Source organism: Bos javanicus, chromosome 1, assembly GCF_032452875.1.
Source record: "Bos javanicus breed banteng chromosome 1, ARS-OSU_banteng_1.0, whole genome shotgun sequence".
Taxonomy (NCBI): domain Eukaryota; kingdom Metazoa; phylum Chordata; class Mammalia; order Artiodactyla; family Bovidae; genus Bos; species Bos javanicus.
This window is the reverse complement of record NC_083868.1, coordinates 130,397,355-130,685,712: the sequence shown is the minus strand read 5'-3', so window position 1 is coordinate 130,685,712 and position 288,358 is coordinate 130,397,355. Positions and strand designations below refer to the sequence as shown.

Here is a 288,358-nt window from a genome sequence, read left to right as displayed (position 1 = left end):
AGCCCCATTTGCTGGTTAAGAGGATTTATTCTCCCAGCAGAGCATGAGCGAGAGTGGAAACACAGCGTTCCCTTATGAACTCAGTGTTCCAAATTCTAAACTCAATGAAGTGAGTAGAGTGAAAACCACTTACTTAACATGCATCCTTTACCACAAGGAATTTTCAGGCCTAGCACAGAGAGGCCCTCTGTAACTATTTGAATTGGACTGAAAGTATCTTTTTTGAAAGGAATAGTAGGTGACCTGTCAGCATACAATCAACTCTTAGCTAATAAACACAGCATTACCCTTTCCTCCTGACAAGTTAAAAGCCACTTGCTTTGGGTAAAGGGGAATTTTACCTACTCTATCAAATCAACATTGTTCTCCCAGAAAGTGAACCTAAGAGAGACCTAGGTGGAAACTGGGGAGCCTGTTTCTGCCTTGGTCCTGGTCTCTGGAGTGTGGCAGGAACTGGATACGAGGGACCCTCTTGTCTGATGGCACTACACCTCGAGGCCTGCAAGAAGCTAAGCAACAAAGCCAACACGTGTGCAGCAGACACACACAGGACCCACTCAGCCCAATCAGACACCACGAGTAAGTGCTAGATGGTGACGTCCTGATGGTCACATTGTAGAGAAAGGATGTCTTCATGAAGACCTCAGCAGTCAGAGTTCATGCCTGATCCACACAGCAGGGCATTTCTGTTCAGCAGCAGGAGTGCATAGTCATGGGGAGGGAGTGTGGACACTGCTTATAAACTCTCAGCTCTGCAAGTTTTAATAGCATGCGATTTGTGATTTTACTTTTTGAAGGTTCACATTTCAATTTTTCACATCGTATGAGAACATTTATTAATAAAACACGGTATAAATTATCTTTTTTTCCTTTTTTTTGGGGCTGTGCCATATGGCTTATGGGATCTTAATTCCCTGACCAGAGGTTGAACCCAGGTCCTTGGCAGTGAAAGCACCGAGTTCTAGCCACTGGACTGCCAAGGAATTACCTAAATTATCATGACTGAAGTTAGCATAGACTGGCAGCACTAACACTGTACCGTAAGAATTAGGAAGAGGATACCCAGTGGAGGGGTGACTTGCATTGGACACTGTGGAAATGCCAGGTTTGGATGGGCAGAGAGGGAGCCCATGGTGGGAAGCATGGTAGGGGTGTACAGGGGCCACTGGGGTTGGGCTGTGGGAAGTGGTGACAGAGACCACTGGACAAGCAAGGAATGCGGGTTTGAGGAGCTCCATCCTGATTTACTAGGCAATGAGGACTCACAGTAGGTTTTTAGAAAGGAGAGTTAATATTTACTAAGCCATCTGCACTTGGCTTTTCTCTCCAAAAAATCCAGCAACATTGGTATTTTTATTCTACCATAGAAATAGAAAAGAGATAACCAACCCAAGGTAAAACAAAATAAAAATTCTCAAGGAGTAGAACCAAGTTTTAGACTGAGGTTTGTCTGATGCCATAGTTCATGCTTTTTCAAGAACTCTAGGAATGAAGATGCACAATTTCAAGAGTATGAGTCAGTTCAGCCAAGCTACATAGTTTTGCAGAGATAGAATCAGACTGGGTTTGGGAGGGATCGGGAAGCCAGACACAGGGGTGGCAGTGTCAAGGGAGGGATGGAAGGAATGGAAGAATCCCTGAGACTTTGAAAAGGAAGTGGAAAGACTAGGGGGGTGACAGTCCTGCAGGTGTGAAGAAGACCCACCATTGAGCCCAGCAGAGAAAAAGAACCGAGTGAAGACAGGGAGAGAGTGTTTGGGGAGGGAGGAAAGTGCACTAGATTCTAGATGTTCTGCGTTTCCAGTACCAACCAGAGAGTCTAAGCCAAATGGTCCCAAAGGCAGTTAGACTCCAGCAGTGGCAAGAGAGAGGGATTTGGTCCTTAGCATCCAGGCAGAGGTGGATGAAGCTCTGGGCTTCCTTAAGGACAACAGCTTCACAGTTGAGCAATTTCAGTAGACCCCAGTAATGGGAGAGAAAGGCATTTGGGTCATACTGGGGAAAAGTCCTGGAAGACTCAGACGACCCTGTATCCAAGCCTACCAAGGAGAACAGGTTCAAGCTCTGGCAGGTAAAAAACAACAACAACTGGGACACAGTTAGCTACCAATCTCTATGCAGGGTTTCCACTGATAAGTCAGCCCAGTCATTTGTACCAACTTCCCATCTCCTCTTGCACTCCCTGGCTCTCCGAGGAGTGGTGGGGACAAAGGCACACTTGCCATGGTTAAGGGGGAGAAGGGACTGGGGACTGGGGAGAAACTATATGAAGAGATTGAATGGCAGGAAGCAAACAGAGAAGGAAGGGAAGAAATGGCAGAGAAATGAAAAGGGAGGTGTGTGTGTGTGTGTGTGTGTGTGTGCACAAACCTGAAAAGACTTTTGCATGTTTGAAGGCAGATGCAAGTGAGCCAACCAGAGTTCCAAGATGGTGGTTGACTTTGGGCACAAATCTCTGCTGGCTCTAGAAAGATTCATGTCTTCCTGAGACTGCCTGATGAACGAGGCAGATGAGCCCCTGCTGCCTCCAGTCTGCACAATTCCCTGTGTTGCGCTTAGTGCTGGGCTCAACAATTCCACGCTCCGTAGATGGCAGCTATGATCACGTAGGGTGCCTGGAACATGGCAGATCCTCACAACACGATGAGTTTGTGGTTTTCTTACTTATGAGTAGTAAGAAACTCACTTTCTTATGAGTTTGTTATTAAAGATACAGAAGTTTTACCCAGGAGCCGTGTTCTGATTGCACAGACAAACCATATGGACAAAATAGTTAAGACCTGGCACCATCAACAAAGCTTTGTAGCCCCTCAAGTAATAGGGCATGGCCAGACTCACACCCCATCCTGGATCAATGCGACCGCATTTATTAAGTACCCACTCAGCCCAGGCCTGGACACGTGTGCTCCAGATAGAGATGAAAAGACATTGGCCCTGTGTCTAGAGGCTGGGTGCAGGCACGGAATGCCCAACCACACAGGGGCCACACAAGGCTGGCTGTGTGCTGGAAGGTTGAGACAGAGTCCCACCCCAGATGCCCTAGAGACACCAGGTAGAAGTGACCACACAGAAGTTCAGGAAAGATTTCATTCAAGGAGGCTGCTTTAGAGCTACCTGAGAAGGAGAAAGATTTCTACAGTCTGTTGGGGTCCATGATACTCCAGGTAGTAGGAACAACACGGATACCAGTGAGGAAGTGGGGAAACTAGTGGCATGTGCTGGAAGGCTAGAGGCCAGGACACACCCCAGAGTACAGTGGGTGACAGGGCTGCAGAGACAAATTGAGTCTTGAGAGAGGCCTGGAGGAGGGGGATTTGAGTGCTAAAGGCAGCGAAGGAGAGAGATGAGAGCAGATACAAGTTGACAGAGCAGGTGCATTGATAGAGAGAACTGACCAGACACAAAAATAGAGCCCTTCTAGAAGAAAAGAAGTGGAGAAAGGAAGAGTGGGGAGCAGCTGTGATGGGCATCCTCTAAGATGCTGTCAGTGGGCCCTGTCTCCCAGGATTCACACCTTTGTGTGGGCCTCTGCCCTTGAGTGCAGGCTGGACCCAGAGCTTCTAACAAATAAAGAGGACAAACGCGATGGGATGTTACTTTTGAGATTAGGTTACATGAAGACTGTGACTTTCATCTACCTCTCTTGTGTACTTGCTCACTCGCTCTTTTCCTCTCTCCCTGAACCCGCTTTGGGTGGAAGGGCTGGGGGGAAGAAGCTACCATGTTGTGAGTAGCCTTATGGAGAAACTGATGGCAAGAAATGGATGTCTCTGGCCAACAGCCAGTAAGGACCTATATCGTGCCAATGGTCACAGGAATGGACTGGGAAATGACCTTTGAAGATCTGCCAAAGCCACATGACCAAGTTTGGAAGTAAGTTAAACTCTAAGTTGAGCCTTGACATTCTTGGTCTGACTCCTTAGCTGCAGCCTGGTGAGAGACCCCAAGCCAAAGGCACCCACTTAAGCAACCCCTGGATTCTGGGTCCACAGAAACTGTGGGATAATAAATGTTGAGTGCTGTAGACTGCTAAGTTTTAGGGTAAATTGTTACTCAGCAATAGATATTGATACAAGGAGGGTGGGGGACCAGGAGGCTGTGCTGTTTCCTAGTGACTGTGCAGCCCCTGGTTCCACTCTCTTGGGCTACCTGGCTCTCATTCCAGCCCTCGAGTTCCAAGAGATCCCCTATTCCTTTCAATACCTTCCCCTTTTGTGCCTCAAGTAATTTTAACACCAAATATGCCCTGAGCATGACAATCAGCTCTAAAACAAGGGAACCCTGCTATCCGGCAGTACTGACTAGTTTCCTGAATTGGACTAACAGACGTTGAAATCATATACGTACATATTCACAAAAGAATTACCTTCTTTTTTATTTATGAAGCTCAAGGTTATAGGGAAATGATACTGTTTGCAGGTTTTCTCTCCATGGTTCAATATGTCATTTAGGAATTTTGAAAAGAATGGGTCTAAAAAATCATCTTAAATTACCAGTTAGTCCTTTGGAACTGAGCATCTCCTCCCAAAGTTCTTGGGTGCTGACGTTGACCTAGCATCAGAGAGGAACAGACGCTGTATTACTGCGGGTGCCCATGGGGAGGCAATTTGGTGCGTTTGCTCTAGGTTATCTACTAATATCTATCAGTCAGGTCTCTCTCTTCCCTCTCCGTCTCTTTCTCAATGAAATACTTACAAATACAGCTCAAGCTGCCCTCTTTGCCCAGTCTTCTTTTCTCCTCTCTCTCCTCCTGCCTCCAACCCCAAGAATAACCACTATCCTAAGAAAAATCTCATTTTAAAAATTGTTGGGACTTCCTTGGTGGTCCAATAGTTAAGAATTCGCCTTCCACTACAGGAGACATGGCTTTGATCCCTGGTCAGGAAACTAAGATCCCACATGCCTCAGAGCAATTAAGCCCAGGCAGCACAACTAGAGAAGCCCATGTGAGGCAACCGCTGAGACCGTGAGCTCTAGAGGCCATGCTCTGTAATTGGAGAGGCCTCCCATGGGCAGCAACTAGAGAAACCCTGCATGCCACAACGAAGACCCAGCGCAGCCAAAAATTAAAAAAAAAATTTTTAATTAAAAAATCATTTTTACTTGTTACTTTGCCAAAACTATTATAAAATTGTTTTATGTACATAAATAGGCATAAACAGTATTATATTGAAGATCTCCTTTTGCAATTTGTGTTTTACTCAACATTAAATTTTGACATTTATCTGAACTCATGTACAGGGAGGTACTAATTTGTTTTTGCTTTTTTGTCTTTTTATACATTGTATGGAGGTATGAATTATATATGGTGAGACATACAGAACTAAACTGTTACACAGGAGTGAGTTTTAACAAATGCATGTACCCAGGTAACCACATTTCTATCACAATGCAGAACATTCCTCTCCCCAGAAAGTTCCTTCTGGTCTCCTCCCGCTCACTCCCTACTCCTCTCCCCAGGTAAACACTAACCTGCTTTCTGCCATAACAAATTAATTTTACTGATTCTAAAACTTCATATAAGTGAAATAGTACAGCATGTCTTTTTTTGTGCTGGTCTCTTTTGCTCAGCGTATTTGGGGTGTTCATCTGTGTAATTGTATCTCAGTAGTTTGTTCACTTTTATTCCTGAGCACGTTCCATTGTATGACAACATCACATTCTGCGTGATGGATGATTTGGGGCTCTTATAAATAAAGACTTAGGAACATTGTTGTTAAATCTTTTGCATTCACCCTTTCATTTGTCTTCAGTAAGTAAATACCTAGGAGTTATATTGCTGGGATATTGGGTCAACTGAGGAACCCTAAATAGTCTTACCTAAGGAGAGGACAGGGTTCCTGGTTGGCAGACCCTAGAACACTGTTTTCAAGGAGTTGACCTGGTAGAGAAGCAATGCTTACACATAGGCCTCCGTGCATAGCGACCCCCCACTCCCTGCCTCAGCAAAAGGGAGCACTTCCTTTGAGCACCACAATGAACTCAGAGCTCTGGGGAATATGCATGAAAAAAATTGATAACAAATGTTATTACTCTCCAAGGGAATATCAGACATAGACACATGAAGAGACAATCATATGGAGCAAAACGCTTAGAGCCTCAAGCCTGGACATATCTTAAGGAGTCTCATCACCACAGTGCTGCCAGGTATGTATCATCCCTCCTGTTTACACAAAGAACAAGGAGGCTCAGAGAGGTTGAGGACATTGTTCACAGCAATAATTGATAGGACCAGGTGCTTAGAATTGATTTACAGACACAGAAAAAGTCTCATAACTCTAGAGTACTAAAATCTCCGTGTTGGAAGGCCCTTAGGGATAATTCACCCAACATGCTCCTTCCACAGATGGGTAAGCTCCAGCCCAGAGCAGTTATGTGATTTATCCGAAGTCCCAAAACAGTCAAGAACTGCATCAAATCTTTGACTTCCAGACCAAAACTCTTCCCTTCCCTGCCCATCCAGCCCCCTGCACACTATCCTTAGCCTGATACTGCTTTCTTCTTTTTTTAAAAATCACATGCAAATTCACATGTAAAGTGCTGATGCCACAGAGAACAATAAAGGAGAAATCAGATGCCTGGAGACCACTGCCCATCTACTGAGAGGTGCCTAGAGCCTGACCATGAAAAAATTTTAAAGTTTACTTTAAAAGGCACCCACGTTACATTATGATATTAAAGCCTTCCATCCCACATCCATCCGCTTCCATGCCTGCTTTTTTTTTTTTTTTAACCATCACTTTAGAATCAACCCCTACTTATTGTCCAGGGCCAGGACAATAAGTAGTTATTGTCTTATTAATTCACTTGTCACAGGTGCAAACAAAGTAAAACACTCTATAAGGAAAGCATAGTGCATAAAATATCAAAACATTCTTTGAATAAGCAAATGATTTCAAGAAGGCAGTGATGGGAGAAGTGGGTCTTCAGAAAGGGCACAGTTACAGACATATGCCCAGACTCTAAGAACTTATATTCTCTCAGCAAGTCATAATTATACCTCAACAAAATATATGTCAGATCGAATTATACTGATTCATATTTTCTTGCTATTTTTTGTTTTAATTCATGTTTCAGTTTCATGGTTGCATAAGCATTATACACATAAGCAGCTTTTATCCAAGTTTGTGCTTATATGTTTATATTTGCATTCATGCTAAGTTGCTTCAGTAGTGTCCGACTCTGTGCAATCCTAGGGACTGTAGCCCGCCAAGCTCCTGTGTCCATGGGATTCTCCAGGCAAGAATACTGGAGTGGGTTGCCATGCCCTCCTCATGTTTATATTTAAGTGCACACACAAAAAATTGTCATCATTAGAGGTCAAGATAAGCTTTTATTCCTTTAAGGCAGAAGGGTACAATATTCAAATTTGTGAACATTGTTATATGCCACATTTTAATAGTACATTTTAATTTTAATTTTTTGCTCACACTGTGCGGCTTATGAGATCTTAGTTTCCACACCAGGGATAGAACCTGTACCCCCTGCAATGGAAGCACAGAGTCTTGACTACTGGACCACCAGGGAAGTCATTTTTATACTGCACTTTCCATTGCAGACCATCCTCCCGGCCCCCTATTCCACCCCAATCAAATGCTGGAAGCCAACTTCGCCTTGAGACTTACCTGCAGGGCAATTTCCTTTTTCTTGCTGCCCATGGCTCTACAAAGAAGACAGAAGCTCTGTTATTGAAGGTTCCGGCCATTCTGGCCGCAACCTCACGACGAAACATTGAGTAGATCTGCAAGCCTAGAGCCTCCTTCAGATAAAGCGCCCACCTCCCCAACTCCGCTCCTTCAAGTTAATTATGAATGGCAGCAAATAAACGCAGTGATCCAAAGTGAACACCCCACGGAGAAAGCTGAGCTTAAGCCCGAGGGCTCTTCGCTCGCCAGAAGGTTTTCTGTGGACATGCGGAGTCCCTTCCCCCCGGGAGCTGGAGGAGGGGCGCGCGCGGGGGCCCGATTAGGGGCGCCGGGCCACGCAGCCCATGAGGCCCCGAAATGCCTGCCAAGGAATTTGGACGGAAAAAGCCTACAGAACCCTGCCATCCCTTCTGTTCCCATTTATTCCTGGGAAACTGAGCCCCTGCAAACAGGTACCCGGTCCTCAACCTGCAGCGAGAGTTTCCCACACAGTTTGCTGCGACCCAGCCACGGTCGTCATGGCAACACTGTGCGGGCGGGGTGGGGGGAGTACTAAGGCGGCCAAGAAATGAATCCGAGTACACATAAGCCACGCCCACTCTGGGCTAGCGCAAAGGCAGGAGGGTGTCCCGCCTCTTACTGTCAGAACTGGACTGTAGAAACACTCATTGGCTGAAGAGTTTGTCCTCTTTGGGTCTTTTGCACCCACCAAGCACAGATCTGGTGCATCACGTACTGTAGAGCTACATCGTCCATTCCTGCATCCCTTCTGTCCCACCAGGACTGGCATGCAGCTTTTCTATTGCTACAGAATACATACTGGGCAGGGGTGGCTCCCAGGTTTTGACAGATCTGAAGAGGTTTCCTTCAAGATAAAGAATACAAAATTACAAATTCAAAATGAAGTATGAAAGTCAAGTGGAGAAAATAGAAGCAGTTATAAACATGGTGTGAATGATCTACACCAATTAAAAGAAATTGCCAGGAGATTAAAAAGCAAGGCCCAATATATGTTATCTTCAAGAAATCAACTTTAAATATAAAGCACAGGTTTAAAAGGTTTTTTTCTTTTTTTTGCTTGTTTGTTTTTAAAGACAGTTAGAAGTAAAAGGGTGGAGAAACTATGGCATGCTACAGTAATCAATAGAAAGCTGGAGTCACTATACTAATTTCAGGCAAAGTAGATTTCAGAGCAAGGAAATTTATCGGGGATAAAGAGAAGGTATTACATAATGCTAAAGGGATCAATTCTCCAGGAAGACATAACAATACTTGTGTATGCACCTAACAGCAAAGCATCCAAACACCTGAGGCAAAAACTGACTAAACTGCAAAGAAAAAATAGACAAACCCAAATTGAAGGCTTCCCTTGTAACTCAGTTGGTAAAGAATCCGCCTTCAATGCAGGAGACCCGGGTTTAATTCCTGGGTTGGGAAGATCCCCTGGAGAAGGAAATGGCAACCCATTCTAGCATTCTTACCTGGAGAATTCCATGGACTGTGGCCTTCCAGGTTCCTCTCTCCATGGGGTCGCAAGAGTTGGACATGACTTAGCAACTAAACCACCACCACTATTATAATTGAAGACTTTAACACCACATCTTTAGGAATGAACAGATCCAGCAGGCAGTTGAGAATGAATATAGTAACAGCATGTCAGTTCAATTCAGTTACTCAATCGTGTCCAACTCTTTGCAACCCCATGGACTGCAGTATGCCAGGCTTCCCTGTCCATCACCTCCTGGAGTTTACTCAAACTCATGTCCATTGAGTCAGTGATGGCATCCAACCATCTCATCCTCTGTCGTCCCCTTCTCCTCCTGCCTTCAATCTTTCCCAGGATCAGGGTCTTTTCCAATGAGTCAGCTTTTCACGTCAGGTGGCCAAAGTTTTGGAGTTTCAACTTCAGCCTCAGTCCTTCCAATGAATATTCAGGACTCATTTCCTTTAGGATGGACTTGTTGGATCTCCTTGCAGTCCAAGTTACTCTCAAGAGTCTTCTCCAACACCACAGTTCAAAAGCATCAGTTCTTCAGTGCTCAGCTTTCTTTATAGTCCAACTCTCACATCCATACATGACTACTGGAAAAACCATAGCTTTGACTAGAGGAACCTTTGTTGGCAAAGTAATGTCTCTGTTTTTTAATATGCTGTCTGGATAGGATGTTTGTGGATAGGAAGAATCAATATTGTTGAGATCTGACCTATGGATTAAACACAATTCCAATCAAAACATCAGCAAGCTATTTTGTGGATATCAACAAACTGGTTCTAGAGTTTATATGAAAAGATAAGAGATCCAAATAGTCAACACAACAATGAAGATTAACAAAGTTGGAGAACTGATACAACAAGAGTACAAGACTTACCATTAAGTCACAATAAGTAAGACAATATTTTCGTGAAAGGATAGATACATACATCAATGGAATAAAATAAAAAGTGTAGAAATAGACCTATACAAATGCAGTCAACCAATCTTGGACAAGGGAGCAAAGGAAAGTCAATGTAGAAAGATAAGTCTTTTAAAAAACTGGTGCTGGAATAATCGGACATCCATTTGCAAAAAAAAAAAAAATTGGACATAGACTTTACATTTTTCACAAAAAATGACTCAAAATTAATCATAGACATAAAATGGAAAATCATAAAATTTCTAGAAGAAAACATAGGCAAAATCTAGGTGGTCTTGGTCAGGCAATAACTTTAGACACAACATGAAAAGAATGAGCCACAAAAGAAAAAATAGATGTACTTTAAAACTGGCTTCCCTGATGTCTCAGACCGTTAAGAATCTGCCTCTAATGCAGGAGACCCTGGTTTGATCTGTGGGTCGGGAAGATTCCCTGGAGAGGGAGATGGTAACCCACTCCAGTATTCTCGCTTGGAGGATTCCATAGACAGAGGAGCCTGGCGGGCTACATACAGTGCATGGGGTCTCAAAGAGTCAGACACAACTGAGCAGCCAACTCCTTTATACTTACTCAGGGCTTCCCAGGTGGTGCTAGTGGTAAAGAACCTGCCTGCCAGAGCAGGAGACATAAGAGACACGGGTTAGATCCCTGGGTCAGGAAGATCCCCTGGAGGAGGGCATGCAACTCACTCCTGTATTTTTGCCTGAATCCCATGGGCAAAGGATCCTGGTGGGCTGCAATCCATAGAGTCCCAGAGTTGGACAGGACTGAAGTGACTTAGCACATACACATACTTACTCAACTGATTTGAAAACTTAGGTGGACACAAAAACCTGCACATATGTATTTATAGCAGCTGTATTCATAATCACCAAAAACTAAAAGCAACCAAGATATCCTTCAATAGATGAGTGAATAGTCTGTGTTATATCTGAACAATCATATCAGATCAGTCGCTCAGTCATGTCCAACTCTTTGTGACCCCATGAATCGCAGCACGCCAGGCCTCCCTGTCCATCACCAACTCCCGGAGTTCACTCAGACTCACGTCCATCAAGTCAGTGATGCCATCCAGCCATCTCATCCTCTGTCGTCCCCCTCTCCTCCTGCCCCCAATCCCTCCCAGCATCAGAGTCTTTTCCAATGAGTCGACTCTTCGCATGAGGTGGCCAAAGTACTGGAGTTTCAGCTTTAGCATCATTCCCTCCAAAGAAATCCCAGGGCTGATCTCCTTCAGAATGGACTGGTTGGATCTCCTTGCAGTCCAAGGGACTCTCAAGAGTCTTCTCCACACCACAGTTCAAAAGCATCAATTCTTCGGTGCTCAGCTTTCTTCAGAGTCCAACTCTCACATCCATACATGACCACAGGAAAAACCATAGCCTTGACTAGATGAACCTTTGTTGGCAAAGTAATGTCTCTGCTTTTGAATATGCTATCTAGGTTAGTCATAACTTTCCTTCCAAGGAGTAAGCATCTTTTAATTTCATGGCTGCAGTCACCATCTGTAGTGATTTTGGAGCCCAGAAAAATAAAGTCTGACACTGTTTCCACTGTTTCCCCATCTATTTGCCATGAAGTGATGGGACCGGATGCCATGATCTTCGTTTTCTGAATGTTGAGCTTTAAGCCAACTTTTTCACTCTCCTCTTTCACTTTCATCAAGAGGCTTTTGAGTTCCTCTTCACTTTCTGCCATAAGGGTGGCGTCATCTGCATATCTGAGGATATTGATATTTCTCCCGGCAATCTTGATTCCAGCTTGTGTGTCTTCCCGTCCAGCGTTTCTCATGATGTACTCTGCATATAAGTTAAATAAACAGGGTGACAATATACAGCCTTGACGACCTCCTTTTCCTATTTGGAACCAGTCTGTTGTTCCATGTCCAGTTCTAACTGTTGCTTCCTGACCTGCATACAAATTTCTCAAGAGGCAGATCAGGTGGTCTGGTATTCCCATCTCTTTCAGAATTTTCCACAGTTTATTGTGATCCACACAGTCAAAGGCTTTGGCATAGTCAATAAAGCAATGGTATCTGTAAAACACAACATTACAAACTGGGTTTACTAGGTGCAAGTAAGTGATGACTTGTGTGTTGTGGTTTTTTTTTTTGGCTACATGGTGGTGGTTACTCAAACTCTTTACTAGTTTGAAATCTTCCTTAGATCTTAGTTCCAAAAATAAAATTCAGATCAGTTATGAAACTCCTCCTGCCAGCACACTGAGAGAGAAAGACTTTTTATTCACTTTAAAAGGGTTAGATTTCTTACCACATAGCCTCTATAAAATGTAGTCACAACTTTGCCAGGCTAAACCACACAAACAATTTAGGGGAGCCACATGTCTTCACACCCTGACCTTACACCTGCTGTCCTCTGTAATTATTAATAGCAGCCCCTTTTACTTTCAAAAGTGTACAGTTCAGACAATATGGAACCTCTTCAGTTTTTTCTCCGAATGGATCACCCCAACTTTTAGTATCTTGTTTTAAAGAAATTTCCATCTTTGTCATATTTTATAACATGGGTCAGTGATTTGATTGCTTTGCTCAAAAGCTATCTTTTTCACTGATATCTATTTTATTTAAGCCTCTCCTAAGGAAGGTACTTTTCTGGCTTGTTTGTTTTGTTTAATGCAAACATTTCCAACTTCAGGGGTTACCACTGCGTTTGGGAGTATGAAAGATAGGAAACAAGCAACAGAAACCTTTCTTGGTCCTGTAAGTTAAGCTCATTGCCACAAGGTGGTGGTTTCCTCAAGGGAAACCCTTTCTGTGATCCCAATTGAATACCAGGAGTGCTTTCTCTATTAAAACATTTCAGAACTGTGATGTGACTGTGTAAAAGAAGAATGAACCTACTTGCTTTAAGAGCAAATCACAAACCACAGCAAATTTTTTTCCCCAGACAACTTCCAGTTTTCCATGTTAGACAAGAACGTACATTTTTTTGTCTAGGCTGACAAATATCTCTGCTCCCAGATATCATTTTCTTTCTCCATGAGTACCAGCATGTCCTTACTGTAAGTTGCTCTGAGGAAGGCAGCCAGACGTCTTCGAACTGGGAACTTTCGAGTCTCATAGGCTTTTGGGCCCTGAACCTGACACCTACTGCCCGCATGATCTTGGGTAAGTCACTTCAACTTTCTCAGCCTTGGTTTCCTTGTCTTTAAAAGAAAGAGTATAACACCTCCCATTCGGGGATGTTGTGAAGAGAGACAATGTCCTTTAAAATTTCTTGACAGCAGAGCCATTTTTGGTACTGTTGTTAAAGTATCACCTTCTAAAGGCAGTTTCCCAGTCAAGGATCACAGTGGCTACTCCCTCCCCTAGCCCTAGATGCAGCTCTCTGATTAATTTTCCTCAATCAGCCTGGTAACTTTGCAACCTAAGTGATGAAGTATTGGGTGTAGAATTCTCCAGACTCTGACCCTAGCTACCAGATTGATGCTGTTACCAGGTTGGATTTAATGACCATAAATTTTAAATTTTTGAGGAGATTTAAGACTTTTTAATTGTTTATTGTTTTCTTTGCCCTAAGAGTCTAGGAGGACTAGGAATCTGCCTAGTCCCATGAAGTTATTTTTTAATTATAATAAAAGGAGTTATTTAAAATTTACATGTAGGCTTATGAGCCATCTCAAACTCACTTTTTCACTGAAATTTTTGTTGAGATAACTGTAGATTCATATAGTTGTAAAAACCACCCTGAGAAAATCTTTGGATATTGTGACAAGTTTACCCCGATGGTAATATTTTGTATAATTATAATATCACAACCAGGATATTGACATCAATACAATCCACGCATCTTACTCAGGTTTCCCTAGTTTTAGTTGTACTCATTTATGTGTGTATGTGTGTATTAGGTTCTTTGTGTGTGTGTGTGTGTGTGTGTGTATTAGGTTCGCTAAAATGTTTTCATATTTAGGTTCATGTATCTACCACCAAGGGCACTTTTCAGGTGGCACTAATGGTAAAACAAACAAACAAAAAAACCCGCCTGCCAGTGCAGATAGACATAAGAGACGTGAGTTCAATCCCTGGGTCAGGAAGATCCCCTGAGGGAGGGCACAGCAACCCACTCCAGTATTCTCCCATGGACAGAGAAGTCTGGCAGGTTGCAGTCCGTGGGGTAGCAAAAAATCAGACACAACTGAAGCAACTTAGCATGCACTCACACCCACTGCCATAGTCAAGATTCTGAATGCAAGGATCCTTTGTGTTACCCTTTATAACCACACCCACCTCCCTTCTGGATCTCTCCTCCTAGTCCCTAACCTTTGGCAATCAGTATTCTGCCTTCCATTTCTAAAATTTTGTCATTTAAAAATTATCTGGGAACCCCGCTCAGTACTCTGTAATAATCTAAATGGCAAAATAATCTGAAAAAGAATGGATTACATGCATAACTGAATCACTTTGCTGTGCACCTGAAATGAACACAATATTGTTCATCAACGATATCCCAATAAAAAATAAAAGTTTTTATGCTATCTAAGTCATATCGCATGGTATGTAGCTTTTGAGATTGGCCTTTTGTCACTCAGCATAGTTTCCTACAGCTGTTGCATGTGTCAATATTTTGTTCCTTTTTAATTGCTCCATTCCACAGTACGGTTGTACCACTGTGTGAAGTACATTTTTGTGGGGGATGTGAGGTACAGGTCATGTCCTTTTTCCCATACAGACCTCTGATTGTGTGAGCACCATTTGTTGAAAAACTTTACTCCATTTGGTACCTTTGTCAAATATCAATTGGTGGTTAAGTGTGAGTTTCAGGCTCTCTAGTCTATTCCACTATATATTTGTGTCTCCTGATGTTAATAGGATCATAGACAAAACAAAGGAATTCCAGAAAAGCATTTACTTCTGCTTCATTGACTATGTTAAAGCCTTTGACTGTGTGGATCACAACAAATTGTGAAAAATTCTCAAAGAAATGGGAATACCAGACCACCTTACCTGTCTCCCGAGAAACCTGTATGCAGGTCAAAAAGCAACAGTTAGAACCAGACATGGAACAACAGACTGGTTCAAAATTGGGAAAGGAGTACGTCAAGACTGTATATTGTAACCCCGCTCATTTAACTTATATGTGGAGTACATCATGTGAATTGACAGGCTGGATGAATCATAAGCTGGGATCAAGATTGCCGGGAGAGACATCAACAGCCTCAGATATGCAGATGTCACCACTCTAATGGCAAAAAATGAAAAGGAACTAAAGAGTCCCTTGATAAGGGTAAAAGAGGAGAGTGAAAAAGCTGGCTTAAAACTCAACATTCATGGCATCCAGTCCCATCACTTCATGGCAAATAGAAGGAGAAAAAGTGAAAGTAATGACAGAGTTTATTTTCTAGTACTTCAAAATCACTGCAGATGGTGACTGCAGCCATGAAATTAAAAGATGCTTTTGGAAGAAAAACTATGACCAACCTAGACAGCATATTAAAAAGCAGAAATATCACTTTGCCAACAAATGGCCATATAGTCAAAGCTATGGATTTTCCAGTAGTCATGTATGGATGTGAAAGTTGGACCATAAAGAAAGCTAAGCGCCGAAGAATTGATGCTTTTGAACTGTGGTGTTGGAGAAGTCTCTTGAGAGTCCCTTGGACTGCAAAGAGATCAAACCAATCAATGTTAAAGGAAATCAACTTTGAATATTCACTGAAGGCCTGATGCTGGAGCTAAAGCTCCAATATTTTGGCTACCTGATGTGAAAAGCCAACTCATTGGAAAAGACCCTGATGCTGGGAAAGATTGAAGGGCAAAAGGAGAAGGGAGCCACAAAGAATGAGATGATTAGATACAATCACCAACTCAATGGATATGAATTTGAGCAAACTCCAGGAGATAGTGAAGGGCAGGGAAGCTTGGTGTGCTTGGGGTCACAAAGAGTCAGACATGACTTACTGACTCAATAACAAGAACAACACCAGTACTTCTCTGACTTGATTGCTATATTTGTATAGTATTATGGACTGAATTTTTGTGTCCCCTCAAAAGAAGAGAAGCAAAAAGCAAAGAAAAAAAGGAAAGATATACCCATCTGAATGCCGAGTTCCAAAGAATAGCAAGGAGAGATAAGAAAGCCTTCCTCAGCAATCAATGCAAAGAAATAGAGGAAAACAATAGAATGGGAAAGACTAGAGAGCTTTTCAAGAAAATTAGAGATACCAAGGGAACATTTCATGTAAAGATGGACACAATAAAGGACAGAAATGGTAGGGATCTAACAGAAGCAGAAGATAATTAAGAAGAGGTGGCAAGAATACACAGAAGAACTGTACAAAAAAGATCTTCACGACCCAGATAATCACGATGGTGTGATCACTTACCTAGAGCCAGACATCCTGGAATGTGAAGTCAAGTGGGCCTTAGAAAGCATCACTACGAACAAAGCTAGTGGAGGTGATGGAATTCCAGTTGAGCTATTTCAAATCCTGAAAGATGATGTGAACGTGCTGCACTCAATATGCCAGCATATTTGGAAAACTCAGCAGTGGCCACAGGACTGGAAAAGGTCAGTTTTCATTTCAATCCCAAAGAAAGGCAATGCCAAAGAATGCTCAAACTACCGCACAATTGCACTCATCTCACGTGCCAGTAAAGTGATGCTTAAAATTCTCCAAGCCAGGCTTCAGCAATACATGAACTGTGAACTTCCAGATGTTCAAGCTGGTTTTAGAAAAGGCAGAGGAACCAGAGACCAAATTGCCAACATCCGCTGGATCATCAAAAAAGCAAGAGAGTTCCAGAAAAAACATCTATTTCTGCTTTATTGACTATGTCAAAGCCTTTGTGTGGATCACAATAAACTGTGGAAAATTCTTCAAGAGATGGGAATATCAGACCACCTGACCTGCCTCTTGAGAAATCTGTATGCAGGTCAGGAAGCAACAGTTAGAACTGGACATGGAACAACAGACTGGTTCCAAATATATTGTCACCCTGCTTATTTAACTTATATGCAGAGTACATCATGAGAAATGCTGGGCTGGAGGAAGCACAAGCTGGAATTAAGATTGCCAGGAGAAATATCAATAACCTCAGATATGCAGATGACACCACCCTTATGGCAGAAAGTGAAGAAGAACTAAAGAGCCTCTTGATGAAAGTGAAAGAGGAGAGTGAAAAAGTTGGCTTAAAGCTCAACATTCAGAAAACTAAGATCATGGTATCCGGTCCCATCACTTAATGGCAAATAGATGGGGAAACAATGGAAACAGTGGCTGACTTTATTTTTCTGGGCTCCAAAATCACTGCAGATGGTTATTGCAGCCATGAAATTAAAAGACACTTACTCCTTGGAAGGAAAGTTATGATCAACCTAGATAGCATATTAAAAAGCAGAGACATTACTTTGTCAACAAAGGTCCGTTTAGTCAAGGCTTGGTTTTTCCAGTAGTCATGTATAGATGTGAGAGTTGGACTGTGAAGAAAGCTGAGTGCCAAAGAATTGATGCTTTTGAACCGTGGTGTTGGAGAAGACTCTTGAGAGTCCCTTGGTCTCCAAGGAGATCCAACCAGTCCATCCTAAAGGAGATCAGTCCTGGGTGTTCATTGGAAGGACTGATGTTGAAGCTGAAACTCCAATACTTTGGCCACCTGATGCGAAGAGCTGACTCATTGGAAAAGACCCTGATGCTGGGAAAGATTGAGGGCAGGAGGAGAAGGAAACGACAGAGGATGAGGTGGTTGGATGGCATCACCAACTCAATGAACATGGGTTTGGGTGCACTCCGGGAGTTGGTGATGGACAGGGAGGCCTGGCGTGCTGCGATTCATGGGGTCACAAAGAGTTGGACACGACTGAGTGACTGAACTGACTGACTGACTGACTGACAAAATGCATATGTTGAAATCCTAATCCTAATGGGATGGTATTTGAAGGTGAGGCTTTAGGAGGTAATTAGGTTATGAGGGTGATGCCTTCCTGAATGGGATTACTCCCCTTATAAGTAGAGGCCAGAGAGCTAGCTAGCTCTCTTTCTGCTGTGTGCCATTCTAAAATATGTGTGTTGGACTTCCCAGTGGTTGGGACTCTGCGCTTCCAAAGGAGGGGACATGGGTTCAATCCCTGGTTGGGGAGTTAAGATCCCACATGCCTCAGGGCCAAAAAATAATGATAAAAATTGTGTGAACATCTGAAGTCCTAATTCTAAATGGCCTCTGAATTCTCTAAACTTTGCAAATATTTATCTCAAAGATTGTGTATTTGGGGATGCTATCATATCCATATTTATTTTAATATAAAAGTGTTTCAAAATCTTAACCATCAGAGATCTAAAATTCTTCTTTGTTGACAGGGGGTGATGCTATTGGATTTCAGAAAATTTGGCTAAATTGAAATAAGCCAATCTTGTATTTTCAGTTTCAAAATCAGGGCAATTTCCCCTTTTCTGACTTGGTGTACTTCAAATCCTAAGGATACTTCAAATCCTAAGACATGAGAACATGCAGCTACAAATTATGATCATTTACCTACCATTTTACAAGCTGGGGCTGGGAATTATTTAGCAGTGGTGCTCGGGATGCTGGTCCTAGGCTCTGAACTGCAGAATGACATCGGGGTTGACACCTGTTGAGAAGCTGGTGACATTGTTCACATGGCAGAGAATGGCTTTCACTCAAGCTCAGCTTCTAATCAGCTGCCAGGAAATGTTCATCAAAGGCTTTTTTCAATCTCTGATGCTTAAAATTTTATTTTTTACTCTTCTGTTAGCAATGCAACTATGATGAGCCTACCTGTAGTTTTCTTTGCACTTAACTACATGAATTCCTTTTGGGAATTACATAAGTAATTCCTACATAAGTACATAAGTACGTTTTTACTAAAAGAAAGAAATCCATAGAGGGGTTTTCACTTTTAAGGGAAAAGGCAAAAAATTGAAAATAGCGTTCAGCATTTGTTTTCAGGGAGCTGTTACACAGGCAAAAATGGCAATGCCAAGCTCCTTTCCCAGGAACTACACCCAACATCCCAGCATCAAGGCACCATAGCTTTGAACAGTGTCTATGAGCATCTCTGCTTTATCTCAGTTTATTTTGTGCATCCATTAGCACCAAAGTAACTGATATTTCGCTTCATAGCATTTCAGCTTATGAAAGGTTTCATAGGAATGCTCTACTTTCAGATAGTGGGGAAACCCATATTGCTTCTGTTCCATTTTCTCTCTCTCATCTGGAAACTCGGGTGATAGGAATGTTAGACATGTGAATATGCCCCACATATCTTTCTGATGCTAGTTTCTCTTTTTCCCTCCATTTTCCCCCCTGTGCTTTAGCGTCAATGTATTCTTTTGACTTGTCTTCAAGTTCATTCATTTTGTGCTCAACAGTGTTCAATCTACTGTTAAACTTATCCAATGAGTTCTTGGTTTCAGTTCTTATACTTTTTAAGTTCTAGAGAGTTCATTTGATTTTTATTACTTTGGATTCTTTTTTTTTTTTTTTTTTTGGTAGATTCCACTTATCTGGTGGCATTTTTATCCATCTATTTTATTAATAACTTTTCCTCCACATTACTCAATATATTAATCTAAGGGCAATATTATGAGTTTTTTAAAGTATAGTTTACACTTGAAAGGCATGGATTTGAACTATACTGGTCTACTTATACATGAATTATTTTCAATAAATATACAGTTGGCCCTCGGTAGCTGTGGGTTCTGCATCTACAGGTTCAACCTACTGTGAATTTCAGACTTAACACATACGCAGAAGTTCGTTAAATCCACGGATGTGGAACCAACAGATGTTAGAGGGCCGACCATGGAGCTTGGATTATCCATGGATTTGCATATCTGTATCAAGTCCTAGAACCAATCCCCTGTGTATACTGGGGGATGACTGTGTAACACACATACAGTGAAATGTGAAAAGTGTTGTTATTGTTCAGTCACAAGTTGTGCCTGACTCTTCACGACCCCCGTGGACTGAAGCACACAAGGCCCCTCTATCCTTCACTATCTCCCAGAGTTTGTGAAGTGTACTAATCATTAATGCTCAGCTTGTTGAACTTTCACGTTAGTGTATATCCTTGTAACCACCACCCAGATCGAGATACATAACATTTCCAGCTCTTCTTTCCCACCCATGCAGTTCTCATTCCTCTCCCCCAAGAGAAAACCACTATTCTGATTCCAATCACCATTGATTAGTTTTACTTTTTACTGGACTTAGTAAATGTTATCTTTTGTATCTGACTTCTTTCACTTAATAAAATGTCTGTGAGATTCATTTCTGTTTGTGTATCATTCTTAGTTATTGCAGTAGAATATTCCATTATATGAATAAACTATGATTTATTCATCCTGTAGTTAATAAACATTTGGATTGTCTCCACTTTGGGGGCTATTATGACTAAAACTGCTATAAATATTCTTAAATGTGTCTTTTGGTGAATATACTAATTTGTCTTTAGATATATACCTAGGAGTATTAATAAAAAATTTGAGTCCAAAGGTAGCTGTATGTTTAGTTTTGGGAGAGTCTACTAAATAGTTTTGCAAAGCCAATTTTGTCGGTTATCAGTTTATTACCTCCAGGCCCGTTCTCAGTTACCTGCCCTGTTCTAACGGAGCTGGGCCCTGCCAGCATTTCTCCCTTGCCATCCAGTACAGTGTCAAGGTTTGTCAGTAGGGAGCAATGGCAGCCACCATAGGAGAAAGAGGCTTCTCTTCTGGTTCTGATGTCTTCCTCGGCAGGTTCCTGCAGCATGTGGCAGTCAGAAACACAAAGCATATCTTCATGTGCAGCTTCCTCCAAAACCTCAGAGGTTGACTTTCCAATGTATTATTCCTGTGGGAAAATTTCCAGCTGTTTCCACAGTGTGACTCCCTTCCATGGATGACTTCCCTCAGCACCAAGAGGAAAATGCTTTCCAGTAAATTCCATCTGCATGGACCTTCAACAAAGGGCCTGCCTTGTTTTTGAGACGGGCCGTTCTTCATCATCCCGTGGGTCATGGCTACATAATCTCCAACAATGGAGATTCTCAGCCCTGTGGTAGAAGGTGAGGACTGGGACTCATTCAGCTTTGTTCCTCCTTTGGGTTCTCTGCCTCAGCCCTAGAGTCTACTCCTGACATCTGCTATAACTATATTCTTTAGGGTTATCTTTTCTCCTTACTAGGCAGTCTCCTCTTATCCTTAATAATTCTTTATATTAAAATGTATTATTTATTTTGGGGGCTGTGCTGGGTCTTCGTTGCTGTGAAGGCTTTTTCTAGATGTGGAGAGCGGGAGCTGCTCTCTCTCTAGTTGCAGTTCATGGGCTTCTCAGTGCAGTGGCTTATCTTGTTGCGGAACACAGGCTCAAGGCACACAGGCATCAGTAAATGTAGCACGTGGCCTCATAGTTGCAGCTCCTGGGCTCTAGAGCACAGGCTCAAAAATCGTGGTGCGGGGGCTTAGTTGCACTGCAGCATGTGGTATCTTCCCCCATCAGGGATCGAACCTGTGTCTCCTGCATTGGCAGGCAGATTCTTCACTGCTGAGCCACCAAGGAAGCCCCTTAATAATTCTTCACAGTAAAATTTCCTGTCCAAAGTACTGTGTAGTTTTTGTATCCTTAGTGTGCTCTGGCAGATACATGGATTTTACACTTCCACCAGCAGTGCATGAGAGTTCCAGTTCTTCCACTCATTATTATAAAGTTCCGTCTACTGATTCCAGTAGCTGAATGATTTGTGTGTCTGTTGTCTATTTTTTTCTGTTGTTTATCAATTATATATTCATGCTTCTTCACAGGACTAGTTATGTTTTCCTATGAAAAAAAAAAAGTGAAAGTTGATCGCTCAGTCGTGTCCAACTCTTTGCAATCCCACAGACTGTAACCTACCCGGCTCCTCTGTCCATGGAATTCTCTGTGCAAGAATACTGGAGTGGGTTGCCATTTCCTTCTCCAGGGGATCTTCCCTACCAGGGATCGAACCTGGGTCTCCAGCATTGCAGGCAGATTCTTTTTTTTACCAACTGAGAAAGCCCCCAGTTTTCCTATACACAGACTCTTATTGCGCCTAAGAGGTAAAGAGACCCCAGATTAGGTCATTGGTCCCACAGAGTCTACCCTCTTTCCTCTCTTAAGCAGGTGAGGTTGAGGCGTGATCATCTCAATCCACTGAAGGATCGAGCTAGGTTGCAACTGGGTTTTAGTTTTTGTAAGACTCACCCTATCTCTGGTTTACCCCTATTTCTCGTGTGTGGTTTTTGATTGAGAGCCTTGAAGATCTGTCTCCTAAGACGGAAGGCTGTAAAGAGTCAGCTCCGCCCTTCAGAAGTTCCCAACCCTGGAGCTTCCCTGGTGGTCCCATGGTGAAGCATCTGTCTTGCAGTGCAGGAGGTACGGGTTTGATTCCTGGTTGGGTGACTGGGATCCCACATGCTCTGGGACAACTAAGCCTGTGCCACAACCACAGAGCCTGTGCACCCGGCAAAAGCCCCTCGTGCCACAACTAAGACCTGATGCAGCCAAACAAATAAATAAATATATTTTTAAAAAAAGACATTCTCTTAAGGAAAAAAAAAATTCCCAACCCAGCTGTCTGGATGCTGTCCCCATGGAGTTTCAAAATCTGGCAAATCTCAGGAGGAGGCAGGAACTGGGCTTGGTTTTGAGGCGGGCCGTTCCTTCTTGGGAAAGCTTTATTTTCTAAGCCCTGCGGTACTTTGGAAGATTTCAGTCTTTTAGATGCATTCTCAGGCCCAGAACTCAGCCAACGTCATGTGGAGAAAATTGGTCACGTTTTTAAGGCCCCCTGTTTCCAGTTTCTCATTCTAATACCAAGTAGCCCCTAAAAACTTTACTGGTTTCTCTTTATTCCATTAGAAGTCTTCCTTCTGGGCAAAGAATGATCATCAGCCGGTGCCCCCAATTAGCAAATGTCCTTCGGGAGGGGAGAGGGCACAGCTGGAGAGCCTCATCTCATTTTGTTGCTGAAGAACTGGCCTGCCACAACCTACACATCCTACCTAGAAGAGGAAATCACCTGAGGGCGATACCTTCCTCCATGGGGTTATCCCTCTTACAAGCAGAGGCCGGAGAGCTAGCTAGCTCTCTTTCTGCCACGTGCCATTCTAAAATTTGTGTGTTGGACTTCTCTGGTGGTCCAGTGGTTGGGACCCTGTGCTTCCAAAGCAGAAACTCAGAACCCTTTTCAGATTATTTTCCCCAGCATGTGTTTCAAAATCTTGGTGTAGAATTTTCTTTTTTGACTAACTTTTATCATGTTACTACCCTGAGGCTCCAGGAGTCAAAATATGGTTCAATGGTTTTCAAACCGTAGGTCATAACCCATTTGTGGAGCATGAAATCAATTCAGTAGCTCTTGCTAGCATTTGCTCACCAAACAGAATGGAATAGATCAGAGTGCATGGCACATAGTAATAGTAAGTACTGTTTCACAAAATTTTTGTTTCATGTGTGTGTGTCTGTTCTCGTTTGCAATGTCAAACCTCTTTGTTCCTATGGGTTGCAGGCCAAAATGTTTAAAAATCGCTAGACTTTAAGTAGAGGAAGCACCAAGGGAAGAAAAATAAATGATCAGAGTGTGGACAACTTTGGGGAGAAGTTTGGCCTTGAGTGGGAAGTTGACTGATCGCAAGCTGCTCTTCTGGCTCCAGAAAACAAGAGGGACCCCATGTGAAGGATGGACAACAAGCATCAGTAAGCATAAGCATCAAAGAAGAAAGTCTTGGGAGGCCTCCCCAAATGCAGCTGAGGCAGGTGTGGTGGGTGCAGAGCAGGTAGCAGAGAGAGGTAAACATGAGAGATGGCTGAACCTGGGCTGGGAAAGACCATGGCAACCCTGAGAGAAGACTCTGTGTAGCTCTTGGCGTCAGATCATGGGCGGCCCAGGGGAAGAAAGGCCTTGTACTTGGCAGAGAAGAAAGGTCAGCTAAGGGGAAGAACAGGCCTGGGGGTGGGGTGAAGCTCTTCTACTAAGCCATGATTGGCACTCCAGGGTCAGCAAGAGATTAATTTTGGGCCACAGGCCTGAAGGGACTAGGGCTGGGATGAGTGCTAGTGTTTTCTTCACCTCTGCCCTGCTTTCCAAACACACATACACACACGCGCGCACACACACACACACACACACCTGACCAATTGACCTGCCACCAAGGCCACCAGACACCAGAGAAAGAGTGGAGGCTCTGTGGGCAGAAGGCCCTGACACTTGGTCCACTGACTGGGTGGGATTGGGCTTGTGGTCTTCTTATGTCTAAAGCAGGGCAGGTAAGGCCTTCTGCCCCGGGCCCTGGGAGGCGTGAAAGTCATCTCTGTGCCTGTGTGAGGCACTCTGTCTGCTCCAGAGCCCGGTGCTGCTGGAACCCCCAGGGGCTGCTGTGGGCAGAGTTCTGGAGGAAGGTTGTGCCACAGTGACTTACTTGGCTGGTTCCAGGTCCTGAAGTCTGCAGCCCTCCTCCTCCAGGTTTGCTTCCTGAACCCCAAGACACCAGCTTGGGTCTGCTGTGAGACCTGGCGCTCAGCAAGGCTCAGGCAGAGGCAGACACAGGACGCGCTGTGGCCCATCAGGCATGTTTGCTCTTGTCGCTGAGCAGGGAAGTTCTACTCTGGGTCACAGCTCTGATCTCTGTCCTATTTCAGGAACTATCTCCTGGCCCCATGGCTGGCCTTAGACCTCAGTGCCTGAAACTTGGGCTTAAGCCCTGCCTGGGTTCTTGGACAGGAGCCTAGCCTTCTATCATGCCCCAACCACACTTGATTGGCCATAAGGTTCTGCTGGAGTTTGGGCAAAGACTTCAACTCAGACATACCTCAGTCTATAAGGTTTTCTCCCTCCCTTCTCAGCCTAGCTGATTGGTCTTTGTCCATCAAGCTCGGGTTTCGTCATCACCTCTCACAGAAAATCTGCCCTGGGTGCTTGCCCCTCCTCTGGGCTCCGTCAGCCGCAATGCCTCTCAATTCCATAACATCTCCCCCTCTGCTGGCAATTGGAGGTAGGATTATGCATTGCATTGGCACATAGTAGGTGCTATGCTGTGCAGTGCTTAGTCGCTCAGTCATGTCTGACTCTTTGTGACCCCATGGACTGTAGCCTGTAGGGCCCCTCTGTCCATAGGGATTCTCTAGGCAAGAATACTGAAGTGGATTGCCATGCCGTCCCCCAGAGGATCTTCCCAAGCCAGGGATCAAACCCAGGTCTCCCACATTGCAGGAGACATGCCTGAGCCACCAGGGAAGCCCACATAGTAGGTATACTGACAGTATTTACTGAATGAATGAACCGTCAACCCCAGGCCTCACTTTTCTGCTCAGTGACCTTATTCTTTAAAGCTCCTATTTGCTAGCAGCTGTTTGCTTTATTTCAGGGCTCAAAAAGCAGAGGAGGCAGCCCAAGAGGGACAAGTGCCCTGTTGTAAGACTCCAGTGTCAACCTGTAGTGTCTAATCTCACGCTTAGAGAAACCCAGGTACTTGTGTGTTAGTACTAACTGGTTAGGTTCCATTTTAAAGGGAAACAGGTTATTAAATATTTGTGTATGAAAGTGGTACAAAGACAAACCTTTGAGGGATTTTCCTGGTGGTCCAGTGGCTAAGACTCCACATTCCCATTGCAGGGACCCCAGGTTTGATCCCTGGTCAGGGAACTAGATCCCACACGCTGCAACTAGAAGTTCTCCTGCCTCAACTAGGAATTCTCCTGCCTCAACTAGGAATTCTCCTGCCTCAACAAAGATCAAAGATCCCACGTGCTGTGACTAAGACCTGGTGCAACCAAATAAAGAAATACAAATAAAATAAATATTTAAATATAAAAAATTTTTAAAAAGACAAACCTTTGACTCCTTTGCAAACCAGGACACACAGACCCTTGCCTTCTCCCCCAAGGCCTGTGGTAAATGGAAGGGGCAGGGGAAGAGGCAGGTCCCAGGGCAAGACTAGACTGTCAAGACGAACAGCTGTCCCTCAAGCCCCCTCCTCAATCGGGTCTTTCATTCCCTCCCAAGACGCAATAGTCTGGATGGGATTCAAACCCTCCCCCACTGCCATGGAGAGTCAGGGGATCCGCAGGGCCTTCAGGACAGCAGGTGGGGGTGGGTGCAGGGGACACAACAGCTCTCACCAAATGATGGCTTGGGTACCTGGGTGCCAACTGAAACCTGTGTCAGACCCTGTGCCACAGTACCGCATGAAGGACTCAGGGTAGCGAAGGCCTGGGGTGGTGAGTGAAGCTTTGAAAATAATAAGAGGATGGGTTCCAGATGGGTTTATCAGATGTGTAAAGCTGGTTCCAAATTATCATTAAGGTCTGTCTACAAAAAGAACATCCTCAAAAATGATATTGATAGGAGACTTCACTGGTGGTCCAAGGGTTAAGACTTCACCTTCCAATGCAGATGGTGTGGGTTCGATCCCTGGTTGGGGAGCTAAGATCTCACATGCCTCAAGAACAAAAATAGAATAAAAACATAAAACAGAAGCAGTATGGTAACAAATTCAATAAAGACTTTAAAAACGGTCCACATTAAAAAAAATCTTTTAATAAAGGACACTGGTAATCGAAACTACAGTGAGATACCACTCCCCCATCCCCACTACTAGGATGACTATAATCAAAAAGACAGATGATAACAATTGCTGGTGAGGATGTGAAGATGTGGAACACTCATACATGGTTGGTCGAATGTAAAATAGCAGCTGCTTTGGAAACCAGTTTGGGGGTTCCTCAAAATGTCAAATATAGCATATGATCCACAATTCTACTCCTAGGTATATACTCAAGAGAAATGAAAACATAAGTTCATACAAAGACTTGTACATGAATGTTCATAGCAGTTTTATTCATAATAGCCCCAAAGTACAAACCGTCTAACTGTCCATCAGCTGATCAAAGATAAAATGTAGTGTGTCCACACAACCCAATGCTATTCAATCACAAAAGGGAATGAAGCATTGCTACATGCTGCAACGTTGATGAACCTTGAAAAAATCCTGTGAAGTGAAGGAAGCTGGGTCACAAAAGACCACATGTATGATTCCACTTTCATGAAATGTCCTGAGTAGGCAAATCCATAGAGACAGAAAGTAGATTAGTGGTTTCCAGCGGCCGGTAGGAGGAGGGAATGGGGAGTAACTGTAAATGGGTTCTTTTCTTCTTCTACTTTTTTTTTTTTTTTAAAGGGGAGGTGGTGTTATGAAAATGATCTGGAACTAGGTAATGGTGATGGTTGCACAACTTTGTGAATAAATTAAAAACTACTGTATTGCCCACTTTAAAAGCTGGGATTTTTTGGTGTGTGAATTATATCTCAGTTTTTAAAATCAGGGGAAAATGACGCCGATGGAGAGGAGTCAGCGGAACTGAAAAAATGAAATGGATCGCGAGTGTCGCCTGTCCCCGTCCGTCGCCTCCGTCTGAACGAACTTTAGGCTCAAGAACCGGCACCGAGAGGGCCTTCGGGAAACGACGCTGGAGACTGGATCAAGGAAGAAACATCGCCCAGGATTCGAAGGGCATGCAGTTAAGGTGGCGGCCTGGGATCGCCTAGGACAGGGGAGGCGTCTGTAGGCTCCGAAGTTGGCCGGGCGGGAGCGGAGATTTAAAGGCTGGAGCGCGGAGGCTCTTAAAGAGGCCCGGGCGAATTCCCACTCGGCGTCCACCTTAAAGCCAGCTCCCAGGAGCCAGTGGTCGGACCCCGGTAAGTGCGCGGGGCCGCGAGGGAGGCCCGGTACGCGCGCCCTGCTGGGTCCCGGGAGCTCGGGGCAGGTGGCACAAACCTCGTGAGCCGTGCTTCCTGGGAGTCTGGGGCCCGCGGGGGTGGCAGGGTCGCGGCGCCGGGCCCGGCCCCCCCAGCGCCCACTGAGGCGGCGCTCTATTTTTAGCAGGCTCTGTTGCAATATAAGGAATGCGCGGCTCGCCAGGCGGTAGGCTGGGGCGCGCGCGGGCTGCGCGGTCGCTTTAAGGAGGCGCCGGGGCGGGGACCGGCCGAAGCGGCCGGCAGGCCGCGGGCCCAAAGCCGTCAGTCCGGCCGCCGCGGGGCCCGGAGGGCGCGGCGCTGTCTTCTGGTTGGCGCGGGCATGGAGGAGGTGGCCTGAGGCAGGAGCCAAGCTGGGCTGGAGTGCGCGGTGAGAGGTCGGGGCTGGCTGGGAGGGAGGGGACCGGCCGGGCGCTTTGTTCCGGGCGGGAGGTGTGGCCGCCCCGGGCCGGGCCGGAGGACGGCGCTTGGGGACTGGCCTTTTTCCCCCATCGCAGGCTCCAGCGTAACGGTGTGCGATCGAGAAGTCGGCGAAGATCGGGACCCCAGTGAGATGGGCCTGCTCACCACCTAAAAAGCCCCTTTCATGGTAACCGCCCTTGGGTTGCTTTTTCCTCTGGCGAGAACCCGCGGGGAGTGGGCGGCGGGTCTCGAGTGGGATGGGGAAGGGTTGGTGGTGGCTCTTTATATTTTTAGAAGGGCGTTAACGAGGGCAGGGATCTGCCGAAAGAGTTGTCAAATTAGTCTGAATGATAAAAAGCAGGCTGCTGCATTAACAGTCTTTTGCGGCGCCACGGGGCTTGGGGCTCTGGTCACTACCAGGGGCCCCGGCTCATTCATTGAATGGGACCTGCAGGGGCGCCCACTGCGTGTGGGGCACAGTGCCAGATCCTGTGCCGCGGGGAAGGTAGGGGTGCAAAGTGAATCCTGTGTGTCGGTTCTGGGATCAGGGGAGCACAGGGGCTGTGGGAACAGACAGCGTGGAGGGTCAGGGAAGGCCTCCTAAAGGAGGTGATGCATGGCGGAGCATGGGCACTGGACACCCAGATAGACTCTGTGGCTGGAGCTGAGGTCTGTGCTGGCTGGGGCCAGAGGCCAGTCTGGAGAGGCAGACAAGGGCCACTTCATGCGGGCCCTGATCCCTGAGCTCTAGGATTGTCCCTCCTTACCGCCCCGACCCCCACCCCCACCCCCACCCCAAGCCCCTACTCCTAGTAAACCTCTTTGGGCTAGAATGGTTCTTGCCCCTCCAAGACTCACACTGTGTGCTGGACCTGACCAGAGAGTGTAACTGACAAGGCTCAGAACTGTAGCCTCAAAAGAGTGATCTTCCTCACAGCAGGAATGATGAAGAAATCTGACCAAAAAGCCCTGAAGCTCCACTGTAATAATAGCTGCCAGCAGGGCTTTCACAGACCAGGCACTTGACGTGTATATGCTTGCTCATCATTTGACGAGACTCCAGAAGGGTCTTCTTATTACCCCCATGCAGATGGGAAACAGGGGCTAGAAAGAGTCAGTAACTTGCCCAAGATCCTATCTAGGGTCCATGTAGACCCTCAGCTCTCCAGCTCCTCTGGGGAGGGTCTGGCTGCCCTGGCTTCATGGCTCCAGGTGCAGCCTGTGTTAGGCTTTGACTCCGTTGCCTTTCACTGCTTGGTTCAAGTGTGGGGTGGTGAGCTGCTGGTATTAATAACTGACATGTGTCAGGGGCTTTGCAGCAAACAAAGCATTTTCACCATGACAATTCTTAGAGTTGCTCCTACTTCTCTTCCCGGGAAAGAAACTTGAGCTGGCTAACATTTTTGTAAATCTCCCAATTTCCTATAAATCTCATTTCCCTGCTGACTAGGGGACTGAAAATGTTTTGGGTCATGATTTTGACCCTCAGTCTCTTCTCATTCCTAGCAGCTAGTTAGCTTCTCTGTCTGTGGATTAGGGTGTAGTTTGTCCTTTCTCTGCTAGGTCAGGAGGTTTGAAGCTTTGATGCTCTGGAGTTTTGCAAGCTACAGGGTCTGCCAGCCTCTATGGGGGTGGGGTGGGTGTTGTGTAAGCCAGGAGCTCTAGCAGAAACCGCCCCTTACCCCTCTACTTCAGTGTTTCCTTATGGGAGGGGGGCGGTCAAGGCCCTCTGCTGAACACTGGTGAGGCAAGTGACAGTTGTTGGGCTGCCAGCTCCGTGTGTATTTACCACTACTTATGTTTTCACTTGCCTAAGATATCTTTGTGACAGGTATAACTTTCATTAGCTCTAACCACAGGTATTTCACACTTTCGGTTGATCTGAGTTGTTTAGAGAGAGACAAGTCCATTATCCCTGGGGTTGGCTCCTGAGCTTGAGTGATCACGTGGAACCAGGGAAGACTTCTGGGCTCTGATGGACTGAACCAGTTCCTGGAGTGTCTGGGTTTAATATCAGCGCGATTCACAAGTTGACCAGCCTGCTGGATCAAGTAACTTCTTGGGGAAATATGACCTCCATTTTATATTTCACATCTGGTGTCATCACTGTCTCCCAATGAAATGCCCCAAAAGGAGCATGCCTCCCTGGAAGCACTTGGAAACATACCTGCTCATGAATATCATGTAGTTTTCACAAAACACATGCGTGTGAACTATATGGGAACACATTCTTGTGCAAAGTTGGGATGTTCTTAAGTGTCCAAAAAAGTGTGCATTGAGTTCCAAAGGCTCCACACCTGCCAGGCCTGGGGCAGGTATCTAACTAGCTAGAAGGTATAGTTACCTTTGTATGGGGATGGGAGAAAAGAAGGATGCTTCTGCCTGCAAATAACAAAACCCAAGTAATACTGGATTAAGCAGAGTTTAGATCTCCCAAAGATGCTCTCAACCCTGGTGTTGTCTCTGTACAGGGATGAGATATTAGTGCCATTTCCAGCAAGTTCTTGCATAGCACAGGCAGCCAAGAAGGCTGAGTGTTCAGAGCAATGGTTTTTACCTTCTTGGGCCACTACCTCTTTAATATGCCAGTGAGACACCCAGAGAAACGTTGCTTGGATGTATGAAGTTAGGCATACAGTTTGGGAGATTTGTGGATCTCTGAAAATGAGCCCTGGATCCCAGGCTAGATCCCCTGCTTCACTACTGTTCACTGAGGACCTGCTCTGAGGCTCTGACCTCCCAGCCAGGCCAGCAGGCTGTCGTGGCGGAGCCGGACGGGCATAATTCTCAGCCATGAGAGGAAGTCCATGCCCTCAGCCAGCAGATCTGTCTTGTGGAACTCTGAGAGCGTAGTGCTGCCATCCTCTCTTCAGACAACAGAGGACGTTGTTAAGGCCAGGGGGACATCCACACTGCACTCCTTGGCGTCTGCTGTGCATCCCTTGGTGCCCATCTCTAGTCTTCCAGGTAGCATTCTTGCTGCCATAATGAGGCTGGTGCTGCATGTTCCACCTCCCCACCCCGGCCATCTACTGAGCCTCACCACTGAGCCCAGGGTCTGTTGCCCGCTGGCATGACAGTTTTCTGCAGTCATCTGCATTGTAGGGGCCATGAAGTAGCAGTGTGTATTTAGCTTTTATATGTCCCTATCATTGTCCTTTCGTGTTTTTTAAAATATTTATTTATTTGGCCATTTTGGGTCTTCGCTGTGGCATGCAGGATCTTTAGTTGTGGTGTATGAACTCAGTTGCGGCATGTGAGATCTAGTTCCCTGACCAGGGAATGAACTTGGGTCCCCTGTGTTGGAAGGGCGGAGTCTCAGCCACTGGACCACCTCCTTTAGTATTTTTGATAGCTTTAGTCAGTGGAAACTGCTGATGGCCAGGTGGCCAAATGACAATGTGGGTTACCATTGGTTATGAGGTGACTTGCTCAGAGGGGCACATTTTCATCTACAGAGCTGGCATCTGGCCACCTAGATGGATAAAACATCGTGGTTTGGATGTGGGTTATGTTGCTAATAAGATTTTGGAGAATACAGGAAGGGATTTGGCTGTTCAGCATGTGGTAATAGAAGGAGGTGGCAGGGGATGGGAGTCCTGAGCTCTGATTTGGGCCCTCTCTGACCCTATCCACAGGGCCTTGGGAGCGTCCTGTGCTGCAGGGGCTCAGGCTCCATCTGTGACTTCTCTAGCCCGCCCTCAGGGTTGTCATGGGGATTAGATGAAATACACAGATGAGAACATGCTTGGGAGACCAGAAAGGGCGATAAGAACTAAGAGCATTATCAGTATTCAGGCAGCCTTTAGATAACAGAATCACAGACCAGGAAGGGGCCCCTGGAGCATATTTAGTCTCAATTCAGATCTAGGAGAGCATATTTCTCATAGTGGTGAGGTAAATGGTTTTTAGGCAGGACATATTTTAATAGTTACATATATACTTATTTATGTGTATTTTAAAAATAAAGGTATGACATCAAACCTATTTTTTTTAATGGCTATTTTGCTCAGATTAAGGCTAAATAAGGATTTTAAGTTAAAAACTATGCTAATTTTTAAGGTAAAGATTAAGCCAGTAATAGTTCAGTAGTAGACATTTTGGCCCAAATGGGCCCTTGAGTAGAGGCTGGGAAAATTTGTGTAGCCTTTGAGGAGCAGATCTTAGCTGGGCCCTTCTAGAGACAGGGAGGTTGCTGCCCCTCAAATCAGTTTACCCACTGGGAATTCACTCGTCCTTGCAAAGTTCTTTCCTTTCTCACCTTAACCTGTCCCACTGGATCTGTGCCATATGAACCTTGACAGTCATGCTTTTCTCCAGCACGAGCAGCCCTGCATTCTCCAACTGCTCCTCAGATGACGTGGCTTGAAGATAGTCTCTCTGGATGTCCACCCCCACTCCGGGCTGGACTGGACTAGAGGCTCTGCATTGGCCATCTCTAAGCCTCACAACAGTTTTGCTGTTAGCCCTTTACAGATGTGGAAACAGGGACTCAGAGTGGTAATCACCCCCATGGTCATGGCCTGAGAGGAGCAGAGCTTGGAAGGAGTCTCACCAAGGTCTGTTTGGTCCCGGAGGGCATGCTCCACCTCTTACACAGTGCTGCTCCCAGGACTGATAGATAACTTTGGTCATTCTGATGACACCTCCCGTCTCTCTCAGTGCTCATGGGGCATGGCTCATGGGGGTCTGGCCAGATATAGTCAGTGCTGTAGTGGAGTGGAGGCCTCATGGGGAGAGGGGACAGAGCAGTTCACACACAGGGATGCTGTGAAGCGACAGCAACCATGGAGGTGCAGGTACGGCTGGTTGACAAGAGAGGCAGAGGGACCCTAGATGGTGGCAGTTTTCCCCTAATTTCCATTAATCCTCTGGTCAACCAGGAAGCCCTCCATCATTTGCACACTTGACATATTATGTAATTTTCAAAGATATAAAAATACAAAGGATGATATATAACAAACACCATGTATCCAAAACCCAATCGAGCAGATTGGACCCTTCTGTCTGCCCTTGATCCCTTCCATGCTAGAGGGCTTCAGCACGTCCCTGCTCAGGAGACCTGGCTGGCTGGGCCTGCCCTCAGCCTCCGACTGACTTTCAGAGCCCCTCTCCCAAGTTTCCACGTCTTGGCTCTCTTAGCTCCATGTCCCCAACAAATTCAATGAATAACCACCTGGGTCTCCATCGAGGTTGTCAGTAGATATTTTTGCTGCCTGAACTCACACTGGGGAGAGATAAGTGTACGTCTTGGGATTTAACCTCTTTCAAAAAGTTCCTCCACCCACATACACACCTGCCTTGACCATCGTGGTTTCAGGCCAGACTGTGGCACATCATGTAGTCATAGCTGCCCAAACCAAACTGTGATTCAGGTAGTAAATGTAAATATTTGGAAAAGAGAGGAAAAAAACAGTTTTCTTATTCTAATTAGATGAAACAAACTTAACAGTTTGTTAAGCTGCTCATCTTCAAAACCTTGAGCAAAATGCATTTTATGTTCTAAAGTGCAGGACTGCTTTGAAGGAAGGAAGGTGGAGTCTGATGTGGTACCTTTCTAACCCCTGACATGGCCTTGGGAAAAGAGCCTGATGCTGGGAAAGATTGAAGGCAGGAGGAGAAGGGGGCAACAGAGGATGAGATAGTTGGATGGTATCACAGACTCAGCGGACATGAGTTTGAGCAAACTCAGGGAGATAGTGAAGGACAGGAAGCCTGGCGTGTTGCAGTTCATGGGGTCACGAAGAGTCAGACGTGAATAAGCGACTGAACAACATCACCGCCACCTTGCCGCTCTCCCTTTCCTGGAAACAAGGCTCCCGTGTGCCTGGTCCTGGGTCCTCCTCTCTGCCAAGCGTCCCAGCTGCAGAGGGGGCAGCTCTCCATGACGACAGGAGATGGTTTCTCACCCAGCTCTGCAGCCTCCTTCTTCCACCCCGGCTGACTGAGCTGGAACCTGACATGGCCCATTTGCATGTAGCTTAGGCTTGAGTGACTCCCCTGATGGCTCAGATGGTAAAGCGTCTGTCTACAATGCGGGAGACCTGGGCTCAATCCCTGTGTCGGGAAGATTCCCTGGAGAAGGAAATGGCAACCCACTCCAGTACCCTTGCCTAGAAAATCCCATGGACAGAGGAGCCTGGTGTCCATGGGGTCGCAAAGAGTTGGACACGACTGAGCGACTTCACTTTCACTTAGGCTTGAGTTAAGAGAGTTAGCAAAGCACCACTTGTAAAGCTGTGCAGAAAAGATTTTAAAACCTTCTGGAAAAGCCCTGCATTCCCCAAGCAGATTGGCTTTTCAAGGAGTCACCACTGGGGACAGATTTCAATTAGTTTTGTGATAGAACACAGGGACCTGAGGTGGTCCCCAGGTTTTCTTTACTAAGTGGTGAGAATGAGTTGAAATGTTTTCTGTCCCTGAGTTGCCAACAATGGATAACACTGTCTGCATCCTTTCCCTTGACTTGATGGAGATGCTGCTGAAGCTGGCAAAGGCTAGGACCCCAAAGACCTCAGAAGGATCTGCTTTGTTGGGGTTTCTCTTGCAATAGAAATGGTCAGAAGCTGTGCCAATGAAGGCAGTTAAGTATATTCGAAAGCTGATAACTATTTGTTTATGCAAGAATACACATACATATGTTGATGGCCTACTTTTTAAAGAAAAGTTTTGGTTTAAAAAGAATCTGCTAAGTAATATTGCATTATATATATGTACCACAGCTTCTTTATCCATTCATCTGTTGATGGCCCTCTGGGTTGCTTCCGTGTTCTAGCTATTGTAAAAAGTGCTGCAATGAACATTGGGATACATGCATCTTTTTCAGTTATGGTCTTCTCATGGTATGTTACTCAGCCATAAAAAGGAATGCATTTGAGTCAGTTCTAATGAATGAGGTAGATGAAGTTAGAGCCTAAGAAGTAAGTCAGAAAGAGAAAAACAAATATGATGTTAATGCATATATGTGGAATCTAAGAAGACGGTACTGATGAACCTATTTGCAGGGCAGCAATGGAGACTCAGACATAGAAAACAGACTTGTAGACCCAGTGGGGGGAAGAGAGAGTGGGACGAAGGGAAAGAGTAGCATGGAAACATATACATTACCATATGTTAATAGATAGGCACTGGGAATGTGCTGTATGATGCAGGTAACTTACACTAGTGCTCTGAGACAACGTAGAGGGATGGGATGGGGTGGGAGGTGGGAGGGAGGTTCTAGAGGGAGGGTCATATGTATACCTATGGCTGATTCATGTTGATGTATGGCAGAAACTGTAAGTTAAAAAAAAATTTTTTTTTTAAGAATCTGCTATACATACTCTATGTTAGGATGTCCCTTGAATCCTAAGTACCCAGATTAAAAGTAAAAGTATTTGTAAGCATGTGGTGCTGTGTGGAGATAGCCGAAGATGTGCTGGAGCTGGGGAGACCCATCTTCCCCTTAGAGCTGACCATTCTGGGGGGACCTGGGGACAGGTTCTTGCCTCCCCAAAGCATTATATTTTCATTTCAAGGGCAAAATGTGTTTTAATTCAGTTCTGTTTGTTTTTTCTTCTTTTTTAGCCTTTAGAACTTTTAACACACCTTGAAAATTCCCCCTTTTAGATGACCCCAAGCTCACTCCTTTGTATTTTAATTCCACTGGGAATGCAGTTCCCAAGGGAGAGGCAGAGGCAAAGGCATCTTTTTTGGGGAGTACCATTCTCTCACAAGGAGGCTCAGCAGCCCAAAATAGCGTCCATCATGTTCTTCCTTCAATGCCTGCTTTATTGTAACCGGAGATGATGGAAAAGGGTGGAACCACAGTCCCAAAGCCTTGGGGGCATATGTTTAAAAAAAAGTAACTTCTATGAGATATGTCTTCTGCATGGTCCCTCCCCACCCACATTCCTCAGGTTGAGATTCCCCTGGCGTCAGAGTCAGGAAGGCCTAGGCTCCGCACACAGGCTCACTCACACCCATTCTCTTCTGGAAGAGGAAGTCAGCCCCCCCCACCCCCTTGCCCTGCTGGTGCTCCTGGGGTGCTAAGACTTGGTGACCCGCGCCCCGCCCGCCCACGGGGCTCCTTTCCGCTTATCTGGGGCTGGGTGGGTGTTTCCTGCATGTTTGAGATTTTAAAGAGGAAATCAAAATAAAGAAACAAAGCCTTTGTTTTACTTCTGGGCTCAAACTGAGGGCGGCTGGAGGGATGGAAAGGGGGGAGCGGGAGCAGGTCACTTGGCACTTTCACAAAATAACCATTCTCATAAGCACTTAACGGGGGCTTTTTTTCTATTTGGGGCTGGTATGTGTGGATAGGAGAGCTGGGTGGAGGGTGAGAGAGCCCCTGTGTGGAAGGAAGGAGGAGAGGGCCCAGGCAGGGTCTGGGGCCACCAGCAACTGGCCTCAGGCGGGGCTCAAGGCTCCTCAGTCCCTACTCCCTTCCTCAGAGGAGCCACAGGAGAGTGGGGAGGATCCTGGGCCACAGCCCCCCCTGCTGACTCTCTGTCCCCTCCCTGTCCTCTGTGTGACCTTGGGCAAGTCCCCACCTGCTTGGCCCTCCTTTGCCGTATCTGTAACAGGGACAGGGCTGCTGCAACTTACATGTCCTGGTCACACCGCCCTCCTTTCTCGTTTAATCCAGTTAGGCTGGGCAAGCTCTCATCCCACAGATGTGGAAGTGGGGAGATGCTCTCCCCAATAGTTCTTCGTTTTCCACAAAGCTTTTCTCCCTGTGGAAGCTCTCTGAGAGTATCATTTATTTTTCTTTGAAGATTACCTGTTCATCTGCAGTATTTCTGGGGATTGCAGGGTGGGGACCAGGCCCGCTGGCCATCTGGGCTCCAGAGTCAGCCGCCACGCTTTGCGTGGGTGCCCTAGGTGTGGCTTCCTCATTCCCTGAGCCCCACTGCGCCAAGGCTGTTGTGTGTAACAGGCGGTCGCTGAGGGCCTATGAGAAAGGGCCCCTCGCTCAGAATGGAGCAGAAGTTAAAACAGCGCCAGACCTCTTCCCCTGCCTGCTCACCTCCTTGGCTCTCTGTCTCCTCAAGCCTAGTTGACTGCCATTTTCCAGGGACCACTTTTCCTGGACACTTTCCTCCAGAACTTCTGAAAACTCCCAACTTCCATTATTTTTTTATATATAAATGTATTTATTTTTAATTGTAGGATACTTGCTTTGCAATGTTGTGTTGGTTTCTGCCATTCATGAACATGAATCAGCCATAGGTATACACATGTCCTTTCCATCTTGAACCTCCCTCCCACCTCTCACTCCATCCCACCCCTCTAGGTTGTCACAGAGCACCAAGCTGAGTTCCCTGCACTATATAGCAACTTCGCATTAGCTATTTATTTTACACATCAGCCAGTTCAGTTCAGTCACTCAGTTGTGTCTTACTCTTTGTGACCCCATGGACTACAGCACGCCAGGCTTACTGTCCTTCACCAACTCCCACAGCTTGCTCAAACTCATGTCCATCAAGTCAGTGATGCCATCTAACCATCTCATCCTCTGTTATCCCCTTCTCCTCCTGCCTTCCATCTTTCCCAGCATCAAGCTCTTTTCCAATGAGTCAGTTTTTCACATCAGGTGGTCAAAGTATTGGAGCTTCAGCTTCAGCATCAGTCCTTCCAATGAATATTCAGGGTTGATTTCCTTTAGGATTGACTGGTTTCATCTCCTTGCAGTCCAAGGGACTCTCAAGAGTCTTCTCCAGCACCACAGTTTAAAAGCATCAATTTTACACATGGTAATGTATATGTTTCAATGCTACTCTCTCAATTCTTCCCACTCTCTCCTTGCCCTGTTGTATCCATAAGTCTGTTCTCTATGTTTGAGAAATAGATTCATCAGTACCATTTTTCTAGATTCCATGAAAAGTGAAAGTGAAGTCACTCAGTCATGTCTGACTCTTTGCGACCCCATGGACTGTAGTCTCCCTGGCTCCTCCCTCCATGGGATTCTCCAGGCAAGAGTACTGGAGTGGGGTGCCATTACCTTCTCCAGGGGATCTTCCCGACCCAGGGATTGAACCCGGGTCTCCTGTATTCCAGGCAGACGCTTTAACCTCTGAGCCCCCAGGGAAGCCCCTGTCTGAGAAGTAGGTTCATCAGTACCATTTTTCTAGATTCCATATAGATGCATTAATATATGGTATTTGTTTTTCTCCTTCTGACTTACTTCACTCTGTATAACAGGTTCTAGGTTCATCCACCTCACTAGAACTAACTCAAATTTGTTCCTTTAAAAAAATTTTTTGTTCCTTTTTATGGCTGCATAATATTCCATTGTATATATAGACCACAACTTCTTTATCCATTCATCTGTCAATGGACATCTAGGTTGCTTCCATATTCTAGCTATTATAAATAGTGCTGCAATGAACACTGGGATACATGTATCTTTTTCAATTATGGGTATATGCCCAGTAGTGGGATTGCTAGGTCATATGGTAGCTTTATTTCTAAGAGTAAAGCTCCTAAGAAGTCTCCGTACTGTTCTCCATGGTGGCTGTATCAATTTACATTCCCACCAACAGTGCTGGAGGGCTCCCTTTTCTCCACATCCTCTCAAGCATTTATTGTTTGTACATTTTTTTTGATGATCGCCGCTGTGACAGGTATGAGGTGATACCTAGTTATAGTTTTGATTTACATTTGTCTAACGATGAGTGATGTGTATTTTTTCACATGTTTACTAGCCATCTGGATGTCTTCTTTAGAGAAATGTCTGTTTAGGTCTTCTGCCCATTTTTTTGATTGGGTTGTTTGTTTTTCTGATGTTGAGCTGCATGAACTGCTTGTATATTTTAGAGATTAATCCTTTGCCAGTTGCTTCATTGAAATTGTTTTCTCCCATTCTAAGAGTTGTCTTTTCATCTTGTTTATAGTTTCCTTTGCTGTGCAAAAGCTTTTAAGCTTAATTAGGTCCCATTTGTTTGTTTTTATTTTTATTTCCATTACTCTAGGAAGTGGATCATAGAGGATCTTTCTGTGATTTATGTCAAAAGGTTTCTGTCTATGTTTTCCTCTTAAGAGTTTTATAGTTTCTGGGTTTAGCATTTAGGTTTTTAATCCATTTTGAGTTTATCTTTGTGTATGGTGTTAGGAAGTTCTAATTTCATTCTTTTACACATGGCTGTTCAGTTTTCCCAGGTATCTTTTCTCCATTGTATAGTCTTACCTCCTCTGTCAAAGATAAGGTGCCCATAGGTGTGTGGGTTTATCTCTGGGCTTTCTGTTATATTCCATTGGTCTATATTTCTGTTTTTGTGCCAATATCATACTGTCTTGATGACTGTAGCTTTGTAGTAGGGACTGAAATCAGGACTGTTGATTCCTCCAGCTCCATTCTTCTTTCTCAAGATTGCTGTGGCTTATCGGGGTCTTTTGCATTTCTGTACCATTATTCTTAACTACAGAGAAATGATGACATGGAGACTAGGCTGGGAGCCTACCCTTTTACTTGTGAAAAGAGCCATTAAAGAGCTTGTTCGAGCAAGAGGTATGCACCTGCACCCCAGACCAACACCGTGACCTTCTGCAGAACCACAGCAGGAGCTGTGGGATTGTTGTCGTCACTGTTCTGAACCTGGTCAAAGTCTACAGCCAGGCTTTCTTTCCCAATGACCAGAGCAAACACAAATGTTAATCTTTTTTCTTTGTGTTAGAACAGTGTGCACTGTTTAACTGTTCTATTAGTAGCTGTGAGGATTAGAACTGAGGTAGGTCAATGTATTTATTGAGCATCTTCTCAGTGTAACATATGTGCTGGGCTCCAGAGATACAATGGAGGATAAAACGGAGCATGGGCCCTGTCCTCCTGGAGCTGACAGTCTAGTGGGGAATATACACTGCATCATAAACAATTAAGCCACGAGTGCAGCATGCAGAGTGCTGTCAAGACAGACAACTGGGTGTCTTGGGAGGCAGAGCAGTGACCTCACCTAGTCTGAGGTGCTGGTCAGGGAAGGTAGGTGAGTGCTTAGCACTTGGTCAGGACGTGATGAACAGCCCTGGCCACAGGACTCAGCCTGATTCTGCTCCCTCTGGTTACTGCTACCCATCCAACAGTGATAGTTTTGCACAGAGAGGTTTATACATTAATTTGTCAAGGGTCACACAGCTAGAGGGTGGCACAACCAGAATTCCAAACTGGGCCTGTTGGACTCATTCCCGTGTTTCTAACATCTGCTCTGCCTCCAGTTTTACCTCCTGGGCTCATCCTTGTCAGATGGGATGAGGCTCTGCAGTTTCTGCCTTTCTCTGCACCCCAAAATAAGCCACCTACGGGTTGTGGGTGGTGCTCATTCCTTGGGTCATCAGGAATAAAATGTGCTTCCTTGTTGAGCCCTGGCATGCCTTCACAGCAGGAGTGGTGGTCTTGCATCCCACTGGGTGGCCAGGGTCTCGCTATAGTCTCCCTACTGATCACCTCGCAGGCCAATGGAGGTGATCCAAAGGCAGCCCCTTCGTTCCCTTCCAGCCCCATCCTGAGTGCTTCAGGGCAGCCTGGAGAGCAGCCCTGAATGGCCCCAGGCACCCTTCTCCGCAATTCGGTGGAGGGGACCCTGGCAATAGTTCCCACAACATAGTGATGACAACGATGATGATGACAGTAATAAACACCTCACGTGCCAGGCGCTGTTCTAAGCACTTGTGTATATTGGCTCATTCCATCCTCAGAACAACCCTGTGAGGTGGATACTGTTGTTAACAGGTGAGAAAGCTGAGGCGCACGTGGGTGGAGCGATTTGCCTACGGTCACACACGAAGCGGGGCTTCCTAGTGGTAAAGAACCACCTGCCAGTGCAGGAGGCATAAGAGATGTGGGTTTGGTCCCTGAGCTGGGAAAATCCCCTGGAGAAGGAAATGGTAGCGCACTCCAGTATTCTTGCCTGGAGAATCCCATGGACAGAGGAGCCTGGCAGGCTCCAGTCCATAGGGTCGCAAAGAGTCAGACACAACTGAAGTGAGTTCGCACCAGCCAAATTCGCACATGTAGCGAAGGGGGCAGATGCTTTGACTCACAGCTTTTTATAAACATGCCATATGTAGAAGAAAGAGAGGTAGGCAGCCAGCCCCCCCCCCACCCCCCAGCCAATGGAAGCTTCTAGGTGGCTCCTGCTGCTTGGGAACTGAGTGGGCCTGCCCACTCTGCCCTTTGCTCTCTGTCCATCCCGGGCTTGAGGTCCAGCCTGGCCAGGAGGACAGGGAAGATGCAGCTGCTCTTTAGGTCTGGGGAAAGAGATTGAAAAGTGGTCTCCTGCCCTTTCAGAGTTTGGCAGGGTCCTTGAGAAGTCCGCCTTCCTCACCTCCAGCCAAGTTCAGGCCTTCAGACCCAGGGAGCTGGACCCTCCCCCGGTCCTGCCTCCCTGGCCTTTCCCTTTGCCCAGGAACACCACCCCCCGCCGCCTCCCCAGGGCGCTCATTGCCATGCCCGCCTCGCGTTCAGAAAGTCTCCCCTTTGTTTTGCTCCAGCCCTTCTCTCTACAGTCTGCTCACTCGTCTAGAATGGGGGTTGGATCACCTCTCCTCACCTCAGGGATGTGCCTCAATCCTGTTTCTTTCTCATTTTTGGTTGAACATAAAATTTTTCACGTTTTTCATTTATGGTGTTTAACATTTTGTATATACATGATGGAAAGAAATCAAAGCAATAGTCAATTTTGAATGTGCCTCTCTGCCCTCCTCCACCTCAGGCTCTGCCAAGCTTTGGGGTGGTTGCGTGTGCCACCCCTCTGCCCTTCCCAGCTAAAGATGGCCAGACTGGAGAGTCTCCGAGCTGAGCACTCCCTACTGCTGCTCCTTGGTGTGATGGTCACTTCCTTTAATCTGTGCTTAGTCACTCAGTCCTATCCAACTCTTTGCAACCCCATGACCTGTAGCCCCCACCAGGCTCCTCTGTCTGTGGGAATTCTGCAGCCAAGAATACTGGAGTGGGTTGCCATGTACTCCTTCAGGGGATCTTCACAACCCAGGGGTTGAACCCAGGTCTCTCTCATTGAAGGCGTATTCTTTACCATCTGAGCCACAAGGGAAGCCCAAGAATACTGGTGTGGGTACCCTGTCCCTTCTCCAGGGAATCTTCCCCATCCAGGAATAGAACCGGAATCTCCTGCATTGAGGGCGGATTCTTAACCAGCTGAACTACCAGGGAAGCCCTTCCTTTAACCTCACACCAAAGTCAAGACCAAAAGCCAGGCCAGGCCAAGGCAGTGCAAAAGGTTATCTGCCTTGGAGCAGCCACACCACTCAGTGCTGGCCTGCTCAGGGTGGCCAGGGTAGCAGCAGGTGCCCTTATGGGCTGGGGTCCCCCAGGAGGGTGATTTGTTTGTCTTGTACAGTGTATACAACTTTTTAATTGGTGCATGTGTGCTAAGTCACTTCAGTCATTGTCCAGCTCTTTGCAACCCTTTGGACTGTAAACTGCCAGTCTCCTCTGTCCATGAGATTCTCCAGGCCAGATACTGGAGTGGGTTGCTATTTCCTCCGCCTGGGGATCTTCCTGAAGTAAGTGAGTAAGTGAAGTCGCTCAGTTGTGTCCTGCTCTTTGTGACCCCATGGACTGTAGCCTACAAGGCTCCTCTGTCCATGGGATTTTCCAGGCAATAGTACTGGAGTGGATAGTAATCAAATCCTCATCACTCTCTTACGTCTCCTGCATTAGGAGGTGGGTTCTTTACCACTAGCACCACCTGGGAAGCCAACATTTAAAAAAAATGAGTTTACATAAAAATTCAGATATCTGGCTACTCTTAAAAAATTTGGACTCTCTGGTAACCCTGTTGCAGACATGCTCCTGTCATGACAGTCAGCTGGTGGAGGCTGCCAGAGGTCTCCTGTTTACCCCAGGCCCCACTGCTCCCCATTGCCTGTTTCTGCCCCCTTCTCCCATTTATCCACCTCGCCTCTGCCTACATGTGAGTTTGGGGTATCCATTTGTCTCCCGAGCTCCTCTTTCTGCGACTGCGGGATAAAGCAATTCAGATGGTGGGTCAGCCAGGATGTGGGAGGGTGGGGTTTAACAACTCAGCCCTGACAAGGAGCATCCATCTCAGAGGCAAGGGGCTGCTGACACAAAGGGAGGCCTGCTCCCCGCACCCAGGCCTTCCCTTTGCTGTCACTGTGCCTGCCCTTCTCCTGGGCCACTCGCCTCCTGGGCTGGTGGGAGGCCCTGGGTTCTGTGAGGCAGCAGCTCTAGGCTGGGTCATCCCTGAGGGATGGCCTGTGAAGTTGTGCCCCAGTTAGCACACACTCCACTCAAGAGAAAGATAGTGACCTTGAGATAAGGAATATGAGGTCCAGCCTATAGCTCCCCAGCCCCGCTCTAGTGGGGGAAATGTGATAATAAAACAACTCCTGGCTCGTTGATTTGAAGGGAGAAGAGTGAGTGTGGCCGTGCAGCTGAGAAGGGAGCTCGTGCTCACTTGCAGATGGAGATGCATGGCCTAGACAACCTCGGGGACCTCAGGGGCTAAACAGAGCCCTGTCAGTGAGGTGGCCATGATGAGTCAAATGGAATAGTGGCCGCAAAGCCCTCTGGCTGCCACCTGGCCAGCACTCCAGGTTGTCACAGGCAAGGTGGCTCAGTGGAAGGTGACCTGGGGAGTAAGAGAGGCCAGGGAGGAAGGGGTGGCTTTGGGAGGCTGGGAGACAGGGTGGCTGTTCCTCAGAGGGAATGTTTTCACAGGCAGGGAAGGTAAAAAGGCAGTACAGGCAGATAGCATTCATTTGCAGACTCCCTGACAGGTTAGCACTGCCTCTGTCCCTAAGGACGAAGATACTGGGGCAGTTCAGGTGGGCCTGTGGGAAGAGCTTCCAGCTCCCATGGCGGGTTTTCTAGGAGCACCGTGCCCGGGATTGGGTGAGGGATGACAGCACTGGAGTCGGCGGGTGACAGCGCTGGAGTTGGGGAGGCCAGCACTGGTGGAGGGCAGGCGACAAGGCAGAGCCAGCCACTGAGGGGGACGTGCCACCAGGCCTTGGCCTGAGATTCAAGCAAGGTAAAGGGATGTTGGAGCGGATGGGGGAGGCAGAGGACAGAGGGCCAGGGCAGAGGGCGGGAGAAGGGGCCTGTGGGGGTTGAGCCGGACCAGCCCAGGAGGAGATGTGAAGATGCCGGGGGCTCACAGGAGCCCTTGCTCCAGACGTGGCCTGAGAGGGCAGCTGAATCAGAATGGGGAGCAACCTGCCAGGCTTTGGGGAGTCTGAGGGCCTCGCTTTGGGAGCCCAGAAGTTAGCTCTCTGCAGTGGGGTGATAGCCAGCCTGACTTTCCCAGTGCCCACACAGATGCCTCTCTAAGGTTGAGAAACTCTCCTCCTCAGCTGTCAGTGGAACTGCCCTGCACTAGCGAAACGGAGAGAACTCCGGGACTGAGAATAAGAACAACAACAACAGCAAGTATTTCTTCCTTTCTTTGGCTGCATCGGGTCTTAGTTCTAGCATGCAGGATCTTTCATCGCAGAACACGGACTCGCTAGTTGTAGTCTGTGGGCTTAGTTGTTCTGTGGCATGTGAGATCTGTTACCTGACCAAGGATCGAACCCATGTCCCCTGCATTGCAAGTTGGATTCTTAACCACTGGGCCACCAAGGAAGTCCCTGAGAATAAGAATTTAAATTCCTCTCTGCCTCTTGCGGTAGGGCAGCAGCCCTGGCCCTCACCCCTGGACTGGGTTCAGTCCACCCTCCCTGTGGTGGTAGGATGTGGGGACAGAAGGGACGGGGGGTTGGTGGGACCCCAACCCATGAGGACGTGGGTCTGTGAGGGCCAAGTGGCTGGTGACAGCACCCCGTGACCCAGGGGTGCTAACGGAGCATGTGGTTCTGAAGGGCAGTGTGGACCTGAGACCCTGAAGCCCTCGTTAATCCCTCGGTCCTGAGAGTCTCTTAGACCACCCACCCCTGGAGTACCTGGGTGGGGAGTGGGGCAGAATTTTAGTTTTTAGTTGTCAGTCTCAGTGCCAAATCCCAGCTTGGCCCTCTTCCAGCTGTGCCCAAGGGCACATGCCTTGGTATCCCTGATGCTGCTCCTGGCTGCTAACCGGGAAGACCAAATGCCACCCCTTGCAGCTCTGCCTTGGGACCTTTGTGGCCATGCCAGCTCTTCCTATGTGACCTTCCTGCTCCCACCTGACCCTGCAGCCCCTTCCATCTATTGCCCTGCTCCTCTGAGCCTCTGGAGCCCTTAGTTCTCACACAACTTATCCAGTCTCCACTGGGCTTTTCTGCTGGGTGAACATCACTGTGGTCATCAGAAAGGGCTGTGGGCCCACCAGACTGGGCAGCCTTCCAGAGACCCTACGTGGCACCCTGTGGGGAGGGGAGAGTCCCAGGGCCTCCGGGCGCCCTGTGCTCCTCCCACCTCGCCCCACAGCCCCGCACTTGTTCCTTCATCATTCAGTGCTGATGGGCAGCCACCACATGCCAGATTCTGTGCTTAGTGCTCAGGATACAAAGACCGACATCCCTGGTTGTCAGGGAGTAGCAAGTGGTCCTCACCGCCCGCTTCCCACCTCACCCCCACCCCACCCCCACCCTACCGCCATGGCACACGGGACGCATCCTGCAGTCCAGTCACAGCGTGTTGTTTGCAGAGCTTGGCACCTGTTTGGTTTTTCACACCTCTGTGCTTTACTCCTTTGCACCTTCTGGTCCTCACCTAGCATATGCTTGTCTCCATCACTCAGCTTAGCTGATACCTACTTGGCCTACAAGACCCCATTTTTGGCATTGCTTCTACCAGGAAGCCTTCTGCAGTGCCCACAGGCTGGGCATGATACCCTCCTGCTCTCCCTGTGTGCTTACTTATTAGCCTCTTGTATTGTAACCCTCTGTCTGCCCCTCCCCTCCACACCCCTTGAACCCTGAGGCCAGGGGTGGGGGCTCATTCATCTCAGGCTCCCCAGTTCCCAGGACCAGGCACACTGGTGGTGCTCTGGGAGCACTGACTGGACATGCATGCCTCCCAGATCCAAGCCTCTGTGCGCTGGTGGTCTGTCCACTTTACTCCTCCTGGCTCATTCTCCTCTGGGCCCTTTCTCATGTCATGTGTCCCTAATAGGCTTTTCTTTCCAAGGATAAACCCGCCAAGCCAGTAGTAACCCAGAGCAGGACTAGGTTTTATGATGGAGAGCACCTCTGGATTTAAAGAAGGAGAAACTGTGTCTCATGCTGAGTTCCCAGTAATTTGATATTTGCTGCAGTCTCTTCAGTGAACAAGCATCTCCTGAATATTTGGGAAATGTCTTTGAGGAGCTTAAATCTCCAATGTTGGGTCAGCAGCATGTGGGGGCTTGATGTCTTACAGCATCACTACAGGAGACTGCCCCTTCCCCCTCACAAGGAGAATGGGGTGTTGAGACCAGCTGGCAGATGGGTGTGAGAGTGCCCCAAGGAGCGACTGGTGAGAGGCTGAGTTCTGACAAGTTGTCATCTGTGGAACCAGCTGGTTGGCAGGGCATGAGCTCAGGAAGGACTCTGGGGAGGCAGGAGGGCTTCCTGCAGGAAGAGGGACTTGGGATGAACTTTGAAGGATGCTAAAGACGCTTACTACTTGGAAGGAAAGTTATGACCAACCTAGATAGCATATTGAAAAGCAGAGACATTACTTTACCAACAAAGGTCCATCTAGTCAAGGCTATGGTTTTTCCAGTGGTCATGTATGGATGTGAGAGTTGGACTATGAAGAAAGCTGAGTGCCGAAGAATTGATGCTTTTGAACTGTGGTGTTGGAGAAGACTCTTGAGAGTCCCTTGGACTGCAAGGAGATCCAACCAGTCCATTCTGAAGGAGATCAGCCCTGGGATTTCTTTGGAAGGAATGATGCTAAAGCTGAAACTCCAGTACTTTGGCCACCTCATGCGAAGAGTCAACTCATTGGAAAAGACTCTGATGCTGGGAGGGATTGGGGGCAGGCGGAGGAGGGGACGACAGAGGATGAGATGGCTGGATAGCATCACTGACTCGATGGATGTGAGTCTGAGTGAACTCTGGGAGTTGGTAATGGACAGGGAGGCCTGGCGTGCTGTGATTCATGGGGTTGCAAAGAGTTGGACATGACTGAGCGACTGAACTGAACTGAATGATGGTAACTTTGTTGTTGCTGTTCAATAGCCCAGCCGTGTGTGACTCATTGCAACCTCGTGGACTGTAGCACGCCAGGCCTCCCTCTCCCTCACCATCTCCTGGACTTTGCCCAAGTTCACGTTCCTTGCATCATCCAGCCATCTCATCCTCTGATGCCCCCTTCTCCTTCTGCCCTCAATCTTCCCCAAATCCCAGCATCAGGGACTTTTCCAATGAGTCGTCTATTCTCATCAGACCAGAATACTGGAGCTGCAGCTTCAGTCCTTCCAGTGAATATTCAGGGTTGATCTCCCTTAAGATTGCTTGGTTTGATCTCCTTGCTGTCCAAGGGACTTTCAGGAGTCTTCTCCAGCAGCACAGTTCGAAGGCATCAGTTCTTTGGTATTCTGGTAGAGAAATGATGGTAACTACCTGATATTTATTTAACACTGTCTGTGAGCCAGACCCCCACAAGTCCAACGCTGCCGTCTCCACTTTTACAGAAGAGAAAACCGAGGTACAGAATGTAACTTGTCAAAGTTTGCAAATGTGTGATTCCTAGCTCAGGCTCCTTGGTGAGGGGTTTTAAGTGAGGCACAGCCCCAAGCTGGGCAAGGAGCTACCGGTGTATAAGACCACAAGGGGATGGACTGAGGCAGGGACAAGCACAGTGGAGAGGGTCCCAACCAGGGTGCCAGAAAATGAGGTCTCAGAGCCCTGGTGCTCCCATGACGCTGAGCAGCCACCTGATCCCTCAGCTTCCTGTCTGATCCTCTAAACAGGAGTACCTGTCAGTCCCAGCCCTGTGTCCTGCTTGGTCACAGTCAGGATAGGGGACAGGGGGGATGGCATGTCTGTTCCCAGAGACTAGCATTTGCCCTGATGACTCAGGTGCTGACCTGCTCAGCTGCTCCTCTGGGGGCAGCAGTCTGGTCATGGAGGTCGCCCTGACTCTAACACCACCTCCCCGGCTCACTGCTGACCTCTTCCCAGCGCTTCTGGATCTTCTCTCTCTGGCCTGGCCTGACTCTGCCCCTGCAATATCCTGCCTATCACGAGAGGATGCCTAGCCTGATGGGCTGACTTCAGGCTCTGGAGCCATGATGTGTGGTTTCAGATCCTGTCACTGTTGCTTTCTAGCTGATGACCTGAAAGAAGTTTGGGAATTTCCTGACAGTCCAGTGGTTAGGACTCCGCATTCTCACTGCTGAGGGCCCCGGGTTCAATCCCCAGTCAGGGAACTAAGATCCCACAAGCCACGGGGCATGGCAAAAAAAGAGAGAGAGAGAGATGTTATTTCACTTCTTTGTGTCTCAGTTTCTTCAACTGTAAAACGGGGACAATTAAGTTATACCTCATAGGGTTGTTAGGAGAATTAAATAAGTTAATTTAGTAGAATCTTCCAATAGTGTCAGACATATTGCTTACATTAATTAAGGGTTCCTATTATTTTTAACAGGGCCACTGTTGTAATTATTACAGCAGGTCGTTTCCACACACCTACTCTGGGACTCATAGTGCTGGTTGTAAATGGCTAAGCTCTCAGGCTCAGTCAGGAGGCACCCACAGACTAGCAAGTAAGGACCAAGTGTTAATGCTGTGCTGTAAGGAAGCACATCGTACTTGGGGTTCATGAGGAAGGTCAAGGGCATTGTTTTCCTCAGCTGACTTACTTCAAGCAGTGGCCTTGCCTGGATCTCTGGACTTCCGTCTGGTATTTCTGCTCTGCTGCTGCAGTCCAGGTGTGATCCTGGCAGAGGAACTCGGATTTGATGGGGTAGAAAAGCAGGGGCTGATCCATTAGCGGAGTTCTCCAGAGGTAGCCAGGCAGGTTCCCCCTAAAGGTCCTGAGCCCCTTCCATGGAACAGGATGGCCAGTACGTGGGATGTTTTGGAGGGAACCTGAAGAGTAGTGGGGCTTCCCTGGTGGCTCAGACAGTAAAGAATCTGCCTGCAATGTGAGAACCTGGGTTCGATCCCTGGGTTGGGAAGATCCCCTGAAGAAGGAAAAATCTACCCACTTCAGTATTCTGGCCTGGAGAATTCCATGGGTAGAGTAGCCTGGCAGGCTACAGTCCATGGGGTCGCAGAGTCGGACACGACTGGGTTCCATCTGGGATGGCAAACAAGTTTCATCTCTGGACCAATCGTCTGGTTCTGGCTGCCAAGGGTGCTGCACTGAAAAGGGTTGTAAGACTGAGCAGGAAAGAGGAGCACAATGGACTTTGATATCTGCCTTGGCTCTGGGAAGGAGGGGCACCCATGCCATACACTCGCCATCTAGACCTGATGATATTTAAGGTCCTGTCCAGCATAAAATAACACACACAGTTGGGTTGGTGGTCATCTTTTTTTTTTTCCCTAAACTTGTTTATTTTTAATTGGAGGATACTTTCTGTGCAATATTATAGTGTTGGTTTCTGCCATATATCAACATAAATCAGCCATAGGCGGTTAAGTCTTAATGATTAAGTGGACTGAATGCACCAGTAGCTTCCTGGAGGGCCTGAGTGATGCAGTGACAGTGCTGGCCTGGGAAGAGCCAAGGTGGGAGACAAAGGGTGAAGCAAAGTCTCCTCGAGGTGAGAACGGAGCCTTAGGGATGCCAAGTGGCCCAGACCCCTGGCGGGTCTGCACATCAGTTATGCACTGCCTGCAAATCAGCAGCCCCCGGGGAGGCTGCCCGTTTCTGGGAATTGTGCAGAAGGGAAGGGCAGCTCCTGGAATGCAGAGCCGTTTCCTCCACATGGGTTGGGTCCTCCCCCCGCAGTGTGTGCTCATCCCCCTGCACTGGGCACACCCAGACATCACAGAGATGAGATTAACTTCCCCGGGCTGATTCCACTCAATGTGAATGAGAGTCCGTTCACTCTCCCAAGAGCTGCATTAATAATGAATGTGTCCCCCTCTTCCAGCTTTATTTACCAGACAACTTGCAGTTCAACTGATCAGTTTAGGAAGGAATCTTTAAAATGATTCATCTAGAAACAGAGAAGCAAAAAGCAGTGAAACTAAACCTTCAATTAAGTTGGTAGCGTCTTTGGGGGAGGCTCTGGGATGACCACTACCACGGTTTCTGTGGTCAGGGAGGATGAACAGTGCCCTTTGGGTTATGAATCACAAAGACAGTCCAAGAAAGGTACTGTGATGCTGCAAAAATAACCAGAATTCTAGGCAGTGTGGCATGGTGGCGCCAAGCCTGACCTTTGGTGTCTGATCCATACACAGCCGATGCCTTCTAAATGGTGGGGGGTGTTACTGCTTGTCGCTTCTCCTGGGTACCTCTTCTTCTGGCCAGGACTACATGACACTGCTTTGGAGGTGGTGCTGGTGGGGTGGGGTGCATGGAGAGGCTAGGAAGCACAATGAGCCCCTTGACGGTGTCTGCGGCCAAAGTCTTCTTTTACCATGTGACCACTTGTAAAAATGGGCAGTGTTCTGGACTATTCTTTTGGGAAATAAGCTCTGTAGAAGCCCTAGAAACTGGGAACTTAGGGAGAAGGGGGCAGATTTGGTGAGGGATAGTAACCAGTGGGCACTGCTGTTTTGAGGGGCTGCTGGGGCCCACCGCTGTCCTAGGCATTCATTACTGTGTTGGGTCCTCCAGCAGCCCTCTGCGGTACGGGCGCCTTCAGGACGGGGTGGGCAAGGTCCAGATCACTGGGGCCTACCACACTGGAGGGAGCCCAGGGGCCCAGGTACTTGCCACATCAGTGCAAATATGCCCTTACTCAGGGACCTCCACCGTCAGTTTTCTTCCACTGGGACTGTAATTATGCATTCTCGAGGGTTCTGTTCTATTTTATAGATGGGGAAACTGAGGCTCCTGGAAATTAAGAAACTTGCTCCCGGTCACACAGGCAGTCCATATCAGAGACACTGAGTGAAACTCAGGCTGCCTGGCTGAACAGTCCAAGGCTATGACTGACACCCCCTCCAATTCCCCCTTCTCCCAAGAACAGAGTCTTTGCCCAAGACTTCCCAGGAGGTGTCAGGAACCACCCCCACTTCCAAGCACACTTTGAAAATTGCTGGGTGAAAAGGTTATTCAGGGGTCCTGTGTCCACCTAAGCCCACGCCACCCACCCACACACACACGTCCTAGGGCCACGAGGCTGCCCCTATCAGAAGACTGGGTGTCTTGCCCTGCTTCTTGATCCAGGGGAGGGCAGGCTGGGTGGAAGGCTGGACTGGGCAGTACTGAGGAGTCAAATACACTCTAAGGGCTATACATGTGTTGGGCCCTGCCTGGCCGCTTGAGTAGCAAACGATTGAGGAGACGTGGCTGTTGTCCACATGGAGCTCCCCACTTGCTGGGGAGGTGAATCTGCCATTCAGGAAATAACTTCAACCCATGCAGGATGGTGCTAATTCTGGGGAGAGAAAAGGAGCAAAAGACAGCCAGCAGAAAAGCTTATTTCTCAGCTGACAGATGCCTGAAGTTTTCATATACACGTCACTAAAATCGTCTAGGCAGTGATACTGCCTTTTAGGAAGAAGTTTCCAATATGAGGTGGAATTTGGGTTGCCCGTGCACTGGGAGGGGCTCTGGGAGCGGTGGTTACCATGGCAGCCAGCATTCAGCCACCTCCTCTGCCCTGTGGCTGCTGTTCCAAAAGTTGGTTTCTGAGTGGAACGGGCTGCCTGGAACCTCAGAGCCATTTCCCATGGAAACAATGTTCTAAATGACGGGTGACGTTGCCACACAAGCCTATTTAATCCGACTGCAAGGGAGCTGAGGTGGCACTGGGGCCTCTGATGGGGCGGGGGAGGAGGCTGGGAATTGCCGAGCCCCAAGAGTGGAGGGAGGGAGTCTGTGGGACTGTCTTCTGGGAACAAAGTAAACAAGGCAAGAGAACAGACATTTGAGCACCTCCTCTAAGCTGGGCTCCTCTCATACATTTTAATTTCATGCTTAGAGCGATCCTGCAAAAGATGGTTCTCTAGCCAACCCCATCTTACAAGTATTAAAAACTGAGGCTGCGAAAGGTTAACTCGCCCAAGGTCACTCAGCTGGTGGGTTGGGAGAGTATAAGCCATGGAAAATCGGTGGGGAGACTTTAAAGGCAGCCCCAGACCCACCTTATTTCACACTCCAACCTCCAAGGGGCCATCTATGACCCCCAAATGGTGAAGAACCAGTGTTCTAGAAGGATGTCCAAGACACTGTCTAGTTGGACAGGCCGGAGAGGAGAGGGATGTTGTAAATGGAAGCAGTTTGCTACTTAACCACCAACCAACCTTTTACCCTGTGGTGACTTTCAAAAATCTTTCTCCACACCACGTGAGATCAGCCGACTTTGTAGGAGGGTGATACACACCCCTTGGCATTTTGACTGCCTTCCCTGTTTACAAAGACATCCTTTGAGTCAGGGATTATTTCAGGGGACGTTCTGCCCAAGAGACCTTATGGACTGGGGAGTTTTCTGGACTCCAGTCCCACCCTTGCAAACCTTCTTTTCCTCCCAGGCTCACACTTGGTTCCAGGAGGGTCTTATCTGTGTGACCAGTTGTGCTTGGGAGGAGAGGGAGACAGTCCCAACCTGTGGCTGAGTGAGCCACCGCTGAGCCCTCTGTGTGGAGAGGCTGGCACCGTGTGGTAGGTCGTCTAATGGTTGTTCGGACTTCCCTGGTGGCCCAGTGGCTAAGACTCCTTGCTCCCAAAGCAGGGGACCCAAGTTCAATCCCTGGTCAAGGCACTAAGATCCCACATGCCACAACTAAGACCTGGTGCAGCCAGATAAATTAAAAAAAAAAAAAAAAAGCCATCGATGGGCCCTGGTACCTCTAGGTAACATCTGTCCTTGATGCTGTGCCAGGCCAGGTGATGGAGGGATGAGATGCAGCCCTCCCCTGTTACGTGCAATAAGTGTAGAGGACTTCTAGTCCTCTATAAGTAATGGGGGCCCTGCACCAGGAGCTGCAGGGCATGGGTCAGAGGGGGCACCACCCACGGGAGGTGATTCCTGGGCCTGGGCTCTTTCCCCAGGGCCCCAGTGTGGGTGGGGTGGGCAAAGGGCACCGCATGACCTCAGGGTTCACTGGAAAACACAGTTGCTTGGGAGAGAGCAGTGTGAGAGGTCAGCCATGAATGTCCAGTGAATCCCCATCTGCTATGGGAAGCGCTGAAGGGTTTTCCCCTACGAGGGACCAGTCCAGTGTTTGTGTTAACCATGCATTCTAACCCTGTTCCACTGAGTCTGAGTTTGGAGGGAGCTCTGAATTGCCCCCCGCCCTGTGATCTCTTGGGCCAACTCCTAAGCTCGGGGCACCGTGAAAGGAAATCGGCTTCATCCGCTTTCTGCCAGCTGCCTCGCTTGCAGGCAGAGGGCAATTTTGTCAGGTCCCCAGGTGATTCTGCTGTGGGTGGTTTGAGCGCCGCCTCAAAGGTTGGATTCATGTCCTCTATCATATTTATGATGTATTTCTTGTTTTATTTTGAGAAGAAAATCAGGAGAAACTATTTTCCTTCCTGATAACTTTCCACCCGCTTAGTATTTTTTATTCACGTTGCTGCCAGCGAGAAGGGAAGATAGCTTTCATTTTTATCTATTTTATTTTTTTAACTGAGGTATAGTTGATTTATAATATTATATCAGTTCTAAGTGTACAACATAGTAATTCAAAATTTTTACTGATTATATTCCATTTAAAGTTATTGTAAAATATTGACTATATTCCCTGTGCTATACATTATATCCTGGGAGCTTATTTATTTTATGCATAATCATTTATATCTCCTTGGAAGGGAGCTTTAAAAACAGCCTCTCAAAAAAAATTTAAAAAAAATAAAAAAATAAAAACAGCCTCTCACAGGCAGACACATTCACTCTGGCCCATGTGTCACCGCCCTCCTCAGGCTAGGTCAGCAGTTAAGGAGAGGCAGTGAGGAGCTGACATCAAACTCCCCTGACCCCCAAGAGGCAGAGAAGACAGAGAGTGGCCCATACCCTCCCCTGCCCCCCATTTCTGTCTCCCTCAACAACCCTCTGGCCCTTTGGGACCACCCGCTTTGTCATGTGGGAGAGCTCAGTGCGTTGAAGCCACCGCTTATCCCCACCATTATCCTCACCTGTTGGGGGGATGAGGGAGCCGGATGCTGGGGCTTAGCTGGTACCTGGTCCTTTTATCCTGCACCAGGGGAGCTTAAATTCCCACTCAAAAGGAGAGGGAATCGCACATTTCCCTCTCCTTTTCATAATATTGTGGCCTGAACATTCATAATATTGTCCGGCTTTTCTAATACACAAATAGAATACACGCTTATCGTAGAAAATTGAAAAAGGACCCCCAAATATGCCTTAGAGACAGCTACCTGCCTATCCTCTCTGTGCCTGGAAGCACACTAGACATGTAGATTCACAGGTGGGTAACTTCGTGGACATGTAGTCAAATGTACTTGCTGTTTTGCAGCTTGTTTTTTAAGATATATATTGTAAACCTTCTCTAGGCTAGTCAATAGCATCCTTTTTTAATGGCTATCTAGTATTTCATTGTATGGATAAACTTTTAACTCTTCTCCCATCTACCCAGTATTTAAGTTATTTCCATTTTTATCCCTGTTCTTAACATCTTTGTACACTTGTCTGATTACCTCCTTGGACTACATTCTCACATGTGGTATAGCCTTAAAAGAGGATATGTCCATTTAAAATTTTGACATATTTATGCAAACATACTCTCAGCCCAGTTTAGACAGATTTATACTCTCACCCGCAATGTATAAAAGTGCCTACTTCCCCGCCACTGCAGGGAAATCCTAAATGTCAACATCAAGCTTCAGTAACTGCACAATCGCCTATAGCCCCATGCAAATCAGGATGGCCTCATAATCCACATTTGTGTCTAACACCCTTTCTGTTGAAATCTAGAATGGAGGACTCTTGGAGCTAAGAACAACTGTGAAAACTCAGCCCTTTAATCTATTAGGTAAGGAAACTGTGGCTCAATTGGTGGCATTCCCAAGCAGCAGAGATGCAAACAGGACAGCGGTGCATTGTCTCCTGGCATGCCCCACCCCCGCCTTCTACCGGCCCTGAAGCTACCCGGGAATGGCCCACCCCAGGTGGTTGTGCTTCCCTCCAGCAGCTTCTGCAGTGAGCAGCTTAGGTCTCTGACAACACCCTCGAATTCTTGCTTAGATGACTCTGCTCCTGTTTCCCCCACCAGTGTTAGGCCTTGACGCTGTCACCCTCCTCCTTCGGGAAACTGGGCTTCCTTTGCTGTCACAGGTCCTAGTTTCCCTCCTGTTCTTCTGAGTGCTCCTTCCATGCTCCCTGCCCGCCTCTCCTCCTTGTCACTTTGTGATACAGTTTCCAAAGACCACTCTTCATGTCTCTGCTGTCTCCTCTGCACAGCCAGTCCTGAGCTATTCAGGCTCAGTTGTTTTTTGGAATCTTAGTCCCATGTTTCTATTCCCTGGCTGGTCACCTTGACACTCTGGACATTTTAGGATGGACATTTTAGGATGGATGGAATTTCCTGGGCATTATAGGATGTTTAGCAGCATCCCTGACCTCTGCTGATGGGATGCTGGTAGCACTCACTTGGTTTTGGCATCTAAATACATCTCCAGGCATTGCATTTTGCCCCTGGTTAAGAACCACTGCCTTCTCTGGATTCAACACCATCAACATAAAACTTGTCTCTGATCCTCCCCTTCTTCCTCACCAACTAAAAGATGGGTTGACCAGATGTCATGAGATTCTCACATGACTTTCTGCATGATTAAAGGCAAGTTGACCAGTGGCTGGAACCAGGATCACCGAATTCTGAGAGTCAGAAGGGACTCAGGACTCTGAGCTCAGGTGTGCTAAGCTCTTGTGCTCCTCTTTCCATTGAGCTCAGAAAACCTCCCATCCTTCTCAGCACTTCAATCCAATGACCAGACTCGATGTGAAAGGTGACCTTCTATGCCCTCCCTGCCCAGACCAATGCCCATGTGTTTAGCTGGCAGGAATATAGTGCAGAATTCAGTGGTGGTATGGCTTGTTTGACATGGCCTTTGGCTGGTTAAAGACTCCATGGCATCTACCAGTATTATGTCCCCAAGGCCAGGCCTGGCACATGGTTGGTTTCCAATAAATGATTGAATAAATCATTTTAACAGTTATAGTCTCTGGGTGAGGAATCAGGGTTGGTACTTTTCTTTTGCAGGTCTTCATTTGTACAATTGGGAGTATTTGTTACTCTAGAAGAAAAAAGGAAACCCTGTGAATATTTTCCCCTAAGTCAAAGAGGAGGAAGCCCCCCTGCCTCATTCCACATGTCTTGCCTCCCCAGGTCTGACCAACCAGCAACATGGCAACGAGTGCAGTCCCCAGCGACAACCTCCCCACGTACAAGCTGGTGGTGGTGGGAGATGGGGGTGTGGGCAAGAGCGCCCTCACCATCCAGTTTTTCCAGAAGATCTTTGTGCCTGACTATGACCCCACCATCGAAGACTCCTACCTGAAACATACAGAGATTGACAATCAATGGGCCATCTTGGACGGTGAGACTTGATGACAGCCCTGCATGGGGTTGGGGTGTTAATACAGGTTTAGGGAAAGTTGACAGTCTTCAGCTGGGTATGCTGGTTTCTTCCATGTTGCTGTTATGGGGTGATTGGTGTAAGGCTGTGTGTGTTTTCCAGGGTGAATTCTGAACAGCTTTGTAGAAACCAAAATGTGTATTCAACAAAGAGTCAAGGCTTAGAATCATGCCGACTGAGTGATGTCATGGTTGTTATGTCTCTCTGATCAGAAGCTCTGATTAACTTTTATAGATATCTCTAGCTGATTAAGAAGTTTCCAGGTGGCGCTAATGGTAAAGAATCCATCTACCAATGCAGGAGATGCAAGAGACCCGGGTTCGATCCCTGGGTCAGGAAGGTCCCCTGAAGTAGGAAATGGCAACCCACTCCAGTATTCTTGCCTGGAAAATCCCATGGACAGAGGAGTCTGGAAGGCTACAGTATATGGGGCTGCAAAGAGTTGGACACAACTGATCACTAACTAATTAAAAAGTAGGAAATCAACTTTTTTCTTAATAAGCATAGTTTATTTGGTAACTGCCCCTAGGACAGGCTGGGAAATCTTGCATTTGACGTTGTGTTTCTAGTTTAGTCTATGTTGGTCTGGAGTAGCAGTTCACCAGCAGGGAATTTAGCAGAAATGAAAACCCTCAGGCCCAACTGGTTCAGAAATTCTGAGGTTGGGGCCCAGCAACCTGTGTTTTAACAAGCCCTTCAGGTGATGGTGAAATGAGAGAACCACTGTTCTAGATTCTTACTGATCCTTACTTTGTACTGTTTTGAATCTTGAAACAAAGAGCCATTAATCATAGAGTGTTACACTACGAGGCGAGCTTTGAAAACCACCGGGATACAAGTTCTCTATCAGATATGTGAATTGCAAATATTTTTCTAGTCTTTGGTTTGTTTTTTGTTCTCTTAACAGTGTCTTTCAAAGACAAGAGTTATATCTTTTCCTAACCCAAGGTCACAAAGGTTTTCTCCTATGTTTTCTTTTAGAAATTTGATGGTTTTAGGTATTACCTTTACATCTATGATCTGAATTAGTTTTTGTATGTGGTGTGATATGGGACAAAGGTAATCTTTGGGTATGTGGACATGCACTTACTTGTCCAAGCACTATTTATTGAAAAGATTGTCCTTTCCCCAGTGAATTGTCTTTTTTGTACCTTTGATGAAAACTGATTGTCCATGTATTTTATTTGTTTGATCTATTGTCTGTCTTAACACCAGTAGCATACCATCATGGTAACTGTAGCTTTATAATAAGTCCTAGAATCAGGTATAGTTAAATCTCCAACTTTATATACTTTTTCAAGCTGTTTTGGATAGCCTAGTTTCTCTCATTTCTGTGTGAATTTTGGAATCAGTTAAATTCTAAAATTCTGGATTTTGATTGAGATTATATTGAATTTATGGATCAGTTTGAGGAGAACTGACATCCTAACAATGCTGAGCCTTCCAATCTATGAAGACAGTATCTCTCTCCATTTATTTAAGTCTTCCTTAATTTTCTCATCAGTTATTTTGTAGTTTGGAGTGCATAGGTCTTTTACATATTTTGTCAGATTTATACCTACCTTTGTATTACAAACGATACTAGTTTTTATTTGTTTTTAATGTTTGTTGCTAGTATATAGAGATACAATAGAATTTTATATATTGTAACCTGCGGCCTTGCTAATTACTTATTAGTGCTAGTGGATTTTGGGAGATTCTATTAGATTTTCTGCAGAGATGATCATGTCTGTGAAAAAAGATAGTTTTACCTCTTCCTTTCCCATCTGGATGGCTTCTATTTCTTTTTCTTGCCTTATTTCATTGACTTAATGTTGTACTTGTCTTGTTTTTGATATTAAGGAGAAAGCTTTTAGTCTTTGAGCATTAAGTATGATGTTGGCTGTAGAGTTTTTATAGATATCCTTGATCGAATTGAGGATGTTCCTTTGTATTCCTAGTTTGATGAGAGTTTTTATCAGGACTACATGTTATATTTGTCCATGTGCACATGTCAAATGCTTTTTCTGTGTCTCTTGAGATAATTATATGGGGTTCTTCTTTTTAGTCTGTGATATAGTAAATTACATTGATTAATTTTTCTAACGTTAAAACATTGTATTGTAGATAAACCTCATTTTTTTTTTTTTAGAATTATTGCATCTATATTCTTGAGAGATTGGTTTGTAACTTGTAATGTTTGAGTAATGCTGGCTTTTAGAATGATCTCAGAAGTACACTCTCTTCTTCAATTTTCTGTAAGACTTTGAACAATATTGGTATTATTTCTTCCTTAAATGTTTAGTAGTGTTCACCTATGAAGACGTCTGAGCTTGGGGTTTTCTTTATGGGAGGTTTTAAACTAAAAATTCAATTTTTAAAATAGATATAGAGCTACTCATGTTATCTATTTCTTCTCCAGTGAATTTTTGTAGTTTGTGTCTTTTAAAAACTTGATCAATTCATCAGATTTATCAACTTTATTGGCATCAAGTTGTTAATAATATTGTCTTATTATCCTTTTATAATCTGTATAATCCGCAGTGCTGTTGCCTCTCTCATTTCTGATATAGGTAATTTGTGTTTTGTCTTTTTTCCTGATCAGGCTGGCTAGAGATTTATCAGTATCATTGATTTTCAGAAAGAACCAATTTTTGAGTCAATTGATTTTTCCCATGTGGTTTTATTGATTTCCACTCTTATGTTTTTTATTTCCTTTTGCCTACTTTGGGTTTAAGTTTCTATACTGTTTCTAACTTCTTAAAGTAGAATCTGTTATCATTGATTTGAACATTTCTTCCTTAATAAGATATTCATTTTTGTGTTATAAATTTGCCGAAACTACTACTCATTTAGCTGTGTCCCACAAATTTTAATATGTTATGTTTTCATTTTCATTAGGTTAAAAATACCATTTAATGTCCATTTTTATATCTTCTTTGACCCATAAGTGATTTAGAGGTATATTATTTAGTTTCAACTATTGAGGAATTTTCCAAAGATCTTTCTGTCATCGATTTCTACTTTAGTTTCACTGTGTCAGAGAATGTACGGTATATCATTTGAATTCTTTAAAGCTTATTGAGGCTTGTTTTCTGACTCAGGATATGGTCTATCTTGGTAAATGTTCCACATGCACATGAAAAGAATCCTGCTGTTGTTGGGTGTGGTGTTCTGTAAATGTCAACTATATCAAGTTTGTAAGTAGTGTTCTCTAGGTTTTCTGTATCCTTATTGATCTTCTTTCTACCTGTCCTCTCAAATATCGAGAGAGGGGTGTTGAATTTCAGAGTTTAATTGTGGATTTGTCTATTTTTTTTCTTTTAGTTTGATCAGTTCTTGATGCATGTATTTTGACACTCTGCTGTTAATTGCTAAGTGTTTAGGATGGGCACATTCGCTTGATGAATTGACTCTTTTATATTATAAAATGACGTTCTTTATCCCCAGGTTTCCCCTCTCAGCACTGCAGCCTGGCAGTGCTCAGGGCAGTGAACTGGGCACTCATAGGTGTCCTCTTTCATATCCCATCCCTCAGGAGTCACTGTCCGTTGTTGCCTGTTGTCTGATGTCTTGAAATCCAGTTTCATATATTTTGTCTGTTTTTTGGTTATTACAGGTGAGAAGGTAAATCTGGTTGCCCATACTCCATCTTGGCCAGAACCAAAACCAAATCATCACTTTAAAAAAATAGAACGACTTTGTGTATATACTAAAAAGCACTGACTTGTATACTTTCAAAGGGCAAATATTGTGGAATATGAATTTAATTAATTTTAAAAAGCATCCTTCAGAGCTTGTCTGTAGTCCTGGAGCATGGAACAGTTCCTTCAGGCACCAGGTGCATTCCCACCTTGGGGATTTGTGTTTGCTGTTCTCTCTGCTGAGCACGTTCTTCCTGCAGAGACACAGTCTCCTTCGTGTAGATCTCCGTTCAAGTGTCCCTCTGTCTGAGAGGTTTTCTCTACACTCGTATCCAGTCCACCCCTGTCTCTCCTGTCCCCCTGCCCAGCTCTTTTTCTTTATTCTACCTTTTGCTGTTGAACATGTGTTTATAAAAGTTCAATATATTTATTTGTTTATTTGAGTTTTTGTTGCTCCCCACTAAAATATAAATTTATGAGAGCAGGGACTTTATTTACTGCTGTATCCTCAGCATCTAGAGTATTGAGTAGGTCCACAGTGAATGTCTGTGAAATAAATGAATGAGTCCTGAACAATATATGTGCAATCACAGGTTTGATGTGCTAACGATATACATTTGCTAACTGACATCAAAATAAATATGTGTAACCAGTAAAGTTTGCAACTTACGTTTACACGCTTTCTAAAATCATCTCTTGCATCACCCATTTGAATATATACCACACTTTGGAATATACTGAGTTAAAGAAATATAAACAGTTTCGATACTACATGGTTTGAAAGAACCTTCAATATACAAACATGTTAGAAGTATATTGGAAGAATATATTGCCCTTTTAGGGTTTCCCAAGGGACCATTTTTTGCACATCATTCTTGGTCTATTTCCACAGAAAACATTCTGAAAAACATTGCATAATGCCTGTAAGAGAGTAACATCATGCCTGGTATGTAGATGGAGCTCAATAAATATTATTTCTCTTCAGAGACATATTATCTTCTCCAGCTTTTTAAAAATCCATTAATTAACTGTGTTGTTGCTGTTGGGCTGGGTCTTCGTTGCTGCTTGCGGGCGTTTCTCTACTTTCGGTGAGAGGGGGCTACTCTTCATTGTGGTGCACGGGTTTCTCCTTGCAGGGGCTTCTCTCGTTGCGGACCACAGGCTCTACGCACAGACTTCAGTGGTTGCAGCTCACAGGCTCTAGAGCACAGGCTCAATAGCTGTGGTGCATGGCGTTTAGTTGCCTTGCGGCATATGGGATCTTCTCAGACCAGGAATCAAACCCATGTTCCCTGCACTGGCAGGCAGATTCCTATCCACTGAACTACCAGGAAAGTCCCTCTCTAACTTTTTAGAAAGTAACTTTGGGTATTAGACTACCCAAAATTGTTTCTTAATTTTTTTTTTCCTTAAAAGTGATTTTAGGAAGGTTTGGGGATAACATTTATAGCAATGGAGCCAGGGCGGGGGAAGCATGACCATGGCATTACTTTGTAAGTGTGAATCTGCAGAGCTTGTGTTCTGAAGCTTCTGGGCTCCCCTAGGGTCTGCACCTCTGATCCTGATGAAGAGGAGGAGACAGTAATGATATCTGTGGGCGATTACTTACTGTGTGGAAGGTCCATGCCGCATGCGTTTTGTCCTTACAAACATAATTGTGGTAGCTATTGTTGTTATAAGGAGAAGGCAATGGCACCCCACTCCAGTACTCTTGTCTGGAAAATCCCTTGGATGGAGGAGCCTGGTAGGCTGCAGTCCATGGGGTCGCGAAGAGTCAGACACAACTGAGCGACTTCCCTTTACTTTTCATTTTTCTGCATTGGAGAAGGAAATGGCAACCCACTCCAGTGTTCTTGCCTGGAGAGTCCCAGGGACGGGGGAGCCTGGTGGGCTGCTGTCTGTGGGGTCGCACAGAGTCCGACACGACTGAAGTGACTTAGCAGCAGCAGCAGCAGCAGCAGCATTGTTGTTATAAAAATAAAGCGCAAAGAGAGTCACACAGCCAGCAACGGTCTTGACCTCCCTTTGTCTCCTCTGCTGTCTGTCAGTCTGGCTGGGTGGGAAAACCTCTCCAACCTCACACAGCTGGTCCCTGCGCCTCTGGGAATAGAGTTGAAATCTCGAGAGCACAGGGTGTGGCCTGGATTATCAGGGTCGACAGACAGCTGCACCTGCCCTTGCAGCTCCTTGCCCCAAGGTCTCCAGAGGGCCAGGGGCCCTGGTTCTGATCTGAATCTCAGAGCAGAGATGCTCACGATGCTCAAGGGGCCTTCTCTGTGGTTTCCACACTGAAGAGTCTCACAGGCTCCCTACCTACTTACAAACAAACCTATTTCTTATTTTCCATATTTCTTTTTTTTTGGCGGGGAGGGGGGGGGGCGCCTCTCCACAGAGCATGTGGAATCTTAGTTCCCTGACCAGGAATTGAACCTGGGTCCACTACAGTAGAGGTAAAGAGTCCTAACCACTGGACCCCCTAGGGAATTCCCTATTTCTTGTATTCTTTCAAGGAGTCTCATTGCCCGAGTCCTCCCAGAATCTAAAAGACAGGAGATGGAAGACCTCAGGGGCCAGCAGCCAGGTTCCCCAGTGTCTGCAGCAGGCCCCCAACTTTGGAGCAAGCCTGATCTGTGTTCTTTCCTACAAGGGTTCGGGACCTTTGTCTCACCTTCCGCTGTTAAGGGCCCAACTCTGGGAGCATCTCCCGTCATTACTGGGCCCACCCCTCGCTGTGGGGTTGCTTCTCCTCCCCATCTCCCAGGTCTCTGGCTCCCTCTTTGGGGGTCTGTGACTTGAAGCTGTGTGACTCCCCATACCCCAGTCAGAAAGACTCAAGCCTTAGGCAGAGTCCTGGAGTTTTGTGGGGTTTGTGTGTGCATGTTGTAAAATAGATATAACACGAGACTGACAGTCTTCATCATATTTCAGGGGACAGCTCTGTGACATTAAGTACATTCATACTGTTCTGCAGCATCACTACCATCTATCTTCAGAACATTTTCATTTCTTCCGGCTGAAGCCCTGTTACAACAACTCCTATTCCCCATTCCTAGCTCTTGGCAAGCCCCATTCTCCTTTCTGTACTCGGGGTACCGCATATGAGTGCAGTCATACAGTATTGTCTGTTGGTGACTGGCTTGTTTCACTTGCCACAGTGGCTCACCTCTGTTATGACATGTGTCAGAATTCCCTTCCTTTCTAAGACCGAACAATCTTCTGTCTGCGCCTGCCACGCTGTGCTGAGCCATGCATCTGGCAGTGGGCGTTTGTGTTGTTTCCACCTGGCCATTGTGACCATTGCTGCCGTGGATGTGGGTCTACAAATATCTGCTCCAGTCCATGCTCTCCCTCGCTTTGTTGTGGAGTTCTTGCCTGCCTCTTTTTCTTGTTAGCTTGGAGCTGGAAGGCTCCTGAGCTGTGTGGTATCAGCCCCTTTACTTTACACCTGAGGAAAGTGCGGTGGCGACGGAGAAGTGACTCTCCAGGGTCAGACCTCACTGGAGGCAGAGCCAGGCCCAGGGCCTCCTCACTCTGCCCAGCATGTCCCGTCCTGTCAGCCTGCCTCCTCCTCTGGCCCAAGCCTCAGGCCTGCAGGGGAGGATGTTGAGCAAATCCTCTGCCCACCCACAGGGCCGCCAGCCCCGCCCTTGGCCCCGCCAGCCTCTGGAGGCTGGCATCTGTCTCCCCTCGACAGAGGACAGTGGTCTCTGGACACCCCTTCCCACCTGGGGGCTCTCGGGCCCCCGCTTTGCAGCCACTCTGTCCTCAACAAGGGCTCAGTCTCTGCCAAGAGCGAGAGCGTCGGCTCCCCTCCTGCACCCTCAGAAGCTGGGACGTTTCCACCCTGGCTTCTGCCCAGACCACAGACACAAGTGCTGTTGTCTTCACGGAGGGGCCTGGATCTGGCCTTTCCCCGAACACTCGAATCCACATTCTTTCTGGGGAGGTCGGGGAGGAGGGCGTGGGTAGGGCAGCGAGAGGACAAGAACACTTACTGAGAGTTTGTTCTGAGCCGGGGGCTTTGCATGGTGGGCTCTGTGCTCAGCAGTCCTTAGGTCAACTGCAAAGCAGGCTCTTCTCCATGGCCCCCACTAAGAGGGGGCTCAGGCAGAGCTGGCTGTCCTTCCTCCACTCCCACCCCATCCCCCGCCTTTCCCTGTGGGCAGTAATGGGGGAGGAATTCCCCTCTTTCTTCTCCTTTCTGAGGGAGCAAGGCCACAGGCCTGAGATTATGCAATTCAGCCCTGCAGACCTCTGCCTGACCCTTTATCTTGCCTCCATCAGCCACCACTGCTTGAATGCTCCCAGTAACGTGGAGCTCACTGGTCTCCAAGGTGCTGGGGGCAGTGCTTGCTGGTAGAAAGTCCTTCCTTCCACTGAGGCCAGGCCACTGTCACTCCTTCTGCCCTCCGCACTGTTAGCAGCTACTGCTGGACAGAGAGGAGGGCAGGAAGTCTGGGTTCCCAAGGGGAGGACTCTTGGGAACACAGGGTGGCCCCTGGGGCGGCAGTTTTCCAAGGGCACTAAAGTATTGGGTTGGCCAAAAGTTCGTTTGGGTTTTTCCTTAGTATCGTATGGAAAAACCCCAGTGAACTTTCTGGCCACCCCACATTTCACCATTTTCCCCACAGGGAGAGTAGCACTGGCGCTTCCTAGCCAGACCCTGTGCTGAGCGCTTCACGGGGATTGCTTTGTTTCATCCTTGTAGCAATTCTGTTACACTGAGATTAGTGTCTCCACTTTACCAGTGAGCACAAGTGCTCTTTATCCAGTATACACCAGTACTACTGTACCAGTGGGTAGGTGGTAAAATCCTTCGGTACCACTGGAAACCTGCTGCTGCTGCCACCGAGCACTCCTCCTAGGAACCCAGACCTCCTGCTCCCACGCCTGTCCAGCAGCCCTCTGATTGGTCAGGCCTCGGCAGGGGCGGGAACTAAGACTCAGAGAGGGAAAGAAATAGTCCAAGATCACACAGCTAATCAGTGCCCCACTCCCTCTGACCCCAAAGCCAAGTATATCTTGCTCTGTGCTCACCTTAGCCCTACTGGCCAGCCTGGGAGCTGAGGGACCGGCCATTGGCCAGGACCTAGAGTCTGCTCGGCAGGCCTGAGTGAAGAAGGTCTGAGTGCAGTGTGGGGGTCATTCCCTGCTTGTCAGCAACCCAAACCCCAGGGGGTGGTTTCCTTTTACTCACAGTCAGGCCCTAGTCTCCTGCAGTTAATTTTGGCTTTTGCCCTGATTTCAGAACTTCTTGTTGATCACTGTTAAAAGTCACATGACTAGCCTGGGTTGAGCGCTCCAGCCCACTTTGAGATTTCTCCTGTCCGCCCTTGTGTTGGCTGATGCTCCTGGCTCCGGGCCCCAGTGCAGCCACTGTCAGCCTGTTATCACCAGGGCCCAGGTCCAGTGACTGGGGTCTTCTCTTTCCCTTGGGCACAAACACCCTCTGGACCAAGACCACATGCCCTTGTTGGTGGAGCCTCTGTCCGAACTATAGAGCCTCATAGTTGTTGCCAAGAGTAAATGAAACATTACAGACTGTAACTCCTGGAGGAGAGAGACTTTGCCCACCATGTGTGCCTGCTGCCAGCAGCACCTTTTGTGCTGTGCTGTGCTTAGTCACCCAGGCGTGTCCGACTCTTTGAGACCCTATGAATGGACTGTAGCCCACCAAGCTCCTCTGTCCATATGATTCTCCAGACAAGAATATTGGAGTGGGTTGCCATGCCCTCCTCTAGGGGATCTTCCCAACCCAGGGATCGGATACAGGTCTCCAGCATTTCAGATGGAATTTTTATCATCTGAGCCACCAGGGAAGCCCAAGAATACTGGAGTGGGTAGCCTATCCCTTCTCCAGGGGAACTTCCCGACCCAGGAATTAAACCGGAGTCTCCTACATTGCAGGCAGATTCTTTACCAGCTGAGCTACCAGGGAAGCCCAGCGGCGCCTATCAGGTGCTTTGTTATTGTTTGTTGAGTGAGTGAGGGAAGGTGACATCTTGTGAAGCACAGCACAGAGTAAGTCTCATGATGCTTTCATTGTTAAAATTGTTCTAATGTGACATTTGAAAAGGGTGGCCTGATGTTTTCAAGAATAGGTCTTGTTGGGGAAGAGGAGGGTGGGACAAACAGAGAGTAGCATTGACACGTATGTACCCTGGGAAAAAAGAAATGTGACAGTGTTAATTACTCAGTTGCATCTGACTCTTTGCGACCACATGGACTGTAGCTCACCAGGCTCCTCTGTCCATGGGGATTCTCCAGGCAAGAATACTGGAGTGGGTTGCCATTCCTTCTCCAGGGGATCTTCCCGATTTATGGATCGAACTTGAGTCTCCTGCATTGCAGGCAGATTCTTTACTGTCTGAGCCACCAGGGAAGCGTATGCTCAGCTCTATGCTCTGTGTTGACCTAGAGGGGTGGGGTGGGAGGGAGACTCAAGAGGGAGGGAGGGAAGTAGGTGATCTACTTCGCTGTATAGCAGAAACTGACACAACATTGTAAAGCAATTATACTCCAATTTAAACAAAAAGAAGCAAGCAATAAAATGCACCATCCAACCAGGTGAAAGAAGGAAAAAGAATAGGTCCCATCACACACGCAGATGAGGGGTTGCTGACCTGGCTGCCTGCATCTGGGGAGGTCCGGAGTGAGGCTTGTGCCCCTGACTTGAACCTGCCACCACTCCTCTCCAGTGATGTGTGGATCAGCCCCTGAGATGTATGTAGGTGGGAGTGTTCACTAGTTCATTCTATGAACAATTCTGGGTACCTGCTGTGTACCTGGCTCTCTTTGGGGCTCTCTTTGGCAGCAGTTGGCAAGGTCAAGTCCCTGGTCTCATGAAGTTTCTGGTAGAATGGGGGAAATGGAGTGTAAACAAATGTGTAATGTGCCAAATGGTATGGATGCTGTGATGGAGAGTGAGGCAAGGTAGAAGAAACAGACAGGGCGGAAGAAGTTGCTGCCTTATCCACACAGAGCAGGGAAGGCCTTCCTGAAGAGGTGATATTGGAACAAAGACCTGAAGGAAAAAGCTGGGAGGAAAGGATCTAGGATAGAGAATCAGGGGCAAAGGCCCTGAGGCAGGGATGTGTTTGGGGAATAGATAGGAGGCCAGGGTGCAGAGGAGGTGAGCGAGAGGCTAAGAGGAGAGGTCAGGGAGATAGCTGGGGGCAGTGACTTCCAGAATCTAGAAGGGGTATAAACCGTGGGAGGTTTTGAGCAGAGGACAGGCATGGTCTGACTGATGTTTAGAATGTTCATCTGGCCGTGGGGTGGACAATAGACCAGAGGGGAACCAGGACCGAACTAGGGAGCCCAGTTAAGAAGTTCTTGATGGTAGAATAGGATATCAGTAAAGGAGGTGATGAGAAGGAGTTAGAGTCTGGATGTATTTTATGGAGGAAATAACAGAATTTGTTGATGGAGTATGTGGGATGGGTGGGAGGAGAACAAGAAGAGCTTTCAGACTGGACAGTTGGTAGAATAGAGTGATGTTTGTCAAAAGTAGGAAGACCAATAAATCAACTATACTTGAATAAAATAAAATTTAAAGGAGATTAGAAAGACTGGGAAAAGTAAGTTTGATGGAAAAATCAAGAGTCTAGTTTTGGGTGTGTTAAATCTGAGATGCCTTTCACACATACAAATAGAAGTCAAGCCAGTGGCAGAGGTCTACGTCTGGAGTAAGGGGAGGTGTGCAGGCTGGAGATGGAAACTTGGGAACTTCCGTGTGAAGTCATGAGACAGGAGACCTCCGAGAAAAGGCGAACATGGTTAGAGACGGGGTCCCAGGACCGAGTGCAGGCACCCACCAATGTTCAGAGAGTGATTAGAATCAGAGAAGCAGCAGGACAGAGTGACTCACCAAGGCCAAGTGCAGAGGCTCTTCGAAAAGGACGGAACCATCAAGTGTGTCAGATGCTGGCTAGTGACCCCGTGGGATGAAGGCTGCAAAGTGTCTGCTGGATTTAGTGATCTGGTGGTGACTTGACAGCATCATCTTTGATAGAGTGGCCTGATTACAGCGAGTTCAAGAGACGGTGGAGGAGAGGAAGGGCAGGCAGTGAGGACAGGCCAGTCAAGGAATGTGGCTGTAAAGGGACTAGAGAAATGGACGATCATTCGAAGGTGTGAGGTTAAGGGGAGGGTTGTTTTTCACTTTTAATTTTTTGGTTTTATTTTTGTTTTATTAAGGGAAAAGAAACTATGCCATGTTTACATACTGATAGAAATGGACCAACAGAGAAATGGATGATGCAGGAGGGGGAGGGGTCAAAATAGTGCTCGTGTCCTTGCATAGGGGACGGGAGATAGGATCCAGCATGTGGCTGGAGGAGAGGGGACGGTCTTGGGCAGGAGTGGGCTGAGTCATCCACCGCAGAGAGAGGCAGGTGGAGAAAGCGCTGCAGAGAAGGGAAATGGGTTTTTCCCCCCATACAATTGTTTTTTGATTGAGATGTAATTCTCATGTAAAATCCACCCCACCCCCCATTTTAAAGTGCACAGTTCAGTGGCTGATAGTATATACACAAAAGTGTGCAGTCAAAATTTCTGGTGGATTAAAAAATCACCCATCACTGGGATCACTATCTCATCCACATTTTCATCACCCTCCAAAAACCTCACCCCCATTAGCCATCCTCCCCACCTCCCAGTTCCCAAACTTCTCGTCTCCTTTCTGCGTTTATGGATTTGCCTATTCTGGACATTTCACATAAATGGAATCATACAATATATGACCTTTGTGTCTGGCTCCTGTCCCTTAGCACTTCAAGTTTCATCCGTGTTGTAGCATGCTCTCAGAATTTCATTCCTTTTTCTGTGTGAATCTCTTGCTTTGTCAGCACATGTGTCTCCTCGGACAATTCATTTCCGAGTGTGACAAGAGCCCAGTTTCGGGCCCTGGAAGGGGTCTGCCTTCCTGCAACAAATGGCGACTCTGGCGGGGACTCTTCTTTGCTGAGACTGACATCCTGACCACTCGGGGTACTCAGGGGCCAGCTTGCCTGCCAATGGACCAGACCCAGCGGCCGCAACTGGGACCCTTTTGTCCCTGGTCTCCTCCTGACGTGGACAACTGGCCAGAGTGCCCCGACCGGGTAAGGAACAAGAGACTTTATTGACTTCTCTCCCCTTCCCTCTCTCTTTGCTCTCCTTAACCCTTCCTATCCTTCCCCATTTTTCTAGTCCCCTGGTCCTGGCGCAGGAATCTGGTCGAAGGGCCCTCAGCCTGAGCTGAGGATTGGAGACTGATCACCTCCTCTTGGCAGAGAACTCGAATTCTGGTTCTGGTCTGGTCTGATTTCTGGGAGGGCCGAGTTCCAGCCCTCCCTTCTCTGGAGGCCCAGGGAAAAGTCCCATAACGCGTGGGTATCTGTAGGTGGCAGGAGACATCTGTAAGGCTACCCCTTACACCCCCATCTCCCGCCTCCTCCCCCTTCTTCTTTCAACATGGCTTCCTTTCCTCCCTTGAAATCTGATGTTAGTACTTGGATCTGAAGTTCTGTGTCTCTATAGGAGGTTTTCTGAGAGACTGTATTCTTGTATTTAAGGGCTTCCCTGGTGGTGCACAGGTTAAAACGTCTGCCTGCAATGTGGGAGACCTGGGTTCGATCCGTGGGTCGGGAAGATCCCCTGGAGAAGGAAATGGCAACCCACTCCAGTATTCTTGCCTGGAGAATCCCATGGACAGAGGAGCTTGGTGGGCTACAGTCCATGGGTCGCAAAGAGTCGGACACGACTGAGCGACTTCACTATCACTTTCTGTGTGAATAATATTCTAATATGGTTGGTTCTTGAACAACACAGGGGTTAGGGGTGCCAACCTCTCATGCAGTTGAAAATCTGGGTATAACTTTTGGCTCCCTGAAGACTTAACTACTAAATAGCCTACTGTTGACCAAAGTCTTACTGGTAACTTAAATTGTCATTAACATGTATTTTATATGTTATATATATATTATAGACTGTAATTTTAAAATAAAGTGAACTAAAGAAAATGTTATGAAGCAAATCATAAGGAAGAGAAAATACAATGCCATACAGTATATATTGATACCATAAGTTTATGTCTTCTGTTTATATCTGTCAGTACCTATATCAATTTTGTCTTATAGGATATAAAACACTGCAAATATTATATGTATTACTACACTAAACATAAAAAATGAAAGGATGATATGAAAAATACATTGTACAGGTATAATGATTCATGAGGAGCACACAGCAACCCACTTTAGTATTCTTGCCTGGAGAATCCATGGACAGAGGAGCCTGGCAGGCTACAGTCCATAGGGTCGCACAGAATCGGACACGACTAAAGTGACTTAGCACTCACATACATAATGATTCATGCATTGATAACAGAGAAGCAGCGATATAAGTGTTTTTGGTAGCCTGGTGTAACTGATACAATTATTTCCCAGTAGCCTAGTTTTTACACTAATGAAGGATTATACAGCTTTTATGACTTGTAGTATTATACTCATATTCATAATACAGTATTGGAAACACTGTTGCATTTTTTTTAAATCACTTACCTGTGATGATAGACTGATATGCAGTTTAATTATGAAAGAGAGAGGGAGAGAGAGAGAAAAGAGGGGTGGGGCCAAACATATTGTATGGTAATATAATTCTTTGAAAGCAAAGTTATAAAAAAAAAAACAGTAAGAAAACTAACACATTTTTTAATTAATTAATGTATTTTAATTGGAAGATAATTACTTTACAGTATTGTGGTGGTTTTTGCCATACATCAAGATGAATCAGCCATGGGTGTACATGTGTCCCCCCATCCTGAAGCCCCCTCCCACCTCCCTCCCCACCCTATCCCTCTGGGTTGCCCCAGAGCATCAGCTTTGAGTGCCCTGATTCATACATCGAACTTGCACTGGTCATCTATTTTACGTATGGTAATATACATGTTTCAATGCTATTCCCTCAAATTGTCCCACCCTCACCTTCTCCCACAGAGTCCAAAGTCTGTTTTTTTACATCCATGTCTCTTTTGCTATCTTGCTTATAGCATCATCATTACCATCTTTCTAAATTCCATATATATGCATTAATATACTGTATTGGTGTTTCTCTTTCTGACTTACTTCATTCTGTATGATAGGCTCCAGTTTCATCCCTTCACTAGATCTGACTCAAATGCATTCTTTTTTATAGCTGAGTAATATTCCATTGTGTATATGTACCACAGCTTCCTTATCCATTCATCTGTCAATGGACATCTAGGTTGCTTCCATGTCCTGGCTATTATAAACAGTGCTGCAGTGAACATTGGGGTACATATGTCTCAGTTCTGGTTTCCTTGGTGTGTCTGCCCAGCAGTGGGATTGCTGGGTCATATGGCAGTTCTATTTCCAGTTTTTGAAGGAATATCCACACTGTTCTCCATAGTGGCTGTACTAGTTTGCATTCCCACCAACAGTGTAAGTGAAAGTCGCTCGGTCGTGTTCAACTCTTTTCAATGCCATGGACTGTAGTCCATGGAATTCTCCAGGCCAGAATACTGGAGTGGGTGGCCTTTCCCTTCTCCAGGGGCTCTTCCCAACCCAGGGATCAAACCCAGGTCTCACGCATTGCAGATGGATTCTTTACCAGCTGAGCCACAAGGGAAGCCCAAGAATACTGGAGTGGGTAGCCTATCCCATCTCCAGGGGATTTTCCTGACCCAGGAATCAAACCAGGGTCTCCTGCATTGCAGGCAGATTCTTTACCAACTGAGCTATCAGGGAAGCCCAACAATGTAAGAGGGTTCCCTTTTTCCCACATCCTCTCCAGCATTTATTTTTTGTAGACTTTGATGGCAACCATTCTGACCGGTGTGAGATGGTACTTCATTGTGGTTTGATTTGGATTTCTCTGGTAATGAGTGATGTTGAGCATCTTTATTTCTTTTAAGATTTATTTATTTGTTTTTTTTTTTGGCTGTGGTGGGTCTTCGTTGCTGCATGCAGGCTTTCTCTAGTTGTGGCAAGCAGGGGCTACTCTTCCTGGCGATATGCAGGCTTCTCTTTGCTGTAGAGCATAGGCTCTATAGCACTCAGGCTTCAGTAACTGTAGTGTATGGGCTCAGTAGTTGCGGCTCTTGAGCTCTAGAGCACAGACTCAATAGTGTTGTGTGTGTGTGCTCCATGGTATATAGGATCTTCCCAGACCAGGGATTGAACCAGTATCCCTTGCATTGCAAGGGAGATTCTTAACCACTGATCCAGCAGGGAAGCCCAACACATTATTGATTTTAAATATCACTCACCGTATGCCTAATGTAAGGGCAGACTATCCACTTCAATACAAGTCTTGCACACAATGTTCTATACATATAATTTTGTATATTTATTGGAAAAAATCCCAATATAGATGGACCTGCTTAGTTCACAACTGTGCTGTTCAAGGGTCAGCTGTATATGGAGGGATGACATTTTGTTTATCCGTTCATCAGTCAGTGGACGCTTGGGTTGTTTCCATTTTGGGGCTGTGATGGAGAATGCTTCTGTGGACAGTCATGTGCAAGTTTTTGTGTGGACACATGATTTCAGTTCTCTCAGGTGCACCTTAGGAGTGGAATTGCTGGGTCGAGTGGTAACTCTGTGTTTAACATTGTGTTGTTGTTGTTCAGTCGCTCAGTCGTGTCTGACTCTTTGCAACCCCATGGACTGCAGCAGGCCAGACTTCCCTGTCCTTCACCATCTCCCAGAGCGTGCTTAATCTCAGGTGCATTGGGTCAGTGATGCCATCCAACCTTCTCCTCCTGCTGTTAATCTTTCCCAACATCAAGATCTTTTCAATGAGTGGGCTCTTTGTATCAGGTGACCAACGTACTGGAGCTTCAGCTTCAGCATTAGTCTTTCCAATGAATATTCAGAGTTGATTTCCTTTAGGATTGACTGGTTTGATCTCCTTGCAGTCCAAGGGACTCTCTCCAACACCACGGTTCAAAAGCATCAATTCTTTGGCATTTAGCCTCCTTTATGGTCCAACTTTAACATCTGTACGTGACTACTGGAAAAACCATAGCTTTGATTATATGGACCTTTGTAAGCAAAGTAATGTCTCTGCTTGTTAATATGCTGTCTAGGTTGGTCATAGCTTTCTTTCTAGTGAGTACGTGTCTTTTAATTTAATGGCTGTAATCACCATATAAAGTGATTTTGGAGCCCAAGAAAATAAAGTGTCTCACTGTTTTCCCATCTATTTGCCATGAAGTGATGGGACTGGATCCCATGATCTTTGTTTTTTGAATGTTGAGTTTTCAGCCAGCTTTTTCACCCTCCTCTTCCACTTTCATCAAGAGGCTCTTTAGTTCCCCTTCACTTTCTGCCATAAGGGTGGTGTCATCTGCGTATCTGAGGTTGTTGATATTTCTCCCCGGAATCTTGATTCCAGCTTGTTCTCCATCCACCCCAGCGTTTCACATGATGCACTCTGCATATGCCATTGTGAGAAGCTGCCACACTGTTTTCTGAAGTGGCTGCACCCCTTTACCTTCCTCACCCACAGTAGGTGAGTCTTGCGCTGTCCCTGAGGTGGGTTGGTTTGGAAGCTTGTGGACTCTAGTTCCTGCTGATCTGTTCTAGACCTTCAGCTGCAGTGGAAGCTGGAGGATTGAGGACATAGTGGAAAACAGCAGCTGGAGAATGGACGGACTGGTAGGGCTCTTGTAGATTTATTGGGTGCTCTAAGGATGCCCTGGGAACTGCTTTTGGGGGAACTAGGCCAGTGTACCCGGGCTCTCTCCTCCTGGCTCTGCAGGGCTGCCCAGGGGCAGGTGTGGAACAGGTAGAGGTTTGGGGTAACCAGGTGGGGGTGGGGGAGGAGGCATAGCCCTCAGGCCTTTGTCTTCCATCCCCACAAACCTCAGGGGTTCTGTCCTCACCCCTCCTATGGGGCCTGCCCCTCTTCACAGGCCATGGAGACGGGCAGAGCCAGGAGCAGAGCCAGGCCAGGCCCAGACACACTTGTGTTCAGATCTTGCCTCTGCTGCTCATTACAGCAGGAACCTGGGCAAGTCCCAACCCTGCCTGCTTCAGTTTCTTCCCCTGTAAACCCCCCACATCCCTGTGGTTGTGAGATGGAAATGGGATCCCAGGACAGTGCTTCGCCTCCCTGTTTCTCTCCCTTCCTGGGCCCTGTCTGTCTCTGGGATACTCCTGGGTCCCTGGTTACACTGGTGAGTCCCCTGCTGCTCCCTGCCCTCTATCTTCTCTTCCCTCCCTGAGAGTGACATTGAGGCGGGATTGGGGGGAGGTCCAGGCTCCTCTTAGAATCCCACAAAGTCATGGACCCCTCACATGCAACATGCCCACCAAGTCAGGGGTCTCGTGGGCCTCATGAAAGCGTCTCCCAAGACCTACCCCCATCCCTCCATCCCCCAGCTGCAGTAGTGTGGTTATGAAGACAACTGTTCCCTGGGGCCGGTGGCCAGCAGTCTCCCCTGACGTCAGCCAGTCAAGGCTGGAGCCACTGCCAGAGGGAATCTTCCCCCATTGCCAAGGAGCCAGCCGGCGCCTGCCACAGGATTTTAGCTCCCTCCCGCTTAGAGCTGCCTGGCTCAACATGCTGGGCCAGTGCTTCGGAGAAGGAAAGAGCAGCCCTTTTCCTGGACATGGTGGCTGGTTGATGCATCAAGCCCTTTGCCAGGCACCCAGCCTACCCCAAAGGGGAACCCTCATCACTATTGATCCTCAACGAACTGGCATTTTTTAATGGGAGTCTTTTCCCAGGCAGAGCCCAGGCTTCCCTGCCTGACTGCCCTGTGAAATTGGACACAGTCCCTCCTGCCTCCCAAGGTGGACCTTGGGATGAGAGACGTCGGTCCTTGGAGGCATGGTATTTCTAGAAATTATCATCTGTATTGTTTCATATTCCAGAACACTGACTTCACTCTGAAGGGTGAGTTATAGGGCTTTAAAAGTCTGTTTTAGTGGTTTCCCTTGCAGCTGGCGTGGGTTGTTTGAACACAATAACTGCATTTCCTGTAGCATGCGTGTGATTTGTCCAGTCATTCTGCAAATATTTTTTGAGCCTTCATTGGGTGCTGAAGCTTTTGGGGGACCCAGGGAAATGAAAGCCAGACTCGCACCCTCTGGGGCTGTACCTAGTGGGGAACTGAGCAGAGGCTTGGAGGAACCAGAGCCACATGCAACAGGAAGGGTTCAAAGAAGGAGATCAGAGGCCAGGGCCCTCAGGAAAGGAGAGGGGCTGCAGCCCTTCTGGGGGAGCCCTGTGTGGGCATTCTGGCGGAGGTCATGGCTAGGCAAGGGCCTGGATCTGAGGCACAGCTGGTCAGATCCACACCCTCTGGTTGAAGCAGACAGCCTAGACGAGCTGAGGCAGTTGGGTCTTGGGGAGCCAGGGTGACCTTCTCCCCAGCATGTGGCCTTGAACAGATCCTTTAACTTCCTGGGCCTCAATTTTCTTATCTGTACTAAGGGGACAGTAATACCTCCTTTCCAGGGCCATGAAGAGGACTGCGAGGACAGATGAGTTGTATAAAGTCTCAGCTCAGTGCTTGACATCAGTCGGAATACACTGGACAGGACTACTTTTAGCCAAAGAGCTTGGACTGTACCCTGGCTGTGGGCCAGTGTCAGAGCCCCAGACCCCTCTCCAAGTGTTTGTCTCCCTCTAGGAGCCCTGGAGGAGAAGGGGGAGGGATAAGGAGGGAGCGGGGAGGGGGTTAGGAAGGGAGGGCTTAGCAGGGACCCAGGCTGGTGCTGCCTGCATGCTGGGGCCCCATCCCTGCCAGCATGTGGGCTTGGCTTCTAGAATCCACCAGACCCAAGAACAACTCCAGGGTATCCACTTAAATCTTCTTCAGCAACACTGCAGGGTCATCCACCCCTGGGTGGGAAGCCTGGAGCAGGGCAGATGGAGTGCACAGCCCTGACCCGCTCTGTTGCCAGAATCTCTCTTTCTCTCTTTGCTCCTTCTCCAGGCTGGCTGCCTCTGTCTGTCTCTGCCTTTGTCTGTCTCTCACACACACACATTGGCAGGACCCCTCTCACAGTGACTAATACTTTCTGTCTCAGGAGTCCTCCTACCTTCGTGACATCAAGCATGAGGGATACAGGCAAAATCATGATTTTTTTTTTTTAAAGCACAGCTGCCCATTTTCTTCTTGGAGGCAGGGCCCCTTACAAGGGGCCTGTGACCAGGCATTTGCAGGATGTGTGTGGTGGGGAGAGGTGGGTGAGGGGTGGACCCCAAACCAGACAAGGCTCAGCTCATCCTCCCTGGTTGTACCTGCCCTCCCCTCCTAGGGCCCAAGTCAGTCTGCAGCCTCCATTGGCTCCCATCCCTGTGTTCCATGTCCTTGGGGCGCCCCGTTCGTTCCTTTCCCTCTATCTGAAGCACACACCCTCTATCTCTTCCACCCTGGTTGCCTCTGTCCAGGCCCGTCCTCCACCTCTTCACCAGCGCTTCCTTCACTCACTCTCCTCTGACTATATCTCTTCCCTCAGAATCTTCAATAGCTCCCCAGTACCACCAAGTTCTGACATCTTAGTTTAGAATCCGAGGGCCCGTCCGTTGACCTCCCCGTCTCCTCTTCCTCCCACCTCTTCCGGCACAGGCCTTTTCCCCAGCGCGCCAGGCTCGTTACTGCTCTTTCCCTTCCAGCCCCTGGGCCCTTGCTTCTGCTGTTCCCCTGCCTAGGAGGACTTTCCCCAGGCTCTGTCTTTTTATGTCCGTTTCTATTCTTCCAATAAATGCCCTCTCCTCACTAAAACCTTCCATTATCCCTCTAAGTTGAAGGGACCCACCCCTCCTCTAGGTCTCCAATAACATGTATCATTTTCTGTCCAGTTCAGTTCAGTCGTGTCCGACTCTTTGCGACTCCATGGACAGCAGCATGCCAGGCTTCCCTGTCTATCACCAACTCTGGGAGCTTGTTCAAACTCACGTCCATCAACTTGGTGATGTCATCCAACTATCTCATCTTCTGTTGTCCTCTTCTCCTCCTGCCTTCAATCTTTCCCAGCATCAGGGTCTTTTCCAATTCAGTTCTTCGCATCAGCTGGCTAAAGTACTGGAGCTTCAACATCAGTCTTTCCAATGAATATTCAGGACTGATTTCCTTTAGGATGGACTGGTTGGCTCTCCTTGCACTCCAAGTTACTCTCAAGAGTCTTCTCCAATACCGCAGTTCAAAAGCATCAATTTTTCAGTGCTCAGCTTTCTTTATGACCCAACTCTCTCACATCCATACATGACTACTGGAAAAACCATAGCTTTAACTTTAACTTAACAGACGTTTGTTGGCAAAGTAATGTCTCTGCTTTTTAATATGCTGTCTAGGCTGGTCATAGCTTATCTCCCAAGGAGCAAGTGTCTTTAATTTCATGGCTGCACTCACCATCTGCAGTGAAAATACAGTCTCTCAGTGTTTCCATTGTTTCCCATCAATTTCCCATGAAGTGATGGGACCTGATGCCATGATCTTTGTTTTTTGAATGTTGAGTTTTAAGCCAGTTTTTTCACTCTCCTTTTTCACTTTTATCAAGAGGTTCTTTAGTTCCTCTTCACTTTCTGCCATAAGGGTGGTGTCATCTACATATCTGAGATTATTGATATTTCTCCCGGCAATCTTGATTCCAGCTTGTGCTTCATCCAGTCTGGCATTTCACATGATGTACTCTGTATATAAGTTAAATAAGCAGGGTGACAATATGCAGCCTTGACGTACTCCTTTCCCAATTTGGAACCAGTCCGTTGTTCTGTCCTGTATTATTTTTTAAGTATCAGCCCAACTGGCCTCTTAAGTACCCGGAAAAGGAGATGCATCTTATTCTTTAACCACCCAAAGTACCAAGCAGCACAGTGGTTTAGCACCAAATAAGTGCTCAGAAAGTAATTGGCAAGTGAATGGCTGTACCTCATAGATAGGGTCACAATGCAGGCTACTTCTGTCACCCAAAGGTGGTCCGGGCCTGGCAGTCACTGCATGCCCATGTGCTATTTCTGTCCAGGTTGTTATTAGGATTATGCTAAGTTGTTATAATGAGCTAGAAAGTTCTGTGTTGTTCTTGTTGTTGTTTGGTTGTTGTGTCTGACTCTTTGTGACCACATGGACTGTTGCCAGCCAGACTCATCTGTCCGTGGCATTTTCCAGGCAAGAATACTGGAGTGGGTTGCCATTTCCTTCGCCAAGGGATCTTCCTGAACCAGGAACCAAACCCACATCTCTTGCACTGGCAGACAGCTTCTTTACCACTGAGCCACGTTGATTATAAAACTAGCTTTGTGCTCCTCACAGAATAGTTTTGTCTCTTCAGTTTCACTGATAAGTATTGGCCTATTTGGGTTTTACATATTTTCTGAGCCAGTTTTGTTCATTTATATTTTAAGTTAAATAAAGAGTTGAAAATGTTATTGCTATAAAACTGTAGATAGTTTTCTCTCGTAATTAAATATTTATCTATATCCATAGACAGGGGCCTTTTCTCATTCCAAATATCTTCTTTTTCCTCTGATAAGAATTCCTAAAGTTTTTTTTTTAATTAGTTTTCAAAGAATCAGCTTTTGATTTTTAGATATCAGCTACTTTTTCCTTCTTCCCATTTTCTTAATTTCTACTTTTATTGACAATTTCTTCTTTCTTTGGTTTTATTTTATTTTTTCTTTTTAGCCTTTTGGTTTAAATGCTTAGTTACTTTTCAGTCTTTCTTGTTTTTAAAAGTACATGTAAAGCTGTAATTTTCCTCTGAGTACCACTTTGGTCTCAAAGTATAGGGGTTTATAATTGTTTATGATACAATTCTAAATTGTCTGTAATCTCTGCTTCACTTTTCTCTTTTACTGAAGAGTTACAGAGCACTATGGGCTTCCCTGTTGGCTCAGTTGGTAAAGAATCTGCCTGCAATGAGGGAGACTCAGGGTTCATCCTTGGGTTGTGAAGATCCCTTGGAGAAGGAAATGGCAACCCCCTGCAGTATTCTTGCCTGGAAAATCCCAGGGACAGGGGAGTCTGGAGGGCTACAGTCCATGGGGTTGCAAGAGTCGAACACCGCTGAGTGACTAAACCACCACCACACCATAGAGCACTATAGCTTCTTAGATTTTTCAAGTGGATAGTTTCTTTTAAAATCATGTTACTGTTCATTTCTGATCTTATAGTGCAAAAGATGTTCCATATGACTTCTGCCTTCTGGAATTTGTTGACATTTTTATTTATGACCTAATATATAGCCAATTTTTATGACTGTTTCACATGTGTTTGAAAATATTTATTTATGGTTTGGATGTAAAGTTTGTTCTTTCAGTCTCTCGGTTTACATTTTTGAATTGTGTTATTTAATGATAGATCATTATTTGGGGAGTGACTTGTTCTACCTCTAAGGAAAGACTGTTCAATTCTCCCACAATGATTGTGGGATCTGTCTGTTCCTACGGTTTTAAAAAATCAGTTTTTTATACATATACATATAATTTAGGCAATATTCTTATATATGTATGACTCATGACTTTGACACTTTTTGATGCTGTACTTTTTCCCATTATAAATACTCTGGTTTGTTCTATTTAATGCCTTAGTCTTGAATTCTGTTTTGTGGGTGCCTGTGACTGGCATATCCTTTTTTTTTAATATAAATTTATTTATTTTAATTGGAGGCTAATTACTTTACAATATTGCATTGGTTTTTGCCATACATCAACATGAATCCACCACAGGTGTACACATGCTGAACCCCCCTCCCACCTCCCTCCCCATACCATCCCTCTGGGTCATCCCAGTGCACCAGCCCCGAGCATCCTGTATCATGCATCAAACCTGGACTGGCGATTCATTTCACATATGACATACATGTTTTAATGCCATTTGGCATATCCTTTTTTATCCTTTCATTTTTAATTTCTTCTGTGTCATTTTGTTTTACACATGTCTTTTATAGTAGCAGACAAGTGGATTTTGTACTGAGTATCTGCTTTTAATAGGTGAATTTAACCCATTTGCTGTCATTCATTGTAGATTTATTTCTGCCATCTTATTTCATGTCTACGTTTTAAACTTTCTTATTTGTGTATAGTTTTTTGTTTCTGTTTTTTTTTTTTTTTGCCATACTGTGTGGCTTACAGGCTCTCAGTTCCCCAACCAGGGCTTGAACCTAGGCCATGGCAGTGAAAATCCGGAATTCTAACTACTAAGCCACCAGGGAACTCTGTGTATAGTTTATTTTTGCCTTTCATTGAACTGGTCTCATTTACTTTATCCTGTTTTTCTTTCCTCTAATGATTAGGAAGTTTTGAGTCTTATCTTGGGTGATTATTCTAATATTGTATATATATGTGTGTATACTTACATTTTTATATCAACATCTGGATGTAATCAGTATCTTTAGACTCTTCCCAAATGAGGCAAGAACTTTAGTATTTATTAATGATAACTTATTTTTCCCAGCCCCTACCCTCACATATGGATCATCATAGATTTTAGTTCTAAATTGTCCTTCATTGTCTTCAAATTGTTTTATAATATGTATTATAATATGTGTTGAAACTTAACTCAGGTTTTTCTGTTTCCTTTGCATACCACTGTTGACATCATTTATAATACCACTCATCTTTCTTTTTCATGGATCTATTTTTCACTTTGCTGGAGTATATCCTCCAGGAATTCTTTTAGAAAGCGTGGAGAATGTAATTTATAAGGCAATTGATGTCTGGAATGACTGTGTTTCCTTTCTAGAGGGGTCCATTTTGATTTTCAACTCCCTGTTGAATTTTTTTTTTTTTATTCCGAATGATGGTATTTGTAGATATCCCAGATCTCTATTTTTGTTTCAGGTAATATATACCCTCAAAATCTGTGCATACATGAGTTACAATATTACCTGAATGTCTTCTGCTGTTCAGTTCAGGCCTTGCCATTCCCACTTTAGTCAAATCCATGCCATTTGCATCTGTTTTGTTGACTGCAGTTCTGAGTGGGATTCACTCCCTCTGGGTGAAGGTCAGTCTTCATCCCTCCTCCCAAGGAAATTGGGGAAACTGCCTTAGTCTCCCCGCTGGTCCTCAGCTGTAGATCTTATTTTCTTAACCCCTTCATTTATTATTAATATCCAAACCAAAGAATTCTAGGATGCCAGAACTTAAAGGACCTGAAGACCCAGGAGCCCCGCCCTGCTTTCATACATGAGGAGACCCAGGCTCTTATGTGTGGGTACAGCTTGTGTCCGTGTGTCCACCAAGCCTTGCCCCTCTGCCTTGCTGAGTGACTCAGGGGGATGTGCAGGGTGACAGGCTGTGGGGACAAGGTCACTTTCTCAGGCTTGATCTCACAGTGTCTGCCTAAGATGTGGATTCCTGGGGGTCCTGACTAGCTTGTGCTATGGCTTTCCTGGCCGTCCACACACTGGCAACTCCTACGTCTGTATCTCTTGCCCCTCTTCTAGTTTTCTGACTTAAGTCTCCAAATGCCTGTTTGAAGTCCTACATACATGTCTGAGAGGTTCTGAAGTGTGTCAGAAACTGAGGCCCCCCCCCACAACCCTGTTATTCACCATCTTCCCCCATTTAGGATATGATACCACCATTCATTTGGCTCAGCCCCCAAACAGCCACAAGCCTCAATGCTCTTCTCTCTCACCACCCCCATCCCCATGTTTCCCTCCAGAACACCCTGCTCCTGTTGGCTCTGTCCTAGATAGTGGCCTGAATCGGGCCTGAATGGGGCCACTTCTCACAGCAGCCCCCTCACCCCACCTTCAGTCCTGCTCTCTGTCTTGTCTTGCTGGATTACTGCATAACCGCCTACCTAGTACCCCTGCTTCTACTCTTGGTCTGGATTTCCCCAACCGCCAGGGTAAACTTTTCAAATGTCCTATAGATCATCTCTCTCTTTTGCCCAGTCTCTGTAGTGAATGAAGTCAGCCTTACCCAGATGCAGCAGTCCCACCCACCCTTGACCTGCCCCACCTCCCCTCATCTTCCACTCACCAGTCCCTCCACTTCCCCAGTTCAGCCAGCCTGCCTTTGCCCACCTCCACCCACCATGTTCCCTCAGCCCGGAATGCTCTTGCCATTGGCCACATGGCTCCCCTACCCCCATCATTTAGTCACTGCTCAAAAGCTTCTCCTAAAGGAGAAGGAGAGATGCCATCTTTCCCTATCCAAAATGACACCAACTTCTACCAGATACCTCCAACTGGTGCTACTGTTCCTAGTATATACCCACCTTTACTAGAAATTACAGTATCCATTCATTCGTTTATCTGTCTTCCTATTAGATTGTAAGTCACATGAGAGCAAGGATTTTGCCCCATTCCCCTGTATGCATAGTGCCTAGAGCACTGCCAGACACACAGTAGATGCTCAAATATTTCTTGAATAAATGAGCGAAGGAAAGTGAATAGACTTCACATTCATTAATTCACTCAGCTACTGTTGAGTGCTGTTTATGCCAGGCTCCGAGTAGATGGGGGACACACAAATCAGGTCCCTGCCTCTGGGAACGGACAGCCCAGCTAGGGGCCTTTTAAATGGACAGTGAGAACAGAGCCATGAAGGGCCTCTATGGGGGTGGAGAGTCGGGGCTGAGGCAGCAGTATTCTGTGAATCAGTATCAGCTCACCAAGGCAAGAGGAGCAGGGAGGAGGAAGGGCTGAGGAAAGGAGCCCCAGGAGAGGATAGATACTCATAGCAGACGCTCCTAAGGGACTTCTTTGTGTCAGCGCTGCTCTAATGGCCTTAGTATATTAACTCAGGACAGCCCTGACCAGCCCCATTTTAGGAACAGGAGGCAGAAGTGAATTTGCACAGGGTCATACTCTGGGAATGAGGAGCCAGACTCAGCCCAGAATCAGCTTCAGAATCTGTAACCAACTGCTCCACAGCCTCCAGGAGAGGCGAGGTGTGTGGTCAGAGGTAGAGAGCTGGGGGAATGGGGAGGGGTGGCAGGCAGCAGAAGTTTGCAAGCTGCTGAAGGGTTTAAATTTCACAACCCCCATGGGCCTGGAGCCTGTCAGGCTTGCAGGTCTAAAGAGAGCCTCCCCGCAGCTGTGGCTGTGACCTCTGAAACAATCAGGGAGAACCTTTATCTCTGGAGAATAGGCTTATGGGGTGGGGGGCTGGGGAAGGTGAGGGGAAGAGCCTTTGGGGAGATGGTCTCCCCAGCCTCTGTCTCCCCAGCTGCCTCAGTTCCCAGGTCTCAGGAGGCCTGCTGCAGCCTCATCCTTGGCGACAAAGGCCCTGGCTCTCAGGGGGCCGCCCCGTCCCCTGGTCCCCTGCACACAGGGCTGGGGACCCTTTCTGACCTGGGAAGGCCTCTTCGGGCTTCCCGCAAGCTTGTCCAGGGCCTCTCCTTCCAAGGGGCTGCCAAGTAGAGGCACTGTGTCCATTTTACAAATGAAGAAACAAGGACTCAGAGAGTCAGTGACCTCCCCAAGACTCAGCTTGTAAAGGCTGCTGAGGGCTCCAGGCCCAGGTCTGGGGACTCCTGAGGAGTTCTGCCACAGAAGTGATCACTGACTTCATGAGGCTTTTTCTTCAGACAGAGAATTAAGGCCCAGGGAGCCTTAATGGGGCAGAATCAGTGGGTCCCCATATAAGTCAGTCAGAGCCTCACACTGAGGTGCCTGAGGCCCTGCTGGTTCCTGACAGCACAGCCCGGGCCTCGTGGAGACAGCTCCATGAAGCCACCCCGAGGGGGCGCAGCTGTAGCCTGGGGGTCTGCAGGCCCCAGGGGCTCCCAGATGGATGGTGCCAGCCCCTGAATGGCCTCCTCCCACCACAGTTCTGGACACAGCTGGACAGGAGGAGTTCAGCGCCATGCGGGAGCAGTACATGCGCACAGGGGATGGCTTCCTCATCGTCTTCTCGGTCACGGACAAGGCCAGCTTCGAGCACGTGGACCGCTTCCACCAGCTCATCCTGCGCGTCAAGGACAGGTGAGGGCTGGGACACCCCATGCCTGGCTCAGGGTAGGCTCTGTCTGTCTGTCTCTCTCAGATCTTCAGGTGAAAGCTGAGGTTCAAGGAGCAGAGCTGAATTCAGCCCTTGGTTCCTCCAACTCCCACCAGCTCCCACCCCAGTCCTTTCTACATGGCAGAGGGGTCAACATGCATCCACGGCCTCGAGGGGTTGGCTCCCTCCCATCTTGCCTTAACTGTCCCCACTGATGACTCAAGGAACCATAAATAACATCTGTTTTTCAGCTCCAATTTAACCAAATTTTATTACAGCCAAAGAAAAAGTGAATTTTCTCTCCAGTGTACATTGTAATTGGTTAAATCACATTTGACTGTGAGATTTATAAGCCTCTAATTAAAGGCTTGGGCTTAACAGATGGCTCAATGGTAAAGAATCCTCCTGCCAATGCAGGAGATGCAGGTTCAATTCTTGCCTGGGAAGTCTCATGGACAGGGGAGCCTAGCAGGCTACAGTCCATGGGTTACAAAGAGTCAGTCAGACACGACTTAGCAACTAAACAATAGCAACAGTTAATGGCTCAAGTTTTCCTTAGCATAATGTGGAGTAATTAAATAATTTGAAATTTTTGTAAGTCCAACTGGTCTTTTCAGTTAACCGGCTCTTAAAGAGGTTAGTATAAAAACAAAAGGACAAACTAATAGGAGATTTGACCAAATCTCAGTGAATTTGAAAAGTCCAGTTAACACCTATCTTAAAGGCAAAGTGATAGTAACTTTTCGAGATAAAGATGCTTACATACATGTACACGTACATACACACAAAGTTCTAAGAGATAAATGTGCGTTAAACCCTTGACTATAGGAATCTCTAAAGAGAAAACATAAATGACACAGATGTGGGAAGATATTCAACTTTCTTGCTCATCAAAGAAGTGTAAGAAAACAGGATAAAGTACCATTTTTCACCCATCAAATTGCAACTTCCTAATGAAAATACTCACTGCTGACAAAGATGCTGTGAGATGGGCATTTCATTGACTTTGGGACAGGAGTGTGGCCACACGTGTCCTTCAGAAACTTTCAGGCAGACATGACTCCAGATCCCTTCCTGACTCTCCTGGGAGCCATCCTGATTTTGTAGCCGCCATTGTTGAGGGGCAGCTGTGTGCCCACCCCTGGCCCTGGTGCTCTTCGCGAGTCCTTGCTGATGGCCACAGCATGATGGCCTGCAGGGGCATGTGTCACGGTGACTGGGAGATGGGAGGAAGTGGGCCCAGGAACCCAGCCACTGGCCCAGGGAGTGTAAAGCCACAGGGTTCCCAGGAGGGTCCCCACTCACCTTGCAACAGGCATGAGGCTTCAAACCAAGGCAGCCAGCACCCGAAGGCCCCTCTTCCATCCCTGGAGATGTGGAAGGAAAGGCTCTGAAGTCAGCCTCAGGCCCATAGGGAGGTGCTGTGGGCTCTGTCAGGCCTGAGGCAAGGGTGCCCCGCCTTCACCAGGGGAAGCTCACGAGGTGCTGTTCCTTTTTTCCCCAGGGAGTCATTCCCAATGATCCTCGTGGCCAACAAGGTCGATCTGATGCATTTGAGGAAAATCACCAGGGAACAAGGAAAAGAAATGGCGACCAAACACAATGTAGGTGGTGTGTGTGTGTGTGTGTGTGTATGTGTGCGTTGGAGTCGGGGGCTCAGGGGATGTCAGTGTCACCTCACTCCTGCAGTCCCGGTCTGTGGGAATGGCACGTAGACATCCTAGGTCATGGGCTGGATTCCATAGCAATGGAGCATGTGCAGTGTGGGATATTTTGTGAAAGACAATGCCAACCTAGAGAGAAAGCACGTCCTTGTCAGTCAGTAGAGGCCCTGCTCTGGGGAGGGCCCTGGCCCTGGCCCTGACACGGCAGGTTCATCACTGGGCCATGCAAAGAGCTGGCTTCTGTCTCCGAGCCAGCACCTGACTGTGCTCAGAACCGTCAGATCAGCCACCTTCACTGAGCCCTGCTCATGCCAGGCGTTGTGTTGGGGGAGCATCTACTCCCGGCTACCACACGTGGAGGTAGGCACTACTATCTTCATCTTGGAAGTGATCAAACCCAGGTTGGCCCAGCCCACAGCGCATGTCAGCAGACATCTTTAAGTTTTTTGAGTTTTTTTCTCTATTCCTTGTGATGTCCCTTTACCCACTGGATGGTGGGGTCACTGGGCTTTTTCCCACCCCTCCCCTGCATTGGCCCAGCCATGCCCTGGCCTCACTAGTCAGGTATGTAGACATCCACCTAGCCTCCTGGGAAGTCTACACGATTATCGCTTCCCTCTGCCCAGTGGGCCTAGCTCTGCGAGTAGAGGAAAGGGGTCACTGTGGGTTAGTTTTGCTTATCTCTGCCTTCTGTGTTCATTCACATATTCATTCAACCGTCCTGTGTCCTGGGATACAAAACTCCATGCTTCAGGTGTTGACTTCTAGTGACAGAAGACAGTCAATAAACAAAGCAGGGAATTCCCTGGTGGTCCAGTGGCTAAGACTCCAAGCTCCCAATGCGGGGGGCCTGGGTTCCATCCCTGGTTAGGGAACTAGATCCCACATGCTGCAACCAAGATTCAGCCAATGCAGCCAAATAAATAAATAATTTTTAAAAAATCCAGCTTTTTAAAAAATAAGTAAACAAAGTAAATTAGAGTGTCCAAAGGTAACATGCTCTGGGTGAAGGTAAATTAGGGAGAGAGGGAGGGAACGTGGAGTGGGAGGGGCACACTTCTACAAATAGGTGATCAGGGAGAGCCTTGCTAGACGGTGCATGTCAGCCAGGACTGACTGGAGATGAGGGAGTAGGTCCTCTGGATATCTGGGGAAAGAATGTTCCAGCAGAGGGATAATCCAGCAATCCAAAGACCTGCTGTGGGAGTTCGAGGAACAGCAGGGAAGTTAAAGGAGGCCAGAGCAGAAGGAACGGGAGGGGTGAATAACAGGAGGTGAGGTCAGAGCAAGGGGGGTGCAGTGGGTTAAGGCCTTAAGGGCTTTTACTCAGAGTGAGGGGGAGACCACTGGCAGGTTCTGAGTGAGGAGAGACATGGCCTGACTTCTGGCTGAACAAGGGAATTCCAAAAAACCATCTACTTCTGTTTCACTGACTACACTAAAACCTTTGACTGCGTGATTCACAACAAACTGGAAAATTCTTAGAGAGATGGGAAATCCAGACCACCTTACCTGGCTCCTGAGAAACTTGTATGCAGGTCAAGAAGCAACAGTTAGAACCAGACATGGAACTCTAGATTTCCAGGTGAAGTATCAATAACCTCGGATATGCAGATGACACAACCCTAATGACAGAAAGTGAAGAGGAACTAAAGAGCCTCTTGATGAGGGTAAAAGAGGAGAGTGAAAAGCTGGCTTAAAACTCAACATTCAAAAACAAAGATCATGGCATCTGGTCCCTTCACTTCATGGCAAATAGATGGGGAAACAGTGGAAACAGCTACAGATTTTCTTTTTTTGGGCTCCAAAGTCACTGTGGACAGTGACTGCAGCCATGAAATTAAAAGACGCTCCTTGGAAGAAAAGCTATGACAAACCTAGACAGTGTGTTAAAAAGCAGAAATCACTTTGCCAACAAAGTTCTGTCTAGTCAAAGCTATGGCTTTTCCAGTAGTCATGTATGGATGTGAGAGTTGCACCATAAAGAAGACTGAGTGCCAAAGAATTGTTGCTTTTGAATTGTGGTGCTGGAGAAGACTCTTGAGAGTCCCTTGGACAGCAAGATCAAACCAACCAATCCTAAAGGAAATCAACCTTGGATATTCATTGGAAGGACGGATGCCAAAGCTGAACTTCCAATACTCTGGCCACCTGATGCGAAGAGCCAACTCATTTGAAAAGACCCTGATGCTGGGAAAGATTGAAGGCAGAAGTCGATGAGGGTGATAGAGGACAAGATGGTTGGATGGCATCACTGACCCAATGGACATGAGCTTGAGCAAACTCTAGGAGATAGTGAAGGACAGGGAAGCCAGGTGTGCTGAAGCTCATGGGAGTGGCAAAGAGTTGGACACGACTTAGCGGCTGAACAACAACAACAAATACCAAATCATTATGTTGTACACCTGAAATTAGTGTTGTGTGTCAATCATACCTCAATTTTATGTGTACATATATAATTATATGTTTATATACATGGAAAAAGAAAAAAATGCCTTGAAACCCAAGAGGAAAAAAGTCATGAAACCCCTGTAGGTACGGCAAGAGTCCTGGAATTGAGGTTGGGGACAGTTCAGTGCCATGCATGTGGGGAGATGAGCTGAAACAGGAAAAGCAACAGAGTGGTCAGTGATATGTAAGGACCAGAGTGAGGTCTTGAGAGCCAAGAAAAGGACATGCCTCAAAGAAGAGGGGGGGATCGACCAAGACAGGTGTGCTCAGAAGTTTCCAGGTGAGCACTGAACTGACCGCTGGGTTTAGAATTAGATTGAGGCCTCAGAAAGCACCCACCTGTCTACCAGCCAACATCCTGAACAGAGACAGGCCAGGAGGTATCCCATCCCATAGACTCAGGCTCCACACAGTGAGCTGATGCTGACGGCTTTCACAGACCCCTTCTGGGTGGGTGGGTAAGGATGGGGGGAGGGCGGCAGTGCGGGGGTAGCAGCAGCCCCATTCTTCAGGTAACAGAGAATGAGACACAGGGGGCTGGTGAGGCGTACCCCACCTACCCCCACTGGAACCCAGGTCTCCAGTGTCTCAGCTAATGTTGCTTTTACAGCAAATGCTGTAACCCCATTTATCATTAGACCACATGACCTTGTTAGCGCCTGTCCTAATTTTCGAGCTCATAAGGCAAGTTCCTCTTGAGCTGACCAAGGCAGGTCACCCCCACTCAATGTAAGAAGGTGGCATTTCCTGGCCCTTCAGTGGAGCCAAACAGTATTACTTACCATTTGTTGCATGATTTTCCTTAGTTTAAAAGTTGTTACTACGAAATCTTAGAATTCTAAGAACCCAGATAATGCACCTCAGTGTTTCTGCAGAGGCCAAACCCCCCCAGAAAAAAGGTGGCAGTGTCTGGAGACCAGAGATATTACAGCTGGTGTGCTTGTGAGGGGGTAGGCAGGAAGCAGAGGTCTGGCCCTAGGAACCTGGGGCATGCGAGCTGGCAGGATTACAGGATGCAAAGAGGCTCCGGGCAGGTCCCTGCCCCCTGGATATCCACAGGGGAGAACACTGCTCTGCCCTCAAAAGATCGACTAGGACTCCAGCTCCCGGGACCTACTGGGGTGCCCACCATGCTTAGAAGAGGCTCTGTAGTGCACCTCAGCACCCCTACCTGTCTGCGTCAGGCCAGGCAGGAAGTGGAAGGTGTTCCCGGTCCAGATCTTGAGTCTCCCCTGGCTGCTGTGTGGCCTTGGGCAAATACATCACCACTATGAGCTCAGTCTCCCCAGCTGCAAAACGGGGATAGCTGACTTGCTTACCTCAGCGGGTTAACGTGAGGATTAGCAAGGTCGGGGACATTGGGACCTCGGAGGCCAAACAGCCCACAGTCACCTCAGTGAGGAGCCTACAATCTAATAGCCTTCAGTGGCAGGCAGTTTCCTCTCAGGGTTATCAGAGGCTCAAATATTTGTTGAATGGAAGTTTGGAAATTCTGAAGGTCTGAGCCCTGGCCTTTGTGCTCTGCTCTTTGTGTCTGGGTCAGTAGAGCAAGGCCCCTGCTCCAAGCCACAGCAATGTGTGAACATCTGATCTGTGATGGTCGTTGGTGGGAAGGTACTTTTTGATGTGTTCTGGGCAATCCTTTACAGCCTGCTCCTCCTCTAAGATGACAACTTACCCTATCCCTGCCTTTAACCTGTCGGTCATTTTTATTTTCTTCGCTGTGTTTTTTCCAATGTGTTAATAGTGAAATGTCTTAATTTTGTAATCAGGAAAAAGTTGCAAAAAATACCAGAGTTCTTCAGTCTAATCACGATTGGCTTGCCTACATCTCATCTAGGGAGGCCAGTGCGTGCTGTCTGGAGCCCACACTCTCTCTACTTGGTAGGAAAGTGGGGGTGTGCCTCCCGCTTTTATGGGGTCCCTGTGAAAGGAGGAGTCTCTGTCCTGACTTCATGGAAGCTTTGTTTTCCTCGCTGTGCCAGCCCAAGGCTTGGGGTAGACATGGCCCTACGAGGTCCCTTCAACCATGTCTCCTAGTTACTGCCACCCGCCAGCCGGCTGGTGACTCCTCAGTCCTAAACATGCAGACATGAGCCTTCTGTAAACATACTGAGCTCTGGGCTCACAGATGCACACAAGAGAGAGCTGGGCCAGGCAGGCTGCTGGAGACCAGAAGGGATGCACAGACCACCAGAATCACTAGGGTGCAGAGTCCTGCGCAGGGCCATCCCCTTTCCCACCCACATCCCCTCGGGAGGACCCAGGAAGGGGGGCAGGATCCCCCAGGGCACAGAAAGAGACCTCGGGGAGGAAAGTGAATAGAATCAGAACATACGTCAGTTTGATAAATGAAACAGTCTTTAGTCTTCAAGTGTATAAAAAGGTCTTTTTCATTCTATTTTTAGGGGACCCCAAAATATCTCTGTGAACCAAGAACAAAAGAGAGAGTCAGAAAAGCCGTCAGGAAAACTTTTCAACTTTAAAGAGTGAGAAACCATAGATAACTAATGAGAACCTACTGTACCGCACAGGGAACTCTACTCAATGCCCTGTCATGACCTAAATGGGAAGGAAATTCAAAAAAAAGAGGGGCTGTATGTAAACATATAGCCGATCCACTGTGCTGTACAGCAGAAACTAACATTGTAAAGTGACTATACTCTAATAAAAATTAATTAAAAAATAAAATCCGCACAGCTTCTAAGTAAAGCAGTAATAAGTAAATAAAGAGTGAGAAGCCACCCAAGGCTTGAGATTGTAGGTGCCAGGGGGCTCTGCAGGGTTCCTTGGGGACTCTGAGAATTTTGCATTTTTTAGGGAAAAGGGCTTTGTGTATCTCAGTGACTCCCGTTTTGCCTTCCAGATTCCGTACATAGAAACCAGTGCCAAGGACCCACCTCTCAACGTCGACAAAGCCTTCCACGACCTGGTTAGAGTAATTAGGTGAGTGAGGCTCGCCACCTGGAAGCAGGGCCTCTGCGGCAGGATGGGCACAGGGAGGGCTGGAGGAGCACGGGGCACCTTGTCCAGGCCCAGGCTGGGCTCTTCTGGGCCTTGTTCTGGGTTTCTTATGTCTCTGTCCATCTCTCTCTGTCCTCCCCACCCACCTGTGCCTTCCCCTACTCCCTGTGGATGGAGCCACAAGCAAACAAAGTGCTCTCCTGCCCGAGGTACCACGCAACCTCCTCCCTGGATCTCCTTCATCCTGCAGCTCAGACTCCCCTTGGGCAGTGCCTCCATCCTGCCCTCCCCCCATCCAATCCCAGGCTCTCCCAACACCAAAGCTGCCAGCTCAGTAAAAAGTAGGCCCTCCCCTCTTCCCTGATGTCAGAACACCCCTTGACATTCTAGCTGAACGACCAGCATCAGATTCCCAGGCTGCAGTCACAGAGGCTTCGCACATCTGTCTCCTCACCAGTCCCCACACACTGGCAGTCTGCGAGGATTGTCAGAAACCCCAGCCATGGTCTCTTGTACATTCTTTTGTGTAGTTAGGTGTAAAGCTTCATCATCTCATGCTTAGATGACGGAGACAGCCTCCTGGCTGGTCTCATCATCCTCTATCTTTCCTGTTCCCCAAATCCTCAACCTACAGAGACACCTAATCAGTGGTTTGCAGACGACATGCATTTAGCCTGTTATCTTATGCTGGGGACCTCTAGGGCTGTCACAGAGTTGTGGAATCACATGCAGGCTGTAACCATGTGCTTCCTGACCTGCCATCTCTCAGCCCCCCACCCCCAGTGCGTGCACACACTCACACTCATGCACACACACCCAAAAACCTCCTTTTCTGATTATTCCCCAGCATGGACTGTGGTTGGCAGCCTTCACCTTATGCTTTAGCTGGGAGTCCTGCACTCATGAAATGATTTTCTCATGGGTGTTTTCCTGCTGTTAGGAGATGCTACCACACCCGGAGCGGGTGATGTCTTAGTTAAGGACCTCCTAGTTCCAAGGACAGGTTTTAGACATGGGAAAAAATGAACAGGACTTCCCTGGTGGTCCAGTGGTTAATACTTAACCTTCCAATGCAGGGAGCAAGGGTTTGATTCCTGGTCAGGGAGCTAAGATTCCTACATGTCTCTTGGTCAAAAAACCAAAACATAAGCCAGAAACAATATTGTAAAAATTCAATAAAGAATTTTTAAATGGTCCACATTAAAAAAAATCTTTAAAAAATAAAATAAAATATGAAACACATACATAGAAGCCAACATTGTATGACATATAACATAGCTTGATGTTACATGTGATGGAAATAAATGCAGCCATAGCATGGTATCAGGAAATCTCACCAGTAGGATGGCAGGTTTTGCTCTGCCCTCTCTCCCTTCCCACTTTCCCTGCCTTAGAGATGCTTTCCAGGCCAGGCCTTCCTCCTCCAGCGTCCAGGACCAGGATGTCCCCTCCCTACCCCCCTTCCCCCACCCCTCCCCATCCAGAACCAGAGCTGACCTCCCAGTCACAGGCCCAGGAGCAAGGGAGGAGAAGGCAGGGAGAAGCAAAGGCCCTTTGTAACATTGCTATTCTGTCCTTCCTTCTCTCAAAAGGCAGCAGATTCCAGAAAAAAGCCAGAAGAAGAAGAAGAAAACCAAATGGCGGGGAGACCGGGCCACGGGCACCCACAAACTGCAGTGCGTGATATTGTGATGGCCCGAGGCCCTGGGCACAGTGACCAGGAACTGGCCAGCCCTCGGGACCCTCCACTGCCTAACTGCATTGAAGACCATTCTAACCATGACCCTTGGCCCGAGGACTTGGCACAGGAAGGGAGAGAGGGAGGGAGGGCAGGGAGGAGGTAGGGTCTGGCTTTCCTGGAGGGGCACAGGTGGCCCGGTGTCTCACCAGAGACGAGGAGGCAGCAGTGAGCAAAGTAGCATCCGAGCCCCTGTGCTGACGCAGTCTGGTCCCTCCCTCTCTCCGTGGCTGTGTTGTTTCTCTGAACTCCATAGTGTGGGTTTGATGTGGGAGTGTTTTTCCATGTACGAAAACAAGCCATGATCAAGCTCCCCCCAACCCCACCCCCCAGTCCACAGTGTCTGAGCCTGGGTGTCTTTTGTAGATTTTTAAATTATTTTAGGGATTATTATTTTATTAAAGGGGTCTGTACCCACTGCCTGGTGAAGTTTCAAGTCTTCAGCAGACCTCTCCGATATCATGTCTGGAATATTGTGGTTTTTTTTTTAACTGAATTTTCCCAGCCATGCCAAAACTCAACTCATTATGAAAGTAGAGTGACCGAGAGACTGGGAAGTTCACAGCGACCGTGGCTGGAGGTTCAAGAGAAACAGACCCCACTCACAGCCTGTAAACTGGAGAGAAGAGAGATGTGTTTACCCAGAAGGCTTTACTGTGGTTCAGGATACAGATATTATGAAACAAAATTTTATTTTGCTGAGGAGAGGGGCTGGCACATCAGTTTTTAAAGGGCTTCGCCTTAACCTGGAGATGTATACATGAAGCAAGCTGACTGGCATTGTGAAAGTGTTCGTTTCTTTTTCACATGTTGTGGGTGGAGTTCTGTGTTCTTCGCAGCAGCTGTGAGAGAGCATTCTCCCGTCACCTGCGTGTCTGGTGCCTCTGATACAAACTCACTGAGCAGGTGTGAATGGTCTCCACGTTGAAGTCGGCTAACATGGACACCATCTGGAAAATTCTAGTTTGTGCTAAGTCTTCACCAAAAATGATCCAATACTGTTCTTACTAAAATAGCACCAAGACCCAAAGCCATTTTCCCTTTGAGTCAACTGACTCACTTCTTCAGTCCAATAAATGAGCAAAAACCCCTTGAAGTATTTGCAAGCTTAGTATTATAGGTTGCCTTTCTGGCACAAACTTTTATTAACCTCTTGGATCTTTACTATAATTGGAAGAGAAAGAAAGGTTGGGGTGAGGACATGGCTCCCCTACACCTGTTTCTACAAGGGGCCAGCCCCCAGCTCCTTGACAATGCCCACCTGCCTCTCAGGTGCTGCTGGTATGAGCCAGATGGGGTGGGGTGGGGTGGAGCAGGGCGGATGGGCAGCAGGAGCCACAGCACACCCCGGAGAGAGAGTCAGAAGATGAGGCAGTCGGCTAGTGACCTTATTTTCTATCTGTTACAAATCAGGCCACCAAGCAAACTAGAACATCCCTAGCAGGTGGCCTGGTCACCACTTGGAGAAAGAAACTCTGGAGAAAGTGAACACCCAGCTGGACATGGAGACACCTGGATTCTTCTATAGTTTTGAAAATATGCTATGGTCCTAACTCAACAAGGTCACCAGCAACGTGGGGGAAGGGGTGGGGGCATAGCCAAAGAGTGACTCTGCTGCTGAACAAAATAATTTGTTGGAAAATTAGCTTTCATGATTTGTCTAAATGGCCCTTTTTTTCTGAGTCGAAAAGGAAGGATAACAACATTGAGCTCAGGCATTCAGATCTTCCCACGACCCCGTAATGTTAGTGGGCCTTCTAAACATTGACAGGACAAGGCCCTTTCCAACTGCCATGCTCCTCTGGGCCACATCCCAGCAGCCCAGGTACAGTTGGGTGGCAGCTGTTAACTGAAGATGAGGAAGAGGCAAGACAGAGGGAAGAAGGAAGGATGGAGATGCGGTGATGGAGAGAGTGGTGGAGCGGGCCAGGAAGCCTTGCCCACGGGGCAATATCCGCTGTGAAATGTTCCCAGGCATGGACCACCATCAGCACCCTTAACCACTGTGGAGCCTGCGGTTCCCCAGTGGCACTGCGGAGTCTTGTTGGAAGCAGACCAATTGACTTAGAATGAAGCCCTTAGCTGTGAATGTAACCAGACAAGGGGATTCCAGCTGCTTCTGGGCCCTCCCCCAACTAGGGCCGTGCCATCTACCCCAGCCCCCAGTCCCATCTTCCAGGGCATCTCTCCTGCACTCAGCACGTAGCCCACGATGCTGAAGGCAGAAACTGGGTAAACGATGGCCTTCGGCAGTCTCCCTGTTGAGTTAATAGTCCACCTTCATTTCCCATGACCTCATTTCCCCTACAGCTGCAATGGGTAAATAACACTTTTGAAAGAGGTTCTCTACACTTTGGAGAACTGTGGCCTCTTGGGGCAGTGACGGCTTCCACCTAGGCCTGAGTTACAGTGTACCCAGTGGTACCCCCAGCACATGGGCTCCTGGCAGGGTCGGTTTGGAAAACCAGTAGCCATGCTCCTCCCTGAGTGCAGAGCCCAATGAGACTTGTGTCTTTGGTGACACTCTGGTGTTCCTACTGGCTTTTAATTTGAATTGTGCTACCTTCATGCCCCCTGGAGCACACCATTCCTGAAATCCCTTCACCCCCTGCCTTTGTCACTGTGCGCTCACAGATTTCCTTCTGACATCCTGCCCCTCCCCTCACTTAGTAGGGCTCCTGTTCTCCCCTTAGAGGGCAAGCGATCCGAGCCATCCTCCCCACCCCCACGCCTGGAGCAATGGCCACTGACCTCCCCTCACAGGGGACACTGGATGGCTTCAGTTAGGACTTTGTGCGCCCCACCCCATGCCCCATCTCCTTGTGGAGAGTGCCTGTGAGCCTAGTGTGGCCTGTCTCCCGTTCCCAGGAGACAAGACCCACTAACACACGGCAGCTCTGACCCCTCAGCGGCCCCTCAGATGTGTTACAGTCAATCCAGAGCCAGAGCCAGGTCCCCTCCCTTTGCAGCCCCCACTGGAGTAGGGATTCCATGTCGGGTTTACTTAGAATGAAAGACACTTGAATTGCTGAGTGCCCGTGAGCGCCCAGCTTCTATGACACAGTGTTAGCCATTGTCTACGCTAGTGGCCGTGGTCGTGAAACGAGTGATGCCTGAAGATCTCAATGAAGCTTGAGCCTTTTGTGTAACTTTTATTAAGTCTTTGTGTATCCCAACTCATTAATAAAGAAAAGCGGAGGAGCTCTTGTCTGTCTGATTTCCTCTTACTCAAATATTCCTAAAGTTACGACAAGAACATTGTATGTGGTCAGTGTCCAGCCCAAAATGACACCCACTTGCAGAGCAAATCTAACTCAAGGAGGAAACCACAGGTGGCTATGAGTGATGTCCCCGTCCTGCGTGGAGCCAGAGGATGAAGGCAGGTGAGCACTCGTTTAGAGACACAGCCTCCTGATGTCCAACAGCCCTGCCTTACGGCTCTGCCGCTGACTTTTATATGCCTTTAAGTTACCTGCTTCAGTCTTTAGCTTCCTTGCCTATGAATGGGACAATGATGTGTGCTCCCTAAGTAGACAAAAGCTAAAGCTAAGTGTGGCATCCATAGTACAGATCTTAGAAATGATGCACTTTGCAAAGGACACCAAGTGGATTGTCTGACATTACTTTTCATGGAAACTGCCCCCTGCCCCCGTCTGTAAGATTACAGTCTTTTGTATAAAGTGATTTCTTTTATCTTTTGATCGAAACTGTTGGGTACTTGGCAAAAAACTTTGGGTCTTTTTCCCCAGGGAGTAGAGACCAACTCCCTTCCTGGGTACTCTTTGGGTGATGACAGCTGAAGTAGGTTAACTTGGGGGCTAGAGGAAACTTCTCATCCCCTCTGGGCTGGGGGCAGAGAAGACTGTCGACTAGAATGGGGAGGGGTGGTGTGGCTGCCTGCCTATTCATTCCTTCCACACAGATTTATTGGACTCCACCCATGCCAGGCGTTGGGCTGGGTAGTGGGTATATGGCGCTGAGCAGGGCAAAGGATGTTCTGATAGTTCTCCTTTAGTCCTGTCCTACTCAATCAAAATCAGGACAAAATTCTTAACTCTGGTTGTTCAGTGATTAAGATTAGCCTTGCAATGCAGGGCACATGGGATTGATCCCTGGTCACAGAACTAAAACCCCGCATGACTTGGAACAACTGTACCTGCGCACCACAACTACAGAGCCTGAATGCCCCAAACTAGAGAGTCCATGTGCCACAGCAAAAGATCCTGTGTCCCTCAACTAAGACCTGACACAGCCAAATAAATAAATATTTTAAAATAAGCAAATCCAGGCTTTAAAAAAAATCTGCATTTCAACAAGATCCCCAGGTAATTCGTATGTGCAGTAAAATCTGAGTATCACTGCCCTACAAAGGATATCAACTCAGCATCAGAATGAAATCCAGCCTGGATACACTTGTACCTTGGCACTTGGACTGCCAGCTCAGCCAGTCCAACCAGGAAAAGTCTCATCTGCTTTCAACTCAACAATTAGAGTTTGCTCCTTTGCCTGTAACAGCCACAAGATTCTGCCTGGCCAGGCAGCAAACTCAGAAGTGTTCCCACAGCCAGCAAGTGGTTTCCTTAATTGTGGGAAGTTTTTACACAAAGGCAAGTTCGATCCCAGTTTGCTTCTCAAACACTCAAACATTCTTCTGAAAATGTAGACAGCCACATTCAATGTACAGAGCTCTGAATCCAAGCTGAGAACACACAAAAGCTCAGTGTTCTTGGAGCTTTCTCTAAAGGTGGGTGTTCTGTACCAGCTGGAGATACTCTCATCCCCCAGGCCTCTGACTTTGCAGAGTTCCACCATCGTGCTTGGGGCTTCCCTGGTGGCTTAGCTGGTAAAGAGCCCAGGAGACACAAGAGGCAAAGGTTTGATCCTTGGGTGGGGAAGATCCCCTGGAGAAAGAAATGGCAACCCATTCCAGTATTCTTGCCTGAAAAATTCCATGGACAGAGGAGCCTAGCAGGGTCCATGGAGTCCTAGCCTAGCCTAGCAGTCCATGGGGTCACAAAGAGTTGGTATGACTGAGCACGCGCGCGCGCACACACACTGTGGCAAACAGCGCATTGTCATGCTAATGTGAAATTTTAAACTGAAGAAAGCTGAGTTCTACCAGCCAAGAACTGATGGATGCTTTCAGTAGAACATACATCCTGGCAGTGATAAGGGAAAGTATTAACTCTGACTCAAACCAGCTTCCTACTCAATCATGGGACACGTACCTGGACTGATGGACAGAGGTAAAAGAATCGGGTAAGTGGCTCTCAAAGTTTGGTCCCCAGACCAGCGGCTTCAGCATCACCTGGAAACTTGTTAGAAGTGCAAGTCACCCAGGCCTGTATCAGACCTACTGAGTCAGAAATTGTGACTGGAGGCCCAGCCTTGCGTGCTTTCCTACCATGTGGACGTGAGGGCAGCTTGTTTGGTTCTAATCTGCAGGACAGCAGCCCGCTTTCTGGGGAAAGTTGCCCAGGTCCTCCTCTCCTTCCTGTGTCTGATGAACAAGGGTCCCTTGGGCCCTCGGGACCACCAGGAACCCTAGTATGGGGGTTATTCATCTTGGCTCTGTGGGGTGATGGGTGGGGTGGCTGACCCCCTCTCGACCCCCTCGCAAAACCATATGCAGGGGTTGCTCGGGTGGCTCAGAGGTAAAGAATCCTCCTGCCAATGCAGGGACACGGGTTCAATCCCTGATCTGGAAAGATCCCACATACTGCCGGGCAACTAAGCCCAGCACCACCACTACTGAAGCCCGCACCCTCTGGAGCTGGTGCTCCACAAGAGAAGCCACTGCTATGAGAAGCCCACACACCACAGCTAGGGAGTAGCCCCTATTCGCTGCAACTAGAGAAAAGCCCAAGCAGCAGTGAAGACTCAGCATGGCCAAAAATAAATAAATAAACATTTTTCAAAAATCGTATGCAAAATTGTATGTCCATATGCATTCTTCTGGGGAGATGGTCATGGATCTCCCCCTCAGTGAAAACGTGAACTGGCCCCTTGAACCTCCTTTTCTGACTGCAGGGCCTTCTGCTAGTTTCAAGGCCACCGAGAGTAGGGAGAGGAAATGAAAGGAGCGAAGGTCCGTCTTTAACATTCTTCACACACCCCCACATTGCCCCCACAACATCCTGAGATAGGGGTGGCCTCCCCTCTTCTCCCCATCCCCCAAGTGACTAAGTGCTTAACCCACACATGACTCATCCAGCTCCTCCCACTGGGGTTAACACCACCTGCCGCTCAGGCCCCAGCCTCCTGGGCAGAATTGGCAAAGTGGAGAGGAAACTTAGCATGCCATGATGGCATGAGACCACTTGGCAAGCCTCCCCGGGTGGAAGCCAGGTTCGGAGAAGGGATGTAAGGCATATAGCAAAGGTTCCTGACATGTCATCATCTCGAATTCATAACCGGTGGTTTGCAAAGGATTGTATATTAGTATTAGAATCACTTCCAGAGTTTGGGGAAAAAAACCTTGCTGCCCAGGCCACAGCCCCAGAGAATCAGGTGCAGTTGGCCTGGGTCAAAGCCCAAGTATGAAGAGTTTTTAAAGCTCCCCAGAGGATTCAGCTGATGGCCAGGCTGAGACCACGAGATGGGTTCCATTTTTATGCTAATTATATATATATATATATTTTAATTTGGAGGCGAACCTTTCTCTTTTTTTTGGCCGTGTGCAGGCTTTCTCTAGCTGTGGCCAGTGAGGGCTACTCTGTAGTTGCAGTGTGTGGGCTTCTCTTTGCAGTGGCTTCTCCAGTGGCAGAGCACAGGCTCTAAATCACGGGCTCAGGAGTTGTTGCCCACGGGCTTAGTTGCCCCATGGCATGTGGAATCTTCTCGGACCAGGGATGGAACTCATGTCCTCTGCATTGGCAGGTGGATTCTTAACCACTGCACCACCAGGGAGCATTAGGCTGATTCCTTGAACCATATAGTTTCTCAGTGAAAATTGGTTAATAAAAGAAGGAAGTGGGTTGAGGAGCCCAGCCCTTTGTAAACCAACACTTGCCTATGAGGATTCTCTCTTCACCCAAGCAGGTCCTTTCAGAGCCTGGCTTAACTTGTTGACCAGTCTGTCCAATCCAATGTACATGTATGACCCCAGATCCAGGGGCAGGCCTGGTGGCTAATGCCGAATGTCTATTAAATGGATTAATAATGATTACAGATATCACCAGGGGCTTCCATGCCTTCAAACCTAAGTCAGACAGACCTGTGCTGCCCTCCTGTGTCCCTGGTCCCCAGCCTACAGCAGCCCCAGGGCAGCTGCAGACTTGGTTTCTGAGGCTCCACAGCCTCCTTCCTCTGAAGGTCAGCCTCTGCCTCAGTTTCTACAAAGGAAGTCCACACTCAGTAGCCACCCCTGAGCTGTGCTGAGGACTTGGGGTCCCCAGGATCGCCCCTCGGTTGTCAGGGCCTCTCAGTTGGCCTTCACCCCACACCTTGCCCAGTTGCCATCCCACCCACGCCTCCTCTGACAGCAACCTCTCCCTGTAACTAGTCAGCTAAGCACCTGCCCCTCAGATCCCCTCCCCCTTGCCTGGTTGGCTTTCTTTTGCCACAATCCCATAATCCCTTCCTAGGGTACAGTATAGTTCCAACTCTCTGGTTTTTGGAGGGGCAGGTGTGCTATGCTGGGTCTTCACTGTGTGGCCTGGTCTTTCTCTAGCTGAGGCGTGCAGGCTTAGTTGCCTGCTGGCATGTGGAATCATCATAGTTCCCGGACAGGGATCAAACCTGCATCTCCTGCATTGGAAAGTGGATTCTTAACCACTGGAACCAGGGAAGTCCCTGGTTCCAACTGTTAATAGAGGGGGGTAGCCAAGCTTCCAGTTTGCCTATGACCGAGGAGTTTCTTGGGATGTGAGACTTTGAGTGCTAAACCCAGGACAATCCCTGGTAAACCAGGACAGTGGCTCCCCCTATTAGTAAGAATGAAAATTTTCACCTTGTTCTATAACAGCAATACTAATATTATCAGATAGGTGGCAGTTCTCAAACATTAGCAACCATCATAATCCCCCGGGAGACTCAGCAGGTCTGGGATGGAGCACTTGAGCTTCTCCCAAGTTCCTGGCACGTAATGCTGAGAACCCTGAATCAACCAACCCACATTACTCGGTCCGCACAGGGTACATGCGCCACACACACTGGTTATCAGCGAATGTTTCATGATACTAGCTTACAGCAAGCTAGGCACAGTGCTATTTGTGCATACTATCTCGTTTACTCTCCTTGGGCACCCATGAGGCAGGTGGTATGGCCCTTGTTTTACATGAAGAGAAGACGAGGCCCAGGGACAGCCGGGGCTGATGGGGCCTGGCCTTGCCTGCGGGTCCATCTGGCTCCCAACCCAAGACCGTGCTGCGTACCGCCAACCCCTCCACGCCAAGGATGAGTTGGTCCCGCCAGCCACCCCACCCTCTTTTAATTTTAACTTGTTTGAGGCAAATCTTTCACTGCATCTCCCACATCCCCGCCTTCTTCCAAGTGAGCTGAATGCAGATCAACTTCCCCTGAGTGACTCAGCAGAGGCATTTTGAACCTAGATCACTGTCATTTTCCGGAGCTTCTGCGCTGGGCCTCCTTCCAGGGACACCACCTGGCCTGTCTGCTGCCTTTTTCCAGACGTTCTTCCTGAGCAAGGCTGGCCAGCCAGCAGTTAGCACAACGGGTGAGACCCAGGGGCCCCAGGTGCAGTCTGGGGCCTCTGGCCTCCAGCCTGTGGGAGCAGCCTGCAGCCAGGGGCCGCTTGGGACCCCGCCTGGATCCTACATGAAGGTGACCTGGAGGAGCCCTTGATGCAGGCACCATAACCACTTTCTGAGTCAATATGACAACTTCCCCGACCCCCAAATGAATTCAGACTTCTGTTTCTTCTCTGCGGTTGGCGTTGCTGAGATTCTGATACTACTGATGTGCAAGGTGGCATGGGGAGGGGCCATGAGCATGGGTGCCCAAGTCTGGCCCAGCTGAGCTGCTGGCTGATGACTTTGGCAAGGTGCCCAACTGCTCTGTGCCTAGATTTCCTCATTTATCAGATTGTTTGGGTTTGAATTAGATATATATGCTTTAAGAATAATGGCTGGCACGTGTGTGCGTGCTCAGTCATATCCAACTCTTTGGAACCCAGAGGCTGTAGCCTGCCAGGCTCCTCTGTCAACGAGATTTCCCAGGAGTTATTACTAGAGAATTACTGGAGTGGGTTGCCATTTTCTACCCCAGGGGATCTTCCCAACCCAGGAATCAAAGCTGTGTCTCCTGCGTCTCCTGCATTGGCAGGTGGATTCTTTACCACTGTGCCACCTGGGAAGCCAATGGCTGGTATAGGGAATGTTTTATTTAAGTGTTAGCCGAAATTCCAGAATCAAATCAGTAAATGCTTCGGAGTGCCGACTAGTAACTACAGCCACCATTTATTGACCATAGGTGACCGCAACTGATCACCTACCAGTTATTGTGCTTTGCCTGGTTCACTTAAGACTTGGAGGAGCTGGGTGACTGCCCCAGTAAGTGAAGTGCTAGAATCCAGGCCAACCTGCCCCATGGGGTCCTCTTGCCTCCCTTGTGGGGCAGGCCTGGGCATCAACTGTCCTCCCTGGGATGGCCAGCCTGGAAGGCTCCACCTTATACCCCATCCTCTGACTTCTGCCCTCCCACCTCTCCCCGCCTGCCTCTCTCCCCCAAGTCCCTCCCTCCCACCCCCCAGCCCAACTCTTCATCTGCAAGGCAGCCTCCAGGCTCTACTCACTCTACCTGTTACCCTCATTTCTCCAGGTCCAGGGCTACTCTGAGCTCTGCTCATACCCAGCTCCCCTTGTCAAGCCAAACATACTCTACCTTCATGAGAAGCCATTTGGATCCAACATCAAGAAGTTTCAAATCCTCTACCCTAAAAGTTCCATTCCTGGGGCCCTTTCCTAAAGAAATTGTCAAAGTTGCAAAGAATGGATGAACAAAGATGGTCTTTGCATTCATAAGACAAAAAAAAATTGAAAATGATCTAAGTGAACAGTAATTGGGCAAAATTAAATAAATAATGCAATACCTGTGATCAGCTAGTAAAGAGAAAATGTGTGAACCAGCATAAGAAATGTACATTTCCTATACTTTGACCACCCCTGGTTGTTATCATCTTTTTTGAAATGTCTGCTTAATGGACACGTGAAGAAAATGGCATCAAATTTCTATTTTATTTTTATTTCTTTGAGCACCAGTAGAATTGAGGACATTTTAAGTTTTTTATTTGTCAATTTTTATTCCTCAGAAATTGCTTATTCATGCTTATTTTCCTAGCATCTAATTAATCTTCTAATTTTATTTATGGTTTGTATCAGTCAGTTGAGTTGCTCAGTCGTGTCTGACTCTTTGTGACCCCATGAATCGCAGCACGCCAGGCCTTCCTGTCCATCACCAATTCCTGGAGTTTACCCAGACTCATGTCGATCGAGTCCATGATGCCATCCAGCCATCTCATCCTCTGCCATCCCCTTCCCCTCCTGCCCTCAATCTTTCCCAGCATCAGGGTTTTTCCAATGAGTCAACTCTTCGCATGAGGTGGCCAAAGTATTGGAGTTTCAGCTTCAACATCAGTCCTTCTAATGAACACCCAGGACTGGTCTCCTTTAGGATGGACCGGTTGGATCTCCTTGCAGTCCAAGGGACTCTTCCTTGGACTCTCATACCATTGTAGTGAAGATTAAATGAGCTAATTCATAGAAAGCTCTAGAAACAATTCTGGCACCTAGTAGGTGTTCTGTCATCGATTTTACTTCATTGAAAATGTATTCTGGAGTTAAGAGTGAAATAAGTTTTAGCTTTCATGTTAAGCCAGCTGTCCCAATAAAAAGCCTGTGTCCAGTAGGCAATCTTTTTGTTGACCCCAGATTTCCAGGGGGAATTCCCTTCACAGAGCAGTAATCTGGGGGAAAGTTTGCTCCAAAGCACCCTGTGAACCCTCTCACCCAGAACTTTTCCCCCGGGCCAAGTTCAAGACCTCTGTCACAACAGGTTTCCTGATGGTAGGGGGCAGAGCCAAGTCACACTCAGTCGGACGCCATCTCCCTCTCTAGTCCAGCTTCAGGGCCTCCTGAATTCAGGGCCTCAGTCTTTGCATAAACCCCCACTTCACTTGGGCCTCAGGGGCCAATGAGATCCATATTTCTCTAACCACACCCCTCCCACAGCCAACTAAGTCTGTTTTGACATGGTCACTAGCTGCCCCCAGCTTGGCCAGCATACACCCCAGCAGGAGCCAGGGGAAGAACTTGCCCTGTGCTGGGGCATAGTGAGGGGGTGAGGGGTGCTCTAACCCTGGAGTGGGGGTACCCAGCCAGGCTTCCTGGCCACTGCTGGTTCCTGGATTCAGTCAGGGCCAGATTGCCTCTGTCTAATGCTCAGTGTTAATTTCTCTTCCTTGTCATTCACTTCTGCAAGGAAGTTCTTCAGAAGTGACGAGCGTTTTCACTGGGCCAGGGGTATAGTATCGAAGGCGGGGGAAGGAGATGGATTTATTGACACAGATATTTTCTTTTAGGTCAGCAGTCCCTAAACTTTTCAGCACCAGGGACCGATTTCGTAGAAGACAATTTTCCCACAGACTGGGGGAGACTTGATGGTTTCCAGATGATTCTCTTAAGGAACATGCAATCTAGATCCCTCGCATGTGCAGTTCACAGTCGGGTTCGTGCTTCGGTGAGAATCTAATGCTGTTGCTGACCTGACAGGAGGCAGCGCTCAGGCAGTACCAGGAGCGACGGGGAGCAGCTAGAAACACAGGTGAAGCTTTACTTGCTGGCCCACTGGTCACGGCCTGCTGTTTGGCCTGGTTCCTAACAGGCCATGGACTGGTACCAGTCTGTGGCCCCGGGGGTTGGGGCCCCTGTTTTAGGCCAAGAGCTGAAATGCTACTTGTTGAGGGCTTGCTCTGTGCTGGGCAGGGCTGGGTCTGTTGCATGGGATGGGGAACCACTGCCAGACATTTGTGGGAATGATGCCCTGGGGCTGCACAGCAGCCAAGCCCAGAGCTGAGGGCTTCTGTTACCAAGCCTCCCCTCACTCGGCCCCCAGGAGGAGGACACTAAACTCCTCTCAGGAGAGGAACCTGAGCTTCAGAGATGTTAAACAGCTCTCTCCAGTTCTCAGAGGCCAGAGTGGCAAAGCCTGGGCCACAAGGGTGCCCTCCAAGCCAGCCCCAAACAGGGGTCTGAGGACACTGCCTCACTAACCATGGGGCCTTGGCAAGTTATTCCAGCTCTGTGGGTCGGGGTTCCCTCATGTGAAAACCAAACCCATATGACTACAGTCCTCTAATGTCATGAAGATTAAATGTTGATGAATCCACAGAGCTTATATGGTATGTGTCTGGCATATACAGAGTACATTCTCGATATTTCCTAGCTGTTGTTCTTGGCACTACCAACATGATGTTTGTAGTAGTAGCAGCACTAAGAGGTATGCGTTATCCCCATTTGAATGTCCCCTTGCCACAAGGCCAGTGTTCCTCTTGTCCACCAGGTGGCGCCATCGCAGAGCAGATGGGTCCCTTGCCAGCCTCACGTGGTGGGGTTGGTCCCAAAGGCCTCTGACTGGGCTCCCAGGGTAAGAGTCCTGGGATATCAAGGGTCAGACCCCTCTACCTTGCTCTTACTCCACCCTCTGGGTCTTTCTGCCTTCTAGAAGAGCAGCTTGTGCAGATTCAGGTACACCGTGGGACCCAGGGTCTGGAGCATAGCAAGTTCACCATACATTTCACAAATGGTTCACACATGCCCAGGCTGGAGAACCCTCTTAGGAACCATGAGATGAAACCCAATACATACCCCGCTCTGGGTCTAAACACCCACACACCTAAGTCCCTGGCCTTTGACCAGGGCTGATCACCCTGTAACCAGCACTTAACAAAATGTTGAAAGGCTCTGCCTCAATCACAGATGGAGCTTATTAACAGGACAGATTCCAAAGCCCCACCTGGGCCAGTGGTTCACAAGTCCCTGGGAACTTGTGAGAAATGCAAATTTTCCCCACCCTGCTGCTGCTGCTAAGTCACTTCAGTCGTGTCCGACTCTGTGAGACCCCATAGACGGCAGCCCACCAGGCTCCCCCATCCCTGGGATTCTCCAGGCAAGAACACTGGAGTGGGTTGCCATTTCCTTCTCCAATGCATGAAAGTGAAAAGTGAAAGTGAAGTTGCTCAGTCGTGTCCGACCCTTAGCGACCCCATGGACTGCAGCCTTCCAGGCTCCTCCGTCCATGGCACTTTCCAGGCAAGAGTACTGGAGTGGGGTGCCATTGCCTTCTCCGTCTCCCCACCCTAGACCCACTGAATCGGAGACTTGGGTGGGGTCAGTGACCTGTGGTTCACAAGCCCTCCAGGTGATTCAGATGCATTGGGAAGATTGAGATATACTGGCCAGCACTCTCTCCTCTTCTATGGCTGCAGGACTCCCTCTCTCCAGAGCTCCAGTGGGTCTACTTCCTTTAAAAAAAAATTTTTTTTTCTTGTGACGAGAACTTAAAAAAATTTTTTTAATTTATTTGGCAGTGCCTGGTCTTAGTTGTGGCATTTGGGATCTTTCATGGCACGTGGGATCTAGTTTCCCAACTAGGGATTGAACCCAGGCGACCTGCATTGGGAGCACAGAGTCTTAGCCACTGGACCACGAGGGAAGTCCCATCATTCATAACTTCCAAGAGGCTGAACTGCTTTGTCAGGGGTGGTGGTCGTGGTTTGTGTGGTGTGCCACCTGACAGGGTTGTGACAGGTATTTTCACTTATGATGGTGCTCAGAGTTACTGTGGTTTTAGTTTTTAATCTTGATGGAAATGTGTAATGTTTTCATGACAGTTGTTTAGCAAATAGAATCCTAACTTGTGACAGCCAGTCTCATCAGATTTCACGATCTCTCTTGCTTCCAGCAGCTACACTATTTTTTTCCTCAAAGGGAGGTTGCACTGAGGTGGCCCTGTGACAGCATAAAGCGGGAGGAGATGCGGGCGGAGATGCAGGTCCTGCCCTCCTCCACCCCCTCCCACCATGATGTTATGAGAGCCCCTGCCCTCAAGAAGTGCCAGGCCTGGGAAGGCAGTGGCATGGTACCCAAAGGAATGGTTCTGTGCCTCTGATTCCCCCACTCTTTAGAAAGCTCAAATTCTCGAATAGATGAATAAACTTTTTGCAGAAAGTGTGAACTATTTGTTCCTTTCTCTCCAGGTCACCTGTAAGGGAGGAATTTCACAGAACTCAGCGTTGCCATCCAAATCCCCCACACATGTGGTGAAAAGGAAGCAATAGACTTATTTCCTGTGAAAATGGACCTGGTGGCATCTTGTAAACAAGGCTCTCTTCCTGATACTGGAAGGTCCCAGAAAACAAACGATTTTTAAAATTTTAATTTCAGATAAATGTGTATGTTTCTCAGAAATGTGCAATCCAATTCTCATGATTCTGTAAGTAAAAGAGTAGTGATTTGAATGGGTGTCCTGGGTGGCTAAGTGGTAAGGAATCTACCTGAAGTTCAGGAGACATGAGTTTGATCCCTGGATCAGGAAGATCCCCTGGAGAATGAAATGTCAACCCACTTGGGTATTCTTGCATGGGAAATCTCATGGGCAGAGGAGACTGGCAGGCTACAGTCCATGGGGTCGCAAAAGAGTTGGACACAACCTAACAGCTAAACAACAACAAACTGGATTGAATAGTGGCCCCAAAAGAGATATGTCCAAATCCTGAACTCCAGTACCTGTGAAGGTGACTTTATTCGGAATGAGGGTCTTTGCAGATGTAATTAAAGATCTAGTGATGAGATTATCCTGGATTTAGGGTGACCCCCAAACTTGATTCCCAGATGGCTCAGCGGTAAAGAATCCACCTGCCAAGGAGAAGACTCGGGTTTGATCTCTGGGTTGGAAAGATCCCTGAAGAAGGAAATGGCAACCCACTCCAGTATTCTTGCCTGGGAAATCCCATGGACGGAGGAGCCTGGACGGCTACAGTCCATGAGGGCATAAAGAGTTGGACACAGCTGAGCGACTAAACGGCAGCAGCAGCTAAGTTTACTATCCAGTGTCTCACAAGAAAAAGGAGACAAGATCAAAGACACACAGAAGAGGCCAAGTGAGGACGAAGGCAGAGACTGGAGGATGAAGCTCCAGCTCAAGGAGCACCAAGTTTTGCTGAGAGCGTCCAGGACAAACTGTCCCGTCAACACCTTAGTTTCAGACTCCTGGCCTCCAGAACTAGGACAGGGTGGGCTTCTGTTACTTTCAGACGCCCAGTTTATAGTAATTTGTTCCATCAGCCCTAGGAAACCAACACATGTGCTACTTTATGGCAATAAATGGCAAAGCCTATGAAGAAAGTGATTTTCTGACAAAGTGTGTATTGCCGAATATGAACCATAGAGAGGTAGAAAACCTGAGGAATTCAGTGACAATAGAAGAACTTGGAAACACTGTTACGGATTTATCACTTTAAAAGGTACCATGCCAGGGCTTCCCTGGTGACTCAGTGGTAAAGAATCTGCCCGAGACATAGGTTCAGTCCCTGATCTAGGAAGATCCCTCATGCTGTGGAGCAACCAAGCCCATGCACCACAACTACTGAGCCTACCCCCTAGTGCCCGTGCTCCACAAGAGAAGCCATTTCAATGAGAAGCCTGCGCACCACAATGAAGAGTAGCCCCCACTTGCTGCAACAAAAACCCACTGCAACCAAAAAAAAAAAAAAAAAGGCACCATGCCAGGACTTTGCTGGTGGTCCAGGGGTTAAGAATCTGCATTGTGATGCAGGGGACTCGGTTTTGATCCCTAGTAGGGCAACCCACTCCAGTATTCTTGCCTGGGAAATCTCATGGACAAAGGAGCCTGGCAGGCTACAGTCCATGACGTCACAAAAGAGTTAGTCGGACATGACTTAGTGACTCAACAGCAACAAGGGCTCAGATGGTAGCTGAGATGGTGCCCAGTAGCTCAGATGGTAAAGAATCTGCTTGCTAATACAGGAGACCAGGGTTCAATCCCTGGGTCGGAAAGACTCCCCTGGAGAAGGACATGGCAGCCCACTCTAGTACTCTTGCCTGGAGAATTCCATGGACAGAGGATCCTGGCGAGCTACAGTCCATAGGGTCACAAAGAGTCAGACACAACTGAGCGACTAACACACACAGGGGAACTGAGATACTACAAACCATGGGTCAGCTAATCCCATGCACTGCAACTGCTGAGCCCGTGTACTCCAGAGCCTGCGAGCCACAGCTATAGAGAGCCCGTGTGCCTCACCGAACAATCCCACCTGACACAACAAAAACTTTATGTGCTCCAACTAAGACCCGAGGCAACCAGATAAATTAATAATAATAATAAAAAGGCACCATGCCAAGACTGTTTTACAGCTAACTTTTACTTAACTTCCCCCAAAGAAGCAATTTCCTCGTTATTCCAACTTTACAAAACTATAGAGAAAAGCTCCTGAGTAATTTCATGAAGCTAGAAATACCCTAGTATCAAAGTCTGGTGAAACAAGTAGAAAAAAAAAAACAAGAAATTTCATGTGTGAAAATAGGGGCAAACATTAAAAGACACTCATAAACCCAGCTGAGTATAAAGAGAATACTTATTCCACACAAAGGATATTAAAAAGAGAGTTTTGGCAGAACCCCACAGGCCAAGAACAAGGGCAGAGTTGTCTAGCACCTGCTGTCCTTAAGGTGCCAGTCACCCGACCTCTGTCCACCCAAGAGGACCCCCCAGACCATGAGGTTACTTGAGGGGTTGAGGAGGAAGAATGCAGAGGCGTTTGGAAAGCGAGTGTTATCAGTGAGCGTAATCCCCATCATCACCACCACCTGGCCTTGCACTTCAAGTCAAAGGAGGGGCTCCTGACACCTGAGGGACACAGGACCTGATAAAGACTCAAGGTCAGCAACTGGCTGGAGTTGCCCTTGTCTGACGGCAGATTACTGGTGAGGATTGTCTTTAAAAAAGGCCTGCACTTCAGATCTTCAGACCTTCAGCATTGGCCTGTGCCTATTTCCTGTGGGCCAGCAGTGGACCCCATGGAAAGAGTGGTATTTAGTAGAGATTCCCCACACTGGGAAAAAGGAGACCCGGGGACCAAGAGGAGGGGTCAACACTTGCCAACACGAGGAGGCACAGCCTGGGTTAAAATCTCCTCACAAGAGAGCCTCAGTGTTGGGGGAGAAGCCCCCTCAGTAACTGTGAATGCAACACACCCCAGGGTACCAACACCAGGTAACAAAGTACCAGATTAATAGGACCCCCCACTCCTTATCTCTGCTCTCCCCCAGACAGTCCCTACAATGGTTAATTTTATGTGTTAACTTGACTGGAGCACGCAGTGCCCAGATATTTGGTTCAGTATGATTCTAGGTGTGTCTGTGAGCATGTTTCTGGATGAGATTAACACTTGAGTCCGTGTACTGAGAAAAGAGGATGGCCCTCCCCAGTGTGGGTGGACATCGTCCACTCCACTGAGGACCTGAATAGAATAAAAAGATGGAGGATGGGAGAATTCACTCTCTCTGCCTGACTGCTGAGCTGAGATAATCAGTCTTCTCCTGCCCTTGGCTTAGGAATTACACCATCTGTTCTGCTCCTCGGGCCTTTGGACCAGGCTGAGTCACAACCCCAGCTCTCCTGGGTTTCCCGCTTATAGACCCAGATGCAGGTACTTCTCAGCTTCCATGTGAGCTATGAGCCACATGTGAGCCAATTCCTCATAAAAATTTATTTCAATATAAATATAGATATCCTACTGATTCTGTTTCTTTGAAGAATCCTGAGGAATACAGCCCCCAAAACAGCACTTAGGAAAGAAGTAAAACCCCTGTCCCCTTCTCAGATTTCCTAGTCAGAGGCAGAGCTAAAGGGAAGGAGACATTTGAATTAGATAAAACACTGTAGTTTTAAATATTGGATTGAATAGAGCTTTTTAGTTACTAAAATGAAACTCTCCTTAGACCAAAAATAATTATGAAAGCTGAAAGCTTTCCAAGATTTCATCCAGAGTGAAGGGGAGCACACCCAGCAAGTGGGCTTGAAGGACAGTGGAAAAATTTTGCTTTCTGCTTGTACCTTACTAAGTAGACATTTGAGCAATAAATTGCTTCCCCCAGGAATGCCAGTGTGGCTCAGTAGGAGGAGAAGTTAAAAATCATGTGGTCATATCTGTGCATGTCATTTGATAGAATTCAGTACACTTTCCCAATAGGAAACACTGAATAAAATAGGACTAGTAAGAAACTCGGAGAAGGCAATGGCACCCCACTCCAGTACTCTTGCCTGGAAAATCCAGAGGAGCCTGGTAGGCTGCAGTCCATGGGGTCGCTAAGGGTCGGACACGACTGGGCGACTTCACTTTCACTTTTCCCTTTCATGCATTGGAGAAGGAAATGGCAACCCACTCCAGTGTTCTTGCCTGGAGAATCCCAGGGACGGGGAGCCTGGTGGGCTGCCGTCTATGGGGTCGCACAGAGTCGGACATGACTGAAGCAACTTAGCAGCAGCAGCAGCAGAAAGAAACTACCTAACATTTTAAAGACTGGGTGGGTACTAAAAACAAAACAAAAAATAGTACCTATTTTTATTTTAAAAATACAAAGAAAAACACAAATCATTCATATTCCCACAACCTAGAACTAATAAAACATTTGCTCATTGTTTTTTTTAAAGAACAGTTATTCTACTGCATAATCATACTTGTTAAGATTCAAATAATGTAGAAAAGCACAACTACACAACTGTGTAGTTGTAGAAATGTAGAAAAATGTAGAAAAATCATCATTAATGCTAGGTAAACATGTACCAACCTAGATAGTATATTGAAAAGCAGAGATATTACTTTGCCAACAAAGGTCCATCTAGTCAAGGCTACAGTTTTTCCAGTGGTCATGTGTGGATGTGAGAGTTGGACTCTGAAGAAAGCTGAATGCCGAAGAATTGATGCTTTTGAACTGTGGTGTTGGAGAAGACTCCTGAGAGTCCCTTGGACTGCAAGGAGATCCAACCAGTCCATACTAAAGGAGATCAGTCCTGGGTGTTCATTGGAAGGACGGATGCTGAAGCTGAAACTCCAATACTTTGGCCACCTCGTGCGAAGAGTTGACTCATTGGAAAAGACCCTGATGCTGGGAGGGATTGGGGGCAGGAGAAGAAGGGGACGACAGAGGATGAGATGGCTGGATGGCATCACTGACTCGATGGACGTGAGTCTGAGTGAACTCCGGGAGCTGGTGATGGACAGGGAGGCCTGGCGTGCTGCGATTCATGGGGTCGCAAAGAGTTGGACACAACTGAGTGACTGAACTGAAACATGTTCCCAAGTACCTTTCAATACAGTCTTCCACGGTGGCTCAGATGGTAAGGCATCTGCCTACAATGTGGGAGACCCAGGTTCAATCCCTGGGTAGGGAAGATCCCCTGGAGAAGGAAATGGCAACCCACTCTAGTACTCTTGCCTAAAAAATTCCATGGACAGAGGAGACTGGTGGGCTACAGTCCAAAGAGTCGCACATGACTGAGTGACTTCACACTCACTCACCTTTCAATACATATTTACAGTAGATATACTTACATAAGTGAGAATTTAATTTTACTTAAATTTACACCTATTGAATGAGGAATATAGGCCTTTCCTTGTAATGTCTGCATCTGGTTTTGGTATTAAGGTAATACTGGCTTTGTAAAATGAATTGGGAAGTGTTTTCTACTTCCTCGTTTTCTAAAGGAGTTTGTATGGCATTGGTTTTTACTTGAAAAATGTTTTATAGAATTCATCAGTGACGCCTCTTGGGCCTGGGGTTTTCGACACGTTTTTGTGTGTGTGTTTTTTTAAACAGGCACGCAGTGTTATTGTTACAGAACCGTTGAATACAACTTATAAACAAGCCAAGACGGCGTTAAGGGGAGATGCAGTAGGAGGTCACGGAGGCCGGAGAGGATCAAGGCGGCGCCTTCCGGGCTCGGTCCTGGAGGGGCTCAGGCTGCCGCCGCCGAAGGAGCTGGGCTGGCGGAAAGTTGGCTGCTTGTGGAGGCCTCGGGGCTTCACCAGCAGCTCCTGGATGAAGCCCTCTGTGGGGTTCGTGCACGACTTTAGAAGATCCCTGGCTGTTCTGGCTTCTCTCCTCTTCGCTCTCTAGTTTCAACAATTCACGATGTTGACCTCATTGTCTGCCTCCCTGCGCTGTACAACTCCTCCAAGCGCCCGTCGATCCACTTCTCCACCTCCAGGCTTAGCTGCAGCTCCAGCCGGTCATACTTGCCGGTGACGCGCACGCGTCACTTTTGCAGCGACCCCGCTCCCCCCCGCCCCCAACCCCGGCCCGCGATGGAGACTGCAGCTTGCTCAGCGTCCGCTCGCCCAGCCGCTGAACTCCTAGAAGGTCCTGGCCCGGCCCCTGCGCCGCGCTGTGCGCTTTCGCCTAGCGCCCGGGGCACCTCTTACGGGTCGTGGCCTTTTTTGGCAAGTTTTAAATTACAAATTCAATTTTTGACGTTAATAAAGGGCTATCCAAACTTCCTGTTTCTTTTTGTGCCAGTTTAAGTAGTTTTTGTCTTTAAGAGAACTGGTCCTTTTCATCTAGATTGCCCAATTTTTTGGCATTAGGTTAATTATAATACTTGATTCCCTTACTATCCTTTTAGTATTTGTCGAGACTATTGTGATGTTCCCACTTTCATTCCTAATATTAATATTTAATGTCTTCTTTCTTTTTTTTCCCCCTTTGTCAGTTTAGCCAAAAGCTTATCAATTTTGCTGACATTTTAAAAGAACCAGTTTTTGGCTTCATTGATTTTTCACTATTGTTGGCCTATGTGCTATTTCATTAATTACTGCGCTTGTCTTTATGATTTCCTTCCTCGCTTACTTTATGTTTCAAATTGTACTTTGTTATATAATTTCTTGAGGTAGGGTCACAGGTCATTGGCTTTAGATTTTTCTTCTTTCTAATACAAGCATTTAAAGATGTGAATTTTCCTCTTATTTAGCTGCATCTCACAAAATATTAGGTCTTCCCAGGTGGCGCTAGTGGTATCAAACCCATTTCCCAATGCAGGAGACATAAGAGACGTAGATTCAGTCCCTGGATGGGGAAGATCCCTGGAGCGGGAAACAGCAACCCACTCCAGTATTCTTGCCTGGAAAATTCCATGGACAGAGGAGCCTGGCAGGCTACAATCCATGAGGTCTCAAAGAATCAGACAGGACCAAGCAACTTAGCACAAAATATTGTAATTTTAATGTTATTTTATAAAAGATTTAAATATTTTTCAATTTCCCATGTGATTTTTTTTTTGGCTCATGGATTATATAGAAGTGTTTTTTCATTTCTAAATATTCAGTTCTTTCTAGTTACTGTTGTTGAGCTCTGATTTAATTCCACTGTGACAGAGAATATAGTCTGTATAATTTCAATCCTTTTAATTTTACTGCTTAGCACCTGGTGTAAGTAAGTAGTCAGCCGTTTTGTGATGCAACGTCCTGCAAATATCAATTAAGTCAAAGTGTAATAGTGTGGCTCACATCCTCTATATCTGTCGATTTTATGTCTGGTTCTACCAATTGGTGAGGGAAGGGTGTTAAAACCTCCAATTATGTATGAAGCATTGTCAGTTCGCTCTTTGCTTAATTTTTTTTAATAGTAGAAAAGGCAGAAAAGGGAAAGAATACCAGATGGAACACATTGAAAGCAAAGGGTGATACAGTAGACTTAAAGCCAAACATGTCAGTTATCACTTAAATACAAAAGGATCAAATTCTATGATTAAAGATAGAGATTTCTAATTAGTTTATTTAAATGACCCAACTTTATATATATGAGACACATTTTAAATATAAGAACACAGATAAGTTGAAAGTAAAAGGATAGAAAAAGATATATCACACAAACAGAAACAGTAAGCACAGAAAGCTGGAGTGGTTATATTCATATTCAAGACAAGGTGAACTCTCAGAGATACAGGGACATTTTATAATAATGGTGAATTCAAGAGACAGGCCTTCCCAGGTGGAGCTAGTGGTAAAGAATATGCCTGCCAAAGCAGGAGACATAAGAGACAAAGGTTCGACCCCTGGGTCAAGAAGATCCCCTGGAGGAGTAAATGGTACCCTACTCCAGTATTCTTGCCTGAAAAATCCCATGGACAGAGAGGCCTGGTGGGCTACAGTCCAAGGAGTTGCAAAGAGTTAGACCCAACTCAAGAGTCTGAGCATACAACACAAACATCAAGAGACAATTATAAATGTGTATGTGCCCAATATCACAGCTTTAAAATCCATGAAACAATATTTGACAGAATTAAAAGAAGGAAGAGACAAACCAATAGTCACAAAACATTTTAACTTTCCTCACAATACCTTAAGAAGAGTGAGACAAAAAATTAGTAAGGATATGGAGTTCTAATCTATAGTATTAATCTTTTTGATCTAAGTGTCATATATAGAATATGATACCTACCAACTGCAGAATGAAATTTATATGCAAGCCCCCATGAAACTAAGAGTATATTTGTTGTTGTTCAGTCAGAATCCGTGTCCGACTCTTTGTGACCCCATGGACTGCAGCATGCCAGGCTCCCCTGTCCTTCACTGTCACTCAAGAGTTTGCTCAAACTCATGTCCATTGAGTCAGTGATCCTATCTGACCATCTCATCCTCTGTCGCCCCCTTCTCCTCCTACCCTCAATCTTTCCCAGCATCAGGGTCTTTTCCAATGAGTAAGCTCTTCAGATCAGGTTGCCAAAGTATTGGAGCTTCAGCTTCAGCATCAGTCCTTCCAATGAGTATTCAGGGCTGATTTTCTTTAGGATTGACTAGTTTGATCTGCTTGCAGGCAAGAAACTCTCAAGAGTTTTCTCCAGCACCACAGCTCAAAAGCATCAATTCTTCAGTGCTCAGCTTTCTTTATGGTTCAGCTTTCACATCTGTACATGACTACTGGAAAACCATAGCTTTGATTAGGTGGACCTTTATTGGCAAAGTGATGTCTCTGCTTTTTAATATGCTGTCTAGGCTTGTCATAGCTTTCCTTCCAAGGAGCAAATGTCTTTTAATTTCGTGGCTGCAGTTAGTGTTCACAGTGGTTTTGGAGCCCAAGAAAATAAAGTCTGTTAAAGCTTCCACTTTTCCCCTTCTAATTGCCATGAAGTGATGGAACTGGACGTCATGATCTTAGTTTTTTGAATGTTGAGTTTTAAGCCAGCTTTTTCACTCTCCTCTTTCACCCTTATCAAGAGACTCTTTAGTTCCTCTTGTCTTTCTGCTGTTAGAATAGTATCATCTAAATATCTAAGGTTGCTGAAATTTTTCCTGGCAATCAGCTTATCATTCATCCAGGCTGGCATTTCATATGATGTACTCTGCATGTAAGTTAAATAAGCAGGCTGCCAATATACACCCTTGTCTTACTCCTTTCCCAATTTTGAGCCAGTCAGTTGTTCCATGCCCAGTTCTAACTGTTGCTTCTTGACCTGCATACAGGTTTCTGAGGAGGCAGTAAAGGTGGTCTAGTATTCTCATCTCTTTAAGAATTTTCCACAGTTTGTTGTCAATTAAGCAAAAGTAGATGTTTTTCTGGAATTCCCTTGCTTTCTCTATGATCCAATGAAGGTTGGCAATTTGATTTCTGGTTCCTCTGCCTTTTCTAAACCCAGCTAGTACATCTTGAAGTTCTCAGTTCACATACTGCTGAAGCCTAACTTGAAAGCTTTTGGGCGTAACCTTACATATGAAATGAGCACAGTATGGCAGTTTAACATTCTTTGGCATTGCCTTTCTTTAAGATTGAAATGAAAGACAGAGTGTGTGCTGGATCATAAAACAAAACAGCATATATCTGAGGATTGAAATTATACAAAAATTTTTCTCTAACCACAATGGAATCAAATGAAAAAAAATCAATAATGAACATACTGAAAATTTCCAACTATTTAAAAATTAAATAGAAAATTCTAAATAATCAATGGATCAAAGAGAAAACCATAATGGAAAATAGAACAGTTTTTAACTGACAAATAAAGAAACCATAACATATTGAACATAAACCTGACATTGTTGTTGTTCAGTCACTCAGTCACGTCCAACTCTTTGCGACCCCGTGGACTATAGTACGCCAGGCTTCCCTGACCTTCACTATGTCCTGGAGTTTACTCAAACTCATGTCCACTGAGTTGATGATGCCATCCAACCATTCATCAGCTGTCACCCCATTTTCCTCCTGCCCTCAATCTTTCCCAGCTGACATAAGAATAAATAAAATACAGGAATAGTCATAGGTGTTAGTGAAGTTAAATTAATAATTAATAACTTTTCCACAAAGAAAACCCTAAACCCAAATGACTTGATTTCTACCAAACATCAAAGGAAGATACATTACAAACCAAACAAAAACTTTTTCAAAGACAGAGGAAAATGAAACTTCTCCCTCATTTAAGAGGACAGGATAATCCTGATATCACAAATCAACAAGGGAAGAAAATTACAAGAATGGAATATTTCAGACCTATGTTGCTCATGAATACAGATGCCAACATTCTATTAGCAAAACATTAGCAAATCAAATAATTCTAATAAGGTAGAACGATAATATCTAATGATAAACAAGTTTTATCCTAGGCCTGCAGGGTCAAATATATACATCCATTTAATTAATATCCACAAATCAATCACCATAGTTTGCAGCATTTACTGAAAAAAAAAGGGGAGGACTGCATAATCATCCCCATAGATTCAGAAAAAGCACTTACTCAAATTTAACATCAAATTCAGCCAACTAATATAAAAGAAGTTTCTTAATCTGATGAAGCACATCCTTAAAGAATTACAGTTAAATCATACACAATGATAATATATTGAATGCTTTAACATCAGGAACAAAACAAGAATTTTACTCTTGTTCTATTCAGCATTGTAGTGGAAGCCCTAGCCATTCCAAAAAGGCAATGAAAAGAAACTAGAGACATAAAGATTGGAAAGGAAGACATAAAAATGTGCTAATTGGCAGACAACATGATTATATTTGTGTAGTATCTAAAAGAATATACAAACTAATAAGTTGACTTGGTGAATACAAGTTCAAAATTAAAAAAAAAATCTATTGTATTTCTATCTACTGGTCACAAAGTACTAGAAAATAAAATTTAAAAATCAACACACTTACCATAGCAACAAAAATATTTAAAACCTAGGAAAAGCTCTTTAAAAATTATGCAAGTCCTCTATTCTAAAAGTTACAGACATTGTCCTAAACAAATAAATTAACAAAACCAACCCACAAACTACAGAAGACCTTACCAAATGAATAGATGTAACATGGTCATATGTTCATGATTAGAAAACTCAGTCATAAACTGTGAACTTCCAGATGTTCAAGCTGGCTTTAGAAAAGGCAGAGGAACCAGAGATCAAATTGCCAACTTCCGCTGGATCATCAAAAAAATAAGACAGTTCCACAAAAACATCTATTTCTGTTTTATTGACTATGCCAAAGCCTTTGACTGTGTGGATCACAATAAACTGTGGAAAATTCTAAAAGAGATGGGAATACCAGACCACCTGACCTGCCTCTTGAGAAATCTGTATGCAGGTCAGGAAGCAACAGTTAGAACTGGACATGGAAAAACAGACTGGTTCCAAATAGGAAAAGGAGTACATCAAGGCTGTATATTGTCACCCTGCGTATTTAACTTATATGCAGAGTACATCATGAGAAACTCTGGGCTGGAAGAAACACAAGCTGGAATCAAGATTGCCGGGACAAATATCAATAACTTCAGATATGCAGATGATACCACCCTTATGGCAGAAAGTGAAGAACTTAAGAGCCACTTGATGAAAGTGAAAGTGGAGAGTGAAAAAGTTGGCTTAAAGCTCAACATTCAGAAAACGAAGATCATGTCATCCGGTCCCATCACTTCATGGCAAATAGATGGGGAAACAGTGGAAACAGTGACAGATTTTATTTTGGGGGGCTTTAAAATCACTGCAGATAGTGGCTGCACCCATGAAATTAAAAGACACTTACTCCTTGGCAGGAAAGTTATGACCAGCCTAGACAGCATGGTAAAAAGCAGAGACATTACTTTGCCAACAAAGGTCCGTCTAGTCAAGGCTATAGTTTTTCCAATAGTCATGTATGGATGTGAGAGTTGGACTATAAAAAAAGCTGACCACCGAAGAATTGATGCTTTTGAATGTGGTGTTGGAGAAGACTCTTGAGAGTCCCTTGGACTACAAGGAGATCCAACCAGTCCATCCTAAAGGAGATCAGTCCTGAGTGTTCATTGGAAGGACTGATGTTGAAGCTGAAACTCCAATACTTTGGCCACCTGATGCGAAGAACTGACTCATTTGAAAAGACTCTGATGCTGGGGAAGATTGAAGGCAGGAGGAGAAGGGAATGACAGAGGGTAAGATGGTTGGATGGCATCACTGACTCAATGGACGTGAGTTTGAGTAAACTCTGGGAGTTGGTGATGGACAGGGAGGCCGGGTGTGCTGCAGTCCATGGGGTCACAAAGAGTCAGACATGACTGAGCGACAACTAAACTGACCTGAGGCAAAGTTTGAAAACAGGCCATGATCTCTCCCCTCTAGCATTAAGCCCTGTATAATCTGATCTGCCCCATTTGAGTGAGAATAAGTGACGTGCTTTTAGCCAACAGAACATGGAAAAGGTGACAGGCTATCACTCTTGTGATTATGTTGTGATAAATATAGGCAGTCCTCACTTTGCACAGTAGTGTAGGACAAGTTGAAACTGTTCACAGTGACTTTAATAATCTTAGCCTTAATAATAATCTTAATCTTAATAACCTTAATAATCTTAATCTTAAGGAGAAAAATTGTGATTATTCCGTGACCTTTAAAAATGTTTGAGAGGGGACTTCCCTGGTGGCTCAATGGTAAAGAATCTACCTGCCAAGGCAGGAGACACAGGTTCAATACTCGGTCCAGGAAGATCCCACACGTTGCAGAGCACCTAAGCCAGAACACCACAGCTATTGCACCCACCGAAATTATTGAAGCCCACAAGCCTAAAGCCTGTGCTCCACAACAAGAGAGCCCACTGCAATAAGCCTGTGTACCATAACAAGTGTTGACCCTGCTCACTGCAACTAGAGAAAGCCTGCACACAGCAACGAGGAGCCAGCGCAGGCAACAGTGAATAACTAAATCTGGAAAAGACATAACAGCATAGACATATTATTTTAAAAAGAAGTTTGACAAAGCATTAAAATCTTCCTTGAAAGTGAAAGTGTTAGTTGCTCTGTTGTGTCCGATTCTGCGACCCCATGGATTGCAGCCCTCAAGGCACCTCTGACCATAGATTTCTCCAGGCAAGAGTACTAGAGTGGATAGCCATTCCCTTCTCCAGGGGATCTTCCCAACCCAGGGATTGAACCCAGGTGTCTTGCTCTGCAAGTGGATTCTTCACTGTCTGAGCCACCAGGGAAGCCCCAACTCTTCCATACTGTTAATTATAAATATGTCAGGAAATGAGAAAAATAATAAAATTAATATTTATTCAGAACATTGCTATTTAAAATAGCAGAGACATTAGCAGTATCTACTAAGACTAAAAATCCACATATCCTATTACCAAGCAATTCCACACAAGACCAAGAGAATATATGTCTACCTAAAATATTTAGGTTGGTGCAAAAGTAATTTTGATTTTTGCATTATTAAACTTTGCTGTTTGACATTGGAATACATTCTTAAATAAATGTTGTTATGTTATACATCATTTTAATGTGCATTTCTCACTTCTGCTAATTTATTTTTTGCTAATGATTTATTATTTGATGTTTACTTTATATTTATTTTAGACTAGGGAAATGTTAGACAAAAAAGAAAATTTGAGCACTTTTCTTATATTCGAGTTCAAAATGGGTCATAAAGCAACAGAGACAACTCACAACATCAACAACATGTTTGGCCCAGGAACTGCTAACGAACGAAAAGTGCCGTGGTGGTTCAAGAAGTTTTGCAAAGCAGACCAGAGCCTTGAAGATGAGGAGTGCAGTGGCCGGCCATTGGACGTTGACAGTGACCAGTTGAGAGGATCATCGAAGCTGATTCTCTTACAACTACGTGAGAATTTGCCAAAGAACTCAACATCGACCATTCTATGGTTGTTCAGCATTTGAAGAAAATTAGAAAGGTGAAGGCAATGGCACCCCACTCCAGTACTCTTGCCTGGAAAATCCCATGGGTGGAGGAGCCTGGTAGGCTGCAGTCCATGGGGTCTCGAAGAGTCAGACACAACTGAGCGACTTTACTTTCACCTTTCACTTTCATGCATTGGAGAAGGAAATGGCAACCCACTCCAGTGTTCTTGCCTGGAGAATTCCAGGGATAGGGGAGCCTGGTGGGCTGCCGTCTCTGGGGTCACACAAAGTTGGACACGACTGAAGTGACTTAGTAGTAGCAGTAGTAGCAGTAGAAAGGTGAAAAACCTCAATAAGTGGGAGCCTCATGTACTGACTACAAATCAAAAAATATCATCATTCTGAAGTGTCATCTTCTCTTATTCTACACAGCAACAATGAACCATTTCTCCATTGGATAGTGATGTGCGATGAAAAGTGGATTGTATTCAACAACCAGCAATGACCAGCTCAGTGGTTGGACTGAGAAGAAGCTCCAAAACACTTCCCAAAGACAAGCTTGCACCAAAAAAGGTCATGGTCATTATTTGGTGGCATGCTGCCTGTCTGATCCGCTACAGCTTTCTGAATCTTGGCAAAACCATTACATCTAAGAAGTATGCTGAATTGCTAATCCTGCTTGTGATGCCAGCTGTCTTGCTATTCACACTGTCTGCACTGTTTGCTGAACCCAGGGTAGATAAGAGGCTGGAAGAAGACACGAGGAGCTGCAGGAACTGCAGATGTGTTTATTCTCTCCTGGCTGGCACAGCAACCGTAACACAGCCTCTCTCCTGGCTGATGCAGCAGCTGTAGCAGCAGCTACAACATAACCATAACATAGCCATAACACAGCCATAACATAACCACGATGCCACCCCAATGTAGCCTCAATGCAACAGCAAAGCCTTACCAGATGGTGCCCATACAGGCGTACTGCACAAAGTAGCCCAACCAAGCAAGCGCATGCACAGTGCCATAAGCGATCTCAGCTGTTACACAACCATGCAAAGTAATTTTTCACAGAACATGGGCCAAGAGGGCATGAGAGCATGGGGCAAGAGTGCCTGGCTGGCACCATCTTGTTAACTTCCCCACATATGCTCAGCAAGTTGATGAGATGCACTGAAAACTGCAATGCCTGCAGCCAGCATCATCAACAGAAATGGCCCAGTTCTTCTCCACAACAGCACCCAACCAAATGTCACCCAACCAATGCTTCAAAAGTTGAACCAATTGGGCTACAAAGTTTTGCCTTAAGGGCCATATTCACCTGACCTCTTACCAGTCGACCAGAATTCCTTCATCTCAACAACTTTTTATAGGGAAACTGCTTCCACAACCAGTGGGAGGAAGAAAATGCTTTCCAAGGTTCATCAAATCCCGAAACACCGATTTTTATGCTACAGGAATGACCAAATTTATTTATTTTTGACAACATTGTGTTGATTGTTATATTTTCTATTTTGATTAATAAAGATGTGTTTGGGCCTAGTTATAACGATTCAAAATTCACAGTCAAAAACCACAATTACTTTGTCACCAACCTAATACAAGTGTAATAATTTTCATAGCAGTTTTATTTATAATAGCAAAAAACTCTTTAAAAATCTACTAAATTTCTGCCTTCAGAAAAATGGATCAATAAATTTTAGCATCTGTTCAATTGTGTCTGACTGTTTGGAATCCAGTGGACTGTAACCCACCAGGCTCCTCTGTCTATAGAATTTTCCAGGCAAGAATACTGGAGTGGGTTGCTATTTCCGTCTCCAGGGGATCTTCCCCACCCAGGGATCAAATCCTCATCTCTTGCAATGGCAGGTGGATTGTTTACCACCAGCGCCACCTGGGAAGCCCAAATTGTACTACATCCATACAATGGACTGTTACAAGGCATTTAAAAATCACACATGCAATAACACAGATTAATATTTAATAACTAAAACATTAAGTTGAGCAAAAAAGCTGTATACACAAAAGTATATATACTATAGGGATACTGTTGGATTTGATTTATGTGAAATTTTATATGAATTTTATATGAAATTTATATTTTATTGGCACATCTACCAATGGTAATAGAAATCAGAAGAGTAGTTACCTCTGGACATGAGTGTTAACTGGCAAGAAGCAGGTGGAAAATTTCTGGAGTGATAAAGATGTTCCATATCTAATTCTGGTGATAACACTGATGTATAATTGGTTCAGTTCAATTCAGTTCAGTCGCTCAGTCATGTCCAACTCTTTGTGACCCCATGAATCGCAGCACGCCAGGCCTCCCTGTCCATCACCAACTCCCGGAGTTCACTCAGACTCACATCCATCGAGTCAGTGATGCCATCCAGCCATCTCATCCTCTGTCGTCCCCTTCTCCTCCTGCCCCCAATCCCTCCCAGCATCAGAGTCTTTTCCAATGAGTCAACTCTTTGCATGAGGTGGCCAAAGTACTGGAGTTTCAGCTTTAGCATCATTCCTTCCAAAGAAATCCCAGGACTGATCTCCTTCAGAATGGACTGGTTGGATCTCCTTGCAGTCCAAGGGACTCTCAAGAGTCTTCTCCAACACCACACTTCAAAAGCATCAAGTCTTCGGCGCTCAGTCTTCTTCACAGTCCAACTCTCACATCCATACATGACCACAGGAAAAACCATAGCCTTGACTAGATGGACCTTTGTTGGCAAAGTAATGTCTCTGCTTTTGATTATGCTATCTAGGTTGGACATAACTTTCCTTCCAAGGAGTAAGCGTCTTTTAATTTCATGGCTGCAGTCACCATCTGCAGTGATTTTGGAGCCCCCAGAAATAAAGTCTGACACTGTTTCCACTGTTTCCCCATCTATTTCCCATGAAGTGATGGGACCGGATGCCATGATCTTTGTTTTCTGAATGTTGAGCTTTAAGCCAACTTTTTCACTCTCCACTTTCACTTTCATCAAGAGGCTTTTTAGTTCCTCTTTACTGTCTGCCATAAGGGTGGTGTCATCTGCATATCTGAGGTTATTGATATTTCTCCCGGCAATCTTGATTCCAGCTTGTGCTTCTCCAGTCCAGCGTTTCTCATGATGTACTCTGCATATAAGTTAAATAAGCAAGGTGATAATATACAGCCTTGACATACACCTTTTCATATTTATTTGGAACCAGTCTGTTGTTCCATGTCCAGTTCTAACTGTTACTTCCTGACCTGCATACAGATTTCTCAAGAGGCAGGTCAGGTGGTCTGGTATTCCCATCTCTTTCAGAATTTTCCACAGTTTATTGTGATCCACACAGTCAAAGGCTTTGGCATAGTCAATAAAGCAGAAATAGATGTTTTTCTGGAACTCTCTTGCTTTTTCCATGATCCAGCGGATGTTGGCAATTTGATCTCTGGTTCCTCTGCCTTTTCTAAAACCAGCTTGAACATCAGGAAGTTCACGTTTCACGTATTTCTGGAAACCTGGCTTGGAGAATTTTGAGCATTACTTTACTAGCGTGTGAGATGCGTGCAATTGTGCAGTAGTTTGAGCATTCTTTGGCATTGCCTTTCTTTGGAATTGGAATGAAAACTGACCTTTTCCAAATGTTAGCAATTTGTTATTTTAAAAACTTGTTGAATGCAGTTGTAGCTGTGCCTTGAGGAAAACCTATAGCTCTAAATGCATATAAGAGAAAAGAGGCTGAAATTAAATTATCTTAACTTCTATCTCAAGAAGTTAGCTAAAAGGAAAAAAACTGAGCAGAGTAAACCCAAAGAAAGTAGAATAATGGAAATAATTAAGATAGAAGCAGGATGATTAGGAAGCAGAAAGACATCCAATAAAGAAAATAATTGAAGTCAAAAATTGATTATTAAAAAGATTAATAAATTTGATAAATCCCTAACAAGACTGATTAAGGGAACAACAAAAAAAACAAAAAGTAGCTAACAAGAATTTAAATGGAACATTATTATAGATCCTACAGCCATTTAAAAACAACATTAGAAGCACTTCTATGCTAATACATTTGAAAATTTAGGTTAAGTTGAAAAATTCCTTGAAAACCATATCACAATTAGTTTTGAAAATGCAACTAATTAAGAAAAGAGGTGGCAAAGAATCCACCTGCAACGCGGGAGACCCTGGTTCGATTCCTGGGTCAGGAAGATCATCTGGGAAAGGGATAGGCTACCCATTCCAGTATTCTTGGACTTGCCTGGTGGCTCAGATGGTAAAGAATCTGCCTGAAATGTGGGAGATCTGAATTTGATCCCTGGATTGGGAAGATCTCCTGGTGGAGGGCATGGCAACCCACTCCAGTATTCTTGTCTGGAAAATCCCATGGACAGAGGAGCCTGGCAGGTTGCAGGGATCGCAAAGAGTTGGACACGACTGAGTGACTAATCACACAGCACATAATTATTAAGGCAGTTTATGTGAAAAATTGAAACTGAAGGACTTGAGATAGAACTGCAGCCAATGTAGAGGTGTGCAGTTAGACAGCCTGCTAGTTTTCCAGAAGGGTGGTGATGACAGAGGGGACTGCCATCTCTCACTTGGTCCCTGTTTCTGCAGAGGCAGGTTTGCCCCTGGGTCAGCACTGGCGTGCATTACATGGAGGTGATTGCAGCAGCAGTCACAGACCTCCAAGCGGGGTTGAGCTGCAGTGTCAGCATGGATTACTGAGAGACTGGTGCCTTTCCATGGCAGGCACTTCTGCTACTTCTGCATCTGCCAATCCTGGGAGAGTCTGTGTCACCCCAGGCAGGAACCTGAGGAGCAATCTCCAGCTGAGTAACAGGACTGGAACTGACAGAAGATTCCAGATCAAAAAAACACAAACAGCATGTGAAACAGAATAATTGGTTTCCAACAACATCATGTATCGGAAGATGCTCCTTAGAGATTCTCTGCTGAAAACTGTGACTGCTGTCTGAGGTCAGGGGAGTGATTTTGACTGATCTGGTCAAAGGTAGAAGAAGCTCAAAATTATATTAGGCCCTTAAAGAGTAGGGTGGAATACATTAGGAAAAAATATATGATAGCTAGCCTACCAAGCAAGAAAAAAAAAATTAGAACATAAACTTCCCAAGGTAGGAGTTTTGTCTGCTTCACTCACTGCTGCATCTCCTGCGTTCTATATATTGCCTGGTATGAAGACTCTCAGTGAATACTTATTGAATGAATGAACAAAGGAGTCAAATACAAAGGTGGGATTAAACATCAGATTGTAGGAGCTAGGCCTGTTTTTGGAAAATGAGAGGAATCAATTTTTCACAGGTTACAAGATAAAGGAAGGGATACTGGGCAAAAATAAAATTAAAATAGTACCAAAACTTCCAGATCATGTTTCCACACTAAAAAATCCACTAGAGAAGTGGAAATTAAAGAAAACAAATAAACAAATGGGGCCTAATTAAACTTAAAAGCTTTTGCACACCAAAGGAAACTATAAACACTGTGAAAAGACAACCCTCGGAATGGGAAAAAACAATAGCAAATGAAGCAACTGACGAAGGACTAATCTCCAAAATATACAAGCAGCTCATGTAGCTCAATACCAGAAAAACAAATAACCCAATCAAAAAATGGGCAGAAGACCTAAAAAGACATTTCTCCAAAGAAGACATCAGTTCAGTTCAGTCACTCAGTCGTGTCCGACTCTTTGCGACCACATGAATCGCAGCACGCCAGGCCTCCCTGTCCATCACCAACTCCCGGAGTTCACTCGGACCCACATCCATCGAGTCAGTGACGCCATGCAGCCATCTCATCCTTTGTCGTCCCCTTCTCCTCCTGCCCCCAATCCCTCCCAGCATTAGGGTCTTTTCCAATGAGTCAACTCTTCACATGAGGTGGCCAAAGTACTGGAGTTTCAGCTTTAGCATCATTCCTTCCAAAGAACTCCCAGGGCTGATCTCCTTCAGAATGGACTGGTTGGATCTCCTTGCAGTCCAAAGGACTCTCAAGAGTCTTCTCCAACACCACAGTTCAAAAGCATCAATTCTTCGGTGCTCAGCTTTCTTCACAGTCCAACTCTCACATCCATACATGACCACTGGAAAAACCATAGCCTTGACTAGATGGACCTTTGTTGGCGAAGTAATGTCTCTTCTTTTGAATATGCTATCTAGGTTGGTCATAACTTTCCTTCCAAGGAGTAAGTGTCTTTTAATTTCATGGCTGCAATCACCATCTGTAGTGATTTTGGAGCCCAAATAAATAAAGTCTGACACTGTTTCCACATAGAGATGCCTAATAAACACATGAAAAGATGCTCAATTAGGGAAATGCAAATCAAAACTACAATGAGGTTTCACCTCACAACAGTCAGAATCGCCATCAACAAAAAATCTACCAACAATAAATTCTGGAGAGGGTGTGGAGAAAAGGGAACCCTCTTGCACTGTTGGTGGGAATGTAAATTGACACAGCCACTATGGATAATAGTATGGAGATTCCTAAAAACAACTAGGAATAAAGCTACCATATGACCCAACAACCCCATTACTTGGCACATAGCCTGAGAAAACCATAACTGAAAAAGCCACATGTACCCCAGTGTTCATTGCAGCACTATTTACAATAGCCAGGACATAGAAGAAACCTAGATGTCCATCAACAGATGAATGGATAAAGAAGCTGTGGCACATATATACAATAGAATATTACTCAGCCAAAAAAGAAACGCATTTGAGTCAGTTCTAATGAGATGGATGAACCTAGAGCTTGTTATACAGAGTGAAGCAAGTCAGAAAGAGAAAAACAAACATTGTATAGTAATGCATATCTATGGAATCTAGAAAGATGGCACTGATGAACCTATGTGCAGGGCAGCAGTGGGGACAGAGAGGAAGACTTGTGGACACAGGGGGGAAGGGAAGGGTGGGATGAATGAAGAGAGTAGCATGGAAATATACATTACCGTATGTAAAATAGACAGCCTGTGGGAACTGGCTGTATGACGTGGGGAGTTCAAACTCAGTGCTCTGTGACAACCTAGAGGAATAGGATGGGGTTCAAGGAGGTTCAAGAAAGAGGGGACATATGCATACCTATGGCTGATTCATGTTGATGTATGGCAGAAACCAACACAATATTGTAGAGCAATTATCCTCCAATTAAAAATAAATTATTAATAAAAATAAGTACAGTCAGAATTTGAATTACTAACAGGTATTAAGTGATTATCTACCACAGCAGGTATAAACATTTAATACATCCCAGGAACCTACTCTTCACAATTAAGGAATGAGAGTTGCAGTTTTCCTTCATAATTGTATGGGCCAAAGGAACATTCAGTTCAGTTCAGTTCAGTCGCTCAGTTGTGTCCGACTCTTTGCCACCCCATGAATCACAGCACGCCAGGCCTCCCTGCCTGTCCATCACCAACTCCCGGAGTTCACTCAAACTCACGTCCATCGAGTCAGTGATGCCATCCAGCCATCTCATCCTTTGTCGTCCCCTTCTCCTCCTGCCCCCAATCCCTCCCAGCATCAGAGTCTTTTCCAATGAGTCAACTCTTTGCATGAGGTGGCCAAAGTACTGGAGTTTCAGCTTTAGCATCATTCCTTCCAAAGAACACCCAGGACTGATCTCCTTCAGAATGGACTGGTTGGATCTCCTTGCAGTCCAAGGGACTCTCAAGAGTCTTCTCCAACACCACACTTCAAAAGCATCAATTCTTTGGCACTCAGCCTTCTTCAGAGTCCAACTCTTACATCCATACATGACCACTGGAAAAACCATAGCCTTGACTAGATGGACCTTTGTTGGCAAAGTAATGTCTCTGCTTTTGATTATGCTATCTAGGTTGGTCATAACTTTCCTTCCAAGGAGTAAGCATCTTTTAATTTCATGGCTGCAGTCACCATCTGCAGTGATTTTGGAGCCCAGAAAAATAAAGTCTGACACTGTTTCCACTGTTTCCCCATCTATTTCCCATGAAGTGATGGGACCGGATGCCATGATCTTTGTTTTCTGAATGTTGAGCTTTAAGCCAACTTTTTCACTCTCCACTTTCACTTTCATCAAGAGGCTTTTTAGTTCCTCTTCACTTTCTGCCATAAGGGTGGTGTCATCTGCATATCTGAGGTTATTGATATTTCTCCCGGCAATCTTGATTCCAGCTTTTGTTTCTTCCAGTCCAGCGTTTCTCAGGATGTACTCTGTATAGAAGTTAAATAAGCAGGGTGACAATATACAGCCTTGACGTACTCCTTTTCCTATTTGGAACCAGTCTGTTGTTCCATGTCCAGTTCTAACTGTTGCTTCCTGACCTGCATACAGATTTCTCAAGAGGCAGGTCAGGTAGTCTGGTATTCCCATCTCTTTCAGAATTTTCCACAGTTTGTTGTGATCCACACAATCAAAGGCTTTGGCATAGTCAATAAAGCAGAAATAGATGTTTTTCTGGAACTCTCTTGCTTTTTCCATGATCCAACGGATGTTGGCAATTTGATCTCTGGTTCCTCTGCCTTTTCTAAAACCAGCTTGAACATCAGGAAGTTCACGGCTCACGTATTGCTGAAGCCTGGCTTGGAGAATTTTGAGCATTACTTTACTAGCGTGTGAGATGAGTGCAATTGTGCAGTAGTTTGAGCATTCTTTGGCATTGCTTTTCTTTGGGACATTACCAACACATTTAAGGCAGATCTAACAATTCTAAAATAAGTCTATTGTCTTTGAGGACATATATGTATTTATACATTTGGAAAGATAAAATTTTTTTTTTAATAATCAAAAAGACTTATTTGGGGACTTCCCCTGTGATCCAGTGGCTAAGACTCTCCACTCCCAATGCACTTGGCCTGTGTTCAATCCCTGGTCGGGGAACTAGGTCTCACACGACACAACAAAGATTCAAGATCCCACAGGCTGCAACTAAGACCTGGCACAGCCCAATAAGCAAATACACAATAAATATTAAAAACAAAACAGAAAGATTTATTCCACAAGTGGCAACATCCATGGATTTATTTCAGGCAGGTGCTGTTAGTGGGAGGTAGAAGTGGGAGACAAGTATAAATAGAATATGGGGCTGGGGGCCTTGGACACTCTTCCTGGAGACCGGGAGAGGCCAGCCACACAAGAGGCTGGATGCTGGTGAATCCAAACAAGAGATCAAGAAAGTCTCACTGCAGTGGTCACCATGACATCTTTCTTTTGCTAAAAGTAAGTCCTATTCTCACTTTTCCTGGCATTTCTCTTTTCATAATTTGAGTGACAGGTCTCATGTCTACTTCTACTTTTGCAGAAAAAACCCTGAGAACTTTGTTCTCTGTGGGCCTCATTTTAAATGCATTTACCCTCTGCAGAGTGACATACTATAGGTGATCAGCTACTTGGAAAACTATAACTTTTTTTCTTTTTTTTTTGCCTGTCTGGTTCCAACAATTCTAGTGGTTGCTTCCTCCTGTATATACTTCTACCACTTTAATGAGCATTTGGATGTTATTTTGATCTTTCTGTCTTAATAACAAACTATAAAATAATTTCAATATTTAAAACATACCTCATGGAGATTTTGTGGGAGTGATAATGGGGAGATTTAGTGTTTATATTATCCCCATTTGGGCGGGGGAGGAAAGAAAGAAAAAAAAGGGCCAGAACTAAAACTAGCTCTGGTTAGATGTCTTTGTACAAATAGAGAAAGAGAAGTGAGGTAAGAAACCCAACAGATAGTACTGATTGTACATGGAGTGCATGAATTTAAACTTCTTCTTCATATACCTCTGTATTATTTGTTAAAGCAAGCATGAATTATTTTTGTAATTTCCTGAAGCTGAATGAACTAAATGTAACAAATGAGAAACATTATGGTGTTTCCTTAAAAAATTAAACATGGAATTACCCCATAATCCAGCAATTCCACTTCTGGGTATATACCCCCAAAGAATTGAATCAGGGCCTCAAATAGATATTTGTACCCAAAGTTCATAGCAGCATTATCCATAATAAACAAAAGGTGAAAACAACCCAAGTCATCAATGGAAAAGATTATACAGAAAAAAATATTATACATTCTTGCTGTAATAAGTTAAACAATACAGACAAAACTAAAGTCTTCCTTGATGACTTTCCTATCTGGACACACAACTTTAAACACACTGAGTCTTACTTAATCCTCATCACCAGCCCATGATTATTATTTTTTTTTTTTTAATTTTCTTGGCTGAGCCACTCGGCATGTAGAATCTTAGTTCCCTGGACAGGGATGGAACCCACACCCCTTGCATTGAAGCACAGAGTCTTAGCCACTGTATTGCTAGGGAAATCCCACCAGCCCTTGATTTAAATATTACTGCAATCTCCATTTTACAGATGAGGAAACTGCCCTGAAGAAAAGGGAATGACTTCCTGGGAGTCAGAAAGCTCTCCCTTCTAGATTTCAACTCGGGCAAACAAATTACTGACTGTGCTCTTGCCTCTCCTGCCGAGGTCCAGCCCCAGCTGATCCAGGGTATTCGAAGGGGAGATGGCGTCGGTGACTATTTATTTATTTATCAAATATATAAAGAGTAATAGAATTTCTCCTCTCCTATTCCGGAGATCCTTTAACTGTTTGGTGACTAAATCTTAGGGACTGTCTGATTGGGGATGTTTCCCTCAAGCTCCTAGGAGCGGATGGTCTGATTAGGGATGTTTTTCTTAAACTTTTAGGAGCATCTTTAGCTAAAAAAGACCAATCTTCATCAGAATGGCATCGAACTGCTGTTTCCTCTAAATCTTTTTCATCCTGAGGGGAGAGCTGATCTTTTTTCTCATCCCTAATTTTTACATGCTCATTGGCAGTCATAGCGGCTAGCCATTCATTTAGTTGCCAATAGCTAGGTATAACCTCTTCAGTTTCACTTTTGTTTATAACAGGTACCTTTTCAGATTCGCTTTTCTGTTTAACAGGTGTTTTTGCAACTTCACTTTCCTCTTTAACAGGTACCTTTTCAAATTCTTGAGCTGGATCTAAAGCATCTCTAGTCATGTTCCATAGAGGAAAGGTGTAAGTAGGGATTTTCTCCAAGCTATGATGAGCACAATAAGCTCTTAGCTGTTTCCCCACTTTTTCCCAGATATCTAGGTTAACAGTGCCCTGTTGTAGAAACCAAGGGCAGTGCTCTTGTACAAATGTAAAAAATGATTGGATGGTAGATTTTTTGACTTTGATTTCTCTTTTACTTAATAACTGTAAAATTATTCCTATAAAGAGCTGTATTTCATTTGATTCAGTGTTACCCATGTCAGAAAATTAAGTATAGTAAAAGATTTTGCTTTTAGCTATCAAAAGATTAGGCCTTTTTTGTCAGCCTTTTTAGAAACCGTTTTTCCTCTCTAACTCTTCAACACTTTCAACACTTCCCACTCCTCTCGCCCTGTCTATTCTACAGGGGGGTCTGCAGCACCCTAAGTGGGGTCCTATCCGTCCCAAAAACTCAACACTGGGGGAATGGGGTTGGGGACTTACCTTCGAAAAGCCTGTCTCGGGCGCCACCTTCCGAAGATAAAATTGCATTCCTATAGGGTGGATTTTAATGGGTTTACAACAAAGGAAAGAATTTATTACCTTAAGGGTCTAAAGTTACTAACACCAAGGCCACTACTTATTTTTTATACATACCAACTATATTAATTAATACACATTCAAGGATACAATTCAGGGGATGTGGAAACTTGGCAACAAGCATTGGCTCATCAATGAAATCCTTTACTAGTTTATTCTGACAGTTTCTAACTCTCTGAGAGGTTCTAAACTATTTGAATATCTTAAGCTTCCCGTGCCTCCCGAGGCTGGGAGACTGTAAACAATCGTATGCATAGCTGTAGGAGTCCAGGTAAACTTGTCAGGCGAGTTAGAGAGCCATCTGAGGGATTTGGATTTAAACACTCCTAATTGCCCAGGAACTTTATTAATTGGAGCTGTAAGTTAACTCTTTGACAGAGAGAGCGAGATGGTGGTGGGGGACAGCCCCCAGTAAAGTCAGAGGTGAGAGCACAAAGCAATAAAGTAGGCAGACTCTGGTTTTTGGCGGGTAGATGCTCCAGAATATCCGGGGGAACTCCTGAGGCTTGATCCCGCCTTTGCGTATGCCGAGCTTCCTTCCTCATGACCTTTGTCACGAGTGGAATGCCTCACCGGCTCACGGCACTCTCCCTTTGTGTCAAACTCTGGCTGGGTATTGAGGACAAGGATGTAGCCGCTGCCCTCATGGAGTTCTCAGTGTGATAAGAGAGGAGATACAAAATTACTCTAATCCCTCATGGAAATGCAAATGTTAAACTGATGACACCTACAGATCAGAGGCTCTTTCTTTCTGTTCTCTAAAAGAGATATTTTTACAAGATATTAAGTTTCTTTTAAAGATGAACTTGAGTTGTATGTAGACTTTTGGGGTTTTTTTTTGAGTCTCAACTCAAACATCACCTCCTCAGAGAGCCCTTTCTAAATTACTCAGAATAAAACAGCCCTCTGTCCCATGTCAGTTACTCTCTCTCACACAACTGACTACCTTTCCTCACAGTGTTTTCTTTACCTGCTACTTTCTGTTCTTTATTTGTGTGTTGCTGTCTGTCTTCCCCCACTGGAGTGGCAGCTCTGTGAGAGCAGGGGTCTCATCCATCCTGTTTACACTGAGCCTCCTGTGGTGAGAACAGGGTCTGGCTCTTGGTCAGTGGCTGTATTCGTTTCCAAGGGCTGCCGTACCAAAGTACCACAAACTGGTGGCTTAAATCAATGTAAATTCAGAACTTCCCTTGTGGTCCAAGGGTTAAGAAGCCTCCTGCCAATACAGGGGACACGGGTTCCATCCCTGGCCTGGGAGGATTCCTCATGCTGTGAGGCAGCTAAGCCCAAGTACCACAACTACTGAGCCTGAGCTCTAGAGCCCAGGAGCTGCAACAAGAGAAGCCTGCGCACCGCAACTGGAGAAAGCCTACCCGCAGTGATGATGGCCCGGTGCAGCCACAAAGAAATACATTAACTTTTAAAAAGCAAACAAAGAAATTTATCACTTATTGGCCTTTTGGCTAAGATCAAGTGTAAAAAACAGAAACTTATTCTTTCACTGTCTTGGAGACCAGCAGTCAAGGTGTTCAATCAAGGATTTCAATGAAGGTGCTGGTGGGACGGTGCTTTCTGGGAAGGCTCTGCGTTAGGCTTCTTTGTCTCTTCCCTCCTAGATCTGGTGGCTGCCCGCAGCCCTTCCCCTTGGTCTGCACTGTATCATTCCAGCTTCTGCTCCTGTCTTCGCATGGCCTTGCTCTCTTTGGACAGCTCCTCTGTCTCTGTCTCCAAATACCTCTATCAGGACACTAGTCATTGGATTTAGGGCCCACTCTAAGCCAGTATGATCATGTCTTAATGCCATGTACCAAGACCCTATTTTAAAATAAGATCCCAGTCATAGGTACCAGGGGTTAGTACATCAACTTATTTTGCGGGGTAGGGGTGGGGACACAATTCAACCCACAATAGCAGTCAATAAATATACTGAACAAATGAGCTAGCATTCTCTGGAAAAGTGGTACAATACAGTGAACTCTCAAAGGGGTTCTGGCAAAGGCTCTGGAAGGCATTATTCCCCCCAGGTTTTGATCCAAAAGAACATAAAATGTCTTTTGCTGTCTGTAGTAACTAAAGTTGTGTGTGCAGTTCAAGGAAAATAATGGCTCCAATGTTCTAGATGGGGTATGGAGTTTTAGTTGCTGTATTATCAATGTTCTTCTATATTTAATTTATGAGTAATGTAATGCCATTATAAATAAAGTTTGGAAAAGAGAGAAAAGAAAATCAACCCTAATCCCACTTCCTTAATGTACGTTGGAGGAAATTTACATGGAAATCATTCTGGAGAGAGGGAACAGCAAGTACACAAGCCTTGAGTTGTAAACAAGCTTGGTGTGTTCAAGGAGCAGAGAAGGTAGCACAGCGGGGGTAGCCGCATCCTGCCGGGTGCTCCAGATCTAATTTTGGACATCAGCTCCCAAATCAACAAACTTCCTTCTCTGGTAATCTTCCCCAAACACGCTACCTTCCACATCCCTTCCCCAAGCACACTAATGTGGTGGGGAGGCTGTGGTGTAGACCTGCTGTGTTTAGAGGGGAGGAGACAATAGATACAATCGGGTACTCTCTCCAAGGCATTTGGAACTAGGATGGATAAGGGTTAAGCAGTCTCTCTGTGGAGCTCTGTGACCCTGGAAGCTGTGAGGAAGGTGCTCCACTTCAGTCAGAGTCAAAAGAGGCAGGTCAGCAACAGAGCAGCAGGGATGCAGAGCCCAGTCCTGCCAGTTAACTCCCCAGTCCACCCATCACAAAAGTCAGCCACATTCCTGCCTCAGGTTCCAGAGAACCTCCCTGCATCCCTATCAAACATCCTCATTCCTTTAGCTCAAGCTGACCTGGGTCAACCTCTAGAGGAGTGTTTTGAGGAAAGGAGTTCTGTGGTCAAATAATCTAGGAAAAGTGTTTTAAATCAAATATAATAGCTTTTTATCTGCAGACTTCTCAGAGCCCTTAATAGCATTATGTACATTCAAAAAGGAACTCTCCAAAAATGAACTCAAGTGAGATGCATTGCCTACTTTGACTTCCTAGGTTGTGCTGGGAAATGTAATAACAGGATGCCAAGCTGAGTGGTTTCAGCTTCTGTTTTGGCTGGTCCTGGAAGACCAAGAACGACAGAGGAGGGTCCATCTATTCAGACCACCAGGAACACAGGTGTTGCTAACACATTCCATCACAACAAGTAATTTTATCCAGGAGAGAAGAAGGGAAAAGTCAGACACAGACAGACAGATAGATACCTGAAGGACTGAGGAAAAGGGAATACAGTTACATTGTGCTTGTCATCCATCAGGTCTGACCTTTCAATACAACTATTGAAAGAATGTCAGCAGGCTACAGTCCATAGGGTCACAGTGTTGAACACGACTGAGGTGACTTAGCACATTCGCACAGAACAATTCCAAATCATTTGCCAGCTTCAAGATCACATTCTTTTCATTCCAATCCCAAAGAAAGGCAATGCCAAAGAATGCTCAAAACATCACACAATTGCACTCATCTCACATGCTAGTAAAGTAATGATCAAAATTCTCCAAGCCAGGCTTCAACAGTATGTGAACTGTGAACTTCCAGATGTTCAAGCTGGATTCAGGAAAGGCAGAGGAAGCAGAGATCAAATTGCCAACATCCACTAGATCATCGAAAAAGCAAGAGAGTTCCACAAAAACATCTACTTCTGCTTCATTGACTATGCCAAAGTCTTTGATTGTGTGGATCACAACAAACTGTGGAAAATTCTGAAAGAGATGGGAATACCAGACCACCTTACCTGGTTCCTGAGAAATCTGTATGCAGGTCAGGAAGCAACAGTCAGAACTGGACATGGAACAACAGACTGGCTCCAAATTGGGAAAGGAGTACGTCAAGGCTGTATATTGTCACCCTGCTTACTTAACTTATATACAGAGTACATCATGAGAAATGCTGGGCTGGATGAAGCACAAGCTGGAATCAAGATTGCCGGGAGAAATATCAATAACCTCAGATATACAGATGACACCACCCTTATGGCAGAAAGTGAAGAAGAACTAAAGAGCCTCTTAATGAAAGTGAAAGAGGAGAGTGAAAAAGTTGGCTTAAAACTCAACATTCAGAAAACTAAGATTATGGCATCTGGTCCCATCACTTCATGGCAAATAGATGGGTAAACAGTGGGAACACTGACAGACTTTATTATTATTATTATTTGAGCTCCAAAATCACTGCAGATGGTGACTGCAGCCATAAAATTAAAAGACACTTACTCCTTGGAAGACAAATTATGACCACCATAGATAGCATATTAAAAAGCAGAGACATTACTTTGCTAAAAAGGGTCTGTCTAGTCAAAGTTATGGTTTTTCCAGTAGTCATGTATGGATGTGAGAGTTGGACTATAAAGAAAGCTGAGCACCAAAGAATTGATGCTTTTGAACTGTGGTGTTGGAGAAGACTCTTGAGAGTCCCTTAGACTGCAAGGAGATTCAACCAGTCCACCCTAAAGGAAATCAGTCCTGAATATTCATTGGAAGGACTGATGCTGAAGCTGAAACTCCAATACTTTGGCCACCTGATGCGAAGAACTGACTCATTTGAAGACTCTGATGCTGGGAAAGATTGAAAGAGGGAGGAGAAGGGGACAACAGAGGATGAGATGGTTGGATGGCATCATTGACTCAATGGACATGAGTTTGAGTAAACTCTGGGAGTTGGTGATGGACGGGGAGGCCGGGTGTGCTGTAGTCCATGGGGTCGCTAAGAGTTGGACACGACTGAGGTACTGAACTGAACTGAAAATCCCATTCCAGTAACTGATGTCCCCACTCTGGCGAGCCTAAAATGTATGTCATCCACAAAATGATTTACTGTCTGAACTTGGAACTCAGCCCTCCACCTGTTCTGATCATTCAGAAAAGATTAGGTAGAAACCATGGGCTTCATAACTGGCCGCCAAGCACCCCAAGGGCTTGCTCTTCATTTCCCTTGTCATTCACCATCGCTTACAGTACTGGGCGCCCAGAGATGAGCAGGATTGGCCTGGCCCGGGAAACTCCCAGTGTCTGATCGATGTAAAGAATGAAGTTTCAAACTGACACCCGGCACAGAGGATTGGAGTGCGGGTGGGGCAGAGGGGAGACACTGAGCTTGATCAGGTGGGGTGTAGGGCTAGATCTAAGCTTTATAGGTGCAAGAGGAGAGAGCAGAGGTACAGCGCTCTAATCCACCTAGAGGACTCAGATTCAGGGCTGGGTGGCCCTTGCTAAAAGAATACTACACTGCTGGATATTGCAGACTGGGTGTAGGAAACCGGTTTTAGGTGATACTTATCCATGACAAGCCATTTGTCCACATGCTTCAGTGAGTCACAAACTCCCCGGGGCAAAACCCGAGTGTTGTGCCTACAACTTCTTAGGGCACCTGCACAGAACGTTTAAGTGCGGGGGCGCCCTCAACACTGGGTTTCTATTTAGACCTTGCCAGGCGCCAGCCCAGCAGCCTGACCCCGCCCCCTGCTGCCTGGACCCACCCCCGGGGGCGGAGACATCCTAAACTGGAGGCTTGGTGTAGAGCCGAGAGCTGCTGCGGCGCAGCGCATTCCTAGGCGCTGCGCTCGGTGCTCTACTTAGAACCCCGAGTTCGCGGCGCGGAAACTGCGCAGGAGAGTCCACTCGGGCAGGTGCGGCGCGGTGCGGCGGTCTGGTCCTCGCCCTTGGAGGACAGATGTGCCTGGGCGTCGCGGCGCGCAGACCTGAATTCAGGTGAGGGCAGAGGGAGACGACGAGATGCCCTCGGAGGAGCCCTGCCCCCCCGGCGCCCGGAGGACCGAGCGCGCGCCGGGCCGCGAGCCGCGCCTACCCAGCCAGCTGCTGCCAGAGCTCTACGCCTTCGCGGCGCGCGTGCTGTTCTGCCTGGCGCCCGTCTACCTAGCCGGCTACCTGGGACTCAGCATCACCTGGCTGCTGCTCGGCGTCCTGCTGTGGATGTGGTGGCGCAGGAACCGCCGCGGGAAGCTCGGGCGCCTGGCTGCCGCCTTCGAATTCCTAGACAACGAACGCCAGTTCATCAGCCGCGAGCTGCTGGGCCAGCACCTGCCCGCTTGGGTGAGCCGGGCCTAGCCGGGCGGAGGGTCGGAGTTGGGGGGATGCCTTGGGGGTTCGGAAGGAACCTGCGGTCGGCGAAGGAGCTGGGGCGCGCAGACCCGAAGGAGGGCGGGAGCCTAGGACCCTCACACCTGGTCCCCAGGGGACAGACCCTGGGGGCTGTGGCCGTGCCTCTCGCCGCGGCGCTCCCTGGTCTCATTCCCACCGCTGGTCCTGCTGTGCTGGGAGCGTGAACCAGGGTTTCACTTGAGGGCCCAGAACCTGGGAGAAAAATCGCAGGAGGGCCACACCCAGGAGAAAAACAAGGGCGTCTGGGACTCTGCAAAGTTACTGGTGAGGGAGACAGAAGACACTTCTTCCACTCGCCTGTTGATTCAAGGCAAAAACGCAGGGTGCAACACTGACAGATACAGCAGTGACAGAAACGCAGACTAGCTGCCGTTGGCAGAGGCCGGGACAGAGGGAGGCGGCCGGGCTAGAGACCAGAGTTCAGGGATGGGACTGCGAGGGAGAGAGAGAGGCCCAGCCTCCGCCTAGCTGGGACACAGGCTTCTCTCCCTCCCTGGACTGGTAGAGACACGCCGATACACACTCTGCAGCTACACAACCATCTCCTGGTGTGGAATGACCTGGGCTATGGCTTCTCAAATGCTTCTGATCCTGAGAATCTCCTGGCCCACCTAACAGAAACAAGCCTAGGCCCCACCTCACAACCCCCAGGTGGAATTAAGGAACCTCCCTGAGTCTCATGATCAGTTTGGGAAACACCTGCAAGAGGGGCGTTTGGTCTGAGACTTGGTCTGCTGTAAGCCCTCTTCTCTGGATGATGAACTGGGGCTGGTTGTCTCTGATGGCTTCCAGATACATTCAGGCACACGGCGGGAGAGCTGTCCAGAGGCCACCAGACCCCTCACCTCCTCTGGCTTGAGGCCTGTACTCTAGAATCCAGCCAGGCTGTAGGTTCCTCACCCCCACCGGTGACAGTAACTGCTGAAGGGGGATGAGAAGAAGATATTAGAAAGGCCTGTTTATGTTAAATTCGAAAGTAAGCCTTATTGCATTAGTTTTCTACAGTTGCTGTAAAGTACTACAGGCTGGGTGGCCTAGAAATTTATTAAGACCAAGGTGTTGGCAAGGTTGGTTTCTTCTGATGCCTCTCCTTGGCTCTGTCCCCTTATGTCTTCATGTGGCCCTCCCTCTCTACATATCTGTGTCTAAATTTCCTCTTCTTATAAGATCATCAGTCAGATTAGATTAGGGCCCACCCTAATGGTCTTGTTTTAACTTAATCATCTCTATAAAGACTCTATTTCCAAATACAGTCACATTCTAAGGTACTCGGGATTGGGACTTCAAAATATAAATTTTGGGAGACACAATTTAGCTCATGATACCTTTTATTTATTTATTAACTGCTCCAGGTCTCAGGTGCAGCATGCAGGAATTTTTTAGTTGTGGCATGTGATCTAGTTCCCTGATCAGGGATCAAACCCGGGCTCCCTGCATTGAGAGCACAGAGTTTTACCAACGGACCACCAGGGAAGTCCCCATAATACTTATTAATATATGGATGGACAGTAAAGCTTCAGAATTAGGTTTACAAATATTGGGTAGCAGCCTTGGAGACTGAGTCTGGGGCCTGTCTTCCCCAGACCTTGCTTGTTCTATGGAGGCTTGTGATCTTGAGAAGTGTGGACCCAGAGAGCAGACCTGTACCTGACCACACTCCTTACTCACTGATGAGGATCTCAGGCTGGCTGTTAGGCCTCTGTCATGACCCCCATGGCAGCCTCAGTCCCTGAGACCTCCCTGTGTTAGGGAGGCCTCCAGGCACTTAGCTGTATACCAAGGCAATGTTTCTGAAATTGGAGTAAGACTCAGATCCTGTAGGGGCCCTGATACTCCCCAACCCCCTATCTCCTACAGACACCATAGAAACTGTTCTGGCTTCTCTTGAGGGAGGTGACCCCAGAGCTACATGGACCTAGCCAACAGGGAGCTCAGCGAGATGAATGAGACAGAACCCAAGACGGTACCTCCTGGATTCTTATCCTGTAAACCATACCCCAGGCCTGAGCCCGCTGGGTTGAAGCAGTGGCCCTGCCAAGAGCAGTCTAAGCAGAGAAGGCCTGTGAGCATAGCGTGGAGGCACGGTGTGGTTGGTATCTGAGCAGGTGTTGGGTGCTTTGCCTGGCTGATGTGTGCAGTGCAGGCTGAAGGACAGGGGCCAGATTGAGGTAGGTGTGATGGAGGTTGGGGCTGATTCTGAAGGGAGTCTGGGGAAGGTTTTGGAAAGGTCCTGTAAAAAGCAGCAGGGCAGGAGGGGTGAAGCTGGAGGAAAGAGACCAGGTGAGAAACCAATTTTAGCCAAGGTGGTATCAGTGGTAGTGGGGACCAAGGTGCGAGGGTGCGGGGGGAGGGCTCTAGAGCAGGGTGCAGGAGGGACCAGGGTCTTCTGCATTCTGATTTTGGAGAGCTGGGTGCCTATGACTGGGACTGGGGATCTGGAATGTGAAGCAGGTCTGGGGAAGTAGGTTGTCTGTGTGAACACCTGTGGAGAGCACACAAATAGATGCAAACGTGGGCTTTTGAGTCTGCCTCGTGGAGATTTCCATGCCCAGGGATGATGTGGAAAATCTGGAACCTACTTGGTTGAATTTCCCTCTGCCTGCCTCCTGAGGACAGACACTGTTTATGAAGACAGAGGTGGCTCCCATGTGGTGGGGAAGAGGGACCCTTGCCCATGATTTCAGAGCTTGGGCATCTTTATCTGACATGTGGACCCTTCAGTGGGCCTTCTTCCCTGTTTGGAGAACTGGTTTTCTTGAGTGAAAGGGGATTAATGGACTATGATCTTTGGTGTCCAGAAATATTTTTACTAATTAACAACTGGCAGACCACTAGCCAGGGTGTTGAAGAAAAGGTCTTGAGGGCCTTGAAGCCCTGCAGGTCATCACCCAGCACCCAGTGAGTGGGGGTGGACCCCCGCCCCTGCTGCCTGTCCAGCCATGTGCGCACCTTGCTCTAATTTGCACCCAGTCCCTGTGAGGGGACAGAGGCCAAGGCCAGGCTGAGCCAGACCCGAGAGGCCACAGCAATCCCTTCTCACTGCAGCGGTCATTTCCTGCCCCACTAGACTCCTCCTCAACATGTCATACCAGCTGCTGCCTCCAGGTGATAAGAGAAGTTCCTTTCCCGCGCTGGCTCTCATTGTCCCCACCTGTGAAATCCTGTTAAAGGAGGTTGTTTCTGGTCTAACTTGATACAGCTCCACTCCTCCTCTGGTTCCCTTCCAGGAACAGCTCAAGGGAAGGCTGCTTCTGCTATAGAAGGGGTCACAAGTGACGATGCCAGGGAGGCCCTTGTCCTGTGAATGTGACCCAGCCACGTGGACAAACAGCAGTTCCTCTTCTGAACAGGGGAGCAGCCACTGCCTGCCACTCATGCCAATGTTCCTCATACTCAGTTTTTAGATTTTTCAAAGAATTAAGAGCAAAGAGTTGGACACGACTGAGCGACTTTCACTTTCAAGAGCCTTTGCGGTCAGCCCACCTTGCCAGGGCTGGGAGTGGTGGACAGCACAGTGATAGAACTGGAGACCCTGATCCCATAGTCCCCGCTCCACCACTCATCTAGCCATTGGCCTTGAAGGCTCCGTTTCTACACATGGTTGTGATGAGCTGAGTCTGAAAAGCTGCTTGTTCAGAGCCAGACATGACTGCATGCTCTGGGGGTCTGTCACTGTATCCTTTGCAATTTCCCAGCCCTCTCAACTCTCTATTTTCCTAACATGAAATGAAGCTCATTACCAAATGGCCCAGCAGCAAATGTGCTCTGGAGTTGGATGGCTGCAGGGTGCAGGGCCCACTGGAGACTCCAGCCCTTCCTGGGGTTCCGTTCATGGAATTCCACCTCTGGTACTTCCTAAACTTCCCACCTGATCTTCAGAGTCAGTCCTTGGTGCTCTGGGCTCCTCAGGTAACCTATACTGCTTGAAGCCTCCACCCTCCCCTGCCCAGAGGCTCAGGCCCCCAGCTGGGTCTCCACAGGCTGCCTCCAAGATCTGGGCACAATTGGCCCTTTGCCGCCCTGTGGTTTATGGGTTGTTGCTCATGGAGCCCTTGACCAGCGCTCACTTGGATAATTGGTTTGTTTATCAGATATTTTTGTGCCCCTGCACGAGTGGGCCGGTGTGAGGAGGGAAGTTTGGTACGAGTCTCACCTGCCTCCAGGTGGATGTGTCTGGGGGATGAGGGCCCGCCTGGTAGTCAGGGGAAAGAACTGTCAGAAACCTTGTGTCTATCTGTGGTCTCAGGCCTGGCCATGCTCACTCTCCTGGCAGCTGATAGCAGTCAGTTGGCAGCTTCGTGGGAGACAGTTAACCCTCGTGTGTCTCCTGCAGTGGGAGTGGGCTGATGTGATGTGGTGGTGTGGACTTGGAGTCTGAGGCTCATTCACTGGGGGACCTTGCGAAGGTCCTCTATCTTTTCTGAGTCTCTGATTCCTGCCTGAAAATGATGAGGTTCTAGGGGATGCTCTAGAGCCTTTTTAGCTGCAGGAGTGTGCCACCACTGATCAGCTCCAACTTAGCTTTTCTCCAGTGCCCCAAACCCACAGGACACTGTTCCCAATCTTTCTTGCCTCCCCACCACCTAAGTGGGGGTGCCCACTGAAGCAAACACCCAGGAGAGGTGAGCCATTCACTCAAAGCATTGAGCGATCCAAGGTTCGCAGCAGCATCCCTGGGACGATGATACCTGGGATGGATCCTTCTAAGTTTCTGTGCCAGCTGTTGAGCCCGACAACCAGGGCTGAGTGCTTTGCTTTCCTGAGGTTGAGAGTTCACATTCCTTTTGTGGGTGGAGCGGCAGTCTTCCAGGGCCCAGGCTCCCACAGTCAGTCCTGTACTAATTCTGCTAATTAGGGGAGTAAATGCAGTGACAGCTGTGAGCTAGGGTGGGAACTCTCAACTTCAATCCCAAAGCTCAATTCTCAGAGTCAGGGCCATGGAGCCTGATTTTAAACATCAAGACTCGTTGGGCGTGGCTTGGAGCTGGGGACTTCTTTCCCAAAAGGCCTCTGCAGCCCCTGTGAGGTCATTCAGGCCCATCCTCAGGAAGGAAGGGGCAGGGCAGGTTTTAATCATGCCCCTTGGGTCTCTGCCCCACGACCTAGTGATGCGTCATGGACTTATCATGTCCTAGGCCTGGGTTGGGTAATAAGAGAGGCAGAATGTGGGCCTGGCACAGGGAACTTAGGCATCCACATGTTTGTTCCTTTACTCAGTGAGCAAGCATCTATTGAGGACTTGCAATGCCAGGCACCATGCTGCACCCTGGCCCACAACATGAGTGACACATGGTCCCTGCTTTCAAGGAACCCTTGAGCTGAATGCAGACCCACGAGAACAGGCTTTTCTGACACAGCATGATCCTACAATGTGGAATGCATGTTCTGGGAAAACATGGGGGAGGGAATGAATCTAACCCAGACAGCCTCCTTGGAGGAAGAGGCTGTAGGAGGGGGTGGGTCACTCCGAACCCAAAGTTTCCATCATGTTTGGTCACTTGAGTGGCTCATCTTGTCCTGGGGTGAGCAGATCTGGATGGTAATTAATGATACCCAGACTCACAGGACTCTGATGCTGGAAAAGATTGAGGGCAAAAGGCGAGGAGGGTGGCAGAGGATGAGATAGTTAGATAGCATCACCGACTCATTGCACATGAATCTAAGCAAACTCCAGGAAATAGTGAAGGAAAGAGGAGCCTGATGTGCTGCAGTCCATGGGGTCGCAAAGAGTCAGACATCAGACAAGACTTAGCGACTGAACAACAGCAACGAGACTCACAGGAGACTGCCTGGTGCAAGTTACGGGGAGCTGAATCTTCCTGGAATAGAGGAGTCCCCGAAACCTTTTCTCCAAGCTAAGGATCCAAGTCATTGGGAGGTCAGCTGGTAGGTTGGGATCAGGGCCAAGGGTAGAACAGCCCCTGTCCTTCACCAGGGGACAGAAAGGCACGGAGAGCTGATTTCAGCTTGTCTTGGCCTTGTGGTCCAGAGCCTTGACCCCAGGCAGAGACGGTCTGTCCGTGGGAATGACCCCAGTGACTTTGGGGGAGCTGCTGGGAGGTGTGAGCTGTCATCCTCATCATGACCCATAAAGGCCACAACACAGCTACATAGAGGAGCAGGGGACTGGGGCCCTGCCTTCCTATCCTCCCACCCTCCATTCAGAGTTACTTCTCCTGATAGACTCTCAGGCATTTTTAAATCTCAGGAAACCTAGAACTCATAGCCCCAAAGTGTTCCTGTGTGCTGGAGGAAAGTTTCCCCTCTCCCTCTTCCCCTCCTTCCTCCTCCACCAACTCCTCCTCCACCACCTCCTCTTCTACTGCAAATAGTGAAGAGACAGTTAAATGTTTTCTAGCCCAGTGGGAACTATTAAAGGGACAGAGTCTCATTCTCGTTACCTCTCCTATCACTTCAAACCAAGGAAATGATGGTTGAATCCCTCAGGCTGCACTGGGAGTCAGGGCTCAGCTCCTGTGCACCCTCTCTGTGTAGGTGTGGGTGGCTGCTCCTGCCTGAGAAGTCCCATCCCACTGTGCCCAGGGTCACTAGTCCTTGATAAGCCAAGGAACTCTCCAGGAGGTAGGATGTTTCAAAACCCCAGGTTCACCCAATCCATTCTTTTGCCCACACTGTGTTTACTTTTTAAAGTAACTGGCTATAAACTGGTTAAAAATCTCATTTTTCTGGTTATAAAAGTGCAAATATTCCCATGGTAGGATATTTGGATATGGACTGTAAGTAAATATTAGAGTAAGCATTTACAATTCCACCACCCGGAAATATACCCTATGTTTGAGAACACTTCCTTTGTATAAAAGATATATGAAAACAATCTTTTGAAAACTTGTACTCTTGAATTTTTTTTTCTTTTTGTGGCCTTAATATTATCTTGCAAACATTCTTTCAAAAAATCCTTAAAGGTTATGATATCCTTAATATGAAGAGACCGTAAGTGGCTTGACCATTTCTCGGACATCCAGTATTTTGGTTATGTCAAAGTTGGACCTGTTTCTTTGGTGGGCCGAGGTGGGTGTTGTTTCCTCTCTGTGTCTGCAAATTTCTCCCTCTGATCTTCCAGTCTGGCTCCCTTGACTCTTCCTTCAAGTCAAAGCTCAGGGACCTGCGCTGCAACCCTTCTGTCACACCCACTGCCTGTGTTGACTTGCACCTACCTATTTTTATGTCCCAACTTTTCCTCCAGATCAAATATTCTTTTAAGGTGTGTGTCTTATATCTCTCTGTACCCTCAGCTCTTTGCTCAGTGCCCAGTTCAGATAGGCTTTCAATAAAAATCTGTGGCATGAATGCCACACTGAACATCGGCAATGTAAATCTTGGTCCCTGGACTTCCCTGGTAGTCCAGCAGGTAAGACTTGGGCTTCCAATGCAGGGGACCTGGATTTGATCCCTGGCTGGGGAACTAAGATCCCACAAGCTTTGCAATGTAGCCAAAAGATTAAAAAAAAAAAAAAAAAACACAACAACTCAGACCCTGTTTCTCTAATTCCTTATATAGATTACACATTAAACTTATCTGTCAAAACTTAAGAACTTGAAAGGTCCTCATTTCCTCTTCACTGTGGCCTTATCAGCATGGAGGAGGAACAGGCAGAGGAGGAAGAAGATGATGACTATTGTTGTTCAGTCATGTCTCTTGGAGCTTGCTCAAATTCACTGAGTCAGTGATGCCATCCAACCATGTCATCCTCCATCATTCCCTTCTCCTGCCTAAAGTCTTTCCCAGCATCAGGGTCTTTTCTTCACATCAGGTGGCCAAAGTATTGGAGCTTCAGCTTTAGCATCAGTCCTTTTGATGAATATTCAAGGTTGATTTCCTTTTAGATTGGTTTAATCTCCTTACTGTCCAAGTGACTCTCAAGAGTCTCCTCCAACACAGTTTGAAGGCATCAATTCTTTGGCTCTCAGCCTTCTTTATGGTCCAACTCTCACAACTGTACATGACTACTGGAAAAACCATAGCTTTGACTAGCCGGACCTTTGTTGGCTAAGTAATGTCTCTGCTTTTTAATATGCTGTCTAGGTTGGTCGTAACTTTTCTTTCAAGGAGCAAGCATCTTTTCATTTCATGGCTACAGTCACCATCTGCATTGATTTTGGAGCCCAAGAAAATAAAGTCTGTCACTGTTTCCATTTTCCCCCATCTGTTTGCCATGAAGTGATGGGACCAAATGCCATGATCTTCATCTTTTGAAGGTTGAATTTTAAACCAGCTTTTTCACTCTCCTCTTTCACCTTCATCAAGACGCTCTTTAGTTCCTCTTCACTTTCTGACATTAGGGTGGTATCATCTGTATATCTGAGGTTATTGATATTTCTCCTGGCAAAATTCTCTTGATTCCAGCTTGTGCTTCATCCAGCCCAGCATTTCACATGATGTACTCTGCATATAAGTTAAGTAAGCAGGGTGACAATATACAGCCTTGACGTACTCTTTTCCCAATTTGGAACCAGTCTGTTGTTCCATGTCTGGTTCTAACTGTTGCTTCTTGACCGACATACAGATTTCTCAGAAGACAGGTCAGGTGGTCTGGTATTCCCATCTCTTGAAGAATTTTCCAGTTTGTTGTGATCCACACAGTCAAAGGCTTTGGCGTAGTCAATTAAGCAGAAGTAGATGTTTTTCTGGAATTCTCTTGTTGTTCCTATGATTCAACGGATGTTGGAAATTTTCTCTCTAGTTTTTATGCCTTTTCTAAATCCAGTTTGTATATCTGGAAGTTCTTGGTTCATGTACTGTTGAAGCCTGGCTTGGAGGATTTTGAGCATGACTTTGCTACCTTGTGAAATGAGCACGATTGTCTGGTAATTTGAACATTCTTTGGCATTGCCCTCCTTTAGGATTGGATGGTTGGCCTTTTACTAATTTAATGAGCAAAAGGATAAGTTTTTTTACCCTCAAGGCATTACCAGACCTAGCAGGGTCACTGAACTCTCTGGCAATTTAGGATTATACTCAGGTGGGGCTTCCCCAGTGGCTTAGTGGTAAAGAATCTGCCTGCAGTGAAAGAGACCTGGGTTCGATCCCTGGGTTGGGAAGATCCCCTGGAGAAGGGCATGGGTTCATAGGAGCCCAGCAGGCTACAGTCCATTGGGTCACAATGAGTTGGACACGAATGAAGCGACTTTGCATGCATGCATGCACTCCTAGAAGCAATGACTCTGCAGGTAACTCAGAGCAGTCCCTCTCTGCTCTGAGCCCTTACTCCTCAGCCTGGATGACAGGCTTCTGCCACCCACATTATCTGTCTGCTCAGTCATCCTGCTGAGTCCAGCCAACTGAGGACAGTTCAAGGCTGGTTGTGCTGTTCAGGAACCTACAGATTCTAGAACAGTGGTTATTGTTTAGTTGCTCGGTCATGTCCAACTCTGCAACCCCATGGACTGTAGCCTGCCAGGCTCCTCTGTCCATGGGATTTTTCAGGCAAGAATACTGGGGTGGGTTGCCATTTCCTTCTCCAGAGGAATCTTCCCAACCAGGTCTCCTTCATTGACAAGTGGATTCTTTACTCCTGAACCACCAGGGAAGCCCAAAAATGGAATTCCAAGCTGGCAAAGCAGTTATTTCTCTTAAGGCACTTCGGGCAGGGTGATTTTCACTCCAAAACTAACAGATTTAATAGCTGTTTTCAGGACTTTCCTGGTGTTCCAGTGGTTAAGACTCCAAGCTTCCAATACAGGGGGCCCAGATTCAGCACCTGGTTGGGGAACTAAGATCCCACATGCTGTGCTGTACAGTCAAAAATAATAATAATTTTTAAAAGCAGTTTTCATGGTTAAACGTTTACCTCCCAAGAACAGAGGAAAAAAGGGATGTAAGGCAATGTTTCATCAGGAGATAAGTGACTGAAATATGGGCGATTTTCTGGTGGGGGAGGAACTCTGTAGAGGCACCCAGAGAGCAGGGACTGTCTCAAGAGGACAGGAGGCCTCTTGTGCAGCGTCCCCTTCCCCGCCAGACACCTGGGAGAGGATCTTCTCTCTTCTTTCCATTGGGGATGGGTTGGTAAGATCAGATGAGTCAGCAGGAGTGTGTGTATAGAAATGCCCTTTGGAGCAGGATCCAGAGGCTTTTTTCTTTTTCTTTCTAGAAAAGAGAGTATGTACTTAGATCTTTGTGTGTACATGTGATTCAGTGGCAGAAAGTGAAGAGGAACTAAAGAGTGTCTTGATGAGGGTGAGAGAGGAGAGTGAAAAAGCTGGCTTGAAACTCAACACTTAAAAAACTAAGGATCATAGCATCTGGTCCCATTCTTTCATGAGAAATAGATGGTTAAGAAATGGAAGCAGTGACAAATTTTGTTTTCTTGGGCCCCAAAATCATTGTGGATGGTGACTTCAGACATGAAATTAAAAGACAAGTGCTCCTTGGAAGAAAAGCTATGACCAACCTAGACCACATATTAAAAAACAGAGACATTACTTGGCCAACAAAGGTCTGGCTAGTCAAAGCTATGGTTTTTCCAGTAGTCATGTATGGATGTGAGAGTTGGACCATAAAGAAGGCTGAACACCAAAGAATTGATGCTTTCAAATTGTACTGCTGGAGAAGACTCTTTAAGAGTCTGGACTGCAAGATCAAACCAGCCAATCCTAAAGGAAATCAACCCTGAGTGTTCATTGGAAGGACTGATGCTAAAGCTGAAGCTCCAATACTTTGGCCACCTGATGTGAAGAGCTGACTCATTGAAAAAGACTCATGCTAGGAAAGATTGAGGGTGATGGGAGAAGGGGGTGGCAGAGGATGAGATGGTAAAGTAGCACCACCAACTTGATAGACATGAATTTGAGCCAATTATGGGAGACAGTGGAGAACAGAGGAGCCTGATAGGCTGCAGTCCATGGGATCACAGAGTTGTAGATGACTTAGCGACTGAACAACAAGTGATTCTGTGGATGGGTCTGTGTAGTTCTGGGTGGGTGTGTCTGTGTGTACATGTATCTGTGCATCTGTGTATATCTTGGTATGTGTGTCTACATGTGTGTGTCCACCTACCTGTATATGTCTGTGTGTATCTCTGTGTCTGTACACAGCTGCTCCCAAGGGAGGAGCCACTGTCTCTGTGAGTGCGAAGCAGGATTCACCGAGTGACAGGCATGCTCTCTAAGTGAAGCCCTCTAATCCCTTGCCTCCTGAGAGAGTCTGGTGGCCAGAACCTCCTGTCCAGGCCTCTCAGCCCAACTTCAGCCCATCTGTGGGCTCCACCCCTCCACCCCCTGCCCACCTATGGCATGCAGCCCTCACAGTCTGGTTCCATTTCCTCACTGCTGTGCAATCACTTTTCCTAAAGAGTTTAAGAAATAAAGCATGTGACCACCTAAAGATGAAGCACCAACATGACCATTTTGGTGGCCTCTGCCAGTCTAGAATTCTTAGACTTGTTTTATTTATGTGTGTGTGTGTGTGTGTGTGTGTGTATTTATATGGCTATACTGGCTCTTAGTTGTGGAATGCAAGGTCTTCAGTTGCAGCATATGGGTCTAGTTCCCTGACCAAGGATTGAACCTGGGCGCCCTGCATTGGGAGTGCAGAGTCTTAGCCACTGGACCACCAGGGAATCCCAGACTTGGTTTGATTAGCAGTCTTTCTTGCCTCTCTAGGCTCTGATTACCACCACTCTTGACCATATCTAAAGATGCCATCATTAAATTATTAGTCCACTTTGCCTGGAAGGCTTTGGCCCAAGTACACTAATAGCAGCATGACAGTGTTAGCTTAAGGAGGCTGTAGATGTGGGCTGAGAGCTCATCTGTTGAAACTTGCCCAAGGGCTCCTGCGGGCGGAAGAGCAGGCATCTGAGATTCTGGTGACTTGACCACAGGCCCCAGCAACTTTTGAATTTTCCAGGATTGCTCTGGAGAACTGCCCATACCCGTAATACATCAGTCAGAAGAGTGTTCGTGTTTCTATGGAGATGAACCTTCAAGAGCTCTGTCTCCATTTAGAAGTACATCTGTCCTTTCTCTCTCTGGATTGTAGATCCTGTGGGCAGCACAGGACTGAGCAACTTCTCTGCTCTCAATCAGGATAAACCCGAGGCTGCAGGAAAAGGGCCACACACCTGTTAGAGGCCAGGGCAGCCTCAAGCCAGGCAGAATCGTGATGCTGTGTTTTTCACCTGTTAGTTCATGCCTCCCTTTGCTCTTTGTGGCACAAAAGATATTCCCTTTGTAAAAGAAGTGAGGTCCGTAGGCTACGGGTAAAAATTTGATGACAAAGTGATATTCTCCTAAGAGTAATCACTGGAGACACAGGCTGTGACTGTATCCCTGGTCAGGAACACTGGGGAGCAGAAGGGCCACCTTGTTCTAGGTCTGGGGCAGGTCCTCCAGCCTGGGAGGCCCTGAGCACTCATGCTTTCGCATCCTCCACCACCAGGATCAGAAGGAGCAGGTGAGCTTATTAAAGATGCAAGTTTCAAGGCCCTGCCCCATCCTCCTGAGTCAGAATCTCAGAGGGACCTGACCAAGAATCCACATTTCACCAGCTTTCCAGGTGAAGTTTTTATACAGAAAAGTTTGAGAACCGCTCAGAGTCTAGCCCTTTGCATTGCCTGGTGGTGGGTGTGTCTCTCATCCTAGCTGGTCCCAGAGACTCCTGGATACTCCCAGGCTCATGGGAATTGGAACGAAAATGACTTTAGGATTCAGTCTGAGAGTGAGCCAACCTGGCTTCTTTTTCTGCCTTCCCTTTGTTTACCTGGGGAGGGAAAGACAGAGGCAGAGGCTTTGATTGGATCCTTTTGCCCTGCCTACGTTTGGAGCACCCCCATTGGGCAGAATTTCCCATGGGGCCTCTTGGGCACTGGGCTCAGCCAATCAGCAGAGGCCAGGGAAACAACAGGGTCCTTCCTCTTGTGCTTCAGCGGTTTTAGCTGTGTTATCCTCTTCTCATCTTCTGCTCCCTTTTCTCAGCAGTCTCCCAAAGTGCAAAGCCATGGGCACGAGGAGACCCAGAGAATTTGCTGGGCTTTGGATCAAACAGAACTAGACATACAACCCACAGGATCTTGTTTTTGGCAAGTACCTAAGGTCAGAGGTGTCAGTGTTTGTACTTCTGAGGTCTGTATGCCTTCCACTAACAGTCACCATTTCTGGAGCATTTACTCTGAGCTGGGAAGTATAATGAGCACCATACTTGAATTGTTTTATTTAATTTTCTCAGTAACTCTGTGAAGTTGGTAGTACTGTGCCCACATTATGGATGAGAAAACTGAGGTTGACAGAGGTGGCATTTTAAATGCATAGGAGTAGGTTAGAAAAGCACTAAGAAGTAGACTTCAAATGCTGACATTTCAGGCAGCAGCAGGAGAGGGTAAATGGATGAGGGAAAAGAAGGCTGGACTTAGGTGAGAAGATCTGAGTTCTGGTCTCCTGGTTGATTTTGGCAAGTGCTATTCTCTGAGCCTCTCCTCATATGTAAAATGGGGATAATTGCGTGTTTGCTGTTCACTTTATACAACATGAGGAGGATCAAATGAAAGTGTCTATGGAACCCTATGCATGTGTTAGTTGCTCAGTATGTCCAACTCTTTGCGACCCCATGGCCTGTAGCCCACCTGTGTCTCCAGGGAAGAATACTGGAGTGGGTTGCCATTCCCTTCTCCAAGGGATCTTCCTCACCCAGGGATCAAACCAAGATCTCCTGCCTTGCAGGCAGATTCTTTACCATCTTTTACCACCAGGGAAGCCCTTAGTGACTTAGAAAGTGTGGCCTAGTGGTGAAGACTCAGGTCCCATGAGGGCAGTCCTCTGCCAAATTAGACTTTCTGCAGGAGAGGAAAACAGTGGTATGTAATGTTTTATAAGAAAAGTGAGTGTGGACGAGTGGAAAATCACAGACAGTCCTGGATCTGGGTCACAGCTCTCATACTCCACAGCTGGTGATTGTAAGTTCACTCTCAGCCTTAGTTTCATTATCTGTAAAATGGGGCTAATAAGGGATTAAAGTAAGTCTTAAAGGACATAACATGAATTCAAAAAGGTTGAAAACAGGATGGAAAAAAGATACAACTGGATAACTTTGAAATAAAAGCAAGCCCATAGTAACAATTTTCATATTAACTCAGATATGTCTTAAAGACAAAGATGTTATATGCTTATAAAAGTATGAAAATGTTAGTTGCTCAGTCCTGTCTGACTCTTTACACCCCATGGACTGGAACCCACAAGACTCCTCTGTCCATGGAATTTTCCAGGCAAGAATACTGGAGTGGTTGCCATGCCCTTCTCCAATATGCTCATTAAAGGAACCATATTTAAGAAGGTGTAACAATCATGGCCATATATGTACTTCATAATATAAACTTGAAATATAAGCCAACTACTCACAGACTGCTCGGAGAATTAGATAAATCAGCAATTGGGCTTGAAGTTTTTCATATATTCCTCTCTGAAAATGAAAAATCAAGTATACAAAAGGGTAAACAAGGATAAACACTATTTAAAGGCAGTGATTAATAATTTGTCATACGTGGAACAGTCATGGGAATTAATCATATACCAGGCTACAAAGATATTTTTGATATATTCCAATGAATCATGTACCAGGCCACAAAGGTATTATCAATATATTCCAATGAGCAGAGTGTTCAGAACATAAAGAAATGAAATTAGAAAACAATAATGAATAGTTGTAGGTATATGTCTAGATAATTTTAAAATATTACTATTTTAAAACCATTGTTTTAGAAAGAAAAACACCAATACAATATATTAATGCATATATATGGAATTTAGAAAGATGGTAACAATGACCCTATATGCGAGACAGCAAAAGAGACACAGATGTAAAGAACAGACTTTTGGACTCTGTGGGAGAAGGTGTGGGTGGGATGATTTGAGAGAGTAACATTGAAACATGTATATTATCATATGTGAAATAGATCGCCAGTCCAGGTTCAATGCATGAGACAGGGTGCTCAGGGCTGGTGCACTGGGATGACCCTGAGGGATGGCATGGGGAGGGAGGTGGGAGGAGGGTTCAGGATGGGGAACACATGTACACCCATGACTGATTCAAGTGAATGTATAGCAAAAACCACTACAATATTGTAAAGTAATTAGCCTCCAATTAAAATTTTAAAAAAAACTTTTTTAAAAACATGGATATTTCAAAAACTGAGAGCTGAATAATGATGAAAAACAATGTTGAAAATTGTAAGGGAATTTATAACTTTAAATTTATGATAAAATAAGAAAAATTGAAAAATAAATGATTCAACTCTAAAACTCAGAGAGTCTGACTAATAAAAGAACAATAGGTTTAGATCAAAGAAGAAAGAAGAACATGATAAATATAAGGATGAAAATGAAGAAACATTTTAAAATAACAGTAGAGACTTCTTTGGCAGTCCAGTGGTTAAGACTTCATGCTCTCAGTGCAGGGGGCATGGGGTTTGATCCTTGGTTGGGAACTAAGATTCCTCAGGCTGCTCAGTGCAGCCAAAAGTATAAAAGGTAAAGAAAATTATTAACTGAAGTTAGTTGTCTGAAAAGATTAAACAACAGGACAATAGGTACAACTTTGTCAAGCTTGATTATGAAAGATAAACTATTGATGCTTTTGAGCTGTGGTGTTGGAGAAGACTCTTGAGAGTCCCTTGGACTGCAAAGAGATCCAACCAGTCCATTCTGAAGGAGATCAGCCCTGGGATTTCTTTGGAAGGAATGATGCTAAAGCTGAAACTCCAGTACTTTGGCCACCTCATGGGAAGAGCTGACTCATTGGAAAAGACTCTGATGCTGGGAGGGATTGGGGGCAGGAGGAGAAGGGGATGACAGAGGATGAGATGGGTGGATGGCATCACTGACTCGATGGATGTGAGTCTCAGTGAACTCTGGGAGTTGGTGATGGACAGGGAGGCCTAGCGTGCTGCGATTCATGGGGTCACAAAGAGTTGGACACGACTGAATGACTGATCTGATCTGATCTGATAGAATGAAAAAGGCAGAAATGACTATATAGGCATAACAGATTAAAACAATGAAACATTGTAAATAACTATGTTTCAAGACATTTGAAAGCCTGGATGAACTAGATACATTTCTAGAAAAATATAAATGTCAAGATTACCACACTAAGAGATCAGTAGACCTTTAACCTTTAAGGACACCATTGACCTCTAAAGAGAAATGGTGATTCAGTTCAGTTCAGTCGCTCAGTCATGTCCGACTCTTTGCGACCCCCTGAATCGCAGTACGCCAGGCCTCCCTGTCCATCACCAACTCCCAGAGTTCACTGAGACTCACATCCATCGAGTCAGTGATGCTATCCAGCCATCTCATCCTCTGTCGTCCCCTTCTCCTCCTGCCCCCAATCCCTCCCAGCATCAGCGTCTTTTCCAATGAGTCAACTCTTCGTATGAGGTGGCCAAAGTACTGGAGTTTCAGCTTTAGTATCAGTCCTTCCAAAGAAATCCCAGGGCTGATCTCCTTCAGAATGGACTGGTTGGATCTCCTTGCAGTCCAAGGGACTCTCAAGAGTCTTCTCCGACACCACACTTCAAAAGCATCAATTCTTCAGCGCTCAGCTTTCTTCACAGTCCAACTCCCACATCCATACATGACCACTGGAAAAACCATAGCCTTGACTAGACGGACCTTTGTTGGCAAAGTAATGTCTCTGCTTTTGAATATGCTGTCTAGGTTGGTCATAACTTTCCTTTCAAGGAGTAAGGGTCTTTTAATTTCATGGCTGCAATCACCATCTGCAGTGATTTTGGAGCCCCAAAAAATAAAGTTTGACGCTGTTTCCACTGTTTCCCCATCTATTTCCCATGAAGTGATGGGACCGGATGCCATGATCTTTGTTTTCTGAATGTTGAGCTTTAAGCCAACTTTTCACTCTCCACTTTCACTTTCATCAAGAGGCTTTTGAGTTCCTCTTCACTTTCTGCCATAAGGGTGGTGTCATCTGCATATCTGATGTTATTGGTATTTCTCCCGGCAATCTTGATTCCAGCTTGTGCTTCTTCGAGCCCAGCATTTCTCATGATGTACTCTGCATATAAGTTAAATAAGCAGGGTGACAATATACAGCCTTGACATACTCCTTTTCCTATTTCGAACCAGTCTGTTGTTCCATGTCCAGTTCTAACTGTTACTTCCTGACCTGCATACAGATTTCTCAAGAGGCAGGTCAGGTGGTCTGGTATTCCCATCTCTTTCAGAATTTTCCACAGTTTATTGTGATCCACACAGTCAAAGGCTTTAGCATAGTCAATAAAGCAGAAATAGATGTTTTTCTGGAACTCTTTTGCTTTTTCCATGATCCAGTGGATGTTGGCAATTTGATCTCTGGTTCCTCTGCCTTTTCTAAAACCAGCTTGAACATCAGGAAGTTCATGGTTCACGTATTGCTGAAGCCTGGCTTGGAGAATTTTAAGCATCACTTTACTAGCGTGTGAGATGAGTGCAATTGTGTGGTAGTTTGAGCATTCTTTGGCATTGCCTTTCTTTGGGATTGGAATGAAAACTGACCTTTTCCAGTCCCGTGGCCACTGCTGAGTTTTCCAAATTTTCTGGCATATTGAGTGCAGCACTTTCACAGCATCATCTTTCAGGATTTGGAATAGCTCAACTGGAATTCCATCACCTCCACTAGCTTTGTTCATAGTGATGCTTTCTAAGGCCCACTTGACTTCACATTCCAGGATGTCTGGCTCTAGGTCAGTGATCACACCATCATGATTATCTGGGTCGTGAAGATCTTTTTGTACAGTTCTTCTGTGTATTCTTGCCATCTCTTCTTAATATCTTCTGCTTATGTTAGGTCCATACCATTTTTGAGTGAGTTAACCACCTTCAGAAGTCTCCAGCTAAGATGGTTTTATAGGTTAAGATGTACTAAATTCCATCAATCAGATAATTCATATATTTATACGTTGTTTCAGAAGATAAGGAAAAGTGTCCCACTTATTTTACAATTATTCATAAAATCTCTATATCGAAATCAGATAGTAATTGTCCAAGAACAAAAGCTGTTCAGTTCAGTCGCTCAGTCATGTCTGACTCTTTGTGACCCCATGAACCACAGCATGCCAGGCTTCCATGTCCATCACCAACTCCCAGAGCCTACTCAAACTCATGTCCAGTGAGTCAGTAATGCCATCCAACCATCTCATCCTCTGTCCCTTTCTCCTCCCGCCTTCAATCTTTCCCAGCATCAGGGTCTTTTCCAATGAGTTGGTTCTTTGCGTCAGGTGGCCAAAGTATTGAAGTTTTAGCTTCAGCATCAGTCCTTCCAATGAATATTCATGACTGATTTCCTTTAGGATTGACTGGTTGGATCTCCTTGCAGTCCAAGGGGACTTAAGCTGTAGGTATTACTTTGAATCATTAGTGTATAAAACCTAAGTGAGATATCAGGCTAGCTAAATATTTTAAGTAGGATTTATCCTAGGAAAGAGAGATGGTTCTGGTTTAGAAAGAAACATCAGTTAAGTTGATCACATTAATGGATGAAAGGGAAAAAATAACTTTGAGTCGCTCAATAGATATGAGAAAGTATTGAATATAGTTCAGTACCCATTTATAATGAGAGCTCTTGGAAGTTTAGAAATTGAAAAGAACTTCCTCAGTCTGATAGAGGCTGTCTTCCCAAATTTATAGCAAAAATCATGCTTAATGGAGAAACTTCCTTTCGAGGTTGGGAACCAGATAGAGCTATTTGCTATCACCATGAGTGCCTGTGTAGTGCCAGAGGACTGGCATAGAGAAACAGGTGTAAGGATAGGGAGTGGGAAAAAAAGAAATTGTTATCACTTGGAGGTTACAAATGTGTATAAATTACCTATAAGAATTAACAGAACTGGTAACAAATTTCAAGAAAAGTTGCCCAGAAAATGAAACATCATTTTTAGTAACTGCAAAACCCACAGAGTAATGTAACAAAAAATGTGTAGGACTTCTTTAGAGAAAAGGTTATGATCCTAAATGTGAATACAATCATACAAAATAATTGTATTTTTCAAAAATGAATTTGGATGAGTTCATACAAATATTAATAAATAAAGGGAAATATTCTGCTCATGGATGCAAAATGTCATACTGTTAAAGAGGTCAGTTCTTCCACAAATTAATCTATGAATTTGGAAATATAACCATCAAAATCCGAGGAGGGTATTTTTGGGGAAGGTTGACAAGATGATTCTGAAATTCATATGGAAGCAGAAATACCTACTATTATCTAAAGCAGTTTGAAAAAGAAAAGCAAAAAGAGGGGAATCACCCTACCCCAAAATAGTGTGGTAGTGATGCCAGAACAGGCAAACAGACTGTGGTGTTCAGTGCCAAGTCCTGAAACACGCTGAGGTGCACGTGAGAAGCTTGTGTGTGAGGGAAGTACCTTCACTAGATAGTAGGAAACGTGAACTAACCTCCCACCTCCTCCCCCGTCCCTCTCCCCCTCCCCCCGCTTCCTTTCTCCTCCTGTGCTCCTTCCCCTTATCTTCCTTCTTAGAAAATTGACTTCAAGTGTGTGGATAAATTATATACCTACCTCACCCACTATAAAAAAAAATTCCAGACTATTGAAGACCTTACTTTTATGTGAAAACTAAAACACAAAGCCAATAGATAAAAACAGAATAACTTTGAGACTTTGGAGTCAGGAAAGGTCTAAATTATAATAAGAGAAAGACTCGTTTGTCTGCATGGGACTGACGACGCACTGGGTGTGAGCAGTTGCTCCATAAAGGTCAGCCTGTCTGCTTCCTTCCTTGGTCCAGAACTTACTCAGGGGCAGTCACAAAGGAGGTGGCCCAGCTCTTGTGTTGTCTCCCGGAGGAGGGAGACAGGGCTAAGATTCAGGCCCAGGGAGGCCCTTCGGTGCCTAAGGCGAAATAGGGTGTCCTGATGGTCTCTTTGTCTGAATCACTGCTCGTGTCAGGGGTTCAGACTCACTCTCTGGGAGCATCTCTTAGGCAGGAGCCTCAAATATGGGCGAGGGTGGTCAGTAGAGACTGACAATGTACTCAGTGCGCGCCCTGGGCCTGCCATGCTGTCCTCCTTTCAGGGTGAGTGTGGGTCACTCTAATGCAGGAGGTGGGCTGTCAGTGGCCCCTTACAGCCAGCCCTGACTGAACTCTAGGATCATGCCAGGAGCTTGTTAAAAATGAATTAGAAGCCCCACCTGGTGCCCCCTGATGAATCTATTGGATTCATCAGATGGAGGCAGTGCGGGAATCTTTGCCTGACTAGATCCCGAGTGTGGGTGAGGTCAGACCCAGCACACTGGATCACCTTTCCAGGATCCAGCAGATCAGCACTTCTCAGCTTCCAGGGGAGAAAACCACCTGGGCAGGGGTGCAGTGCATTGGAAGGGGTATGCACATAAGGTGTGTGGGGCGGGATGGGAAGTTAAGGTGGAAGGAAGGGTATGAAAGGTCCAGCCAGCAGGCCTGGGCAGGAGAGGGGCAGAGGCTCCAGTGACAGCCCCGCTGTAACCAAACTCTCCCTTTTGTGGGCCCCCCTGCCCCGGCCTGGGTGCTGATCCTGTACTGGAATAGCCTGTTAATGGCTTGCTTCCTTTAGCAGCCTGGGAGCTCCTTGAGGACAGGAGCATTCATTCACTCCACATTCATTCATTCATTCCACAAATAGTTATTAAGACATTCATACACCTGAGATGGGCACTAGGAAGGAGCACAGCTGAGTCAGCCCACCAAAGCTTGCCATGCAGTGAGGAGGCAGGCAGAAGGCCAAGCAACTTTAATGAGGGGTGTTGAAAGCTGTAATGGAGAAGCAGCAACACCTAATCGGGACACTGAGCCTCAACCTGAGAGCTCTGGGAAGGCTGCTGGGAAGAAGGGAGGTCTAAGAGAGAGGTGAATGGAGCAATCAAAGGAAGGAAAGAGGTCTGGTTCAGCCCCACATGCAGGAGTTTTACTTCAGTGCTGGGTAGTGAGTGTTCCCAGGAGTAATGGAGGAGTCTCCCCCTGCGCTGGCCTGGAATCCAATTTGGTGACTGGTCAGGCTCCTGCCCCACTCCCCGCAAGATTCCTTCCCCATTATCCCCTTCCGTTCCTGGGCCAGACTGGCTCCCTCTCTGGGAACCAGGCAGTATTGGCAGCACCTGGGAATATTAGATGCTTTTCCAAGTTGGTATCGGCCCCAGGCCCAGAGCTGGGGAAGCTGAGCCTGGGAGGATGGTGTGATGTTCCAGGGGTCTCAGAAGCACTGGGCTCCTCTAACCTCTCAGACTGTTAACAACTGCTCCAAGGGAATTCCCTGGTGGTCCAGTGGTTAAGACTCCTTACTTCCCCTTCAGGGGACATGGGTGCCATCCCTGGTTGGGGAACCAAGATCCTGCAAGCCACTCAGTGCAGCCGAAATTTAAAAAACAGGACAAAAAATATTGCTCATGAGAGAATGAAGTTTCTCTCCCCTCCTTTGGGAACAGCTCTTCTCCTGGGCAGGTGGATGAGGCCTCGGTCTGTGTTTGGATCCTTGGGGGATCTCTGGGCAGCACAGGGGCTGGCATTTGACAGGGCTGCACTAGGCGTGTGCACTGTATAGACACATATACTCAGTCCCTGGACAGCGCACCTTCTGAGCCCCTGGGGTGGGAAGGCCTGGCCCTTTCTCCTCCTCAGGAGGTCCCAGGCCCACCAGGAACCTGATCTGGGGTTGACTTCATGCTCCAGACACTTGCAGGGCGACAGTAAAACGACATCGTTTCGTTTTATGGATCCATGGCACGCACACATGCTTACTGTGTCCATCCCAGAAAATCCTGGTGCCGGGGATGATGGTGGGGCTGGAGTAGGAGGTGAGTATTAAGCTCAGTAGACATTCTGAAACTGAGACTTTTGTGGGGAGGGATTCAGCACCCTCAGAATCATGTCATGCGAAGGTTAGGCAACAGAATTGTCACTTCACAGGGACCTCCCCCCACCTCCATCCCCCTCACCTGGCAGGCCCAAGGCTGTGAATATAGGACCTGGCCTGAGGGGCCTCCCTGCTGGGGACAGGGAGCCTTGGGTGGGGACCAGGGAGGTGAGGGGGCACCCCACTCTGTAGTTGCCCCTGAAAATGGCAGAGTGCCCTTGTTGGCCTTTCAAATGGGCAGCAGTTACCTTTGGGTCAGCACTGTCATAATATTTGTTAAGTGAAAAAAAGCAGGCTAAGAAAAAGCGCTGTGACCTCAGTTTCTGTGAAAACTACAGATACTTGTTTCTAGAAGAGCCTGGAAATCAACCTGGTAATGACAGTTATTACCAGGCAGTGTTCTCTGATAAAATATTTTTCCTTTTGTTTAGCTATATTTCCTAATTTTTCTGCAGAGGCTATGATTACTTGTATCATTAAAATAAGGGGGATGGAATTTGCAAGAAGCCAACTCAGGTGTCACCCTGGGGGAGGCCCAGGTTGGGGTTCTATGCTTCCATCAGGAAGGTGAGGGTGGAGGGTCAGTGCAGAACGGCCCTTCCATGTCTCCCGGCCAGGGTCGGATCAGTGTCAGGTGGTCCAAGGCGGGTGGGCACCACCGGGCTAGTTCCCCTCCTGGAGGGTGGGCTCTGGGTCTCCAGGGTGGGTCTCAGCAAAGCTCCTGTGCTTGGGAGTGGGAGCCTGCCTGGTTCTGGGAGGGCGGCAGGTCTCAAGTCTAACTTCCTCTTCGGCCTTCTGTTCCCTAGATTCACTTCCCGGACGTGGAACGGGTTGAATGGGCCAACAAGGTAAGGCCGGGGCGGGCCTGGGGGTGCTGGCCTCACTCTAGGCCTTGTCCTCCCTCTGGGCCTGGCGTGGACCCTGGATGGGGCGGGGATATGGGGGAAGCTTGTGTGAGCAAGGCAGTCCTGCAGTCCTGGTGGAAGCCTTGTCTGGGAGCCAAAGGTGGCCCTTAGTCCCTGGGGTGGTGGCCTTCCACTTTTCCCATCCTCAGGGTTCTTCTCCTCACCAGACAATGACTTTCTTTTCTTAAAAAAAGAAGTTTTTTTTTTTTAATTGTGAAATTTTTGTCTTTTAATTGCGAAATTAATGCATGGCCACAGCAGAAAAGATAGAAGGTACAGAGGGAAATGCAGGCCTCCAATCCCACCAGGCTGAGACCAGCGTGTCCTGGGGAGAGGAAGGCTGTGATTAGGGATTTGACAGCAGCTGCTGGGTTTCGCCTGGTCCCCAGCCACGATCTGGCAGCACTGGCTCTGCAACCAGGGCAGGTCCCCTGATGTCTCAGAGCTGCTTCCTGCCTTTGTGCAATGGGAATAATTATGGTCCCTGCCTCGTGGGGTTGTTGTGAGGATTAATGAGGTAATTAAAGAATCACAATGCCTGGCTCATCGAGGCCTCTGAGAGAATGGGCATTAAGCCCTGAAACTCACCTCCTTCAGTCTCCTCTGATTGGGGTTTGAAAAGAGGGAGCTGCATCTTTAAAGCACAAGGGACTTCTCTGGTGGTCCAGTGGTTAAGACCTTGCCTTCCAATGGGGGCTGGGGGGGGTGCAGGTTTTGATCCCTGGCGGAGAGCTAAGATCCCACATGCCTTGTGGCCAAAATAACAAAAGGTAAGCTAGAAGCAATATTGTAACAAATTCAGTAAAAGACAAAATGGTCCACACACACACACAAAACTAAAATAAATAAAGGCCCAGGTCCCATAGAGGAAGAGGGAGTAGGCCTGTCCCAAATAGAACACATGGGCTGCTGCCCCTCCAGCCCATACCTCCAATGCCATCTGTATCCCTCTCTGATCACCATCTCCTGCCACCAGGTCCCCTGTCTCTGCCACCCTCTCTCCCCAGGTCCCACACTTGGTTCCCAGGGCCATGAGTTGTCCTGCTGCAGAATTCAGCTATAGGCAGCCTTCTCTGATTCTTAGGGAAAAAAATCAAATCCATAGGAAACAATTTAAATTTATCTTCTGTGGTTTCTTTTTTTTTTCTTCTTCTTAAACCTCTGGCACCTGCTCCTTATTTACACCATGGTGTTGGTTTGGGTGGCATATGTTTTAGCACAGAACCAAAGAGCTTCATCTTATTAATTCACTGAATGACTGTTTCATGGTGGGCTGCACAATGGCAGCAAATCTTGGGATCTCACTGTAAGCATGAGAACCATGGCCATAGTTATCCAACGTTTGATGAGCAGACAGATGGACCAGGTAGGTTGATGGGATGGGGTGGGCAGACAGGCTAATGGGTGCTGCAGTGTAAGGACTGCCCCTAGGCAGCTGTGGGTTTGGGACAAGGATCACAGACCTGAGCACGTAGGGCATCTTCCTGTCCTCGCAGATCATCTCCCAGATCTGGCCCTACCTCAGCATGATCATGGAAAACAAGTTCCGGGAGAAACTGGAGCCCAAGATCCGGGAGAAGAGCATGCACCTGAGGACCTTCACCTTCACCAAGCTCTACTTTGGACAGAAGGTTGGTGCTGTCTCGGGAGGGGCAGCAGGCTCTTCCCCGCCCCCACGGTAGGGGGGGGGCAGTGGTCACGCCTGACTCACAGGGTACCCAGCCCCCACCTGCACTTCCTAGTCTCTTGGCCTCAGGATAAACCCCTCAGCTCCTGATCTCCGCACCACTGTCTCTGCGGGTTCTAGGGAAGCCTGGCTCAGACAGGAGAAGTGGGAGGAAATTCCATTCTCCTAAAGCACAATTTTGAAAACACGCCATGTGGTGGAAGCCAACCCACACAAAAATCTACCAGTCATGCTTGCTAACCTCAGCATCAGCTGGGGAGAACTCACCTTCATGGAGTAGGGGGTCAGTGCTTCACAGCAGTGACTAAGTCTCTACTAACTGATTGATACTGGCAATCTGTGTTACAAATCCATGCTGGTTCAGTGACCAGGATAAAAGTGTGTGTATTGAACACACCTAACGTCCTGTCCCGACTCTAGGCTGCATTTCCTGGTCCATCCTCCTGCCTCACTTTTCCTGCCCTATAGCTCCTCTATAATGTCTTATTTCGATCATCGGAAATGCGTACCTCAGGCAGAGCCACCATGAAGTCCATCACCCTGTCAACCAGAGGTGCTGGCCTCTGGTCTGCCCCAGAATAAGCAGGGGTCAGAAGGCAGGCTGGCCCGCTGAGAGCTGTCTTCCAGCCCCACGGTGTGTGCTCAGCTAGCCGCCCGAGTGGGGGGGCAGGTCAGGCTGGCCTGAGCCTGGGGGTTCTGATTCAGGCTCCGCCTGGACTGGCTCAGCATCTGTTGGTTATTTGTTCTTTCCCTGCTTCACTCATGTATGCCTTACTGAGCCCAGCCATGTGCTCTGTAGTCAGAGATGCTGTGGCTGTACCCCTGCCTTCAGGAAGAACTCTGTCCTTCTGTGGAGGCAGATGTATAAGCTGGTGGATGATAGATGCTGACCTGGCAGTGTATACGTGATGATGGAGGAACGCGTGGATTCAGGAGTGGAGAGGCATGGGGGCTCTGGGAGTCAGGGAGGACTTCCCAGAGGGGCACACAGCAGGTGAAGAGTTAGGAAGCCCACAGACTGCTGTGTTTATAGCAGAGCCTGCCTGGCCAGGCTGCCCATCGGGCGGTGATGCCTGTGGGACCATGTGCTGCTGGAAAGCGGTCCCTTGCTGGCAGCAGAAGCAGGCCTAGTGATCTCAGTGAGGTAGCAGTGAGCAGTCCTGAAGTGAGATATTTCCCTGCCCAGGAATTGAACCTGGGTAGCCTGGATGAAAGCCAGACCATCAAGGGATAGAGGCTTGTTGTTGTTCAGTCGCCAAGATGTGACTGACTCTTTGTGACCTCATGGACTGCAGTATTCCAGGCTTCCCTGTCCTTCAGTATCTCCTGGAGTTTGCTCAAACTCATGTCCATTGAGTCAGTGATGCTATCTAACCATCTCATCTTCTACTGCCACACCCTTCTTTTGCCTTCAGTCTTTCCCAGCATTAGGGTCTTTTCCAGTGAGTTGGCTCTTCACATCAGGTGGCCAAAGTATTGGAGTTTCAGCTTCAGGATCAGTCCTTCCAATGAATATTCAGGACTGATTTCCTTTAGGATTGACTGGCTTGATCTCCTGGCAGTCCAAGGGGACTTTCAAGAGTCTTCTCCAACACCACAATTTGAGGGCATCATTTCTTCAGCAGTCAACTTTCTTTATGGTCCAACTCTCATCCATACACGACTACTGAAAAAACCATAGCTTTGAGTAGACGGACCTTTGTTGGCAAAGTTATGTCTCTGCTTTTTAATATGCTGTCTAGGTTTGTCATAGTTTTTCTTCCAAGGAGCAAGCATCTTTTAATTTTGTGGCTGCAGTCACTGCAGTGATTTTGGAGCCCAAGAAAATAAAATCTGTCGCTATTTCTACTTTTCCCCCTTCTATTTGCCATGAAGTGATGGGACCGGATGCCATGATCTTCAGTTTTTCAATCTTGAGTTTTAAACCAGCTTTTTCACTCTCCTCTTTCACCCTCATCGAGAGGCTCTTTAGTTCCTCTTCACTTTCTTCCATTAGAGTGGTATCATCTGCATATCTGAGGTTGCTGAAATTTCTGATATTGCTCCCTGGCTTTTTACCCCCACTGAAAGCAAAAGTGTTTCAAGGAGGCAAAAACTGTAAAAACAGATACAAAGTTTATTATCAGAGACACAGAGCTTATTATCATAACATGTGTGAGAGCACACAGAAATAGTTTAAGACAGAAACAATGCAGAAATACACACCCAGGGAGAAAGGGTGTGGGCGTCACCCGTAATGAGGAGCGCAGGAAAGAGGTGGTTAAATCATTATATAGGGCAGTCCTTCTGGGTCTTTGTTTACCTTTGGCCAATTATCTGGTTTCTTTCCCCACATCTGACCTATTCGAGAACCCTCCCAAACATGCATGCAGAACTTTTTGCTAAGAATGGATTCCGCTGCAGAGGCCGGTGGGTGCATGTCCACACATTATGGGGGGCTCCCCTCCCTTTTTGACCCCCAAGGAGCCTTCCTGCGCATGTACAGACAGGGAAGTCTTCCTTGACCTCAGGAGCAGTCATCTTTACTTCAGAGTCAACTCTTGCCACTAACTGTCCTTGGAGTGTCTAGGGGAAACAGAGCTTCAGTTTTACTCCTCTTGATGAATGCCAGCTGTCCTGCCCTGGGGCTCCTCCGCCTCCTACCTCACTAGGAGCGGCTGGTCCTGAAGGGTGATTTTCACCCTCTCATGAGCACTTGGCGGGGGCCCTGCAGACTGACCAGATGCCCTGGCCCTGCAGGGGAAATGCCTGGTCCTGGTATTCAAAGTCTTTTGTGTCCTGCCTCCTCCCACCCCTCCTAACTCTCCCATCCCTCTCCCCTCCCCACCTCTCCACTGGGGGGCATCACAGAGGTCTCTGCCTGTGACCTTCCTGCTTAGCCAGGCCCAGTGCACCCCATCCACCTACTCCCTTCATGCCCAAGAATGTTTCCTGCTTCCTTTGATTCCTGTGTCCATGTCCAACCCTGCTCACTGCTATTATGAGCTTGGGCCAGTGATTTAACCTCTCTGAGTTCCAGTTTCCTCATCTGTAAGAGGAAAGGACCCATTTCTGAGGGCGGCTGTGAAGCGTGATTAACAGGCCTGGCATCGGGGCCACTGTGCATGGCCAGGTGAGTAGTGCTCCACATGGAGCATCGGACCAGCCTGGCGCCCCACACCTCACCATGAGCCCTGGGCTGGGACCGCCTGCCTGACACAGAACAGACTATAAGCAGTGGCTACCCCTCCTCTCTGTGGTGGAACCTTCAACTGGGCGGCCTGCTCCAGGGGAAGTCTCCACAGATGGGGCTCTTGGGGCTGGCTGGGCTCTCACAGGTGCCTGCAGGCCAGCCACCAGCCTGGGAGCAGACTCCAGGCTGGGGCAAGTCAGTGACAGGCCCTTCCTCCCCGCCAGGCTTCTGCTGGCTTTTCTGGGTCTTTAACATCTAGCCAAGTGCTCTCCCATCTGAAGCTTCTGCAATTTGGGGGGCCCTCTTAAAGAAAAGGAATGTTAAAATATAAAACCAAGACAAAAATAAATGTTAAATATGAGAATGTATAAGAAAATAAATTATAACAAATTATACTTTTTAAAAAGCTGACATATCACACCACAAACTCTTTGAAAAAATGTACATAATAATTTTAATGAACTGCTCATCATATCCCTGTAATACTTTTTTCCTGCACTGTTGGCTCTGTATTCTTTGATGTCACCTTTTCATGTGTCAACGCGTTTGTAAGTATCATTTTGCATGGAGAGAGTAGGAGGATAATACTGTGGTTGATTGAACTGTTTCTCCATTATGAAAATTTTGCTTGTTTGTAGAGGGAGGTATTAAGATGCCACCGGTGGGCAGGGTCTACAGGGTGGGTTTTTCTGTTTGTGCTCACCCCGGGAGTGCAGTGGTCACATGGGTTGTTGTGGTTGAAACCAATGGGCAGGGCTGGCAACCCCTTGCTGCCCCCTACCCCATGTAAGACCCCTGCTGACCAGGTCACTCCCTGCCGCCACCACCACCCCCCAACCTTGGCATCTCTTCCAGTGCCCCAGGGTCAACGGCGTCAAGACGCACACAGACCAGCGCAACCGCAGACAGGTGGTCCTGGACTTGCAGATCTGGTGAGCCCTTGTGCCCCTGGGGGCCTGGTGTGGGGGATGGGGGAGCACTGTGGGAATAGCCAGGTTGAAGATGGAGTTGCAAATAAACACTCATGTGGAGTGTGAAAGCCTCTCATGGCACATAAGCCCCTTCTGCCAGCTGGGCTGGAGCATGGGGTCCTTGCTGGGATGGGGAGGATGGTCCCAGGAGAGCCACTAGGCTAGGCCTGGCTCCTCCCACAGACCAGGCACCAGGCGTGCTTTGGGTACCAAGGCCCAGGCAGCAGAGCTTTCTTGAAGGCCAGAGCCCAGTTACCTGGAGGGTCAGATCAGCTGTCTCACAGAGGATGTAGCAAGAGAGAGCAAGTGTGAAAGGAAAATGTGGGGACTTGTGGTGTGGCCCAGGGAGCTCGGAGTACAGGCTGTGAGAGGCCAGGGGGAGAACTGGGCACTGTGGCACCTCAGAAAAACTAAAGGATGCAAAGACATGTGAGTGACTTGATTAGTGGATCAGGCAAGGACATTTATTTTGAATGAAGCTGATAATAGGCTTGAGTCAGAGAGAATGGAGGTTCAACCCAGGAAGTCTTCCTGGAGGTGGTGGGATTTGAACTGTGCTTAAAGGACCAAGGATCAACTCCCGAGGTTCCACAATGTTGCCTGTTCCTTTCCAGTGCCACATATATCCTGTCCTTAGCCCAGAGACTGGTGCTGAGAACACACTGGGAAGACAGGAAGTAACTCTGGGAATGTCCATCCCCACGTGCAGGCTGGTCTCAAGTGTGTTAAGATACTGTTGGCAGTTGGGCCCTTGTGGCCCCAAGGCTGCCACAGGATGCTTGTGTGAATAGTTGGCACTGGTCAAAGTTATCTAGCCCACCCACCCAGCTCTCCAGTCAGCTCAGGGAGCCCCTGGGATCCCCGGGCACACCCCACTCTTCCAGGGGACACTCAGCATTTCTGTGATGTCTGGCTCTTCAGCCTGCACCCTACAGATACTGGATAGCTGCCCTCTCCCTCCGCTTCTCCTTCAGTCCTTGACTACCTTCAAGGGCACCCATTCTGGGCTCCCTGTGACCATTGCTTGGCAGGAGCACCAGCTGGACTCAGTCTTCTGAGATCTTACTACTTGCCCACCTCATTACCCCCAGCAACAACCCGCATGAGTGGCAGGAGGGAGGCAACAGGGCTACTCTGCGGTCTTCAGGCGGAGACCTGGGCAGAGATGGGGTGGAAGCACAGTAGGGTGTGCACCCCAGACCTCCTCTTTGGCATCCATGGGGTGTCATGGGATGAGGGGTATGCAGAATCGCTGCCCTTGAAGGCAGAGGTGGGGATGTGCATTAGACCCTGGGTGTGGCGTCCCTGGTCACTGTCTCTAGGAGTCTGGGCAATGTCTGCACAGAGCTGAGAAAGGCCGAGGCTGTCAGGGAGTCCACATCCAGGTGATGCAGGGCTCAGGCTTGTGCTGGGCTGCTCTGGGCAGGTTTCTTGACCTTTCTGAGTTGTGGACCTACCCTTGCCCTCAACTTTCCTCCTCCCTCCCCACTTCCAGCTATATCGGGGACTGTGAGATCAGTGTGGAGCTGCAGAAGATACAGGCTGGTGTGAACGGGATCCAGGTGGGTGGAGGCTGGTGTGACTACCTCCAGGGTTGGGGTCAGGGCACAGGGAGTGGGGTGACACTGGAGGAGGCTGCAGAGGGGGCGATGACACCAGGCACAGAGGCTGGTATCAATCAAGGGACTCCAGGCCCGAGATCACAGACCAGGAATTGGTGGCTGGGCTTCACTGCCCCACTGCTCAGGACTGCCCCATCCCGCCGCTGTTGGTGGAATCTCCTTGCCAGAGAGGCTTCAATGACCCCAGGAAGTGAGAGGCCCTACAGATGCTGAGCGGGTGCTGAGAAACCCAGGTGGATGGAGGAGGTGGAGCTTATGGCAGGAGTGGAGCTGAGGTGGAGAGCATGCCTGGGCCCCAGCTGTGGGCCAGGCTGAAGGCCCACAGACAGCACAGCAGTGGAGGGCAGCCGGGACCCTTGGTGGCCAGCAAAGGGGTGGCTGCTGCATGCAGGCTTCTCTTCCCTGAGTGCGGTTGCTGCAGCGGTGGCAGGTGGCCCTGACATTTGGGGGTGGCCTGGGCATGAAAGAGCCAGCAGCGGCCTCGCTCAGTGCAACAGGTATGAGGAGAAGGGTGGCTGAGGTCCCTCCTTCCCGTCCAGCTGCAGGGCACGCTGCGGATCATCCTGGAGCCCCTACTGGTGGACAAGCCCTTTGTGGGAGCTGTGACTATGTTCTTCCTTCAAAAGCCGGTGAGTCCCCAGGACAAGGCAGTCCTGCCGCTCCCTGTGAACCGGCGCTGACCCCCGCTGCCCAGGCACTGGGTTTGAGCCCAAGAACAGATGTGCCCAAGCCCACCTAGACCCATCATCTCATATGCTCCCTGGGAGGCCTAGGAGCTCCACCCTGCTGTCCCCAAGACCAGGAAGAAGGCCGGCTAGATGAGAAGTGGCCAGCCGAGGTCACACAGCTGCCTAGGGTGGAGCAGAGGCTCTCTGATGCCAGGCTGGCCTGGCTGTGCGCTTGGGCCGCTCCTGTGGTCCCAGCAGGAAGCAGCCCACCTGACAGCCCTGGTCCTGAGCAGGATGGGATATGCCTCACCCACCCAGCACCGTGCAGAGGGCACCCCCACCCCCACAGGCTGAATTCCCATGGGGGTGGGCGTGAGGATGCTTAGCCGGGGCTCCTGGCTCCTTCCAGCCTAACTGCCCCCTTCTGCCCCTGCAGCACCTGCAGATCAACTGGACAGGCCTGACCAACCTGCTGGATGCACCAGGAATCAAGTAAGGGCCTGTGTGGACTGCTAGGCAGAGCCGAGGTGGGCCCCACCCCAGGCTGTGCGGTCAGTGACAGGAGCTGCCCCACGGCTGAACCCTCCCTGCTCTCTACACCAGGAGAGGCGTGGGACCTGCCCCTCCAGAGGGTCAGGGTTGGTGTGTTTGGAGTGATACCATGAGATGAGATGTCCCAGAGGAGGCCGTGTGGGCTGATGAGGGACGAGCGCAGGCTCTGGAAGCAGGCCAGACTCCTGGCCCCCCATTAGTCACTGTGTACCTCTGCACAAGTTCCTTCACCTCTCTGGGCTCTTTCTCAGTAAATGGGAGCCTAGTTCCTCTGTCGTGAGTTCCCTGGGAGAACACTCAGGTGTGTGTGGTACTGGCACAGTGGGTGTGGACACACACAAGTATCTTCCTTGTTCTTATTAACTCCTCCCTGACCCATGTGTGTGTGAGAAGTCCCACATGGCTCCTGCCCATGGTGACCACGTCACAGACACCAGTGTGGGAGGGGGCGGGCAGCTGTCATAGCAGAAGCCAGCAAGGAGGAGCTGGTCTGAGCAGCCTGCCTCCCTGGGGCCCGAGAGGAGCTGAAAAGGGCTCCAACCCTGGGTGGACACACCTCCCATGAGGGAGGGACAGTGAACTAGCCAGGGTGCCCCCTAGCTGGCTCGCCTGCTGCTAGGACCACTTGCTCACTCACTGGGGCCATTCCCACTGATTTCTGCCCGCTAGGCACAGAGAATCCAGTCATGCATTCTTTTGTCCAGAAGATACTTCTTGAGCACCTACTGTGTGCCAGCCCTGTTGTAGGCACTGCCCTGTCTCCTTGTACTGGCGAGATGGAATCAGGCAATAAAGAGAATTTCAAGGTGATGTCAGGGAGTAGAAGAGCTAGTCATGAACGTGTACCTGGCATTTCCTGGACATGGGGCATTGTTCTCAGCACTTCACATGTATTTACTCATCCTTATAACAGCAGGTAGAGATGAGGAAACTGAGATCCCCATTTTAGAGATGAGGAAACTGAGGTCGAGATCAGTGACTTTCCAAGGTCACACAGCTTGTGGTTAGTGGAGCCGAGATTCTAACCCAGCATCCAGGTCCTTGCTTTTGGTTACCATGATGTGACACTTCAGAGAGGAACAGAGCATGATCGGGGTGGGGGGCTGTCAAAATGTACACCCTACATCCTCCCCTGATCCCCCATCCAGACAGGCTGGGGTCAGGGCTACTCTGCTGGGAGGGACCCATCTGTCCCCAAGCTGTGCTCCTCATTCCAGGTCCAGGGAAGGGCGGAGGGACAGGTGACCTGGGGGAGGTGCTGCCACCCTCCATGGCTGGTCGTGCCCACTCTCCCCAGTGAGATGACAGACAGCCTGCTGGAGGACCTCATCGCCGCCCACCTGGTGCTGCCCAACCGTGTGACTGTGCCCGTGAAGAAGGGGCTGGACGTAACCAACCTGCGCTTCCCTCTGCCCTGTGTGAGTACCCACACTGGCTGCAGAGCACCGGGCCCAGAGCTGAAGGACAGACGGGCCAGGCAGAGGGGTATATCCTCAGATGGTAATGCTTATTTCTGCCCTGTGAGGGCCCGGCATCCCATTTTGTGGGGCCAAGACTGAGTCTCAGGAAGGTTGAATGACTTGCCCAAAGCTACCTGTCTTGGAAGGGAAAAGCCCAGGGAGCATTTCTTCCTGGACCTTGGTCCCCCACGGGGCTTGTGCTAGGGTCTGTGGGCAGCCTCATTCACCCCCAGAAAACTCCAGAGCCTGCCACCTTCCCTTAAGGGACAGGAGGCTCCCACTCCATCCTTTGGTGATGCCAAGGACTCTCACATCTGCTGGGAAGGAGCCAGGATATGGGGCTTCCTTGGGTGCCCACCCCCTTGCCCCTGCCCATCCTGGGCCCAGCTCAGGAGGCCCCTGGGGACAGCCACATGGCCTCCCTGCAGAAGGTGCCCTGGCTGTGGGTCAGGGAGTCAGGGCCTCAGGAGAAGGGGAGGTGCCTGTTTCTACCATCAGTGCCAGGTGGGAGGCATCAGCCCCCTCAGGTCACGCAGGGGGACGCGTGGTCCTTACCCCACCCTGCAGGTTTAGCAGCCTCAGCATAACAACACAGCACCGTCACCTACATCAAAACTAGTGTAAACATTCTGTCCTTAGGGCACATCCCACTGGACATGTACATCAAGTTGCTACAATCTAAACTCACTTGGTTCCTCTCTGTGTTGGTGACAATTGGCCGTGAATGTTTCATTGATTTGTTTCCTTCCATTCCCTATTTCTAGAGGTTTTTTTTCTTTTTTTAAAATCTTAATGCCCTTTTACAATCATGTGAAATATCTGCACTCTTCTAAAGTCCAGTATGAAAAACTATTTTAAGGAGCTTGGCTTCTACCACCTAGTTCTTGCCTCCCCTGTAAGTAAAGGTTTATCCTTCTATTACTTTCCATTATTTGTTTTCTAATATGAGCATATACATTTGTACGGTTGTGTGTGCGTATCTGACTGCAGGCACAGTCTCTCTTTCTAGGATGGGTGGCAGCAGGCTATAGCTTTCTTCACCTTGCTGTTATCACACATGTGTTGTGAGAGTTACCCCATGGCATTGTGGTACACCGTACTCCACCATGTGAATGTACTGTATCTATTCAACCAGTCTCTACTGACGGGTGGCTGAATTGTGTCTGGCCTCTGTGATTTCAAACAGTGCTGTCATGAGGAGCCTTGTACATGTCTTTTCATATTTTTGCCAGTAGGTCCTTAAGGATAGATTTCTGGAATTGGGATTGCTGAGTTAAAGGGCAAATACATATGTTCAGTTTACTTCAGTCACTCACTTGCGTCCGACTCTGTGACCCCATGGACTGAAGCATGCCAGGCCTCCCTGTCCATCACCAACTCCTGGAGTCCACCCAAACCCATGTCCATTGTGTCAGTGATGCCATCCAACCATCTCATCTTCTGTCGTCCCCTTCTCCTCCTGCCCTCAATCTTTCCCAGCATCAGGGTCTTTTCCAATGAGTCAGCTCTCTGCATCAGGTGGCCAAAGTATTGGAGTTTCAGCTTCAACATCAGTCCCTCCAATGAAGACCCAGACTGATCTCCTTTAGGATGGACTGGTTGGATCTCCTTGCAGTCCAAGGGACTCTCAGGAGTCTTCTCCAACACCACAGTTCAAAAGCATCAATTCTTCTGCACTCAGCTGTCTTTATAGTCCAACTCTCACGTCCATACATGACCACTGGAAAAACCATAGCCTTGACTAGATGGACCTTTGTTGGCCAGGTAATGTCTCTGCTTTTTAATATGCTGTCTAGGTTGGTCATAACTTTCCTTCCAAGGAGCAAGCATCTTTTAATTTCATGGCTGCAATCACCATCAGCAGTTGGAGTCCAGAAAAATAGTCTGACACTGTTTCCACTGTTTCCCCATCTGTTTGCCATGAAGTTAGTTTTCTGAATGTTGATCTTAGTTTTCTGAATGTTGAGCTTTAAGCCAACTTTTTCACTCTCCTCTTTTACTTTCATCAAGAGGCTCTTTAGTTCTTCTTCACTTTCTGCCATAAGGGTGGTGTCATCTGCATATCTGAGGTTATTGATATTTCTCCCGGCAATCTTGATTCCAGCTTGTGCTTCTTCCAGCCCAGCGTTTCTCATGATGTACTCTGCACAGAAGTTAAATAAGCAGGGTGACAATATACAGCCTTGACGTACTCCTTCTCCTATTTGGAACCAGTCTGTTGTTCCATGTCCAGTTCTGACTGTTGCTTCCTGACCTGCATACAGATTTCTCAAGAGGCAGGTCAGGTGGTCTGGTATTCCCATCTCTTTCAGAATTTTCCACAGTTTATTGTGATCCACACAAAGGCTTTGGCATAGTCAATAAAGCAGAAATAGATGTTTTTCTGGAACTCTCTTGCTTTTTCCATAATCCAGAGGATGTTGGCAATTTGATCTCTGGTTCCTCTGCCTTTTCTAAAACCAGCTTGAACACCTGGAAGTTCACGGTTCACGTATTAATGAAGCCTGGCTCGGAGAATTTTGAGCATTACTTTACTAGCATGTGAGATGAGTGCAATTGTGTGGTAGTTTGAGCATTCTTTGGCATTGCCTTTCTTTGGAATTGGAATGAAAACTGACCTTTTCCAGTCCTGTGGCCACTGCTGAGTTTTCCAAATTTTCTGGCATATTGAGTGTAGCACTTTCACAGCATCATCTTTTAGGATTTGAAATAGCTCAACTGGAATTCCATCACCTCCACTAGCTTTGTTCATAGTGATCCTTCCTAAGGCCCACTTGACTTCACATTCTAGGCTGTCCAGCTCTAGGTGAGCATGAGTGATCACACCTTTGTGATTATATGGGTCGTGAAGATATTTTTTGTACAGTTCTTCTGTGTATTCTTGCCACCTCTTCTTAATATCTTCGGCTTCTGTTAGGTCCATACCATTTCTGTCCTTTATCGAGCCCATCTTTGCATGAAATGTTCCCTTGGTATCTCTAATTTTCTTGAAGAGATCTCTAGTCTTTGCCATTCTATTGTTTTCCTCTATTTCTTTGCATTGATCGATGAGGAAGGTTTTCTTATCTCTCCTTGCTATTCTTTGGAACTCTGCATTCAAATGGTATATCTTTTCTTTTCTCCTTTGCCTTTTGCCTCTCTTCTTTTCACAGCTATTTGTAAGGCCTCCTCAGGCAGCCATTTTGCCTTTTTTGCATTTCTTTTTCTTGGGGATGGTCTTGCTTCCTGTCTCCTGTACAATGTCACGAACCTCCATCCATAGTTCATCAGGCACTCTATCAGATCTAGTCCCTTAAATCTATTTCTCACTTCCACTGTATAATCATAAGGGATTTGATTTAGGTCATACCTGAATGGTCTAGTGGTTTTCCCTGCTTTCTTCAATTTCAATTTCAATTTGGCAATAAGGAGTTCATGATCTGAGCCACAGTCCACTCCCAGTCTTGTTTTTGCTGACTGTATAGAGCTTCTCCATCTTTGGCTGCAAAGAATATAATCAATCTGATTTCAGTGTTGACCATCTGGTGATGTCCATGTGTAGAGTCTTCTCTTGTGTTGTTGGAAGAGGGTGTTTGCTATGACCAGTGAATTCTCTTGGCACAACTCTATTAGCTTTTGCCCTGCTTCATTCTGTACTCCAAGGCCACATTTGCGTGGTACTCCAGGTGTTTCTGGACTTCCTACTTTTGCATTCCAATCCTCTATAATGAAAAGGACATCTTTTTTGGGTGTTAGTTCTAGAAGGTCTTGTAGGTCTTCATAGAACCGTTCAACTCAGCTTCTTCAGTGTTACTGGTTGGGGCATAGACTTGAATTACCATGATATTGAAAGGTTTGCCTTGGAAACGAACAGAGATTATTCTTCATTTTTGAGATTGCATCCAAGTACTGCTTTTCGGACTCTTTTGATGACCATGATGGCTACTCCATTTCTTCTAAGGGATTCCTGCTCACAATAGTAGATATAATGGTCATCTGAGTTAAATTCACCCATTCCAGTCCATCTTAGTTCGCTGATTCCTAGAATGTCAACATTCATGCTTGCCATCTCCTGTTTGACCACTTCCAATTTGCCTTGATTCATGGACCTAACATTCCAGGTTCCTATGCAATATTGCTCTTTACAGCATTGGACCTTGCTTCTATCACCAGTCACATCCATTACCGGGTGTTTTTTGTTTTTTTTTTTGCTTTGGCTCCATCCCTTCATTCTTTCTGGAGTTATTTCTCCACTGATCTCCAGTAGCATATTGGGCACCTACTGACCTGGGGAGTTCATCTTTCAGTGTCCTATCTTTTTGCCTTTTCATACTGTTCATGGGGTTCTCGAGGCAAGAATACTGCATGGTTTGCCATTCCCTTCTCCAGTGGACCACAGTCTGTCAGACCTCTCCACCATGACCCGTCTGTCTTGGGTGGCCCCACACGGCATGGCTTATTTTCACTGAGTTAGACAAGGCTGTGGTCCATGTGATCAGATTGGCTAGTTGTTTGTGATTGTGGTTTCAGTTTGTCTGCCCTCTGATGCCCTCTCTCAGTGCCTACCGTCTTATGTATTTACTATTTTAAAAAAATAGTGCTAGGCAGGAGGCCTCCTGGTCCCCTTAAGTGTTTCTCCTAATTTTTGTGCTCTGTTCTGGCTTAAGGTGTAGCCCAGAGTGTTGGGAGTGAGGTGATTAAGTGCTGAGGCCTTGATGAGCCCAGGGACCTACTGTGAGCCTCATGCAGTGCCCACAGGGGCGTGTACATCTGGGTGTTGGGAAGAAATGATACTGGATCTGTCTGCATGTGAGTTAGAGACAGGGATGGAACACGGGAGGAAACCGGCTCATGGGAGGAAACCGGCTCAGGCAGCATGGCGGTTGGCACGGGGGAGGAAATGGCTGCAGTTGAACAGGCCATTCGTGGGGCAGGCTGGAGGGCAGGAATGTGTGCGGGCATCTTGATGCAGTGGGCTGAGCCCTGGGTCCTGCCCGCACTTGCTCTGTGGCCCTGTGGCTTCTGTCTCCAGTTGTGGAAGGGGTGAGATGGGGCTGCAGTGATAGCTGATGGCTTTGGCTCTGAAGTTGGGGACTTTGAGGTTCCTTGAAACAGCTGTGAGCCTCAGATTGGGGCATTTTGCAGGGAGTGATCAGAGTCCACTTGCTGGAGGCTGAAAAGCTGGCCCAGAAGGACAGCTTCCTGGGAATCCGAGGCAAGTCAGACCCCTACGCCAAGGTGAACATCGGCCTGCAGCACTTCCGGAGCAGGACCATCTATAAGAACCTGTCCCCCACCTGGAATGAGGTGTTTGAGGTGAGGGGCTCCTTAGTGGCTCCCAGGTGCTCTCCAGAGCTCCACTCTGGGCAGTACTGGCCCAAACAAGATGGGGTTCTGCCTTCATGGTCTTCACATACCCATGGGGTAGCACTGTGCCAGAGGCATGGCGCTGGGGACAGGCAGACCTATTTCTCAGATCCACTAGGCTTCTGGAGGTGGCCGCTCCCAGTGGAGTAGTTTATTGACTGATTCCTCCCTCTTTTCCTGACCAGAGGCAGCTTCATTGGAAGTTTCCAATTCACAGAACCTCAGGGGCAGTCCTGCCCCCTCTCAGAACCAGATGCCAGTAGCCTTAAGTTCTCCCTTAAGTTCAACCACAGTCCCTATTGTGGGTAGGGCAGGCCCACAGCCAGGTTGAGGGTCACAGCTTGGAAGCTGCAAGCCCCTGGCAGAAAACAGAGCAGCCACCCATCCGAGCCCCAACCCTGCCACGGTCTTACACAAGCTGCCTCTGAATCTCTGCATCCCACAGGAGAGGGCATCACTCCCTTCTTCCAGTAAGGTTCTCCCGGAACCAAGAAAGGCAGGAACCTACCCAGGGCTCCGAGCTTCCAGGAGGCAGGGCTGGAACTTGGCTCCCCTGGGGTCATGCTTGATGTCTGTTTCATCAGCTATTGGGGCCTGCAGGTCAAGTCACCTCTCTTTCCTCCCAGTTCATAGTGTATGAAGTCCCTGGGCAGGACCTGGAAGTGGACCTGTATGATGAGGATCCTGACAAGGACGACTTCTTGGGCAGGTGAGGAGGGCCAAGCTGGGCCTGGGGGTGCAGGGCTCTAGCCCTTGGGGTCATAGGTACTCCCACTTCCACCATTCAGGGACTTGCAACTCCCACCACACTCTGACATGGTAACTGTGCCAGGCAGCCAGTACTGCCATTCCATACCGCTGCCATGGACCTCCTCCCCAGATGTCCCCTGGGTGTCTAGCCCTGAGTCCCAGCCCTCTGGAGGCACGGAGGGGGTCCTGAGGTTTGTGCACCATGGGCTCTGCTTTCTGTGCTCTTCATAATGTACCCAGAGTACCATCTGGAGCAGTGGGCAGGGCTAAGGCTGGCATGCATAGCCTGGCCCCAGCACCCAAGAAACATGTGCTCACTCTGTGGTGGAACAGAGCCTCTGTGCTCTGAGGATTGAAAGGGCTAGGGTGGGGCCATCAAAACCCCAAAATTACACTGGTCCAGCCATCCCAATTTCAGGAATCTCCTATAAAAAGCATTAGACCTCAATCATTTATTGCAGAACTATCTATGGTGGCAAAACAAAAAACCTGGAAGCATGACCAGACTCAGAGGACACTGGTTGAATATTTGAATAAATTTATCATTGCTAAACTACAGAATACCCTACAGCTTTTAAAAATGATGAGTAGGATCTATGTATGTTGACCATGAGGATATTCAGTATGGCTAAGGAAGTGGGGAAGCAGTCGACATTTTTCTAGGGAGGATGTGTGTGTGTTCACATGTGCTGGTGTGGAAGCGACACCACTACTCATCTCAGAGGCTGAGATTAGGAGGCAGCAGAACAGTTTTACCCAGATCTTCATACTCCTAAGTTGTTTAGCTTGTTTCCATGTACATGTGATTTTAAAATGTAGAAACAAAATGGGACAGGCACAACCTAGCAGGCTAAGAAATAGCTTACCACCAGATGTGACTTACCATTTTAAATTTTCATCTTAAAGGAGTTGTGACTTTTGTAACGTTACAGATGAGAAGTGCGTCTGTGGTTCATGTTTTATGTAACTGATCTCAAGTGTGTTTCGAGGTCCAGCACATTTCTAACAGTTAACATGGAATTACATCCCAGCTGGGCTTTGTCAGGGTAGGTGGGAGGCACACGGTGAATGTGTTACCTTCTTTCACACACATGCCAACGATACTTAGCCCCTGGAGGGCATCTGAGGCAGTTTTGGAAGTGGAAGGGCCTGTTGGGTTGTTACAGTGACTGTGGGAGGTGGTGCCACTGGCATTTAGAGAACACAGGACAGAGAAGCTAAATCCCTGCAATGCATGGGCAGTTTTGCACAATGAAGACTCATCCCAGCCAAAATGCCAGTAGCACCCTCACTGAGCATCCAGAGCCAGTGTGTCCAGCAGCGTTAGCTTATTCCCCTCCGGGGGTCAGAGCTGCTCGCCTGCTTGGGCAGCATGCCCAATGGGAGCAGCCCCAGTGGCTAGACAGTTCTTCCTTAGCTTGAGCTCAAAGTAGTCTTCCATTCATTCTTGGGATGAATAAGGTCCTGTCTTGAGGTCCACTCAGATACTTGAAAACGTTTCAGAGTGGGCCTCCGTGCCTGCTGCTGCCCCTGGGCTGAACTGACCTTCACTCCCTGTGTATTCCAGCCTGCAGATCTGCCTCGGGGATGTCATGACCAACAGAGTGGTGGATGAGGTAGAGTTGGCACCTGCAACCCCTCCTTGTGGACAGCATTGCTTCCACCCCAAACTGTAGTACTGGCCTTCCATAACCACCTCTCCTAGCCCAGAGCCCACCCTGTCTGCTCTGGTTCACCTCTTCCCTGAAGCCCCTATCAGGGCCCTATGGAGTCTCACTGGCCCTGTCCCCAAGCTCCCCTCCCCATCCCCCTGCAGTGGTTTGCGCTGAACAATACAACGAGCGGGCGGCTGCACCTGCGGCTGGAATGGCTTTCACTGATCACAGAGCTGGACGCTGTGACTGAGGTGACTGCAGGGTGTCAGGCTTCTGGGCAGAAAGGTGGAGGCGGGCACTTGTGAGTGGTGTGTGGGGAGGAGGGAGAAGGAGGGAGCTGAAGCCGCAGATCTTGCTCAGGGTCCTCCGGCCAGCCCCACCTTCTGGAGAGCGTGTCCCTCAGCCCTCATCTCCACACAGGGTGGATGGGATCCTTAAAAGGTCTGTTAGTGCCTGTCAGCCCAGTTCATAGGAAGTCCACCAGTTCTGACTTGAGTCTGTCATGCTGCAGTTGTATTTTCAACAAAGAGCTAGGTTGTGAGGGAAGGGATGGCCAGTCTGGAGCCATGAAGAGGGCTCTCCTAAACTGGCCTGTCCCCTGCTTGTAGTGAGGGTCTGTGTCTGCTCGTAGGACCATGGGAGCTTTTCCACTGCCATCCTCGTGGTCTTCTTGGAGAGCGCCTGCAACCTGCCGGTGAGTGGTGACATGGCTAGAGCGTCACATACACCCTGCCTTGTGCCCGTCACTCTCAAACGTCCACATGTTGCTCATTCACCCTATTCTTCTCGTGTTGCAGAGAAGCCCTTTTGAGTACCTAAATGGTGAATATCAAGCCAAAAAGCTGTCCAGATTTGCCAGGGTAAGTGTGTGTGTGAAAGGAAGTGACAGCTCCTTTCCCCGAGTAAACACAGCTTCCAGTCTGCTGTGTACACAGCCTAGGGATGATGACTCAGTGGGGATCACTGAGTCTGCAGTGAGCTGAGCACTGGGCTCCTCCCACATCTGTTATGCCTGAGTCCCATGGTGGCTATGTGTCCATTTTTATTGCCATTTAAAAATAGGACCCAGGAAGCTACGTGCCTGGGTCACACAGCTCAGGGGAAGCCAGAGCTCAGCTCCACCCTGTCTGTCTCCACAGCTCTAGGGAACAAGCACCTGTGTCCAGCCATGCCTCCTGTCTTTAACCTGGAAGCTCCCCACAGGGTCAGCCCAGCCCAGGTGCTGGCACAGTGATGACAGCCCAGGCCCCTGGGAGCACCAAGGAGGCCTTCTCTCAAAGGGAGGCAGCTTGGGTGGCCTCAGGTCCCATCGATGCTCCTGAGGGTTGAGGGGCAGGGTCTCAAGTTGGCACTGTGGGTGCTATCTCTATTTTGCGGATTTGTCCCCTCACAGAATAAAGTCAGCAGAGACCCTTCTTCCTACGTCAGGCTCTCTGTAGGCAAGAAGACACACCTGAGCAAGGTAAGATAGCTTGGTGTGCAGCCAAAGACTAAGGAAATGGGGGCCCCAACACTTCAGGGAGAGAAGCAAAAGTGAAGGTAATTAGCTTACACTGAAGTAGGTGCCAGAGCACATTATAGGTGCTTTATATCACTGTGTCTTGAAAATAACCTCACGAAAGAGTTCTATAGTTCAAGAATCTGGGGACCAGAGATCAGTGATTCCAAGAACTAGAAAGCAGAACCAGCGTTCCAGCTGAGGCATGGCTCTCAGCCTACGACATTTCCATCACCCCAGCAGCAGAAGTCCCCTTGCCTTTCCATCACCACCTCCCTGGGGAAGTGAGTTCTAGTGCTGGTGGGATTTCAGCCCCTGTGAGAGTTCCTGGCACACTCTCCTCACCTCTGAGTCTGGCTGCCCTGCCCTGTTGCCTTCCACGAGCTGCAGCATGTGTGGGTCTATCCCTGGGTGGACAGAGTGAGAGCAGAGGGCACTGGTACCCTGCTCCACCCAACCTAACCCTTCAGCGCTCCCTTTCTCTCCTGCCCCCAGACCTGTCCCTGCAGCAAGGACCCTGTGTGGAGCCAGGTGTTCTCCTTCTTCGTGCACAATGTGGCTGCTGAACAGCTGCATCTGAAGGTTTGCATGAAGTTGGGCTCTTGGAACAGAGCTCAGAGGTGTCTAAGCCGCAAGGGGTGGGGGCTTGAGCAGGTTCCCCAGGGAGTCAGGAGAGGATACTGAGGGCCCACATCTCATGAGCAGGTGCCCAAGGTCATTGGGAAGGAGGCTGTGGAAGGACAAACCCTTAAGTCCCATGGCACTCCCTGCCAGAGTCTCCAGTTTTTAAATATTAATAGCACCTAGTGTGGCCTGGGTTGAAATCTACTCAGGACATTAATGATGATGTACTTGGTCCCATCATAGAGCAGCACAGCTCATCAGTCCCTAAAGCCCTGAAGGCCCCAGGCAGCGACAAACTTGCCTCATACAGGTCATGGTTGCCTCTCCCCTGAGTCACTCTCTTGCCCTGACTGAAGGCAGGGACCAAGCCAGGTCTCATTTCCAGTCTTCAGAACAGAACCAGAGGCCAAGAGAAGCACAGAACATAGTTATCGAAGTAAACTCAGTCTTGGCTGGAGCCGAGTAGTGCTGGCGAGGGTGGGGCTTGGTTATCATCTTGTTTTGTGACTGGCCCATTGCCCAGGTGCTTGATGACGACCAAGAGTGTGCTCTAGGAGTGCTGGAGTTCCCCCTGTGCCAGATTCTCCCCCATGCAGACCTTACTCTGGAGCAGCGCTTCCAGCTGGACCACTCAGGCCTGGACAGCCTCATCTCCATGAGGCTGGTGCTTCGGGTAAATCTCTCCCCTTTCCCCCAGGGTGGGCAAGGGGTGGTCTGCCCCAGCACTAAGTATCTGCCCTGTGTTGCGAAGAAGTTCAGAGATGGATTCATATTTTTTAATATCAACTTCAGGATATTGTCAGCCATTTTCTCTTCAAATATTGCCTCTCCCAATCTTTTAATCCCTCCGTCTACATTTCCTTCGATTACATTGGACCTTATCATCTCCATGGCTTAACATGACCTGACCTTCATATTTTGTCTCTATCTCTTGGTGCTACCTTCTAATCGCCTCAGACCTGTTTTCCATACCACTAAATCTTTCTTTGGCTATGCCTAATCTGCCGTTAAACCTATTCATGGTTTTTATTTCAAAGGCTATTTTTTCATTTTTCACTTTATGTTTTCCAAATCTACAATATCTTTTCTTTGTTGTATTTTATTTTCATTTCTAGTCCATCTTTAATCATTTGAAAATACTTAAAATGTATGTCTGCTAATCCTGTTATCTGAAGATCTTGGGAGTTAAATTTTGATGTCTGTTGTGTCTGTTGGTGCTTTTTCACGGTGACTCATTTCTACACTTGGTAACTGGGGTTGCAGACATGTGTTCAGTGTTACCTTTGTGACTTGAAGTGAGGTTGTTCGCTTCCGAGGAAGTTCTGCTTTGGCTGCAGCCAGGCACCTCAGGAACATTATAAACCTGAGTCCATTTTTATATTCATTTTCAAACTTTGGGTTTCGTGACTCCACAGGTTGTATAAATATGAATCCAAAATTCATAGGAGACAAACCTATACAGTACCATATTCTCAGGAAATACTTTTATTTCCCACTAGCCATAGTCCAGGCTGAGATATATTTCTTGTCATCAGTCTTTGCTGGTGAGTGAAATGTTTATCCTAGACTACTTTTTCACTAAACATATCCCACCTTCCTAGGTCCTACAATGACCCAAGGCCTCATCTCCAAACCCCTTGGATTCTAAGGTTGATAAATAACCCTGGGAAAGTTAATCTTTTTTCAGTTTTCTTTTTTTTGCCTTTTTTTTTTTTTTTTAAACCTAGGGATTTCCCTTACTTTCTTGTGAATTTGGCTATGCATTTAGAAATATGTTTGTTTCATTTTATTGAGCATTTCTAACAAGAGGTTTTACAGAATATTTTGATCACCATATTGCTGGAAATGGAAATTCCTGGGAAGAGTCTTAATGATTGATGGGAAAAGGAGAAGGAGAAACAATGGCTGAGGTTTGAAACTTCGGGAGCACATGATTGTATCTGGATAGAAAACACTGGATAGAAAGCAATGGTGAATAAGATGGTGGTTAGAAATTATCACATCCAGAAGGCAGCTGGTGATATACAGGAAGGCTAAGGTAAATGGGTCAGGTCTCCAGCAACCAGAACTAGTATAGAGAAAAGGGAGTCACAACTGAGTCTTCATGACAGTTACTGAGGCAGCAAGAAAGGCATTGAGAAGGTTTGGTCAGAGGGAGCCAGAGGCAGAGAGGTTAAGAAGATAGGTCTGGGAGTAAAAATCCATTGGATTGGGCAGTCAGGAAGGAACGGAGTTTTGAGGAAACTGTTCCTTCCAGAAGAGAAGGAACCATTTCCCAGGGGTGAAGGTGAGAGCAGACGGGGAGAAAGTGCAAGTGGTGTGCCAGTCCATAAACAACCCTGTCATCTGCTTACAGTTCCTGCACTTGGAAGAACGGGAGCTGGGAAGTCCATACACAGGACCTGAAGCCCTAAAGAAAGGCCCTCTGTTCATTAAGAAGGTCACCGCCAACCAAGACCCTAGAGCCCCACCCCAGGGAGAGGGCCTTACAGATCCAGACCCTGCTTCTGAGATCAAGCAAGCCGCCAAGAACACCACTTCTGCCACCATCACTGCCACCAAGCCCATGCTTGAAGAGACGGGCCCAGAGCCCAAAGGCAAGGACAGTGCACCCATGGGGAAGAAGAGTCTGGCCACTATCTACCTGGCTGTGCCAGGCCCCCACTCTCCGGGGCCCATCAAGTCACCCAGACCCATGAAATGCCCTGCCTCCCCATTCGCATGGCCACCCAAAGGGCTGGCTCCCAGCATGTCCTCGCTCAACTCCCTGGCCTCTTCCTGCTTTGACCTGACAGATATCAGCCTCAACATTGAGTATGCACCTCTCTGCTTAATATTTTCTAAAATGACCTGCATGAAAAATACCTCCCTGGATGGAAAAGTAGATATGAACTTACTTTTCTATGCAAGTCCTGGTTTTTCATAAAATGGTTTCATAAGGGGGCATGGTGGGATAGAAAGAACACAGCATGTGGGGAGAGAAAGCACGTGTGGATGTGCCCAAAACTCTGGTGGGGCTCTAGCAATATACCAACTATAAAACAGTGCTGGGCTTTTGTTGGTAAGGTTCCTTACAGCAAAAACATACCTTGGATCCTAAAGAGTTATTTATACTGAGATGATATGGAAAGCCAAGAATGTGGAATTACATAATCAATGGCTGCTATTTATTAAGTGTTGACTCTGGGCTTAGCAACTGGATCTTCACAGTAACCCTAAAAGACAGAACTTACTATTATAAAGGTTGAGTAACTTGCCCAAGGTTCCACAAGAAATCATAGTATAAAGGGAGATGTTGCTAGAGAGTTCTTCCTATGGTACCATGCTCTCCCTACAGTGAAGTAGGATAATTATACATGAATGCGGGATAGGAAGTAATTCCAACTAAAAGGAACCTTCCTGAGAACTAATCTGTTAACTGACATGCTTCTTGGGGGTGGGGGGAGAGGCCAGCACCCGTAATGGCAAGAGAAATGACAAGCCCTTTCTTTACAGAGGCGGGGAGCTTGGGCATCGGGGGCTGGGTGAGATTCAGCTCACGGTGCGCTATGTGTGTCTGCGGCGCTGCCTCAGCGTGCTCATCAACGGCTGCAGGTAAAGAGGCGCTAGGACCAGGAGAGATCCCTTGGGAGCATCAGGTGACCAGAAATCAGTGGGGGCACTTGGAGCAATGGCAGGGGCAGGCAGCCCCAAGGTAGACACTTGGAAGGAATGAGGTTCGAATGCTCTAACAGGATCCTTGATGGAGCTGACAGGCTCCAGAATCAAGGGTGTTGCTCAGACACATCTGCTGCAAAGCTGTCTGGGGTGCCCTGGAGCCAGGACATTTTCTCAAGCATCTTCAACTTCCTTTACATGGAAAAGTACTTGGCTCTACCCCAAACTTCATAAAAACACATGTTTTTAAAACCACGCATCTGATGTTTTGTCCTCCAAATTCTGCAGACTTTTGATTTTTTTGGTCTAGATTACAGGGCATTTTTATCCCCAAGGCTATCTAAAGCTGTATGGCTAGTACTGCTTTCTCCAAATGAGTACTTTCAGTATTTCAAAATGAGGGGCCTTTTTCTTTAATGTGTTTGAAACCAAATCAGAAACCTGACACCCTGTACCAGCAGTGGAGCTGATCCCTACGTCCGAGTCTACTTGTTGCCAGAAAGGAGGTGGGCAAGTCGTAAGAAGACCTCAGTGAAGCGGAAGACCCTGGAGCCCCGGTTTGATGAGACGTAAGTGGCCCAGGTGGCCTGCTTAGAGTGTCTCAGCCATGTGAGTATTTGCTGAGTACCTCCTGTGCGCCTGGCAACTGCCAGATGCTGGGAAGGGCTGGGGTTGAACAGGACACCAACACAGTCATGAAGCTTCTACATTTTGTGGGAGAAAAGGACTGCCAGAGAAGTTTAGCAAAAGTTACCCATTTTTCTTGCCTGTGTGGACCAAAGCGTTCCTGATTATGAAATGTTCCACACTCTTTCTCTTTAAATGAATCCCCTTTGGCAGCAAAAAGATTTGAATCTAGTCAGATGTTTGTTTTCAAACATAAATAAACATACCTTGAACCTAAGGACCTAAAATTTCCTCCAAAGTTCCAAGCTCTTTGGCCTGTCTTCACTCCTGTAACAAGCATAGGTGGAACAGATACCCTCCCCCAGTGTGTCCACCCATGTCCTTGGGGACAAAATTAGTAGACAGAGTCTAATCACATTTCTTGCTTTTGATGAGTCTGTGGTGGTAAGTCTTATCTTTAATATTCTTATTCTTGATTTCAAGTTGATCACAAGGTACTTGCTTGTTTTTGCTGTGGGATCCTAAGAGAAGACATTGCTAGCCAGCCTAGGATGAATTACCTAATGATGTTTGTTTCCGCTTATCTTGATCAATAACTACTCATTTTAAAAAGAGTTGTACTGAGTTCTTTTATGGGTCATGTCTAAAGACTAATATGTTCCTTCAAAAGCTATATTTTTAGTTCATTGATATCAAGAAAGAATGTGGGGAGAGAGAATTAATTCGTTCAATATTTATTGAACACTTTCTATTAATATTAGGCACCATCCTATATTCTGCAGTCACACAAGTGAAACATATTGCCTTCAAAGGGAGCTCTGACATAAAAGGATGTCAAAATTGCTATGTGGGAACACAGGAGGTTGACTTTTGTGACAAACCTAATCTGTTAGTAATTCTCTCTCAAAATTTTAACAGCAAGATATGCCTGGATTATCTACAAGGCAGACTTGGCAACCTTGATCTTAAATGTAAACCTAGAAGTAAAGAGTTCAGAGGTCTCTTGTTGAGTACATGATTGACACCATATACATTATAATTAAAATATCTAAAGTTAAAGATAAGAGAATCTTAAAAACAGCGAGAGAAAAACAAGTAATTACATTATAAGGGAGCCCACCCCCCCCCCCGACCCCAGCCCCCAACATAAGACTATCAGCAGAAACTTTGCAGGCCAGAATGGAGTGGCACAAAATATTCAAAGTGCTGAAAGAAAAATGCTTCCAACCAAAAACACTCTACTGGGGAAACTTATCATTCAGAATTGAAGGAGGCTGCTTTAGTACCCTACTTTCATCAAAGGATAGATCATCTGATAAATTCAATAAGGAAACATTAGCTGTATATGACTTGCTAGACCAGATGAACTGGTCTAATACATAGAAGAGTCCATCCAGAAGCAGCAGAATACACAGTCTCAAGTGCACACAGAACATTCTCCAGGATACATTATATACTAGGCTGCCACAAACAAGTGTTAAATTTAAGAAGACTAAAATCATGTTAAGAAATCAAGACAAATAAGATATGTTTAAAGAAAATGGAAATTTAACATAACATAATTTATGGGATGTAGCAAAAACAGTTCTAAAAGGAAACTTCATAACAGTAAATGCATACATCATAAACAAGAAAAATCTCAAACCACCTAACCTTACATCTCAAGGAACAAGAAGAAGAATAAACAAAGTCTGAAGTTAACACAAGAAAGGAAATAAACTTCAGAGTGGAAATAGAGGCTAAAAAAACAGTAGAAAAAAAAAATCAATGAAACTTAGAGCTTTAAAAAGAAAATCAAAATTGATAAATCTTTAGCTAGACTCACCAAGGGAAAAAAAAAAAAAGGACAAAAAAGAGGAAACAGAAGCTGTAAAATTGATACCACAGAAATACAAAGGATCATAAGAGACTATGAATAGTTATATATCAAACACATTAGATAACCTAGAAGGAAAAGATAAATTCCTAGAAAGAAAACTTACCAAGAGTGAATAATGAAGAAACAGAAAATGTAAACAGACTGATTACTAGGAAGAAGTTTAAATCAGTAATCAAAAATCACCCAACAAACAGGTCCAGGGACCACACAGCTTCACTAGTGAACTCTACCAAATATTCGAAGAATTAATACTATTCCTTCCCAAACTCTTCCAAAATATAGATGAGGAAACACTTGCAGACCCACTTTACAAGACCAGTACTCTCACCAGGTTTATTCAACACAGTATTGGAAAGTCTAGCCATAGCAATCAGACAAGAAGAAAAAAAAAAAGAAAACCGTCACTGTTTGAAGATGACATGGTGCTTTATAAAGAAAATCCTAAAGATGCCACCAGAAATCTGTTATAATGAATTCAGTAAAACTGCAGGATACAAACCTAATAAACAGAAATCCACTGCATTTCTATACACTAACAACAAAGTATCAGAGAAATTAAGAAAACCATTTACAACTGCACCAAAAAGAATAAAATATCTAGGAGTAAATCTAATCAAGGAGGTAAGAGACCCTGTACTCTGAAAACTAAGACACTGATGGAAGAAATCAAAGACAACACAAACAAATGGAAAGATACATTATGCTTATGAATTGGAAGAATAATGTTAAAATGTCCATACTATACAAAGCAATCTATAGATTCAATGCAATCAAACTTCTAATGGCATTTTTCACAGAAATAGAAAATCCTAAAATTTGCATAGAACCACAAAAGAGTCAAAGCAATTTTGAGAAAGGTGAACAAAGCTGGAGGCATCATACTCCCTGATGTCTCCAGGCATCAAACTATATTACAAAGTTATAATAATCAAAACAGTATGGTACTGGCATAAAGAGACATCAATGGTACAGAATAGAGAGCCCAGAAATAAACCCACACATATGTGGCCAATTAACTTATGACAAAGGAGACAAGAATGTATAATAGGGGAAGCACAGTCTCTTCAACAAGTAGTGTTGGGAAAACTGGACAGCCACATGCAAATGAATAAAATTCAACCACTATCCTACACTGTACACAAAAATTAACTCAAATGGACTACAGACTTGAATGTAAGAGCTGAAACTATGAAACTCTTAGAAGAAAACTTAGGTGAGTTAAACTCACTGACATCAGTCTTGGTGATGATTTTTTGGATTAGACACCAAAACCAAAGGCAACTAAAGCAAAACTAAACAAGTGAGGCAACTTGAGACCACATTAAAATGCTTCTACACAGCAAAGGAAACCAACAAAATAAAAAGACAACCTACCAAATCGGAAAAAATCTTGTAGATCATATATGGTAAGCAGTTAATATCCAAAATCTATATTAAAACTCACAGAACTCTACAGCAAAAAAAAATCTGATTAAAAAATGAGCCAAGGCTCTGAATAGACATTTTTCTGAAGAAGAAATATGGATGGTTAGTAGGTACATGAAAAGATACTCAACATCATTAGTCATTAGGGAAATGCAAATCAAAACCACAATGAGATATCACCTCATATCTGTGAAAATGGTTATTATAAAAAATAACAAGTGTTGGTAAGGATATGGAGAAAAGGGAACCCTTGGGCACTGTTGGTGGGAATGTAAATTGGGGCAGCTATGGAAAACAGTATGGAGGGTCCTCAAAAAAAATAAAAAAAATAGTACTACCATACTTCCAGGCAATTCTACTTCTGTGTATTTATTAAAACAACGGTAATTCAAAATGATATATGCACACCTGTATTCACTGTGGCATTACTTACAATAGCCAAGACATGGAAACAACCTACTACTGCTAAGTCACTTCAGTCATGTCCGACTCTGTGCGACCTCATAGACGGCAGCCCACCAGGCTTCCGTGTCCCTGGGATTCTCCAGGCAAGAACACTGGAGTGGGTTGCCATTTCCTTCTCCAATGCATGAAAGTGAAAAGTGAAAGTGAAGTCGCTCAGTCATGTCTGACTCTTCACGACTCCATAAAAAAAGAAGTCTTGCCATTTTCAACATGGATAGACCTTGAGGGCATTCTACTAAGTTAAATAAGTTAGAAAAAGATAATTACTTATGATCTCACTTATATGTGGAACCTAAAAATACCAAAAAACCAACCAAACAAAAAAACCCAAGCTCACAGATACAGAGATTGGTGGTTGCCAGAGGTGGGGATTAGGGTGTGTGTGAAATAGGTGACAGGGGTCAATAGGTACTAATTTCCAGCTATTAAGTGAGTAATTCATGGGGATATAATGTATAGCATGGTGACTATAGTTAATAATACTGTATTACATATTTGAAAGTAGCGAGGAGAATGGATCTTAAAAGTTCTCATCACAAGAAAAAAAATTTTTTGTAACTATATGTAGTGATAGATGTTACTTAGACTGATCATTTTATAACATACAAATCACATCATTATTAGACACATAAAACTAATAATGCTATGTCATTTATATCTCAATTTAAAAAATTAAGAGATATTATAGGATTATATTAAATCATGCATGTCAAACTTCTGAAAAGTGTAAAGCACTATTGAATTTAAAGAATCTTCACTCAATTTAAAAAAATTTAAAGATTTTTTTTTTTTTTAAATCCTGAAGGAGTCCAGAGGCCTCTTGTGAGTATGTGACAAAGCTTGTATACTAAGATTCCTCTGCCTTACTCCACAGGCACAAGTGGGAAAAGGACACTTTTTTCCATGCAATTTCAGCAAAACTAATTATTCAGCGTCCTAGCCCTTAGTTGGTCAGAAAAAACAAAAAGGGATTGAGGTGGTACTATGAGCAGGCAGAGTTCAGAGAGAGAAGGGACAGCTGAACAGAGTGACAACCAGAGTAGAGTCAGAGAAAGAAAGAAGCAACCCCAAAGCACAGTAGTCCAAAGAAGTTCTCAAGAGGGGTAAATGGCCTCTTGACACTTCCAGGTTTTGTAACAGGTCAGTGATTATCTATGATAATGATGCAGCAAGTAATTGCTGTAACCTAATACTGCTCTAGATTCTTTATAGTATCTAGAACAGTAGACAGTCTGTATCTTCTGTTTTAAAGGTAGGAAAATGGATGAAACACTAGAGATTTTCAATGAAAATAATTAAAATATATAAATCTCATTTCTGACTTTCTGCTCCTTACAGATTTGAATTTTTTGTTTCCATGGATGAAGTACAGAAGAGGTCACTAGATGTCGCAGTGAAAAACAGTAGACCACTTGGTTCACACAGAAGGAAGGAACTGGGAAAGGTAAGTACAAAAGGGGATCTTGGTACTCTTTCCCTCCTGGTGGCTACCTGGAGTTCACAGGTGGAACACATCCTTGCTGAAATTTTGATGCGATCATCAGTTTGTTATCAGAACTGACTTTAAGGAAGATACAGCCTCACTGGGAGGTTTTTTGTTTTGTGCCTTTTAAAAAATACTCTTAAAACTAAAGTATATAAATTAATAAACCCTATTTTAAGAAACTCAAGAACATCCAAGTTCATCACTACAAAAGTATTTGAACCTCTACTATGATATTAAGTATTGTTTTCACAAGTACAGCATTGTGTGAAGCTTGGATCTTCTCATTATGTCAAGACTTTTGTGGTGAATGTTATTTTAACTTAAAGTTAGAAGTAAAGGAAATATAATCCTCAGGAAGGAGAGACAAAAAAGAATGGTATTTGTATACTCTGTAGTTGTTGTATTTTAAACATTATCTTATGCTCATTCTTTAAAGCCCACTCTGTGAAGTAGGTGATGATATTCCCATTTTTATTGTTGAGAAAACTATAGTGTCTTGCTTAAAATTCTGGATCAGTTTGTAAGTAAAGGCAAGCTGTTTTCTCTAAAACATTCGTTAAGTAAATTCCTAAGGTACAACTGCAAATAGCAGTTCACCTTTTCCTAGGACACTGAGGTTGGTGTCAGTACTGTCCTTCTGGAGAGGTTCTATATATTGAAAGTCAAAGGAAAAAGAACTATTGCTCAAAACTCAAGGAGGCCTTTTTTAGGATCAGTTTCATTTATCCCAATATGTTTCCATTTAATGCAGTTTTGAGGACAAGAACTGATAATTTGTGCTTGTTTAGGTACTGATTGACTTATCAAAAGAAGATCTGATTAAGGGCTTCTCACAGTGGTAAGTGAGTGGTTTCATTTTATCACATTAAATCTGCTACTCAATTTATTTCAGGTGGTTGCCTATATTCTCTTTTCAAAGTTCTTCCCTCTTCAATATCTTATCAAGGAGGGGGACATTATCACTTTTACTTAAGGCTTTAATGCTTACAGACTTCACTTATCTAAAGAACCGCTGTAAGCTCTAGTCTTAACCCTGGCTGGTCAACTTACAGAGATGAGTTCTGCTGGTCCCATAGGCCCAAGTAGGACAGACTAGGCCACTTGTCCTGATATTGCTACAGCACACTCGCCAATACTAACACAAGTCCAAATCCAACTGTCTTACAGGTATGAGCTGACTCCAGATGGACAGCCTAGAAGTTGATGATGAACAACAACATCTTTATTTTTTAAATATGTACATATGTATATTTTATAATTTAAATCACAATAGCAATTTGAAAATACACATATGTGTGGGTGTATATATATACACATACATATGTGTATATATACACATACACACATTCTTGTGTGCAGTATAACTGCATGACTGGATAGTATTATGCAGCGGTAAACACATGTAAAAGCAAGAACTACTCTTTCTTGGTTGGGTTTAATTGTTTAAATCCAAAAAGAAGTGGGGTATTTGTGCCTAACAAATGATCAGAACCTCAGTGGTGAATTTTCACTGACTTAGGACATGCATGAATGTCTATACCAAGTGTCCTGTCTTAGACACAGAAGATGAGGGAGGTCCATTTGTGGAGCAGCTGTCAGTACTCCTGGGCAGGGACTGACGCAGGGAGGAAGGTTTTTTTATGGGACTAAAAAGTGACCCACCCAAAAGTTCTGAGAGCTAACTCTACCTAAGCTCTACTGGCTGCCACCTTTGGTACTTCTCTGGAGGTTTGTTCCTGTATCTACTGTGAAACTAAAACATACTTTCCTGATGACAACCATGTTAGTGATATACCTATATACCTTGAGTTAAGTACTTCAGTGTGGGATAGCCTGGAATCAAACTCCAGCATGTGGCATTATTTCTATTAAGAAAATGCAAACAGAGTTTCAAGCCCAGGCCTGTCTGCACTCCCATAGCAGAGCACTGGAGACTGGAGTGCCAGCGAGAACAGGGGCTTTCTGTATCTCTCTTAGATAGGTTTGGGAATTCTGTTCCACTTTTCTGAGGGCTGATTCACCTACACAACATTAAAAACCAATTATGTAAACTGTATATTTAAACAAGTGCCTCTTTTGCATTTCAGACTTTATAAAACCAAATATTCTTGTCATTTCTCGTGTTCCTAGAGCTGCTGTCAAGTCTTCTTGTCACCTGTCCGCTCAGGCAGCACCCCTGCCCTTGCTTCCTCTCCCACCACTGCTCTCACTGCCGCTTTTCTAAAGAATCGTACCATCTTAAAACAAAGTTTCTGTCAGGTTACTCTCACTTATAAATGATCTCTTTCCTGTTTTCTACAAAATTCAAGCCCACTCCTTGTATTTTAGACTGAAAACAATCAGGTCTCCAGTTTTTGGCTGCCTTATTCATGTGCAGATGCTCTGTTCCAGAACTATCCAAATATATCCTGCTTACTAATCCTACTCACCTCTTAGAGGCCTGTGTCAAACTTAGCTCCTCCATTGAGCCAGTGCACACTGAAAGGACCTCTCCCCCAACCTACAGCATCTACTATCAACATTCTACATTTTTCATTTTAAAAATTCCCTGCCTTTAATTTTAAAAAATGTTTATTAAATATCTACTAAAGTCATATGCTAAGAAACTATCTGTATTGTGTTTGGTATTTGATGCTTCTGTTTACTTTCTAATTAACCTCAAGTTACTTGAATTTTTACCCCCATCATCCAAGACTAAGTACAAGACTTAGTACATCCATGCTAAGTACATGGCAGATGTGTAATAAAATTTGTTTTTGCTGTTTTGAGTGACAAGTTCTCATTATAAAATAGGACAATTGATGCCTGTCCTATCTACCTCACAGCAGCATTGTAATGTTCACTAAACAGACAAGTTCCTTGAAACGATAAAGTACCAGAGGAATAAATGGAATGTATCATATATCATTTCCTGAATATTAGCAACCCTAAAGCAACTACTTGAGCAAAATGGCAGACAACACAGACAAGTGAAAACCTATCCTTCCTCTAGTCCAAACACACAGAAAACCTAATTAAACCATAAATTTTAAGCATGATTTTAAACATGAATGACTAAAAAGTAACACAGGTTAAGTTCCAATGATAGTTCAAAGAGAAAATCTAAAGTAGCATATAGGAACTGAAGAGGGTGTTTTGAAGAGAACCAGAATTTTAGCACACCGGATAAAAGGTAAAGCTACTATGTAAGGGATGTGGAGCCTGGAAAGTTTTGTCCTCACAAAACACCTTGGCTGAGAATGAGGACAAGGAACTGGTTGTCAGCAATGGGTGGAAATAATCAACTACTCTCTCCTATCGGGAACATGGAGTCTGAAGTTACACACAACTGATTTAGTTTGGAAACCTCGAAACTAATGTGAAGATGGGTTTAGAACCTGGAACCATGTCAAGCCCTGACTGGGGCAACCACAAAATTGCCCCTAGGGTTGTGATTCCCATCTAGGACACACGTGGAACCACCACAGCAGATATTCCCACTAAAAGAAAGCTCACAGGCAAAAAAAAAAAAAAAATTTTTTTTTAGTATGAAGCACATGGGAATACCAAATTGAAAAATGGCCACTGGATGTATTTCAGCAAGAAACAAAATGTAACATAAAGCAGGAATGGCTTGTGGAAAACAACAGAGAGTAAGGTAAACCTAAATAAGTCTTGACTGTTTTAAACAAGGAAGCAAGCAACCTAAAATGTCTGCAAAACTGGGCTAGTACTGACATCTAAGAGCCTTGAAGCTGGTTCAGAGGAATGTTAAAAGTATTCAAGTCCTTATTTAAGAAGCTAAGGAGTTTTGCACCCCACTCCAGTACTCTTGCCTGGAAAATCCCATGGACAGAGGAGCCTGGTAGGCTGCAGTCCATGGGGTCGCTAGGAGTTGGTCACGACTGAGCGACTTCACTTTCACTTTTCACTTTCGTGCATTGGAGAAGGAAATGGCAACCCACTCCAGTGTTCTTGCCTGGAGAATCCCAGGGACGGGGGAGCCTGGTGGGCTGCCGTCTATGGGGTCACACAGAGTCGGACACAACTGAAGCGACTTAGCACTTAGCACTAAGGAGTTTTATATTTTAAAATATAGCTTTGTATGTGGCAGTTACTAGTTACCTTTCAGCTCCAAATCAACCCATCTTGGCCCTGCTTTGATATTAGAAATAACACAGCCTCCTCCCCTCTGCCAGGGGTCTTGATGTTAGGCTTATCAATTGAGGACACTGCAAGGCCTGAGTGGGAAGAAGGGGGTTTTTCTTCCTTTACTGAGGTGCCCTTATCCATGGCAGCTAGCTGACTGTCGTGTGAGGCTGTTCTCTGTTACCTAAGCACCTGCCACAGTTTACTCTTGGCTCATGCCCTTGGGCCCTGCAACCATAAACACAGTCTTCATGGTTCAGCACCATCCAACACCCTCTGGCAAGTTTATTTGCCACAAGTGGGTTGCCTGTTCCTGTGGCAGCCAGACCTCTACTCAGAGGTTTAAATATCAGCCTCGTGGGAAGGCACTCTTAAGTTCGTTTCTTGTTCACTCTCCTTTATCCCTGGGGGTGGTATCTGCTTTCTCAAGTCACTACTGCATACTCCTTAGAGTCCTCTTTTGTTTCCTTTTAGCAGTTAACTACTTTTACTAGTCAGCAATTCTTATTTTAAATGTTTCCTGTTAGGCTACCTGTGCAATGTAGTTTTTGTCTTCTGACCTGACCTTGACTTAAGTGTGTATTAAAAATTTTAAGATAACCAATAATATAGAGTAACAATAGAAAAATCAATAGAGTTGAAATATAAAACTTCCAAATCAGTAGTGAAGAATAAAAATTCAACACTGCTCCAAAAAAATAGGAAAGAAGAAAAAAGTAGCGTAGAAAAATATGATTAAAAAAAAAAAAACAAAAGATAGGCAAAAGACTTCTAAATATACTTGTAATCATAGTAAGTGAAGTGAAAGTCACTCAGTCATGTCCAATTCTTTGTGACCCATGGACTATATGGTCCATGGAATTCTCTAGGCCAGAATACTGGAAGTAGGTAGCCACTCCCTTCTCCAGGGGATATTCCCAACCTAGGGACTGAACCCAGATCTCCCACATTGCAGGCAGATTCTTTACCAGCTGAGCCACAATCATAGTAAAGGCACTATTAAAACTTATTATGTCAAATTCCATGAAAATTAAAAATATGCTATTTACAAGAGGTTCTCTCCAAATACACAGAGGTGTTGAAAGTAAAAGGATGAAAATGACAAACCCAAGGGTAGTTTAGACTTCTGTTTATAGTAATGGTACCAAGTGAAAGTTGTTCAGTCATGTCCGACTCTTTGGGACCCCATGGTCTGTAGCCTGCCAGGCTCCTCTGTCCGTGGAATTCTCCAGACCAGATTACGGGGATGGGTATCCATTCCCGTCTCCAGGGATCTTCCCAACCCAGGGATCGAACCCAGGTCTCCGACACTGCAGGCAGATTCTTTACCATCTGGGCCACCAGGGAAGCCCAAGAATACTGGAGTGGGTAGCCTATCCCTTCTCCCATGAATCTTCCCAACCCAGGAATTGAACTGGGGCCTCCTGCTTTGCAGGCGGATTCTTTACCAGCCGAGTACCAGGGAAGCCCAACATCATGCTTAACGGTGAAGCATTAAAAGATTTCCTTTTGAAATCTGCAACAAGAAAGGGTTGATTCCTATCACCACTTCTACTCAGCCCTATATTGTGGCCTATGTAGTTGGGTAAGGAAAAACAGGTATATCTGACCAAAACTGTTGTTATATGCAGATGATATGATCATAAGTATGAAAATCCAAAATAATCTAAAGATATACTGCTAATCAGAGTTTCCAGCAAGAATGTTGAATACAAAGTAAATATTTAAAAATCAATTATAGTTCTCTATTTCTGAAACAGTTGGAAAGTGAAATTTTAAAAAGACAACTTATAAATGCATAAAGATCAAATACTATGAATGTATCTGGCAATAATCCCTACAGGAAAATTATGAAACTTTATTACAGAATGTTAAAATAAACCTAACCAAGTGGAAAGCTATGCTACAGTAGGAGTTTGAAGATCCAACATTATAGATTCTGATTTTCCCCACTGATCCTGTGTTTAATGAAAGTTCAATAAAAATCTCAATATGTAGTGTGTGTGTCTGTGTGTATAATTTAATAATCAGACTCAGTACACATGGAAATACAAAGGGTGGGATACCAAAATTTATTTTAAAGTTAAAATAATGAAGACAGTGGGATACTAGTGAGGGGGAGATAAATGGACCAAAAGAATAGAAGAGAGTCCAGTAACAGACCCATTCACAGATATTCAATATATGACAGAAGTAAACACTACAAGCAGAGGGGAAATAATAGATTTTTCAATAAACAGTGCTGAAACAACTGGGTATCCATGACAGAAAAGGTAATAATCCTTTACTTATACCACATTAAAAAAAAAAAAAAAAAAACCTCCAGGTATATTAGACTAAGTGTGAAAGGCAAAACTATACAGCTGTAAGATAACACAGAAGAGTAACTTTACAGTTTGTGACTAGAGAAAGATTTCGTAAGACACTAAGAGAACTGACTATAAATCTCTACATCTTTAACTATATTCTCTATATTAAAATTAAGTTCTTCAGTTCATGAAAAGGGTAGCCTAGCCCTTCTCCCATGGATCTTCCTAACTCAGGAATTGAACCGGGGCCTCCTGCTTTGCAGGATTCTTGACTGCCGAGGAAAGAATCCTAGAGGAAAATGGAAAGTGGAAACAGAATGGAAGAAGGCATTCACAACATGTGTAAACCATCAAATGGTTCATGTCTAGAATATGTAAATAACTCTTACAAATCAATAGGAAGATAGACTGTCCAGAAAAAAACACCAAAACACATATAAGCACTTCAAAAATAAACTACAAACTAAAAAAAACAAAGGAAAAGATGTTTAACTTCATTAGTAATCAGGAAAATAAACATTAAAGTCACATTAAGAGCTCTACATATTATCCTGGCAAAAAAAAAAAAAATTGACTTACCAAAGGTTGGTCAAATATGGAAAACTGGGGATGCTTCATACATTAATGGTGGGAATATAAGTTGGTACAACTACTCTGGAAACAGTTTGGCATTTTCTTCTAAAGTTAAAATACATATGATCTATCAAAGTCAAACACTATACAAACCCAGAGAATCCATTCACATCATTAGATGTGTTTTCTGCTGCTGCTGCTGCTGCTGCTAAGTCACTTCAGTCGTGTCCAACTCTGTGCGACCCCAGACGGCAGCCCACCAGGCTCCCCCATCCCTGGGATTCTCCAGGCAAGAACACTGGAGTGGGTTGCCATTTCCTTCTCCAATGCATGAAAGTGAAAAGTGAAAGTGAAGTCGCTCAATCGTGTCCGACTCCTAGCAACCCCATGGACTGCAGCCTACCAGGCTCCTGCGTCCATGGATTTTCCAGGCAAGAGTACTGGAGTGGGTTGCCATTGCCTTCTCCGGTGTTTTCCTCTAGGACCCAGCAATTTTGCCTCTTAGATTCTAGAAAACCTGCACACAAGTGAACAAGAATACATGTACAAGAATGTTCACAGCAGTAGCTCACAATAGCCAAGAACTGGAAGTAACCCAAATGCCAATCCCTAGAACAACAAACAAATGGATTATGGAACATTCATAGAAGAATACTAGACACCAATGAAAACAAATGACCTGGACCTACATAAAACAATATAGATGAATAGTACAAACATGATGTTGAACAAAAGAATTAAGAAGAACATACAGCATGATCCTATTTTTATAAAGCTCAAAACTGGCAAAACTCAACTATCTTGGTTTAGGCATACACACAAAACTGGCAAAACTATTTAAAAAAAAAAAAAAGAAAAAACAAGTAAATGATTAACAGAAGCCAAGCTAATGATTATCTCTTTGGGGAAGACACATATGGTGTGTGGGGAAGGCCTTTTGGAGTGCTGGTGATGTTCTATTTTTTGGATGTTGCATGAGTGTTCACTTTATAATCATTTATTATACTTGAAATTTATGGTTTTTAAACCATACTTAGCATATGTGTTGAATTTTATAACATATAAAAAGAGATTAGTAAAATAAGAAGAAAAAAAGGAAAAGAATATCCAGCAACTATTAACTAAAAGGACAAAACTACATTCAAGGTAAAAGCATGTATAGCAATGAAGAGATATTAATCAAGAAGATATTACTGACTATGAATTTATAAGTACTTATAAAACAGGCCATAAGTACTTTTTAAAGTACTTATGAAAAAACAAAATTTGACAAATTCAGGGATTTCAGAATTTTCCATAAACCAAGTAGACAAAAAAAAATGATAGGAATGAAGTTGATTTAAACAGTATATTAATAACACTACATATATTAGAGATTAGACTTTTTAAAGCACATGTGGAATATGTGGAAATTCATCACAATAAAGTCATAAAGAAAATCTCAATGAATTCCAAAGATCCAATACCAAAAGACCATGTTCTCTGACTACAGTACCATGCAACTTAAAAAAAAAAAAAAGACAACATAAGAAACATTACATGTTTTCAGACACTTTACTTTTAACCAGGATGAGCAGAAAGCAAATTTATCCTTCCACCTGTATCAATCAAACAAAAATAGGACAGTTTTCAAGTCAATGAATATCAGGTATATGTCCATATGAAGACCTGAACACTACTACGAAATTTGTAGCAGTCAAAAACTGGAAATAACCTAAATTTCCATCAACAGATGAATGGATAGACAAATTGTGGTATCTTTATACAATGGAATACTACACAGCAATAAAGAAGAATGGACAGTTAATAAATGCAACAACATGCAAAAAAATCACAAATTAATTATGCTGAGTGGAAGAAGCCAGACAAAATGAGAACATATGGTATGATTCCATTTATATAAAATCCTGTCACATGTAAACTAGTCTATAGTGATGGAAAGCAGATCAGCTATTGCCTAGAGATAGGAATAGGGAGGGGTCATGAAGGGCAAAGAAATAACTCTTGGAACAATAGGTATATTATTTTGATGGTTTCACAGATGTATATGTATATCAGGATTTATCAAATTGTAACAGTGACAGATTTTATTTTCTTGGGCTCTAAAATCACTCCAGCCATGAAATTAAAAGACACTTGCTCCTTGGAAGAAAAGCTATGACTAACCTAGACAGCATATTAAAAAGCAGAAATATTGCTTTGCTGACAAAGGTCCGTCTAGTCAAAGCTATGTTTTTTCCAGTAGTTATGTATGGATGTGAGTTGGACTATAAAGAAGGTTGAGCACTAAAGAATTGATACTTTTGAACTGTCATGTTGGAGAAGACTCCTGACAGTCCCTTGGACTGCAAGGAGATCAAACCAGTCAATCCTGAAGGAAATCAACTCTGAATATTCATTGAAGGATTAATGCTGAAGCTGAACCTCCAATACTTTGGCCATCTGATGTGAAGAGCTGACTTATTGGAAAAGACCCTGATGCTGCAAAAGATTGAAGGCAGGAAGAGAAGAGGACAACAGAGGATGAGATGGTTGGATGGCATCACCAACTCAATGGACATGAATCTGCGCAAACTCTGGAAGACAGTGAAGGACAGGGAAGCCTGGCATGCTACAGTCCATGAGGTCACAAAGAGTCAGACATGACTGAGCGACTGAACAACAACAATACTTTATGCACAATTTATTATATGTCAATTATACATCCATAAAATGGTAAAAAATCAAGAGCCAAGCAATGGTTGCAGTACTTATATTTTAAATAATTACAACTGGATAAAAGTAGAACTGCCAGGATAAAAGTAGATCAGATAGAGAGGGCCTAATATTCTTCCTAGTAGTGGCACCATCCCTCTCAGTGGCCCTCAGAAAAACACCTTGGCCTTTGAGGAAGAGTTTTAAAACTCCTGTTTTAAACTAAGAGTTAACCACAGGCTCTCTTGAACTAGCTGACAAAATTCAGACAAAGTAATTTTTAAATTATACTTCTTATATGCAAATCAAAACTACAGTCAGGTACCACCTCACACCAGTCAGAATGGCCATCATTAAAAAGTCTACAAATAACAAATGCTGGAGAGGATGTGGAGAAAAGGGAACTCCCTACACTGTTGGTGGGAATGTAAACTGCTGCAGCTGCTATGGAAAACAGCATAGGGATTCCTTAAAAAACTAAGATTAGAGTTGCCATATGATCCAGCAAGTCCACTCCTGGGCATATACATATAGAGAAAATGATAATTCAAAATGATACATGCATCCCAATGTTCATACTATTTATAATTTAGATATATTATAAATAAATAGATTTATATTATAATAAATTCATTTATTTATTTAAATATAAATAAATAACTATTTATCTATATTCAGCACTATTTATAATAGCCAAGACATGGAAGCAACCTAAATGCCCACCAACAGAGGAACACATAGAGATGTGGTACATATATACAATGGAATATTGCTCAGCCATAAAAAAGAATTAAATAATGCCATTTGTAGCAACATGGAGAGACCTAGAGACTATCATACTAAGTGAAGTAAGTCAGAAAAATAAAGACAAATACCATATGACATCACTTGTATGTGAACTCTAAAATATGACATAAATAACTTACTTATGAAACAGACTTACAGATACAGAAAACAAACTCATGGTTACCAGAGGGAAAAGGGAGTAGGGAAAGGATAAACTAAGAGTTTGGGATTAGCAGATACAAACTACTATATATAAAACAGATACACAAGGTCCTACTGTATAGCACAGAAACTATATTTGGTGTCCTATAGTAAATCATAACGGAAAAGAATATGAAAAAGAATGTGTGTATACACATACACACACACACACATAAAACTGAATCATTCTGCTATACCAGAAACTAACACAACTGTAAATCAACTATTGTAATTGTAAATTACATAAACTTTTACAATAAAATAAACTATTATAATTGTAAACACTCACGTCCAACTCTTTGCAACCCCATGAATTGTAGTCTTCCAGGCTTCTTTGTCCTGGTGGATTCTCCAGGCAAGAATACTGGAGTGGGTTGCCATGCCCTCCTCCAGGGAATCCTCCCAATCCAGAGATCAAACCCAGGTCTCCCACACTGCAGGCAGATTCTTTACCATCTGAGCTACCAGGGAAGCCCATAATAAACCATAATGGGAAAGAACATGAAAAAGAAAATGTGATACACACACACACACACACAAAACTGAATCATTTTACACCAGAAACTAACACAATTGTAAATCAACTATGCTGCAATTAAAAAAATTATATTTCTTCCTTTCAAAAGTCACTGGATTTCCAAACTGGCTCACAACAATTTCTTGGAGTAATCTAATTAACTAAGAGCATTTATATTACTGAATATCCAAATACTTTTTCTACTCAACCCTCAAAGACACAAGTTCTTTCACAAATTGCGGGCTAGTGTTAAGAAATATAATTGCAGGCAAACAAAGAATTTTAAATCTAAAAAAACCTAAGATATTACCTTAACTTCTAATCTCTATGGTCACCACACTAAGGATCTAGGTGCTTATATTTTGACATTTATTCTCTGCATTCCACTATGCTGCTTCCTGGAAGTCTTTACAATATTCTATATGACAATGAACAAGAATAGCTGAGAAGTTATAAAAGTCAGGGTAGGGAGTAAGGGAGCAGCAGCAACCCAAAGTGACCTGTACTCACAGATGTGAAGCAGAACAGTTATCCTTTAAGAAAATCAGAATGAATAACAGAGAATATGTAGAAAGTGGCAAGAAAGCTACTCTTACAAAAAATGCAGCAAGGGTGAACCAGTTGCCCAAGGAAGCCTCAGACTAGTAAGAGAATATGACTCATTATGAGGAATACAAATAAGTCACTGAGAACACTTACATTTGGAGATTTTTTTTTTATTTTATTTTATTTTTAAATTTTACATAATTGTATTAGTTTTGCCAAATATCAAAATGAATGGATAAGAAAGCTGTGGTACATATACACAATGGAGTATTACTCAGCCATGAAAAAGAATACATTTGAATCAGTTCTAATGAGGTGGATGAAACTGGAGCCTATTATACAGAGTGAAGTAAGCCAAAAGGAAAAACATAAATACAGTATACTAATGCATATATATGGAATTTAGAAAGATGGTAACAATAACCCTGTGTACGAGACAGCAAAAGAGACACTGATATATAGAACAGTCTTATGGACTCTGTGGGAGAGGGAGAGGGTGGGAAGATTTGGGAGAATGACATTGAAACATGTAAAATATCATTTGGAGATTCTTTACAAAATTTTATTTAAGATTTCATGCCCTTATAAAAGGTACATCACATGAAGATAGTAAAAAAGACACTTTTTTAAAGGAGAGACTTAGACCTACTCATCTATTGTACCTCATAATTCTTTTCTACCCTCATAGGAAAATTTTTTTTCCTTCTTCCTTTTGTTCTTTCTGCTCTGAAAGTACAAGTGTCATGAGGGATATCTTAATAGAATGTGCCATTTCCTTGCCAGGAAAGCAATAGCTTCCTGCTGGCTGGACTAAAGACAGACATTTAAAAAAAAAAAAAAAGACAGACATTGACATTCCTTGTTCCTAGAACCAAAAAGGTCAGTAAACTCTGAACTTAAATGCAACCTTTCTAGTACTTGCATTATCTCTCCCTGAGTTTCTCTCTTATTCACACACTGTACTTTAAAACAATCTTAAATTTCAAGTACTCAAGAACTGCTTAAGAATTATTCAAGGATCTAAAGTTAATTAATTAAACTTAGCAATTGTTTTCTATAAAAGAATCTCAAAGTCAATAAAAACTATACAGATGGAGGCCTCAATAGAAAGAAGGGGGTAAATTTTGAGGTAAATACATTTTATAACCCATGTCTCAGAGTAAGATCAATCCTACAAAATACTTAGGATGTTAAGAATGCAATTTACACAGTAAAAATGATTTGTTTTCAGTATGAAAGTATTTTTAATTTCCTTACTGCAGGTACAATGGCATCCAAGTCATCAATTTCTGTAACAGAAAAACAATAATAAAACAGTAGCTTCATCTAGTGTTAGGCTCAGATGAAATGATAACTCTGGGCAAAGGCAAACCTCAAACACAAAGGCAACATCACTAGTGCTTTCAAGCACATGAAATTTTTCTCTAAAAGTGTATCACTGATTCACAGGACATTTGTTTGTAAAAGCTACCTACAAAAGCATCTTCTGACTCTGATATTAATCTCATTAGCAGTGTGCTCTTAACAACAGATACTACTCACCATATTTATAACATTATGTTACTGCCTCTTTCTAATATATGGGTGAGCTTACATGGTGAAATCCCTAGGAGAGGCCCTTTCTCTTTCCTGGGCCTCCATCTAAGGACTTAGGGATCTCTTCTGTAGGAACACAGATGATAAAAGAAAGGAAAAGAATACGAGCAAATCTACAGCTGAGAATTACACTGTAGTAAGTAAGGTACAAAGATCAAGTTATTCCATGACCTGCATTCTAAAATCACACCTGTTTTCTCCCTAGAAGAGAAATCTGCCTTATAAATAAACCTCACAGAGAAGGACCTTGGTTGATATGAGAATTTTCTCAACTAATCACACCACTTACACGAGAAAAAAGAAAGTCCTTCTCCATTACCTGATATTCAGTAATCCACTCTGTAGTTCTAGATGTGTAATATGACATCTGTTGTTGTTGTTTGTTGTTTAGTTGCTAAGCTGTGTCTGACTCTGCGACCCCATGGACTGTAGCCCTCAAGGCTCCTCTGTCCATGGGATTTCCCAGGCAAGAATACTGGAGTGGGGTGCCATTTCCTTCTCCAGGGGATCTTTCTGACCCAGGGATCAAACCCACGTCTCCAGCACTAACAGGTGGATTCTTTATCACTAAGCCACCTCGCATCTAGTAATAATAAAAATAGTCATGTTTGCCAAAACAGATTTAATTTCTGAAATGTTAATATTTACTCCAGAATTTCAACTGTGACTGAACAGCACATGAACAATGTATATTGAAGCAAATGGTCCCACATGAACCATGTTGAGTATTATATCTGAGAAGAAGTTTCTATACAAGGATTATGAGATAAGTGTTAATAGCACACCTAGTAAAATGTTTGTTAATGACAAGAAACACTGTTAATCGCTATCTCAAAGCAAGTAAAATCATATTACAGGAAACAAAGCTCTTTGAGATACAAGGCAATAAATACATTTCTACATTTTCATATCTCAAGTTAAACTTTCAAATTATGTCTTCCCTTGCCATGATCTTTTCAAATATATGAGCATGAATAAAGTACATTCACTGTCTCCGTTGCTTCCAGTCTACATAAAATTGGCCACAAAATTTATGTTCAACTAGGCTATATACTCCAGTCAGATATGCCTTTCATTTACTCATCTTCTTACCAAATTTTAACTTACTCATTGCTTTATCTTCTGCCAAACCTTATCTCCTCTTCTAATTTAATTTCCTATGTCAGAGTCATTCTTTAAAAAACAAAACAAAAACTTTCAACTTCAAATGAGCTACACAGAAAAAAAATTCATTAATCATAGTGAATTAATGAAGTAAATAAATCACTGTAACATTTTTAAAAAGTGATTTTGTTTTGTTGGGTTTAGGGAATCTTTCCTAGCCAGTGGACCACCAGGAATTCCCTAAAAAGTGTTCTTAATGGTAAGATTAATTATTTTTATAGCCATAATCATAATCATAATATTTTTATAGCCATAAATCACACTTAAAGTAAAAGATGTGGGTTTTTATTTTGGCTATGATTCGTAATTACATTTTTTTTCCCTTAAAGCCCTCAATCTGACCAAGAGTGTAAATGTATCTCTTCCCTTCCACAAACTTATAAATTCATCTCCTTTCTACAGATGTTTACGTTATATTATTTTTCATCATCTGAGGAAATTAAATTTTAAGAAAAGAGTAGGTAGGAACTATCTTTTTTTAAAAAAAGAAAAGAAGAGGAGGAGGAGGAAGAAGAAAAATTAAAAACACACCTATCAAGATCATAAATTCTACAGACATTTCTCATTAGCCAATGACAGTCAGGGTTGGAGTGGGCCTAGCCAGAATAATGTCATTTCTCATTTTAAAGTCCTAAAACAAAGGTTCAGCTCCTTAAAGAATATGTCCTTCTCTGTTCTGTAGATTAGCCCCAACCAACTTTAACTGCAAGTCAGAAGTTTGTTTTCACTACTACTAGTGGTTTCCAGACACTTTCTACCACTCTAGGTAAAAATACTAATACAGTGACTAAACACTCTTTCCTCAACCCCAATGACAGCCTAAGACTCAATATTTAACCACCTCCGACAAAAATCTTACCTAAGATTTTGAGTAGATCATTAGTAAATGCCTGAAATGCTGGGAAAAATTCCTCATGTTCTTCCAATTTGTGGATAATGCTTAAAAAAAAAAAAAGCACAATTTATACTGAATTTCTGACTTAGGATTCTTACATCTGAATGGACAAAGAACATTTCAAAACAAAAAGAAACTGTCCTGCTAATTTAAATACAAATTTAATGATTATTTACTGCAATCTTTCCTTCTGAGCGTTTTGTTCATCTAGTAATACTTTTCTAAAACAAAAAAAAAATCTACTAGCAGTATAATCATCTGTTCTAAGGTTAAATTTATCTAACATTTCTAACATGGGAACTTTCCATTTAGCTTGAGGAGTCTTAAGAGACCATGTTTTCCAAAAATAATTGATTTTCATATCCTGTATTATATTAAACATTAAGAATAAGTATCAGTAATCTGTAAAACTGGGAGGGAGAAAAATACCAATAGTGAGACATACGTTCCTTTTAAAATCATCAAGTATCAGAAACCTCAAGTGTCAGATTAGGTTAGGGTTCCTCTTGGAAAACTTGCAGAACATATGGAACATATACTTTCCTTATGTTGCAGTATAAAATCTGAGGGAGGAGGGAGGAAGAATACAGCTATAATGTTTTAACATTAAAAAAAAAAATTAGGTTTTATGTTGGAGATGCCTAGCTTTAAAAAAGAAATCCTTAATATCTTATCTGGAGAAGGCAATGGCAACCCACTCCAGTACTCTTGCCTGGAGAACCCCATGGATGGAGGAGCCTGGTAGGCTGCGGTCCATGGGGTCTCTAAGAGTAGGACACGACTGAACGACTTCACTTTCACTTTTCACTTTCATGCATTGGAAAAGGAAATGGCAACCCACTCCAGTGTTCTTGCCTGAAGAATCCCAGGGACGGGGGAGCCTGGTGGGCTGCCGTCTGTGGGGTCACACAGTCGGACACGACTGACGTGACTTAGCAGTAGCAGCAGCAATATCTTATCAAATAATGCACATACTCTTAGTGATTATTCAGTGATCTATGGTAATCTACTAAAAATTGGACTTACGTATATATTCTGAATTAACATGAAGTTGCTGACAAAGTTTGATTTTCTCCAATTATAATCTCCCTTGGGAATAAGCTTATAGCAAAAATGCTAGAGTCCTGACTCAGACCCCAGAATCTACTTTTATCTTGAAAATATTTGATATTCTCTCCATCCCTAAGGTGTGAGATTATTTTTAAAAATGCTATTCCAAACAGGAAAGGTAAATAACTTATGAAGTTTTGAAAATCTTTAGTTTTACCACTCCAAACATTCTGGACAATACTTTGCAACCTTTTTAAAATAAATACCTTTGAAGGTCTTCAGGTCCTAATACCTGCATAATCTTTTCATTCACATCTTCATTAATCAGCCTACACAATTTTCCAACTGTGCTCACCAGCACACACAATGAGGATGAACTATCTGCAAAAGAGAAATAAAAGGAGAATATTTTAAGGGAATTTTCAAAATCATTAAATCAAATGCTATGTTTCTGTTACCCTCAATTTTTCACCTACTTTTTGTTCATTTATTAATGGGGCCTCCCTGATGGCTCAGACAGTAAAGAATCGGCCTGCAATGCAGAAGACCCAGGTTCAATCCCTGAGTCGGGAAGATCCCCTGGAGAAGGGAATGGCTACCCACTCCAGTATTCTTGCCTGGAGGATTCCATAGACAGAGGAGCCTGGTGGGTTATAGTCCATGGGATCACAAAGAGTCAGATTTATTAATAATCATTATTAAGTGGGAGGCCAAAAATGAAAATGAGTCATTACCTAGTTCTAAGAGTTCTTGGAGGTTTCTCACAGCATTGTTCAATTCTCCAAGCCTAGTATAAACTTCATTCATTCGAGGATAGACTCCAGTTAAAGAAGGAACATCAAATAATTTTTGGAAGTGAGAAACAATAGCTCGCAAAATGTGGAAGTCTGGCATATTGCTGTCCTGCCCAAAAGAGAGGAAGAAAAATAAAGTTCACATCTTAAAATTATTCTGAATCTTTAATAAAAACTTTAAAAAGAGAAAGAGTTATAGTAGAATATCTGTATCCATATCATTAATTTCACATTAAAATGTGAATATCTATGTAAGTACTGGGTAGTATTACCTTTGCCTTATTTTCAACTTCTTCTAACATGGTATCCACTATAAACAACAGATCTTCAACTCTGACACCTTCATTTTCATCCTGCTTCTTTAAATTATGCCAAGGCACCAGTTCTGTAGACAGTATTTTCAAGGACTTATATAAATCCTTCATAACAAAACAAATAATATGCTATTATGCAGTTTTTTAAGTTTTCATAATCATGTTAATAAAATATAATTATCCAAGCAGACGTAATACAAATATTAATCATCAGTATTTTTTTAAAAATACCATTACCTGTTTAGAAAGAGCCTGTTAAATTCATTTTCTTCAGGCCTTACAAAAAAGATTATACATATACTGATTATCTGGAATCTGGATGTTTAAAGTAATTGTATGTTATTTATTAGTAATGTACGCTATTATTTAAGTAATTATTTTGAATTATCGATGAATAAAAAATAAGCTTGTTGTTTCTATTTTGCCCTTGATTTTTTAAATAACAGATTTATTGAGATGTAATTCACATACCATAAAATTCATCCTCTTTAAGTGTGTAATTCAGTAGTCTTATTTACAGAGATGTGCAATCATCACAATTATCTTAATTCTAGAATATTTTCATCATGCCAAAAAGAAACCCTTCTTCCCTATTTTCTCTCGCTCCCAGGCTTTGGGTAACCACTAATCTTATTTTCTTTTTCTATAGATTTGCCTATACTATACTAATGAGCATTTCATTAAAAAACAGAATCATACAATATGTGACTTTTTGCGACAGGTTTCTTTCATTTAGGATATTTTCAATATTCATCCATGTATGTAGCTCCAAGAAAAAATTTAATTCGAAAAGATGCCTAAAAAGTAATTCTACTTAATTTTCATGACAGTCTACTTGTTTTCCTGGCCTAAATATGTTGTCCTAATCTATTTAAAACTGTGCACAAGGAGCTGGGATCCTGTAAGTTTAGAAGTCTAAGACTGGTCGATCAATAAACAAATATTTACTGGGCATCAACTATGTGCATAGCACAGTGCTTGGTGCTTGGCCCTTTAAAACATCAATGTCATGCAAAAGAAATGTAATGTGTGTCACAGTAATATTATCTAGTAGCTATGTTAAAAAAGTAAAAAGAAATAAGTGACAATTTAAATATATTTAACCCAATATATCCAAAATAGTATCAACAGATCATCTATTTTAATTATCTTTTAATCATCTCCATACTATTTCTACTAAATCTGGTGTGTAATTTTATACTTGCAGCACATTTCAGTTGCGACTATCATATTTCAAGTGATCAAAATCTACATGTAGGTGAGTGGTTAATGTATTAGACAATGCAACTCTAGAATACAGAAGGAAACACAGGAAGTTCTTATTTTTCTCAACTTCTTATTTTAGTCCTCCACTTATTTAACACTCACTAATTAACACCTAGATGCGGGAGACCTGGGTTCGATCCCTGGGTTGGGAAGATGCCCTGGAGGAAGGCATGCAACCCACTCTAGTACTCTTGTCTAGAGAATCCCCATGGACAGAGGAGCCTGGTGGGCTACAGACCATGGGGTTGCAGAGTTGGACACGACTGAGTGACTAAGCACAAACACAATTAACACCTAGACCTCACATATTAGTATTGTTAACCTTTCATTTGGTAAGACAGAGAAGGCAATGGCACCCCACCCCAGTACTCTTGGCTAGAGAATCCCAGGGACGGGGAGCCTGGTGGGCTGCCCTCTATTGGGTCGCACAGAGTTGGACACGACTGAAGTGACTTAGCAGCAGCAGCAGCATTTGGTAAGAAAGAGGAAGAGTATAACATTTTGATAGTTTTTTTAAAATTAGCAATTCAAGGCAGCACATTCAGTGTCAAATAAATGTACTAAACAATTAGTATCACCAGAATTTGAAAAAGTCAGGAAATCACAACACAATGACACTTTCATTAACCAACATTTCATCAGTAAGGTACAATTTATAAAGAAAAAAACTATGGTAAAAGCACACTAAATATAAAACTTTGAGAATAAAAGTATATAAAGCCCACAGACTCTGATACATTTTCAAAGCATGTAAAGAGTATTCAACCACATACCTTTAAGGAAGCCAGTTGATCTGCCCACATCTCTATTATAGGAACAAGATGCTCAAATCCACAATCTTGAACAAGATCTCTATTAAAATGTTGGGCTGTTCCTTTGCTCTGTTTATATATTATTACTGGAGCTCTTGGATTGTGAATAATTGAATTGATGCTACTCAATACCTTTTAAAAAACATGGCATTTTTAGTTGAAAAGTTTATCACAGTCCTATCAGAGTGATCTATGTTAGAGTGCTTATGTATCAATGCAACACCATTTTCTGAGTTAGAGATTCATTGGACAGGAATCACCAAGACAAGTATCTTTCAAAGGGCTGTACAGAATGAGTGAAAAATAACTGTTTTCTTCTTTCCCCATAGAAAGCTACAGGTCTTCTGAGAATTTTATTTCTGATGTTTATTTACAAGTAGTTGTTGTTTGGCTTAGAACGTACATTTCAATGTTTTGATTCTATTACATTTAAACTCTACTTTGAATACCATTTTAATGGAAAAAATAATTCCCCTTCATTAAATTACTAATGAGCACAGGAATACAGTCTTTATTCTCCCTCTCCCTCACACCAAAAATTAAGAAGGGCAGCAGAACAGGGAGAGCAGGGAGCTGATCTCCACAAGGTCATAGCACAACCCCATTCCATGAGGGTGATGGTGAACCAAGGAGGATTACATATATGGCTAGCAGTGTGTATCCATACCTTACAGATTGTTTGCAAAAATTACTGCAATTTTTGTCTTTGTGCTCTTGTCTTTGCAATATGACACTGCAGGTTCTCCCATCAAGAAGTACAGTCTATTTTCTACTCCGTGAATCTAGGGGCAACCTTGGGCCTTGCTCTGGCAGACAGAAAAGGAAATAATGGTGTGCCAGTTTGGAGCCCAAGACTCAAGGGGCCTTGATTATTTCTGCTCTCTCCTATTGAGCTCTTCTGCCCTGTGGAAGTGAAGTTGCTCAGTCGTGTGTGACTCTTTGCAACCCCATAGACTGTAGCCTAACAGGTTCCTCCATCTGTGGAATTTTCCAGGCAAGAGTACTGGAGTGGGTTGCCATTTCCACCTCCAGGGGATCTTCCTGACCTGGGGATCAAACCCAGGTCTCCCACATTGCAGGCAGACGCTTTACCCTCTGAGCTACCAGGGAAGCCCCTTGGACAGAGGAGCATGGCAGGCTACAGTCCATGGGGTAGCAAAGAATTGGACACTACTGAGCGACTAAGATGATGATGATGATGATGCCCTGTGGAAGAGCCCAAGCTAAATGGTGAATGATAAAAGACACATGACCCAGTCAACCCAATCACCCTGATATCCATTCAACTCCAGAGCCACCTAGCTGACTTGTATCTGATAGCAGGTGCATGAAGGAGCCCAGCTGAGAACTGCTCAGCTGTTCAAGCACAGTAATACTAAAAGGGTTGTTATTTTAAGTCATTAAGTTTTAGGAGGGTTGCTTACACAGCAAAAATAAAATGAAAAAGACAAAGATGGACTAGAATAAGGAGAGGAAGCAGCAACAAGAGAAGTTTGCCTTTTTACTTTATGGTAGGTAAGAATATACCCTGTGACCAAGGATACTTTGGAAGACAGTCAAGCTTTGCTTTCATGGAAAAAAAAAAAAAAAGTACATATAGCTGGAGGCCTTTAAGGGAGTGTCAGCTGAACAAGAGAAGGAGAAGGATTCATAAGAGGTCAGTTGGAAAAAAAGACACACACACACATTCTATGATAGAGAAAAAGGGGCAGTATTTGGTCATCAGCCACACAAAGGGCACCAGTGCTAGATTACGCCAGCACCAGTCAAGAAAGATTCTACTCTTTTGCTTTCTATTCTCACTCAACATCCACCCTCACTGCCAACGTGGAAGAAGCCAGATACATCAGAGGACTAGGAGAGAAGAGGAGCAATGAAATAATGAAACAGATCACAATCCCTTGCCACACTGCTTATTTGGAGAAGTACAGGGCAGGCACAAAATAAAGTAAGCATAAAGCAGAAATTTTGAACTGGATGAGAGACTGAAATTTTGATGGAGATTTAAATAATTTTTCTCCCAATTTTTCATCAAGAAATTTTTGATGAAATTTCCTTAAATGAAAATAAAGAGACTATGAACAATAAATACTATTTATATAGTCAGGGTTCACCAGAAACAGAATGAACAGGATGTGTACTTTTGTGTGCATATGTACGTGTGTTTATTAATTATAAAGAACTGATTCACTCTATTATAGGAGCTGATAAATCCTGAGATCTACAGTTAGCAATGCTGGAGACCCAGAAGAGCCCATGAAACAGTTCCAGTCTGAATTCCCACAGGCTTGAGACCCAGGAAGAGCCAATGTTTCAGTTCAACATTTGAAGGCAGAAAAAAAAAAACAAAAAAATTGATGTCTCAGCTCAAAGGCAGTCAGGCAGGCAGAAAGTTCCCTCTTCCTTTTTGTTCCCTCAGCCTTTGTTCTACTCAGGCCTTCAACTGATTTGATGAGACTCACCCACTGTAGAGAAGGCAATCCACTTTGTCCCAGTCTACCATTTCAAATGTTAATTTCACCCAGAAACACCCTATAGACATACCTAGGACAATATCTGACCAGATTATCTGGGCACCCTCTAGCCTAGTCAAGTTGACACATAAAATTAACCATCACAAGTTCACCCCTTGTCAATTTGACACCCATACACTTTGCTTTAGGCACTCAGTCATGTCTAACTCTTTGAGACTCCATAGACTGTTGCCCACCAGGCTCCTGTGTTCATGGAATTCTCCACGCAAGAATACTGCAGTGGGTAGCCATTCCCTTCTCCAGGGTATCTTCCCAACCCAGGGATTGAACCCGGTCTCCCACATCACTGGCAGATTCTTTTACCATCTGAGCCACCAGGTTTGTCTTGAAGTGAACTGAAAGTTGCTCAGTCGTGTCCGACTCTTTGCGACTGTATAGTCCATGGAATTCTCCAGGCCAGAATACTGGAGTGGGTAGTCTTTCCCTTCTCCAGGGGATCTTCCCAACCCAGAGATTGAACCCAGGTCTCCCACATTGCAGGCAGATTCTTTACCAGCAGCTGAGCCACAAAGAAGCTCAAGAAAACTTGAGTGGGTAGCCTATCCCTTCTCCAGTGGATCTTCCCGACCCAGGAATCAAACCAGGGTCTCCTGCATTGCAGGTGGATTCTTTACCAGCTGAGCTATCAGGTTTGCCTTGAACCATACTTAATCTCCAAATACACACAATAACAAACAAGATCATTGATTACCTAACATGATACAATTATGCTGTATACACTGTATATCAAAGATGCACTAAAACCCCTTTGCCAGAAAAGGAGGTGAAGTCCTAAAGTGATGATTACTCTTTCCTTGATGTGTTTTCTAAACCCAGCTTGTACATTTGGAAGTTGTCAGTTCACGTACTGCTGAAGCCTAGCTTGAAAGATTTTGAGCATAACCTGATTAGCATGGGAAGTGAGTGCAACTGTCCGGTGGTTTGAACATTCTTTAGGACTGCCCTTCTTGGTAACCAGGATGAAGACTGACCTTTTCTAGTCCTGTGGCCACTGCTGAGTTTTCCGAATTTGCTGACATTTTGAGTGCAACACTTTAATAGCATCATCATTTAGGATTTTAAATAGCTCTGGTGGAATACCATCACCTCCACTAGCTTTACTGGCAGCAGTGCTTCCTAAGGTCCACTTGACTTCACACTCCAGGATGTCTGGCTCTGAGTGAGTGAACACACCATCATGATTATCTGGGTCATAAAGATCTTTTTTGTAAAGTTCTTCTGTGTATTCTTGCATTGCTTTTGCTTCTATTAGGTCTTTATTGTTTCTATCCTTTATTGTGCCCATCTGTCCATGAAATGTTCCTGTGATATCTCCAATTTTCTTGAAGAGATCTCTAGTCTTTCCCCTTCTGTCATTTTCTTCTATTTCTCTGCATTGTTCATTGATATCCTGATAACTTGATATCCTTCTCCTTGATATCCTGTAATTTAAAAACAATGATATAGGACTTCCCTGGTGGTGCAGTGGTTAAGAATCCACCTGCCAATGCAGGGGACACAGGTTCAATTCCTGGTCCAGGAAGATTCCTAATGCCATGGTGCAACTAAGTCCACGTGCCACAACTACCGAGCCTGTGCTCTGGAACCTGTGTGGTGCAACTACTGAAGCCCTCACACCTAGAGCCTGTGCTCCACAACAAGAGAAGCCACCACAACGAGAAGCCCATTTATCACAACTAGAGAGTAGCCCCCCAACTCACTGCAACTAGAGAAAGCATGGGCGCATCAACAAAGACACAGCACAGTAAAAAATAAATAAATACGTAACAATTAAAAAAACTATGATATAAAATTCAGTTCAGTTCAGTCACTTAGTCATGTCTGACTCTTTGCCACCCCATGGACTGCAGCAAGCACGCTAGGCTTCCCTGTCCATCACCAACTCCCAGAGTTTACTCAAACTCATGTCCATCGAGTTGGTGATGCCATCCAACCATCTCATCCTCCATTGTCCCCTTCTCCTCCTGCTTTCAGTCTTCCCCAGAATCAGGATCTCTTCAAATGAGTCAGTTCTTCACATCAGGTGGCCAAAGTATTGGAGTTTCAGCTTCAGTGTCAGTCCTTCCAATGAATATTCAGGACTGATTTCCTTTAGGATTGACTGGTTGGATCTCCTAGCAGTTTAAGGGACTTTCAAGAGTCTTCTCCAACACCACAGTTCAAAAGCATCAGTTCTTCGGCACTCAGCTTTCTTTATACTCCAACGCTCACATCCATACATGACTATCAGAAAAACCATACCTTTGACTAGCTGGACCTTTGTCGGCAAAGTAATGTCTCTACTTTTTAATATACTATCTATATTGGTCATAGCTTTTCTTCCAAGGAACACGTGTCTTTTAATTTCATGGCTGCAGTCACTATCTGCAGTGATTTTGGAGCCCAAGAAAATAAAGGCTGCCACTGTTTCCCCATGAAGTGATGGGACCGGATACCATGATCTTAGTTTTCTGAATGTTGAGCTTTAAGCCAACTTTTTCACTCTCCTCTTTCACTTTCATCAAGAGGCTCTTTAGTTCTTCGCTTTTTAGTTCTTCCTGGACCAGGAATTGAACCTGTGTCCCCTGCATTGGCAGGTGGATTCTTAACCACTGCACCACCAGGGAAATCCTATATCATTGTTTTTAAAGTAAGTGTGGTGTCATCTGCGTATCTGAGGTTATTGATATTTCTCCTGGCAATCTTGATTCCAGCTTGTGCTTCATCCAGTCCAGCATTTCACATGATGTACTCTGCATATAAGTTAAATAAGCAGGGTGACAATATACAGCCTTAACGTACTCCTTTCCCGATTTGGAACTAGTCTGTTGTTCCATGTCCAGTTCTAACTGTTGCTTCTTGACCTGCATACAGGTTTCTCAGGAGGCAGGTCAGGTGGTCTAGTATTTCCATCTCTTAAAGAATTTTTCAATTTGTTGTGATCCACACAGTCAAAGGCTTTCGCATAGTCAATAAAGCAGTAGTAGATGTTTTTCTGGAACTCTCTTGCTTTTGATGATCCAACAGATGTTGGCAATTTGATCTCTGGTTCCTCTGCCTTTTCTAAATCCAGCTTGAACATCTGGAAGTTCATGGTTCATGTATTGCTGAAGCCTGGCTTGGAGAATTTTGAGCATTACTTTGCTAGCACGTGAGAGGAGTGCAATTGTGCAGTAATTTGAGCATTCTTTGGCATTGCCTTTCTTTGGGATTGGAATGAAAACTGACCTTTCCCAGTTCTGCGGCCACTGCTGAGTTTTCCAAATTTGCTGGATACTCAAATATGACATAAAATCATTATGTAAGAGAAAAAGAGCAAGAGGAAAAAAAAAACCTTTGCCATGTGTGTATTTACAAATATATACACAGAAAAACATAAATATATACATACATACATGCTGGGAGCCGGTGAGGCATTCCACTCGTGACAAAGGTCATGAGGAAGGAGGCTCAGCATACGCAAAGGCGGGATCGAGCCTCAGGAGTCCGCCTGGATATTCTCGAGCATTTTCCCCCAAAAAACCATAGTCTGCCTATTTTATTGCTTTGTGCTCTCACCTCTGACTTTACTGGGGGTTGTCCCCTACCACCATCTCGCTCTCTCTCTGTCAAAGAGTTAACTTACACCTCCAATTAATAAAGTTCCTGGGCAATTAGGAGTGTTTAAATCCAAACCCCTCAGATGGCTCTCTAACTCGCCTGACAAGTTTACCCGGACTCCTGCAGCTATGCATACGATTGTTTACAGTCTCCTAGCCTCAAGAGGCACGGGAAGCTTAATATATTCAAATAGCTTAGAGCCTCTCAGAGAGTTAGAAACTGTCAGAATAAACTAGTAAAGGATTTCATTGATGAGTCAATGTTTGTTGCCAAGTTTTCACATCCCCTAAATTGTATCCTTGAATATGTATTAATTAATAGTTGGTATATAGAAAAAATAAGTAGTGGCCTTGGTGTTAGTAACTTTAGACCCTTAAGGTAATAAATTCTTTCCTTTGTTGTAAACCCATTACACATCCGCCCTATAGGAATGCAATTTTATCTTTGGAAGATGGCGCCAAACCTTAAAATAATTACTCTTAGAGAAAATAAGTCTTTGTTGATAAGTCCTTGTCAAGAGTCATAAAATGTTAGTAGGCCTTCTGGCCAGAAGATGATGTAAATCACCTAAACCATTTGTATACGATAAATTTGCAGGAAAGAAACCTTGGTTTTTGATAAGAATCAAAGACTGCTGACTTTGCATCCCCTATTATCCTCGATGTGTAACTTAGGGTATAAAAGCCCCTGTTAAAAATAAAGCTAGGGGCCTTGTTCATCAACGTTTGGTCTCCCCATGTCATTCTTCCCTTTAACTTCCAGCTGAGTCTCCATCTGGAGCGCGGAACCCACCACGCTTACTAATTATGCCTGGGCTTCTAAGACCCACTCGAGAAGGTGTCTAGGGTGAGGAACCTTCCGCTATTTGAGAGGGCGCCTGCGGCCTACGTAAGTGGTGCAAACTTCTTGTCTTGAAGTTTTATTGGTCTCCCGCGTAAACCAAGCTACTCAGCCTCTTTTCTCCACTGAATTTTCCTACTGAGCTATCCTCATTCTATCATTCTTTATATCTCTAATTAGCATATAAATAGTCGCCTAGGCCATCTCTCCTTCGAATACCCTGGATCAGCTGGGGCTGGTCCCCAGCACACACATAAATATATGAACATATTCATAACAAAAGAAGGAAGCAATACACATGACAATTATAATCCTCACTTCTGTTGTCATCATATGGTCACAGCTGGTATTTATCACTACTTTCTTCCATTACCTATTATTTATTACATCTGCCTTCAACAAGCACCTCAGATGCTCCTGGTTCTTTACTTGCTGGTGTAATTCAAATCTTCATTTCTGAAGGGTCTGGACCAGGCTGTTGGAGTTTTCCACTGACCTTTATAACAAGGCACGGCAACACCTAGAGATGCCCTAAGGGAGCTCTTGTATTCTAGACACACTCTTCCTTTCCTTCCTTGTGGTGCAGTAGTACACTGCTCATCGTTCTGCCCAGTGGGAGGATTTCCCTTCACTACTTTCCTTCAGGGATGCCCCAGATAGGAGCTGTAGTGCTGTAGCTGTGTACTTTAATGTGGTGCCTACATATCATGCAAAGCCATCTGCAAACCAGGCCTAAGTCTCTTCTTGTGTTGACTGATCATAAGGAACTCCCCTTGAAGCCATAGGTGTAGGCAGGGAGAGAGAAAGTGGTGCAGCAAGAATGGGAAACCGTGGGCATTTGGGCCACTTCTTCATGTAATTTATTGTGCCTTTAGGGTCTGCTCAGGCCCAATTTCATATGTACCACCTTCATTCAATGATGGAGTGCTGCTGTGCTCACCCAACTTTATGGCTGGTGGGTCAAATAACACGCAGTTCATGATGGGTATTTCAGGTTACATGGTAAGTTGGTTGCCCACTGTTAAGTCTTCAGTCTCTACTCAGACCCAGTAAAAGGCCAAGAGCTATTTCTTAAGAGGAACGTAGTTATTTGCAAAGGATGACAGGACTTTTTCTCCAAAGCTCTAAGGATCTGACTTGCGACTCACCTACAGGGGCCACCAAGGGCTGCAAGCAGCACCGCTGTCTGCCAGGACAGTCTAAGCCACCATGGACCTCCAGGGTCCTGTGGCCCAAATGGCAGAGCAGCTCGCACAGCAGCCTGGACCAATGCAGAGCCTTCTCTTGTTCTGAGCCACACTCAAAACAAGCACCTTTTCAGATCACTCAGTAAATGGGGTGGGAAGAACACATCACAGGAGGAATATGCTACCTCCAAAATGCAGAGACACGCTGGGTGCTGTGCCACATTTTTGGTTGTTAGAGGGGCCCGAGGAACAACTTATCCTTTACCTTAGACACGATATTTTGACATGCCCACACCACTTGAGCCCTAGAAGTTTCACTACGGTAGAAAGTTCCTGCATTTTTGTTAGATTTATTTCCCATCCTTTAACATGCAAATACCAATAATTTGCTACGTCTTGCTCGGTAGGTCTAATCAGCATACTGTCATCAATGTAATGGGCCAGTGTAATATCTTATAGAAAGGAAAGTGATCAAGATCCCTGTGAACTAAATTATAACATAGGGGCTGATATACCCTGAGGTATATAAACATGGAGGGCTGATATATTCCCGAGGTATAACAGTGAAGGTATATTATTGGCTTTGACAGTTTAAGCAAACCACAGAGAAAAAAGATTTTCTCCTTTCACTCATAAGTATTCTCAGACAAATCCAGAATAATGTTTGACCAAACATGAGGACACCCTGTGGCCCAGTCACAAATACCCATATAAACTGAGATTTAATAACTGTTAACATTTTGCCATATTTTCTCAGCTTGGTGTTCTGTGATTACCTAGATGGGTGGGGTGGCGGCGGGGGGTGGTGGTGGTAGGAGGGCGGTCCAAGAGGGAAGGGATGTATGTATATATATATAGCTGATTCCTTTCATTGTACAGCAGAAAGTAATGCAACATTGGGAAACAATTATACTACAAAAAAAACCCCCCCAGTTTTCACAAAGGTGCCTGGACATAATATCAACACAGAGATGGACAAAGAACCAGCAACAATTAATTAAAAATGTAATGGAAAAAGGGCTCCAATTAATAATAGCAATAAAAGTTGTAAGATAACTAGATAACCTAGGAAATAGAACAAAAAATATGCAAGAGCTAAACTTAAAAAGATACAAAACTTTATTAAAAGGTACAAAGGAAGACCCAAATAAAATTAGAGACATATTTCTGAGTGAGATGATTCAAAACTATAAATGTGTTATTTTTCCAAATATTAATCTAAAAAGATAAATCAATCTCAGCTCATCTCAGTGGGATCTGTTTTTGAGTTGACATTGCTCATATAGAACAAATGTGCTAAAAATATATTCAAGAAAAAAATTTAAAAGAATACCCCAAAAGGTATCAAAGCTGACTATAAAACTACAGAAATTAGTATAGAAATGAGACACTACAGAGTCTAGAAATAAATCTATGCATCTAAGGGAATATGGTAAACATTTCAATTTCAATAAAGTAGAGAAAGAATGGTCTACAAGAAACTGCAAACTCAAATGCTTGTAGAAGCCGAGGAAGAGCACAAATAAGTGAAGCAAGGATGGCATGGGACTGTGGCTAACTGAGGAGCACACAGCCAGGCATGACAGGGGCAAGGCTGAATTCTGCACTGGTAACCACTATGCAGGAATTTGTTGCCAGATCCTTTGACTTTTTAAGAGAAACTAGAAATAAGGACTTAAATAAAATTTCTTAATTAAAAAATCTAGTAATTAATTCAAAGTTAAAAAAGACCTGTAAGGGACCAATAAAATATGAATGCAGGCCCAGCTCAGTCAGTAAACTACCAGGCTTAACTGCTCATTTGCTCAATAATAGATGGTCTATACATCAAGCAAGGTTGGATCACTATATTATACCACAAAGAAAATTAAGTTTCAGGTGGACAAAACATACAAATTTTAAAAAAGTATAACAAGGACCTTAAGAAGTAGATTTACTTATATAATAATAGTATCAACAACAGCAAAAACAAAAAGATAAAAAAGGAAACAAGAGAAATGGCTTAAGCAGGGAGAGTAAAGAAAAGGATTATGGTATCTATTAAAATCTTGTCAGGTTTTTGCTGCTCTACTTTGAACTAGGCCAAAGTCTCTTTTCAAGGGACAATTCTAAGTCAAGGTACCAACTTCTAGCAATTAGGTATGTCATGGCAAGACAAAACACGCTAAGCACATGCAAATAAAGGATACAAGTATTCCTTACTAACTGATAATTTATCATACTGTGATTCTTAACCAAGGTTCACTGTAAACACCAGTCTTTTTGTCAGCAATACCTGGAAGTATCTCTGGTCAATCAGAGCCTGCTGCTGGTTATCTTTGCTGGGCTCATCTTTTCCCTCTTTGTCCTCAGCTTTTTTTTGACTGATAATATTCTGTAATCTAAGGGGGAAAAAAAACCAAGAGAATACATAAGTTTTATTAAACAGCGGATTAAGATAACAAAATAAGCCAATGATCCAGCTACCCTCCCGTTAACTCTGTCATTTTACATATGTGTATGTGCATGCATACACATGCATATAATCATATATACATTTTTAATTTAAGCTATATTGTCACCAGAAAACGAAAAGACCTTTTCAATAGATACAATATAGAAGGAATCCCTGAAAACAACAGGAATCAGACTGATGAAGTTATAACCATTCCCCGACACTTACAAAGAACAGAATAGGAAAGAACTACAATAAAGAATGAAAACAACTTCCAAGGTGCTCCAAGTTTGATATTGTAATGGCATCAATAAACAGTGGGCAGGGCAAAGTTTGGGCACTGCAACAGCAACAACTAGACAGCTTGGTCCTTCCTTCATATTCCACTGGTGCCAAAGAGAAGACAACAGTGAAACCTGCTAATCAAGAAGGCATGAAAACTCAGAGACCATTGTCCCAGGTGGCTACCAGAACTCTAGGGGAGTCTCTGTCCAAAAACCTAAAAACATATGAGTGTATCCACTTAGAGATATCCAAAGAGCTCTAAAAGTCAGGTGTAGTAGACATTTCTCCCCCACCACCTACCTTAGAAAAAAGTCCCTTATTAAACCCACTTCAAATTAAACATCTTAAATCTGAGTATGCCTATCAGTTTCCTGTGGAACTGTGACCTATTAAACTGATTCCATGACTCATCAATAAGCTTGAATTGCTGTTCGTAAAATATTTTCCTACTAAAAAACAATAGCTTTCCCACTGTTTTTTGCTTTGTGAACTAAATCTAATCTCCATGTGTTAGCATTTGAACTTCATGCTGTCAGTCCTAATCCAATATTCCTCCTGACTCCTTTCTTAATGTCATCTCTTATTACCATACTACAATTACCTCCTCCACTCACATGTATTCCCCTTGATATTCACTCAACTGTTTTTCTGTGCTCTCTGGAGGACATATGTCCAAAACAAAATAAACAGAATTAACTCTAGATAAAAAGTCAACCTCTTTCCTCTAGTAGACACAAAGACCTCCCAATCTATTTTTCACTTGTTTTGTTGTTCACTTGCTCAGCTGTGTCTGATTCTTTGTGACCCCATGAACTGTAGCATGCCATGCTTCCCTGTCCTTCACAAGCTCCTGGAGTTTGCTCATACTCATGTCCACTGAATTAGTGATGCCACCCTACCATCTCATCTTCTGCCATCCCCTTCTCCTCCTGCCTTCAATCTTTCCCAGCATCAGGGTCTTTTCTAATGAGTCGGCTCTTCATGTCAGCTGGCCAAAGTATTGGAGCTTCAGCTTCAGTCCTTCCAATAAATATTCAGGACTGATTTCCTTTAAGATTGACTGGTTGGATCTCCTTGCAGTCCAAGGGGCTCTCAAGAGTCTCCTCCAGCACCACAGTTCAAAAGCATCAATTTTTTGGCATTTAGCCTTCTTTATGGTCCAACTCTCACATCCATACATGACTACTGGAAAAAGCATAGCTTTGACTGGACAGCCCTTTGTCAGCAAAGTGATGTCTCTGCTTTTTAATACATTGTCTAGGTTGGTCATAGCTTTTCTTCCATGGAACAAGCATCTTAATTTCATGGTTGAAGTCACCGTTGGCAGTGATTTTGGAGCCCAAGAAAATAAAATCTGTCACTGTTTCCATTTCTCCTCCATCTATTTGCCATGGAGTGATGGGACCGAATGCCATGATCTTCATGTTTTTAATGCTGGGTTTTAAGCCAGCTTTTTCACTCTCCTCTGTCATCTTCATCAAGAGGCTCTTAAGTTCCTCTTCACTTTTTGTCATTAGGGTAGTGTCATCTGCATACCTGAGGTTATTGATATTTCTCCTGGCAATCCTGATTCCAGCTTTAGCTTCATCCAGTCCAGCATTTCACATGATGTACTCTGCATATAAGTTATATAAGCAGGGTGACAATATACAGCCCTGACATATTCCTTTCCCAGTTTGAAACCAGTCTGTTTCATGTCGGCTTCTAACTGTTGTTTCTTGACCTGCCTATAGGTTTCTCCGGAGGCAGGTAAGGTGTGTATTCCACTCTCTTTAAGAATTTTCCACAGTTTGTTGTGATCCGTACAGTCAAAGGCTTTGGTATAGTCGATAAAGCAGAAGTATATGTTTTTCTGGAACTCTTCTGCTTTTTCAGTAATCCAATGGATGTTGGCAATTTGATCTCCAGTTCCTCTGTCTTATCTAAATCCAGCTTGTTCATCTGGAAGTTCTCAGTTCACATACTGTTCAAGCCTAGCTTGAAGGATTTTGAGTATTACCTTGCTACGTTGTGAAATGAGCAGAGTTGTGCAGTAGTTTGAACATTCTTTGGCATTGCCCTTCTTTGGGACTGGAATGAAAACTGACCTTTTCCAGTCCTGTGGCCACTGCTGAGTTTTCCAAATTTGCTGGCATACTGAGTGCAGCACTTTCACAGCATCATCTTTTAAGATTCGAAATAACTCAGCTGGAATTCCATCCCCTCCACTTCCTTTGTTCGTAGTAATGCTTCCTAAGGCCCACTTGACTTCACACTCCAGGATGTTTGGCTGTAGGTGAGTAATCACACCACTGTGGTTATACAGATCATTAAGATCTTTTTTGTATAGTTTCCATTTGACTTCTCATCTCTTTACCATATTAATATACTTGACAGTTTTGCCTAAAAGCAGTGCCAAAAGCATACTGTCTAGAAAACAAAAGTAGCATAGAAAAGCCAACAGTCTAGGAGGACTACAAGTAAACGGACATATCTGAATTTACATATTAACCTTGCATTCAGGTGAAAAAGTTTAACTTCTCAACAAAGTGTTTACAAGTGTGATTAACATTATACTATGGACATACAACATTTTAGCTGCCAGGACAATAACCTAAACATGTCATTGAATGTACTAGCTACAGTCACTCTGGGAAATGAAATGTGATTCAATTAACTAAGTAAATTGAGAGATACCCTTAATTTAATAACAATGACAACATATTTGGGAGCCTGGTGGTGATAATAATTAGTATTTATTGAGAACCTTCTCTCTGAAGGTACTCTTCGAAGCACTTCACATGTATTAATTAATATATTTAACCCTACTGTTTTTCTATATTTACAGAAGTTAAGGACTAGTAAAATCTAGGAACTTATGGGAAACTGACCTTTGGTTCAGCTAGTCTCACAGTAAATATTTGCCATAGCATAATACTTCTGAAAACCTTTGTATTAGGCAAAACCACACATGTGAAAATAACAGCAGTCAGGAGAAAAGTTAAGTGTTAGAAATCAGAGTATTTAAAAACTGATGTAACTATGTAACTAGACAACTAACAAAAAATAATTGGTGCCTCAAGATAAGTTAAACAGCTCAAGTATGTCTTGAGGTTGTCTCCAACATTACAAAATCCATAGCCAACAGAACAGAAATGTTGGCTTGAGGATGCCAAGATTATGAAGATGGAAGGTGAGCTCCTGGCCAAAGAAGCCAAGGTTAAAACAGGTGGGGAAAGAAGTACAACTTGTCTTCAGCCTCCAGTCTGTCTAATGCTAGGGGTCAGGGAGGGAACCTTGGGTACAGGTTCTTATTTTAAATTTTCTTAAAACAGAGCTGAAAGGGCAGGTGCCTATGCTATGCTATGCTAAGTCACATCAGTCGTGTCCGACTCTGTGTGACCCCATAGACGGAAGCCCACAAGGCTCCCCCATCCCTGGGATTCTCCAGGCAAGAACACTGGAGTGGGTTGCCATTTCCTTCTCCAATGCATGGAAGTGAAAAGTCAAAGTGAAGTCGCTCAGTCGTGTCCGACTCCTAGTGACCCCATGGACTGCAGTCTACCAGGCTCCTCTGTCCATGGGGTTTTCCAGGCAAGAGTACTGGAGTGGGGTGCCATTGCCTTCTCCCGGGCAGGTGCCTACATACTAGCAAAGCTTTCCCCTTTCCAAAGTCTATACTAGTCTCCTTTACCATGGGGGAAAAAAACCACATGAAAACAATGTAACTACTATGTTAATCTAATTACTGCCTTACTTTCCAATTGCATTTGACTTAATTGGTGTTTTAGAAACCTGTGTTTGAGCAGACTATGCTGCACTTAGAAATATTCCAGGATTGTTTTGTAGTCTACAGAGTGGTGAGCAGAACCTGAAGACCATAAAAATCCCCTAAAATGGCTAAGGAATTCTTCACATACTTAGCAGATACTCATTTCACATAAACCGCAGCAATAGCTATGTTTCTCTGTGGAGTCTGGGAAATCCAGAAAACTGCCCTTCCAACTTAAAAACACTGATATCTCCTGTTTTCAATAGCCATTCCCCTAAGTTTTCACGTGCAGACACTTTATAGCTTTTAACTGTGTCTGCTGAAGCCTTTTCATAATCTCATGGTGACTCTCATGCAATACTTTTTTCACTGTGACTCAGGTATGTTTCCATATCCTGCCCTTTCCCTAGCCTATGAAGCCACAGGAGTCATCTGTGCACCATGTCACCGACTGACACTTGCTGGGTGCCATTTCATGGGGAAAAATGGGGTACCAAGAAGCCAGCCCTTCTCTCTTTGGCCTCTTGTTTATATTATTGAAGTAACTGAATAAAGCCTTGATGATTAATTTGCTTGGCTTATTCTGACCACCTCAACTTCTGCCAGCTCAACACATGGGTGATAAGATTCTGATTTTATTTTCTTCTAACAAAATATAAATACCACTGAAAAAATTAAATAGCATTAGTGTAGTACCTTTGGCTATCTTGCACTGGCAGATCTATTTGATTACTTCCTAGCAACAGAACTTCATAACCAACTTGCTTATAATATTAGCTCAAACAAGCTTTTGCATGTTAAATTAGTATCATTTGATATTGAAGATTGATTAGTTGAGAAGTACAGATCTAAAGAAAAAATTTAATTTTCTCTGGTTATAAAAGGGAAAGAGACTTTCCCCTCCTTTTCTTGTAGCATTTCCTTTAGAAAACCTGTAGTTGTAAATCCTTTCTAAGTATGAAGATTCTGTTAAAATTTAAATAAGCCTCCTGCTTAAAATTAGCAGTGTCTTGGGAGCCTTAGAACCATCTCTTTGAAATAAGGACATCAAGGAAGAGGGTGCCTTGTCTCCTTTTCCCTATTGGAGCTTAACCTAGGATCCTGGCTCTGAGTTGTAACCTCCCCCTTGTCACAAGATATAATTAAAGGATGAGATTTCCTTCTGTCTTTGCAACCTCTTTAGCATACTGCCTCTAATGCACATCGCAGTCTGGCTCAATATTTATTCCAACTGTTATATAAAACTGTTTCTTTTTTTCCCTACACATGTGGAGAATATTCACTGGGTTGACACATTTTTATTTCTAATTATTTCCTTAACATCAGTAGTTCCTTGACAAAAATTCTACCTCTGCCCCTGCAAAAAATAAAAATTTGAAGTTTTACATTAAAAAAGTTTTTTTCATTGGGTTTTTGCTTGGTTTTAATTATTAGTGTGAGCTTGAGAGTCCAAATGCTTAGGTGTGGGTCTGATTTCTTTCCAATTCTTCCACAAGCCACCTGTGCAATATGGGCAAGTTATCTAACATTCTTAATTCTGTTTCACATCTAGATACTATAGACATTTAAATTTCAAATATAAATTTCTAAAAACACAAATCATTTCTTCAAAATTCAACAGAAAAATATAGCTAGGATTGGTTCTAAATCACAATTTTAAAGTCTAATAGAGAAAAGTCACTCTAAAAACCACAGCACAAATGAACAACAAAAAATATATACACAGTAAATTCTCATTATTCATGGCAGTTATATTCAATAAAGAACTGTATACACTGAATTAGTGAGGACTGAATCACTGCTCCTAGGGGAAATACAGGATCAGGTTCCTGCATGCCTCTCTGGTCACATTTTCCTCAACTGATCAATATATAACCTTGTTTTACGTGTGTTAATGTTTAAAGACATCTTTTTTAATATTGCTGTTTCATTAACATTGGACTCATAGCTAACAGCACCATAACTTATGCCTAAATTAAGTTTCTCTAACACATATATATTCTCTGTAAGGTACATCACAGCCTTCTTGTGAATAGAACACTAGATTGTACTTCAACACTGTGCTTGGGACCATCTTGGAGAAATCACCAATAAAAAGCAAAAAATGGAAAACTACAAGTGGCATGTGACAACAGAAACAATGACTCTTTACACCATGAAAGCGGAAATGCAGGCAGAGTATCACCTTGTTCAATAGCTGAAAATGTGTATACTGGGCATGTCCATGAATAACTGTGCAAGTGCCACCACGACTTATTTGAGGATTAAAAATAAATTACAGCAGGTAGGCAAATTCACAAATATGCAATCTGCAAATAATGAGGAATGACTAGGTATCTCTATGAATATATGTGTAAGCATTTATGTGTGTATGTATGTTCACTGATACACTGAGGTCAATAAAAGTCCATTGAAGGGGATCAGGACATGCCACTCCAAAATATGCCATTTTAAGGGAGTTCCTGGTGGCCCAGTGGATTCCAGGCTTTCACTGCCTTGCCCCAGGTTCAATCCCTGGTCAGGGAACTGAGACCCCACAAGCAACATGGTGTGGCCAAAACAAAAACAAAATGTATCATTTTAACATAAGAAACTTTTAAACAGAAGGAACTTGAGAATTGATGCATGCAGGAAGAACTCTCTGACCTCTTCGCTTTTCCCTGAAGCAGACCAGGATATCCTGTGAGGGTACCCTCAAGGAGGGTAACAAGCTGCCCTCCTTGTACCCCAGGGCAAAGAAGCATCTTTGTCTCTGAAGAAGCGAAATCCGAACTTTCCCCGGTTTATTACCCTCAGCTTACACCCTTTTGTATTATTACATTTTCCAACTTTCCACTCACTCTTCATCAAACCTAGTATTAAAATGCTCAGACTTAACTGTTTCTTCAAGTCTTCATTTCTTCTCAGGTCAGGTAAAACTTACATTAAATAAACTTATACTTTTTTCATGTTAATCTGTCTTTGTCAGTTTAATTTTCAGGCCCAGCCTGAGACTCTAAGAGGGTTGTGAAGTTTTCCTCCTCTACACTTTCTCCTCTGACTTTTTGTCCACCTTACATATTCCTCTTCTCAGCTGCTCCTTAACCAATTTTCCTATCTCAGTTAATGTTCCAACAACTACTTCGTTATTCAGGACTAAAAATTAGTCCTGATTAAGTTTTTTTTTTTTTAATCTTTTTGCGTGTTAATCTTTTTCCCCTCAACTGCCTATACCCCTAATCTATCCTCAATCCATCACCAAGTCTGATCATCAAATTCTACCTCCAATATTCCAAATACTTCTTACCACCTCCACTCCTGCCACCTTTGACCATGTCACCACCACCTCTTGTCCAAACTTGTACAATAGCAACTCTCACACTATTTTTACCTTTGGTACTTACACTATAGGGGCTCCCCTGTTGGCTCAGATGGTAAAGAATCTGCCTGCAATACAGGAGACCTGGGTTCAATCCCTGGGTCCCCTGGAGAAGGGAATGGCTACCCACTCCAGCATTCTTGCCTGGAAAACCCCCATGGACAAAGGGGCCTGGTGGGCTACAGTCCATGGGGTCGCAAAGAGTTGGACACAATTGAGCGACTAACACATTTTTACCTATATCAAAATTGTCTTATTTTTTTCATTGCCCTTTACATAAGATTCATGAGAACAGGAACCTTTCTTTTTGGTTTACCACTGTAATTTCAGTATCTAGAATGCCAAACAGATAGGAAGAGGTACTATAAGTACCTAAAATGTTAAGCAATAGTAGGAAGGGAAAAAAATTTATTTTATTTTATTTTTAAACTTTACAATATTGTATTAGTTTTGCCAAATATTGAAATGAATCCGCCACAGGTATAACTGTGTTCCCCATCCTGAACCCTCCTCCCTCCCCATACCCTCCCTCTGGGTCGTCCCAGTGCACCAGCCCTAAGCATCCCCAAGCATCCAATTGAATGAATGAATGCAAACTTTCTGAACCTTCCATTTCTCTTTTTTAGTTTTCCTTCCCTACTATCTTAACTCAATATGTAATTCCTGGATGGCCAGAATACTTGCCTTTCACTGTGGCATGTGTTACCATAAAGAAAATGTAGCTGTCACTGAAAATTGAATCAACATAGGCTAATACAACTGATTTAATACATCTAATGCATATATTAACTCATATCATTTTTAAAATATTTCATCCCCATGCTCACCACACTACTTCAAGTCCCATTCCCTTGAATCAAAGAGTAGACATAGCTAATCTTCAGAAAATACTATCACTATTTGAGGACCAACTTGCTGAAATTCCTGTGAGTATGTGTTTTTCAAAGTCATAAAAGAGAAGTGGTGGATATGAATGGCTCACTGCATTCATTCTGATTCTTTAAGCTTTAATATACGATAAGGCTATGATTCAGGTCATCACTACCACCAACAAAAATTTGGGCCTTGTCACCTCTAATTTCAATGATTCTCTTGCAATTTCTCCATGACTTCCAAAGTCAACTTATTAAAATATTTGCCTTTTATATCAGACAATTACCTTTTCCTTGTTCTTATTTAAGATGAATATATAGCCAAATCCATTACAGTAGAAACTTTTTAAACTGTGGAACCAGAAATACCCCTTTTTAAAGTCTTCTCCACACATACCCCTCAACCCCCCACCCCCCTGCCCTGCCCATCAACCTGGTAATTTTAAGCCACAGCCACTATCAGGTAAATTGACAGGTTAATAAAAATAAATAATAAGATATAAAATCCTAATAAATTTGTAACTATGGTAAAATATAATTACTTGATGTTTTTCTTCAGGGCTTTCTCCAGTTTCTTCACTTGCTGTTTATAAAGTCTTAATTCATGCTGTGTGGGCCTGTAGAAAATAAATCATGTTGAACACATTCAATTTACTTAATAAAACTATAAAGATATTTAATAATAAAGTATACTCTATTACTTGTCATAAATATGCTTAAAAATTCTTAAAATATTTCATAATTGCTAATGAGGTATTTATTGGCCACTGGCTTTCTTCTTCTGTGTATCCCCTATTCAAAACTTTCTACCCACTTTCATTGTTATTAACCTATTACTTGCTTTTATAGTGAATTATCTCAAATGCACAAACAAGAATAGAGTAAAACAAATAGTGGTGTGTCCATGCCTCAAGCTTTATCAAAGCTGAATAGTAATCTGTTTAAAATCTTTTAACTAAAACCCTATACAGCTACTTCAAACTCCGTGTCCCTAATTACTGCCATTGCTCTCTCCTTCCCATATCATGGGCTTCCCTGGTGGCTCAGCTGGTAAAGAATCCACCTGCAATGCAGGAGATCCCAGTTCGATTCCTAGGTTGGGAAGATCTGCTGGAGAAGGGATAGGCTACCCATTCCAGTATTCTAGGGCTTCCCTTGTGGCTTAGATGGTAAAGAATCTGCCTGTAATGAGGGAGACCTGGGTTTGATCCCTAGTTTGAGAAGATCCCCTGGAGAAGGGAATGGCTACCCACTCCAGTATTCTGGTCTGGAGAATTCCATGGACTGTATAGTCCATGAGGTCACAAAGAGTCAGACACAAATGAGCAACTTTCACTTTCACTTCCCATACCACAGGTAACCACTAGCTCAAATTCACTGTTCATTATTCCCATGCATGTTTTACAAATTTTCCCCTCATATTTATATAACCATAAATTTACACATTACTATGTGGCAGGCTTTTAAACCTTACAGAAATGGTTTTTTATTATAGGTATCAGTTTCCTCTCCATTGAAGTATAAGCTTTACAAGAACAAGACATTTGTTTTGTTTGTTATATACAATATCAGAACTTAGGACCATGTCTAACTTACAATAGGTATCCAACAATATTTAATGAAAAGTCTCAACAGTGTACATTCATTATTACTTTCTGTCAACATGTAGAGTGCCTTCCTTCTGTGGTAGTATGCTTGTATATAAATAAACCTTTCTGTTGTATGCCATTTAAACTTTAAAATGTTTCTCCCTTCCCACAACACATGTATATGATGAAATAAGACATTCTAAAGTAATTTGGAAAAAAATTAAAATAAAAATAATTTGTGAAACGGAAACCTACTGGCATAGGCTAAATCTATTCTGAGTTCCCTACTGGCATAGGCTAAATCTATTCTGAGTTCCTAGCCAGTTTTATCTTCCTATTTTCTCACTCCCCTTGCTTATATATGTATTTTTGTTCTTTCTACCATATGAGAGACTAATGACTAAAATGAGTATACAAATATGAGATCCCCAACATTAGTTTTAGAGTAAAGGGGATAGGATGACTGATTTAACATTCAAAATTCCACTATTTGCTTAAATAAAAGTTAAAAATGACAAGTTTCTCTCACCTGGTTTCCAACTCTTTTTGAAGATTGAGCTTTTCACTTAAAAGTACATCTATCTTAGTTTTTGATTCCTTGAGTTGATTCTGTAATGACTGCAACATAGTTAATAAACAGTTAACTTTCCTAAGAGATTAGATTATTATTTTACTTTATTAAAAAGTATTTATCAATCTTATAGTCCCCCATACCATTAGAAGTCCGTTGTAAGTGGGTGATGCACTCAGGCTTCTATAATCTTCTTCTTCTGACTGACTTTCATCTTCTTTATATAGTCTATGAAAAAATATATGTAGTGAATTTATGAAAAAATTATCTCCAAAGGAAAAAAAATCTAGCTAACAAAAATTAAATCAATACAATAAGGGCTTGATAACCTCAACATAAACTAAAACTTAAACCAAATTTCCTACTTACTCTTACAGAAAATTGTATTAGAACATATTACTTATTAACTAGTACTACAGTATACATTTGCTCACTAATGCCTTAACTGGAATTTAAGATCCATGCAAACCAGAAGTTTGTCTGTCTTGTTCACCACTGTATCTCACTGCCCAGAATAGAGGGCTGAGGAAGGAGTACAAAAACACTTGTTGAATGAACAAATAATATTGTTTTCTCCTTCCAGTACTTTTAGATCACAAAAAACTATATCAAAAAATACAGAGTATAAGTGGACAAGGCCACAAATTTAGTGGCCCTGATTAAGTCTTGACATCTTCATTAATGAGTTGTATTATTTGGGTAAGTCAGTCTCTTAGAATTTTTCTTCTCATCTGTAGAACAGAGATAATTTCTATCACATCTACCTCACAAAATTGGTTTTAAAAGTAAATAAAAGACATCAAAACATTGTGTGAGCTACGAAGTACTCGCAAATCAGTATTAATGTTTTTAAAGCTGATAACACTAATACTGGGCTGTCCGAGACGGTAAACACTAGGTACATACAGGCAATGAGTGCTTGAAATATGCTAATCCAACTAGCCATTTTAATTCTATTTCATTTTAATTAAAATTTTAAAGGTGAAGCAGTGTAAAATATTCTTCTGTTAAACACTTCCTTAAAAAACTGGAAATAGAACTGCCTTATGATCCGGCAATCCCACTATTGGGCATACACACTGAGGAAACCAGAAGGGAAAGAGACACGTGTACCCCAATGTTCATCGCAGCACTGTTTATAATAGCCAGGACATGGAAGCAACCTAGATGCCCATCAGCAGATGAATGGATAAGAAAGCTGTGGTACCTATACACAATGGAGTATTACTCAGCCATTAAAAAGAATACATTTGAATCAGTTCTAATGAGGTGGATGAAACTGGAGCCTATTATACAGGGTGAAGTAAGCCAGAAAGAAAAACACCAATACAGTATACTAACACATATATATGGAATTTAGAGAGATGGTAACAATAACCCTGTGTACGAGACAGCAAAAGAGACACTGATGTATAGATCAGTCTTATGGATTCTGTGGGAGAGGGAGAGGGTGGGGAGATTTGGGAGAATGGCACTGAAACATGTATAATATCATGTATGAAACGAGTCGCCAGTCCAGGTTCGATGCACGATACTGGATGCTTGGGGCTGGTGCACTGGGATGACCCAGAGGGAGGGTATGGGGAGGGAGGAGGGAGGAGGGTTCAGGATGGGGAACACAGGTATACCTGTGGCAGATTCATTTCGATATTTGGCAAAACTAATACAATATTGTAAAGTTTAAAAATAAAATAAAATAAATCAAGTGGAGATAACATCTGAGACAGTAAAATAATTGAAATAGTAAACAAAAGAGACTGAAAGAATGTGTCACAAATTTCCTGATGAATGCTACATAATTTACTGCAGAACAAATTGGAAAAGCTGTTGGTTCAGAAGAGATGAAAAAAAAAAAAACTGATAAACAGGAGGTCATGAAAAGTAAAACACTTCTGAGCTTCAAAGGACATCATCAAGGGGGGAAAAAAAAGAAAATTTACAGAATGGGGTAAAATATTTGCAAACCTGATAAAGAATTTGTATCCAGAATTAATAAATAACTCATAATCTGACAAAAAGACAAGAAACTCAATTTAAAAATGGGCAAAGGACATCAGCAGGCATTTCCCCAAAATGCCTACTGTAAACATATAAGTGGACAGTAAACATATAAAAGACACTAATCATTAGTCCTTTGAGATATCACTTTAGGATATTCATAAAGTTGTGTCACTATCTCCACAATCAATTTTATTTATATTCTGGCCATGCCACGCAGCACATGGGGTTTTAGTTCCCCAACCAAGGGGAACTAAAATCCATGCACCCTATATTAGAAGCAGGGAGTCTTAACCACTGGAGCACCAGGGAAGTCCCTCCACAATCAATTTTAGAACATGTTCATCACCCATGGAGAAACACCTTCCCATTAGCAATTACTTTCCATGTACTCTCTACCCTAAGTCCCTACTCCACTACAATCCAGTTCCTAGGCAACTACTCATCTATTTTCTTTTTTTTATGGATTGCATATTCTGGACATTTCATGTAATGGAATTGCATATTTTGTGATGTTGGGTTGCAGCAAAAAAGGGGCTCAGGGCAGAGAATGACTGCTAATGGGTATGGCATTTTCTGTTTCTCAGTGGATGATGCCCATGTTCTAAAACTGATTGCAGATATGGTGACACAATTTGTGAATATTCTAAAACTACTCAATCATATACTTAAAAATGGTGAATTTCATGGCATGTGAATTAATCTCAATAAAGTTGTTATTTTATTTTTTTTCCCCACTGGAAAATAATTTTATTGCGATTCTACCAGCTATACAATCTGTTTTATTAGGCCCCTTCTTCCTTTGCAATTCGGTCCTTCTTAAGTGGTCCCACGAAGGTTTTCTTCTCCTCCACAGTCTGGAAGCGACCATGACCAAATTTGGAGGTGGTGTCAATAAATTTGAGGTCAATCTTCTCCAGGGCCCGCCATTTGGTCTGTACCAGCAAGGACTTGCGCAGAGTGAGCACTCACTTCTTGGTTCCCACCATGCAGCCTTTGAGCATGACAGTCATTGGTCACCTCACCGCAGTGGACAAAGCCACCCAGAGGGTTGATGCTCTTGTCAGACAGATCGTAATCAGTAGAGGCATTGTTCTTGATCAGTTTGCTGTCCTTGATGAGGTAGCCCTGACCAATCTTGTAGATCTTCTTGTCATCTCAGTGCGGTGATGGTAGCCTTTCTGCCCAGCCCAAACCACAGAGAAGGCCACCCAGGCAGGATGCCACACCCCAATATAGGCAACCTTGCGCAGCCCTTGGTGGGTCTTATGGGGCAGCTTCTTGGTGTGCCAATGGCTGGTGACACCTTTGTAGCCTTTGATCACCCCAATGATATCACCCCAATGATATCAATCATCTCATCCTGGCCAATGATATCAATCATCTCATCCTGGCCAAACACTTGGCTCACAGGGACCTGCTGCTCAAGCCTCTCACAGGCCCAGTCCAGTTTCTCAGCCACAGTGCCTCCGTTCACCTGGACCTCCATGAGATGGGCCTTCTTCTGGCACAGAGAAAGCAGGCGCATCTGGTTGTGGGCAATGACACGGATGACCTGACAGTACTTCTTCATGCTGCTGAAGTCCCTCTCAAGCTGCTTCTTGCCATCTACGTCCTGCCACTTCTTGCAGTATTTGGTGAAGGCCTTCTTCTTAGACTTATGCCAGTTCTCGTAGAAGCGCCTTTTGCACTCGTTGCTGATATGCTCAGCAAAGATGGTCTTCAAGGTCCGGAGGCCTCCGGGTGTCTCCATGTAACCCACGATGCCCACAATCACCATGGGCGGAGTCTCCACGATGGTCACAGCCTCCACAACTTCCTTCTTGTTCACCTTGGACCCTGGCCTATCAACCTCCCTCACAATGTGAGTCATGCCAGCCTTGTAGCCAAGAAAGGCAGTGAGGTGAACGGGCTTGGAAGAGTCATCCTTGGGGAAGCTCTTCACCTTCCCGTGGTGCCGGCTGCTGCGCTTCCGAGGCAGGAAACCCAGGGACCCGTGCCTGGGAGCAGAGAACTTCCTGTGAGACATCCTGCCGTCAGAAGCTGCTGGTAGAGGTAAAGCTGTTATTTTAAAAAGTTGTTAAATAAAAATGTTTTAGAATAATAAAGTAGATAATGATAGGAAAGTATTTTCAGCAAATACATGATACATTAAGAAATTTCCTCTCAACAGTCAAAAGAGAATCAAAGTCACTAAAATCAAAATTAACCACACAAAAAAACTTCTAAAGTAAGTTTTTAGCAAAATCTGAGCTTATAACTTTGGCTAGTAACAAAACATTTTGAGGTCTTACACAAAAATAGAAACTATTCTTACATGAAATAAATTATTTCCTATGAAAATTTTGCTGCAAAATTATGAGAAAATAACTAAAACATTTTTATAAAAAAAAAGGAAAGATCTTCAATCAAGCCCACAAACAACTGCCTGGAGAATACAAGACCTTTCTTATAATACCAAAGAGCAACTGATTTAATTTTTAAAATTACATTTATTTTTAGATGAATCAAATGCTCAATTAACACTGTGGGGATGTCCGTCATCGGAGGACCTCCAGGTTTATTAAGAAATGTTGACAATTGGAGGCTTTAAAAAAAAATCTGACTTATGGCACACCTTTGAATTTTATATATCTATCAAAGAAGAATTTCACCAAGATATGAAACAACCTTTTTCATTTTTCCACAACAGAAGGTAGCTCTGTAACATCAGAAATTTAGATTTACTAGGATTTTTAAAAGACTGCTTTTGCAGTCTTACTGTTTTGCTATACTGTATAAGACATATTGGAAATCTGCTAGTTTTTTGAAACAGACTGTGAATGTCATGAATTCAGTTGTTAAAATTATACAGCACATGTATAAATGCGACGCCACTTTGTAGGACCATTGAAACAAACAGAAAACAATGACTTTAACCATCTTTTGTGTTTTTTGTCAATGCTTATTGGTTGAGTCATGGAAAAGTTATAAAGACTAACTATACTGTTAACCTGAATTCAAAATTTTCTTGGAAAAAGAGTACTTACCAAATGCTCAAACACAAAAAATGGTGTGGTAGTGGTGTAGTCACTAAGTCATGTCCAACTCAAGTGACCCATGGACTGTAGCCCACCAGGCTCCTCTGTCCATGGGATTTTCCAGGCAATAATGGAGTGGTTTGACACTTCCTTCTCCAGGGAATCTTCCCAACCGAGGGATCAAACCTGGGTCTCCTGCACCGCAGGCAGACTCTTTACCAACTTAGCTACCAGGGAAGCCTTCTCACTCGTATCACTCTATATATGAGTAAGCAAAATTTGAAGCTCCAAAGAAAAAAAGGCATGTTTGTGTCTAGCTAATAGGTTATGAGAATTTACACTGAAATGAAACTTTATAATACAAATCAATATTGACTTCATACATGTTTTTCTAATATTAATAATATGAGATTTTTGTTTTAATCCACAGTGCAAATAAATTGGTTGTAAAACTACAAGAAAATTTCAAAGTTTGAAGTTTCTGGCTACTGATAGATTTAGAGTTGCTTTTCAATTTTGCAACATCCTTCTGAATTAAACAGAAGTTAGTGAATTTAAGTTGGGTATAGTTTTTAATCCTTAATTCAGTCAAACCAATTATTCTAAAAAAGATGAGTCAGTTGTATAAATCATGTAATCAATGATATCATTGATTACATGTTGAAATGGCAATATTTCAGATATTAAATAGATGAAAATGTATTTCACTGGTTTCTTTTTAACTTGGCTACATGAAAAATGCAAAATTATATATGTGGTTTTCATTACATTTCTATTTGAGACAGTTGTACTAACATCTCTCTCAGACCTTCTAAAACATGCTAGTCTTTAACAAATGACCATGACCAAATAAGGATACTGGGTCGCTTCTATATAAAGTACTAAGATAGATGTATGGAGAAGGAAACAGCAACCCACTCCAGAAATCTTGCCTGGATAATCCCATGGACAGAGGAGCCTAGCTGGCTACAGTCCATGGGGTCACAAAGAGTCAGACACGACTTGGTGACTAAACAACAACAAAAAGATAGATGTATTATGTAAAGTATTTCAATTTATTAGGTGAGGAACATTTAGAGGAGTTATTTAAATTTGCTCAAAGTCTCTCAAATAGTAAGCAGTACTGATGAGATTCAAACTGAAATCTCTCTACCTTCAAAGCCTGTGTACTCAAGATCATTTCCTATATACACTCTAAAATACCTGCCATTATGGCTATCTTGTTCTCTCAAGAGAAACCTAACATATATATAGTAGAGGAGACCAATTTTAAATTTATGCAGACCTAAAAGGAAATGAGCTTCAGTAAAGAATCCTCACTTTATTTTCCTAGAGTCCTTTATTTAGCATTGACAGATTTTGTGGGTTTTTCGAAGTAAAAACATAATCTTAAACATCCACAATTCTCATTTGGACATGGGATCCCCACAGCCAAATTCCTCCCACCCTTTCTCCAATGGCCTCCAGAAGCCCCAGGAGGGACCCAGTGTTGAACATTATGCTTCTTGCGGGTAGAGAGAAAGAGCAAAACTAGAGAAATCTTGTATTTTATTCTTCCCTAATCTGAATCATGTTCAATCAGAGGTGAACCTCAAAGTTACCTGCTTCCATTTCACAACACCACTTGAAAATTTTCTATCTAAACAGAAGGATGGAATTAGACAAGGAGACTTCACTTTACTAATTCATTATAGAGCTATTTTCCCTGGGGTAACTTTTCAAATGTCTCTAACATCTCAGAAGAAACTCAATCTGAATCTTGTAGTTGTTATTCCTATGTTACTTTTCTTGGTTCTTAATCCTATCTACCAAGCCAGGGAAATACCAACAGAAAAAGCTAGCAATATATTCCATTTAATCTATGTTGATATATTAACACTGGGTAAAGGAAAAATAGGTAAAGTAACAGAGCTGAGAACCTATCATTTTAAAACTTACTTTTCCTCTGTTTCAGAAATTTTAGCATGTTTGCAGTTTTCTAAGACTTCCAACTGCTTAACACTTGCATTCAAATTTCTGCTGCCTTGATTGCGACTTCCTCTGCTTTCCCCAAGTTTTCTCATGTATGGTGGCAGAAAGGAAAACCAGTCCACGGTATCCAGAAACTGCCTTTCACAAGCTCTCTGGAGGCCTTCTCAAGCCTGTGCCCTAAAGTAGAGGGTCCAGGTGGTATGCCATAGGTGTGCTGTGCCAAGATATTACAAATATGCCAAGCACTCAAGACAACTGGCCAGAGTTCTTGAGCCAATTACCCCAGTGTGGTATACAAACATCACTTTCTGCGTTTCACGATGAGAAAAACTTTGCACAACAATGCCCTTTAAAAAAGGGTGTTAAGCAGAGTGCTTCTACCTCTGCAAGAGGCCCATGTCCCATCTGTCTTCTTCCTGTGTCTTGCTCCCTTAGCTCTACAGGTACATACATCCTTCTCCTGTGCCTCCTATTTATCCTACTTAGACCTCCAAATCATAACCCATCTTCCTTCATTTTCTCTTTTCTTTCACTTCTTTCAAGTAATATAATACTTGTCAGTTAATTCTTATACCCTCTTTTTAGAGCTCACCTGCTTCTTCAGGTGATACTAATATCCTATTGCTGCTAAGTCACTTCAGTCGTGCCTGACTCTATGCGACCCCATAAACGGCAGCCCACCAGGCTCCGCTGTCCCTGGGATTCTCCAGGCAAGAACAATATCCTACTAGTAGATCTCAAAATACACCTTGAAGTTGCTACTATCTATCAAGTTATTTACTCTTAGAAAAGAGACAGTTAAGTTTTCTTCATTCAATGAACTATGAAAAACCCTCTCCTTAGGATAGACTCTTCATCACTGCAAAGTATAAATGACTTCTGCTTTTTCATCTGTGAGAATATTGTGTATAACACAGTCGCTAATTTATTCCTATATCTTTTCTCCCGTAAGAGCGGACTCATTTGAAAAGACCCTGATGCTGGGAAAGATTGAGGGCAGGAGGATAAGGGGACGACGGAGGAGGAGATGGTTGGATGGCATCTCTGACTCAATGGACACGGGTTTGTGTGGACTCTGAGAGTTGGTGATGGTCAGGGAGGCCTGGCGTGCTGCGGTTCATGGGATCGCAAAGAGTCGGACACGACTGAGTGACTGAATTGAACTGAACTGAACTGGGAGACATTCAATCCAAGTATCTGACCTAGGCATAATTTGTACAAGCCAAAGTACTTCACTTTAGTTAGTCCATGATGATGGGATTGTTAAGCAAAAAAGTAATTCTTTTCCTTCAAGATTTCATTCCTCAATCCCAGATGTTCACTATAAACTCATGACAAGCAAATTCAACACCACCTGCAATAGCCTCAATCCTTTTATTTAGAGGACCCCAGTTTATGTAACTTCAGAGGCAATCTCTCACACCACATTCTACCTGAGACATTTCAAAGATGGCTACACTAAATCTTCTCTACTCTGACTTCAAATCCCAAATGCTCTCTTCATCAACTGGATTGGGGGTCAGCAATCTGCTGCCTGTAGGCCACAGCCAGCAGGTTTTTTTTTTTTAATTAATGTTTTATGGAACATGGACATGTCAATTCATTTACTTATTGTCTATGGCTGATTTCATCCTGTAACAGAGTTGAGCTATTGTGAGAGACTATACAGATTAAAATGCCTAAAATACAGTCTGGCCCTTTACAGGAAAAGTCATCCAACTCCTGAATCTACATTAGAATTTACTAAAGATATAGAGTAAAGGTTGCAGATAATATTCAATCTGGACCATATAATATTTTTAAGAGCACTCAGTGTTAATTGCAAACATTAAAAGTCTGATTTCATTTATAAACTGAACTTTCTAACTTCTCAAAAAAGCAGATTTAGCTACAGTGGGCTCACATTACTGCATGGCATCAACTGGCTAGAGTATATAATAAATGGCCCCTTAAGACAGCTCTCCAGTTTGGCACAGTTCCCACCTAACCTGCTTTACTCATTTTTGATTTTCTGTGAGCATACCAATCTATAACCTCTCAAGCTATGAAATTCTTCATTTTGCTTCTCTTCACTCTGACATACTGTGACTGTTCATTTTAGTGTGAACTTGGCTAGACTATGGTGCCCTGCTACTTGGTTAAACACCAGTCTAAACACTGTCGTGAGGTTATTTTTTAGATGTGACAAACATTTAAATCAATAGACTTTGAATAAAGCAGATTACTCTTCACAATGTGGGTGAGCCCTGTGCAATTAGTTAAAGACCTTAGAAGGAAAGATTGAAACCTTCAAGAAGGGAGGTATTCTGCCTCCAGATTGCCTTCAGCCTCAACACTGCAACATCAACTCTTCACTGGGTCTCCAGCTTGCATGCCAGCCTCACAGATTCAGACTTGCCAGCTTCACAATCACATGAACCTATTTCTTTAAGACAATTTACTCTCTGTATATAAGTGTACATTCTACTGGTTCTGTTTCTTGCTAGAACCCTAATATACATACTTACAACCCCATTACCCAGGTTTTCTATATCAAAGGAAACAGTACCTTCCTTCTTTCCAAGGCCAATGATGTCTTTTGTTCATTTATAGCTTACTCTTGGTCCTCTATGGGAAAGACTGCTCTCCATAGGTTACTACCTCTATCTATGAATATATCAACAAATCCCTTAAAGTTCAGAGAAACTGGCTTAATTATAGTGCCATTAAAAAGCCTACTCTTTTACATCTATGAACTTTTGCTTATAGCATACAAGCAGTCTTTTTTTTTTTTGCCTTTCTGCTTTCCCAAATTGTACTTATTCAAGCTCAAGCACAACCCCCATCTATTTTGTAATGGCTTCCCTGTTTTCTCCATCCAAAACCAATTTGTTCCTGTTATCAACTCCTGTATTACTGACTGTACAGTTTTTAGTAATTACTTTTATTGTGACATTATATATTAGGGCATTATATATATTAAATATATATAAGTATATATATTTAAGTCTCACATTATTTTTCTTAACTATTAATGTGTTTACATTTAATCTCCTTTACTAGACTGCAAACTCCTAGGAGGTTAAGAATCATGTTCAAAACATTTTCCTATCTCTACAGAATCTAACACCATGTCTACCATCTTAAAAGACAGCTTCATTTGAAAGAGAAGGTCCCTGAAGTTATTTGATGTTTATCTATTTTATCTGTTCAGTACTAAAAATAGAACATGGCAGAAAGTAGGTGCTTAAATAAATATTTGTTAAAAGAACTGTTCCATTTATAAACAGTGGAACAAAATAGCCTTTATATTAAAAGCCTTAGATATTTATATTAAAGTACTTTAGATTATTTGGCCTTAGATATCTTTCAGCAATTTTTGGTTAGTCAAAGACCATCATTTAAAATTTTACCCTTATTGCTTTAATCAGAGGTGATAACTGTGGTTTATTCTATATACTTGATTTTACACTATAATGTTTTATCTTTATCTCATAAATCTGCATACTAATTAATTAGGCTGTACTTTGGCAGGAAGCTAATCCAATCCTACACACTGTGTTGATATGCTCAGTAACTATCTAGTGGCTAGATGACATCAGCAGAACAAATCATAATACCTCAACAAAATAAAAATACTATTTCTTCTGTGACCAATACTTAGTGATTATTAAATATACATATTTTAATATAAATGAAACAATGGATTTTAACATAAGTGGTAAAGTACAGTCTTAAAAGATTCTTTATAAAAAGGAATTTATAGTTACATATTAGGTAAATTATACACATATCTGTAGATTTTCAAAGCATATTTAATGTTTCAAAAGGCCATAAAAACTTTTGTTGTAATTCACAACTTGATAATTACTTCCAAAATTTTAATACAGGACAAGTCATACCTTTGTTTATGAAATTTTCTAATTTTAGATTCATAGTAATCAATAAGGCAAAGCAACCTAGAAAACAGATGAGTTATTTTCAAAATGTGGTATTGGAACATTTACTATTGTCTCTATTCAATTTCATATTATAGTGATAAATATCTGCAAATTCATAAAAAAGGTAAGTGATTTTTGCCAGAAGTATCCCACTATGCCATATATTTTAATTTTAATGTACACATTTTTAAATAACCACAGACATTAAATCTCAACATATTAAATGTATATTCTCCTTGATCAAACAGGTCTACCTTTAACAATCACTCCTACAGAAACATTTGCCCAAGGCTATCACTTAAGATGAACAAAGTTGTTCAATTCATTAGGAGTGAAAACTCAGACACAACGTAAACATTCTGCAACAAGGGAAAAGTTAAATAATGGCACATCCATATTATAGAAAATGAGGAGGCATTAGAAGAGATAATGTAAATTTGTAGGAAAAAATTAATGTTGCATAACCAAATGTATAACTATTTTTTAAAGAAAGTAGGTGTATATGAGTCTATGTACTGAAAATTAACTATATGGATTCTTGCTGCTGCTGCTAAGTCGCTTCAGTCGTGTCCAACTCTGTGCGACCCCATAGACGGCAGCCCACCAGGCTCCCCCGTCCCTGGGATTCTCCAGGCAAGAACACTGGAGTGGGTTGCCATTTCCTTCTCCAATGAGTGAAAGTGAAAAGTGAAAGTGAAGTCGCTCAGTTGTGCCCGACTCTTAGTGACCCCATGGACTGCAGCCCACCAGGCTCCTCCATCCATGGGATTTTCCAGGTAAGAGTACTGGAGTGGGGTGCCATTGCGTTCTCCATATGGCTTCTTAACTGAGGGATAATATTACCCGAACTGGGGATGGTACTGGTTGTCACACTGAATAGTTGCGGAGGGAGCAAAGATGCTTAAAAGTTCATTAATGAACAAATGAATGCTCATCATGCCCTACAATGAAGAATGGTCCCACCCAAAACGTCAACAGTACTATTGCTGTGAAACGCTAGGAAGAACATAAACCAAACTGTTAAAAGTTGTTATCTCCAGGATATGGAATTAGGAGAAGTAAGCAGGTTTATAATATATTATTTTATACACTTTTATAGTTTGAATTTTTGTAGACATGCAGTGCTTTTCTAATTTAAAAAAATCCTCAAAGAAAAATAAAATAACACTACACTTTCACATACTATTCTGTTTAAAGCAAGAATTTTTAGTATTTCACTCTTGTCTTGGGAAAATTACTCATCAATCTCCTTTTTTCAGAACTAATTCAACCAGTTGTGCTTTTAACATCATAACTTTTTTGAATTATTTTTTCCCTTCAACTTTCCCAATCCCAACACATTCCAGCTTTCATATTATTCTGCAAATATGCTTTAATTTCCTTTATATACTTTACAAACCCTCTCACCTCCCTCCTCCCCCAATGCTACTATCCCATTTCTATTTTTCCTGCATGATAAACTTCATTCATTCTGAATGACTATTACCTCTACCGTCAATAAACTTTTAAGGAAGACTTACTATGTGTCAAACTAGCAATTGAGCAAATAAGACAGTAGGAAGACAAACACAAACCGATGAGGTGGCGTATAAAACTCCTCACCACCCTCTCCTTCAAACACTCTTGTTCCTCAGTGAGCCTGACACCCAAATGTAACTCCTCTTCTGCCTTTTCTTTCTCTGTCTAAACTTTAAAGCTCTATGGAGTTGGGTCTTTCTAACTATAGGACTGATGGGGCTTCCCAGTAGCTCAGAAGTAAAGAATCCATCTGCAATGCAGGAGATGTGGGTTTGATCCCTGGGTCAGGAAGATCCCCTGGAGAAGGAAACTGTAACCCACCCCGGTGTTCTTGCCTAGGAAATCCCATGGACAGAGGAAACTGGAGGGCCATGGGGTGGCAGAGTCAGACACAACTTAGCAACTAAACAACAATAGGCATGATATCTCTATGTGGCTGACAGAAGATGTCTAAGTACATGTTCATAGATAAGTCCATCCTCCTCCTGTCCCTTTCCCCAAATCTAGCTTGAAATCTGGCTATCTTTGACTTCTCTCCTTCTTTCAACATCTACAGTCAATCGGTATAGACAATTCCTGTCCATCTCTGCAGTATCTCTTCTTTCTTTTTAGATCTGCGTTATTTCCCAACTAGACTATTACAACTGATCATTAACTGCTTACTCTAAAAAATAAGAATTAAACTGAAGGAAATGAGCACCGCTTTTACCTTCCCTGTAACAAACCATACAGGGAAACCAGACAGTCCCTACTCAATAGGAAAGGTGCTTTTTCTTAATGGAAGAACTCCAGCAAGAAAAAAAGAAAAAAAGGGATAGCAGAATTACAAACAAGATAAATGAGAGAAACCATCAGATGAGAAGAGAATGGGAAATTTTATAGGAGAAGGATCAGATTGTTGCTATTTAAACCCCTGAACAATCTTAGCATCCCTGAGAGAAGCTCTACTAAACATATATGTTATTAGAAGAATAAATTATCACCTATGAAGTATGTCACCAAAAATACTTGCATCTGAATTTAGATTTAACTTCCAGTTTAGAGGGAACACAGGAGACAGAAGAATAAATTAAATGACATAAGGAAGCAAATAGACAAATCTAGCATGTACCTCTCCAGGAAAACCAATCATTTTCTTCAACAAGTTAATGACATTAAAACAAACAAAAAAGGGCAGAGAAGAGGAAGAGGAAGATTCCACCAGTTTAAGAGAGAAAACCATACCCAAGATGAAATCTATTTTTGAAAAAATGATGAGTCTAGCTACATATCAATTTATGTAGCAAACATTACTGTTTATCCAAGACGGTATGAGGAACTCTTTTGCAGAGATAAGAAAACACTCTATTTTGAGTGATAATGCGTTCTTCTTCTTCCTGTGTTAACCTATAGATATCCTTCTGCAAGGCAGCAATAGTCTCTTGTTGCTCCATTCGTTTTATCTTATAATGTTCACATTTTGCCTGTAAGAAATTTTTCAAAAAATAAATTACAATATGTACATCTAAGACATGCTGTTCTCACAATATTGTACAAAAAGCTATCCTCACAATTTCTATGAAGCTGTCTTATTCAAGAACTTCAGTAGGGAGGCTGTTTTTAAATGGGTACAAGGTCCAGGAACAATGATACATCATAAATGCAAAAACTGTAACAAGTAAAATCAGCATAAAATGGGGAAAATATTGTTTATACTCGCATGCATTTAAGGATACATAATAAGTAAAAGAACTCAATCTTTGTAAAACTAAGTTTATATACAGGTTTAGATGAAAATGATAATCAGGAAGGGGCCAATATTAAAGATCCTGAAAAGAACCAAGAATTAAAATTACGATTCTTAAATGATCAATGATAATTCAGGATTTCATATGGTTTAATTAACTTAGGCATTCATGTAATGTGGGAGACTGCACACTCAGCATAATCAGGAATTTGTTAAGAAATAATATATACACCCAAGATTTATGCAAGGGAATGTAAATCCTGAATACTCTCTTTTGTCTTCAGTGAAATACCACTGGCCTGGTTTTCCTAAAAGACTCTGATGCTAGGAAAGACTGAAGGCAGGAGGAGAAGGAGATGACAGAGGACGAGATGGTTGGATGGCATCACCAACTCAATGGATATGAGTTTGAGCAAGCTCCAGAAGATGGTAAAGGACAAGGAAGCCTGGCATGCTGCAGTCCATGGGGTTGCAAAGAGTCAGACACAACTAAGCAAATGAACAACAATGGCTTCTATCCCTCTAGGTCCTTTGAAAGGTCATTATCAGCAGCATCATCATTATTAATACACTTTTTATAAAAAGTTCAGTGAGAAGCCCTATCCCCATCTATCTGCACAATATTAAGACACTACTTTCAGAAGAGGTGCACATCTAAGCACATGTTTTCCTACCCATAGTGTGAAGTTTGCACAGACTTAGAGACCCTCAGGGGAAAAAAGAAGACTAAGCTTCTGGGTACCACACCATCTCTCAGTAACCACCAGCTACACCCAGAATTTATTCTCTGCCTCAGCCCCACCCTGAGCCAGGCAGGAGATCTATAGTCAGGTGACTTAAAACTAGAATGACTGAATTTTTCAAGGTTGCATGATATAAAAGAATCACTTGTATCTCTCCTAAGACATCCTATGAGGTTAGCATTACCCTAGTACCCAAACCAGACAACACAAGCAAAAGAGAACCACAAACCGATATCCCATCATTTAAACAATGATGCAAAAATGCAACAAACTGAGTTTAGCAAACCAAATTCTAAGCAGCATATTAAAAGGATTATACACCATTACCAAGTAGGATTATTCCTGGAATGCAGGAATGGTTCAACATATGGGAAAAAAAAAAAACAACGTAATGCACTACATTAACAAAATAAAAGGAGAAAAAAAAAAAACAAAAACACACACATGATAATCTCAACCAGTGCAGAGAAAGCATTTGACAAAGTTCAATGCCTTTTCATGATAAAAACACTCGAACTAGGAATAGAAGGAAACTACTTCAACACAACAAAAGCCATCTATGAAAACATCATATTCTATGAAAACATCATATTCAACATTAAAAGACTGAAAACCTTTCCTCTAAGATCAGGAACCATGCAAAGATAATTGCATTCACCATTTCTGTTCTATATAGTACTGGAAGTCCTAGCCAGAGCAATTAAGCATGAAGAAGAAATAAAAGGCATTCAAATTGGAAAGGAAGAAGTAAAATTATCTCTTTGCAGATGATATGATCTAAAACACAGAAAACCTTAAAGAGTCCACCAAAAAAAAACCCAAAAACCCATTAGAATAAATGAATTCAGAAAGCACCAGAATACAAAGTCAATGCAAAAAATCAATTTTATGTCTATACACTAACAATGAACAATTTAAAAAGAAAATCAAGAAAACAATTCCACGTATAGTAGTATCAAAAACAATAAAAGAAAGAATAAAGCAAGAAGGCAAAAGAATTATACACTGAATATTATACAAGTTGTTGAAGGAAACGGAAGACAGAAATTACTAGGAAAATATCCTGTGTTCATAGACTGGAAGACTTAATATTGTTAAGATGTCAATACTATACAAAGTGGTCTACAGATTTAATGCAATCTCTATCAAAATCCCAATGACATTTTTGCAGAAATAGAAATGGAAACAACATATGTTCATCAACAGACAAATGGATTACGATATATATATATAGATAGTATATAGATATATACACACACACACACAATCGAATACTACTCAGACTTACAAAAGAATTAAATAATGTCATCTACCAACAACACGATCGGACCCAGAAGTTATCACACTAAAAGAAGCAAAGTCATAAAAGACAAATATAGTGTGAAATCACTTATATGTGGAATCTAAAATAGTATATAAATGGACTTATTTTAAAAATGGAAACAGACTCAAAGAGAGAAAACAAACCAATGGTTACCAAAGGGGTAGGGGGTGAGGAATAAATTGGGAGTTTGGGACTAGCAGATACAGACCACTATATATAAAATAGATACACACCTAGGTTCTACTGTATATCGCAGGGAACTATATTCAAAATCTTGTAATAACCTATAATGAAAAGTATGTTTGTACTGAATCAATTTGCTGGGAGTCATCCTAAAGTTCATACCCTCAGGAGATCCCACATAGCCAAATCAATCTTGTTAAAGCTCTCACATTTCCTGATTTCAAAGGTGACTTGATGATCAACATGATCATGATGATCAACACCAACATGATCAAAACAGTGTGGTACTGGCATTAAAGACAGAGACTAATGGAGTAGGATGAATACCTCAGAAGCAATACTGCATATTCGCAGTCAAATTATTTTCAACAAGCATGCCAAGATCATTCAATCGGAAAAGAACAGGCTCTGTTCAACAAATAATGTTGGGAAAACTAGGTGTATACATGTAAAAAATGAAGTTGGATGCTTACCTATAGCACATACAAAAGTTAATTTAAAATGGATCAAACTTCTAAAGGTAAGAGCTAAAAATATAAAACTCTTAGAAGAAAACATAAGGCAAAAGCTTCATGACATTGGATTTGACAACCATTTCTTGGTTATGACATCAAAAGCATAAGCAACAAAATAAAAAATATATAAATTTGACTTTATTAGAATTCAAACTTTTGTGCATTGAAAAACACTAGAATAAAATGCCAACTCACAAAACGAGAAAAAATATTTGCAAATAACATTGGACTGGCCAAAAAGTTCGTTCAGGTTTTGCTGCACCATCTCACAGGAAAACCTGAACAAAACCCAAACAAACTTTTACTTCTGATAAGGAGTCAATACTCAGAATAAATAACTCCTACAACTCAACAAAAACATAAGTCTGATTTTAAAATGGGCAAAGGACTTGAATAGACGTTTCTTTAAAAAGAGATACACAAACGACCAATAAGCACATGAAAAGATGCTTAACATCACTAACCATCAGGGAAATGCAATATAAAACCACAATGAGAAACCATTTCACACCCATTAGGATGGCTACTACTAACAAAAAAAAAACAAAACAAAAAATAAATAAATAAATAAATAAAAACAAAAATAGAAAACAAGTGTGGCTAAGAATGTAGAGAAACTGGAAATCTTGTGCATTGCTGGTGGGAATGTAAATGGTACAGCCACTATGGAAAAGAGTATGGCAGTTACTCAAAAAATGAAACATAAAATTACCATGCATGTGCCAAGTCACTTCAGTCATGTCAGACTCTTTGTGACCCTATAGACTGTAGCCCGCTAGGCTCCTCTGTCCATGGGGATTCTCAAGGCGATACCGGAGTGGGTTGCCATGCCCTCCCTCCAGGGGATCTTCCTGCCTGAGAGATCAAACCCACATCCCTTAAGTCTCCTGCATTGGCAGATGGGTTCTTTACCACTAGTGCCACAATACAATCCAACAATCCCCTTCTGGGTACACACCAAAATGAAATGAAAGCAGGGACTGGAACAGATATTTGTATGTCTATATAAACAGTAGTATTATTCACAAAAACCAAAAGATGGAAACAACCCAAGTGTCTAGTGATGAACAGTGTTAGAATGAATAACCATGAATAAACAAAATATGGTATATAGAGGTGGTCCTTGAATAATGTGGGGGTTAAGGATGCCAACAATCAGTACCCTCAAAAATTCACATATAACTTATAGGGGGCTCTCAGTATCTAAGGTTCCTCTGCATCAATGGATTCAACAGTGATTGTGGAGTTCAGAAGTATTCACTACTGAAAAAAATCTGCACATAAGTGGACACACACAGTTCAAACCATGTTCTACAGAGTCAACTGTACATACAATAGAATATTCAGTTCAGTTGCTCAGCTGTGTCCAACTCTTAGTGACCCCATGGACGGCAGTACGCCAGGCCTTCCTGTCCATCACCAACTCCCGGAGTTCACTCAAACTCATGTCCATTGAGTTGGTGATGCCATCCAACCATCTCATCCTCTGTCATCCCCTTCTCCTCCTGCCTTCAATCTTTCCCAGCATCAGGGTCTTTTCCAATGACTCAGTTCTTTGCATCAGGTGGCCAAAGTATTAGAGTTTCAGCTTCAGCATCAGGCCTTCCAATGAACATTCAGGACTGATCTCCTTTAGAATGGACTGATTGGATCTCCTTGCAGTCCAAGGGACTCTCAAAAGAGTCTTCTCCAACATTACACTTCAAAAGCATCAATTCTTCGGCATTCAGCTTTCTTTATAGTCCAACTCTCACATCCATACATGACTACTGGAAAAACAATAGCTTTGACTAGATGGACCTTTGTTGGCAAAGTAATGCCTCTTCTTTTTAATATGCTGTCTAGGTTGGTCATAACTTTTCTTCCAAGGAGCAAGTGTCTTTTAATTTCATGGTGCAGTCACCACCATCTGTAGTGATTTTGGAGCCCAAAAATATAAAGTCTGTCACTGTTTCCTGCCGGGAGCCGGCATATTGCATATTGAGTGCAGCACCTTCATAGCATGATCTTTCAGGATCTGGAATAGCTCAACTGGAAGTCTATCACTGCCAGGAGCCAGCGTGAGGAACTCCTCCCGTGGCAAAGGTCATGAGGAAGGAGGCTCGGCATATGCAAAGGCGGGATTGAGCCTCAGGAGTCCCCCTGGAAATTCTCGAGCATCTACCCCCAAAACCAGAGTCTACCTACTTTCTGCTTTGTGCTTTCACCTACACCTCTGACTTTACGCGGGGCTGTCCCCCACTACCTCTCTCTGAAAAAGAGTTAGCTTACAGCTCCAGTTAATAATTCCTGGGTGTGACAGTGTTTCAACCTACAAACTCCTTTGGAAATCCTCTAGCCTGCCTGAATAGGTTTTTCCGGCCACATGTGATTGTTCAGAGCCTCCCAACTATGAGAGGCAGGAGATGTTCTAAACTGTCTAAACAGAGTCCTTTGAGTAGTTAAAAGATTGATTAGAAATTGTATCGGTGAAGGGTTTTTCACTTATTGGGCCAATGTTTGCTGCTAAGTCTCCATACCCCTTACCTACTGTGTCCTTGGCAGTGTATTGATAGATATAATGGGTTTATAGAAATGTAAGTAGCAGCCTCAATGTTTGTAACCTTGGACCCTTGAGTTAATTTTTTTCTTGATGGAGCCCACCTCACCTTTGCCCTATAGGAATGCAACTCTATCCAATGCTTTTTGGAGGCTGGCGCCTGACTTTAGAATAATCACCTTTAGAGAAAAATAAGTTTCTTAAAATGTTAACAGGCCTCCGGGCCAGAAGATGATGTAAATCACCTAAACTTTTGCATATGATAAGTTTGCAGGAAGAAAGCCTGGCTTACTGCATGACTCTACCCCTTTCCCCATTATCCTCTATGCATAACTTAAGGTATAAAAACTACTTTGGAAAATAAAGTGCGGGCCTTGTTCACCGAAACTTGGTCTCCCCATGTCTCTCTCTCTCTCCCAAATTCTGGCTGAGTCTCCATCTGGAGCGCGGAACCTGCCATGCTTGCTAATTATGCCTGGGCTTCTAAGATCCGACCAGGGAGGCCTCAGTGTCTCCTCTCCTTCCGGAGAATGGAAGGACGCCTGCCGCCTACGTAAGTGGCGCAAACTTCTTGTCTTTAAGTTTTATTGGTCTCCTGCGTAAACCAAGCTACTCAGCCTCTTTTCTTCACTGAGTTTTCCTACTGAGCTATCCTTATTTCAGCCGCTTTTCTCCACTGAATTTCCTCACTGAGCCATCCTCATCCTATTATTCTTTATATCTTTGATAAATATTTAAATAAATAGGTCACCTACGCCGTCTCTCCTTCGAATACCCTGGATCAGCCGGGGCTAGACCCCGGCAGTTTCCACTGTTTCCCCATCTATTTGCCATGAAGTGATAGGACTGGATGCCATGATCTTAGTTTTCTGAATGCTGAGTTTTAAACCAACTTTTTCACTCTTCTCTTTCACTTTCATCAAGAGGTTCTTTAGTTCCTCTTTGCCTTCTGCCATAAGGGTGGTGTCATCTGCGTATCTGAGGTTATTGATATTTCTCCTGGCAATCTTGATTCCAGCTTGTGCTTCATCCAGTCCAGCATTTCACATGATATACTCTGCATGTAAGTTAAATAAGCAGGGTGACCATATACAACCTTGATGTACTCCTTTCCCGATTTGGAACCAGTCTGTTGTTCCATGTCCAGTTCTGACTGTTGCTTCTTGACCTGCATACAGATTTCTCAGAAGGCAGGTAAGGTATTCCCATCTCTTTCAGAATTTTCCACAGTTTGTTGTGATCCACCCAGTCAAAGGCTTTGGTGCAGTCAATAAAGCAGAAGTAGATGTTTTTCTGGAACTCTCTTGCTTTTTCGATGAGCCAATGGATGTTGGCAATTCGATCTCTGATTCCTCTGTGTTCTCTAAATCCAGTTTGAACATGTGGAAGTTCACAGTTCATGTAACTGTTGAAGCCGGGCTTGGAGAATTTTGAGCATTATTTTGCTAGTGTGTGAGATGAGTGCGATTGTGCAGTAGTTTGAGCATTCTTTGGCATTGCCTTTCTTTGGGATTGGAATGAAAACTGACCTCTTCCAGTTCTGTGGCCATTGCTGAGGATCCAGACTTAAAGAAAATTCTGACACATGCCACAACATGGATGAATCTTGAACACATTATGCTAAATAAAATAAGCAGTCACAAAAGGATAAATACTATAAGACTTCACTTATATGAGGTACCCAGAGTAGTCAAATCAATAGACACAGAAAGTAGAATGATGGCTGCCAGGAGCTGCAGAGAGTGAGGAATGGGCAGTTACTATTTAGCCAGTATAGAGTTTTAGTTGGGAAGATGAAAAAATTCTGAAGATGGTGAGAATTGTTGTACAACAATGTTAATGTATTAAAAGCCACTGAACTTTACACTTCAAAATGGTAAATTTTATGTTAGGGAAATAATTTACCACAATAAAAAAAGAGGGGAAAAAAATCAACCAGCAATGAATAATGAGAAACTGAAACAGAAAATACAAATATGTGCAATACCATCAAAAATATTAAACATTTAAGAGATAAAACTGATGAAACATGTGGAAAATCAGTGCACCTCAAATTATTAAACACTGTTGAAAAAAGTTAAGGAAAAACCTAAACAAATGGAGAGATATCACATTCATGGATCAGAACATTCAGTATTGTTAAGATGCTAATTCTCCCCAAATGGAAATACATATACAATAAAATCTCATCAGGCTTTCTCTGTAGAAATCAACAACAGAATTAGAAAATTCATATGGAAATGTAAAGAATCTCAAATAGCCAACACAGATAAGAAAGGACACTACATAATGATCAAGGGATCAATCCAATAAGAAAATTTAAGAATTGTAAATATATATATATACCAAACATAAGAGCACCTCAATATATAAGGCAAATATTAATAGCCATAAAAAGGGAAATCAATAGTAACACAGTAATGGTGGGGGAGTTGAACATTCCAGTTATACCAATGGATAGATCATCCAGACAAAAAATCAATAAGGAAATATAAACTGTAAATGATACATCAGACCAAATGAACTTTATATTTTTATATTTATAGGGCATTCCATCTGAAAGCAGAATATACTTCCTTCAAGCACATATGGAACATTCTCCAGCATTGATCACATCTTGGACCATAAATTAAGCCTCAGTAATTTAAGAAAACTGAAATCATATCGAGCATCTTTTCCGACCACAACATTCTATCAATTACAGGTAAAACAGCAACAACAACAACTGTAAAACACACAAATACAATAGATTGTACTGTAGCAAATCAATCTCACCTCACCTCAAGAAACAAGAGAAGTCTCACACAACCTAACCTGGACTTCCTTGGTGGTACAGTGGATGAGAACCTGCCTGCCAATGCAGGGGACATGGGTTTGATCCCTAGTCTGGGAAGATTCCACATGCTGTGGAGAAACTAAGCCTGTGCACCACAACTACTGAGCACATAGGGCCTGCGAGTCACAACTACTGAGCCCACTTGCTGCAACTACTGAAGCCCATGCGCCTAGAGCCTGTGCTCCACAACAGAAACCACCACATGAGAAGCCCGTGCACCATAAAGAAGAGTAGCCCCCGCTTGCCATAACTAGAGAAAGCCCACCTGCAGCAAGGAAGACCAAGTACAACCAAAAATAAATAAACAAACAGGCACTTCCCTGGTGGTACACTGGATAAGAATCCACTTGCCAATGCAGGGGACACAGATTTGATCCCTGGTCCAGGAAGATTCCACATGCTACAGAGCAACCAAGTCCATGCACCACAATTACTGAGCCCATACTCTAGAACCCACAAGCCACAACTATTGAGAAACATGCTGCAACTATTGAAGCCCATGTGCCTAAAGCCCATGTATCACAATGAAGAACAGTCCCCGCTTGCCACAAATAGAGAAAGCCCACATGCAGCAATGAAGACCCAATGCAACCAAAAATAAATAAATAAAATTATTTTAAAAAACCCCTAACCTTAGACCTAAGGTGACTAGAGAAAGAACAAACAAAACCCAAAGTTGGTATAAGGAAAGAAGTCATAAAGATCAGAGCAGAAATAAAGGAATTAGAGATGAAGAAAGCAATAAAAAAGATCATTGACGGTAAAAGCTGGTTCTTTGAAAAGATAAAGTTGATAAGCCTTTAGCTAGACTCATCATAAAAAGGGGAGTGAGAGGAAAGCTCAAATCAATAAAATTAGAAATGAAAAAGAAGTTACAACTGATAGCACAGAATTACAAAGGATCATAAGAAATTACTACAAGAAATTATATGCCGATAAAATGGACTATCTGGAAGAAATGCAAAAACTCTTAGAAAGGTACAAACTTTCAAGGCTGAACCAGGAAGAAATAGAAAATATGAACAGACCAACCACAGGTACTGAAATTGAAACTGATTTAAAAACTTCCAATAACGAAAAAAAGTCCAGGACCAGATGGTTTCACAGGCAAATTCTATCAAACATTTAGAAAAGACTGAACATCTATCCTCCTGAAACTTCCAAAAGCTGCAGAGGAAGGAAGCTCATTTCACTATTACCCTGAAAACAAAACTAGACAATATACCACCAAAAAAAAAAAAAAAAATTACAGGCCAGTATCAATGATGAACACAGATGCAAAAATCCTCAAAATACTAACAAAGTCAATCCAACAACACGTTAAAAAGATCATACATCACGATCAAGTGAGATTTATCCCAGGGATGCAAACATATGCAAACCAATATGATACAACACATTAACAAACTGAAGAATAAAAACGTGATCATCTCAATAGATGCAGAAAAAACTGCTGACAAAATTCAGCACCCATTTATGACAACAAAAAAAACTCTCCAGAAGGTGGGCATAGAGGGAAACTATCTCAACATAATAAAAGGCCATATACAACAAACCCATAGTTAACATCAATCTCAAGAGAGAAAAACTTAGTTTTTCTAAGATCAGGAACAAGAAAAGGATGTCTACTCTCACCACTTTCATTCACACAGTTTTCAAAGTTCTAGCTACAGCTTTCTGAGAAGAAAAAGAAATAAAAGGAAACCTAACTGAAAGAGAAGTAAAACTATCATTGTTTGCAAATGATGTAATACTACACAGAGACAATCCTAAAGATGCTACCAGAAATCTACTAGAGCTCAATGAATGTGATAAAGCTGCAGGATACAAAATTAACACACAGAAATTTCTTACATTCCTATACACTAACAACAAAAAATCAGATAAATTAAGAAATGATTCCATTTACTGTTGCATCAAAAAGAATAAAATACTGAAGAATAAACCTACCTAAGGAGGCAAAAGACCTATACTCAGAAATCTATAAAATGCTGATGAAAGAAATCAAAGATGACACAGATGGAGACATATACTATGTTTTGGGATTGAAAGAATATAGTCAAAATGACTATACAATTCAAAGCAATCTACAGATTCAATGCAACACCTATCAAATTACCAATGGCATCCTTCACAGAACAAAAAATTTTTACAATTTTTTTACAACAAAAATTTTTACAATTTATATGGAAACATAAAAGACCGAGTAGCCACAGCAATCTTGAGAAAGAAAAACAGAGCTGGAAGAAATCAGGCTCCCTGACTTACAGTATGGAACTGGCACAAAAACAGAAATATAGATCCATGGGACAGGATAGAAAGTCCAGAGATAAACCTATACACATATGGTCACCTAATCTATGACAAAGGAGGCAAAAATATACACGGGAGAAAAGACAGTCTTTTCAATAAATGGTAATAGGAAAACTGGACTGCTACATACAAAAGAATGAAATTAGGGGCCTCCCATTCCAGCAGTTAAGACCCTGTGCTCCCAATGCAGGGCCCAGGTTCAATTCCTGGACAGGGAACTAGATCCCACATGCCACCACTATGACCCGGCACAGCCAAATAAATAAATTATAAATAAAAATAAACACATAAAAAAGACATGCTAAAATTTCAGGGTAAAAATCCATTTTCAGGGAAAGAAATGAAATTAGAACACTAACACCATTTGTTGTTGTTCAGTTGCTAAACTATGTCCAATTCTTTGCTACTCCATGGACTGCAGCATACCAGGGTTTCCTGCCCTTCACTAGCTCTGGGATTCTTCTCAAGTTCATATCCACTGAGTCAGTGATGCTATCTAACCATCTTATCCTCTGCTGCCCTCTTCTCCTTTTGCCTTCAATTTTCCCAGCATTAGGGTCTTTTCCAGTGAGTTGGCGCTTCGCATCAGGTGGCCAAAGCACTGGAACTTCAGTTTTACCATCAGTCCTTCCACTGAGTATTCAGGGTTGATTTCCTTTAGGACTGACTGGTTTGATCTAACTAACACCATACACAAAAATAAACTTGAAATGGAATAACGATCTAAATGTAAGGCCGGATGCTATAAAACTCTTAGAGGAAAACAAAGGCAGAACACTTTCTGACATAAATCACATAAGTATCTTTTTTGATTCATCTCCTAGAGTAATGAAAATAAAAACAAAAATAAACAAATTGGACCTAATTAAACTTAATAACTTTTGCCCAGCAAAGGAAATCATACACCAAAAGACAGCCAAAGGTGTAGGTTCAAGCCCTGGTTAGGGAACCAAGATTCCACAAATCATGTGAGCTAAAGTATTTGCAAACCAAGCGACCAAGAAGGGAGTAATTTACAAAGCATATAGCTTATGTAAGCTCAATATATAAAAAAAGAAACAACCCAATAAAACAATGGATGGAAGATGAAGATCTAAATAGACATTTCTCCAAACACATACAGATAGCAAAAAGCACATGAAAATATGCTTAACATCACTTATTAGAGAAATGCAAATCAAAACTACAATAAGATAACATTTCATACCAATCATAATGACCATCATCACCAAATCTACAAATAATAAAGCCAGAGAGGGTGTGGAGAAAAAGGAACCTTTCTACACTATGGGTGGGAATGCACATTGGTACAACCATTACGGAGAACAGTATGAAGGTTCCTTCAAAAAATACAGAACTATCATATGATCCAGCAATCCCACTCTTGGGCATATATCCAGAGAATACTACAATTTAAAAAGATACATGCACCCCAGTGTTCATTGCAGCACTAGCCAAGACATGGAAGCAATCTAAATGTCCACTGACAAAGGAGTGGATAAAGAAGATGTGGTACTTACATACAATGGAATATTACTCAGCCATAAAAAAAAACAAAATGCCATTTGCAGCAACATTGATCAACCCAGAGATTATCATACTGAGTAAAGTAAGTCAGACCACAAAAAGATAAATATCATATCATACCATTTATATGTGGAATTTAGAAACAAAAAAGGTTCAAATGAACTTATTTACAAAACAGAGTCACAGATGTAGAAAACAAACATATATTTACTGCGGGGGGGTGGGGGGGTGGGTAGTGGTGGAGAAGGCAATGGCACCCGACTCCAGTACTCTTGCCTGGAAAATCCCATGGACGGAGGAGCCTGGTGGGCCGCAGTCCATGGGGTCGCTAAGAGTCAGACATAACTGAAGGACTTCACTTTCACTTTTCAATTTCATGCATTGGAGAAGGAAATGGCAACCCACTCCAGTGTTCTTGCCTGGAGAATCCCAGGGACGGTGGAGCCTGGTGGGCTGCCATCTACGGGGATGCACAGAGTCGGACACGACTGAAGTGACTTAGCAGCAGCAGCAGCAAGGGGGAAGTGAAGTGGGTGGGAAGAAGGGATAAATTGGGAGACTGAGATTGATAATATACACACTACTATATATAAAATAGATAACTAATTAAGGACCTTCTATATAGCACAGGGAACTCTACTCAATACTTTGCAATTACCTATAAGGGAAAAGAATCTGAAAAAAAGATACATGTAAGATATAAATGATTTATTTTGCTGTACATCTGAAACTAACACAACATTGTAAATCCACTATACTCCAATAAATTTTTTTTAGTAAATTTCAAAATGTTTTAAAAATTAAACAGCCAACATGATACTGAAAAAGAACAAAAGGAGAAGAATCAGAGTGCCTAATTTCAGATTAACAGTAATCAAAGCAATGTGGTTCTGGTGTAAAGAAAGATACATATATCAATGTAGCAGGATAGTCCAGAAATAGACACACACATACACTGATTCTCACTAAACTTACAAAGGCAATCTAATGGAGAAAGGATAGTTTTTTTAAACAAATAGTGGTGGAACAATTGGATATTGTAACCTTGGATTATGAAAAGTTGTCTTTATTTACAAATCAAAAACACAATCTATTAAAAAAAAAAAACTGATAGGGTGAACTTCAAAAGTAAGTACTTATGCTCCTTCAAAGACACTGAGAGAATGAAGACAAGTCACAGGCAGCATCTTAAGAAGTTAACTATACACTTACTCTTAGCAATTCTGGTCTTAGGTATCTACCAAAGAGAAAAAGAAAGCATAAGGCCACAGAATAACACAAATTTTGTAAAAGTTTTATTTGTATTAGCCAGAAAGTAGAAACAAGCCTAATGTCCATCAACAGGCAAATCAACAAACTGCAGTATATTCACACAATGTAATAATCTGTTGATACATCCAGCAACATGCATGAATCTTAAAATAAGCATGTTGAGTGAAAGATGAACAATGATTTTGAGACAGGACGACAAGAATACCATTTTAGAAAAGAACCAAGAAAATGGCCTTGACAGGCTTGGTAGAACAAAAGTACCTGAAGGCTTGGGCCTCAGAGATAACACCCAGAGACCCACAGGAATAAAAAATTATCTCTGTTCCACTGATGTATGTACATATAAATCTGCCACAAAGCAGAATCATTGAACTCCCAGTTCCCTGAAAGATATAAAAGCCTGACACACATTCCTAAGTTGTTTTTATAGGAGGAAGACCCCCTTCAGATGAAATCTGCTGACTGCAAGCATGTAGACACCAGAACATTTGAAATCGGAAGGTTGATGATACCTGAAACTTCACCTTGATGCCAACCAATCCAAGAATTGAGCACAAGCTAATCAGGCACACTGTGGCCCCCTCACTCACAATCCTTCTAAAACCGGACTTCCCTGAAAGTTCGCAAGAATTTGGCACTCTTTTCCACCTTTTCCCTTGTGCGCAAGCTATCCTTTCACTAAAAAGCTTAAGAATCTTGTGGGAGCAATATTCATATTTATAAGGTATTACTGTTCAAGAATCTGGAGAGGGCCCAATAACAATTTTAATAAGCCCTGCCATCCTTCCTATATCTCTTTCCTCCCTACCTAGATGTCAGTTACTTATAAGGCCATCATACATTAGGAATATCTTGCTGATGTTAATAAACAGTAGATCTATTTTCTCATTTGGTCCTAAGAAACGCTCTGTCTCGTGGTTCCCTGTGTATTTCAGAAAGCTAAAGTCGATAGAGAAATCCAACACAAAAGTAAAAAAAGAAATTGAAGCTAAAGGACTTGTGGAGAGGTATACAGAAGAGCTTGGTGGCTTTACACTGAGTGGTTTGCCAAAGGAGGTGGTGTGCGCTCAATCGTGTCCAGCTCTTTGTGACCCCACGGCCTGTAGCCCTCCAGGCTCCTCTGTCCATGGCATTTTCCAGGCAAGAACACTGGAGTGGGTTGCCATTTCCTCCATTAGGGGATCTTCCTGACCCAGGGATAAAACTGGTGTCTCTTGCATCTCCTGCATTAGCAGGTGGATTCTTTACCACTGAGCCACTTGGGAAGCCCACCCTGGATGGCTGGAACAATACATAATAGGACAGACAGTATAAAACTAGAATTTTTTCCTCTGCTTATTAAAAGTTTAAACAACAGGAAAAAATATTTTTTGCTATTTCAACTGTCAGTAGTAAATAAATGTATAGAGAATAAAAATACAGAATTGAAATACACAACAATAATATAAGTTGGAGAATGTAATAATTATAAAACAATTTTACCAATGTCATAGAATAAGGTAGAAAGTACAAAGTAACATTACATTTTGAGAAGTCAAGAGTGAATATTTTAATCTTTAAGGTAACCACTAAAAGAAAAGCAAAGGTCAGCTTTCTGATCCATATATTCCCTATGGAGAAAGAGGAGGGAGACTACATGCTGATACTGATCACACTGATTTAAAACAAATTATCTGCTTAGATCTTTCAGTTCAGTCGCTCAGTCATGTCTGATTCTTTGCGACCCATGGACTGCAGCACACCAGGCCTCCCTGTCCATCACCAACTCCCAGAGCCTGCTCAAACTCATGTCCATTGAGTCAGTGATGCCATCCAACCATCTCATCCTCTGTCGTCCCCTTCTCCTCCTGCCTTCAATTATTCCCAACATCAGAGTCTTTTCTAATGAGTCAGTTCTTCACATCAGGTGACCAAAGTACTGCAGCTCAGCTTCAGCACCAGTCCTTCCAATGAATATTCAGGACTGATTTCCTTTAGGTCCCTTGCAGTCCAAGGGACTGGTTGGATCTTCTTGCAGTCCAAGAGTCTTCTCCAACACCACAGTTCAAAAGCATCAATTCTTCAGCACTCAGCTTTCTTTTTATAGTCCAACTCTCACATCCATACATGACTACTGAAGAAACCACAATTTTGACTATACTGACCTTTGTTGGCAAAGGAATGTCTCTGCTTTTTAATATGCTGTCTAGGTTGGTCATATCTTTTTTTCCAAGGAGCAAGCATCTTTTAATTTCATGGCTGCAGTCACCATCTACAGTGATTTTGGAGCCCAAGAAAATAAAGCTGTCACTGTTTCCATGTTTTCCCATCTATTTGCCATGAAGTGATGAGACTGGGTGCCATGATCTTCATTTTTTTAATGCTGAGTTTTAAACCAACTTTTTTACTCTCCTCTTTCACTTTCATCAAGACGCTCTTTAGTTCCTCTTCACCTTCTGCCATAAGGGTGGTGTCATCTGCATATCTGAGGTTATTTATATTTTTCCTGGCAATCTTGATTCCAGCTTCTGCTTCATCAAGTCCAGCATTTCACATGATGTACTCTGCATTGATCTTTAGAGGACTGAAAAGTATAAAAAACTATATCCACAGATGCTAACACATGTTGTCTAAGTACAGAAAAAGGAAAACTGCACTGCAGAACATAGAAATGTTGTCTTTTCGTTTCTGCATTTCCCAGCAATCTCTCAATAACAATCTTTCAAAGTATTGTTGTCAAACACCTGTTAATTTCCTTGATCTCTTTGCCACATACACACAAAATCAATGCTTCCTTTCTCTCAACTGCAAAATATGCAGCACTAAACCATTCTAAAACCGGAAACAAGTGTATGCCCCCCAAAAAATGTGCCTCAAACTGTGAAATAATTGTTTTCCAGGAGCACTTCCATCTTCCTCATGAAGGCGCAAATTAACTAGTACAGAATAGAATATATGACCAATCTGTGATAGAATTGTACAAAAAATCAGGCAACACTGAGGGGCAGCAATTCCTTGGGAATTGCCCTTGAGGTTTTGCCAATTTCTGTCATCATCCTATAAAAAGTACCCTTCACATACTTAAGAAACAAGCAAGCAACTAATTTCAATTGTTCAAATTAGCATAGATACCCTTCCCCAGGGCTTCCCAGGTGGCCTAGCAGTAAAGAATCCAATCCCCAATGCAAAAGATGCAAGAAACACACGGGTTCGATCCCTGGGTCAAGAAGATCCCTTGGAGTAGGCACTGGCAACCCGCTCCAGTATTCCTGCCTAGAAAATTCCACAGACAGAGGAGCCTGGCATGCTACAGTCCATGGGGTGGCAAAGAGTCAGACACTACTGAGCACACACACACCCTGCCACAAAACCAAGTTTTCACGCCCCCACCCTAATTCTGTCTGTTTTCCATGGCCGACTGGAACATGAGACTTCCTCTGTACACATTTAAAAGCTATATAACAAAACTCTGAAACCTGAAGTGAAAAGTTAAATGGCCTATAATTCATTTAGGACAGATGAAATACTTGACAGAAAATACATGACACTCCATTCAAATCACCCCTTATCAATGAATAGTCAAGCATTTTTCTTTGAATTACCTAAAACCCTGGTAAACTCATAAGCCTTACATTATAATAATTCAGTTTGTGATTATTTATAGATCAATCTCTGTAAGGAAAAAAAAATAGGTATCTTCCTTAAAAAAAAAAAAAACCCACACAGATCTCTCTGCCTTCAACACCCTCTATCAGTACCACCTGATGGCTGCTTCCCACATCAGTAAGTTGATGAGTTAAAGCAATGGTCCCCAGCTTTTTTGACACTAGCAACTGATTCTGTGGAAGACAATCTTTCTACAGATGGGGGAGGTGGGGGTTGGGATGACTCAAGTGTATTATATTTACTGTGCACTTCATTATTATTACATCAGCTCCACCTTTTACCAGGTATTAGATCCAAGAGACTGGGGACCCCTGAGCTAAAGAGCTTCATATTTCTACATGTCCTATATCTGAGATGACGGTCAAAATCAAATGCATGGAGCAGTATGTCCAAAATCCCCCTCCCCACAGAGAGAGTTTAGAATACACTGTTGATGAGGAACGATACCTAACAAAGCAAACCTAAAAATGCAAATGCTAGATCTTATTGACTGATGAATAACAGAAACAGACTTGGCCAAAGAATGATAGTGTCTTCTCTGGAGCTATGAACACCAACAGGTCCAGCACTGCTGGCCCCAAGCTGGCAGCCTAAATGAGGGCAGAAACCACTGCCCGCAGCTTCATACCAGAAATTCTTAGTATCTCCCGCTGTTTCTCTCTGATCCCTGAAATTTAACTTATCACATCCTTCCAATGCTGCTAGCATAAACTGAGGGGACATCTAGACCCTGCCTAAGGAGTACTGTCCCTTTAGGCAGCCTAAACACCTTGTATGCAACAGGTACACATAATGCTGTGCCAACAGAAAACACTTATATTGATATACTGTTTCTAAGTATCTGTAATGTCTTATATGACTAAATATTGATTTTCCCTACAAAAGATTTCTTTCTTTCAATTACAATAAACACCCAAGTTTTAAAAGAGGTTTTTTAAATTAGGAATTAATTATTCAATGTTATAACATTGCTATTTCAATAAACATAAAACTAAAAATCAATAATTCAAATATCTATTGATATTGATACTAATATCTATTAGTATCTATTGATACTAATAATAAAGCAGACATTTTCTCAGCCCTAGACAAAACAGACAAAAATATCAGCCCTCACGGAGCTTGCATTCTAACACAGAGATATACAAACAAAACAAATTGTATAGTATATCAGCATGTTAGATGGTGATAAGAATTATGGATAAAACAAAGCAGGGAAGGCAAGATGATATGTGGGGGACAGGACTGCCAACTGTAAGTGAAGTAGTCAAAAATGGAATCCCGGAGAGATAGTGATGTGACACTTGAGTAAGCAGAGAGAAAACAAACCGTGCAGCTAAAAAAAGCATGCATGGTAAAGGGAAAAAGGAAGAACAAAATATACAAAGTCCCTGAAGTGAGAATGTTCAAGGCAAATGTTCAAAGAAAATCAAGAATGTCAGTGTGACTGGAATAGAATATGCAAAAGGTACAGGAGATGAAGTCAGAAGGTAACACAGGGACAATCATGTAAGATCACGGTAAAGAGTTTTGGATTTTTCCCTTTAAAAAAAAAAAGAAAACGCAAAGTTAGAGTGTTCTGTGCTACAATGTTGAGAGCACATTGAAAAAGGCAAGGCCTGGAGTAGGGAAACCAAGAAAGACACAGTAAAGAAATGAAAGTGACTTGGACCAGAGTGGAGACTAAAAGACAAAAGTTTGGGGAGGAAATCCAGGTATGGTTTTGGACATGTTAAAAAGTTCTACATGCCTAATTACCCATCCAATAGAGATATCAAGTAGGATGCAGGATGTTAGTCTGGAATTAAGGGAAGAAGCCTGTGCCACAGATTTAAAAGTACTATGACTTAGATCGAGCATCACCAAAGACATTTGAATTTATAGGAAAAAGAAAGGTTTAAGGGATGAGCACAACCCAGAAAATCACGATGGTGTGATCACTGACCTAGAACCAGACATCCTGGAATGTAAAGTGGGCCTTAGAAAGCATCACTACGAACAAAGCTAGTGGAGGTGATGGAATTCCAGTTGAGCTATTTCAAATCCTGAAAGATGATGCTGTGAAAGTGCTGCACTCAATATGCCAGCAAACTTGGAAAACTCAGCAGTGGCCAGAAGACTTGAAAAGGTCAGTTTTCATTCCAATCCCAAAGAAAGGCAATGTCAAAGAATGCTCAAACTACCGCACAATTGCACTCATCTCACACACTAGTAAAGTAATGCTCAAAATTCTCCAAGCCAGGCTTCAGCAATACGTGAACTGTGAACTTCCAGGTGTTCAAGCTGGTTTTAGAAAAGGCAGAGGAACCAGAGATCAAATTGCCAACATCCACTGGATCATTGAAAAAGCAAGAGAGTTCCAGAAAAACATCTATTTCTGCTTTATTGACTATGCTAAAGCCTTTGACTGTGTGGATCACAATAAACTGGAAAATTCTGAAAGAGATGGGAATACCAGATCACCTGACCTGCCTCTTGAGAAATCTGTATGCAGGTCAGGAAGCAACAGTTAGAACTGGACATGGAACAACAGACTGGTTCCAAATAGGAAAAGGAGTACGTCAATGCTGTATACTGTCACCGTGCTTATTTAATTCATATGCAGAGTACATCATGAGAAACGCTGGGCTGTACGAAGCACAAGCTGGAATCAAGAGTGCCGGGAGAAATATCAATAACCTCAGATATGCAGATGACACCACCCTTATGGCAGAAAATGAAGAGGAACTAAAAAGCCTCTTAATGAAAGTGAAAGAGGAGAGTGAAAAGTTGGCTTAAAGCTCAACATTCAGAAAACTAAGATCATGGATGGCATCTGGTCCCATCATTTCATGGGAAATAGATGAGGAAACAGTGGAAACAGAGTCAGACTTTATTTTTTGGGGCTCCAAAATCACTGCAGATGGTGACTATAGCCATGAAATTAAAAGACCCTTACTTTTTGGAAGGGCGAAAAGCAGAGACATTACTTTGCCAACAAAGGTCCGTCTACTCAAGGCTATGGTTTTTCCAGTGGTCATGTATGGATGTGAGAGTTGGACTGAAGAAAGCTGAGTGCTGAAGAATTGATGCTTTTGAACTGTGGTGTTGGAGAAGACTCTTGAGAGTCCCTTGGACTGCAAGGAGATCCAACCAGTCCATTCTGAAGGAGATCAGTCCTGGGTGTTCATTGGAAGGACTGATGCTGAAGCTGAAACTCCAATACTTTGGCCACCTCATGCGAAGAACTGACTCATTGGAAAAGACCCTGATGCTGGGAGGGATTGGGGGCAGGAGGAGAAGGGGACGACAGAGGATGAGATGGCTGGATGGCATCACCAACTCGATGGACAATGAGGTTGAGTGAACTCCGAGAGTTGGTGATGGACAGGGAGGCCTGGCGTGCTGCGATTCATGGGGTCGCAAAGAGTCGGACAGGACTGAGCGACTGAACTGAAGGGATAAGTCATGGAAAATGCGAAGAATCAGCAAAGGGATCAAAAAATAACCAGTGGGGTTAGAGAAAAACCAGAAGAGAAAATATTCTGGAAACAGCAAAGAAAGAATTTCAAGACAATGACAATAATAGGTAAAGGAAGATAAGGATCACTGAATTAAGCAACATGGAAGTTACCTGTAACATTGACAAGGTATTTTAAGACTATCATGTAAGAAAATGTTTAACTCATTACCTGTAAAACTTTATGCTCCTTTTGAAGTTCTTTTATTTTATTCTGTTGCTGGCAAACCCTATTTACAGATTCATCCTCCATTTCACCAATTTTGGACTTCACACTCTCCATAATTTGTTCCAAGTCATTAGCTCGTTGTTCCTGATCTGCTGCTCGGCTTTGCTGTTGCTGAAGTTCATTTCTAGTAACAGACATACAATTCCTTCTCTTAGTAATAGTAACAAATCATATCAACCAACATATCCATCTACCAACATAACAACTTTCTAAAATTTTTTTGCATTCTTAAAATTTCTATAACACAAACCAACAAAGGAAACATAGGGTATCAGTATATATCGAAGCTATTACCAAAAGATTTACCTACTAAAAATATTTTTTACTTTATATTTAATCAATGGAAAATTAAATTCCAAGATTCTTTTCAAGCGAGTTATTTTTTTAAATGCATATCATTTGTTCACATACAATTCAAAACAGATTTTTTTCCATTTTCTTACTTAAGCTGTTTATTAGTTTCTATGAGCTCCTGGATCATGTTCTGTTGACGCGATGTTTCCTCCATCATTGTTTTTAAATTCTCCCTCATCGTCTGTGATGACTGTTTGTCAAAAATGATGAGATCTACATTTTTTGAAATGTAATACACATAGTAAAAATGAAGATAAGAAAAACATTAAGATTGAAAATGTTTTTTAAAAAAAGAAGCTTTTTATCTTAAGGAGCAAGAACATAATTTGATTACCTTTCATATCTGTTCTTTTGACTAGAGATAAAGGCTTTAAGCCATGCATCATCAACAGCACATTTATGTTTTCCCATTCTGCTTCTTCCCGCTACAAGTACAAGAAGACAGAAAAGGATCAACGTTAAGATATAGGGTGAAGAAATGCCCTCTTATAATTTCCTTTGTTTTCAGAACAGACTTTTTTTCCAAAAGCTTTAATATGAATTTTTATACACACATAATGCTTAAAATTAAAACAGATTTGTTTCTAACAAAATTAGACTAAAAAGGATGCAAATAAGCACAAATACTTACATTATATCTGGAATTACATAATTCCAGAACACATATATAGGTCTTAATGAATAAATTAAAAGCCTTATAATTTCAGTGAATTAAATAGTACTCTTGTCTGGAAAATCCCATGGATGGAGGAGACTGGTAGGCTGCAGTCCATGGGGTCACTAAGAGTCGGACACGACTGAGCGACTTCACTTTCACTTTTCCCTTTCATGCATTGGAGAAGGAAATGGCAACCCACTCCAGTGTTCTTGCCTGGAGAATCCCAGGGATGGGGGAGCCTGGTGGGCTGCCGTCTATGGGGTCGCACAGAGTCGGACACGACTGAAGCGACTTAGCAGCAGCAGCAGCAAACAGACCTTAAGTTTCTTATTTAACTGAACTTTTTATTTAGGGTTTTTTATTTAACTGTCACCTTAACGATGACCAGGGTCACAACAAAATCAAACATATCTGACTGGAAGAGCCAATAACTTAGGTAGTTCCTTGTATAATGGACAAGGTCTAACTATGAAAAGGAGTCTGTCCATCTAGGTAACTGATTCTAGTAGAAATATTCTGAAAGACACTCCTAATTTTTGTATCCCTGATTCTACATATGTATTTACCCTGAGAAGGGAACTCTCTCCAGATTAAAAAAAGAATAAAACCTAACAATAAATAAAAACAATGGGTAAGAAAAGAACATAAAATACAACAGAAACAGGTATTTTTTAAATGACATTTAAATTCATGATGTTAACATCAATAACAGGTTCTTAAATACAATGATCAATTTTAAAATCAAGTGTGTGAGATACTTTGCATTCTTTTTAAAAAACCTTAAATATCTTTTATAGTATAATGTAAGTATATTTGTGAAAAGGTGATTTGAGTAAATTTTCAATTTATTTAAATGCTTGAAAAGTATCTAATGTATTTTATTAGTGAATAGCATGTAAATATTATAATAATGTTAATATTAATAATTTGGAGAATTTTTTCCCCTCCCTCTCTCCTAGAAAATTTTTAAAAGTTCAAATAAAAGTATTACTCTTCACATCCAATGGAGAAGGAAATGGCTACCCACTCCAGGGTTCTTGCCTGGAGAATTCCATGGACAGAGGAGCCAGGCAGGCTACTTTGCAGTCCATGGGGTTGCAAAGAGTCAGGCATGACTGAGCAACTATCACATTCACATTCAAATTCCCCTCAGACATTAAAAAATCTACTAAAATAGATAAGCAACAAGGATACACTGTATAGCGAGAGAATTATAACAATTATCTTGTAATAACTTTTAATGGAGTAAAATCTGTTTTTACTGATTTAGTGATCAGTAAAAACTACTGATTCACTATGTTACACACCTGAAGTTAATACTGTAAATCAACTATACTTCAATTTTTAAAAACCTATCAAGACAAAAACCAAATTGTCCTGACGACTCTTTGATAGGATTATGGCTCAAATACCAAACAAATCTTTCATTTTGACTGCTGACTTCCTTCTATTTCTTTATCCTTTCTGTAACTCTCCCGCCCTGACAATTTTTTTCCCTTATTTTTGTCTTCTGGTCACAAAGATTAAAGAAACAGAACTAAAACTGTTGCTAGAATCTGTTTGGGGAGCCAAAAGCTCTGTGTGGGTATATAAGTGGAAACCTACTGCTGCTGCTAAGTTGCTTAAGTCGTGTCTGAGTCTGTGCAACCCCACAGATGGCAGCCCACTAGGCTCCTCTACTGGAGTGGGTTGCCATTTCGTTCTCCAAACCTACTACGACTCATTAAAAAAAAAAAATGCCCTATAAAAAAAGTCACATATTTTGAATGCCCAAACTATACAAATACTGTTGCCTGATAACTTTTTAAAGGTTTGTTGTTGTTTTTTTTTTTTTTGATGTGGACCATTTTTAAGTCTTTATTGAATTTGTTTCTATATTGCTTGTTTTATGCTTTGGTTTTTGGCCAAGAGGCATGTAGTATCTTAGCTCCCCGATCACCGATTGAACACACACCTTATGCACTGGGAGGCAGTCTCAACCACTGGACTGCCATGAAAGTCCTGATAACTCTTTTAAGAGAAAGAAAAACATCAGTTCAGTTCAGTTGCTCAGTCGTGTCTGACTCTTTGTGATCCCATGAACTGCCGCACCACAGGCATCCCTATCCATCGCCAATTCCCAGAGTTTACCCAAACTCATGTCCATTGAGTCAGTGACGCCATCCAACCATCTCATCCTCTGTCGTCCGCTTCTCCTCCTGCCCTCAATCGTTCCCAGCATTAGGGTCTTTTCCAGTGACTCAGTTCACATCAGGTGGCCAAAGTATTGGAGTTTCAGCTTCAGTATCAGTCCTTCCAATGAACACCCAGACTGATCTCCTTTAGGATGGACTGTTTTGATCTCCTTGAAGTCTAAGGGACTCTCAAGAGTCTTCTCCAATACCACAGTTCAAAAGCATCAATTCTTTGGCACTCAGCTTTTTTTATAGTCCAACTCTCACATCCATAGGTGACTACTGGAAAAACCATAGTGTTGACTAGACGGACCTTTGCTGCCAAAGTAATGTCTCTTCTTTTTAATATGTTTTCCAGGTTGGTCATAACTTTTCTTCCAAGGAGCAAGCATCTTTTAATTTTATAGCTTCAGTCACCATCTGCAGTGAATTTGGAGCCCCCCAAAAAAAGTCTGCCACTGTTCCCCCATCTATTTCCCATGAGGTGATAGGACCAGATGCCATGATCTTCATTTTCTGAATGTTTTAAGCCAACTTTTTCACTCTCCTCTTTCACTTTCAAGAGGCTCTTTAGCTCCTCTTCACTTCATGCCATAAAGGTGGTGTCATCTGTGTATCTGAGGTCATTGATATTTCCCCCGGCAATCCTGATTCCAGCCTGTGCTTCATCCAGCCCAGTATTTCACATGATGCATTCTTTGGCATTGCCTTTCTTTGGGACTGGAATGAAAATGACCTTTTCCAGTCCTGTGGCCACTGCTATTTTCCACTGGCATATCGAGTGCAGCACTTTCACAGCATCATCTTGCAGGATTTGAAATAGTTCAACTGGAATTTCATCACCTTCACTAGCTTTGTTCATAGTGATGCTTCCTAAGGCCCCCCTGACTTCACATTCCAGGATGTCTAGCTCTAGGTGAGTGATCACACCATCATGATTATCTGGGTCATGAAGACCTTTTTTGTATAGTTCTTCTGTGGATTCTTGCCACTTCTTAATATCTTCTGCTTTTGTTAAATCCATACCATTTCTGTCCTTTATTGTGTCCATCTTTGCATGTTCCCTTGGTATCTCTTAATTTTCTTGAAGTGATCTCTACTCTTTCCCATTTCACTGTTTTCCTCTATTTCTTTGCAGTGATGACTGAGAAAGGCTTTCTTGTCTCTCCTTGCTATTCTTTGGAACTCTGCATTCAAATGGGTATATCTTTCCTTTTCTCCTTTGCCTTTCGCTTCTCTTCTTTTCACAGGCTTCACAGTAAGGCCTCTCTGACAACCATTTTGTCTTTTTGCATTTCTTTTTCTTGGAAATGGTCTTGATCACTGCCTCCTGTACAATGTCATGAGCCTCTGTCCATAGTTCTTCAGGCACTCTATCAGACCTAATCCCTTTAGCCTACTTGTCACTTATATTGTATAATCATAAGGGATATGATTTAGGTCATACCTGAATGGTCTAGTGGTTTTTGCTGCTTTCTTCAATTTAAGTCTGAATTTGGTAATAAGAAATTCACAATCTGAGCCACAATCAGCTCCTAGTCTTGTTTTTGCTGACTGTATAGAGCTTCTCCATCTTTGGCTGCAAAGAATATAATCAATCTGATTTCGGTATTGACCATCTGGTGATGTCCACGTGTAGAGTCTTCTCCTGTGTTGTTGGAAGAGGGTGTTTTCTATGACTAGTGCGTTCTCTTGGCAAAACTGTTAGCCTTTGCCCTGCTTCATTCTGTATGCCACAGCCAAACTTGCCTGTTACTCCAGGTATTTCTTGATTTCCTACTTTTGCATTTCAGTACCCTATAATGAAAAGGACATCTTTTTTGGGTGTAGTTTTAGATGGTCTTGTAGGTCTTCATAGAACCATTCAACTTCAGCTTCTTCAGCATTACTGGTTGGGGCATAGACTTGGATTACTGCGATACTGAATGGTTTGCCTTGGAAACGAACAGAGATCATTCTGTTGTTTTTGAGATTACATCCAAGTACTGCATTTGGGGCTCTCTTGTTGACTATGATGGCTACTCCATTTCTTCTAAGGGATTCTTGCCCACAGTAGTAGATATAACGGTCATCTGAGTTAAATTATGTTTGAAGAAAAACATAACTGTTTGCAAATTCCAAAATATTTGAGAATGGCATTTTCCAAGTATAAACTGAAGAAGACCAGTCTAATGAAATATTCATCAAATTAGTATTACGTAAGTAGGAAAAACTGTATAATAAAGCCTCCTTCTGGACACTGATATGTTGTGAAGTCTTAGAATAAGGATACCATTTAATAATTTTAACCCATCATTTCCGAAAATGCTTTTACTCAAGTAGCCTTTTAAAGTAAGGTTTTTCACATTTGTAGATGTGGTATTCTTTGACGCATACTTTGATAAACACTGGTTTCAAATATTTCAGGTTTACCTGTTTTTCAGTCATGAGTCTTATCTGATGATTTGCTGGACTCCTTGGCTTTAGAGGCTGCTGTAGATACAATTTCTTTTGTAGAGTCAAAAGAAGTTGAGATTGGCAATAAAAAATTGAATTGCCTAAAATAAAAAAAGTGCAATAAGGTGTTAAAGAAAATTATATTTAAAAGAACCCACTACTCTTGGGCAATTTAAGCATTCCTAAGCCAAAACTTCTATGACTTCTAAGAAAGCCGATTTTTATAATTTTAATGTTCTCTAGAAATGAAACATTATGGGGTTTTACACATATATACACAAAGAAAACTATTTGTTTTAACTAGGTAATGTGAAAAGCAAGTGATGCTAATAAACATTTTTTGTAAGCTGCTTCCCCAAAAATGAAAGAATTGTCTGAATTCATTAGTTTAATAATTAATTCACTAGCCTAACTCAAAGGGTAAATTAAATGCCACATTCTTAGGTGGTCTTTATTTCTAAGTAGATCAAAGGCTAGCAACACAACGTATTCTATTTGACTGGCACACACACAAGTTTATATTCAGTCTACCCTCCCATCACGTGCTCTTGTTGTCTAAGACTCTGCCATTCTATAGGAAGAAACTTCCTTGAATTTTTATGGTATCTAACTCTTCCTTTGCAGAGGCACAATCATCACACATATTCATTGGCATCATGGAATCTCACAACATGAGAACCTTAGAAAGTGTTTAATCCAACATCTCTAGCTGTCAAAGCTGGCAGGAAAGAGTGCTGGGAGAATTGTACCAATATATCAGATGCTATAACCATGTGAGACAGAGAAGTAAAATGATCCTCCCTGCTGCTAGTTCAGTTTTTCTTGCAAATCACCCTTCTGTCCTTCTACTTCTGCTTCAGATAGTGAAATGCACCAATACTAGTCACCAATAATTCATTTTCAGCTAAACCTAGTAACATGTTGCAAATTCTCCAATTCTGCAATTTTTGCTGCTGACATCAGAGAGTACTCTCTCCCCTTTAAACTCTGGTCTCGAATGCACTATGTTCATCTCTCTCACTTTTATTTAAATAAAGATACTTTTTGAAAGTATCAGCCAACTTCAATGGCTACCACCTTTCAGCTAGTTTTTAAACTTTTCATTAGAGAAATTTAAAAAAATACATACAAGTAGAGAAAGAGTAAAATGAACCCATGTATATTCATTAACCCAAGATCAATAATAACCAACATTCTTCCTTATTTATTTCATTTCTCTACCCACTTCTATTTCAGTACTCACCTCCAATAAATGTAGACTCATTTTAACATAACTTCAATACCACTGTCACACCAAATTATATTAATTCCTTACTATCACTTAATATCTAGTCCATGTTCAATTTTCCCCCAAATGTCTTAAATTTTTTTTTTTTTCTCCAAATCAGAATCCAAAGAAGGTTCACATATAGCACTCCTAAATGCATATATGGGGAATTAGAAAGCCACTGCATGTACCCAGAGAAAGGTGTAGGCTAAAAAATACCTCAAGTTTATAGGTCAGGCTGATCCTCAGCACAAAGACAGCCAAAATTTAAAACAAAGAAAAACAAACCCCAGCAAACCATGGCAAAGAAAGAGAATCTTATTTCCATAGATATTACTAGATTCAAATGTCCAGTTTTCAATAAAGTAAAGCTTACAAAGAATCTGGAAAGCATGGCTCATTCAAAGGAAAAAAAAAAAAATCAAACTGTCTCTGAAAAAAAACAACAAAACTTGATGGCACATCTACTGCACAAAGCGTTTAAAACAACCACCTTAAAAAATTCAAAGAACTAAGGGAAGATGTGGAGAAAAAATAAGAAAAAATATATGATCAAAAGTGAAATATCAGTAAAGAGAGAAAACAACAAAACGAAAATCAAACATATTCTGTAACTGAAAAGTATAACTGAAATAAAGAATTTACTAGGGGCATTCAAATGCAGATTTGAACAGGCAAAAGAATGAATCACAGTAAGTGTGAAGGTAAGACAATGGAAATTATCAAGTCTAAAGAATAGGAAAAAAGGAAGACTGAATAAAAGTGAACCTTACCTAAAGGACCTGTGAGACACTACCAGTTGTGTCAACACACGAATTGTGGGAGTCCCAGAAGGAGAAAAGAGAGGGTGGTAGGGAGAATATGAAATGATGGCTGAAAACTTCCCAAATTTATTGAAAGACACAAACTCCTAGAAACATAAACTCAGAGACCTACACCAAGAAGTACTGTAGTACTTTTTTTTCAAGCTTTTCAAAGAACAAAGAATCTTGAAAGTAGCAAGGGAGAAGTGACACATCACACACAAGGTAATTACCAGCAGATTTCTTAACAGCAACTTTGGAGACCAGGAGGTAGTGAGATGATATAATTCTTCCTGAAAGAAAGAAACTGTCAATCAAGAATCTTATGTTTGGCAAAACTATCCTTCAAAAGTGAGAACAGAATAAAGATATTTCCAGATAAACTAAAGTTTAAGGCATTCCTTACCACTAGACCTGCCCTACAAGCAATGGTAAAGGTAGTCCCACTAGTTGAAATAAAAGGACACAGGACAGTAAATCAAAGCCATATGAAAAACTAAATATCTCAATAAAGGTAAATGGCATGGTAAATACACAGGCAATTATAAAAGCTGCTATTATAACAAAGATGTGTAACTCCACTTTTTGCTTGCTACATGACTTAAGAAACAGGTCTTTTTTTAAAAAACAATCATTAGTCTAAAGCTAATATTATTATAACTTTGGTTTGTAGTGTCACACATTTTCTACCTAATTTAAGACACTAACTCATTTACTAGAATTTTTGTTTTCAGGCACACATGTATAAAGATGTAACTGCAACATCAACAACTGAAAGAGGTGGGGATAGAGCTGTAAAGAAGTAGAATTTTTATACGTTATTTAAGTGAAACTCCGATAAATTCAAATTAGTGTTATGATTTTATAATGGTAAATGTAAACTTCATGGTTACCACAAAGAAAACAGTGATAGAATATATAGAAAAAGAAAACATTCTGCTACAAAAAAAAAATCAACTAAACACAAGAAGACAGTAATACAGGAAATGAGGGAGGGGAAAAAGCCATGTTACAAAAAAATAGCAAAATTACAGACAGTAATCCCTTACCTGTCAGTAATCACTCTAAATGTAAAAGGGTCAAACTCTTGACAGACTGGTAGAATGAATTTAAGAAAATATGATCCAACTATGTGCCTAAAACAAGACCCATTTTAGAGCCAGAGACACAAAGAGATTGAAAGTGAAAGAATGGTAAAAGGTATTTCATGAAAATAATTTTTTAAAAAAAGAAAGAAAGAAGGAAAGTCTAGCTATATGAGTATCAGACAAAATAGACTTTATATCAAAAAAGGCTACTAGAGACAAAACAGGACATTACGTATTAATAAAAGATTTAATACAGCTAGAATACATAACAATTATAAGCACTTGTGCACTTAATAACAGACCACTAACACATGTGAAGTAAAAATTCACAGAATTGAAGGAAGAAATAGTTCTGCAATATAGGTGGAGATTTTAACACTCCATTCTCAAGAATACATAGTAATCAGACAAAAGAAAAGTAATGAAACAGACAATGTGACAGAGTAAAACAACCAGATCTAGTAGATTTATAAAGAACACTGGGAATTCCCTGGTAATTCAGTGGTTTAGGACTCCATGCTTCCACTGCAGGGAGCACGGGTTTGATCCTTGGTCATCGAACTAAGATCCCACAAGCTGATCAAAAAGAAAAAAAGAAAAGAAAAGAAACCTGCTCAACAACAACAGAATACAGTCTTCCAAGTACACATGGGACATTATCAGGATAGACTATATGTTAAACCACAAATTAAGTCTCCACAAAGAGGTGAAGTTAGAAATCAAAAAATAAAACAAAAATTCATAAGTTTATGGAAATTAGACAACACATTTGTAAATAACCAATGGATAAAAGAAGAAATCACAAGAGAAATTATAAAACTCTTTAAGATATTAATGAAAACAAAACACAATATTTCAAAACTTACAGGACACAGTGAAAGCAATCCTGAAGGGGGAAATTTAAGAGTTATAAAAATTTGCATTAAAAACATGAAAGATCTCAAATTAACAACCTAAGTTTGCAACTTAAGGAACTAGAAAAAGAACAAACTAAACCCAAAGCTAGCAAAAGAAAAAAATAAAGATTAATTAGAGCAGAAACAAAGGAAATAGAGACTAGGAAAGCAATAGAGAAAGTCAATGAAAGACATCTGAAAAGATCAATAAAAAATGACAAATTTTACCTGATAAACAGAAAAAAAGAGAAGACTCAAATTACTAAAATCAGAAATGAAAGTGGGAACATTACTACAAATTATACAGAAAAAAGTATTAAACAATATTATGAACAATTGTATGCCAACAAATTAGATAACCAAAATGAAATGGACAAATTCCTATAGACACAAAACTGAATCACAAAGAAACAGAAAATTGCAGTACATCCATAACTAGTAATAGAACTGAATCAGTAATCAAACTCTCCCCAAAAGAAAAGACATGGACCGAGGGGTATAACTGAGGAATTCTACCAAAACATCTAAATAACTACTAACAATTCTTCTCAAACTATTCCAAAAAATTAGACAAGGGAATACTTCCTAACTCATTCTTGGAAGATAGCATCACCTTAATATTAAAAGGTCAGACAATACAAGAAAAATAGTAATATCCCTTACAAGCATTGATGCAAAATACTAGTAAACCAAAGGCTTCCCAGGTGGCTAAATGGTAAAGAATCTGAGTGCCAATGCAGGAGGCACAGGAGACAAGGATTTGAACCGTGGGTGGGGAAGATTCCCTGGAGCAGGAAATGGCAACCCATTGCAAGTGTTCTTACCTGGAAAAATCCCATGGACAGAGGAGTCTGGAGGGCTATAGTCCATGAGTTCACAAGGGTTGGACACGACTTAAGCGACTGAGCATGCACACACTAGTAAACCAAATTCAGCAGCATAGTAAAAGAATTATACACCATATTCAAGCGGGATTTATACTTGGAATGTAGGAATTAGTTCAACATATGAAAAGAAATCAGTGTATCACATATTACATTAATGGAATGAAGGAAAAGAACATACAATCATCTCAATTGATGCAGAAAAAGCATTTTACCAAATCCAACACCTTCTTGTGATAAACACTCAATAACTAGGAATAGAAGGAAACTAATTCAACAAAACAAAAGATCCCCTGGAGGAGGATATGGCAACCCACTCCAGTATTCTTGCCTGGAGAATCCAATGGACAGAGGAGCCTGGGGTCTTCAAGTGTAGGATATGATTGAAGCAAACTAGCACACACACAACTCCACAAAAGCCATATATGAAAAAGCTACAGCGAACATCATATTCAATGGTAAAAGACTACAAGCTTACCCTCTAAGATGAGGAACAAGGCAAGGATGTCACATTCACCACTTTTATTCCACATAGAAATGGAAGTTCCCACCAAGCATTTAAGTAAGAAAGAGAAATAAAAGGTATCCAAATTGGAAAAGAAGTCAAATTATCTCTATTTGCACGATACGATTTTATATACCAAAAACCTTAATACACACACACGCACATGTGCACATGCACATACATTAGAATAAATGAATTCAGCAAAGCAGCAGAATATGAAAATCAGCATATAAAAACCATTTGCATTTCTATATACTAACAATGAATAACCTAAAATGGAAAATAAAAGAACTCCATTTACAACGACATCAAAGAATAAAAATAGGAGCAAACTTAACCAAGGAGGTAAAAGTCTTGTACAATGAAAACTATAAAACATTGCTCAAAGAAATTAAAGACATAAGTAAATGGGGTCACATCCAATATTCATGGATCATAAGACTTAATATTAAGACATTGATACTAACCAAAGCAATCTATAGATTCAGTGTAATCCCCATCAAAATCCCAATGACATTTTTTTCAGAAATAGAAAACCTATCCTAAAATACATATGGAATCTCAAGGGACCGTGAATAACTTGAATGTAATCACCTGAATGTAATCTTGAAAAAGAAGAAAGAAGCTGGAGGAATAACAAGATGAAGCTGAAGGAGTAACAGCTTCCTGATTTAAAACTCCTTTGCAGAGCTACAGAAATCAAAACAGAGTGGTGTTGGCATAGACCATTTGCATAGAATAAAGACCCCAGATAGAATCCCTCACATTTATTGTCAAATGTGAGTGCTGAAGATGCTTTTGAACTGTGGTGTTGGAGAAGACTCTTGAGAGTCCCTTGGACTACAAGGAGATCCAACCAGTCAATCCTAAAGGAAATCAACCCTGAATATTCATTGGAATATGATGCTGAAGCTGAAACTCCAATACTTTGGCCACCTGATGGGAATAACTGACTCATTGGAAAAGATCCTGATGCTGGGAAAGAGTGAAGGCAGGAGGAGAAGGGGACGACAGAGGACCAGATGGTTGGATGGCATCACTGACTTGATGGACATGAGTCTGAGTAAACTCCAGGAGTTGGTGATGGACAGGGAAGCCTGGCGTGCTACAGTCCATGGGGTCGCTAAGAGTTGGATATGACTAAGTGACTGAACTGTCAAATGTTTTTCAATAAGAGCGCCAAAAAGCCTTCAAAAGGAGATAGTCAGTCTCTTCCTCTGCTGTGAAAACTGTAAAAAGAATGAAGTTGTACCCTTCAGTTCAGTTCAGTTCAGTCGCTCAGTCGTGTCCGACTCTTTGCGACTCCATGAACCACAGCACACCAGGCCTCCCTGTCCATCACAAACTCCCAGAGTTCACTCAGACTCAAGTTGTACCCTTGCTGCTGCTACTGCTGCTAAGTCGCTTCAGTCGTGTCCAACTCTGCTCGACCCCATAGGCGGCAGCCCACCAGGCTCCCCCGTCCCTGGGATTCTCCAGGCAAGAACACTGGAGTGGGTTGCCATTTCCTTCTCCAATGCATGAAAGTGAAAAGTGAAAGTGAAGTCGCTCAGTCGTGTCCGACTCTTAGCGACCCCATGGACTGCAGCCATCCAGGCTCCTCTGTCCATGGGATTTTCCAAGCAAGAGTACTGGAGTGGGGTGCCATTGCCTTCTCCCAAGTTGTACCCTTAAGACCACACAAAAAGTAACTCAAATGGATCAGAGACCTAAATTTAAGAGCTTAAACTGTAAAAATTTAAAAGAAAACACAGGGTAAAAGCTTTACAATCCTGAATTTGGCAATGATTTCTTAGATATGACATCAAAGGCACAGGCAACAAAAAGTAAAAACAGACAAACTGGACTTTACAAAAATTTAAAATTTTTGTGCATCAAAAGATACTGTCAACAGAGTAAAAAGGCAATCCATGGAATGGGAGAAAATATTCACAAATCATCTATGTGATAAGGAATTAATATCCAGAATATATGGGGCTTCCACGGTGGCCCAGTGGTAAAGAATTTCCCTGCCGATTCAGGAGACACAAGGGACATACGTTTGATCCCTGAGTCAGGAAGATCCCCTGGAGAAGGAAATGGCAACCTACTACAGTATTCTTTCCTAGGAAATTCCATGGACAGAGGAGCCTGGTGGGCTACAGTCCATGGGGTTGCAAGAGTCAGACACAATTAGCAACTAAATATAACAATAAACAATCCAGAATATACAGAGAATTCCGGAAACAACAAAAAAAATCTGATTAAAAAATGGGCAAGGAACCTGAACAGACATTTCTCTAAAGAAAATATAAAAAAGGCTATAAACACATGAAAATATTTCAACATTACCCATTAGGGAAATGCAAATCAAAATTACAATGAGATACCACCTCATACCCATTGCTGCTGCTGCTGCTGCGAAGTCGCTTCAGTCGTGTCCAACTCTGTGCGACCCCATAGACGGCAGCCCACCAGGCTCCCCCGTCCCTGGGATTCTCCAGGCAAGAACACTGGAGTGGGTTGCCATTTCCTTCTCCAATGCATGAAAGTGAAAAGTGAAAGTGAAGTCGCTCAGTCATGCCCAATCCTCAGCAACCCCATGGACTGCAGCCTTCCAGGCTCCTCTGTCCATGGGATTTTCCAGGCAAGAGTACTGGAGTAGGGTGCCATTGCCTTCTCTGTCATACCCATTAGGATAGCTAAAAGAAACAGAAATAACAGATACTGGTGAGGATGTAGAGAAACTGAAACCCTTGTGCACTGTCAGGAATATAAAATGGTACAGCTGCTATGAAAAATAGCATGGTGGTTCTTCAAAAAATTAAATGTAGAAATGCTATTAGGATTCAGCAATTTGACAAAAGAACTGAAAGCAGGATCTTAAAAAGATACTTGAACATCTATGTTCACAGCAGCATTACTCACAAAATATACCTAAAAGATGGAAGCAACCCAAGTTCCATCAACAGATGAATAGATAAGTAAAATATGCTATAAACCATACAGTGGAATATTATTCAGCCTTAAGTAGTAGTGTAGTGTTAGCAGCTCAGTGGTGTTCAACTCTTTGTGACCCCATGGACTGTAGCCCGCCAGGCTCCTCTGTCCATGGAATTCTCCACACAAGAATACTGGAGTAAGTAGCTATTTCCTTCTCCAGGGTGTCTTCCTGACCCAGGGATCAAACCTGGGTCTCCTGCATTGCATGTGGATTCTTTACCATCTGAGTCATGAGGAAAGCCCATTCAGCCTGAAACAGGAAGGAAATGTTTACCTAAGTTACAACATGGATGAACCTTAAATATATTAGCTAGTCACAAACAAATGCTGTATGATTCCACTTATATAGAAAGTAGAATGGTGACTGCCAGGGGAATGGTTGAGTTATTTAATGGGTATAGAATTTCAGTTTTACAAATGAGAGTTCTGTGTGTGTTTACAGAGACAGAGCTAGGATAGTTATATCTACCTGTCTACAAAAAAGCCTAAAACCATGATTGACTCAGGATCCCTAGAATACAGATTATGATCCTTTTGAAAAAGAAGTTTCTTGAAAAAATTATTTCATATTTGGGACAGAATTCATTCAAGATATCAGACAACAAGGAAGTTATTAAAGATAAGTAGTGCTGGACTTCCCTGATGGTCCAGTGGTTAAGACTGTTTCCAATGCTGGGGGCACAGGTTCAATCCCTGGTCAGGAAATAGCCAAAGAAAAAAAAAAAAGACTAGTAGGGTCATAGCAAAAGGATAGGCTTGAGTAGGCTCCTCCCACTCAAAGATGACAGCACATTAGCTTTGATAATTAAAATAACTGCAATGAACTGAAACCCATAAAATGTTTAAAATTTATGACTTCATATTGATATTAGGTTTTTTAAAATAATTATCTTCAGAAGATAAGGAACCAATTCATTTTCTCAAAAATTGGTAAATAAATGGAACAAATTGTTCATGCTGCCTTTCCTAAAGAGATTTTACTGCTACATATTCAACTGAGGGGCTAATATTCTAACTAACAAGTAAAAGAAATGATAAAATTAGAATATCACTATTTTGCAGCCTTCAATGAACAGATACAGGCATCAAGTATCAACAGGTGCTGGAAACACAAAGAGAAACGAGACATTCTGCACCTCCTATGATCCTGCCAAACACCACCTAGAGAATTACCAAAGGAATTGAATCTGAGTCTGATTCAGTCTTTGATCCAGCTACAAATGTGTAGGAATTACCCAGGGCAGAAGAACATAATCAACTGTACATGAGTATGCAAATTGCAAAATCCAGACTGTAGGATATATAGGTCAAATGAGACAAGTTCTTCAGATAAGTTATAAGGAAAAGAAAGGAACAGGGGGAAAACCTACAGATTAAGAGATTTTTTTTTTTTTAATATAATGAGCAAGAGGTACACTTTAATACTGAAGAATACAGATTTAGGAAAAAACTTTTTTTTTTAACACAAGGAGGAAATTACTGTAAAAGTCAGAAGAATGCTACTAATGGGAGTACAGAAGTAGCTGTAATTGGGATAGACCAGTCTTAGCATGGCTAGCATGGTTCTCTACCCTGGCCTAGGAGGTATCATCACTTAATTTGTTAAGGTATACATTCAGTGTGTGTGTTCATTTCTGTTTGATTTCATAATAAAAGTTCACTATTTAATTAAAAAAAAAAACTGTATTAAATAACAATAAAACCAAAAGTAAAGGAAATACTAACCAAAAGAAGGCCGGTATAGCCAGAATAGCAGGGTTTTAAATCATGGCTTCTGCCAGGCAACCAAGAAACCACTAATCTCTGTGCCTCAATTTCCTTATCATAAAATGAGGATAATAAAAGTACTTAGCTCATAGGTTCTTGGGAAGATTAGGAAAGTTAAAATACAAAGGACTAATTGAACAGTGCCTAGCACACAGCAGGATAGAGGTGGTGATGAGAATTGGTGACCAGCTGTGTTATCTTAAATAGTTACTTAGCCTCTCTGGGCTTCCGTTTCCTTTATGGAGCTTCAAATACCTGATAGGATTATGAGGAGGTCAAAAGGAAACATATGTACAGTTTTCCATAATTAGTAGATCCTTTCCATGGTCTCTCAATTCCCAGAGAGAGTTATCTATCACATCAGACATACCTCAGTCATACCACATTCCTCTTGTACTTTTCACCTTGTCATTCACGATGATCTCAATGAAATGATCACTCAGTGAGTCTCATGTCTGAAACTGGATCTTCATCTACGTTTCAAAAAAAATAAGAGATCCAAATCTTAAAATGTTCATCTCCTGGTAAGAAAGGTCTTGTGTTATTCCCAGAGCAGGCATCTATGGTACTGGTGGTAACCACTAAACAGAAGCTGGAATCAATGAATTAACTGCTAATGGACATAGATGGTCACCACCAGGTGCCTTCACTAGGGTCTTCTTTCCACTTATCCTTCCTCTCCCAGCTGTGCTAAAACATTTAGCTGGGTGTCCAACTCTATCACTGTCTAGCATCAATTCTGATTCTGGCTTCAAAGGCAGAATAATTCTTATTGTCAGGAGTACTCTCAGACAAAAACCACTGAATACAAAAAGCAAAGGCAGGGAGAACTATCACAATTTCACCTGTGACCAAGCCCTCCTTTTCAGGGGCCCATGCTGTGAAATTAATGTGCCAATGGTTTGCAGCAGTCTTCTCCCCACTACAAACTGTAACAAGACACAGGTCTGGAACTTTGCATCAGAAAAGTTCCCCAGAACTTGGGGAACCAATGCTTCCCCAAAGCCAAAGAAGCTGCAGCTTGCTTTAATCAGTGTCATATCACACCTAAAGTAAGACTATAAGAATAGCAGTTGCAGGGTAGGAGTTCATTTATACACGGCTGGAAAGACACATACAGATAAGCAAAACAAAGTTCTATCTCCTTGCACTGTCCAGGTCCACCAAAATTCCTTTGGTAACTCGCCCTTTATAAGTCTGTGACCCCTATAACATGCACCATACATTAAAATGTATTTATTTTTCACTACTTTCGGGGGGAAAACTGGAAATAAAGCATAGGCAGTAGCTGTTCTTTCTCAAGTCAAGTCACATCAAAATCTGTAATTAGCTTTCTCAAAAGTACATATTTCACTTTACTGCAATAAATGGAACATGAAATGCTTTCAAAGTCTCTATTTAACGTTCCTAAGAAGAACTGAATTTACCGCAAATAAGTAAACGAAATTAGGGCTGGATCTCCTCTAGACCAAATCATTCTGCCCCAGGAGAAGTTACATAAAGGGTCAGAACACTCCTCCAAGCAGAAGCTGCGGCATTCCCTTGTCAGCCACCTCCTCCCCAAGGTGGGGTGGGCAAGGCTCAAGTCTGTTTGGCAAGACCGAAAGTAAAAAACAAAACAAAAACCTCATACAGAAGATTGAAACCAACATGGATAATGCGTGCACAGTGTGTAACCTTATGCTTGCAAAATAAAGCGGCACAAAAACACTTCTGTTTGGCCTGCGTGTTACAAGTGTCTTAGCCTTTAGTTATTTCCAACTCATTGATCTTAATAAAAATCAAATTAGACTCTGCATAAAGAGCCCCGCACTCTGAAATGGGCCTAATAAAACGGAGAAAGAGATAATCATCTACCTACACCTTCATCTATCCCCCACCTTCTATTCCTAGCCTTCACTAGCCCAGCGACCTCCTCAGACACCTTGACACTGAAAGGAGGAGCGGGTCGGTCCTGGTGGACTCATGGGGATGGAGTAACTACCTACTTATCCAGAATCCAGGGCGCGCCGAAAATCACTCCAAGCTTCACACTCATTGCCTCATTTAACCTTCTCAATCACCATGTAAGGCAAGAATTATCAGCTGTGTTCCACAAATAAAGAAACTGAGGCGCTGAGTTTTTACAAGCGGAATCAGAGACCACAAAGGGCGAAGCCAGACTCGAACCAGGTTTATCAGGCTACCCTCCTCCCCTCGGCCTTTATCCTGGGACTGTTAATTGGAGCCAACCAGTTCCGAGGCGGCTCGTCTGACCACTCTCAGGGCGCAGGTGAGGTCAGTTCCCGGGGTTCCTCAGGTAGGGGCTCCTCAGGCGGGGGCTCCAGCCGACCCCTCCGTAAACCTAGAACGCCGCTCACCTTCCTCAGCCGCCGCCTACCTCCCGCAGCGCTCTCAACCCGGCCGGCTCAGCCGCCTCCGGCCCCGCCTCTGCGACCGTTACCCTACCGTGGGAGGTCGGCCAATCGAGCAGGAGCTCATCGAGGAATCCGCCTCTGCACCGGCCGAAACACCGCAGCGATTTGCTCTGACCGCCCGGGGAGGCTGGTCCTGCCTCGCGCCCTCTGGTTGGCTCCGCGACTGGGGGCGGGGCTCACTTTTAGTGCAGACTGCAGGGGGCGGGGCGGGGAAAGGGCTCTGCGCCTGCGCACTTCCATCTCTCTCACTCCCTGGATCCTGGCTGAGCGCTGCAGAGCCTGGCACTTGGAGGATGCACATAAATGTGTTGATGACATTTTATCCTTCCGCTAAACATTTTCCAAATCTCGACGAAGTATCAAGCCAGACATCGAGCTCCCGAAATGCAAAAGTGGCTGACTGGAGATGTTCAAAGTGTAGTTAGGGAGATAGGTATACACCCTGCAATTAACGCTGCAGTACGGTGGGCTTGATTAGAGAAAGGTGTGCAGGGCACAGACGGGAAAGAAAGGGAGGGTTACCTGGGTCGCTGAACTCTTCCTCCTCCAGTAGATCTCAACCCTGGCTGCCCACTAGAATCCCCTGGAGAAATTTGAAACGGGTACTCAGACCTCTGGCGAAATATATCAGAATCAGACCCATGGGTCAATAGTTTGCTAAAGCTCCCCCAGGTGATTCCAGTGTGCAGCCAAGCCAAGGTAGGGAACTATCACTACAAACCTAGAGAGATGCATAAGAAGAATGGTGAGTTCCCCAACAAAACAGATAGGAAAGACATTGAAACCACAGAAATGTGTTCAAGGGCAGAGGAGGGTGGGGTGGGAGGGGCTGGTCAAAGGTTCTTTACCTCTTAGTGCAGAAAGAAGTCAGCCAGAGGCAAAGTGACAGACAAGAACTGATTTATTACATGCAAGACGGGCAAGGGAGTGCTACTCAGAGAGCTTAACAGGGCTACAGTTTTATAATCAAAGGAAAAGTGGGGAGGGGGAGAATGTCACCTTTTCCCTCATTCTTGAGTAGACATCAGGCTTCCATCATCAGTTCCTCCTCCACATCAGGCTGGGAGTTATTTTGACCCTGCATGGTCGAACTGGGACTGTCATGGCTCAAAGGAAATGAGAAAAAAAGCAGTAATATATTCTAAAATATGGTAAATCATCTCAGCTTTCAATATAATGCCATCTTTCATTTATAGTTTTGTTTTTAGTGTGTGCAGAGGAGTGTGTCCTAGTAATTGTTAATTTACTGACCTCACTGGGCAGGATGCATGTCTCATGCCACCATCATTTTATTGTTTTGGGACATGTCTCATGTTTCTGTTACCTGGCTTTGTTGCTAAACAAGCCTGCTTTCTTGGGTGGTCATTGACTTACAGGAGTCTCCCATACTTTACCTTCAATCCCCTAGTGGGATTAACTATTTAATCACATACTTTGGCCCTTTACTCTGTTCCTGTGGGTATTTAGGGAAAACTTCACGTGCAAATTAAGCTAATAATGCCAACAAAAATATTATTATAATGCCTAGTTCACAAGTGCTCAGTAAAACTTTTTTTTTCTGTAGTTAAATCTGGGCTCCTTTGGTACAGCTCATATCCACTCCCTAAAAATCTAACTTCCAAAGCATTGGCCAATATAATAGGCTTCCTGAGGAAGCTGAGGAGTGTGTTGTGTCATTGGAGAGTCAGAGGAAGAAGGCCTTGGCAGATGCACTAAGGAGCTGGGACTTTGTCCTGGAGGTGATGGGGAACCATAGATGAATTTTCAAAGGAAGTATAAAATGGAAATGCTTTTGTCTGTGGATTTTCAAGCCTAACTTTCTTGCATCCTGATATAAAGGTAAAAACTAAAACAAAAAAAAAAATCACTCTACAGGGTACAAATACTGCTTTTTCCATGAAAGGAAATTATATAAATCCTCTAATGATCACTTTAATAAATTCAGAATCTAAAAACTGGGCCCCTGTCCACCTTTTTCAAAAACTCATGACAGGTTAAGCGACCCAGAAATTCCCAAGGTAAAATCCAGCTGCCATACACCTGAAGGGGAGGTCTGGCAGCCATTGTCATTGCACCTTGTAGCCACACGATGTCACTGTTGACAACCTGTACCTTCCAATTGGTCAAAGGATGCAGGTCTGTAGCATAACAGGTCCCACAATGGCCAACAGGGATATCCCATGGAAGGTATCAGTCACCGTGTCTCTCACAAGGAGGTCTCAGGGTCACAGCTTTTAGGGTTCAACTTTCAGGTCCATATTCAGCCTCCTTCCAGGCAGCTGGGGCCACTGTGAGTTTGATTTCTATGTCTGTCTGCCCATGGAAACCTGTCCTCACCTCACCACTACCCCATGCCCATTCCCTACTTAGCTACTTACACTAGCAATGGTTGGCAGATGTTCATCTTCAACACTTGGAACACAAAGAATCTCACTTCTTGACTTTTCCAGGGTAATATGGGAACTTACCCACTTTTCTGAGTGTCACTGCTTAATTATAGGTAGGAGGCCAAATATCATTGGTCAATTAGGATTATTTGAGCTATAAATAGAACACTGAATGAAAATGTCTTCTTAAGCAATAAGAAAATTGTTATCTCATATAACGGTCATCCAGAGGCAACACAGACTTTGGACTAGGTTGATTCAGTGGTTCAACAAGCTATCAAGGACAAGTTATTGGAAAGTAAAGGCTATCAAGTTTATCAAAGTATCTAGGAAGAGTTTTCCCTGTGTTCTGCTGTAAACATAGTAAGTTTCAAATTCAAATGAAAGCGCTGGTCCAGATGTCTACCAGGAGCAATCAGGACCACATGCTTCCTTTTCCATCTGAAATCTTTACTTCTGATTTTTTGAGCCAATTAGGTCACTTAGGCACACACTCTGCCTCCAATCAGTAACTGCCTGGCAAATGTACAGATGATTTAAGCCTGAGTTCCAGCAGGGAGAAGGAGTTAGCGTAATTGGAATTAGCAGTGGGATGGATGCTCCTTGAGTCACATGGGTTGTAAGGTGGAAGCATGGCTATTTGGGTAAAACTGGAGTCCTATAAAGATTGAGAGGAAAATGGACACTAGATGCAGGATCACCAGTATCCTTCACAATTTGCAAAGCACAAAAAGACTGATTATTTTCTAATTACTAACAATACAACCTCTCTCTATTCGCTCCTGGATTTTGTATGTAGCAAATAGAGGGAAGGAAGCTCTATAACATGTGCTCCAAAGGAATTCCTTCTTATGAGCCCGAAGGCCTTTCTAGCTCTTCTGTTTGCTAGCAAAGGAAGGACTCTGCACACAAGTTCAGTCTTTAGCTCAGTGTCCTGCTGTGCTGGTCTCAAGAGTCTTCTATGGGCCTCATCTACCCACCAGGATTCAAATAGCTCAAACACTCATTTAACATTTGTTCATTTACAGAAACTTATTATGCAACTGTT

The 288,358-nt window shown here is 43.8% G+C and overlaps 4 protein-coding genes, 1 non-coding gene and 1 pseudogene across 21 annotated transcripts in view; 2 read left to right on the top strand and 4 right to left on the bottom strand.

The window, feature by feature from the left end:
- The window catches only part of NME9 (NME/NM23 family member 9), a 23,511-nt gene extending 15,329 nt beyond the window's left edge, over window positions 1–8,182 (bottom strand). For 2 of the 4 annotated variants that reach the window (XM_061420751.1, XM_061420767.1), the window contains exons 1-3: window positions 8,115–8,182; window positions 7,626–7,662; window positions 4,494–4,551 (exon numbers count right to left, since the gene is read on the bottom strand). In XM_061420751.1, coding sequence (XP_061276735.1) covers window positions 4,494–4,551; window positions 7,626–7,658 — 91 coding nt within the window. In that variant the 5' untranslated portion in view covers window positions 7,659–7,662; window positions 8,115–8,182. Of the gene's footprint in view, window positions 1–4,493; window positions 4,552–7,625; window positions 7,663–8,102 lie in introns of those variants that run through there. The other 2 variants (XM_061420759.1, XM_061420774.1) reach the window with 2 other exon arrangements.
- Window positions 8,183–27,642: 19,460 nt separating this feature from the next.
- Window positions 27,643–96,330, top strand: MRAS (muscle RAS oncogene homolog). Of its 6 annotated transcripts, XM_061420643.1 has the most exons (7): window positions 28,285–28,375; window positions 55,113–55,170; window positions 56,524–56,734; window positions 84,143–84,296; window positions 85,817–85,916; window positions 91,294–91,373; window positions 92,984–96,330. In XM_061420643.1, exons 3-7 carry the CDS (start codon window positions 56,542–56,544, stop codon window positions 93,081–93,083), a joined length of 627 nt encoding a protein of 208 aa, XP_061276627.1. In that variant the 5' UTR covers window positions 28,285–28,375; window positions 55,113–55,170; window positions 56,524–56,541; the 3' UTR covers window positions 93,084–96,330. The 6 variants fall into 6 exon arrangements, with proteins under 6 accessions (XP_061276637.1, XP_061276605.1, XP_061276627.1 ...); XM_061420653.1 differs by lacking the exons at window positions 28,285–28,375; window positions 55,113–55,170 and adding an exon at window positions 27,643–27,729; XM_061420621.1 differs by lacking the exons at window positions 28,285–28,375; window positions 55,113–55,170 and adding an exon at window positions 28,069–28,156.
- A 41,831-nt stretch (window positions 96,331–138,161) lies between these two features.
- On the top strand, window positions 138,162–194,037 carry ESYT3 (extended synaptotagmin 3). Its single transcript, XM_061420477.1, has 23 exons — window positions 138,162–138,899; window positions 161,627–161,668; window positions 163,222–163,356; window positions 167,440–167,516; window positions 169,051–169,117; window positions 169,717–169,806; window positions 170,282–170,337; window positions 171,695–171,815; window positions 176,982–177,152; window positions 177,830–177,912; window positions 179,521–179,569; window positions 179,770–179,859; window positions 180,240–180,302; window positions 180,406–180,468; window positions 181,002–181,070; window positions 181,602–181,688; window positions 182,254–182,403; window positions 184,087–184,544; window positions 185,226–185,324; window positions 185,825–185,956; window positions 191,122–191,227; window positions 192,058–192,107; window positions 192,437–194,037. Exons 1-23 carry the CDS (start codon window positions 138,582–138,584, stop codon window positions 192,471–192,473), a joined length of 2,613 nt encoding a protein of 870 aa, XP_061276461.1. The 5' UTR covers window positions 138,162–138,581; the 3' UTR covers window positions 192,474–194,037.
- On the bottom strand, window positions 150,475–150,547 carry TRNAG-CCC (transfer RNA glycine (anticodon CCC)). The gene has a single exon. It is a non-coding gene; the product is annotated as a tRNA-Gly (tRNA).
- Window positions 194,038–197,446: 3,409 nt separating the features above from the next.
- CEP70 (centrosomal protein 70) lies at window positions 197,447–284,956 on the bottom strand. 9 transcript variants are annotated; one of them, XM_061420522.1, is made up of 20 exons: window positions 284,867–284,956; window positions 282,877–282,979; window positions 280,927–280,989; window positions 272,291–272,415; window positions 267,381–267,471; window positions 267,136–267,259; window positions 266,636–266,816; window positions 245,635–245,804; window positions 242,785–242,841; window positions 232,058–232,142; window positions 231,873–231,961; window positions 230,297–230,371; window positions 221,330–221,435; window positions 210,876–211,046; window positions 208,795–208,941; window positions 208,463–208,631; window positions 207,995–208,109; window positions 206,643–206,722; window positions 202,250–204,312; window positions 197,447–197,995 (listed from the first exon to the last, which is right to left on the bottom strand). In XM_061420522.1, exons 3-19 carry the CDS (start codon window positions 280,982–280,984, stop codon window positions 204,251–204,253), a joined length of 1,905 nt encoding a protein of 634 aa, XP_061276506.1. In that variant the 5' UTR covers window positions 280,985–280,989; window positions 282,877–282,979; window positions 284,867–284,956; the 3' UTR covers window positions 197,447–197,995; window positions 202,250–204,250. The 9 variants fall into 9 exon arrangements, with proteins under 9 accessions (XP_061276506.1, XP_061276517.1, XP_061276482.1 ...); XM_061420533.1 differs by lacking the exon at window positions 280,927–280,989; XM_061420498.1 differs by lacking the exons at window positions 280,927–280,989; window positions 282,877–282,979; window positions 284,867–284,956 and adding exons at window positions 205,166–205,792; window positions 274,618–274,677 and having other exon boundaries at window positions 202,250–204,685.
- On the bottom strand, window positions 232,151–237,556 carry LOC133249773 (large ribosomal subunit protein uL3-like; annotated as a pseudogene).
- Window positions 284,957–288,358: the final 3,402 nt, after the last annotated feature.

Excerpts from the sequence above, each read along its gene's own strand:
- MRAS (XM_061420653.1), top strand. The coding sequence starts at position 56,542 with ATGGCAACGAGTGCAGTCCCCAGCGACAACCTCCCCACGTACAAGCTG. Across the intron at positions 56,735-84,142 it reads TCAATGGGCCATCTTGGACG|TTCTGGACACAGCTGGACAG; the intron begins GTGAGACTTGAT and ends CTCCCACCACAG. Across the intron at positions 84,297-85,816 it reads ATCCTGCGCGTCAAGGACAG|GGAGTCATTCCCAATGATCC; the intron begins GTGAGGGCTGGG and ends TTTTTTCCCCAG.
- CEP70 (XM_061420522.1), bottom strand. The coding sequence starts at position 280,984 with ATGGGCTTTCCTCATGACTCAGATGGTAAAGAATCCACATGCAATGCA. Across the intron at positions 221,436-230,296 it reads GCCCTGAAGAAAAACATCAA|ATTACAGAATATTATCAGTC; the intron begins GTAATTATATTT and ends TTTCCCCCTTAG. Across the intron at positions 211,047-221,329 it reads TTGACCAGAGATACTTCCAG|GTATTGAGTAGCATCAATTC; the intron begins GTATTGCTGACA and ends GTTTTTTAAAAG.
- ESYT3 (XM_061420477.1), top strand. The coding sequence starts at position 138,582 with ATGCCCTCGGAGGAGCCCTGCCCCCCCGGCGCCCGGAGGACCGAGCGC. Across the intron at positions 171,816-176,981 it reads TGCGCTTCCCTCTGCCCTGT|GGAGTGATCAGAGTCCACTT; the intron begins GTGAGTACCCAC and ends GGCATTTTGCAG. Across the intron at positions 177,153-177,829 it reads CCTGGAATGAGGTGTTTGAG|TTCATAGTGTATGAAGTCCC; the intron begins GTGAGGGGCTCC and ends CTTTCCTCCCAG.